Source organism: Monodelphis domestica, chromosome 1, assembly GCF_027887165.1.
Source record: "Monodelphis domestica isolate mMonDom1 chromosome 1, mMonDom1.pri, whole genome shotgun sequence".
Classification (NCBI taxonomy): Eukaryota; Metazoa; Chordata; class Mammalia; order Didelphimorphia; family Didelphidae; genus Monodelphis; species Monodelphis domestica.
Genome location: NC_077227.1, coordinates 555,836,974 through 556,078,024, shown reverse-complemented (window position 1 = coordinate 556,078,024; position 241,051 = coordinate 555,836,974). Strand labels below are relative to the sequence as shown.

At 36.6% G+C, this 241,051-nt stretch overlaps 1 protein-coding gene across 3 annotated transcripts; it reads left to right on the top strand.

Annotated features, from left to right (window-relative positions):
- The first annotated feature begins 12,412 nt into the window (after nt 1-12,412).
- Nucleotides 12,413-126,926, top strand: ERICH1 (glutamate rich 1). Of its 3 annotated transcripts, none has more exons than XM_056813394.1 (7): nt 12,413-12,538; nt 14,774-14,845; nt 44,717-44,839; nt 67,973-68,107; nt 101,505-101,873; nt 108,394-108,588; nt 119,955-126,926. In XM_056813394.1, exons 1-7 carry the CDS (start codon nt 12,517-12,519, stop codon nt 120,041-120,043), a joined length of 1,005 nt encoding a protein of 334 aa, XP_056669372.1. In that variant the 5' UTR covers nt 12,413-12,516; the 3' UTR covers nt 120,044-126,926. The 3 variants fall into 3 exon arrangements, with proteins under 3 accessions (XP_056669372.1, XP_056669373.1, XP_007476277.2); XM_056813395.1 differs by lacking the exon at nt 119,955-126,926 and adding an exon at nt 104,838-104,924 and having other exon boundaries at nt 108,394-108,530; XM_007476215.3 differs by lacking the exon at nt 14,774-14,845.
- The last annotated feature ends 114,125 nt before the right edge of the window (nt 126,927-241,051 follow it).

Here is a 241,051-nt window from a genome sequence, read left to right as displayed (position 1 = left end):
GGCCCCACTATGGTCAAGAAAGTGATTGACATCCTTGAAGACAAAGAAGGAATTACCATCTTTCAAGTTCCCCCAAACCACTAAAACCCATACTCTGCAGTGGACTAAAATTATCTCTCTTGTGAAGCTTCCCTTTTTCCCCACTGATGTGATTTTACCCTTCTCTCCTAGCACTCTGTATCTCTCTTACATAGCTATCATATAATCTATTATATGTTCTAGCATAGAAGGTACAGCTTTCTTGCAGAGGCTCAAGATATTCATTCTTCCTTTCTTTGTATCTATCCATGTGGCCTTTTACAGAGATCAATGCTAGGAGACCCTTACTTACCAATATGAGATACAGGTTCTCCAGTTCTCACATTGATTGGATCTTCTTTCTCACAGCAACTACTTAGGAGATAACACTATTTGGGGCTCTACTCTAAAATTTCTCCAAAAGAGAGATCAATTTTTTAAAAAGTACCTATTGTGCAAACATGAATTGGATTTGGAATCAAGTAGTTAAGCCCATCTAGGAAAAGTAATGCTAAGTATAAAAGGATCATAGAATACATTACAGAATGATTAAAATAAAATGTAATGGCTTCTAATTTATATTGCCTGCCAGAGGGCTAGTAATTTGACATTTCACAGTCACCACTGCAATGGGCATTTGATCCATCAAACTGCCAATTCTGGTCTTTTCAGAAGCCTCTTTATTCTCTGCCAAACCTTTTCTTTTCCCAAGCCTGATCTCAATATTGATGCCACCACTATAACTAATCTTGTAGACACTGTCCTTGCCCCCAAATTTGAGGACTTTCCAGGGTCTTTCCAGGCTCAGTCAATTCTCTAATAAAAAAAAAAAAAGCACAAAAGAAGAGGCTAAACAATCAGGGTCCCCTGGTATATACCAGGTTAGTTGGGTCCATATTCCAGTTAAGGAATGGGGAAGGAAAGGGGGATGAGAAAATCCTTCCTATTACATTGATCTGGAGAAGGACCTTTCCTTCTTCACCCTTCCCCACTGACTAGACTCATGTCTTTTCATATCATGAGCTGCATCTGAAGTAGTTCCATCAGCTGAAACTTGCCACTTTTATCACATATAATATCCTTATCATCTAGCTCAGCAATCAATGAAGGAACTCATATGCATGAGCCATATATGGCCGAAAGGAAGCATGTTGTTCCCAAGTTCTTACATAGTTGGATTGAAAGCAGGAATAGAATATATCTACATGATTGTGGAATGTCCACTGAGCATGTTTGTTACTGAGCATTATAATTTGGAGTTCATAGTCTCAAGGAGTTTATAGTCTCAATGGAGATTTCATAGTCTCAAGGACCCAATGAAGAGAATTTCTATATAGGGTTCTTATTGGATACCTTAAATTACACACATCAACTTGAGAAAAATGAGAATTCCCTCCCCCTTTTTGTTTTAAGCTATAACTAGTCAGTCTAGTTTCCAGTATATTTCTTTATAGGTTAGACCAATTCTTTGAGTGCTTAAGTAATATCTGTTGTATTATATGGAAACTAATATAAGCAGTATGGATTTTTCATCCCAAAATGCAAAAACTGCCTAGAAGTTCTCCTAGAATACACTATGATAGTTTATGATTTTTTATTGGTTTTTAAGCATATCTAGGCTATTTATTTTATTGAGTCCAAAGCACTTGCCTGGCATCCTTATGAAATGCAGATCCATGAAATAAGGTTTGCCTTGATGGTATAGGAACCTTAGACAATTAACCCAAGTACCGAAGCCCTTTTGAGAGCTTCATGCCTCTTTCAGACTTTGATGAGTTAATTTTCTTTTTAATTTTCTGCCTATCTTTGTGAAGGATGTTTGACCTTCCAGCTGAATTCTCTAGTGATTCCCTAGTGATTCCTGGAGAAATTTTGGGTGTGGTACCCTGTTTTACAGGGACACAGGTATTTTCCATAATAAAGCCCAGCTTGAACATGTTTATTTCACAACAAACAGGTGAAAGGTGAATGTTCCTGTGCCATTCTGTTATAATATTTGGAAACCACCTAGGCTTACAGATGGATTTTGAGAGTCACTTGGAGACAGAAGCTTCAGGGTTCACTAATGATGGGGAGAAGCACCAGCTTCTAGAAATCTAGAAAAGCACCAAGCCTGGGAGCTCAACAGACAACTACAATTAATAGAAAATTCATAAGGCCTTCCAGAGTGAGTAATGGGACATTCCTCTTTGCCACGTGTATTCTCTACATGTGTATCTCATTGGTTTTATAGTTTAAATTTGAGCCTACTCTCAGGGGACCTTGAGTTTGCAAGGGAAGAATGTGCATTCAGTTTGAGAGAAATGCTTTGTACCTACTGTTCTTAGTAAATCCATTTTCTAAAACCTAATGGAGTCTAATTGACTGTTTAATAATGAAAAACATACTGTTGGGGGCTTATAAATGACAGTATTAGGAACCCTTATAACCCTGAGAGAAGTGATATCAGGTGTCTTCTATGGATTCATCCTATCAATGGAATTATGAGTTGAGAAAATAGCCCCATAGAGGATGCTACCATTTTCAAACATTTTGGGGGTACTTATCCCTTCTTTCTGTGATGATTATAAGCTCCTTGATGGTAAGGGCACAATCTTATTAATGTTTATATCTCTCTTAGCCAACTAGAATACAAATAAATATTTAATGAATACTGAATAAATGAAAGGATGTGACTAGTATATTGGAATAAACAGAACAAAGGGGGAAATTAGAAAGTAAAAATCCAAGATGAATAAACTATTAAGATACTTAGCTGCCTTTAATGAAGTTAAAGTCAACAGGTTCAAAAGAACTATCCCACTAGATACCTAACATTCTATTTTCTACCTTTGTGCTCTTATATAGGTTGTCCTCTTGCTTTGAATACTCTTCCTCTTCACCTCTTCGTGTAGCACCTTTCTGGTTCTGCTTTCTTTCTACATCCTACAAGAGGCCTCCTCCTCTAATCCCCATCACTTTCTTTTTATTTTGTATATACCTATGAATGGGTTGGATCCTCATAGATCTCGGAAAATGGCAGATTTGCAAAGAATTGAAAAAAGGTCAAGGTAGTTTTCAAGGAAAGGAAGAATAGATTCTGTACACTATAGGTTAGTGAGCTTGATCATTTTTGTAATTATAGAAAGATATTCTATAATTCTATAGCATATAGAATTATATAATATATTATTCAAAGAATGGCTAGCAAAAAGGAAGCAAGGATCACAAAGAACCAGCATGGGATTATCAACACATTCTGCCAAGACAACCTCACTTCCTTTTAGAACAAGATTCTTAGAAGAATAGATTTAAGGAATGCTGTGAATGTAGTTTACCTAGACTATAGGAATATACTTGACAAAATCTTTGATGTTATTTCTGTGGAGTAGGTAGGGAAATATGGCCTAGATAATTGTATAATTGCATGGTTTTAGAACTGATTGAATGGCTGGACCCAAAGAGTAATCAATAATGACACAAAGTCAACTTGGAAAAGAAGCCTCTAGTGGAGTGTCCCAGAGACTTGTGGTTGGCCCAGATCGTTTTTATTAATGTTTTAGAAAAAAGATGTAGAAGTCATGTTTATCAGATTGCAGCTGACAGAATTCTCTGTTATCTTTTTATGGATGACACATTGGATAACAGAATCAAGGTTCAAAAAAAACCTCAACCAGCTAGAATATTGAGCCAAATTTAATAAGATTAAATGTTATCAGAATATATATAAAGATTTTCACTTACGTTCAAAAATTAACTTCACAATATAATAATAGTAAAATAACAAAAAAATAATTTACCTGAAAAAACATTAAAGTTTTAGTGGACTACAAACTCAATCTGAATTAACAGTGTGATAGGGCATCTATAAAAGTTAATATCTTAAACTTCAGAGAAAGGCAAGATATCCAGGATTAGGTAGGTGATAGCTGTGCTATGTTTCGCTCTGGTCAGATCACATTTGAAATACTGTGTTCTTTTCTGAGTACCACATCTTGGAAACAACATTGCTAAACTGAACAGCATTTACTTGACAGTAATTAGGATGGTGAAGGGCCTTAAGAACATGCTATATGAGGATCATTTTAAAGAAATGGAAATATTTAGCTGGAGAAGGAAAGACTCAGGACAGGGGGCAGGGATGAGGAAAGGCATGATAGATGGCTACAAATATTTGAAGGAAAGAGAAAGGATTACACATATCTTGCTTTGATTCAGAAAGAAAGTGCAAAGGGGTAGATTTAGACTCAACCTAAAGAAAAGAATCTTAACAGAGTCATCTAAAAGTGTATCAGAGTCCACATAGTTAATGCATTCTCCATCACTCAGAGGTCTTAAAGCAAAGCCTGGATAACTTGTTAGGTAAGTGGCAGAAGGAATTTTTTGATAAGCATGGTTTAGGAGAGATGATGTTTCTTCCAATTCTGGCACACTGTGATCCTATGAGTAAGTGAGTGAGTGAGTGAGTGAGTGAGTGAATGAATGAATGAATGAATGAATGATGGGTTTTATATTTATTTGCAAAGGTCATACAAAAATAGATTGGATGCTGAAAAGGACATTACAGATAGTCAATTCCAATTACCCCATTTTACATATGGGGACAATGAAGCCCAGGGAGGAGAAAGTGACTTACTTGCCCTAGGCTACATAGTAAGTAGCACAGCAGTAGTAAAAATTAATTGTGGTACTTTTGCTATGTTATATAACATTCCTTTATTAAGAGTGTAGAGCACTGAGCATCCCACTGCGTCTAAACTGCCTGCTTCCTGATAAGTGAAATTTTCCTGTGGTATCATCCCTGGGAAGAATAAAATCCCACAGCTCTGTCCCTGGGCTACTGTTCACACCATTCTTATTTATAAAAAGGTCTACATTGAGAGAAAACACATACTATAGGATTAATTGGAGTTGGCTCAGTGGGTTCAAAGTCTAAGACAAACACAAACCAAGAAAAATGAGGAAATTCACTCTAAAGAAGATGAGATGACAAGATGTGGTGATCTTGAAGATTTAGTAGATAGAACCTGTGTCTTGGTGATTCCTCCCAGGTATTCCCAGATAGAAATTCTGAAAGGAGATCAAGGAATAAATTAGATTAACAAAGATACATTATGATGGCATTTATAAGACATAGTTTCTAGTCTTCTGCCACGTAGTTTTTTTTTTTAAACCCTTACCTTCCATCTTGGAGTCAATACTGTGTATTGGCTCCAAGGCAGAAGAGTGGTAAGGGCTAGGCAATGGGGGTCAAGTGACTTGCCCAGGGTCACACAGCTCACTTAGTTTTTTAATTTGGGGTAGATGACAACTTCTATTATAAAATGGAAAGAAGAGTGGTTGTTCAACCTAACTATGAGGCTGTCTTGAAGATAAAAGGAAGTAAACAAATGTGAAAGCAGTTAGAAAAAAAGATTTATTCATTCAGCAAACATCAAGTTATATACAGTGTATAGAAAACTAGAGAAAATACAAAATATAGTTGACATGACCTCACTTTCATATAGCTAACAATCCAGCAAGAGGATACTAAGAATTCAAAAATAATATATGGTAAGTATGTTAGAGAGTTATAAAACTAAGTGTCCAAAGGGGAAGATCATTTCTGACAGGGAAGTTAGAGATTGCATCATGAAAGAGGTAGCATTTGAGCTGGCATTTAAAGAGGTGGTTCACCTTGCCAAGAGGGGGGATTTTGAAGAAATTAGGGAAAGCCTTCTTAGGATCAAAGATTTAAAGCTGGAAGGGACATTAGAAGTCAGTTTATTTCACTCATTTTATAATGATGTCCAGAAAGGTTAAGTGACTTGACCAAAGTAGCATAGCTAATAAATGGCAGAACTGGGATGTGAATCCAGAAATTCAACTTTAGCACTTCAAGTTCAGTACTTTTCCAACTCTACTGCATTTTCTCTGAGTTAACAGGGCCTTGGAGGCCATCTAATCCCATTCTCTTATTTCCTATGTGAGGTGATTGAGATTCAGAACAGTTATTTAACCAGCCTAAGATAACACAGGTAAATGGCTAGGATTTTAATTCAGGTCTTCTATGTGCCACTTATTTATGAATATTTATCTTATTTGATCCTCATAGCAATCCTGTAAGGTAAGTGCTATTATAATGCTTATTTTACAGTGAAGAATTCTGAGGCACATAGACATTCAGTGACTTGTCCAGATCACACAGTTAGTCACGGAGCTAGTAAATATCTGAAATATCTGAGATTGAATTTGAATTCAGATCTTTCTAACTTAAGGCCATGAACTCTACCTACTGTGTCACCCAACTGTATAGGGACAGGAAATAACATGAGATCATCTAGAAAGTAAATTAGTGTTCAGTTTTAAAGTCTTAAATGTCAAAAGTATTTAACTCTTCTGTAGGCAACAACCTTTGTGCAAAGCTCAATAAGCATATTAATGAGATGGCCAACTAAGGAAGCAAAATTACTGTTGGCTATGGGACAGTGGTTTAAGAATCAGGCCTAGAAACAAAAGTTCCTAGGTACAGATCTGGTCTCAGACACTTCCTATCTATGTGATCTTGGGCAAGTCTCTTAAACCCCTCCCCCCCTCATTGCCTAGCCCTTACAACTCTTCTCCTTTGGAACCAATAAACATTCTAAGACTATAGTTAAGGGTTTAAAAAAAAAAAGATTGCTGTAACTGACCACTGGGTAGTGAAAGAAAAAACTCTTCTTATAGATATTATACTAATATGAAAAAGGGGGAGAAGCACAGACTGACACCTCAAGATTTAGCATACTTGAGGTTACAGAGAATCTTCTCTACTCTCTATCTCTACTCTCTTTAGTTAATCTCTACTCTCTTTAGTTAAGTCCCAATCTAAGCATCTGTCCCCAAACTCGATAATTCTATCCATAAATCTGGAGGGTGTTTCGTCTTCCTTTTGCTTAATTTTTTCCAGTTCCATCCACTTATCTGTACTGTCTGCACATTCCTTCATGGCCGTGAGGATGGCCTCTCTACAACGGTATAGTTGTAGATAATCCTCAGGATTATTATAGTCCCATTCGGGATCCTGTGATGGCCAATGTGCTGCATTACGCCCCCGGGTTTTGTTGACATGGGCAATTATTTTATTTTTTTCACGTTCACTTAAAAAAGCCTGTAGTAAGTTCTCAACATCCTTGTAAGACGGATTATACTGAAAAAATATGTCTCCCATCTTTTTTGTTACTAGAAAAGGATCTTGTTCATATGTGGGGATATTTCGTGTAAATTCATTTATTTCTTGGGGAGTAAACGGTATCCTATGTCTTAAAGTCACCACATCCCCATTCCGTCCTATTTCAGGTACTTCTCTTAGAGGAAACAGGCCTCTAGTTGAATTTTGTACTTGTGGGTCAGTTTGACAAGGACAGGTTTCTCTAGGAGGACAAGATCTCTCTTGCATTGGAATTTGGTTTTCTGTAGGAGAAGGAACATGAGAAACTGGGATTGCAGGGGAAGGGTTTTGGGGATTAAATTCAGACAAGATTTGCACTACACGAGAGAAGCAGTCTGTTAACTGGGCTATAGGGAAGGTGTTTTCCATCTCTATTTCAGGGAAGGAAATTTCCTCATTCAAAGGTTCAGAAACAGGTCTGTTTCTGGTAGAGTGGTTGTTTGCCAATTGATCCTGTAAGAAACTTTTTAGATCTTCTAATTGGGCTTGCATTTTATCCTCAATTTTTCCTATTTTATCCTCCATATTTCCCATTTTATCCTCAATATTTCCTATTTTATTCTCAATATTTCCTATTTTATCCTCAAGTTTTTCTATTTTATTCTCAATATTTCCTATTTTATCCTCAATTTTTTCTATTTTATCCTCAATTTTTTCTATTTTATCCTCAATTTTTTCTATTTTATCCTCAATATTTTCTATTTTATCCTCATTTTGTTTTATTTTATCCTCATTTTTTTTAATTTTATCCTCAATTTTTTTTATTTTTTCATCTCTAAATATAGTATTGAGGAGTACAAAAATGACAGTACCTATTAATATAAAAATTTGGAGGTATCCTGGATTCCTCAATGCCCCTACTTCTTCAGCTGCCATATAATTGTCAAAGAATGTAGTACTCATTTTATATATATATATTTTGTAATTTCACAAAACACGTGGGGAGCAGGGCAAAGCCACAAACTTTCCACAAGGTTGATTTTTTTTTTCTAATCCAGGAAGTTGTTCCTTAAGGGAAAGGATATTTAGAAACAGCTCTTCCAGCCAGGAGTTGAGAGTCCTGTTGCTGAGATTTAAAACAGCTGTTTTCTGTCTATCAGAGTCACACAGCTGGGAAGTATCTAAGGTCCGATTTGAACCCAGGACCTTCTGTCTCTAGGGCTGGCTCTCAATCCGCTGAGCTACCCAGCTGTCCCTTAAGATTAAAGGGAAGAAAAAGAAAAAACTGCTGATTCCAATTTAACTTAAGGAGAAAAGAGAAAAGAGAAAAAGTTTTTTATACTCACGTGTTCTAGCAGCTGTGTCTTTAAGCCAAGTTTTTTGTTAAAAAAAAAAGGGACTAAGTGGTGAGACGGTATAGTAAAAAGGCAAGGAATTTCAAAAGTTTATTGAGAGGATTCTTTAGACTCCCGTGTGGTCAGCCACAATGTGACAAGGAAATCACTTTAAAAGACTGATATATATTAATTTAAGGTCGCCAAGGAATCAGCTATGTAATTCCTAAATGAAAACTTAAATCAGCAGTCAATCTTTTATGGAGTTTAATTACAATAGGAGGAAGTAATTAGAGAGAGAGAGAAAAGGGAGAGAAGAGAATAGGGCTTAAATACCACTTCTGTTTAGGCTGGGCCAAAAGACCCAAGCCCTTAGATAGCTGGGGCAAAGAAAAGAGATCAGTCCCTATTACTCACGTGACCAAAATGGAGAAACAGTCTCAGAGGCCCCCACCTTCAGCTTCCTTCAGAGCAAGCTTCTCAGAGCACACACCAACCACACTGACCAACTTCACAACCACCTTCTCAAGCCTTCCGACCCCCCTATCCTTAAGGAAACCCTCCAAGTTGCCTCCCCTCAGTTCTCACATCTACCAATCACTCTCTATCAATTTCCCTGTGCCAATGGAGGCTCTAGCTTAACTCAGGACCGCCCAGAGGCTTTGCACATGTCTGTTGAAGGTCATATTTTCAAGTAATTAAATCTTTGATCCTTTGCTACAGCCCTTTCTAAATCCTGTTAACCTGAGTAGGGTAGAGATTGGAATAATTAAATTTTGATCTAGGCTGCAGCCCTTACTCAATCCTGTTAGGACTGAATAGGGTGGAGATTGATTCCAAGTATCTCCATTGTATCAATTCTAAAATCAATCATGACTCAAAGAAATTCCTGTTCTATGCTTAAGCATAGTTCAAAGTCCTTTCCATTGTTCAGCAAAAGGTTTCTGTCCTAAAGTAATCTTAAGAAGGTAGGAGAAGGAACCTCCCATGCCAATGGGGTTCACATTCCAATAGTCAAGACCCACTATCAATAGGAAATTTTTCAAGTATGAAATTTCCCAATGGTGAAATTTCCAACATTTATAAGTCTAAGAAATTTTGAGGTTTACACTATGAAACTTTTTCTCCCTTCAGGCCCCCCTCATTCTTATAAAGATTATCTAACTGTGTTTAATTAACTAAAGATGCTTTAATAACAGGGTAGAGGGAATAGGGATTTGCCCTATACTTTAGTACAGACTGATTTCAAGTCTCTCTCAGCTTTGAGCTGAGCCCAGGCCTCACAGGCTGGTGGATGGTTTCGTTTATTCCTTTCTATACTATATCTATGCTAGCTTTCTTAAGTTCAAAGTCTTTAGCAGTAGACAGCAAGAGGAAAAGAGATTCTGACCATCAGAGCTTGTTGGGCCTGTCTCTTCAGGCTAACACCCCTAAAGATGGCGCTACACTTTAAGCAGTTCCCCTTAAATCATTTTGTTCTATGGCATGATCCACAGGAATCCAAGTAGATAAAACAGTTGGGAAAAATCCAGGAATAGAAATAGTTCTATACAGAGAGGTAGGGATTAAGCTCTTTCTAGTCCTGAGGTCCAGGAAAGAGCGGTCCCCTGGAAAGCAACTGTCACTCTCCCTTTCTCCCCTCCCCCTTCCAACTGCCTTTGCTTTTAATCAATCTTCTCTCCAACATTCCAAACCGTTTCTGTACAATTTTTCCCACAGTAGATAAAATGGACCGGAGAGGAGGAGCCAGTGGAGGCTAGAAAATCTATTTTTTACAACAGTCCAAGACAGGTGGAAATGTCTACCCAGGTGATAAAAGTGGAAACAGAGAGGAGGAAAGAGATTCAAGAGGTGTTTTTCAGAGGTAAATAAATGGAACTTTAAATTTGAATATTCATAGAACACTTACACAAAGTGGCACAGGCTTGGAATCAGGAAGACTCATTTTCCTGAGTTCAAATTTGGCCTCAGACACTTGTTAGTTGTGTGACTCTGAGCAGTCACTTCATCCCATTTGCTTCACTTTCCTCATCTATAAAATGAGCTAAAGAAGGAAATGCAAACCACTCTACTCTTTTTTGCCAAGAAAATTCCAAATGTGTTCATAAAGAAGCGGACACAACTGAGAAATGACTGAAAAACAATAGAACATTTCTAGAAAATTGTATACTGGCAGAAGTGGGAAAAAATCTAATAGCAAAAAACATTAATACACATATACATTAATGAACCCAAACCAATCTAGCTCTGTTATGGTCATTAAAAATGAAAAAAAGTCTACTTTCATCTGGTCTCATGGTAGCATAGCTAGAAAGAACTAGTCAAACCTGCTATTCTTATCTAGGATTTGCAACAAAGTTCAAAGGGCAAGAGAGCTCCCTTGTGATGTAGAGATACATGGGATTTTAAAGACCATCCACTGGTCTAAAACTCTTCATTTTACAGATGAAGAAAATGAGCCCCCCAATAGAGTAAGTGATTTGTCTAAGAACATTTAAGTTTATTAACAGTCAGGTTTCAATTACAAGTCATTTGGCTCCAAATCCTGTCCTCTTTCTACTATATCAGGTTAAATATACAAGGAATTGCCTTGAATTTCTATGATTTCACTATACTATCCAGTTTCTCAAACACTTTTCCCTTCTACTTCCTTTTTTTATTGTCTGCCATACCCTTTGCTTAACTAGTGCCTTTCCTTTGCTCCTCCCTTACCCTATATCCCCTAGTTCCCAAACCCCCCAAGCCTCCTGCTTTCCCCCTGATGTTCTTAAATACTCTTGCTTTCATTCTTAGAAGCCCAATATGTGGTATGGCACCTGAAAATAATAAGCAATAAATAAATATTCTATCTATCTTAGAAGGTGATACAGTGAGCATGCTAGACTTGGAGTCAGAAAGACTTAAATTCAAATCCTGTATCAGAAACTCACTAGTTGTGTGACCCTGGGTTAAATCATTCAATCTCTCTCATCCTCATTTTATCTATCTGTAAAACAGGGATAATAATACTACAAAGAATTGCTGAAGGATCAAATGAAAAAACACATAGAAAATATTTTATAAGCTACTTAATAATAAATGATGATATAGCATTTATATAACACTTATTATGTGCCAGATAATTTTCAAGTATTACTTACCTAGGATCAAAGAGACAGGTTATATCTATGGTTAGATTTGAACTGGAGACCTGGAATTCTATCTACTTTATTACTTTATTGTTCAGTGGGTTTCTCTTTGTGACCCCATTTGGTGTTTTCTTGGCAAAGATATCAGAATGGTTTGCCATTTCCTTCTCCAGCTCATTTTACAGAAGGGAAAATTGAGGCAAACAATGTTAAGTGACTAGCCCAGAGTCACAGAATTAGTAACCATCTGGGGTCACATTTGAACTCAGGAAGGAGTCTTTCCTAACTTCAGGTCTGGCTCACTGTTCCATCTAACTGCCCCCCACTTCGCCACTTAGCTGCCTCAATATTATCAATTTATATATCAAGTAAAGAATATTAGATTGGGAGTTCAGGAAACCCAGGTTCAGGCCCCTCTTTGAGCCTCCTCAATTATAAATCAGTCAATAAACATTTATTAAGCATCTACTATGAGCTTAATACAAAAAAAGGTAAAAGAGGTCCTGCCCTCAAAGTGCCTAAAATCTAATCAATAAAATAATGGCAAAAGACTATTATAAACTCTATAACTGTTCTAACTGGTCTGACAATGTAAAATAGACAACTGTTCAAAAACTGAAAGAATACCACAGCCAGGTGGAGGATACTGTTCAACCGAAGGCTGAAAGGAGGATTATGCGCATGCTCAATAGCCAACTTCTGGCACGGAAGCTTCGTTGATTGGTACGAATTGTCCCATTGCTTCGAGATAGCCTATCAAAGGCAAGAGCGCCAGTGATTGACATTAAAATAAACCATCAGCGGGATTCGGATTGGGCAAACGAACCGGGTGGGAGGGACTTATAGGGGCCGATCCCAGAAAAGGTGCGGAACACGGTGATGGTGCTGGTTCCTGGTAGCTGTAACCTCTCTGGCATCTCCTGAAGCCATGTCCGGCGCAAAGCAGCAAGGTGAGGAGAGGGCACGCTTCCAAGTCTGCCTTCAAAGGGGTTCCAATTATCCAGGCATCTGTTGAGCTCCATTATGGGGCCCCAGCCTGGGCTGTGTGAAGCTGGACCTGCCCGCGAGAAGCCCGGGGTCTTGGCGGTTCTCTCCGATAGGCCTTTGGAGCTTCGCTGACCCTTGGGCTGGGCTTGATGTCACCGAGGCAGGCTGGACTGGCGGGAGGGACAACCGTACCTGGGTCCTCAGGACCTTCCCAGCGCCCTTGCCCACCTCTCCTCCTGGACCAATTCTCATTCCTGTCTCCAGCTCCCAACTCTGTCTCGGTCCTACCCCTCTCCTTTCATCCCTGGCTATTGCCCTGCCCCGGCCCCTCACAACACATCTCTGCCCCTTACCCCGCCCTCCATTCCAGATCCGGCGATTCCAGTTTATGTCATCAGCCCTGCTCTTCATCCTTTCCTCAACCCCACCTGTAGGGACACATTCTATTTCCTTTCCTCTCCTATTCTCCAATGCTAGGATCACTACTGTCCTTTTTCTCCCCGTCCATGTGAAGGTGGGAGGCAGTAAACAAAAGGAAAGGTGGGAGCTGGGTACATTTAGATGCTGATGGTATTTGGGATTATAGCCATCCCTGCCCTGTAAACCCCTAGATTATAAACTCCTTGAGGACAGGAACCGTGTCTGATCCAAGCTTGGGCCTCTTCACACTGCCCCCTTCACCCATCCTCTGCTTAGGCCAAGGTTTTGTACATATTCAATGGTTGGTTAATAAACATTTGTTGAAATCAATTTAATTGTGCAAAAGTTGAATGGACCTACTTCATAGATAATGACTCCCCCATCACCACAGGTCTTTAAACAGGAGGTGTATGACCATCTATCTGTTAGAGATGATGTAGCCGAAATTCCTGTTCTTCAGTGCTACCTATTATGTGAGGTCCTTTGCCAACTACAAATTTCTGGGCCTCAGGTTATTAAAGGATTTTTTTGAAGAGAGCTACAGAGTTTCTGGATTTATTTGGAAACTTCAGGGAAGCTTTGAAGAAAAAAATGTATTCTTGCTTTTTATCACTAATGAGTAAAGGGTTTTCCCTCTCCCCCCTGGTTTAAAGTACTTCATTTTCTCAGACTGCCTAGAGACCCAAACTTTATGGTCTAAACTGTTTTGGTCATATGATCAACTTTTCAGTGTGAAAATTTCTGCATTTTCTTTGCCTTGATCAGTGTTTTGAGGAACAGCTGCAAGTTGTTGGTATTAACAGAGACCCAACAAAGTTTAAACCCAAGATATAGTAGGATGCTTTTATCTAAAAATTACTTTTTCTTTCTGACCTTTAAAAATATGGTCATGAAATCCTGTTTCAGAAGTGATATAAATCAATGAATTTACTGTGGTCTATTGGAATTGAAGTGTCATAGAGATATTACAGTACTAAATATGTGACCTTCAGAGATATAGTAACCCCCCAGTAAATTATATCTTGTTTTTTCTCCAATTACTTCCCAAATGTGAGGAATATTCAGGCAACAAAAGATACTTTAGACATGCCAACAGTCATTATTCATAAAAGGGCCCATTCATTTGACAAACATTAATCACCAATAATATAAATAGCATGAAATGGTTTCTTTGGTCAAAATTACATTCAAAAGGGAGAGGAGGGCACGGGGACATTAGAGAGGATTGAAAAAGATACAACTAATAAACAGAAAAATACTAGATAATAGAAGATAGATATATCAGAGAGCACTAATGGTTAGGAGGAACGAAAAAAACTTCTCAGGTAAATGATACCTATAGATGCCCTATACTGATCCTTAAGGGAAAATAAGGCTCCTATGAAGTAGAAATGAGTGTAAGGAGAGGAGAGGAGATTCCAAATGTAGGGGCCCATCCACATGCAATTATGTGGAGATGAGAGATAAAATACTGAATTCAGAAAAGAGAAAGTAGGCCATTTCATTTGGAAGGTTGAGTACATGAAGAGGGAGAATGTGAAATAAATCCAGAAAGGTAGGCGGGAGCCAGATTACAAATGATTTTAAATGCCAAGCACAGAAGTCATGTTTTATCTCAGAGGGAAAAGACTAAAATTCAGAATATGATGAGGGAGGGTAGTCCCATTAGAATCTAGTGCCTAAGGATCCTAGTAAGGGTCATTTGTTGTGATTAGGTAGACAGCCTACAGACTTATTAATTAACTTGTCAGTTGTATATAATATACCTTCTCCCTTAGGAAGAGGGGCGCACTTCTACCCCAGAAGGAGAAGAGCACACACCTACATCCTTAGAGAAGAGAAGCCCACAGGTGTGTTGCCCCCAGATCCACAATATAGTCCTATTTTACTCATTATGGAGACTGAGGTCTGAGGCTGAAATCTTTCAAGAGTGACACTGATCAACACTTTGTCTCCAAATCCAATTTGGGAATTCCTATAATAATTTAGGAAAAAGTGATAAGAACTTGAACTAGGATGGTGGCCATTTGAGTCGAAAGGACATGTGTAAGATATTTTGTGGAGGTAAAACAGACTTTGAAGCTGATTGTATGTGTGAAGGAGGAGAAAAGAGAAAAAAGATGGTTTCAAATTTAAGAATCTGTATGACTGGTGGAGAATGATGCTGCCCTCAGTGGAAACAATAAGGAGTTCTATTAGTTACTGCTATATTTTCATTTAGCTCCATAAGCATTTGGAGGACTGTATAGAAGACAGATGGCTTGGTTTAGCCTCTTGAGAGCAAGCAAGGGACAATGGGAAAAAAGTTACAGAGCAAGATTTTGGCTCAATAGTAGGCAAAACTTTACAACAATAATAGCTCTTCAAAGATGGAATGGTTTGGCTTAGAATCCCTATTAGTGAAGTCTTCAAGTAGATACCTGATGACCACTTAACAGAAACATAGTGTATATGTTGGTGAAAAGGGGAGATGGTTCCTATTCAGGATGGATTGGACTGAATAACATGTGAGATCCCTTCCTAAGCTGTGTCAATGATTGTTCTTCAAAGCCACAATGAAAGCTATGATGTAGTGGCTTCTAAGTCATCATTGTATTTATAAAGGGGAGATAGGGGGAAAGCTAAAAAATATAAATGTACCAGTCACATATAAAGGAAACTGAGATGCAAAAATCTGATCTGTGCATTTATCTAAAATGTTTTTTCATATAATAAATTTAGGAAGCAGTTTCTTATGCCTTATACAATGCATCAGTACCTTAATAGAGCCATACTGGTAGTCATCTACTGTGATTCTTCAATGAATCTTTGATCTCATTGATGTGAATATTCTTTCCAACAATGCAGATCAGAATCCATGTGACTCCCAACTATGTCTTCCAATAAATCCTTCATCATAAGTCTATTCAACATGCTTGAAGCCTTCCTCTGGATTACCCAATATTGCTTAGAACCAAAGGAGCATGTCTGTTAAGTTATTCCTTGTTCTCACTACATGACTAACTGACCTTCTTTTCTGGTTATACATCTCTTTGATGAGATTCTTTATAACACTTCTGCTCAGTTCTTTATTCAGTGAACAAGGATTTATTGATTCTTTTTTATATCCTTCTTATGCTCACCATACACCTCCCCATTGGTCTTTGAATGACCTACAAATTTAATACTTCTGAGACTGTGGTATTCTATTACTCACAGGGATTCAGCATCACCTGAGGAATTTTATGGTTAAAATGATGGTCCTGTAACAGTATTCTCAATCCTCTGGAGAACCAAAAACTAAATGCTGCTGGAAGTGGGGGAAAGATCTAGGATAGAATGGCAGAGAGACATGTAAATTGATGATTTTAATGATCTAATTTTAGCCTGGAGCTTCCTGTCATTTGACCAGAGAAGATAAGAAAAGGATGGCACTGAGAGCTTTTGTTAGGTATTGGTTGAAGTTAGAAGATAGCCCTCCCCTCTTTCCATCATTTTTATAAATACAGCTTAAAGGAGGTGCTGTGTAGGATCAGGAAGGAAATGAGGCTCCTATTGCTATGAGACTGATCAGTAACTATGGAACTCTAGTGGAAGCAAATGTGAGTGACTAGTACTGTGAGAGAGCTGGCCCTGCTGGGGTACAAGGAAAATTATTTCTCTTCCCCCTTTACCCACAATGGTTCTAAGAATGAAATGGTCTTTGTAGGAGGGTCCTGGAATTTGATGAGGATCTACCTGAAAGCTTCTCCCTCCTCCCTACCCCCTTTCAAAAAACTCAGGAGGGAGCTAATAGTCTGAGTTATCATATTCAGTGCTGACTGAATAGGCTGTTCTTCAGTGGTCTGGGAGGCCTGATTTCCTAGCTCTTCTGTTCAGAGATATTGCCCTTCAGCTTTGTGACTTAGGGAAATGTAAGGATTTAAAATGGTTTGACTAAATTTATAAGTGAAAAAGAATTATTGTGGTGCAATTTATAAAAATTAAACTATGAATATGTTAGTAGCTTTAGTAGTTTTATTACAGCAGGGTAGAGAGATAGTAAAGAGGGAAATGTAGGAAGGAGGTAGCAAATATTGCCTGCCTAAGTACCCTATAATTCCCGATCCAAAGAAATCCAGCTCATCTCCGACAAAGATTCCCTCAGATCCCGATCTCCAACCAGGAGTCATGGTAGTCTCTTCAGCAAGAGTCTTACTAGCGCAGAATCAATCTCTAATGCAGAAGTCTAAGGCAGAAGACTTCCTCCAATGAACAGACACCAACACAGAAGTCCTCCCTCACCAAGACAGCAGAAAAATGAATCAGAATGCCCTCAGCACGCTTTTATAAGCAGTTTTCTTCCTCACTTCCTGTCTCTGGTTTTTCCTTCGTTTTCACAGTGTGCTGGTCTATCACATCTCAGGAACCAATCAAAGTCTCTTAATTTGCCTAGCACTGCCCAGGGTAGGAGCAGTTAGGTCTTTTAGGTCTAACTAAGTATTAATGACTAAGTGTGAACACTCATTGTTAGTGACTTACTAAGTGTTAAGTAGGGGTACTTCAAGTTCCTGGTTGATTAACTTAAAAATAGACAAAGGGAATAAAAAATTCCTTTTCACAGAAGGAATGGGAATAAATTATGCAACTTGCCTTCAATAAATAACACCTAAATTCCCTTTAAAAAATGGCCCTTTGTTTCAAGGAGAAGCTTGTAGTCATTGAAAGAATTATCTCTAAAGCCTACTGTTTTTCTTCTATTCAATTCTGGTCCAAAAGTGAAGCCTAAGAAATGTCTAAGATTGGAATCACTTCGTCCACAAAGTCTGTCCAATATAAGTGTATGTACAACTGCAGTAGTTGTTGCAGTCAAAAAATTGTCCAGTGAGAATAAGTTCCTACTGTGCTTATTATTTTACTAAAACTATTGGCTTTAGTAGAACAAAAAGCTATTTTTAAAGCGTCTTCAATCTCCTATGATTGTCAAAAATTATATTATTCCTGGAAGCATCTTAGAACAAAAATAATTTTGATCAACCTTTTGAGGAATCAAATTTGGATATTTATGCTTACCAAAGTTTTTTTTTCTGCTGTCAAAAGAAGATGACCAGTTCAGAGTCAAATTCTCTATAGATACTAAGTTTTAAAAGATGCTACTCTTTGTAAATGACAGTTTTGATTGTATTAAGCCATGGAATTTTACAGAGCCTCTTTAAGGAAGTCTATAACCACTCAAATGAATTTGGACCACCTATTTTTATATTAAACAACTATAATCATTAAAATCATTAAAAAACTCATAATCAGATAATTACATTAGAAATTTATTTACTTCCTCAAATTTTTATTAACTGGTTCTGATAATTACTAAACTGTGCACTGCAGCAAACATTTTTAACTATTGTACACAGATTGGAAAGGGGTATTAGAAGTGTAACTGTGCTATAATCTTGACACTTTAAAAAAATATGCAACACTGTTAGGCACTAGAGATACAAAGACATAAAGGAAACTGCCCTTTCCCCAAATGTATTAAAGAGGAAACGATTGATTGTTGTCCTTCTTACTCCAAGAGGATCAACATGATTTCTTTTGAAGCATGCATAAATTGGATTTAAGTGAGACAGATTGCAGAAATGCATCAACCTTACTCTCCCAGTTATCAAAGTCCAGTGGCAAAATAAAACTTCAGACAACTGGTGATAGCTTAGGATGGAATGGATGACCTTGGCTTCTTTGAGGTCTAACCAAGCTAACGCATTCTACAGTACCTACTTGCAACACCTTCGTGGCAGTTGGAACAAATTGTTCTCATGCATCCATTCCACTGAGGGAAGCTTCACATGCTTGGGGTAGATATCTTCCTGACAGGTTTGAGGACTGACAATTACCCCCAATCTAGTGTAGCCCTTTCATCTAGACAGTTTCCTGTCTAAGGGTGTGGCCCTTACGCATGCTACAGCTTCTTAGCAAAGAGAGAAGAAAATAAGCATTTATGCAAGTGCCAGTCACTGTGCTAAGCTCTTTTTGCAAATATTATTTAATTAGATCCTCACAGCAATCCTACAAGGTAGGTCCTGTTATTATCATTCCCATTTTACAAGGAAACAGGCAAATTTTTTAAAGTGATTTACCCAGGGTCACACATCCAGGAAATATCAGAGACAGGATCTGAACCCTGGTCTTGACATAGGTCTTCATGATTCCATGAACATCACTCTATATAATTATAAACTATTTCGTGAGAGGAAGAACATTTATCAGTAAAGAACTTAGGAAATATCTCTTAAAGTAAGCTTTTAAAGGAACTAGTAATTCTAAGAGGTAGCAGTGAAGGAGGGTTGTGTTACAGGCATACTAACAACTTATAAAGAAAATTATAAAGCAGTTTTTTTGTCAAGAGAGAAAGAAAATTTGACATATATATTGGTTGCAAATCAGAATCATTGTTTCTCAAACTTTTTCAATTTCTAGATCACTTGAGTAAAGTAAAATCTCCCTGTCAACAACGCCCATCTGTTACAGTGTGCAAATAAAACTAATCATAGTTAATAGCAAGAATGGCATGGATTCAACAAACATTTATTAAATGGCTACTTTGCACAAGGCACTCTGAATTATTTTGATGTGATGAGAAACTAATCAGATATGTCTGAGTATGAACCTTACCCTTCCTAGAAAACTTATGTTCTTCTCTGCTTTATTGAGTTGTCTTGGTGTTGAGAACAAAAAACCCAGATATCCTACCCATTGAAATAGGAATTGTTTTAAGAGGCTATCATGACCTGGGTATGCCCAACTCCTAGGGTGGTTTCTTGGAGTTCCACTGTTAGCACCTATCTGCTGTGGACAAATAAGATTAAGCACCTATTAGATTCGAAATAAAGTCTTGTTCTCCCTTTCCCAACTCATTGTTGCTGTGTAACATGTTGTAGTAGAGTGTGTTTGAATGAATGAATGAAGCAATGTCTACTCTCAAGAAGCTCACATTCTAATGAAGGAGACAGCTCATATTGAGTGTTTCAGCTGTAAGACAAACCACCATCATCACCTTTATCATCATCTCCCCTCACTCAGACCCTGATAGGGAAAGCCTGAGACCCTGAGTGGCATTGCTTGCAAACCTATGCCCTCAGCCCTCATTCTGGGAAACAGCCCTGTGGAAATGCTGCCTGGTTGGTACCTGTTCATGAAAGTACTACACAGCTTCCAAAGACCCAGAAAGAAAGGTTCTTGCCACCAAAGTTTTTGGCACTATCAAATAGTTGACCATCAGAAACTGATAAAATTATGTTAGTGGTAATAATGAAGGTCTGTTGGTTTCTGAGAGACAGCATAGAATAGTAAATAAAATGCTGGAGTACTCAGAAAGATCTGAATAATAATAATAATAATCTTGAAATAATAATAATGACAATAAGTTTAAAAAAACTTAGAGAAATACTTATAGAACTGACAAATTCCTCTTTGTGGAGCAAAAGTAAAAGCTGATAATTGCATACCATTGGGGGTTTTTAATTTAACTTGGAGTCTAAGATCCAAGAATGGAGTCATAGGGCCCGTCATACACTTCATGTACAAGAACTCAACCATCAAAATTATCAACAAAGTAGTATCAAATAAATGGCTGTAAGCCATTAGGACAAACTAAGCCATTGACACTAAAAATTATAGAAAAGCTGTTTCTTAGAAACCTGGTGTTATTGATTTTTTGATCAATGCATGTATGCTGGGAAATGTTAAAAATATACATATATGGGAAATGTTTATATATATATATATATATATATATATATAAATAACATGCTAGTTAGCAAGCACTTATCAAGGGCTTCCTTATGTATGCCAGATATTGTGCTCAGCATTCAGTTTACTGCTCTCAAGGGGTTCACAGTCTAATAAGGGAGACAGCATATAAACAACTATGTCCAAATAAACTATATAGAATAAATTGTAGATAATCAGCAGAATGAGGGCACTAACATTTAGGGGACCAGGAAAAGGCTTCTTATAGAAAGTAGAATTTTATCTGAGAATTAAAGGAAGCCAAGAAGCAAAGTTGAGGAATAGTATTCCAGGCACAATGAAAATGCACAGAATCTGTTTGTGGAGTATCTTATATAAGTAACAGCAAGAAGGTCAAGAACTAACCCTGAAGTTAATGGCCCATTTCCCATCTTCATGGCTTTATACAGTCTGTTTTTCCTTCCAGGAATGTAAATCCTTTTCATCACTGCCTCTTAGAAAGCCTGTCTTCTAAGGGTAATTCAGTTCAGTTGCTACCTCTACAGCCTTTCCAGATACACTCCAGGTTGTTAGGTTCTCAAATTATCTTGTTGTTTCTCTTTTATATTCATGCTTTAACCATTCTAAAGAGAATGTAATCTCTTTAAGAAAAAGAAAATTGTAATTTTTATCGTTGTACCTCTGAAACCCAAGGTAATACCTTTGCACATAGAAAGTACTTAATACATATTTTTGAATCTTCATAGTCTAGACTTATTAGTATAAATCTTTTTTAATGAAATAAGCAAAATTCCTCCTAAGCAACCCAATAAGTACATTTTCCTTTGTTATACTTTTTCCAAGAAGGGCCTATTTGTGTGAGTCTGACATAAAATACTGATTATATGAGTGTTAGGGAAAGTTCAAAAGATAAATATCAAGTATAATTTTGTTATAAAACTTTTACTGATAAAAGATGATTATCTATTTGGTATTTGGTAATCTCTTGATACTTTAAACATTATTTATTGTTTTGGCTCCTGGAGTAATGTTAATTTTTTAAAGAAAGGATCTTTGTGGTCATTTAGATCTATCCCCTTATTTAATAAATAACAAGTAGCAGGTATGGAACTTTCTCTTATAGTAGTTTAAGGAATCAGAGAATTTTTATTAAAAGGAATCTCAGAGGCATACAACTTGTACCTGAGTACAAACTCTCCATACAATATCCTCAACATATGGACATCCAACCTTCAACTGAAGATCTCCAGTGAGGGACAGCCCAGTCCTTTCCCAGGCTGCCTATTCCATTTTGTGATAGTTTTTCAGACAGGTGGGTTTTCATGATAACTAATTCTGATTCTACTCCTCTCTGCCTAACCATTGCTTCTTAGACTCCTTTGCTGGCTCATCATCCATGTCCTACCTCCTTAGCACACTCACTAGATCTTAGTACTACTCCTTAGCACTACTTCACTTGATCTCCATCTTGAGCCCTTCTCTCTTTAAATACATTCTCTTGATGATTTCATCTACTCCCATCAATTCATCATCATCTCAATGCAGATGAGACCCAAATCAAATATATCTAGTCATCATTACTCATGAGTTGTAATCTCTCATGATCGTTTGTGTTATGCTTGGTGCTTTTTAGACATTTCAGACTCAGTATATCCAAAAGAGAACTCATCATCTTCCCAAATACCTACCCAACCCACAAATCTTTTCCTGATAATTTGCATCTTCCTCTCAAGGACACAACCTACTTACCTAGTTCTCAAGAACTATCTCAGAGACTCTTCACTCTCTCCTATTCCTTTGCAAATTTTATTGATTTTACTTCTGTAGCATCTCATTTTTGTCAATTAACACAATCACCATTGTAGTTCTAGGCCTCAGTGCCTCTTGCTTTTTGTACCCCTTTAGCTAATCTTTTCCCTCTTCTATCCATTCCCCACAGAGCTGCAAAAATGGTATTCCTGAAGCACAGTTCTGACTATGTCATTCCTCTGCTCAAGGAGCTTTAGTAGATCTCTAATCCATTTAGGATCAAATACAAATCTGATGTCTGACATTTAAAACCCTCCACAGTCTTGTACCAATCTATTTTTCCAGATATGTCATGTTACTCTTCCACATTCACTCTTAAGTTTTAACCTAACTGATTTGCTTCCTGTTCCCTATACATAGCATTCCATCTCCTACTTCCTTGATTTTTTGTAGACTGACCCCTTGGCCTAGGAAAGTTTCCCTTCTACCTCTTAGAATCCTTAACTTCCTTTAAAGCACAGCTCAAATACTACCTCTTGAAATTACTTTGTATTTTCTTTATACCCAATGTCTCTGTCTCTCTGTCTGTCTCTCTCTCACATACACACGCTCTTTCATTTTTATCTTTATACTTCTAGAACTTAGTATAATTAGATTGAATGTGTTAAAATTAAATGTTTTCCTGCATCTTCTTCATTGCCAAAAGTTCTGTCTCCTGGAGTCAAACAGAATAAGTATAGTCTCTTATAAATGATAGCCATCCAAGTATTTGAAGTTTGCTATTATATTACTTCTAAATCTTCTCTTTTCTATGCAAAATGCTCAGTTTATGCAGCTAATTTTCATATGGCATAATAATTACAAGGCCTTTTACCATTTTAGCCACTTTGCTCTAGATTTTTCCACCTTAAAAATTGAATCCCCTGACAAAACACAATACTCCACTTATAATCTGACCAGAGCAGATTCTAACACAGCTCTCATTCCCTGTGTTCTGGACACTGACTTTTAATGAAATGTAAAATTGCATTAACCTTTTTGGCTACCATGTTGCACTTGTCTATTGAGATCTTTTGAATCCTGACTGTGCATTCAACTTGTTAACTATTTGTCTTAGCTTTTGTCAGAGACAATATGATAAGCACGCCAATGGTTCTTTTATGCAAGTCAATTTTGACTTGTATAGGCCCAAAAACAGATTCTTGGATAATCTTCATTTGATTTTTTTCTCCCAAGTTGACATCAACATATTTCTGCCTTCATTTACTTCATCATTTCAAAATCCAGCCAATTATACTTTCATCTACTTGACAATGAGCTTAGTCACAGTGATCATTTAATAAGTTTTATCAGATACCCTATTTAATTCTAAATAAACTATACCTAGGGCATTTGTCCGATATAACTCCTAATCCTCTTTTTTTTTTTTTTTAAATATATTTTATTTGATCATTTCCAAGCATTATTCGTTAAAGACATAGATCATTTTCTTTTCCTCCCCCCTCACCCCCCATAGCCGACGCGTAAGTCCACTGGGCATTAGATGTTTTCTTGATTTGAACCCATTGCTTTGTTGATAGTATTTGCATTAGAGTGTTCATTTAAAGTCTATCCTCTGTCATGTCCCCTCAACCTCTGTATTCAGGCAGTTGCTTTTTCTCGGTGTTTCCACTCCCATAGTTTATCCTTTCCTTATGAATGGTGTTTTTTTTCTCCTGGATCCCTGAAAGTTGTTCAGGGACATTACACCGCCCCTAATGGAGAAGTCCATTACGTTCGATTATACCACAGTGTATTAGTCTCTGTGTACAATGTTCTCCTGGTTCTGCTCCTCTCGCTCTGCATCACTTCCTGGAGGTTGTTCCAGTCTCCATGGAACTTCTCCACTTTATTATTCCTTTGAGCACAATAGTATTCCATCACCAACATATACCACAGTTTGTTCAGCCATTCCCCAATTGATGGGCATCCCCTCGTTTTCCAGTTTTGTACTCCTAATCCTCTTAAAAAAGGAAACAAAGTTAGTCCATAGTGACCTCTTCTTGATGAATCCATGCTAGCTCTTGTGATCACCACTTTTCTATATTTCCACTAAGCATCCTTTTTAATAAATGTTGTAGATATTTGCTCAATTTCTTACCAGCTTCTTTGCTTTCTTTCAACTCTCAAACATAATGCTTCCCCTCAGGATGAATCATCGTCATGGACATTACTTCAACTTTGGTACTAAACACCACCACCACCACCACCCCCAACTCCATTCAGTTAGCTCTCCTCTTTGTTTGGAGGAGAGGAAAATGGGAAAGTTAACAAGCATTGAAATGGTACCACCTCCTATGTGCTAGGCACTATGTTAAGAGCTTTTTCCAAATATTATCTCTGTACTAATTTATAAAGATCTTCTCAATTTCCTTAGAAATTGAAACCATTCCCCATTAAGAGGATATTACCTTTGTTTCCAAATTTTGGCCATCATTAAAAGACCTTCTATAAATATTTTTGTATATATGGATCTTTTTCCTATTTCTTCAGCATTTAATGCACCTCATTTTAAGTATAGACCTTATAGTGGGTCAGAGGGTATATTCAGTTTGATAACTTTCTGGCATAGTTCCAAATTGCTTTCCAGAATGACCTGATAAATTCACAGTTCTACTGACAGTGCAAGAATATGACTGATTTCTCTCTGTGAACCTTTTTCAAAATAGTAAGCTAGTTTATGTAAGGGGGAAATGGGGTTAATTTTAAAAGGGTTAGACTTGATTATTTAAGAGTGTGGTTGCCAGGAATTCAGTAAATTCCAAAGAGATTTTATTTACAATTTATTTGCAAAATGTAGAAAGAATGAAGTAAGAAATCAGAGATTGGATAAGGTAAGATATCTAGCCTAAACACTAAGTAATTTACTCCCAGCCCCTGGGTAGGGAGAGTTAATTCTTAACTGGAGGGGCCTTGGCCCTTTTAGGCAAGGCCCTGGGGAATGCAGGGAATCTCTCTCAAGAGGATAGGTCTGTCCTGAGGTTAGTCTCTTCTGAATATTCAGCAGGTAGAGTCAGCTTTTCACTCCCTATGTGTCAGTCTAAAGGAACAGGGTCTTAGGTCCAGTCAGCAGATCTTTCTTCCCCTCTTCACCAGCCTCAACTCAAAAGCATGAAGAATTGAACTCCTTTCAGGAAGTGGTCACTCCCTTTTAAAGACATTTTCTCTTGCATCACTTCCTGTGCCTTCCCCTAATTCTATGTCTACCAATAACAGTTGACACTCTGCTCTAGAATTGCCCAAAAGGCAGTCAGTTGAATCTGATTCATCACCCACTATCGCACATGTGGGTCACAGACCTCCCACTCAATGATTAAGTGGGATGTTTACACTTTTGGTGATTAGATCTAAAAATGGGCAGAATTCCATACTCAACTTTTAAGTAGAGTATTTACACTTTTGGTGATTAAATCTAAAAAATAGGCAGGGGTTACAATTTTTAATCTTCATGATAAGGGGAGAGTTAATTTTAATCTTCACATTTATCAACCAAACATTCGAGATTCCAACTTAGATGAGAGGGCAGTTCAAGATTCGGTGCTCCTTTTTTCTCCCTCTACTCACCTCCAAACTCAGCTTCACCAGAGGTGGATGTTTTGAACTACAGTGAGTTGGAAGATTTGAACTTTTTATAGGTGTCCTTGGAATAGTAGAGACTGGTGGTAATGTCCATATTAGGAACTGAAGACAAACTTTACCCACTGTAAGTAGGGAAGAAGAGAAACGGGTTGCAAGAAGTAAGAGGTTTTTGCAAGAGCCGGCCACATGCCAGGAACATTTTGTTTTACTGTAAAGTAGGGTCTTCAAATCAGGAACAAACAGAGATAGTCTTCTTCAGCTCCAAGGAACAGGAAGTCAAACTCTCCTCAGCTCCAGAGACAGGAAGCTCAAGAGCCCTGAGTAACTGTTAGTATTTGCTCTTTATCCCTTCTCTGTGTTCCAGAATCCAGCATCATTAGTTCCTGACAAAAATCTCTCTCTTTCTTCTTCCCTCCTTATACCACTAAGGAAAGGCAGTTTTCAGAATCTATAGTGAGCCCAGCAGAAAACTACCTCTAGCCCAAGAGCAACTTCATGAGGGCTCCTTGAAGGAGAGAAATAAAACTTCAAGGAATATTTTTACTTCTTTTGCCATATCAAGTGTTGTAAGCTTGAGCCCACTTTCCTTTGGATTCTGTATCTTTGGTAGAGTGCCTCTGGTTTAGGTGGATGTTTTATACCTAATTTTTTAAAAATTTGATATCAACTGTTAATTGTAGGAGTTTGTAAGCATTAGACATATCTCCTGAACCTTCAGGGTCCTCTAAAAAAGAAGTTACAACTGCCTTCTGAGGGGGATCCAGCCTGCCTGGTGAGTTGGGGTTGGGAGAGTAGCTCCAGAGCTTGTGATAGAGAGACATGGTGAACAAATAGAGGATTAGGGAAGAAATTGCCTGTAAGATCTATGGCTAGGAAGAGTTGTAACAATTAAAAGAGTGGTTGGCATAAACTGTTACAGATAAAAGAGTGGTTGCCTTAAACTGTGACCGTGAAAATATGGATTCAAATAAAAAATATAGTGGTCGCCAGGGAAAAATTCCCAAATATGAAATATACCCAAGTCAGCTGGGTTTTTATGGAGATTTTAATTAATACAAATAAGGAATGAATGAAAGAGAGAGAGTAAGAGGAAACAATGAGAATAGGGCTAGGCCAGTCCAGGCCAGCCTAGGCCCAAGCCCTAAGAGAGAGATCAGTCAGTCTTTAATCCACTCACCACAAGATTTGTCCCAAGCAGGATTCTAGTGTTCAGAGAGACCCAGCTACTCGAACTAGTACGAGCTCCAATTCAGCTTTGGCAAACTGACTTTTCAGAGGCGTTTTCTGACCTCCTTTTATTTTATTTTTTTTAAACCCTTACCTTCCGTCTTGGAGTCAATACTGTGTATTGGCTCCAAGGCAGAAGAGTGATAAGGGCTAGGCAATGGGGGTCAAGTGACTTGCCCAGGGTCACACAGCTGGGAAGTGTCTGAGGCCAGATTTGAACCTAGGACCTCCCGTCTCTAGGCCTAGCTCTCAATCCACTGAGCTACCCAGCTGCCCCCCTGAACTCCTTTTAAAGAGAATTTTCTCCTATGTCACCTCCCCTAAGTTCTCAAATCTACCAGTCAGGGTAGACATTTTCCAAAGGACAGACCATTCTTTATTCACACCTGAGTAGACTAAACTTTTGAGTAATTCACACCTGAGTAGATTAAACTTTTGAGTAAGTTCACACCTCTTTGCCCCAAGTTTGCAAGTTGCCTGACCTTCATAGGTACTTAGCACCTTCCTAAAAATAGACTTAGCTTAAGGCTTTTGCTTCACTATAAGTATGAGTTAAGTCCTTTTTCATTGTTCAGTAAAGAGTTTACAACTTTATCTTCCCCTAAAGTATGCTTAAGTATGGGTGGAGTAGAGTTCTCACATTCCTGACTAAGTCCCTTCATTGTCTAAAATGGGGAATGGTCTTAACCAAGTGTTCTGAAATAGGGTCCGAGAATTTTTAAAATTCACAGTCCATCACCAAACAAGAGACAGAAAGGTTCAGAGGAATAAAATAAACAGTTCTTATTACATAAAATTACTAAAAGTTTTTGTATAACAAAACCAACCTAAAATAAGAAGCAAGAAAATGGGAGAAAAATTTTTGTGGCAAGTTTCTCTGATAAAGTCTTTACCAAGATATATAAAGAAGTGACTTAAATTTAAGAGACTAAGAATTATTCCCCAATTGATAAATGATTAGGCAATTTTCAGAAAGACAAATCCAAAATATCATTAGCCACATGAAAAACTATTCTAAATTACTAATAATTAGAGATATGTAAATTAAAATATTTCTGAGGTACCATTTCACCAGTGATGCAGAACTAAGACATGTTCTGGGGAAGTAGATATCACAAAGATGACTTAATATCTGAAAATTCAAGGCTATTGCAGAGGGTGGTAGACAGAACAGAGACAAAGAAAGTATATAACTAAATCAAACTTCTCCTAGGCAACATGACTTTCAATTTTGTCTCTGCACACCTTAAGGACCCTTAGGCTATTGGGAATCAAAGGTCCTATTTAAGCTCCTCTTCTTAATTCTCATACTCTTGACTTTTTCTGTGGGTGTTGCTCCAAGGATCAGTTCTAAGTCTTCTTATCTGTCTACTCTTTACCTTGACAGTCTCATTCATGTCTTTCAAAAATTTTTCATTGATGTTTAGCTATAACAAAAAGTGCTGCTATAACTATTTTGGAGTATAGAGGAACTTTTTTCTTATGGCTTCTGTAAGGTATGGCTAGTAATGGAGTCTTAAGGTTCAAAGGATATGGACATTTTAGTTATTTTTTGCCTAATTCCAAATTGCTTTACAAAATGACTACACCATTTCATAGCTCCACCAACACTGTTTTACTGTGCATATCTTCCCACACCCCTTCCAGTGTGGACTATTGCTATTATTTGTCATTTTTTTCCAGTTTGCATTGTGGTATATATTACAAAATACTGGCCAAAGTAGATTGTTGGGGTTTTTTTGATTATTTTTTTCAAAAATTCTTCCCAATTTCTTTCAGGTATTTCAGTTAATTAGGAAGTACTTTCCCTTGTACATTATGGTCTTTGGTTTATCTGCTCTTTTCCACTGTTCCACTTTAATGTTTTGGGGGATTTTTTTGACCAGTAGCAAATACCTTTAAGGATTACTACTTTATTATATAGTGTAAAATCTCATAATTCTAATAATATGTAGCATTTACATAGCACTTTGAGGTTTTGAAAACACTTTGTAGTATAGTTGAATGTAATGGACTTCTCTACTAGCAGCAATGCAATGATCCAGGACAATTTTGAGAGACTTATGAGAAAGAACGCTCTCCACATTCAGGAAGAACTGTGGGAATAGAAACACAGAAGAAAAACAACTGCTTGATCATATGGGTAGATGTGGATATGAATGGGGATGTAGACTCTAAATGATCACCCTAGTGCAATTATCAATAATATGACACAGAAGAAAAACAACTGCTTGATCACATGGGTTGATGGGGATATGACTGGGGATATGTAGACTCTAAATGATCACCAAAATAGATCTTGATCAATGACACAAGTAAAACCCAGTGGAAGGGGTTGGGGTGACACAAACATGAATCATATAACCATGGAAAATGTTCTAAATTAATTAAATAAAATGTTTCTATTAAAAATATTTTGTAAATATAATATTTTATTTTTACCTCAACCCTATGAAATGGGTAGTATTATTATTTCAATTTTACAAATGGGAAAACTGAGGCTGAAAGAAAGTAAGGGATATATATGTACATATGCACATGGTCACACATATAGTATCTGATGTGGGTTCTCTACTCAGGTTTTTCTTACTCTAGGTCCAGAACTCTATGGACCACCCTAATTACCTATACTATTACCTTACTTTGATCTTCTTTACTTTTTTCCCATAATTTCTCTTAACCTTTTGCTCCTCAAAATGAATTTTGTTGTTATTTTATCTAGTTCTATAGTAAACCTGTGATAATTTTCCATGGACCTAAATTTGTAAATTAATTGAATTAATATCATTTCCCTTCAATTGACCCAGACATGAACATGACTCTCTCTCCAGTTATTTTAGGTCTTCCTTTATTTCTGTAGTATTTTGTAATTGTAATTGCACAATAACTGATTATGTCTTAGATTGACATACCAAACATTTTTGGAGTTTGTAGATATTTTTATTAGAATTTCTCTTTGAGGTTCTTCTTGCAGAATTTACTGAAAAATATTTAGTAAGATTAATTTTTCTGGATTTATTTCATATTTTGCTACTTTACTAAATTATTAACTGTTTAAATTAGCTTTTTAAATTAAATTTTCCAAACTAAACCACCAAAATCCTGAAAATGCAGATTTTGGTTCCCTCTTTTTTATTCTGTGTATTTCCCCCTTTTTTATAGCTAGCATTTTTGAGCATCCATCTAAAACAATGGACATCTTTGATTTTTCTGTGATTTTATTGAAAAACATATAGTATGTATGTATTTTTATTTAATGTTATTTTTCCTCAAATAATAGAAGCTCCTTTTTTAAATGGAAACTTTAAATCATGATTAGGGAAAGTAGTTCTATTCCTGTGCTACTTAGCAGAGTTATAAAACTTCAGTCGGTGCAAGATTTTGTCAAAGGATATACAGGGAAAGATATTATCACACACATAGGCATGTTTGTGCATTGATTTGTCAAAGGATATGTAAAAAAAGACAAATATTCTTACAGACGTTTATGCAATGTTTTACCAAAGGATATGTAGAGAAAGAGAGATGTTCTCTTGCAAATACATGCATACCTGTTCAGCTTGATGGTAAAGTTGATAAGAGTGCTGAGTCCTGTAAAAGTTAAAATTTTGGGGAAAACTGAGGCAGGTAGAAATTAGTTTCTCTCTGCAAGGAGTATTATATTTTGTGAGGTTTATTAAAGGTTAAGGATTAAAGAAAATACAAAATAAGAAAGCAGGCCAGAGAGGCCTAGACAACCTCACCTATATCATCATGAAATAGACAGCATCTGCTGGGAAGTGGAAGTAGGAAAGAGCAGAGAGAGACCGCCGCAGGCGGAGACCCTTTAAATAATAATTTGCTCTCAAACCAGGTGAGAATTCAGTGCGATTACAAAGCATCCCGGAAATAGAACAAGGACTTCTGGGGATTGAAGTCCTAGATTCAAGTCTCCATTTTTACAGTCCTGAGTCAGGAAGACATCTTCCTGAGTTTGAAGACAGCCTCAAACACTTAATAGTTGTGTCATTAAATGACAAGTCATTTACTTAACCCTTTTTGTCCCAGCTTTCTCATCTATAAAATGAGCTTAGAGAAGAAAACTGGCAACCACTCTAGCAGGGTTTTTTTGGCAAGAAAACTCCAAATAGGATCATGAAGAGTCCGAAAAAAAACTGAAATGACTAAACAGTAACAACATACACACACACACACACACACACACACACACACACACACACACACACACACACACATATATCAGATATATCCTTTGAGGGATTTTTTTTTTTGCTTGACTGTGCCTTTTGTATAAGAACAATTTTCCTTTTTTTTTTTCCAGTGGGGGTGAAGAGAGAAAATAGATTTCTGTTCATTAAAAAAGATGTAGAAGACACTACAGATATGAAATATATGTACTTTCAGATCATGTAATTATATTATTGGTTTTACTTAATTATTTTACTTCATTTCAGGGGATTTCTCGTGGAGTGGAAGTAATCTGTAAATGTTTGTAATATAAAAACAAAATAATAAAACTTAAGCTATATATAGCTATAGGAGTTACATAAATACTTTTACTTTAGTATTCATAAGTTTCATATACATGTGCATGCACACATATAAGTTTCCTATTCTTTTTCCTTCCCTAGTTTAGGCATCACAGTCACCTTTGGATTTTGGTAAAGTATTAGAGGAGAAACAACTGATTAAGTAGCAAAGTGGCTAATTAAAATATTTGATACTATCTTCTTGTAAATCCTTCTGAAACTTGAGAGTTCTTTCTTTGGGAATTCATTTGTGAGTGTTTAATTTCTCATTTAGATATTGGGTTATTCAGTTTCTTTATTTACTGTGCAGTTAACTTGATTGATTTATAGTTTTGTAAATATTAGTTCCATATAGTTTTCTCAGGTTGTTAGCATATACTCAGGTATAATTTCTTTTTTCTGCAATTTCCTTTATTTACTCTATTTTCCAAATTTGAAATTCATAGTTTGCTTTTATTCTCTCTTTTTTCTCTCTTAATTAGCTCTTACATGCCTATTGATCATTAAAAACATTTCTAATATTTTGATTTATAATCTCACTAGTCTTTTTCTATTCAGTTTTGTTACCTGTGTGACATGATATGGTGGAATGAGCATTGACTCTGTAATCCGAGGATCTGGGTTTGAATTGTGCCCTTGACTTTTAGACCTGAATGACTAAGCAAATCCCTTACCCTTCCTGAGTCTCAGTTTACTCATCTGTAAATTTAGAGACTTAGAATATATGGTCTCAGAGGTTTCATCTAGCTCAAGATCTATAATTATATATATTTATACAACTTCCATTTTCATCTTTTACCATCTTTACCAATCTGATGGATATGAGATAGAAACTAATTCTATTGTTGATAGCTTGCATTTTTTAAGACCTGAAAACTAACTGTTCATATACTTTGACCACTGATTTGTTGGGGAACAACTCAGGTTTATAGTGATACTTGTAGCTATATAACATTTAACTTGGATATAAGACCTTTGTGAGAGATATTGGCTATAATGATTTTTGCTTCTGCAAAAGCTTTTTAATTTTATGCAACCAAAATTGTTCCCTTGCTATTTTAGGATCACTTCTATCCCTAATTTAGCTAAGAATTCTACCCCTAGCTATAGTTGTGAAATGTATCTCTTTTCCTTCTCTGATTTACTAATAAGACTTTATATTTTGGACATATATCTATTTGGAATTTATGGTGGTAAATTGTGTAAGACATTGATCCAAGTGATTTTTCTGACAGAATGCTCCCCAGTTTCTGAAAAGTTTTTGTTAGATAGGGATTTCCTTAGCATTGTAATTAGTGTCTGTGGGCTTTCCGTATTTTGATGATTCATTATCTAGTATCATCCTTCTTGACTTTGTCTTCTCCAAGGTTCTGTTTTAGACCCTCTTTGATCCTCTCTCTCTACTCTCTTGGTAATTTCATTAACTTTTATCCTTACCCCCAATATCTTCCCTGAGAGTCACTCCTATTTTATCAATTGTTTAAGGGATTTTCAGACAAATATTCCAGGGGCTTCTCAATCTTGGCATGTCCAAAAGTGAACACATTGTGTTTCTCTCCAAACACTTCCCTCTTTGAAACTAACCTATTTCTGGCAAAAGCACCACCATTCTTCCTGGGGCCCATGTTCATAACCTAGGCTTTGACTCAGTCTCCTTGACCCCATATATCTAGTCAGTTGCCAAAACTTTCCATTTTCTACTTCCACAGTACTTTCACATCGTCTCTCTACTTGAATACTACTTTTGTATAGATCATCATCACCTTGCACCTTGGGGTAGTCTCTCCTTTTTAATACAGGTAGTCTGAAAAATCTTAGTGTAGGTTTAAGTGCATTAAGCCTTTTGGGACAATCTGTATAGTTATTTTCAGTGTAGCTTCTTTCTCTTTCTCCTCTGGATGGGTTTTATTAATAATTAACAGAAGACTGATGATTTTTGTGGATTCATTTGTATTCTACTGCAGTGGCTCCCTGTCACCAGGATCAAACACAAATGTTCTGTTTGGTATTCAAAGCTCTCCTTAATCAAGGCCCCTCCTGCCATTCCAATCCTCCTACACTTTATTCCTTATCACCATAGTCTTTGGTCCAATGACTCTGATCTCCTTGATGTTCCACATACAAGACATTCCATTTCTCAGCTTCAGGCATTTTCTCCCCATGCCTAAAATGTTTTCCCCTTTCAATCTTTGCCTACTGCATTCACTGGCTTTCTTTAATTCCCAGCTAAAAATCCGTCTCTTACAAGGAACCTTTCCTATCTTCTCTTAATTTTCTCATAATTATTTTGTGTATATATGTATCCTGCATATAACTTATTTGTAAGTTTGTATACTTACTGTACCCTCCATTAGACAAAAGGTTCTTGAGAACAGGGACTATCTTTTGACACGTTTTGTATTTCTCAACAGTTAGCAAGCACATTGTCTGGCACATGGTATATGCTTAGTGCTTACTGGCTGACTGACTTGACTAAAATTATTATTTACATTAATTTTGATCAAATCTCTAGGGTCCCCTAAACCATCATGTCATTTGCAAATAGTGATGATTTTGTTTCTTCTTTGACTATTTGTGTGTGTGCACATGGATCTTATTGCGTTCGTTTTTATTTCCAGAGCTATGTCAAATGAGAGTGATAACAATAAATCAACGAACCTCATCACTTTACTGTTGGATCTTTTAAAAAACTTTATTTAATTAATTAATTTAGAATATTTACCCATAGTTACATGATTCATGTTCTTTCCCTCCTCTCTTTCCTCCCCCCTCCTGTAGCCTACGAGCAATTCCACTGGGTTTTACATGTATCATTGATCAAGACCTATTTCCATGTTATTAATTTTTGCAATAGGATGATCATTTAGAGTCTACATTCCCAATTATAACCCTAATGAACCATGTGATCAAGCAAATGTTATTCTTCTGTGTTTCTACTCCCACAGTTCTTCCTCTGAATGTGGATAGCGTTCTTTCTCATAAGTCCCTCAGAATTGCCCTGGATCATTGCATTGCTGCTAGTGAAGAAGTTCATTATATTCATTTGTGCTACAGTGTATCAGTCTCTGTATATGATGTTCTTCTGGTTCTGCTCCTTTCACTCAGCATCAATTCCTGGAGGTCTTTTCAGTTCACATGGAATTCCTCCAGTTCATTATTCCTTTCTGCACAGTAGTATTCCATCACCAACAGATACCACAATTTGTTCAGCCATTCCCCAATCAAAGGGCATCCCCTCATTTTCCAGTTTTTTTGCCACCATAAAGCACGCAGCTATAAATATTTTTTTACAAGTCTTCTTCCTTATTATCTCTTTGGGGTACAAACCCAGCAGTGGTATGGCTGGATCAAAGGGCAAGCAGTCATTTAAAGCCCTTTGTTTATAATTCCAAATTGCCTTCCAAAATGGTTGGATCAATTCACAACTCTACCAGCAATGCCTTAGTGTCCCAATTTTGCCACATCCCCGCCAACATTTATTATTTTCCTTTGCTGTCATTTTAGCCAACCTGCTAGGTGTGAGGTGGTACCTCAGAGTTATTTTGATTTGCATTTCTCTAATTATGAGAGATTTAGAGCACTTTTTCATATGCTTATTGAAAGTTTTGATTTCTTTATCTGAAAATTGCCTATTCATGTCCCTTGCCCATTTATCAATTGGGGAATGGCTTGCTTTTTTTTTTTTTACAATTGATTTAGCTCCTTATAAATTTGAGTAATTAGACCTTTGTCAGAGGTTTTTCTTTCATTTTTTTCCCAATTTGTTGCTTCCTTTCTAATTTTGGTTGCGTTGGTTTTGTTGATACAAAAACTTTTTTCTTTTAAACCCTTACCTTCCATCTTGGAATCAATACTGTGTATTGGTTCCAAAGCAGAAGAGTGGTAAGGGCTAGGCAATGAGGGTCAAGTGACTTGCCCAGGGTCACAGAGCTAGGAAGTGTCTGAGGCCAGATTTGAACCCAGGACTTCCTGTCTCTAGGCCCCTCAATCCACTGAGCCACCCAGCTGCCCCCCAAAAAAACTTTTTAACATAATCAAAATTATTCATTTTACATTTTGCAATTTTTTCTAACTCTTGCTTGGTCTTGAAATCTTTCCTTTCCCAAAGATCTGACAAGTATACTATTCTGTGTTCACCTAATTTACTTATAGTTTCCTTCTTTATATTCAAGTCATTCACCTATTCTGAATTTGTGTTGGTGTAGGGTGTGAGGTGTTGATCCAAACCAAATCTCTCCCACACTGTTTTACAATTTTTCCAGCAGTTTTTGTCAAATAGTGGGGTTTTGTCCTCAAAACTGGGATCTTTGGGTTTATTTTACACTATCTTGCTTAGTGCATTTACCCCAAGTCCATTCCATTGATCTACCCTTCTATCTCTTAATCAGTACCATATTGTTTTGATGACCACTGTTTTATAGTACCCTTTAAGATCTGGTAGTGCTAGGCCACCTTCCTTCACATTTTTTTCATTATTTCCCTTGATATTCTTGATCTTTTGTTCTTCCAAATGAACTTTGTTATAGTTTTTTTTTTCTATTTCAATAAAAAAGTTTCTTGGAGTTTGATAGATATGGCACTAAATAAATAAATTTGGGTAGGATTGTCATTTTTATTATGTCAGCTCATCCTACTCATGAGCAATAAATGTTTTTCCAATTATTTAGATCTAGTTTTAATTATGTGGAAATGTTTTGTTAATGTTGAATCTTATTGGAATAATACATAGTGTTCTCCCTTATAGATAATTCCAGCTCTTGACCTTAATTATACAATTGATAATTATTCCTATGCCTTTTGTTTTTAATATAAAATTTATTGTCAAAAGTTTTTCTGCAGATATTTATAATATTCTCATGTGATTTTTATTATTTTTTTGTTATTTACATGCTTTATTATATTTATAGCTTTACCAGTGCTAAACTAATGCTGTATTTTTTGGTATATATCCAACCTAGTCATCACTAATATTTTGGTATAAATTTAACCTAGTCATCATTAATCTTTTGAAGATTATGTTAGAGCTTCTTTGCTAATTCAGTATATTTGCATAAATATTCATTAATTATATCAATTAATTTATCCTATAAAATGGAGTATAATATTATAAGATCAAATTATATATTCAGTTATATTTATCCTTATTATTTTCTTTGAAATCATCTCCTCATCTCTGTCTCTGGGGATCTCTAGTTTCCTTCAGAAGGACTTCTTTGCCCCCTCCCCCACCTCTGACAGTCAGTCACCCTCTTCAGGGCCTCACACCCCCCCTCAAATATCTTCTCAGTTGCCAAGAATCAGTTTTATTCACCTTTGCAGCATCTCTTGGATATTTCCTCATCTCTCCTCTGACGTTGCCCCCACCCTGGTGCAAAACCACTTTGCCTCACACACACTATTGATTCTGAGTCAGCCTGCCACAAACCTCTCCACTGTTAGGTCACTCAGCCATCAAAGTGATTATTTTAAAGCTCAAGTCCCATAATGCCATTTTACCCCCTCAGTAAACTCCAGTGGTTTCCTATCACCTGCAGGATCAAATACAACATCTTCTGACATTCAGAATCCTTCATAACCTCCCACAAACACACATTTATACATTTTTCTGGTCTTATATCTTACATTCCCCTTCTCCCCTCCATTACCTACATACCATCATCAGTGACTCTGGCCTTGAAGAAGATATTCCATCTCTTAGCTCTGGACATTTTCCCTGGATTTCTCTCCTGCCTGGAATACTTTCTCTTCTCTTCCCCACCTCCTGATTTCCCTGACATCTTTCAAATACCAGCTAAATCCTACTGCTACAGGAAGCCTCCTCTGATCCCCCTCAATTCTATTGCCTTCCCTTTATTATTTCCTATTTATCCCGTATGTAGCTTGTGTGTACATAGCTGTTTGTATGTTGGTGGTCCCTTTATTTGACAGTAAGCTCAGAAGGAGAGATTCTTTTGACTTTCTTTGTATATTCTGTGTTTAGCATATGTCTGGATCATAGTAGACTGTTAAGTCAGTCAGTCAATAAAGCATTCATTGACTAAAAGCAGAAGTAGCTAATTAATGATATAGGTCTTCTGCCTTCCCCCCACATATGTAAAGATACTGTATTCCTTCAAGGCATTTTGAAGTATAGGTGATAATATTTGCCTCCATATGTTCATACCTGAATCATGAGTATAACTGCCTGTCATACCAAGCTTTCAGGAATTTTTAAAGTGTAATTAGTTGTTTGCTTCCCCAAATTTCAATTATTTTGTCTTCCCTTTCTCTTATTGGTTTCCATCTTTGCTGTTAGAGTATCTGTTGCTTGCCTCTTAAAATCTGCTGTTTTCATTGCTTCATTTATTCACTCAACAAATATTTATTATGAATGGCCAATATGCTAATATCTCTGATGACGTAAAGATTTATGATCACTGTTGCCCTCTTCCCAGTGCCTTTCGCTTTATTTTTTTTCCTAGTGTCTTGTCTCCGATTGATTTTCTTGTTTCACACAAATAATAAGCCTTTCCAAAGCATGGCAGCCAGCTAGATTGCTTTTTAAGAGTTGCTCCATGGTGTAATGGAGTCAGGAAGACTTGGGTTCAAGTTATACTTCATGGAAGCTATTAGACCATGAAAACTGGGGCTCAATTTTCACATGTGCAAAATGGGAATAAGCATTGTATTTAGTATCCAGTGTTTAGTATTTAGTCAAAGGGTTGTTCTGAAACATTAATGAGATAATGACTATAAGACTTTGTAAAACTTAAAGAGTCAGTTATTTTGCTTTTGTGATTCTGAGGTCATTGACTCAGCTATTTTTCTTGGTTGCCTCTCAGGATTTGCTTCCTTACTGCCAATAAATTTTCATGGTCTACTTCTGATTTTGGAGCTGTTTCGGATGTTTGGGGGTGATACCAGGCTAGTCTCTGATAACTATTATGAATACTAATAGTAATTAAATTTATTTCTCTTTTGGACCTAACTGAAGTAGTCTTATTTTTTATTATTACTTTGGTTCAAATTCATTTGAATAACTTAAAAATCTAGAAATATTTTTCTCTTTAAAATGACACATGTATATTTATGTACATATTTAAAATCATCTTACATATTATTGGAGAAAATATCTAAGATATGTGAAGTTGTTTTAGGTAAATTAAGCTATTTAAATGTTTCCCAATTTGGGTGATTATTTTCTTAATATGGGGCATCAGAAATCTCCATAATTAAGATCCTTTTTTGAAAAGGGTTCACTTCTAAGCAATTTTACAAATACTGACATAAATGTAACTATGAAATTAATCTAGAAATTCATCAAATTAAATTGTTTTTTAAAAATTTTCATAGTCTGTACATTTCAATATAAAAACCTTTATCTAAATTGTGAAGAATGCTTTATAGGAAAAAATTTTGTCAGACTAATGATTTGTCATGATTTAAGCTGATTTGTTTTGATTTGCATTCTAATAAAAATTATTCTTATTTTTAATATTAATCATACATACCAGGTAGATTCTTATGAGATTCTTATTGTCTTTTTTTAAAATGCTCTCTTTATCTTAAGAGTAGGAATTGTGCTCTATAATAACTTGATTTACTGTTTAAATATAATTTCTTTGCCTTTTTATGATATATATAATAATAGACAGGATAAAATTCCACAATTATAGATTACATAGTATACAAGGATTTGATTTTTAGCTTTTCTGAAACACTATCTAGTATTATAAGAATTATAATAAGAATACTACCATTAGATTATGTTATTATATGATTAGTATGGTAATATTGATAGATATTTTACAAAATATTACCACTTAATGATCAAAAACTCAGAAAAGGTTTATAAAATAAATAGGACTGCCTGTGTAAATAATTTAATTGGTGTACATCAACATGAACTAAAAATTATAAACAGACTGTCCACCACTATAGAAGAAAATAATGGGAGTCTGATTGAAGCATACCATATTTCACTTTATTTCCTTCATGAGGTTATCTTGTATAAATGACTTATGAACATGAAAATATGTGTTGCATGACAGCACATATATAATACCTATATCATATTACCTGTCATCTCAGGGACAGGGGAAGAGAATGAGAGAGGGAGAGAACAATGGATCACAAAATGTCAGAAACCATTTATTAAAAATAGTGTCTACAGAGGCATCTATGTGGCTCATGGTATCTAGAAAGCCAGGTCCAGAAATATGTCCTAGATTCAAATCTGGTTTCAGACACTTCCTAGCTTTGTGACTCTGGGCAAGTTACTTAATCCCCACTCCCTAACCCTTACCACTCTTCTGTCTTAGAATCAATACATAAGACAGAAAATAAGGGTTTTAATTTTTTTAAATTTATCTATATGTGATCTGAAAAATAAAAAAAAATAAAAATTATGATATCTTGACTAGACATGGTAAAGTCTTCAAATGAAACTGTCAGTAAGTTTATAGTTATTATGGAAAAATTTTTGAATTGCTAATTTATATAGTGTTAACATTTTAGTTATTGAAGCATTCAACATATTTACTGTTAGAATGTATAGACCATTTCATTTTAAGTTGATAACTTTCTTAAGGAAAAGGTCTCTTTTAATATGTAGAACTTTCTGCATTTATACGCCTTTCTTTTTTACATTAAAAGTATTTTCTTAGTCTTTACATTTATTTTGTCAAAAATGACTATGTTGATACACTATTGTTTATGGATAGCAAACTGGACTTGTGATTTCATTGGTATAAGGAACTCTCAAGTGAGAAGACTCCCTGAAAGTCAGTACCAAGCTTCCTATAAAAGTTCATCATTGATTTTACCAAAATAATTATATTTTAGCATCTGTTCTGCAAATCTTTGATTAAACCTAAGGAACCTTGAAAGAAATATCCTTTGATACCTAAAGAGAAAGGAGAGAGGTAGAAAACTATAGAAAATACTTTTCAGCATTTTGGGGAAAATGTAATGAGAAACATAATGCCTCTTCAACTTGCCTGCTTAAAAATTTTCCCTATCCCTTTCTCCTTTTGTTTCCTCTTTCCCTTTCCAACCAAAGCTTTTTTGTTTATGAAATGTCCCCTTGGATTTTACATACTTGGTTTTGGCTGTACTTGTTCATATAGTATAATCTAATGTCTACTTTTAGAAAATAGGTCATTTGGGTTAATCAAATTTTTAATAGATAGAATATGAATATTAAAAATAATCTGAATTTTCAAAGAAATAACATAATAAATACAATTAACTTTGAAAATACTATAAATATCATAGCATATTAACATAGTGTACTATTGGTAGTGCTTAAGGGGTGGTAGATCTTTTAGATAATAAAAATGGATAAGCATGTTGTAAGAATTAGCTTTTGGCAAAAGCAAGAAGCAGGAGATCCCACAGGGCAAAGACTAGGTCAACATTCCAAGAGCACTGAGGAGCTGAGAGGCAATTGAGATTGAGTGTTGGCAGTTTGAGAATAAGACAGAGAGGGAGTGGGGTTGGCTCTCTCTGAAGGGAAAAGACTTTGAAGCTGCCAGGAAATTGGACCATCTTGAAGGAGTGGTTGAGTGAATGATTACCTCACACTGGTGGACAGTGTGTGTTAATCATCATTCCTCTCTTGATCCTGTGTGGACCTGCAGAACTACTCTTCTTACTGGGACTTCAGCTTGACCCAAGAGGACTCCAGTTGTGTGAGATTCTTTGGTTCTTGGCTTTTGCTCCTATCAAACCCTCCCAATCTTATTTAATAATTTAAGGAGTTAGTTTAGTTATAGGTCGTTATAAGGGTTTTAGTCTCTGTTTTGAGTTGTTAGTTATTTCCTAATTCCCTTTCCTTTCTCCCTTTAGCTACACAAACCAGTTAATTTTATATATATATATATATATATATATATATATATATATATATATATACACACACACACACACACACACACATATTTAGTTCTGAAACCTTATTTACCACCCTCCATTTTCAGGCATTGTCAAAATTTGTTATAAAATGATAAGCTCTAGCTTGAGAGTTGCAAAGATGTACATGTATTCTGGAAATCATATCACTTACTTTCTCCTGGGAATAATATGGGGTGAAGGAGAAGGGGAAATATCTGATTTGGTTCAGTGAAGTTGTTAGCATGAGTTCTAATTTTGAACCTTAATTCTGCTTTCATGGAGAAGTCTCATGTGAACTTTTAATATATTCTTGCTATCAACCATATTTACTATTGATGTATATGAATATAATAGAATATCATTTCACCATTAGAAATTATAAAAAATATCTTTTTAATCTTGGAAAGTATGAACTGATTAAGTGATGTGAACAGAACCAGAACAATTTATTCAAGATCCACAGCACTCTAAAGAAAAGTAACTTTAAAGAATATCGATCAATGCAGTTACTAACCTTCTCTCCAGAGGACCTACCTCCTGACAAAGAGAATTTAGATTCGAGATTTCACTGAGATGCTGTTTTACCGAAGATTGCCATCTCCAGCCTGAAGTACTTATATACCTTCATCCTTGGGCTGAATTATGGGCAAATAGGGCTTAGACTGTTTTTCTTTTCTTTTTATTTGTATCCCTAGGTCTTAATAGTACCTGTCAGTAATAAGTGTTTAATAAATGTGTATTAAATTAAATTGATTTTATGTATTTAGAAGCACTAATAAGTTCCAATTAATACATTTGCCAAGTAATCCTTTGTTCTGATGTTTTTTAAGTGAACTTATAATGTTTGTGTATATATCCTATATTCCTAACTACATTTTATTTTTTTTCAGTGTAGAACTGCTTCTAACTTTTATTTATTCTTTCAAAAAAGTCTTAAAATTAGTATTTAATCATTAATTACACTTAATTTGGAGTAAAGATCTATTCATTTTTGACAGTTTTCACCTATCCAGTTGAGAAAGAAAACTAAAACAAACCAAGTTAAAAAAAATCTCAACATATTTGTCCCAACTTTCTCTTGACTCTGCTCACTTTACTATTTCTCTTCTTCCTCCATTAATTTTTTCTCCAGTGTAAGTGATATGTGTCTTTTTTCACAGTATGACAAGGAGTTGGCAGAGTAAAGGATCTTCTTCTTCCCCAATCCCTACACACACACACACACACACACACACACACACACACACACATACACACACACACACACACACACAAATCACCTCAAAATAAAGGAAAATTTGAGGAACATATCTCAGTGGGGTAAGATAAGAGAGTGGCCCCTCTGGCACAACATCTGTGAAAACCAGTAGAACTTCTGTGAGAATATGCTATGACTGCATCAGAGGCAACAAAGGTACAGAACAGGAATTAGCTCAGCCTGAGCCACTCTATACAGGTAGAGAAAGCAGGGAACCTACAAACTTTCATGTGGTAGCAAAGCCCTAAGGCTACAAGGGAGCAAGAGAGATAGAATTAGAACTGCAGGAACCTATTCATTCCCACTTGGCAGCAGTCTTGAGGCTACAGGGAAACCAAGCAGGGGACTGGGAACTGCAGGAAACTACTGGCTCCTATGTGTCAGCAGAGGACCTGAGGAGGAGAGCCCAGAATAGGGATCAGACCAACCGAGAAACAACAAGGGACCTTTATACAGGGTGCTGAATATATCTGGACAAAACAGCTAAAACCTTCTCAGATCAAGCCATTAGGGCCACCTCCTCAAATGACGTACTGTGAGAAACAAGAGCAGCCAGACCTTCCCCAAATACCAGAGAAAAGTACTCTGTAAACTTGTAGCAGTTCATTCTCTACCTCAGGCACAGAGAAGAACTTCAACAGTTAAATAAGATAATGGGGAAAAACAATGAGAAAAATGATCAAAAGACAAAAGAAATCCCAACCTTAGAAAATTGCTTTAGTGATAGGGAAGACCAAACTATGCAAAAGAGGACAATACCAAAATAGATGCATGTGAAGTCTCAAAGGAAAATGTGAAAGGATTTCAGACCCCAAAAGAATCCCTAGAAGAACTTGAAAGGAAGTTTAAAAGCCAAATAATAAGAGAACTGACTCATATTTTCTTCAAATTGAGACTTGAGGTGGGGGGGAGTTCACTGAAAAAATAACTCCCTAAAAACTAGAATAAGCCAAAAGGAAGGGGAGGCACAAAAATGCATTAAAGAAAACAACTTCCTAAGGAATAGAAAGGACCAAATGGAAATGGAGATTAAAAAACATAATGTGACAGACATGAAAATATTCTATAACACATGTACAACCTATATCACTTTACTTGTTATCTAGGGAGAAGAGAGAGGTGGGAAGGAAGGAGAGAACATGTATCACAAAATGTCAGAAAATGATTAGTAAAAATTGTATTGACATAATATGTAAGGATAAAAGTTAAATAAAAATCAATAAAATAATTTTTTAAATCAACCTACTCATCATTTCTTATAACATCACAATCATATACCACAATTGATTCAGTAATTCCCCAATTGATGGGCATCTTCTACATTTCCAGTTCTTAGCCATCACAAAATGTGCTATATTTTACAATATATATGTTCTTTTCCTTTTTGCCTGATCACGTTGGAGAAAAGACCCAATAGAGGTATTGATTGATCAAAAGGTATTCATGCATAATTTTATAATTCTTTAGACAAAATTCCAATTTGTTTTCCACTAGTCTGGATCACTTCACAATTCTACCAAGTAGTTTTACCATATCCTCCAACATTCATCATTTTCCCCTTTTATCATCTTAGCCAATCTGATGGATGGAAGATAATATCTCAAAGTTGTTTCAATTTGCATATCAAATAATGATTTAGATTATTTTTCATAACTATAGTTTTGATTTCTTCTTTCAATTCTTTAGAATATGAATTATTATTTTAAAAGAATGTATAATCTAGACAAAACTATTTATTTTTTTTAATTGACTATCCTTTCCAGTGTTCATTGAAAAAGTACTGAAGAGACTCTATCCTTCTGTTGCAAGTCAACAGCTTCAGTCTACAACAGAGACTTCTGCCTCAAAATCTGAACTAGAACCAACTCAAGTCCAGCCTTCAGCAGGTAATGTTTTAAATAGTGGTTTTGTCTTCAAATATTTCAACCTTTTGCCACAACCTATGAGATCATTCCTGATTTTTACTCAATTTATACATTTTTTCCTTAACTGAAGTGATTGACTTTATGAGGAAATAACTTTTAGGTGGTGAGGTATTTTGAAGTCAAAATATTGTAATAATACAGATTAAACTTATGTTGTTTTTCCATCTTTTCAAGTTTGCTCTAAAAACTTTTAAATTTGAAAATAACTTTTTACTTCATGTGTGGGGTGTTTTTTTTAGTCTTTTAACTTCTGTTTGAAATTTACGTGAGTTTTCTTCATTCATGTTAATGCATATGTAATAGTTTCTATGGAGAATTGCAATGAAAGTGCATCCTATAGATGATGAATTTCTCTTTATACTCATTCCTATTTATATATTGTATTGTCTTGATTATATCAAACTGCAGAATTCTATAGAGCTTCCAAAAAGAGATCATCATAACGTATAGGCCTTGTAAGAAAAAAAAAAAACTAAGGTGTTAAAGAACTTCTGTTTTCTAGACTAGAATATGCTGATGAGCATCCCCTTTGAGTTAGTCCATCAGTATAGGTATCTTTGACAGAGATATCTCACCCCTGTCTTCTACTTTTCAACTCCCTTTTTTATTTGTTCTCTTCTCTTATTAGAATTTAAGCTTTTTGAGGTCTGGGACTATCTTATCAAACTAATTGATTTACCACCTAATCTTTAAGAGCAATTAAAGGATAATAGTAGTATAGATTTAGAGCCAGAAGGGAATCCAATCCAACCCTACGTTCTACATGAGGATTAAACTAAGTCCCAAAGAAGTTACATAGAAGGATGATCTATAGGAAACTACATTTTTACCTATTATAGAGCTATGACCATAAAATGTGGAGAATATATCTCATGTTTATTGTTTATTGAGTATAAGAAAACACATTCATTTAAAAGGGTATAAAAAGGAAAAAAAAAAACCTTATGGCACAGACAGATAAGCCAGCAGAAAAAAATGTTAACATCTAAAGAAATAAGTTCTAAAATACCCCAAATGTCATAAGCTTCTATAAATAAATATTATAAAATAAAGGGAATTGAACCAAAATATGATAGCACAGACCCCTTGCAGAATCCTAATTGAACATAGGCCATAACAAAATACTCTAGCATAATTCAAAAAAGAAATTAAAATCATAAAGGAACAAGTCAGAAGAGAATTTATGTGAGGACTTATTATTTACATGGCAGAAATAATTAGCAGAATAGATAACAACAATAACAAAATATTGTATCATCTTTCCAAGGAACCAAAAGAGAGAAAATAGATATAGAATAAAAATAAACTGAAATATGAAGGACATTCTGGCAGGAGAAAAGCAAAAAGCAATAATGCTAAAAGATACATGATCTCTATGCAAGCAAAAGCCACTGTTTTTAAAGCAAAATGATAAGAAACAATTTAAATATCAAAGATCTCTCAGAATAACATGAGAATTTTTTGAAAGTAAGAACAAAACTGAATTCAGAAAATAATACAAGAAAATTGTCCAGAACTTCTGAATACAGAAAGCAAAGCACAAATGAAAAGATTCCACAAATTATCTTGGGAATTGTGGGGAGAGGGAAGATGAAGGTAAAGGGAACATATACTTCAAACTTTAAGAAATCTAGTAGATAAATTTAAAAATTTCAGTGACAAACAGCCAAGAGAAAGACCTTCAAATATGAAGAAAGGAAATTTGAATGACAAAAAACCCTTCTTTGACTGCTTAAAAACTGCTGATAGAAATGAAATAATATGTATTGAAAAGAGAAAGGGCTCAAGATACCACACAAAATAATATACCCTGCAAATCTGAGCCTAATTATCAGTGAAAAAATAGATGAAATTTCAATAAAAAAGAAGCAATTGAGACATTCTTTTTTTTAAAAAAATTAAAAGGTAAATACATACAACTTTGAAGAAAAAAAAAGAATGTCATCAAATAAGTTATCCTATTTCTAAAGATTGATTTTTTAAAGGCATAGAAAGATTGACCAGTGCGGTTAAAGATTTTTTTGTTGTCCTTGGTTTTTTTTTAATACAAAAGACAATAAAGTAGAATTTAAGACATCTGAGAATTAGATGCAGAAAGGATAGTTACCCAATTGACTAACCCCTATGCTACCCCTATAGGCAAATCATTTTGTTTTATGGGACAAAATTACAAAGTAAGAGGGTACAGAAATGGGAAGAGGAATGGTTGAGGATAGAGGGGAATGTATAATGTACACTAATCAGATTCACAATTTAAAGATGTAGAGATGATGATCCCCATAGTCTCTCCTCAGGAAGAGGAAGCCACAAGGCAATAGTAGATGTACCAGAAATGTGAATTTGAAACAAAGAATGAAGTGGGAGGGCTCAACGAAACAGATCTCTCTGACAGTCTGTCAAGAAGAGGTAAATATTTCTTCCATGGGAGATAAGTACTTTAAAATGGGTCTAATCTGAGGAGGGGTGGGAGAAGTGAGGCAGCAGGAATGGAATTAGTGCTTAGGTTGACCAAGTCTTTTGAGACATTCTTCTTTCAAAATTCTTCTTCAAGGGAAGAGAAATTGGAACTTCTGGGAGCACCAACATCTGTAAAGGTGGGAGGATATGGCCCCTGAAATAAGATTGTATGGCAACTAGAAAGAAGAGTAATTGTGGGGAAATTAAGAATAGATTTATGCAGCATGATTTTGGATATAGGGTAATTTCTATAATGGGTCAATACTTATATCATTATTGCTTTCCTCATAAATTCTGAAAAGGAGACATACCAAAGAAAAGAGGTCATGAAGCATGATCTACAATGGTAAAGACAAAAAAACTGGATAAAAGGGGAATGTCAGGGTTATGACAATATAATAAAAATATCAATACTACCAAATTTACTAAAATGTAATTATTAAGTTTACCATTTAATACCTTACCAACCAAATTATGAAGTTAATACTTTGCATGGCTCAGTGAAATAATAACAGAATTAATCTGGAGAAAAAAATTAGAATGTCAAGAAAAATAATGAAAGGGATAGAATGAAAGATGAACAGCACATCTAGACCTGAAAATACATTATAAAGCTGTAGTCATCAATATCATTAGATACTGTTAAAAAAATAAAGAAATAGATCTATGGAATAGGCCAGACAAGGGAGAATCAAAAACAATGGAACTCAATAACCAATGTTCAGTAAAGTCAAAAGCATAAATTATTTAGCAAAGAACTCCCTGTTTGGTTGCTTTTAATTTTTTTTAATTCTGGGAAAACTTGAAAGCAATCTGGCAGAAATTAGACTTAGACCAACACTTTAGGCATATTCCACAATAAATCCAAAATAGATATTTGACTTTAAAAATCATACCATATAAAATTAGAAGAAAAGCAGATCATATACATTTTGAAGCTATAGGTGAAATAGAACATAACTTTTATTATTTGAAATTGAAAGGCAGATTCTGCACAAATAAAACTGCAACAAGGATGAAAAGAGAATGGTTGGGGGAAAGTATGTGATATTTCTGAGATAAAAGCTTGGTATACAAGATAACATAGACAACTAACAGAAATATGTCTTACTCTAAATGATGCCACTTGGAATTTTCTTAGTAATGATACTGTAGTGGTTTGCTGTTTCCTTCTCCATCTCATTTTACACATGAAGAACAGAGGCAGACAGGGATAAGTGCCTTGCCCAGGGTCACACAACTAGCAATTAGCTCAGGCTAGATTTGAACTCTGATAGCTGCCCTGTCACTAACTAGTTGTCCCACATTCTCCAATACATTCATGCAAAATAATAAGAGCAAATATTGCTCAAAAGATTGCAAACTATTAGCAATAATGTGAAAGAATGCTCTAAAGCACTAATAAGAGAAATGAAAATCAAACTCTTGATTTTTCACCTCTCAACCAGAAAATCTGCAAAGATGACAAAAGATTAGAATAGTCAATATTTGAGGAAGTAAGGGAAGAGCAGTGTATTATTATACTGTTGGTAGAACTGTGAATTAGTATAACCATTTTAGAAAATAATTTGGAATTATGCAAAGTAACTAAAATATCCATAACCTTTGGGCCAAAGATTACACTCAAGGAATTACTTGCCAGAGATATCCATCAAGGAGGGATTAATTGATAACAAGAAAATTGTATTTATTATAGCAACACCTTTTATGGTGGCAGAGAAATGGAAAGAAAGTAATAACAATCGGAGAATGACAACAAATTGTGGCACATGAATTAATTAAATGTTATTTTGCTATAAAAATGATGAATATAATATAGAGAAACATGGAAAGATTTATACAATCTGCTACAGTTAAGTAAGCATACTGAAGAAATCAATATATACAGTGACTATAATATAAATGTAAAAAAATGATTACCCTGAAACCACAAAACAATGAACAATGAATGTTGCAAAATGGTAGAAAGAAGCATAACACCAGAGAAGACATAAAAAGATCACCCTCCTCCTCCAGCCTATGTTCCTTTAGTCTACCTATGGTAGCATATATATTCTAGACTTTTCAATATATTTGTTCATTTTTATAGATATATTTCAATCCCTCTTTTTCTTTTTCCTTTACCTCTTTAAAAATATATTAATAGTTTAATAGGGATGGCTCTCTAATAGGGGGATACTGAGACATTCTAGTAATGCAGACAGCCCAAAGTTTTAGTAAACCTTAATGAGGTGGCAAGGGAAAGGGAAAGGAACTCAAACTAGGTGCTTCAGAAGCTTTAATTCTATGAAGAACTCTTAAGAAATTAAAGAAGGACTAAGTAAATATAGGCCATTAATCAGAATAAAAGTCCAAATTAGACAGAAAGGGAAGAAAATTGATAAAGAGAATAAGGTAAAGAAATCCCTTCTTAGGTAAAGGTACAGAAAAGGGGGGGGGGCTAACAAAAATAAAAGACGTTGGGATGAGAGTAAGGATCTTGAACTAACAATTTAGAAGGAAAAGGAAGAGAAAGAATTGGGTAAATAATAGAAAGGGGAGAAAAGAAAGTAAAATTCCAAAACTAGAAAATGGTTTAAAAACAAGTGAAGGGTTTCAGAAAGAAAGCCTGTGGGAATAAAGTTGTATCAAAATAGATTAAGAAGAATGGCAGATTAGATAAGAAAAATAAAAACCTACAACCTGTCACTAACAAGAAACACATCTAAAAAACAAAGCCTTATATAGGTTCAAAATGAGAAACTGAAACAAAATTTTTCCATATATCAGGTGAACCTAAAATATCAGTAATTTTAATCCTGCTCTCAGAGCAAAAATGTAAAAATCATAACTTATTAAAATAAATTTTAAAATAAAGAATTAAAAATTGAAATAAATAATTAAAGTGAAATAAAGTAAAACTAATTAAAATAAAGATTACATTACACTTGGAGGAATCTTAAATAATGCATTAATATCAGTATCAGATATATGCTCCAAATGACATAACATCTAAATTCACAAAAGAAAAACTAACCGAATTGCCCCCCAAAAGTCAATAACACAGAGTAGAAAATGTTGATGTACCTCTAGTAGAATTAGATAAATCTAATATAAGGGAAAAATATAGATTATACTAAAGCTAAAGCTTAAATACTTTCATCACATAATGAAAAGAGAAGACTTGCTGGAAAAAAACCCTAATGTTGGGAGAGATTGAAGGCACAAGGAGAAGATAGATACATAGCCTTATGGAAGCAAAAAACATGAGCTTAGACAGACTTTAGGAGATAGTAGAGGACAGAAGGACCTGGCATGCTATGGACCATAGGGTCACAAAGAATCAGACACAACTAAATGAATGAACAAGAAGCTTTGGTAGGGAGGGATGGAATAGATGCACATTTCTGCTAAAAGTTCCAATTCTTATAGGGTTCAGTGGCCAGTAGGTTTACAGGAGCTAATTGACTGAAAGTGACCCTGTTGGGGTAGGTAGGTGACTGAAAGTCAGGACTAAATATGGGAGGGCCTGGATTCAAATTTTATCTCAGGCCCTTCCTAGATGTGTCACCCTGGGCAAATCATTTAACCCCTATTGCCTAGCCTTTGCCACTCTTCTGACTTGTAACCAATTGATTCCAAGGTGGAAGGTGAGTGTTTTTAAACTATGACCTTAATTAAAGAACAATGCAATGTAGATAGAGAATAATGCAGGAAGTTAGATTTATCTAACTCTATATATAATCACTTCAGGGAGACAGCAAACAAAAGACATTTAAATGGAGCCTTAATAATAATCAAATCTTAAATACTGAGTGAAAAAACAACAAATTAGAGAAATAATTATGTGAAAGGCATCAAGATGCAGATCATAAACATTTGCTTATGAAATTGAAAAGGTTTTGCATGAACAAATGAATGCATCAAGGATAAGAAGCAAAAAGATCATCAGGAAAAGGATTGTATTAATTATATCTGTGAAGAGTTCAAACATAGGGACAACTAATAGAAATATATAAAAGATCAACAGTAGCTAGAACATATAAACAAATTTCTCAAATGAAGAATTGTAATCTGTTACCTGCCATATGAAAGTGTTCCAAATTAGTAGTAATGAGAGAAAAAGAACTAAGAACAACCCTGAAGTTTCATTCCATAGTTTCATAACGTAAAATTGACAAAGATGACAAAAGATGGGAATAGTCAGTGATGGAAGAATTGTACAGGAAGATAAGCAAATTCATTGTAGATGGAGCTATGAATCTATATGACCTTTTAAAAAATCAATTTGAAATTACACAAATAAAGTGACTAAATTAGCCACAGATTTTGACCTAGAGATTCCACTGCTATATATAAACCCCAAGAATATCATTGATAAAAAAGGAAAACTCCATGTACACATGCTACAAAATACAGCATTTTTTGTGGTAGTAATGAGTAAAATTGGGAAATCACTAAACAAAATATATATGTACATATAATAGAATATTGAAATATAACTGTGCTGCAAGAAATGAACAAAATGAATAGAGAGAAACATGGAAAGATTCCTGTGAACTGTTGCAAAGCAAAGAGAGCCAGGACAACAGTGTACCCCAAACTTCAACATTGTCCTTGGAAAGAACCACCACAAAACGTTCAAAACTGAATTCTATGATACAAAGATCAAATTTGGCCCCAATTAAGATATATAAGATAATGCCTCCCTCTATTTCTATTAAGAAATAATGGTCCACATATGTAAGATACCATGCACACTTAGATTTTCTTCAATGTGTTTAATTTTTTGTTTCTGTCGTTCTTCTATTCCTCTTTTTTTAATTCTTTTTTTTTTTTGAATAAGAGGTGGATTCCTTGAGAGAGAAGAGTAAAAAAGATAGAGGAATAAATGTAGGCCATGTAAAAACAAAGATTTCCCTAAGAACCTATTTTAGAAAAAACACAAAGAATGTAAGAACTTAATGTTGGTTCTTTAAAAACGAGTTAGAAAGCTTCAGGAAAAGAAAAAAGGATTTCATCACTTGCTCCTTCCCTGTATGAGTCTGTTAGTTTGTCTTTATCTCTGTCTCTTTCTATTGGTGTCTCCCTGCTTTTTCTATATCTCTTTCTTTCTCTCCTTTGTCCCTTTTTTAGCTAATTGCTATAGTGTCGACTTCAGATTTATATATCTATGTCTATTATCGATTGTCTAATACTGATTATTTTTGACAGTCACTTTTATTTTTATTTTAATGGTGTAATAGTTAAAGGAATTGTGAGGGTTGAAGAGGTACAGGGAATGGAGGGGTTGAAGGGATAAAGGGAATATGGATGCTGGTGAGGTAAAAGGGGAGATACCTCCTGCTGAGAGACTGTGAAAAATGGGGTTTCTGAAAAATGGGCCAAAACTATGATATCCTGAGGAGATGTCTTCTCTATTGGTTGATGTTGAAGATACCCCAGATTAGGTAAGCAGACCTTCCTGAGGGACAAGCTTCCCCTCAGACCAAGGTCACCTGGCAAGGGTCCAATAAGGACCATTCATGGTTGAATGGTTGTCCTTAGGTTCTGCTCCCTGAAATGCAGTCCTCCTCTTATCTGACTATAAGTTATTTAACTCAAGATGACTTTAATAACAAGTTTGGATTGGGAAAGTGTCAGGGTAGAGGAAAGAGGGATTACCCTATACTTTTCCTCAGATTGGGTTTGAATCTCTCTCAGCTTTTGAGCTGAGGCCAAGCCTCACAGGCTGATGGAGGGTTTCTTTTATTCCTGTCTATGTTAATCTATGCTAGCTTTCTTAAGTTCAAAGTCGTTAGCAGTAGACAGCAAGAGGAAGAAAAGGTTCTGCCTTTCAGAGCTGATTGGGTCTGTGTCTTTGAGCTAAGGCCCTAAAGATCGGCCTTACAGTTCAAACCACTCCCCTTAAATCCTTTTGTTCGATAACATGATCACAGGAATCCAGGTAGAGCACATAGTTGGGAAAAATCCAGAAATAGAGGTACTTATATCCAGAGACAGGAAGAGAGCATGCCAGGGCCAGGAAAGAGTGTCCTTGAGAGCAACTGTCACTCTCCAAGTCTCCCCTTCCCCACCAACTGTCATCGTTGTCAATATCTTCTCTACAACATTCCAACTGTTGTCTCCTTCGCCTCATGGCAGAAAAGCCCAAAGCTTGATTCAGTTTTCCTTTCCACAATGGTGATCTCTGTTATTCTAGTAGTAAACATAAATCTTATTTAAGTAGAATTTTTACTTTGAGAGATTCCCTGTTATTTACAGGATAAAGTATAATATAGTCCCTAGCCTGGTATTTTAATTAGTGGAAATTTGTTTCATACTATGGAGAAGATCCCAGTCTAGTCAATAAACATTTATTAGGCACCTACTTTGTACCAGTACTGCATTAAGCACTGGAGATACCAAAGAAAGGGAAAAGACAATTAGACCCTACCTTCAAGGAACTTTGATTCTAGTGGGGAAGACAACACACAAAAAGAAGCTCAAAACTGGGGAAGGAAAGAGAGAAGGCACTTTTTAGGTACGTTCAGTTAGGAGAAGGATTCCTAGAAGCACAGAGTACTGTTAAGGTATAAATTCCAGGCTGACGTGATCTTTCAGGGAAGAGGTTCCTAGGTCATGATGGAACAGTCTAGAAAAGTATTTGAGTGGAAAATGAAGAATAAATAAGCATTTGATGTTCTTCCATTATTTCGGTCATGTCTGCCACTTTGCAACCCTATTTGGGTTTTTCTTGGGAAAAATAATGGTTTGTCATTTCCTTCTCTGGTTCATTTTGCAGATTAGGAAACCGAGGCAACCAGGTTTAAATGACTTGCTCAGGGTCATATATCTAATAAGTATGTGAGACTAGTTTTGAGTTAAGAGGAGGGGTCCTCCTGACTCCAGGCCTAGCATTCCGTTCATTGCACTACCTAGCTTTTCTTTCAATTAAATGATTAAGGGTTTACTTGAAAACGACCAGTTTAGTAATTTTCCATTTATTTCTTTTCAACATTAAACCATGTTCTTCATTTAGGATTTTATATTTGTATGTTTATATTTTGTGTTTATGTTTTTAATTATATATTGTATTTATATGTATTGTGTAATATATATAATGTGGGTATATACACATATTCATATATATATATTTATATACATATACACATAGGCTTTGAAAGAAAGACATTATGGTAATAATTATCTGTTCTTGAATTCTACAAATTAAAATATCTACTATTTAGGTATTTTCTCCATAAATATCAGTGTATTAATTTATCAATAATGCTTATATAATAATAATAATTGTTCCACTGCCTTTCTTAAACTAACAAATGAAAAACTCCTATACTACAAGTGTAGATTTTGAAATGTCCTTGAAGATTTAACAGATAAGTTGTAATGGAACTGGAATATAACAGAAAATAACTTTTGCTTCAATCACCTGGATATAACATTGATTTATTAAAATTTAAGATTATTTTAATAAATGATACAATGGCATATACTCATAATCTCTAAATTCTGGGGAATGAAAAGCTTTCAAAATATAAAGATCTAGTGGAAAAAATGAGTGCCATATGGGAACAGATGTGTTCCTGTCTTCCCCATCATCCTCTCTGCCTCTGAAGCTATTTCAAAGATTCTTTCAATGAGTCTTTAAAGATGAGATTATATCCAATACATTTATTCATTTAGAGAAAGAGGCCACTTTTTTCTACCTGCATAGCAGGCTCTGCAGAACATTAAACATAAAAGAACAATAATGCAGTAAGTTATCTCAAGAACATTTCTATCTGAACTCCACTGACCTAATTTGAAAAGGATAACAAGATATTAGTAATTCATTTATATAGCATTTTAAAGGTTGCAAAGTATTTTATGTACTTTTTCTCATTAGTTACACTCTTCTCTACCAAATAAGGTAACTGATGAGATACAAAGATATTAAAATGGGATGCAGAGATGTTAAATAACTTACCTGGTCATTTGGATTTTAAGTGTCTTAAGAGAAATTCAAGCCCAACTCTTCCAGGGCTGTGGTTCACCACTTTATCCATTTTGCCATGCTGCCTTCTTAATATTGCCATGTTCTCATTATAAATTTTAAATTATGTAATTACCATTTTAGCTTGGATTTCTAATCCCAGACCTTTTAGGAAAGTTGTCTTTCTCAGAGAGCCAAAATAGTTGATCCTGTGAGTGGTGTTCCTAAGAACCAGTCAGTACAAATTAATTAGTAAAAAGACTAGCACCTAAATATTTGATAGGAAATAGAGCTAAATATTTCGTTAAACTTGCTAGCTAGCTGGACAAGAAAAACTATTGATGTGAGAAAGAAAAAGTAAAGGTTTTTTACATAAATCAGTAATATTATGTTTCTTTCTGTTTTCATTCTGCTTTGTTGTGAGGCCAGGGAGAGAAGGGAAATACCGCAGGACATTGGAATTGATAAGAAAAGGAACACCCTTTAATAAGCTCTTTAACAACCAAAGCCGAATGAATAAAACATTTGCCATTTTATTTTAAAAAATCAAAGGTGAATTCAGGGGAAAACCTATATATAAGATCTTTTGATACCAAATTGCTCTGGTGGCCCTATGTTTATACACAGTCTATATCCCAGAAATAAACTTTTGACTGTTTAAAAATTGAGGATACATTAATTCAGCTTTAGTTAGCAGTGATTTATAATTATTTAGGAAGAAGTGAAGAAAAAATATATCTTTAAATTTAAATTCCTTTAAACTTATTCTATTTTGATATTTTTAATGTCAACATTAAGTAATGCTTCTGCTTTCTTTTTTAACTAATTGTTATATTCTTAATACCCCAAAAGCATAATTGATTGGATGAGAAAATGTTTATTTTATATTTTAGAGCCTATTCTAGCCTGAGGAAATTATCTGCCTATCCTTCTCATAGATGCAAGACATTCTAATATATGAAGTGCTGAACAAAAGATTCCAAATTAGCATTAATATGTTCATTGTACCTATAAGCATGCTTTTAGGGTTCAGAATCTAACCTAATAAAATGAGAAGGTAAATTTAAAATTCAGGTCATAAAGCAACTTTGACATCTTTGTTCCATATATAAGCTCTTGACCACCTGTACAGGGGATAATTTCTCATAATTGAGTTATAAGGAGCAGTTATAGAATGAGTCAGATTCTTTCCCTCTCTTTGCGGTTCTCCTACCCCTTAAACTACAAAAGCTCAAAGATCTAAAGTAAATCTAGGAGCAAAGATAATAAGCCAGTCACTTAACAATACTACATAAAGTGCTGACTCTGGGTTAGGCCTTACGCTAAAAAAAAAAGTTAGTAATACCTAAAAAAGGGCAAAAAACATAGTCCTCATCCTCAGAGAACTAATATTCTTTTGGGAGAAATAACATACAAATAACAATGTACTTCCATGTCACATACTGAGAAAATCAAATTGATTACATTTTTAAATCAATATTCTATACCAACCAATACCATCTTCATCTTGTAAAACTGCTTAAATCACATTTTAATGTCTGAACTAAATTTAGAATTTCAATTTTCCTGTAAATCAATTCAAGGAAGTCTGTCCTTCAAATTAGACTGGTTTGTTATCTACATACCACTAACTAGCTTTGTGGGTAGACTGCCTTAATCAGAATTTATTAGTGAAAAGTTGTTGCTAATGCTGCATTCCTATTTCCAGACAATCATATTGTCCCCCACTTCTACAAGACTTCAGATTTTCTACACACTTATATTGTTTTCCCTATATATGACACTGTTGATTTCTATTTTTGGATGCTTTTTTGTCTATAAAAATATCTGTCAACTCTTATTCAGGTTCTTAGCTTGTTGAGGAGACTGAAATCTTATTTATTGGAAAATTTGAATTTGTCTAATAAATTGATCATGCTTGAAGCTTTATACCTCTGTTTACTTTAATTTCAATTGTGACAGTTCAGTGTAAAAAAAGTGTAATCCCTGAGGGAAGACATTAGTAGGGGAGGCTAAGGAGAGGAACACACTGGGAAAGGAAGGGAAGGAGATCATTCCAGGAATGAGGGGTAGCCAGTGGAAATGCATGAAGTCAGGAGAGTGACTTTACATGAGAGGGTATAATGGGTAAGAAGACTGGAAAGGTAGGAAGGGGCCACATTGCAAAGAGTTCTGAATGTTAAATAGCATTTTATATTTGATGCTGGGGGTAATAGGGAACCATTAGAGTTTATGACAGAGGTGGGGATTGGGAGGAGTGGTATCATATGGTGGGGCCTGTGCTTTAGGCAAACTTCTTTGTCAGCTATTATGGGAATTTTAGGAGAGGGGAAAGGGTTTATACACAAGGGGAAAATCACATTTAAATAACTTGAGTTTATTAACAGAGAAGGGGAAGATGTTGGGAAAGGAATATGGGTAAGAGTACATCTGACTTTTTACCCACTATATTTGATTATCTAAACTTACATTGTCTAATTATCTTAACTAAAGACTATTAAGAATAAGTCCCACAGTAAACCCAGAATCTTACACACACACACACACACACACACACACACACACACACACACACACAGAGTCAGTGGTTGGTCAGGTATTAGGAATCCAAGTTGTGATGTCCTCAGATGATCCCAGCAAGGTAGAGGTATTTTCCCCATCCACCAGGAAGACTGGAGATTTTCCTCTCACCCTCAGCCAGTTGATCCTCAAAGGCCAGTTACTTGATAGGTGGTTTGTTCATGGAGTCTCAGCTACATACCTCCTTCTTCACTTTCAGTTCCAGACTGAGTCCATTGGAAAACTGCTCCTTTGAACTCTGATCCAGCCAGCTCATGAAAGATTCTAAGTCTTAAGAACTGTCAATCATTCTTGCAACTTCTACCTTCCCTTGCTACACAGCTCAATGGAAGTTGGGAGAGACATAAAACAGAGTGTGATATGGAAATCACTTTGAAAGACTGATATATATTAATTTAAGGTCGCCAAGGAATTCAGCTATGTAATTCCTAAATGAAAACTCAAGTCAGCTGTCAACCTTTTTTATGTTGTTTTAATTACAAACAGGAGGAAGAAAATTTTAGAGGGAGAGAGAGAGAGAAAGGGAAAAGGGAGAGAAGGAAATAGGGCTTAAATACCCACTCTGCTTAGGCTGAGCCAAAGGTCCAAAGCCCTGGATAGCCAAGGCAAAGAAAAGAGATCAGTCCCTATCACTCACGTGACCAAAATGGAGAAACAGTCTGTGGGCTCCTCCACTCCAAGCACCAGGCTCCCTCTCCCTCCACCTGGCAGTCCCCAGAACTCCTGAGCTGTCCTCTACCTCACTTCCTGTCTCTCACATGTGCCAGTGGTGGCTCTAGCTTGACGTAGGACCGCCCAGAGGTCTGTCCCTTTTGCACATGTCTGGTGAAGGCCATGTTCTCAAATAATTAAATCTTGAGTTTTGCTGCAGCCCTTCCTGATCTTGTTACCCTGAGTAGGGTGGAGATTGTAGTTTCCAAGACCTGATTCTGTTATTCCAAGTATCTCTATTGTTATTGATCAGGAAATAGCTAAATCCCATCTTCTAAAGAATGGTCTGAATAGGGTTGAGTAGTTTTGAAATTCACAAGGAAGACCAACCAGGTTCCACTGAAATACTCTACCTTCAGTTGAGAGCCTGCATCATTGCTGGGGTAGTAATTATAAGAGGGAAGAGAAGGAGTTGTGTAGGAGAAATGCTGTGAAGGTAGAATTAACAAGATGATAATAGTTGGGTGATGTGGGTTGGGTGTGAATGATTAGGGTAGGGTGTCACCAGGGTTGTGAATCTGCTTGACTTGGAGAGTGTTTGTGTCTTTGACAATAATAGAAAAGATAGGAATGGGAAAAATTGGGGGAGGGAGGGATAAACAGAGTTCTGTCTTAGATATATTATTTTTTGGGTTAATAGAAAATACCCTACTTCCCTGCCAGTCACTATTCTAGAATCCTTGCAAAGTTTAGAAAGAAAGAAAAAAGAAACAAACAAACAAACACTTATCAAAGAAAAAATTTTTTTTCAAAAGGGAGAAACTGAGCAACCATATTTAATTTGTTGCTGTCCTAACTGATTTCTTTGGAGACTTCTTTCACTTTTGAAAAATATTGTTACATCAATCCTCGTGTGTGTGTGTGTGTGTGTGTGTGTGTGTGTGTGTGTGTGTGTGTGTGTGTGTGTGTGTTTTGGTTTGCTTTTCTCTCCTGAAAGCAGTATCAGATACAGCTGAGTGTTCTGTTGGCCTCTGGGAAGCAGTTTTCTTGCAATATAGGAAATGTTCAATTCCTCAGAACTGAGTAATACTTATAAATCATTGCATAAAAGTAATTTGTATATTTATTTGTGGTTATTAAAGTAAAAATATTTAGTTACTATATAAAGCAATGCTAAGTGATATTTTAAAGTCCATTTCTAAAAAAGTAAAAAAATTCCAAATAACTCAAATACAGGAATAATTTTTTAGGCATATATCAACATCATCTGATAACCAGAGCAGTTAATTGTCATATTCATATCTTGTTTTACTATTTTATAAAGAATTAGAACACAGAAGCATATTTAATCCTAAAACTTAGGTCACTCATAATTTGAAGTGTTGCTATCAAAAACTGAGTCACATGAAGATGAGATTGCAGGTGATTAACTTATCCAGGAAGGGGGATGATATTTCCTGGAGTTGAAACCATATACAGCTGTTAGGGGCATGCATTTCATCTCAGACATGTATTTCATCACCATGCCCTTACCTAAAGACTTCCCAGCTTAGTAGAACTTGCCAGAGCCTATGTTCTAAGGTCATACTCTTCATGAGCCTGGAGTTGCATATACATGAAGCATGACAATAGTATTTTAATGGGAGAAGAGCAAATATGAATATTGCCTCAGTCAATAGATAGATCTGTAGATGATCTAGACAGGCATGTATGTGTATATACACATACATAATACATATATTTATATGCCAATGCTTTTCTAAAATACTCAAGTGAGTATTATAAGGATGATAGTAGAAAAATAAATATTGTTTTATTAGTTATGGGATAAGAAGTAAAGTCGCTTAAGAAAGAACTGGAGTTTGAAGCAGAGCTGAGAGAGCATGTTAATTTCAAATGTGACAGTTATAGCTATTTTTCTTTGTCAATTACTCTCTCTGGCAGTTGGGCGTTGGTCTCTGGCAGTTGGCAGAGACTCTCAGGACTGGAGGAGGTAACATCTTTGCCCCTCTCTCTGAGGGAAAGATCTGAAGGAGCTCAGTGTTTTCCCTTTCCAACTTGGGAAACACTATTGAATATCTTTTGTGGTTTTATAGATTGTTAACTCTGAGAAGACCAAAGAAAAACCTGGTATTAACAGACTCAGAGTCCTAAGTGGATTCTTGTTGAGATTCAATGAGCTAGCCTTTGCTATTTTATAATTTGAAGGCAAAATTAAGAATTATAAGGATAATAGCGGTAGTTTTTATTTAGATAGTATAAATTTGGGTTAGTCAGATCAGGGAGGATTAGTGTAGACTGTGAAACACAGGAGAAGTGGTTCCTTGTGGAATCAGGGAGTTTTTTTTTTTGTTGGTGGATTTTGAATCCCTTAGAATTAGAAATCCTTTATTTATCCTTATATATTTCAATAAATATTTTACATTTTTATGATATCATAAGAGTCTCTTTAGCATCCTTGCACCTGCCCCTGAAGGGCAGTTCACTTTACTTCATCACTGAGGATACTTTTGATTACCTCTACCAAAAGTATCTGGGACTTCTGGGTAAGCATGGCTGCAGAGTAGACATGGCTGGCTTCCTCTCCTCAGACCCAACGACACAGACGACCTCAAAAGACCCCCCCCAAAAAAAAACAAAAACAACCATTGTCATAAGAACGGAGAGACCCCACACTAAGGTGCAGAACTGAAGGTAGGAGGGACTCTGGCATTTCCACAATATAAGGAATGAAAAGCTGACCCACCCTCCCCCCCACCCACCATGCCGATGGAGCCAGAGTTTAAGTCAGCACTGGCCAGAATCAACAAGTGAGGGAGGGGCACCCCAGAACTGAACAACGGGTAGCCCCAGGTCTGGGGACCTGAGTAAGAACACTAAGGACCCCCTCCTGTGAGTAGTAAAACCCAAAACCCCGGCAGCCAGGCAAGGGGAACTCAGATTGAGGGCACCCAGAACTAGTGCACTATAATCAACAAGTGCGTGAAGGGATCCCCTGAAGTGAGCAAGAGGCACTCACAGGTCTTGGGAGTTAAATAAAAACACCAAAGACCCACACCTGAGAGCAGTAACACCCAAAACGCCGGCAGGCAGGTGAGGACAGACCCTGGGCTTCCCTGGGAAGACAGCGCAGCTGCAGAGAACGGAGAATTTGCCTGGGGCTAAATCCTCTATAATTAGAGCCATACACTGAGAACCAGCCCTCCTCACTCAGATTTCTGACTGGAAAGGGGAGAGAAAAAAACCATAGAGATAGCAAACAGTGCACAGGAGCAACAGCCTCCAAATACCAAGAAAAGCAAGAAGAAGGGGGTGACTTAGGACACATTTTATTGAGTGAAAATACAAAATAGAAGAGGAAACACAAACATGCTCCAAAACCTGCCAAAAGAAATGGAAATTCTCCACAAGCTCTGGAAGAATTTAAATCGGAAATTGTCAAAAAGATGGAAGCTTTCTAGCAGGAAAAATGGGAAATAATGCAAAAGGAACTCAGCAATCTGAGGGACCAAAATATGAAAATGCAGAAACAGCTTGAAGCCTCAAAAAACAGGTCAGTACAAACTGAAAAGGAAAACCAGTCTTTAAAGGTCAGAATCAAGCAACTGGAAGACAATGATCTTACAAAAGAGCAAGAATTAATAAAGCAAAGTCAAAAGACTAAGGAATTAGAAGATAACATAAAATATCTCACTGACAAGGTGACAGACCTGGAAAACAGAGGAAGGAGAGACAATCTGAGAATCATTGGCCTACCAGAAAAGCCAGAATTAAACAATAATCTTGACAATACAAGATATCAAAGAAAACTGCCCAGAGATTCTAGAACAAGGGGACAAAATATGCATTGAAAGAGTTCACAGAACACCCTCTACACTAAATCACCAAAAGACAACTCCCGGGAATGTAATTGCCAAATTCCAAAGCTTCCAAGCAAAAGAAAAAATCTTACAAGAAGCGAGAAAAAGAAAATTTAGATATATAGGAATACCAATCAGGGTCACATAGGACCTACCAATTTTCACTCTGAATGACCGTAAGGTATGGAACATGATATTTAGAAAGGCAAGAGAGCTGGATCTTCAACCAAGAATTAGCTATCCATCAAAACTGACTATATACTTCCAGGGGAAAGTATGGGCACTCAACAAAATACAAGATTTCCAAGTATTCGTAAAGAAAAGACCAGAGCTCTGTGGAAAATTTGACATCCAAACACAAAGAGCAAGAGAAACATGAAAAGGTAAATATGAAGGAAAGGGAAAAGGAGAAAAATGTTATCTTTTGCTTTTATTCAAACTATCTTCTATAAGGACTACATTTATATCAAATTATATATATTAATATGTGGGGAAAATGTAATGTGTAACTCTCAAAAATTGTATGCATCATTAGAGTAGTAAGAAGAATTATGCATAGGGAAAGTTTGGGGCATCAAGACGACATGGAGAAAGTTGGGGGGAGAAAGAAAAAGGGAAGGGGGAATCGTTGATGGTACTAAGATATACTCCAAGAAAAAGAAAGGAGAAAAAAAAACTAAATAGAATAATCTTTCTCACACAAAGATACACATTGGAAGGGGAGGGGAAGAATTCCCCTTTAAGAAGGAGAGGGAGAGGAAGAGAGTTTTTACTTAAACCTTACTCTCAGTGAAATCAACTCTGAGAGGAAAGAGCATCTAGATCCATTGGGATCTTGAATTCTAATTTATCCAACAGGGTAAGGGAGAAGGGAAAACCAAGGGAGTAGGGGGAGAGTGAACACAAAAAGGGAGGGAAGGAGAAAGGGGAGGGGAAGGGAACACAAAGGGAGGGGCTAGAAAGGGAAGCATATCAAGGGAGGGACTAGGGGGACAGATTTAAAGTAAATCACTGGTTTAAAAGGTTATAGCTAAAGGAGAAAGGTCAGAATTAGGGGAGGATATCAAAATGCCAGGGAATCCACAAGTGACAATCATAACTTTGAACGTGAATGGGATGAACTCACCCATAAAACGTAGACGAATAGCAGAATGTATTAGAATCCAAAACCCTACAATATGTTGTCTTCAAGAAACACACATGAGGCGGGTAGACACTCACAAGGTCAGAATTAAATGGTGGAGTATGAGCTTTTGGGCCTCAACTGATAGAAAAAAGGCAGGAGTTGCAATCATGATATCTGACAAAGCCAAAGCACAAATAGACCTAATTAAAAGGGATAGGGAAGGTTAATATGTGTTGTTAAAAGGGACTATAGACAATGAGGAAATATCACTAATAAACATGTATGCACCAAATGGTATAGCAACCAAATTTCTAATTGAGAAACTAGGAGAATTGAAGGAGGAAATAGACAGTAAAACCTTATTAGTGGGAGATCTGAACCAATCACTATCAAATTTAGATAAATCAAATAAATAAATAAGAAAGAGGTAAAAGAAGTGAATGAAATCTTAGAAAAATTAGAGTTAATAGACATATGGAGAAAAATACATCAGGACAAAAAGGAATACACCTTCTTCTCAGCACCACATGGCACATTCACAAAGATTGACCATACACTAGGTCACAGAAACATGGCATACAAATACAGAAAAGCAGAAATAATAAATGCAGCCTTTTCAGATCATAAGGCAATAAAAATAATGATCAGTAAGGGTACATGGAGAGCCAAATAAAAAATTAATTGGAAATTAAATAATATGATACTCCAAAATCGGTTAGTTAGAGAACAATCATAGAAACAATTAATAATTTCGTTGAGGAAAATGACAATGGTGAAACATCCTTTCAAAGCTTATTGGATACAGCCAAAGCAGTACTCAGAGGAAAATTCATATCCCTGAGTGCATACATTAACAAATTAGGGAGGGCAGAGATCAGTGAATTGGAAATGCAAATCAAAAAACTTGAAAGAGAACAAATTAAAAAACCCCAGAAGAAAACCAAACTAGAGATTCTAAAAACTAAGGGAGAAATTAATAAAATCGAAAGTGATAGAACTATTGAACTAATAAATAAGACTAGAAGCTGGTACCTTGAGAAAACAAACAAAATAGACAAAGTACTGGTCAATCTAATTTAAAAAAGGAGAGAAGAAAAGCAAATTAACAGTATCATAGATGAAAAGGGACCATTCCTCCAATGAAGAGGAAATTAAGGCAATCATTAAAAACTTCTTTGCCCAATTATATGGCAATAAATATGCCAATCTAGGCTATATGGGTGAATACTTACAAAAATACAAATTGCCTAGACTAACAGAAGAAGAAATAGAATTCTTAAATAATCCCATATCAGAAAAAGAAATGCAACAGGTCAACAAAGAACTCCCTAAGAGAAAGTCCCCAAGGCCAGATGGATTCACAAGTGATTTCTATCAAATATTCAAAGAACAGCTAATCCCAATACTATACAAACTATTTGATATAATAAGTAAAGAGGAAGTTCTACCAAAATCCTTTTATGACACAAACATGGTACTGATTCCAAAGCCAGGCAGGTAAAAAATGGAGAAAGAAAATTATAGACCAATCTCCCTAATGAATATAAATGCAAAAATCTTAAATAGGATAGTAGCAAAAAGACTCCAGCAAGTGATAAGGAGGGTCATTCACTATGATCAAGTAGGATTTATACCAGGAATGCAGGACTGGTTCAGTATTAAGAAAACCATCCATATACTTGACCATATCAACAAGCAAACCAACAAAAATCACATGATTATCTCAATAGACGCAGAAAAAGCCTTTGATAAAATACAACACTCCTTCTTATTAAAAACACTAGAAAGCATAGGAATAGAAGGGTTGTTCCTAAAAATAATAAACAGTATATATCTAAAGCCATCAGCAAACATCATCTACAATGGGGATAAACTAGATGCATTCCCAATAAGATCAGGAGTAAAACAAGGATGCCCATTATCACCTCTATTATTTAACATTGTACTAGAAACACTAGCAGTAGCAATTAGAGAAGAAAAAGAAATCGAAGGCATTAAAATAGGCAAGGAGGAGACCAAGTTATTGCTTTTTGCGGATGATATGATGATCTACGTAAAGAATCCTAGAGAATCAACCTAAAAGCTAGTCGAAATAATCAACAACTTTAGCAAAATTGCAGGATACAAAATAAACCCGCATAAGTCATCAGCATTTCTGTATATTTCCAACACAGCTCAGCATCAAGAATTAGAAAGAGAAATCCTATTCAAAATCACCTTAGACAAAATAAAATACTTAGGAATCTATCTCCGGAAACAAAGGAACTATATGAACACAACTACAAAACACTCTCCATACAACTAAAACTAGACCTGAGCAATTGGAAAAACATCAACTGCTCATGGGTAGGTCAAGCCAATACAATAAAAATGACCATCCTACCCAAATTTATTTATCTATTTAGTGCTAATACCTATTGAACTTCCAAAAAAATTTTTTTTTATTTAGAAAAAACCATAACAAAGTTCATTCGGAAGAATAAATGATCAAGAATATCCAGGGAAATAATGAAAATAAATACAAAGGAAGGTGGCCTTGTAGTCCCAGATGTCAAACTATTATAAAGCAATGTTCATCAAAACAGTTTGGTACTCTCTAAGAGACAGAAAGGAGGATCAATGGAATAGACTTGGGGTAAGTGACCTCAGAAAGACAGCCTATGACAAGCCGAATGATCCCAGCTTTTTGGACAAAAATCCACTATTTGATAAAAACTGCTGGGAAATTGGAAGACAGTGTGGGAGAGATTAGGTTTGGATCAACACCTCACACCCTACACCAAGATAAATTCAGAATGGGTGAATGACTTGAACATAAGGAAGGAAACTATAATCAAATTAGGTGAACACAGAATAGTATACATGTCAGACCTGTGGGAAGGGGAAGACTTTAAAACCAAGCAAGACATAGAAAGAGTCACAAAATGTAAAATAAATAATTTTGATTACATCAAATTAAAAAGTTTTTATACAAACCAAACCAATGTTACCAAAGTGAGAAGGGAAGCAACAAATTGGGATATAATCTTCATAACAAAAACCTCAGACAAAGGTCTAATTACTCAAATCTATAAAGAGCTAAATCAATTGTACAAAAAATCAAACCATTCTCCAATTGATAAATGAGCAGTTTTCAGCCAAAGAAGTCAAAACTATTAATAAGCACATGAAAAAGTGCTCTACATCTCTTATAATCAGAGAGATGCAAATCAAAACAACTCTGAGGTATCACCTCACACCTAGCAGATTGGCTAACATGGCAGCTATGGAAAGTAATGAATGCTGGAGGGGATGTGGCAAAGTAGGGACATTAATTCATTGCTGGTGGAGTTGTGAACTGATCCAACCATTCTGGAGGGCAATTTGGAACTATGCCCAAAGGGTGATAAAAGACTGTCTGCCCTTTGATCCAGCCATAACACTGCTGGGTTTGTACCCCAAAGAGATAATAAGGAAAAAAACTTGTACAAGAATATTCATAGCTGCGCTCTTTGTGGTGGCCAAAAATTGGAAAATGAGGGGATGCCCTTCAATTGGGGAATGGCTGAATAAATTGTGGTATATGTTGGTGATGGAATACTATTGTGCTAAAAGGAATAATAAAGTGGAGGAATTCCATGGAGACTGGAACAACCTCCAAGAAGTGATGCAAAGCGAAAAGAGCAGAACCAGGAAAACATTGTACACAGAGACTGAAACACTGTGGTACAATCGAAAGTAATGGACTTCTCCATTAGTGTCAATACAACGTCCCTGAATATTCTGCAGGGATCTAAAAGAAGAAACACTAGCCACAAGCAAAGGACACATCGTGTGAGTAAAAACACCGAGGAAAAGCAACTGCTTGACTACAGGAGTGGAGGGGACATGACTGAGGAGAGACTCTAAATGAACACCCTAATGCAAATACCAACAACATGTAAATGGGTTCGAATCAAGGACACATGTCATACCGTGTGTCAGCTATGGGAGGGGTAGGGGAGTGGGGGGGGGGAGAAAATTATCTTTGTTTCCAATGAATAATGTGTGAAAATGACCAAATAAAATAATGTTAAAAAAAAGTATCTGATTCAGTTTTAACCCTATATTGAACAGTTTTTCCATCTAAATATTTTATTTTATGTAGCTTACCATCATCATTTTTTTTACAGTATACATGTGAAAATGTCACATATTGTTATAATTTTATGTTATAGGTGGGATGTATATTTAAGAAGCTGTTGATTGATCTGCTTTTCTGGATATATAAATAGATGATTTGATCTCATCACAAAATGTTTGGATCATGAAATTCCTTAATTATAATACTTGTTAATTATTAAATTAGTGCCTTCAATGGCTTTAATTACAAAAGCCACTATAATGCTGATATATATGATATACTTTGCTCCATAATAATTTTTAGATGGAATAAACAACCAATTAGATTTATAACTTAAATTAAAAATAATCATATTTCTTTCTTATAGATGATGAAAATAAGAATCAACCCAGGAAAAAAGTGTACACAGTAAGCCTGCCACCTGATGGATATGTGCCATGTTCTCTAGAATTTACTGATAACAGAAAATCAGAAAAGTCTGATAGCCCTGATGACACAGAAGGTAAAGAGTTTAAAGAACTGGTCATTAAGAAACCTTTTTAAAGTTTAAAGTATACTAAATATTATTACATTAAAATTTTTATTAGATTTATTGCTTTGTCTATTTTGTTTTTTAAAGGATACTTAATATAAGGAAACTACCAAATAGAGATTTGTTTTTTCTCATTCTGAAGCACATATATTTAAATGTTAAGTTTTCATCTGTTCTTGATATTACCTGAAGGTTTCTAGTGCAGGCTACACTTATGTTTAGGCTAGTTTTGCCTATGTACAAGGCATCTGCTGAATTGATGGAAAAAATAAATCGTTATTTCAACAGCAGCAGTATAGGTTGTACTAATATGATTGTGTCCAAGAATTATTCAGAATATTCTAATATTATGAAATGGAAAGGCATTTGAGATGAGGCAGTTTGAATTTTCCTCTGAGATAATAAATGAATCTACTTGAGTCCACAATATAATTAGAGACTCACCTTTGTGTACCATTCTCAGTTTGCTCAGTAGTTAGAGCTTTAGACCAGGAGTCAGGAAAATCTGAGTTTATAGTTGGCCAGAATCACTAGCCATGTGGCCATGAGAATGTCACGTAATATCTGCATTTCTCTGCTTTTTTAATCTGTAAAATGAAGATAATAATAGCCCTTGTCTCCCAAGGTTCACAGAAGGATAAAATTAAATTTTTTATACATATTTGTAAACCTTAAAGTACTTTGTAAATGGTAGCTATTTATTATTACACATTTCGTAATAAAAAAATATAAAGCTTGTTTACATTATAAAAGTTTTATATATATTCAGTGCAAACATATACTACTTATTGTTATTTTCACTTCTATTTTCTGTAAATTATGGCTTAAGAACTTCCAGTATTCTGGGATAGTACAGACCATGTTTTCAATTCTAGTCCTTGTCCCATTAGAATTGGTATGTCTGTTGAGTTTGTTGTCCCAACATGGAACTACTCCAGGAACATGTCTAAATTTACCTTACATTTGGCTTTTATCTATGATTTTCCCAAATGTGTTATACTAGCTTTAATATAGTTAAGCAGGATTGCAATGGATATAGCCAGATTGGCCTTTATTTCACCCAAGAGAAAATCCAGATCATTAAAAAGGGTTTAAAGGAGCACATAAACAAATGCAAAAATTCAAGTAGACTGAATTTGTAATTGATATTAGATTAACCCTTTGATATTCCTTATGAGCCTTTTTTCAGTGTACTCTCAAGACTTATAGTATCACCTTGTTATTATTCCTACCTCCAAAACATGAATATATTTTTGGGATTACTAAAGGAATAGTCCTCTGCTCACTATACTTGCCCTAAGTTCCTCAGGGTGAGAGTTGGGAGTTTGGGGGAGGCAGTGTGCTAAGATCCAGTTCTTTTGCCACTGCCAGTCAGTCAAGTATTTAAGAGCCCGCTATGTGCCAGATACTATACTAATGACTGGAACACCCTCATCTGCGTGATATAATTTTAGATACTTAAATACAGGATCCTTGTTTGTAATCCTTGACCTCTTTTTAGGAAACATCTCCTTCTAAAAGGTCAGTTGCCAGTACTTTAAATATGGGGAACTCCTTTGCTTGGAGTTATCCATAGGACAGGCCATAAGATCTGAGATCCCTCCTCTCTAGCCAAGTTGGTATGCATATAGGTTTCTGCTGTGTGCTTCTGCAGGATGTGCCCCTGTACTCTGGTTGGCTGCATCATCTCTTGATCTGGGAAAACCCACTCTAACTAGGATCTTTTCTGTCAGGCCTAGTGAAACTGCATACAACTACCATGTTCTTTGCCCATGCTAACCATTTCTAGTTCATGGAGAAATGGGAATTGAGAACAGTCTTCTTCTTTCCACCTTTTCAGTATTTTTTAAAGAAAGACTCAATGGAAAAGACAAAGAAACAATATGAAAGAGCTTAAGCTGATTTGTTAGCTCAATCTGAAACTTTTACAAGTTTCTCTAAGTCTTACACCTACACTAATGCTGGCCTTTCCCAAACCAAAGAACTGTTAGGAAAAGGGAAACACCCAATAAAAGTCAAACAAACAATTAATATCAAAATTAGATTTTTTAAAAAGTGTTTTTTTAAACCTACTTTCCTCAGAAAGGAAATCTAATTCTAGATAATCTCCATAACTTGTGGCACTTTCCCATCAGGAATTTAAAGCTTGTATTAAATGACAACTCAACCTCTCACCCAACAGGTGAAAATCAATATATCTTTTTTCTCTAAAAAGAGAAAGAATACCCTGAATTACCAGGGCTTAAGACAATTCCCATTGGAATTAAAGTCCAAAAGAGCCCTAGATAAACTGTCCAAATGAATGCCAATATAGGTTATATAATCTAAATGAGTCTCCAAAGATATAGGACACCAAAAAAGGGATGAGAAATTTGAAGTTGATGAGAAGTGAACTTCTTACAGCAAAGATGAGTCTCCAGTATATATATAACTCATAGACTGCCCCTTCTCCCCTCTTCCCTCTCCAGATAGTCTCTGGAAAAGGGGGAAAAAAAAGTTGTGATTAGATGATGGCCATGTAATGTGGGGTGGCATTAACCCCTTGATGTCAGACTCATATGACTACTACTTTTGTTTCGATTTTATACTTTGCCTTCTGGCTTCTAACTTTTATTTTGATTCTTAGCTCTGTTGGCTCTTTAGCAGCTCTTAACATTCACCTCTGGCCTTATACTGATTACTAACATCTTTGTCATTAATCCTGGATATGACTTCTGCTATTTTCTGATATTATTTATCTATACCAATATATCTGGCCTCTAGCTCTTTATTAATCCATTTTTAAGAACCTCATATTTCCCTTTATGAGTAGTTTCCTTTGATAATTAATCTGTCTTAACTCATGTAATAAAAATATTAAACATTCTGTGGTTGGACTCTAGATAAGTGATCATTCAACAAATTCAAGCTTGGAATTCAGTTTCTTTGTTCATTGTATGTTAATTTTGATCTCCAACTGTTGCAATTTGTTTTTTTTACCTGTTTACTAATTCTGCTTCAGTACAGCTCTCATGAGATGGGACATCTTAAGGACATTTGAAGCAGTACAGCCTGAAAAAGATATTAATCATATATCTGTTTGCTCAGACTTCCCACATATATACTCTCAGAAATGAAAATGGCTCATTCAGAAAATTAGTTTAAAATGATATTCCATCAAGTTTGCCAGTAGAAGGGGCCAAACGGAAACCAAACCACTTAAAGGCAATCAAATAATACCCCCCCAAAAAAAGAGGTAAATGCAGAAGCAACTACTTACATAATGAAGTTAGTCTAATATAACCTTTGCTTCATGAAGCTATGCTAAACTCTTAGTGATCCCTGTTTCCTTTACTAGATATTTGCACATCATACCTTTAATAATACTTTCTAGAATGTTGCCTGAAAGCAAAAAAAGAAGCACAGTTTTCATAGTTAGGGATGCTTTTAGTTTGCAATTTAAGGAATTTCAGCTGCATTGATTTTGTTTGTTCCAAAGTATTTTCAATTTATGGAAACAAAGTTTTCTTTTTCATCTTCCATGATCATCTCTATCTCTCATTTGGTCAAGAATTCCTCCCTTTTTCATAGTTGAGAAAGGCATGTCCTTCCTTGCTCCTTTAACTTCTGTATGATAGGGTATTTTATGTCTTATGTATCTTAGAAGCTTATTGTTGTAGGTGGTATGTTATAGTACTCTTATAGAATATTTTCCAGATTACCCTGTAGTTTTTATCTACCACTTAGTCTTTACCCCAGAAATTAGGATCTCTGGGTTTTTCTAATAATATGTAATCACTTTTATCTGCTTCTGATTCTTATGTGTTTAATCAGTTCTGTTGATCAACTTTTCTATTTTTTTAACCAGTATCATATAATTTTGATTTTTAGAATACTTTGAGATCTAATAGTGCTGGGTCCCTTTCACTCGTACCACACCCCTTATTTTTGCAGTATTTTTTTTGAGATATTTAACCTTATGTTCCTCCAGATAAATTTTATTATTACTTTTCTTGATATATAAAGTAATCCTTTCACAATTTGAATGGTTTGGCAGTGAATAAGTGATTTAGAAAGTGTGATCATTTTTATTATTGATGGCATGGCCAATCCATGAGCAATAATTAATCTTTCTCTAATTATTTAGTTTTTCTTTTGTGTCTGTAAAGATTGTTTTATGGTTTTATTCATCTAGTTCCTGTAGATGTATCTTGATAAGTAGACTACCATACATTTCATATATTCTATAATCATTTTGAATGGAACTTCTCTGTATATCTCCTGAGTTTTTCCAATAATATATAGAATGCCTAATGATCTGGAGGAGCAGCTAAGTGGCACAGTGGATGGAGTACTGAGCTTGCAGTTAAGAAAACTCCTCTTCCCCGATTCAACTCTGGCCTTAGATATTTATCAGCAGTGTGACTGGGCAAGTCACTTTACTTAATCTGTAAAATAGGTTGGAGAATGTAATGGCAAACTACTCCAAGATTTTTGCCAAGGAAACTACAAATGAGGTGACAAAGAATTGGACATGACTGAAAAATGGCTAAATAACAACAAAAATGATTTGAAGGTGGGGTTGTTGGGATTTTTTTTGCTACTACTTTGGGGAATTTATAAATGTTTTAGCCAAATCTCCAGAATTCTTTAAGTAGAACCCTGGCACAAGAAATTGGAAACAGTACCCTTTCAAATCCAGGAGCAAAACCCAATTTTAATATAAGGTGAAATAATACTAAATAGACTAGGAAAAAATAAGCCAAAAAAAGAACTGTAAAGTGTTAAAATGGTAACAGGGAAGATCAAAGCACAAACTTAGAAGAGGAAAAAATTGACATAATAACAACCTGCAAAGTGTCAAAGGGAAAATTGTGCATTGGACTCAGGTCCAAAAAGATCTCCTGAAAGAACTCCAAAGGGTCTTTAACAATCAAATAAGAGAACTAGGAAAAAAAATGTGGAAAACATATGAGAGTAATTCAAGAGAATCAAGAAAAAAAAGTCAACAGTTTGGTAAAGAAAGCACCAAAAAATGAGGAAAATTAGGCAAAAATTTCCCGGAGGAACAATTCCTTAAAAATTAGAACTGGTCAAATAGAAAAGGGGGTTCAAATGCATACTGAACAAAAGAATTCCTGAAAAATTTGACTTGGGCAAATCGAAGCTAATGATAACACGAGACACCAAGAAACATAAAACAAAACCAAAAGAATAAGAAAAAAAAGGGGGGAAATGTGAAACATATCATTGGAAAAACAACTTACCTAGAGAGTACATCCAGGGGAGATCATTTAGGAATTATTGGATTACCTGAAAACCATGATCAAAAACAGCCTTGGCATCATAAGAAATCTTCCGTGATAATCCTGAACAAGAGAATAAAATGAAATTAAAAGAATCCAAAGACCGAACATTTCCTGAAAGAGATCTCAAAATGAAAACTCCCAGGAATATTATAGCCAAATTCCAGAGATCTAAGGTCAAGGAGAATACCACAAATAGCCAGAAAGAAACAATTCAAATATCATGGAGCCACTATCAGGATAACACAAGATTTACAGATTTTACATTAAAAGTTTGGAGGGCTTAGAATATAATATTCCAGAAGGCAAAGGATTACAACCAGGAATCACCTACCCAGCAAAACTAATTATAATCTTTTTTGTCGGGGTGGATGGGGAGGATTGATATTTAGTAAAATTAAAGACTCTCAGACATCCTAACAAAAAGATCAGAGCTGAACAGAAAATTTGGTTCTCAACTATGAGACTCAAGAGAAGCATAAAATCATAAACAGGAAAGAGAAAACATAAGGGAATGTATAAGGCTAAACTATTTATATTTCTATACAGAAAGATAATACTTGTAACTTTTTAGAATTTCATCAATACTGGAGGGCAATTTGGACTTATGCCTAAAGAACTTTAAAAGAATGCCTGCCCTTTGATCCCGCCATACTACTACTGGGTTTGTACCCTAAAGAGATAATAAGGAAAAAGACTTGTACAAAAATATTTATAGCCTCACTCTTTATGGTAGCAAAAAATGGAAAATGAGGGGGTGTCCATCTATTGGGGAATGGCTGAACAAATTGTGGTATCTGATGGTGATAGAATACTATTATCCTGAAAGGGATGATGAACTAGAGGAATTCCACGTGAACTGGAAAGTTCTCCAGGAATTGATTTAGAGCAAAAAGAACGGAACCAGGAGAACATTGTATACAGAGACTGATACACTGTGGCATAATCGAATGCAGTAGACTTTTCTACTAGCAGCAAGGACAATCCTGAGAGCCTTATGAGAAAGAGCACTATCCACATCCAGAGAAAGAACTGTGGGAGCAAAAATGCAGGGGAAAAACATATGATCCATCTTGTAGTTTGATGGGAATATTATTAGTGTTTTGAGGTTAAAAGATCACTCCATTGCAAATATGAATAACATGGAAATAAGTTTTGAACAATGATACATGTATTACCCAGTGGAATTGCTCGTCAGCTCTCGGAGTGGAGAGGGAAGAGGGGTGGGAAAAATCATAAGTCATAGGACCATGAAAAAATATTCTAAATAAAATTTTTAAATAAAAAAATTCATCAATATTAGGGCAATTAGAAGGAATATACATAGACATAAGGTATGGGTCTGAACTGATACCCAAATGGAATGATATCCAAAAAAGTGAAATTGAAGGCTGATATAGAGGATTGCACTAGGAAAAGAGAGAAATAGAATGGAGTAATCATAAAAATAAGTCAAGAAAGAAAGATGACAGGGTGGCAAACAGTGCTTGAAATTTGTTTTCATTAGAATTGGCTCAATAATATGTACACTCAGTTGGATATAAACATCTATCTTACCCTAGGGAAGTTGGAGGAAGAAGGATAAAAGAAAGAGCTTTAAAGACTGATAGAAGTGAGGGCACATTGGGGGAGTCAGTAGTCATAAAAAAAAAAAAACACATGATGAAGAACAGGGTAGAAGAGTAGAGAAAAAAGGGTAAGTGGGGAGAAATAGGAGAGCAGGAAATAAACAGTTAATTATAACTGTAAATGTATGTAAAACTTAAAAAAAACCTCGATAAAATGGAAGTGGATAAAATGGATTAAAAAACAGAATTCTAAAAATACTGTTGACAGGAAACATATTTGAAGCACAGAGAAACACACAGAATAAAGGTAAGGAGCTAGAGCAGAATCTGTTATGCTTCAGATGAAGTAAAAAAAAAAAAAGCTGGCTTCAAATACTTCCTAGCTGTGTGATCCTGAACATATCACTTACTTTCCATTGCCTATCCTTTTTCCCACTCTTCTGTTTTGGAACCAACAAACATTATTGATTCTAAGACAGATGGTAAAGGTTTATAAAAGAGTAGCAATCATAATCTCAGACAAAGGGAAAATGAAGAAAGATCTAATTAAAAGAGATAAAGAAGGAAACGATATCTTGCCAAAGGGTACCATAAACAATGAAGAAATTTCAATACTAAGCAAATATGTATCAAATGGTATAGGATCCAGATTTTTAAAGGAGAAATTAAATGAGTTGCAGAGGAGAAATAGATAATAAAACTATGCTAGTGGGGGACCTCAAGTTTCTTCTCTCAGAATTAGATAATTCTAATTTAAAAAGAAAAAGAAAAAAAGGTTAAGAAGGTGAATAGAATTTTAGAAAATTTAGATGTGATAGACTTCTGGGAAAAAAATTGAATTGAAATATAAAGGAATATGCCCTTGTCTCAGTTATAACACCTACAAAAAATTTGCCATGTATTAGATCATATTGCCTAACCCTAACCACTCTTCTGCCTTGGAACCAATATTTAGTATTGATTCTAAGATGTAAGTGAAGGGTTTGTTTGTTTGTTTGTTTGTTTTAGCTTAATTGGAACCTAAGTAATCTGATTCTTTAGAATGAGTAGGCCAAAGAACAAGTCATAGAAACAATTTTAATTAAAGAGTATGATAAAAAGGAGATAACATAACAGAATTTATAGGCTATAACTAAAACAGTGTCGAGGGGGAAAGTTATATCTCTAAATAAAAAAAGAGAAAGAGTAGATCAATGAATTGGGCAAACAACTAAAAAAAAAGAACAAATTTTAAATCTCCAATTAAGCATCAAATTTGAAGTCCTGAAAATCAAAAGAAAAGTTAATAAAATTAAAAGTAAGAAAACAGTTGAACTAATTAATAAAACTAGGATCTGGTTTTATGAAAAAATAAAATGAAATAGATGAAACCTTTGGTTAATTTAAAAAAAGGAGAGAAGAAAACCAAATTATCAAAAATCAAAAATGTAAAGAATGAATTCACCACCAATGAAGAGAAAATTAAAGTAAATATTAGGAGCTGTTTTGCCCAATTGTATGCTAATAAATCTGACAATTAAAACAAAATGGGGGAATATTTACAAAAATGTCAAGCCTAGATTTACAGAACAAGAAATAGAATACTCAACCCCATCTTCGAAAAAAAATTGAACAAGCCATCAGTTAACTCCCTAAGAAAAAATTACCAGCCAGATGGATTCACAAGTTAATACTTTCAAACAATTGAAGAACAATTAATTCTAATACTATATAAACTATTTGGAAAAATAGGCAAAAAAAGAATCCTACTAAATTCCTTTTATGATTCCAAATATTGTGACGAAACCTAAACCAGGAAGAAAAGAGCAAAAATAAACAGAGAAAAAACTATAGACCAATTTCCCTAATGAATATTAATTTAAAAATTTTTAAATAAAATCCTAGCAAGGAAATTACAGCAATTTATCACGAGGTTCATACACTATGACCAGGTGGGATTTATACCAAGAATTCAGGGCAGATTCAGTATTAGGAAAACCATCAACATAATTGACCGTATTAATAACAAAATCAACAGAAATCATATAGTTATCTCAATAGATACAGCAAAAACCTTTATATAAGAAAAAGAACACTAGAGAGCATAAGAATAAATGGTGCTTTCCTTAAAATGATCAGTAGTATCTGTGTACTGTAAAGGGTAAAAAATATGGTTAGACTGAATATTTGAAAGTTGGTCGCCAGGGATTTAATTACTAAATTCCAATGAATTACTCAAATCAAAATGGCGTTTATGGTAGTTTATTTACAAATAGAAGAAATTAAGGAAATGAAAGAAATAGAGAGATAGCTGCTCTGGCCTGGTCTGAACCAGGCAGAAATTCAGAGGCCCCAGCAAGGGGGGGCCCAGAGGATTAAAATTAAAAAGGCTTCCCGCCACTGAGGCCTCCTCCAAGATGAGGATACTTTCCAAGGCTAGTGCCTCCAGAAAAGCCAAGGAAAGGTAGGCAGCCTTTTCACTCACTGCGTGACAGTCCAAAGGGAAGCAGTCTGAGATCTCAAGCCTGAGCTCCTCCACAGTCAATAATTAGACCTTTGTCGGCTGGGGGCCATCAGTCCCAGTGTCTTGACAGAGTCACATGTGGTAGCTGGGGAGACCACAGAGTGGTCCTTGGTGAGATGTGCCCACTCTATTCCCCTTGCATGACACCTTTCATCAGTGCCCCTTACCTATGAATTGACATGATTATTATTCCCCCTAATCTCAAAATAAATAATACAAGAGCAAAACACATGTACCCTAATTCTCCAAAACATCACCAAAAGATCAGACCCTCAAACCCAATCCCAAAAGCCTGTCATGGGTTAACTCTTATTTAGGTGCATAATTCCCAGGGAAACTGCAGCTACAGGCCAAGCCCAAAACTTTCTCATGAAGCCAGCACACAAATCAATCATAGAGGCCCATACAATATGTACAGGTACAGTCCAGGTACACTAAGCTTCAATATGCCTCAGTGACTCAATTACACAAATCAGTAACTCAAACTCCCTAGTAAGCCACCTGTGACAAAATCATTTATCTTGTGTGCAACCTTTATTCTGTCTGTAATCACAATACAAAAATATAGAATGTTAATCAAGTAATTTGTTAAAAGTTAAAGTATCACTTTTCCAATTATCTCTCTTTGATTTTGTGTATCTGCATGCCAAGAATATGGATATAAAATAAATCCCAAGCCTGGGAATGTCGGAGCAGCTGTCAGATGCAAAGCAGTCTCATGGCCGTAATGATTAAGCTGTCTTCCGTTTGTTATTTATTTTATGTTATTTATTTTGATTGATCGTTCACAACCAGTCGGGAACCCTGTAGTTGCGAGTGGGGCTGTACCCTGACTGCAGCATTTGTCAGAGGGTTTTTGTTACGAAGATTGTTTCCCAATTTGTTACTTCCCTTCTAATTTTGGTTACATTGGTTTTGTCTGTATAAAACCTTTTTAATTTGATGTAATCAAAATTATTTATTTTACATTTTGTGACTATTTCTAAGTCTTGCTTGGTTTTAAAATCTTTCCTATCCCAAAGTTCTGACATGTATACTATTATTCTGTGTTCACATAATTTATTTATAGTTTCTTTCTTTATGTTCAAGTCATTCACCCATTCTGAGTTTATCTCAGTGTAGGGTGTGAGTTGTTGATCCAAACCTAATCTCTCCTACGCTGTCTTCCAATTTTCCTAGCAGTTTTTATCAAATAGTGGATTTTTGTCCAAAAAATCATTCAGCTTGTCATAGGCTGTCTTTCTGAGGTCACTTACCCCAGGTCTATTCCATTGATCCTCCTTTCTGTCTCGTAACCAGTACCAAATTGTTTTGATGACCACTGCTTTATAGTATAGTTTGAGATCTGGGACTGCAAGGCCACCTTCCTTTGTATTTTTTTTTTCATTATTTCCCTGGATATCCTTGATCTTTTGTTCTTCCAAATGAACTTTATGATGTTTTTTTCTAATTCGGTAAAAAAGTTTTTTGGTAGTTCATTGGGTGTGGCACAAAATAAATAAATAGGTTTGGGTAGGATGGTCATTTTTATTATGTTAGCTCCTCCTACCCATGAGCAGTTAATGTTTTTCCAATTGTTTAGATCTAGTTTTAATTGTGTGGAGAGTGTTTTGTAGTTGTGTTCATATAGTTCCTGTGTTTGTCTTGGCTGATAGATTCCTAAGTATTTCATATTGTCTAGGGTGATTTTAAATGGAATTTCTCTTTCTAATTCTTGCTGCTGAAATGTGTTGGAAATATATAGAAATGCTGATGCCTTATACGGGTTTATTTTGTATCCTGCACTTTGCTAAAGTTGTTGATTATTTCAACTAGCTTTTTGGTTGATTCTTTAGGATTCTTTAAGTAGACCATCATATCATCTGCAAAGAGTGATGGCTTGGTCTCCTCATTGCCAATTTTAATACCTTCAGTTTCTTTTTCTTCTCTACTTGCTACTGCTAGTGTTTCTATTACAATGTTAAATAATAGCGGTGATAATGAACATCCTTGTTTCACTCCTGATCTTATTAGGAATGCATCTAGTTTATCCCCATTGCAAATGATGTTGGCTGATGGTTTTAGATAAATACTGTTTATTATTTTTAGGAAAGACCCTTCTATTCCTATACTTTATAGTGTTTTCAATAGGAATGAGTCTTGTATTTTGTCAAAGGCTTTTTCTGCATCTATTGAGATAATCATGTGATTTTTGTTGGTTTGCTTGTTGATATGGTCAATTTTGTGGATGGTTTTCCTAACATTGAACCATCTTTGCATTCCTGGTCTAAATCCCACCTGATCATAGTGAATAAACCTCGTGATGGCTTGCTGGAGTCTTTTTGCTAGTATCCTATTTAAGATTTTTGCATCTATGTTCATTAAGGAGATTGGTCTATAGTTTTCTTTCTCTGTTTTTGACCTGCCTGGCTTTGGAATCAGTATCATATTTTTGTCATAAAAGGAATTTGGTAGTACTCCCTATTTGCTTATTATATCTTTAGAATTAGCTATTCTTTGAATGTTTGATAGAATTCACTTGTGAATCCATCAGACCCTGGGGACTTTTTCTTAGGGAGTTCTTTGATGTCTTGTTCAATTTCTTTTTCTGATATGGGATATTTTAAGAATTCTATTTCTTCTGTTAATCTAGGCAATTTATATTTTTGTAAATATTCATCCATATCACCTAGATTGGCATATTTATTGCCATATAATTGGTCAAAATAGTTTTTAATGATTGCCTTAATTTCCTCTTCATTGGAAGTGAGGTCTCCCTTTTCATCTATGATACTGTTAATTTGGTTTTCTTCTTTCCTTTTTGTTATTAGATTGACCAGTACTTTGTCTATTTTATTTGTTTTTTCAAAATACCAGCTTCTAGTCTTATTTATTAGTTCAATAGTTCTTTACTATTGATTTTATTAATTCATTCCTTAATTTTTAGGTTCTCTAATTTAGTTTTCTTCTGGGGATTTTTAATTTGTTTGCTTTCAAGTTTTTTGATTTGCATGTCCAATTCATTAACCTCTGCCCTCCCTAATTTGTTAATATATGAACTCAAAGATATAAATTTTCCCCTGGGTACTGCTTTGGCTGTATCCCAGAGATTTTGAAAGGATGTCTCATCATTGTCATTTTCTTCAATGAAATTATTAATTGTTTCTATGATTTTAGAACTAAACAATTTTGTAGAATCATATTTAATTTCCAATTAATTTTTGATTTGGCTCTCCATGTACCCTTACTGATCATTATTTTTATTGCATTATGATCTGAAAAGGTTGCATTTATTATTTCTGCTTTTTTACATTTGTTTGCCATGTTTTTATGACCTAGTAGATGGTCAATCTTTGTGAATGTGCCATGAGCTACTGAAAAGAAGGTGTATTCCTTTTTTCCCTATTTATTTTTCTCCATATATCAATTAACTCTAATTCTTCTAAGATTTCATTCACATCTTTTACCTCTTTCTTATTTTTTTTTATTTTATTTATCTAAATTTGATAGTGGTAGGTTCAGGTCTCCCAATAGTATAGTTTTACTGTCTATTTCCTCCTTCAATTCCACTAGTTTCTCTTTTAGAAATTTGGTTGCTATACCATTTGGTGCATACATGTTGATTTCTGATATAGCCCCTCTTTTTATGGTGGCAAGGAATTGGAAATTGAATGGAAGCTCATCAATTGGGGAATGGCTGTGTACAAGGTGTGGTATAAGACTGTGATGGGATTAGTACTGTGCTGTAAAAAAAAATGATGAGCAGGGTAGTTTCAGAAAAACCTGGTAAGACTTAAATGAACTGATGCAGAGAGAAATGAGCTGAACCAGGAGAGCATTGTACATAACAGCAGTGTTGTACTATAAGCAACAGTGAATGACTTATCTATTTTCAGTAATATAGTGATCCAAGATAATCCCAAAGAACTCATGAAAAGTGCCGTACACTTTCAGAGGAAGAACTGATGAAGTATGAATGCAGATCAAAGCCTACTATCTTTCACTTAATTCATTTTTGTTTGTTTTCTTCCACAAGTGACTAATATAGAAAAATAATTTACATGACTGTGCATTTTTAACCTATATCATATTGCTTACTACTATCTCAGGGAAGGAGGAAGGAGAAAGTAAAAGGGAGAGAATTTTGAACTCAAAATTTCTGAAAGTGAATGTTAAAATTTGTTTTTACATGAAATTGGGCGAAGAAATAAAATATTTATTTTGAAGTATAATTCTTAACTAGTTTATATTTTGAAGGTTTTGTTTTTCTCATCCAACTGTATCTATAATGTAGTATTGAACTAATATAGATATAAAACTGAAAGAACTAGCATTCTAAGTAAGTCTCCTCAGTTAATAGATGAGGAACTTGAAGCCTAGTACAGTCAAGAGACTTGCTCAAGGTCACACAAACCGCATACATCAGAGGTGGAATCACTTAGTTCCTTTTTAAAAAATGAATATATGCCATTTTAACATCAGACTCTGAAAAGAAGATTATAGATTAAGATTTAGGGACCTGTTCTGCATTTTCTGCTCTATATTATCTACATATCTCTCATATCACCTATAATTTTTACTTTTCCAAGGCTTATTTATCTACATGTCACTTTTTACTGTACTTCATAACTGTTCTTAAGTTTAGTTATAAATTTATTAACTCTGGGGCTTCTTGGATAAGGAAAAGAATAAACAAGAAAGAAGAATAAAATGCCCCCAAAAGTATGATTATGGCTGTGTGTGTGTGTGTGTGTGTGTAAGAAATCTTCAACACTTAGCTATTTTGATTCAAGATTGAAATAAGGTTTCTCTCAGTATTCCAAGTAAAATGCAAAGTAGAACAAGAAACACAAGATGAATCACTTTGCCAAACTCTTCTATCTCAAAATTAAAATAGCCACATGCAATTAAGAAAATATAGGGGGTGGGGCAGCTGGGTGGCTCAGTGGATTGAGAGTCAGGCCTAGAGACTGGAGGTCCTAGGTTCAAATCTGACCTCAGACACTTCATAGGTGTGTGAGCTGGGCAAGTCACTTGACCCCCATTGCCTAGCCCTTAAAACTCTTCTGCCTTGGAACCAATATTACAGTATTGATTCCAAGATAGAAGGTAAAGGTTTATTAAAAAAAGTTTTTTTAAATATATAGGATTTCTTATAGAAGTACTTCAGGTTGTATTAAAATTGAGAGTCATCATTAAATTGCTTGAACCATCAAGAACTTCAGAAAGCTTTGTGATTAAAAGTTGTTGTTTTTTCTTTCATGTTGTAAAGTTTTCTTCCCTGTGGTGGTTTTCCTCTGAATTTTAAATTGGACAGAAACTGGCATGAATTTCAGTGCGCTGAGTATTATGGATTCTTCTTCCAAATGATGTGATGACAATTTATTTTACAAAGGGATTAAAGTACAGTTTGAGGAGTATAGTAAAGATTGGAAATAACCATTTGAAAATTATATCCTTAATAGAAAAACTACTTCTATGGATATTATTAGTAGTTTCGCATAAGATATTCTTCTAAAACTATAATTCTGAAGAGAAAGTGTCATTTTTCTGGGGGAAAGATCACAAACTTTTTGAGAGTAGAGAATATTGCCAAAATAGCTGCTTTGTTCAGCCATTTTCCCTCTATAGTTCTCTGTAATTATCTTTTCCTTTGGTACCCTTTCAAGGGATATTTAGTATGGGTATTAAAGCAGGTATTAGCATTATAGTGTAGTGTATTTGCAATTTTAAGAAATATAGGGCTTCCTTAAGATTTCAGTTTGCTTTTTTTTTCCTTTGGCAACAGAGTTGAACCATAAAATGGTCCTTCCTTTGCCTTTAATTACTTACTTCTTTAGGAATGGGAGCAAGCAGATAAAAAGCCAAAGCAACATAGTAGTCAAGAAAGAAGACTAAAAGCCAAAATAAGAGGAATTGAGGACAATTACAAGTTACTCTATAGATTTGAGAAGGAAAATTCCTTAAGTACATGACCTTCAAGGAACTTTTTAGGAGAGATGTTTGAATCATCTAATATGTAAGGCATTTCTGAATCATATGTATTAGGAGTGGACTGGTGTATGTCTTTGGAGCTGGGCATGTCCTCCAACACCTTGCTACAAGGCATGTGTGACCTAGCAACTTCTAATTGGGTCCATGCTTGCAGTCCAAAGATGATGAATCTCAGAATCAAGAGGAAACTCCCATCTCAAGGAGGGTCTAATGAGACTCCACTGATCTTTTGAACACAACTATCTGGAATTATGAACCCTCCCTTGAACTGCCAGTAAGGAAGAGAGAAAGTACTTTTTTCCCATCTCTTCATTCTCCCTTCAATAGCAGTGTGGTTGTTTCTTCAGCCTTTGTGTTTCCTTCTGAATACACATTTGTGAACAGCAACTAGCAGTCTTGAAAAATAAATATTTCTGGGAGCAGCTGAGTGGCTCAGTGGATTGAGAGCCCGGCCTAGAGATGGGAGGTCCAAGGTTCAAATCTGGCCCCAGACACTTCCCAGCTGTGTGACCCTGGGCAAGTCATTTAACCCTATTTGCCTAGCCCTTACCACTCTTCTGCCTTGGAACCAATACACAGTATTGATTCTAAGATGGAAGGTAAGGGTTTTAAAAAAAGAAAAATGAACATTTCCACCTCCTTGTTATGGACTTAATGCCAATCTCATGAGTTTGAAAATTCTATGTTTGTGAGTTAGGGCCAATTACCCAATGAGGAATTGATTCCCACAATTTCACTGCTTCTTTAAGAAGGAAATAGACCACCACATGCAGGCACATTCTGAACCTATAAGATTTAAAAACTCATGCCTGACTAACCAGAAGATCTGAAGTGAAAATATCTGTTTAACACTTCCAAAAAGTGCCTTCATCTTTTGGAGGGATTATAATGGGACCTTTTAAGTCTTTGTTAATGTGTACTTATTAGTCTTTTTAGTGTCTTATTTTCTTTGTGAAAAAGCAAATACATTTTTTTTCCTATTCCCGATATGTATTTTGAACATTTAGTACTTTAAATTTGGTCATGCAAAATCTTTAAATTACAGAGTAGAGCAGTTCACTGCCGGTTGAGATGTAACTGACGAATAAGTCATTCCCTTTCTCAGAAGACTATTTCTCAGCTTCCAGCTCACTCCTTGGGGCTGTGTTGACTCACCACATTTGTTTGTTTTGCTATCTACTCTTCTTACTGGACATCTGCTGGTTCTTCTGATCTCTCAGAGCTTAGAGGACCATTCTTTCTCTGATGTTTAATCACCTCGAAACAAGAAAAAACAAAAAAGAGAAAAAGTATGTTTTAGGCCACAGGGCAATTGAGTTGAGGAGGAGATATATCACCCAAAGGCATTTATTCACTTTCGTTTCATAGATGCCAGGAAGACAAAGGCAGAATTTTACCTTTGGAACCTTTATGTGCACTCTTCCATTCTAGCCCAGTAGCCAGTGAGTAGCCATGACCTTTCTTCTCCATGCAATAAGGAGACAAGGAAACATCCCTACATGCTGTAAATCAAGGGTGGGATTTCTCTCCATTACAGACATTTCCAAAAGCAAAATTGCCAAATTCCCTATTGTGGGCTGTCAGAGGTCCTATAAGATGCATCCTCTCAGTACTGGACTATCGGTCTTAGTTTCAGAGTGTTATGCCAGGCAACTACTGGGGTTGTATATATTGTGTTCACCCCTATAACCTTTCCATTTTTCTGATGATATTTAAGTACATTTTTACATTAGTTGATCTCAGGCACGAGCTAGTTGTGTGACTTTGGAAAAGTCACTTAACATCTATCCTCTATCTGCCTCAGTTTCCTGAACTATAAAATGGAGATAATAGTGACACTTTCCTTACAGAGTTGTTGGGATGAAATAATATTTGTAAAACATTTAGATTGGTGCCTGGCACATAATAGATTATAATAATCTTAATATATATTTGTTCCCTTCCTTTTCCTTCTGGTGTCCTGGCCATTCCACTAACAAGACATTCTGTCTCTCAGCTCTAGGCATTCCTTTGGCTGTCCTCCATGCCTGGAATGCTTCCCCTCCTTTGTTCCACCCACTGACTTCTACAGCTTTCCTTAAATCTCAACTAGAAACCTTACTCAGACCCTCTTCATTTTCATGCCTTCCTTCTGTAAGTACTTCCTATTCATCCTGTATGTAACTTGCTTTATGTATATTCTATTTGCATGTTGTCTCTGCCATTAGATTATCTAAGCGTCTTTTTGTGTTTTTGTTGGTTAGCATGGTGCCTGGTAGGTGCTTAATAAATGTTTATTGCTTCTTCTCCCCAAACTACTTTGTATTCATTTGTATATATTATGTAATATGTTATCTCCTCCCAATAGAATATTTGCTCTTTGAGAATAGGGACAATTTTCTTTTTAATTTTAATTCTCAGTACCTAGGATAATGCCTGGGATAAAGTTAGGGCTTAACTGCTTGTTGTGAATGATTGACGAATTTAAATGCCCAATTAAATACAGCTGTGTGGCACAGTGCCTTGAGCACTGGGCCTAGAGTCAGGAAGATCTGAGTTCATATGTGGCTTTAGACAACTACTAGCTTTGTGACCCTGAGGAACTCAATCTCGTGAAGATTAAAATTAACTCTCCCCTGATTATAACAATGCAAATACTGAACTCCCCCTTGATTGTGAAGATTAAATTGTAACCCCTGTCTATTTTTAGAACACGGTACTTAAAGCCGAGTATGTAGATCTGTCCATTTTATATTTAATCATCAAAGATGCAAACACTCTATTTCACATCCTAAGTGGGAGGTCTGTGACCCATGCATGAAATAGTGGGTGATGAATCAGAATTGACTGACTGCTTAGGGGGGCAGTCCTAAAACAAAGCATCAACTGTGATTAGTAGATGTAAAATTAGGGGAAGGCACAGGAAGTGACTTGAGAGAAAATGTCTTTAAAAGGAGCTGTTACTTCCTGTGAGAGGAAAAAAAAATTATTCATTCTTTGATCTGCTGACTGGACTTGGGACCCTATTCCTGACTGGACTGACATGTGGTGAGTGAAAAGCTGACTCTTAACTGCTGGTTTTTCTCTGAAGAGACCGGGCTCAGGAAAGACTTATCCTCTTGAGAGATTTCCTCTGGGTCCTTGGCTTTGCCGAGGTGGGCTGAAACTAACTCTCCCCTCGGGGGGTGGGGTGGGGGGTGGGGAGTCCTGGAGATAAATTACTTAGTGTTTAGGCTAGGTATCTTACCTTATCATCTCTCTGATTTCCACTCCTTCTACATTTTGTAATAAATTGTAAATTAAATCTCTTTGGAATTAAATTCCTGGAGACCACACTCATAAAATAGAAGTCCAATCCTTTTAAAAATAAACCCATTTTCCCTTTTACAATCTCTACCTGCTTTAGATTCCTCACATGTAAAATGGGGATAATAGTGGCACTCACTTCCCAGGGTGGTAGTGGGGATCAAATTTGATATTTTAAAGCTTTAAGCCCAGTGCCTGCCACATAGGAGATACTTAGTAAATGCTTCTTCCTTTCCCTTCCCCCACTCAGAATACTTTCAAATCCTATTTGCATGTCACCTTCCTTGGCAAATAAAACCTTACCTGCCTTGTAGCCAGATTAAAAGTGGCATACGTGTGAATAGTTTGGCAAACGTGGTTCTCCGTTCCACTCTGTACAAAGCTCTAATCAATCTGGCTCCAAATGGAGGCAAATGTAACAGACAAAATGGATTATGAAACAACTTTTAGCATTCTTTTTAGCATTCTTAAAATATAACAACTTTCATTTCTATAGTACCTTATAAGGTGCTTTAAATAACTACCAGAAAAACAATGGAGAAGTGTTATCGCTATTCTACATATGAAGGAACTGATAGGTGGAATAAATTGTTTGTGTTACATAGCAAGTCAGCAGTAGTACTTGGAATCAACCCTGGCTTATTTCACTCCAACTTTATATTGTTTCTGCCATACCGTGCTGTTTATAGAAAAGTTCGAAAGCATTACTCTGCTTTTAGAAGACTATTACCTACAGATTTCTTCATTATTAAAACAACACTGTAATAGAAACTTTTTTCATCAGTCTCTTCTCCTTCCTCAAATTCAGTTCCACAACTTAACAGAAATTACTTGAAGTCTAGTTTCTCTTGGACACAGATTTTTTTTTTTCACTAATAGTAAAGTAGTTATCTAGTAAATAAAAAAAAAAACAATATGGCTTTTAGTGCTACCAGGACTACTAACCAGACAAATGGCCATAGACAAGACCAACATAAAATGTATGACAGGCATTGAACATTGATCATACCCTGTGTTTGGTTTTTTTTCTCCTGTCTGAAAGAGACTAAAACCATCCACTGTAACACATTCTGTTATACTCCCAGCTAGATGTTGCTTCCCAGCTACTGTCCATCTCACCTAACCCATTTTTTTGTTTTAGCTTTAGATAAGTCACCCTTATCTGGATTGGAGGAAATATTTACCTTATTTACCTCTTCAGGGAACTGAGTTAAAAAATGAGAACAGGGGGCAGCTAAGTGCCTGAGTGGTTTGAGAGCCAGGCCCAGAGATAGGAGGTCCTAGGTTCAAAATCTGGCCTCAGACACTTCTGAGCTATGTGACCTTTTTTAATATAATATATTATTTCATATATTTGCCAGTCTTTGAAAAACACTAAGCATCACCTAGGAGACCAAACTATCTTAAATTAAACTTCCTATATACGTGTCAAATGTTTATGTATTTCCATTAAAAAAAAGCTTTCTTTTATAAAGGTGCTTATAAATGCTAAATTGTCACCTTTCTGAATTTTTAAAACCCTGCTAATTGGCTAATTTTGTTATATTATGGATAATCTCTTAAATTTTGTTTATAAGGAATTCAAAATCTATGGAGGAATCTGATAATAAATGTCTAACTTGCAGAAATTTAGAAGAACAATAAAACATTCTCCTAAGGTGAAAAAAGAATATGGAGGATAATTTGACTCAGATTGCCCAAGATTCCAGTTATAGTACCAAGTAAAGAGAAAGTCTCTAGATATCTGGACTGAAAATTACTTACACTGTCTGTTAATGTTAAGTGGCACTAATGATACTAATATAAACATAGGCAAACAATTGTCAGTGTGCAAATGGTTTGCTTTTCTGACATCTGAGTGGCTTTGATTAAACAAATGTTGAATAATACAGATTCTCAGAAATTTGTAGCAATTATACATTATTTCTTATATTGTATTTTGATGTTTTAGAAAATGTTTGTTATTAATCAGTGCATAAATGTATATGCCATATACCAAAGTAAAGTCAAAGTGGTAACATGATTTAGAATATTACTTAGAATATTATTGTTCCATAAGAAATGGCAAACAGGATGATCACAAAAAACCGTGAAAGACTTCTATGAAATGATGCAGCATGAAGTGAGCAGAATCAGTAGAACATATAACACAGTAACAGCAATAAATATACAATTATGGTCAGTGGATGACTTAACTGTTACCAGCAATCCAAGGATCCAGGGCAGCTTCAAGGGATTCATGATTAAAAAGGCTACCTACTAGCATAGAAGGAACTAATGGGAAACCTTGATACAGATTGAAGTATACCATTCTTCACTTTGTTTCCTCCATGAATTTTTTTCTAGTAAAATCCATATGCGTCTTCTTTCATAACATGATAAACATGGGATTTTGTATTGCATGGTAGTACATGTTGTAAGGATGATATTAGAAAATAAGTATTGTTTTATTAGTTTAGAGATAAGAAGTGGCTGGCTTGAGAAAAGAGCTGGAGTTTGAAGCAGAACTGAGAGAGCATGTTAATTTCATTTTTCAATGTCAATTACTTGCTCTGACAGTTGGGAGTTGCTGCCTGGGAGTTGGCAGAGACACAGACTCAGAGACTCTCTCTGGGCTGGAGGAGGTAACATCTTTGCCTCTCTCTCTGTCCGAGGGGAAAATCTGAAGGAGCTCGGTGTTTTCCTTTCCCAACTTGGGAAACACTATTGACTATCTATTGTGGTTTTATAGATTGTTTAACTCTGACAAGACCAAAGAAAAACCTGGTCTTTGGTCCTAATTGAATTCTTGTTGAAATTCAACCAGCTAACCTTTGCTGTTTTATAATTTGAAGGCAAAGTTAACATTTATAAGGATAATAGCAGTAGTTTTTATTTAGATAGTATAAATTTGGGTTATTCAGATCAGGGAGGATTAGGAGCCTGTGAAACACAGGAGAAATGATTCCTTGCAAAACCTGGGAGTTTATTTGGGTGGATTTAAAATCCCTTAGAATTATAAATCCTTTATTTATCTTTATATATTTCAATAGATACTTTCATTTTATAATAAGAGTCTCTTTAGCGTCCTTGCACCTGGCCCGGCCCTGAAGGGAAGTTCACATTTGAGCTTCACTTCATCACTGAGGATACTTTTGATTACCTCTATCAAAAGTATCCAAAAGTATCTGAACAGTTTGAACCTGATTGGCGAGTTAAACATTTTTTAAAAGTTTTGAACCTGTATTGAAACAGTTTTTCCATCTAAATATTTTATTTTATAGCTTACAAATTTATTTTTACAGTTTGGCAAGCTAAATAGGACATGTACAACTATATCATATTATCTGCCTTCTTAAGGAGGAGGTAGGAAGATGGATCATAAAATGTTAGAAATTAATTATTAAAATTGTTAGATATGTGTAATCTGGGGAAAATATTAAAAATAAAATCAATTACCCATAAAAATGCACAGATGTAACTATGATTTATAGTAGATCATTTTCACAAATTTGCATATGTTCATAAGTAGAATTATAAATGCATATAGAACAAATGGGGAGAAGTGCAAGGAAATAGAAGTTCATTCCTCAATATCACTTTCATAAAGGATATTCATAGTACTTCTTTGTTTTTGTGATATTCTTGCAAAGGAAGAAACCAAGCTAGCCCTTCAAAAATTAATAATTATCAATACTTTTGTGGCATACTTTAGTAACATAAGACTTTTAACATCTGAATCCTTAAAACATTTTCCCCTCATACAGATAACAGAATGGAGGATACCAAATGTTATAAGTCTGGAGATCTCAGTCTTTTATCACATTGCTGAGATTCTGTATGCATTCTTATTAGGAATTTTTCCTAATAATTTTTCCTAATCATGATTTAAATAATCATGCTATGTCTCTCAACTGGTTAAAAAAAACATTAAATGGAATCATACTTCATACTTTTTTTGAGATATGGTCTCAAAAGCCACTTGACTAAGCATAGTTGTGGTGGTGGTTATTATGTCTGACTTTTATTTACCCCATTGGGGGTTTTCTTGGCAAAGATACTAGAATAGTTTGCCATTTCCTTCTCTAGCTCATTTTACAGATGAAGAAATTGAGGCAAACATGAAGTGACTTGCCAAGAATCCCAAAGCTAGTAAGTATCTGAGACCATATTTTAATTCAGGAAGACAAGTTTTCCTGACTCTGAGCCCAGCACTGTGCCACCTAGCTGCCTATAGGCACAGAGTAAATGTGAAATATCAGGTATATAGAATTTACTTATCACTGTGACTAGTTAACATTTATATGGTACTTTAATATTTATGGATTTATAAATGTAATTTTGTTTCATCCAATCCTTAAAGTAACCCTGTGAGGTAGGTACTATTATTAATCCTAATTTTCTTGGTGAGAAAACTGAGGGAAAGAAAGATTAAGGATCACACAGCAAAAGTCAGGGTTCAAACTCAGGTTTTCCTAACTATAAGTGTAGAACTCTAGCCACCATACCACCTCTTATCCATGTTTTAAAAGATGTAACACTAGAAACATAATACAAATCTCTTGTCCTGAATTACAATCAATAATATAAAAAGACAACTTGATTTTCTGAAATTGTCACTATGAACCAGCATTTATTTGGTAAAGGTGACCATTTGAGACTGTCCAGTATCTCTTCAACTTCCAAGTAGTTGACCACCCTGCAGTAGAGGGTGAGTTTCTGGGCTTTTTCCACCAGATGGCTCTCATCTTCTAGCTTGATTCCATCAAGGGCAATTCTGGCGACATATATCTCAGAAAAGAAATCCTGCAATCATAGAATGGTAAAGTTGGAAAGGACCTTAAAGACTATCTGCTCTAATCTAATTTCCCAAATGAGTAAATTGAGTCCCAGAAAGTGAAGGTGACTTGCCTAAATCATACCACTAGAAGATGACTGAGCTGGGACTCAGGTCTCCAAGTTCAGTGAGGTTTCTTTCCTCTTCTATCCTATAGAATATTATCTTTCTCACTCTGTTCTTGGGAATGTTATTTTATAAAAATATGTTTTATTGGAGTAAATAAGTGAATGGATAATGTTGACTGAATAGCTTGAGTAAAATCATTGATATCCTAATAGATCGATCCCCTTTAAACATCTAAGGAAACTCAGATTACATGTGCTACTTCACCAGAAGCTGAGTAGGAAAAAGGGACCTTTGACAAAGAAACATCTTTTCACTGACTTCAAGCAAACAGTAATGATAATCAGTAGATGTAAAATGGATCAAATATACCTGAATTTTTTTGCTTCTAACAAGGGCAATCAATTTATATCCATAGAGAAAAAAAATATAAAACAAAGCAATTTTGTCTTTTGATTTGAGGAACATTTGAAGTGATTTTTTAAATGTATCCATAGAATTGTAGAATCTCCCAAATTTTTCATAGCATCATAAGATAATTAACAATCCAATACTATAATTTTTTATGTGAGAATGAGGTCAAATGTGCCATTTCTCTAAATTTGATTCAGTAGGCTTTACCTATTTACTTTGAATGTTTGAATCCACAATTAGTTTGGGTGTAAAAAAATAGTCTTCCTAGAAACTATATCATAACTGGGCTTTTGCCTTGAAATAGCAGGAAGTAGGAAAGGGTCCTGACTTAAGCTGAGCAAGGAAGTAACTTAAGAATGAGTCAAAAATTGTTATCAAGGAGATCTAGAAGTGGGGAAGATCTAGAAGTCAGTGAATAAAAGGATATCGGAGAATAGGACATAAGAACAGAGAGTTGGTCTCATGTTCAAGTGGTATCCATGCCCCTCATCATCTGCTCCTATGTCAGAGAGCCAGGCAAAAACCTACAAAGATGGATAAATTAGTAGTAGTCTCTCGGAAGCCGAGAATGACATTCAAAGATACTTGTGTATGAAAGAGATTTAAGTGAAAAAGTCGATGCACAGAGACAGTCCCACTCTCTCGGCATTGGAAGCCTGGGTCCAGTGGCATGAAAAGTCGTTACACCTGGAGACTTCCTCTGCTGCATTGGATGGCCGTGTTGTTTTTTGTGCTCCAACAAGCCCTGAGAACTCCACAGTGCTTTGCTGCGTCGCCATCTCAGCCGTTAAACCTTCTTGTCAGTTTCTTCCGCCTGCTCCGCCGAAGCAGTCTTCACATGCTGGGTGAGCAAAGCCCTAGTTCACCAGGGGTCTGCGATGACCCGATGGCTACCCTCACAAGGTTAAGCCGGCCTGTCGAAGCCCTTGCCCCGGATGTGGCCGCTGCCACATGCTAGCAGCTACTGGGAGCCACAAATGAGAGCTGGGTGTCAGGTGGGGGTCAGAGGCTGGAGAGCTTCCCTAGGAGGGCACAACAAGCCCTCCATACCAAGGTGCTACCCCTCCTGAACACCCCATACACCCCGGATAAATTACATTAATTTATAGACCACATCTGTTGCCTCTCAAATTTAATCTATAAACTTGAATATTTAACATTATCCATTTGTTGGAGACAACACATTTTTAAGAGAGAAAAATATTTGGTTAATTGCCTATATTATTAGTATGCATTTTCAAAAAAAGTTTTTAAAATTGTTTATACTTATAAGATATAATTCTTCAAAATGTTATTTATACCAGAACTAATTTTGAGTTTCCTTCAAAGAAATAATATCTAAATATCCAATTATGTAGTAGTCTCTCGGTAACCGAGGATGACGATTGACTTTGTGCATTTTTGTGCACAAAGACACTTGTGCATGAAGATTTAAGTGGAAAAGTCTATGCACAGACACAGTCCCACTCTCTCGGCCCATTGGCATGAAAAGTCGTTACACCTGGAGACTTCCTCTGCTGCATTGGATGGCCGTGTTGTCTTTTGTGCTCCAACATGCCCTAAGCACTCCACAGTGCTTTGCTGCATCACCATCTCAGCCCTTGAACCTTCTTGTTGGTTTCTTCCACCTGTTCCGCCGAAGCAGTCTTCACATGCTGGGTGAGCAAAGCCCTGGTTCACCAGGGGTCGATGACCCGATGGCTACCCTCACAAGGTTTAGCCGGCCTGTCAAAGCCATTGCCCAGGGTGTGGCCGCTGCCGCATGCTAGCAGCTACTAGGAGCCACAAGTGAGAGCTGGGTGTCAGGTGAGGGTCAGTGGCTGGAGAGCTTAAGTTGCTCAACTATAAGAGAATAAGAAATGAAGAAATGTGGATTGAGAGTCAAAGAGCAAATGTTTTTTTTTTAAGTGCTTCAGGTAATGAAACGTTCTTAAAATTAATTAGTTCCATCAGAAATCTATTCTCAGGAGCAACCTACTGCAATATTATAATTAGACAGTTAGTGAGATGGTAATTCAGATTCATCCTAATTATGCCTAATTATTAATCAAGAAAGCTAACAAGAATGACAAACCTAGTTGCATTTTAATAAATCTATGAGTTCATATATTGTACCATACTCAAATATGTGCCATATTTAAGTGTTCACCAGCAATCTTGACAGTAGAAGAACTCAAAACATTTTCCAGGTTGTAGGAGGGGTTCCCCTAAAACCCTAGGCTTCAATCTACATTTTGAGCAAAATGACAAAACTGATATATACCTAAAAGTAATCAGTAGTTTTGTCATGATTATTTAAGATCGAGATTGGTCATTATAACTAATCAATTTTGCTATTTATAGTGGCTTCATTTACATTATCTCAGGCTTTATATATCTTGTTTTTCTGATTCTGCTTTGCTTGATCTGCCTTGTTCCATTTTAATTTGATTGTATTTTTAGTTTTATCAATTATTAAGAATTTTAAAATTGAGCCATTACTTCCTCTCCTGAACAAATTTAAAAGTAAAGTTCTTTGCATAGTTGCATAGTTAGACAAAACAAATCCAAACATCAACCTTATCCAAAAATATTTTATCTCTAAGGCATGTAGGTGGCTCAGTGAATTGAGAGCCAGGGCAGGAGTTCCTAGATTGAAATCTGGCTTCCTGCCCTTTGTGACACTGGGCAAGCCACTTAACAGCTATTGCCTAGACTTAACCACTTTTCTGCCTTAGAACCAATACACAGTATTGATTCTAAGATAGAAGATAAGAGATTTTAAAAAATGTTTCTCTCTTTATATATTTTAAAATCATAATTTCTGTTAGAAGATGAGTGATATGTTTCAACTCCATCCTTTTGGACTAATTTATCATCATGTTGATTAGTTCTAAAGTCTTTCTAATATATATATATATATATATGTATATACATATATGTATACATATATAATATCATTATATAAATTGTACTAGTTCTGCTCACTTCACCCTGCATTTTTATAATTTATTTTTTGCCAATTACACGTAATAACAAATTTACACATAAGTTTTCTGAATTTATATGGTCCAAATTGTCTCCCTCCCTTCTTCCTTTCCCCTATCCTGGAGCTGGCAAGCAATTCAATCTGAATTACTCATGTATTATCATACAAAGCATATTTGGGGATTGTTTATTTTTGTAAGTGAATAATCTTATAAAACCTAAAACATATACCCAAATGAACAAGTGAGAAATCATATGCTTTCCTCTGCATTCCTAATCCAAAAGTTCTTTCTCCGAAGGTGGATGGCATTCTTTTTTCAATTCCCTCAGAATTGTTCTGGATCATTGTATTGCTGATAGTAGCTAAGTCACATTTGATCATTCCATAATATTGCTGTTACTGTATATAATAATCTCCTAGTTCTGCTTGTTTCACTCTGTATCAGTTCACATAGGTGTTTCCAACTCTTTTTGAAATCATCCTGTTTCTCATTCCTTAGAGTAGCACAATAGTATTCTATCACTATCATATACCATAATTTGTTCAGCCATTCCCAAAATGAGAGACAGACTGGTCCTTTCCCATTTTTTTTATCTCTTTGGAATACAGATCTAGGGTGGTATTACTAGGTCAAAGGTAATGCATCATTTTATAGCCCTTTGGACATAATTCCAAATTGCCCTCCAGATTCATTCTGCATTCTTAATTCATATAAATCTTTTCTATGACACAATAATATTCCATTAAATTTATATAACAAAATTTGTTTAGCCATTCTCTGAAAAGACTTACTTTCCATTTTGGGGTTACTAAGAAAATAACTGATATAAATATTTTTGTATAATTTCCTTTGTAATGCTAGGTCAAAGAATATGGACAATTTGGTAACTTTCTGAGCATAATTCCTTTTTCATTTTCCAGAGTGGCTAGATCATTTTGTATTTCCACCAGCAGTGTAGTAGTATACAGTTTCATGATATAGGAGCTTTTTTTTTTTTAAATCACAGCTCCTCCCATGTTTGTCATTTTCTTCTCTTGTCATATTTGTCAATCTGAACTGTTTGAAGTAAAATCTCAAAGTTGCTTCAATTTCAATTTCTCTACTATTATCTGAAGTGTTTTTTTTTTTACATAGTTGTTGATAGTTTATGTTTTTTCCTCTAAAAACTGCTTATTAAGTGTCCTTTGGCTACTTATCTGTTATTTATTTATTTTTAATATCAAACCCTTATCCTGTAATCAAAAAAAAATTTGATACAAAGATTTTTTTCCTGCTTATCTTCTTCCTTTCTTGTACATTAAAGTTGTCTGCAGAAGCTTTGTAGTTTCAAGTAATCCAGTTAACAATTTTTATCTTTTAATTGCCTCTACCCCTTGTTTGATTAGGAATGCATCTCTTACCCATAACTGTGAGAGGCATATGATCTCTTTCTCTTCAAAATTTTTTTATTCTTCTTGGATCTTTTATATTAAAGTCACATATAAACCATATGTAAAGTGTTGATCTAAGCCTAATTTCTGCCAGATTGCTTTCCAGGTTTTCCAACAGTTTTAATCAAATAGAAAGTTTTTCCCTGGTGAGAAGATTGAACTGCTCCCATATCATTTTCTTAGTTACTCTAGTTTCTTAGTTTCTCTAGTTACATTTATTCGGTTTGTCCTGTAAACTGCTTTTGCTCTGTTATTGCTTAAGTTGTGGGATTTTGTTTCTGGACTTCTTTTAGAGATTCAATTGGTCTATAATAGGCTAAGTTTAAAAATCCAGCTCTCTTGCTAATCATTGATCTATTCTTGCCTCAATGGATTTATATAACCTGGGGGAATGCCTATGAACACAAGGAAGCTGGGTTTAATATCTTCATACTACCAAGCTATCCTTCAGGGATATCTAGTTTGTTATCTTACACCTGTACAAAAATAATGAGTACTTCTTAGGGATGGGGGAAAAGACAGGATTGTCATTAGCCTCTTTAACAAAATCATAAACAATTTTGTTGTTTACTTTGCATTAGTTTTGCAACCAGTCATGTGTCCTCAAACCTTTGATATAAGCTACCTTGGTCTAAATTCTCCCAAACTTGTAAAAGGGTCTGTCCTTTTGATCAGAGCCTTTAACATAAATGGAGGCAAGTCATTGACCCATTTCTTGACAGGTAGCTGGTTCCCGCTAATAATGTTATCTTGCTTGGAAAATTGCCCCTGTTTATCCTTTCATTAAATTTCAGTCATGATACTAGGTATAATTTATGTTCCCCACTTTGTCAAACAGTGGTTTAGTGAGTTTTATTGATTCTGAAACTCCTTGTCCAAATCTGTACCATCAATCTTTAACCAATATGAGCTACCAACTGATTTTGATGATTGCTGCTTTATAATATAGTCCTAGGTCTGGAAGTGTAATTCCCTCTTCATTCTTACTGCTTTTCATCATTTTCCTTGCAATTCTTGACCTTTTGTTTTTCCAAATGAATTTTGTTATTATTTTATCAATCTCTGTAAAATATTCTCTTAATAATTTGATTGGTAGAGCATTAAAAATATAAATTAATTTTGATGGTACTGACATGTTTTTATTGGCATGGACAAGCCAAGAGCTCTGAATATTCCACTAGCGAATTAGGTTGTATTTAATTCTTTAAGGATTAAATCATTTTGTAATTGAATCTATATAAGTCTTTTGTGTGCTTAAGGAGGTTGATCTCTTGATATTTTATGCACAGTTATTTGAAGAGGAATTTTCCTTTCTATTATTGCTTGTGGCTTATAAAAATGCTGTTGATTTTGGAGATTTATTTTGGAGTCTGCAACTCTTCTGAAGCTGTTATTTGTCTCAGTATCTTTGCTGATTCCCAAAGGTTTTCCCAAGTAAACTACCATATCAACAAACAGGGATTTATCTCCTCCTTACCTATCTTAATTCCTTTAGTTCCTTTCTCTTACCTTATTACTATTACTAGCATTTCCAGAACTTTATAATGGGGGAAGTAGATTCCAATCATTTAATAGCATATGATACACAAGACATTTCTGCTGCCCTCTTTACCTTAATAATACACCTTGTAAGTTATCAGATGCAAGGATATTTTCCCCCATCTTTATCCTTTTTTTCCTGTTTCCAAAATACTCTGACAGATAAATTTAGAAAAACAAGTAAGTACTTAACAGGGTTTTTAATCCCCACTGACTATCTTTTTAATCTTCCATTATGGGGATATAAATGTGATGTTGGTAAGTACCTATAACTTTGTATTCTTTCTGCTATCTGAGGTGGTTAAATATTTAATTTGAATCACAGGTCACTATTAATCAGAAATTTCATTACCAATTTATAAATCAAAATTAAAACTAGAAGTGTGATAAACTCAATTATGGTCTTCATTTTATCAAAATAACTTTATTAGATATTCTGTACATAGACTCACTTGTTTTATTAAATTATTTAATCCCATTAGATCTCATTCACTTGGTCATTTTATGCATATGCTTTTAATCATTGTGTCTTTGAAGAAATGAAATATATTTGGTTAACCTGTATGAAAAATGGCATTACAATAACTTGTAAATGACAACTGAATTGCTATGTAGTAGTAAAAACTAACTTCTGTTTTAATGTATGTAAGCTGAGTATTTTATGAGAGAATCTTTTTAACTAAAGTGTTATTATGTAACTTATCATTTGAGCATGAACATATGCACACTATAATTACTAAAATGATTGGATTGAACTGGAGACAGTAAAAACAAAATGTCTGCAACCAAAACTGTGACAATTGTCAAATATAAAAATCTGTGATAAATCTATAAACTCCACTTTCCCTTCAATATAGCAAAGATTTTTACATAGATGTTCCTTTAGGCTGATATGAAGTTTAAAAAAAACAGTCTCAGTTTTTAAGCTAAATAGACATACAACTAATTATGTATGGCCCAGCTACAAAAATTTCTTAACTTAAAAAAATCTTCTTGGGAGCAGCCAGGTAGCTCAGTGGATTGAGAGCCTAGAGAGACCTAGAGGCTGGAGGTCCTAGGTTCAAATCTGGCCTCAGACACTTCCCAGTTGTGTGACTTTGGGCAAGTTGCTTGACTCCCATTGCCTAGCCCTTACCATTCTTCTGCCTTGGAACCACTACACAGTATTGATTCCAAGATGGAAGGTAAGGGTTTGTTTGTTTTTTAAATCTTATATAGTTATATAGTTATAAAGCTGGAATACAGACAACATGAACCCATTTAAGACAAATAGTCTGAATTAAAATAATCTAATAAAAATAATCTGAATTACTGATAAATAGTATTTACTATTTTTTCCAAAACCTAACCATCTTTTAAGATTAAATAAGAAATCATATCCAAACATCTTTTTTTCTATTTTAAATATTTTATTTTTCCTAATTACATATAAAAACAATTTTAACATTATTTAAAAATTTTTAAGTTTAAAATTTCTCCCTTCCTTCATCCTTCCTTCCCTCCTCTACCACTTTATTGAGAAGGCATGCAATTGAAAATGGTTTTATATATGTGTGTGTGTGTGCATTCATGTAAAACATTTCCATATTAAAGCATGTAAAAGAAAACATAAGCCAAAAAAAGAAAATCAATATAAATAAATGTTGGGATTTTTTTAAGTGTGCTTTGATCTACATTCAGTCTCCAGGAGTTCTCTCTCTAGAAGTGGGGATAGCATTATTCATCCTTTGGGATTGTCTTGGATCATTCTTTTGCTATGAAGCCAAGTCATGCACAGTTAATCATCTCATAGCTTACTATTATTATGTACACTGTCCTCCTTGTTCTGCTCACTTTATCTTGCATCAATTCATGTAAACTTTTCCAATTTTTTTAAAGCATTCTGGTTATAATTTTTATAATATAATAGCATTCTATCACAGTCATATATCAGAACTTTTTCAGCCATTCCCCAATTGTTGGACATCCCTTCAAATTCTAAATTCTTTGCCACCATAAAAAAAGCTACCATAAATATTTTTGTAAATATAAATCCTTTTTCCTTTAAATCTCTTTGGGGTATAGACCTAGTAGTGGCATTGCAGTATCAAAGAGTGTGTACAGTTTTACAATCCTTTGGGCATATTTCCAAATTTCTCTCCAGAATGGTTGGATCAGTTCATGATACCTCCAACAGTGTCACAGTTTTTCCCCTAATCCTCTCCAATATTTGTCATTCTCATTTTCTGTCATATTAGCCAAACTGATAGGTGTTTGATAGTACTTCAGCTTTGTTTTAATTTGCATTTCTGTAATCCATAGTAATTTAAAGCAGTTTTTCATATATGACTATGGCTTTGATTTCTTTATCTGAAAACTGCCTTTGTGTTTATGTTTATGTCCTTCGACTATCAACTGAACAATGACTTGTATTCTTATAAAGTTGATTCAATTCTCTATATGTTTCAGAAATGCCTTTATCAGTGAAACTTGCTTTTAACTTTTTTCACAGTTATAATTGTGTATTTCCATATATTCTCTATTTTCCATTTATCCTTCTCTCTCTCCTTTCACCCTGTCCCTCTTCAAAAGAATTTTGATTCTTACTACTACCACCCCCAAACTTCCCTCCCTTCCATCACCTCCATTACCTTTCTTTTATCCTGTTTCATTCCTACTTCTTCATAGGGTAAAATATATTTTTCTACCCAACTGAATGTCTTTGTTATTCTCTGTTTGGGCCAGTTCTGATGAGAGTAAGATTCAAGTATTGCCTGTCACCACTCCCATTTTCCCCTCCACTATATAAACTCTTGCAACTCTTATATGAAATAATTTACCCCATTCTATTTCCTTCTGCCTTCTCTGAGAGTATCTCTCTTTTTCAAATCTTCATTTTATTAGATATCATTCCATCATAGTCAACTCATACCAACACCCTCTGTCTATGTATACTTCTAACTTCCCTAATAAGACAAAGGTCTTAGTAATTTCAAGTATCCTATATAGAAATGTAAACAGTTTAACCTAATGAACTCCTTATGTTTTCTCTTTCCTATTTACTGTTTTAAACCTCTATCAAGTCTCATATTTGAAAGTCCGGTTTTCTCTTCTCTTTTTTTTTTTTCAAGAAGCCCTCAATTTCATTAATACCCATTTTCCCCTGAAGGATTATATAGTAGGGTCACTGTATTTTCAGTTTAGCATTCTGAGGTTTCAGTTATCTATAAAACAGTGAACTACATAAACAATGGAGTTTCATTCTCAGCATCATTCTGTCTCCAGGAGAGGTGTCTTCTGCTTTCACTTTCACTTTTTTTTTTAGGATTTTCTGTGTGAGGGCTAGGAATATGATCCTAGGGGTTTGGAGCAGGTAGAGAGAACACATATATATGGGGTCAGCAAGCCTGACACTATCCACTGCACCACCTAGCTGCTACTGAAACAAAATTAGATTACAGTATTTAAATTAATGTAGCCCAAGAAGTTTGTTACAATCTTGTTTTACTCATTATTATTTCATTTTGATGCTTTTTACAGAAGAGAATCCTCAAGAGCCATCAAAGAGAAGAATTAAAAAGCGGAAACCAAAGAATATTTTGCAACATCCCCATAATGTCCATGTAGAGCAAACAAAATTTGAGGAGAATGAGAGTCATTTACAAGAAAAATTACAGCCACAGCATACAGATGGTCCACAAATAAGCAAAAATAAAAAAAGGAAACTGAAAAAGAAACAGCAAAAAGAAAGGAAGAGAGCAGCTGGCTTACTAACAAAAGCAACTGGCATCAGTTTTACATACCAGCCTGAGAGCAACAGTGAAGGAGAAGATTTTAAAGATACCAATGAAAAGGCAGATGGCATCCTAGACTTCTTGCAAGCAACACAAGAAATTTATTTCTCTGACAGTATGTTCTCTCCTAGTTCATCTTTAGAATAATGGTACTGGCTGGAATTTGGAAAAATTGGCAGTGTTATTTATATGTTTCTCCATAGAATATTCAAAATACATAATATAAAGACAAATTTAGGATACTTTAATTCTTCCCAACATATTTTACCTTGGCTTGAGATGTTCCTTTTTATTTTTTTTAATGCTTACCTTCCATCTTAGAATCAATACTGTGTGTTGGTTCCAAGGCAGAAGAATGGTAAAGGCTAGGCAATTGGGGGTTAAGTGACTTGCCCAGGGTCACACAGCTAGGAAATGTCTGAGGCCAGATTTGAACCTAGCACCTCCTGTCTCTAGGCCTGGCTCCCAATCCACTGAACTACCTAGCTTCCCCCTTTGAGATATTCCTAATGGATTAAATTGCAGTCAGTCTCATCAAGTTCTTAAGAAGTATCATATTTATGAAACAAATTAATAACTTTTTAAAGATATTAAGATAGATGGTCATTAACTATGCTTCTATATGAAAAGTAAATAGATTAGAGAATTTGGAAAATTTTTATTCCCCAAAATTCACTGGAAGTAAAAGTACTAATTGTTTATTTCTTTCTCTACCTACTTAATTTTTTTTTTAGCATTCCTTTATCAACCATTTGCGGTATGCAAAAGAGTATCTAATCTATAATAGGTAGGAGGTAAAAAGTAAAATTTTATTATTTTTAATACTAATGACAATGCCTTACATTTGCATTAGTCTTTAAATCCCTGCTTTTGGTGATGTTTTAAAAAGGTGGCCTTTAGGAGCCAATATGGGTTTGCAAAGAGAAAGATGTGCCAAATTAAATATATTTCTTTTTTTGATAATTATGAGAATGAGAGTATGTTATTAGAATGATATATCTTGATTAGAAGACCATCAGACTTAAATGATATCATTGTAGACAACATGAAGATTCAGAGATGAAATGGTAGACATTAGATAGATTTAGCACTTTAAACAACCAAACTGTTGGTCAATAAATAATTGTTATCCTAGAATGAGTCCCCCATGATTTATCCTAATTCAGCATTTTTATCAATATACCATAGAAGGCCTGTTTATCAAGTTTGTGTATTCTGTAAAACTGAGAATAATGCCTAAAGTTGATTGAAAAATTCAATGGATTTGCACTTTTCATATACATACATGCTCTAAGAGACTAATGAACTTAAATTTTTGTTTTTGGCACTAATGTGATTTGGCATATTTTACCCAGTAACTCACATGGGGCCTTCATTATAAACAGAAGCCTAAATTTATTAATTAAGCAAAATTAAAATATAAATGATTGCATCTGGGAAATAAACTAAGAGTCTAATATGCAAATTATTATTCATTAAAAATGAAAATTAACTCAGATAACTATTTTTCAAAAGTTACTCTTAAATTTTTCCTTTTCAAATCAACTAACAATATAGCTAAGCAGTATGCAAAAAAGGAAAACAGACAGAGAATGAGAGAAGAGATTCATGTGTATGCATAAATGTATATAGTTAAGCAAAAAAGAAGTTGATACTATAGCTTTTGAGGAACATATTTCTAGAATAACAACCTAGAGCAGTAACTGGATAACTTTCCTAGGATCTTATTGTACTGTCCTTGTTAGGTACATTAAAACTACTGGTAGACTATCTTTTTTTAACCATTATTTAATTTTGGGTAGGCATAGTGTTTTTCTGAGATTAATAACTCTATACTCTGTCTGATGTTTATGGTCTTAGCAGATCTGTTCTTAGAGAAGGATATTTTGTTACCCAGTCTTCAGAAGGATAGACCTTACTCAAAAGGAATAGAATAAGTTAAGTGGATGGAGATGAAGTATTTATATGATACTTTATATTAAGATATACACAAAGAAAGTAGGTAGGTGGCTCAGTGGATTGAAAGCCAGGCCTAGAGATGGGAGACCCTCAGTTCAAATCTAGTCTCAGACCCTTGCTAGCTGTGTGACCCTGGGTAATTCTTACTTGGAACCTATATACAGTATTGACTCTAAGACAGAAGGTAAAGGTTTAAAAAAAAAGATACATGAAAAATGATTGGTAAAGATCAATGAAACAAAAATGAAAGGGTTATTATCACTGTAGTAGATTATAGAAAGGGGGAAGTAGGCATGACAGATGAAGTGATAGAGAAATTCACTTCTTTCCTTGCCTTGACAATAATTTGCTTATTTATTCCCCAGAAGTAGAAGTATTGAATCAAGGCTGGATAGCCATTTGTTAGAGATATAGAAATGCTATTTGGATTGGGAGAAAGGTTGAATTAGATGACCTGAAAAGAACCTTCGTATTCTGTCAACTTGTAGATAAACTGTGTCATAAAATACTCAAGTTATTTTTAGAGAATTTCTTGAATTTTCTTTTAGTATTCTCTTCATTTAAAATTTTATTTAGCTTCCCCATCCAACAGGGTCTTTTTTACTATCAAAACATGTAGTAATTATATGAAGGTTTATCAGAGATATCAGATGAGAAGGAAACTTGAGGCCCAGAAAGATTACAGATAGTGCAGAGCTAGCATTCAAACCCAAGGCCTTTCGAGCCAAAGCCAACATTCTTTCATTGTAAATGAAGGTAATTGTTTCACTGTTGTTCTCTTTCCAATTTCTTTCCAGAAATGCTACAGGAATTGATAAGAGAATACTTGCTAGATTGAACTATAAAAAAGACATCTTAAAATAGGCTTTGAAATAAAATGTCCTTGCCTTATCACTTCTAGCCTCCTCCACATTCCTAGAGCCTACACACTTTCTCCTCCTTTCCTAGTGAGATGCAGTTGTCTGTAATGGTTGCATTCCTTTGGCAAACCACCAAAAAAGGAGAAAGTCTCAGTAGTGGTATATAGCTTGTCCATGGTGGTCCAGATGTGCACTTGAAAAACTAACTTTCCAACAAATGCCAGTGGCACATGTGCCTAAAGTTTTGTATTTTTTCTCAGCTGATAGCTGGAATCATATGCCTGGGAATAGCCAAGCTCCTTTCTGAAGCAGCAACCTGGAACAGAGGGAACTTCGTCTATTCTTAGGTGAGTAGATCTGGCTCTGCTGAGAAATGACATAGGTACACATTTCTCAGATTCTGTATTTTACAACTGATAGTTCAATTTCCAGAGTCATGATAGTCTCCTTCCAGAGTCATGATAGTCTCCCTCTCATTAACACCAACACATTTCACAGATATGGGCTTTTTCAGTTATCTTCCATAACAAGATAATGTGCTATATAAATTGACTGGTTTTGTTTTAATTTAACTTGCTTTAAAAACTCTAAACATATGAAAATAAAAACTTATAATTTAGATATAGGGTGAGTCTTCACATTGCAAAAAATTCTTTAGTTCTCAAAAAATTCAGCAAAAACTTTTTTTTAAAATAAAGTCAACTTACAATACCTTTAACTACTTAAGTATGTAGCATAAGTGTTATTTTGTCAATCATTAATTACTTCGCAGAAATTTATAAAGGCAACCATTCCATTTTTTGACACATAAATTATTAGGAAATTCTTCCTAATACCATAGTAAAAATGTATTCCCCTATAACTTCTATCTTCTGAAACAACACAATAAATTTACTCCCTCTTCCATAGACTCGTTGACTATTAGAGTTGGAAGTGATTTTTTTTGTCAGACACTCCTACCATTTGATTAGAGATGAAGATTTAATGGCCAGAAGGTAGAGTAAGTAATGTGTTCAACTAAGTTATTAAAGAAATACTATCCATTGCCTGACTGATATTCAAGAAATGCCAAAGATGAGAGCGCAAACAGTAGAGACCACTTGATCACAGTCATCATTAATAATATGTCTATAAAACAGGATCAAGACAGATAGGACAGAGACTGGAAGAACTGGGACAAGCATCAAAAATCATGAGTCAGAATTAAAAAATATAGAAAGTTCAGTTATACATGGGGAAGATGTCTTATGACACAATAAAGAATATGGGTGATGCCAGCTCTACCAACCTTTGCTTCTAAAAGGAGGTCTATTTCTAGGACCAGGACTCAGACGCCTCTTCCCTCCTAGAGGATTTCCCAAGAGACAAACTGATTTAGTAGTGTGCCAACTATGAGATATTCTCACCAGCATAGGATTATGGTTTTCAATGGATTCCCACATTCCAGGCCATACCCTTCTCAATCAAAATAGGCAATTAGTCAGTAAACATTAAACAACTACTCCTTGCCAGATTTGTGCCAAGTGCTGAGGATACAAAGAAGGCATAAGACACCTGCCCTTAAGGGGTTTGCAATCTAATGAGGGAACAGAACACACAAAAAGAGACAGGAAAGGGGAAAGTACCCCCAACACTAGGATGAGACGAAGTCAGATATATCCCAGGGTAGTGCAGCCAGGTGAAGAATGAAGAAATGTTCTGAGCTTAGTTACTTCCTTAAATGGAGTTTTTAGAGTTCATATCTTCATTAACAAAAGGTAGCAATGAAGTAGAGTACCAAGACTTGTGGGATCTTAGAGGAGGATGAGGTATACTGCAGATGCTCCCATGTCAGTCATTAAAGACAACTCTGATAACAGATTATTCTTATCTGTCAATCAAATGAGGAGTACAGAAGGCCAAGAAACATGGGGATGGAGCTCAGGGTTATGCAGTGTCCAGTGACAGATGGGTAATTGTGAAATTATAGGTTAAAACTGAAGAATGATCAGTGTATGGATTACAGCTGGAATATGCTATATACCTAGTCACCTACCTACAGTGATTTCCTGGAAGTTCGGTGTCAGTGAACCTTTTTGCATGGCTTGATTTCTTATGGTGCGCATTGGTTATTGTGTATTTAGTAGTACAAGGTATAGAATATGTTGTTTGTATAAAAAAAAAGGATATTCTAACTGTGGGAATAGAGATAGCTATTATTATAGCTATTTATAACCTCCATTTTCTCTCCCTGCTCTCTGACAGCAAACATATTCAGGTCTCGAGCACTGGGTTTAGCAAATAATCTTTAGTAAACCCCAAAGTCTTTTCTCAGTCTTTCCCCTCTTTCATTTTCCTGTATGTAGTATTTGATACCATTTGACTACCCATTCCCACTTAGTAGACTCTTTCCTCATTTTCCATGACACTCCTCTCTCATGTTTCTACTAAGCATTACTTAATTTCCTTCATTGCTTTATCTTCTTCCTCCTTCCCCAAGAGTGTCTCTTCACCAAGACTATGTCCTGGGCCCTCTCCCCCAATCTCATTCACTATTATAGTTTCAGTTATCACCTCTTTATAATTAGTTTTGAAACATATACATAGAAAATCCAGAATTCTCACCTGAGGAACAGAATTGTCTAGTCTCTTAGATCAGAAAGGATCTCACAGAAATCCAGTCCAATCCATATGGATTCACAAAGAACAATTCATGTTAAATTAATGTAATTCCCTTTATAATTGAGACTAGTTACAAACAAATCAGAGAACTCATAGCTAATGCATCTTGATTTAATCCAAGTATTTAATATGAAAAGTCATAAAAGTTTTGTGGACAAGATGGAAAAATGTAGACTAGATGACAGTATAGTTATAGGTGAATTCATAGTTTGTTTGACTGAACCCAAAAAGAGTTTGCTGTACCTTTTCTTTATATTGCTGGGTTTTCAATTGCATAGCTCCTTCCTAGGATATCACATTTTGAAAACCAGTCCAAATATATGAATGATTACTAAAATTATATTTATGAACCATTTTTCACAAATATCTTTATTTTATATAAAGTGAAGTTCAACTATACTAATATAATCTTTTCTTTTGAATCCTAATTTTTTAAAATAAGCATTTGTGATGAAACCACTTTTAAATAATTTATAATTAAAATTACGCAAAAGATATAGTAGTTTCACTATCTGTAGTTTTGACTTTGTCTTTTAATTCTACTAACTTGTTCTTTTTTATTTTTTTTTTGGAACACTTCTTTTATCTTTGATTTGACCATCCTATCACCAAAACTCTTCATATGTTTTTCAAATACAGTGTATTATAGTTGGGAAGATGCTTGCACATGTCTGTTATTAACTCCATTCAGAGTAATAAACATGCCTATGTAGTGAAAGTCAATCGCTATTTTTGTTCTTATTCAGCTTTCTATTTATGTATCTATGTATGTGTGTGTGTTTATATGTGTGTTTGCACATGCCTGTGTCCTACCATCCAGCTCATTTGTCAGAGTACATTAGTTCAGGGAGATAACATGGTATAGTCAGCTGATTTGCTGTCAAGCCCTAGATTCCTGATGCAGGTTTGTTCTGTCCATGTTAAAGAGTTAATGTGAAAATGAAATGAAATTTTGTACATAAAAGTACCACTATAAAATTATATGTAAATAGAAGGTGGCATTATTAACATTCTTTTTATAACATTGAACATCTTAAACACTGTTTCCATACAGGATTCTTCTTGTGTCATCTAAAATTAATAAGTTTAAAAACATCATAAAAGTTAAAATATTATTGAATAAAATGCTAAATGGTCTTGCCTTATTTTCTTTAGGTAATTCTAAATCTTCTGGTTCGACTGCCTGCTGGGAAACTATCCAGGAGATTTTGAAACATCTTGAATTTCATCGCATATCTTCTGAAGATATTATACTTTTGCACCAAATGAAAACTCTGGTACTTTTACAAGATGCTGAAAGATTGAAGGGTGCTTTGGAACTATTCCAAGAAGAATGCATGATGCCTTCTGGTATGTGCTACAATTTATTAATCATACTGTTTATGTTTTTCTCAAGATTTACCTCAAAAAAAAGCTAAAAAAAAAAGAGAAAATAATAATGCATTAGGATATGTGATAATATACATGTGGTTTGATTGAATAACATAGTCTCCAAAGAAACACAACTTTCTTTGGTTTCCTAATTGCTTTTTAAAGTTTATGGAACAATATATAACCACTCCAATTCTCCAACTTGTGGTTAATTTAGAGAATGGTTATAAACCCCAAAGGAAGTACTTCATAGTTTTATCTAGAGTAGGAAAACTCATCTTTTCCTCTCCTTTCCCTTTATCTGCTCTATTAAAATAAAAGTAGTTAGACTTTTTGTATCCTTCAATTCTAGAAACCAAAACAAAAAATTAAGATAACCAAGATTTAATGTTAACTTTCATTTAAAATATTAAGTACTTATTATATTAGCATTATGGTATGCCTAAGGGGAAATGCAGAAAAGTATACACATAGGTTCTGCCCTCAGGGAGTATAGAGTCTAATTGGAGAGAACTGAATACTAAGGATAGCTCTTTTTGTGGTGACAAAGAATTGGGAATTGAGAGGATACCCATCAATTAGAGAATGACTGAATAGATTATGTTCTATGAATGTGCTAGACTATTATTGTGCTATAAGAAATGATGATGGGAATGGTTTCAGAAAAATCTGGGAAAATGTATAAGAACTGATGCAAAGTAAAGTGAGCAGAACCAAGAGAACATTGTATATAGTACAGTAATAATAGCAATAATGAACAACTATGAAAGACTTGGTAATTGAGCGATATAGTGATCCATCAGAACTCCAAAGGATTCATGATTTAAAATGCTTTCCACCTCCAGGGATAGAACTGATGTTCTTAAAGTACAAAATGAAACAAATTTTTATTCTTTTCTTTATTCTCCTCTTTGGGGGGGGGGGTCATTGGGGTTGGGAAGGAATAGCTAACACAGAGATATGCTCTACATGACTTCTTATATATGGTAGGTATCATTTCTAGCCTCAATGAGTAGGGGAGAGGTAAAGGGATGGAGAGAACTTGGAATTGAAAATAAAAATTAAATAATTTTAAAATACTAATGCTAGACATAAATGATAATAATGCGATAAATGTCATAAGCTTCTATGTAATTGAATATCAAATTAATAGTACAAGTAATATGTGTTATGAATTTATAAATTTGAGAGATCATTGGTTTGGTCTAATTCAGAAAGGGAAAATTTTCTATTTAATTTAAAGTCATTTGTACATATACTTTAGAATTAATATCAAACACACCTAGACTAGTAACACTAATAGAAGGATTACTGGCTCTGTAGTCACTGGACCTAGGATCAAATCTTACAGCTGCTACATAACTATTTATAGAATGTTGGGCAAGTCACTTATCTCCCAAGATTTCAGTTTCATCAGCCATAAAATAAGGAGGTTGACGGCTTCTAAGGTATCATTCAGCTTTAGATCTATGATCTCTTTCATGATCCCTTGTCTATTTTTTGTCTTTTGAGTGTCTTGCTTTTTGAAGTACATTACAAATGGATAATTGTAATAAAGGTTAATCTTAAAACTGACAAAAAGTCAGTTTTATGATACATATATCTTTTTCAGAGTATAAGTTGAGAAAGGTTATGGATACAGTCTAGAAGCAACATCATATATTTTTAAAATAATGAAAAGGAATCATTTTTAATCATATTCTCACATATGTGTTTCTTTAGATATACATGTACACACACTTGGTCTTTGAGCTTTGTTTATATCCAAGTGTTTTATTTGGTATGAAACAAAAATGCCTTACCTGACTTCACCCATTGAAATTCTCAGATAGGAATGCCTCTAAGGTGTGCCTCATTTTATGTAACAGGCAGAAATATAGATCAATTTAAAAAACCTTACCTTCTATCTTAGTATGAATTCCAAAACAGAAAAGTTGCAAGAACTGGGCAATGGGGATTAAGTGACTTGCTCAAGATCACAAAACTAGGAAGAATCTGAGACCACATTTGAACCCAGGTCCTCCTAACTCCAGGGCTGGCTCTCTATCCACTGTGCTGCCTAGCTGCCCCAGTAGATAGATTTCTTAAAACCTTCATATCAATCAAATGATTGTACTTCAATACTGGAAATGATGTATATTTTTAGAATTATGGGTTTTCCCTTCACCAGTGCTATGGCAGGCCATCTTAATGAGTTGTTTTGGCTAAAAATAAAGTCATGGCTTCATAAGTGACCAAATTTCTGGTGATGCAGCTCTTTACACTTCAACTATATCCTCATTCCACTACTGATCCTGAACATGGAGTATTTCCAACTTAGCAGGATCTGCCAGAGCTTATGGTGTATTATGGTTTAGGAACCTAGGGTTATTTCTACATCACAGGGAGGTATTAGAAAAGAACTTTAATGAAGGCTATGTACCTGATAGGTTGTATGCAAAACAGTGTTTTTTTGTTGTTCTCCTTTTAAAATATATATCGAAACTTACTACTTAAAGGATTCTTCATGTAAATTCTTTTGAAATACAATTGTTAAAAAAAATTAATTAAATATAAACATCTCCTATTAAAGTCCCATTCCACTCTTCTCGGGATAGAGATCTCTTCTAGCAGAGCATAAACTCTGAGAGCTCATGCCTGGTTAAAGGCTACAAGGAAGACTTAGAGCAAGGTGGTTGAAATATTGTATCAATTGCCCTCACTATGACCTCCTTAAAACCTTAAGAAATGTGACAAATAAAATAATGAACATAACAGCAAGAAGAGGAAAAAAGATACAATTCCCTTCAAGGTAAATCCTCTAGAAGAAAAAATAATAATAACAAGACCATATTGTAGATCACATCATTTTACCCATCATTACCTACTAGTTACCTACATATATTAAGCCCATGTTTTAAATTCCACACTGAACTCTGCATAGTTAAATGGTATCAGTCTATCAGTTGCAGCCTTTTGTTGTCTCTCCTTAGCAGTGATTCAGCTAGATTGCTTCCCTGTCTTCCCATATCACCTTTGTTCTGTCCCAGTAATTCAGAGAGCAAGCTGCCAAAGAGTAAAGAAATTATCAGCAGTGTAGGGCAGATCACAGTTCTATATAGAACTACAGTCTCTAGAAGAAAGAACAAATGAGATGTGGGATATAAACTTTCCCCCCAGTCAGCAACCCAAAATTAGTTAAAAGACAACAAATGAAACACATGAAAGAAAATATCCCAGCTATTAGAAGTAAAGGAAGAAGATTTCTAGAAAAGTTCCTGGATTGAGAAGGTATCTAAGTCTCCTCATTCTTTTCCAAATACCCCACCTTTAATTATGAGCATGGAATTTAGAAGGAACATATTAAAATATAAGCATGAATGAGAGAATTGGTTCTATGGTATAATTGAAGGAGAAATAGTATGGAAAGGGATGTGTGTGTGTGTGTGTGTGTGTGTGTGTGTGTGTGTGTGTGATTTAAAGACTCTACAAATGAAATATTATACAAATTAGAGAGGAAGAAGTGGAAGAAGTAGCATTCTGTCCTTTTTATAGTTTCCAAAAGGAGTGAGAAAATATAATAAAAAATAAACTCAGAGAATAAGATCAGGAAAATAGAAGGGACTATAAAAGAGACTATAGGAGGAGATAGATCAGACTAGTATAATCAAAAATAAACTTTAGGGTCTAAGTACAGATTCAAAATAGGAGGAAAAATAATAAAAATAAATTGAACAAAATATAAGCTTAACTTTAAATATAAGTGGATTGAACTCATCAGTAAAATGAAAGAAAATAGAATATAGAATAAGAAAGCCAGTGCAATAATATGCTGCATACAAAATACTTATTACAAATTATAAAGAATACCAAAAAGCTTAATATAAAATATTTAGTACAAATTTGCCACAGGCAAGGTCGAGACTCACTTGCAACTCCAGGGGTTTCCGATAGGTGGCGAACGATCAGTCTAGAATATAGCAAATGGAAGACAGCTGTATATTTTATAGGCATGCTTTGCACCTGATAGCTGCTCTACCATCCCCAGGCCTGGTGTTTATTTTTATACCCATTTTTTGGCATGCATATACATTAAATAACACACATGTCTAAATAGAAATATTTGGAAAAGTGATACATTAACTTTTAATAAATCACTTGATTAACATTCTATATTCTTGTATTGTGATTATAGAATCTTGACAGAATAAAGGTTTCACACAAGATAAATGATTTTGTCACAGATGGCTTAATTTTCTCATCACCCTGTGAGGAGCTTGAGCTTACAAACAATCAAGAAAATTTACTTAGTACTTTTAATAAAAAGAAATAATCAGAAGTTCTTAAAGACAATTCAACAATCATATCATTGAGGTTGAGAGGTACTAAGAACACAATTCAGATTTAATATTAGAATGATCATTTTTCAGGGTTTAATAGGGAGTTTCTTAAGGGGAAGAATCAAGTCACTGAGGCATAAAGTTTGGTGTACCTGTACATTTTGTATGGGTCTTTATGATTGATTTGTATGCTGACTTGATGAGAATAAGTTTCTGTGAGTGGGAAAGTTCTGAGCTTGGCTTGTTGCTACAGTTTTACTGGGAATTATGTTCCTAAGTAAAAGTTAACCCATGGTAGTCTTTTGGGCTTGGGTTTGAGGGTCTAATCTTTTGGTGATGTTTTGGAGAATTAGGGGACAGGTATTTTGATCTTGCATTATTCCTTCTGAGACTGGGAGGAACAGTAATCATGTCAATTCCATAGATAACGGATATTAATGAAAGAGGTCATGCAAGGGGGACTGAGTGGGCAATCATATCTTGCCAAAGGCCACTCTGTGGCCTCCTTAGCTACCACAAGTGACTTTGTCAAGACATCGTGGCCTGATGGATCCCAGCACAAATTATAAAGTAGTTTGAAATATTCATAACTATACTTTGTTGTTGCAAAAAATTGGAAACAAAAGATTATGCCCATCAGTTCAGGAATACCAATAGCTAAAAAAAACCAACAAACTATGGAATCTCATTATAATGGCATATCAATATTCAGTTAAAAATTACAAGTATATAAAATTCAGAAAAAGTAGCATTTTTTCAAAAACTTACAAATTTAAATGATCAGAACCAATCAAATACACTGACTACCATGTAGATGAAAAGATCACTAAAGCTGGACTCTGAGTAATTTTAAAACTAATAAAGATACAGATAATAAAACATACCTTCTTACTGAGATACAGGGGCCTGTTTGGGAAGATACAGTCACTGTAATCAGGCATTTGTATTTAATTACTTTTCTTTGGCAAAAGGGGAGTGGAGTTCTAATCTGGAATGGAGATAGGTTTTTCCTCAATAAATGGCTGTTATATAAGGATAAAAGTCATCAGTGAGATATATTTCAAAAGCTAATAAAATAAAAGGTAAAGATACATTTTTGGGGTTCAAGCATGTTTAGAAAAGAGAATTTGCAGTAATTAAAAGAACCCAGTGACACAAATCAACTACTAATGATCATTTTATAGAGTTTTCTGGGGGACAAAAAAGTTAAATGACTTGCCCAGAGTTACACAGGCAGTATACCTGAGAGATAGGATTTCAACAAAGGTGTTCAGACTCCAAGGCCAGCCCCTACAAATTGAAAATTTGAAGTTGGAATAAAATGCACAGTAAGGCCTCCTTAACCATGGCTTCACTTCTACTTTTTGCTGTTTGTGTCAACCCAAAGTGCTAGAGGTCTGCCCACAAAGGGCCAATAGTCTACTTGTGGCAGTGGTCTGCCTCACAGCAGCATTCTCTTCTGCTTTATTTTTGGTTTTGTTTTATTTTGTTGTTTTTTGAAGATTTGGGGAGTTGGGGAAGAGAAGGCCATGGAGTGCCTTGAAAGGCAGAAACAGGAAGATAAAGCACATTTATATGGGGATCAGCAGGAGTTAACTTATATCCATGGTATCAACCATCCATAGTAGGTATTAAATGTATCTAAATATGGAGGGCCCTACTGTATTATGCTTATGTTCACTTTCCCAAAAAGGCAAGAATTGCAATTGTGATTTCAGTAAGGCAAAACCAAAATTTATCATGTCAGGAGAAGTAAACAGGAAAATTGTATTATGCATAAAGGCACCAAAGAAAAAAAAATTTATTTTTATATGTTTTGTATGCATTTTTAATAGTATAGTATCCAAGTTCCTAAAAGAAACACTAGACAAATTACAAAATGATGCTTTAATATTCTTCTGTCAGAATAAGTAAACCTAAGAAAAAGATGAACAAGTTAAAATGTAGATTCAAAAAGAGTGTTGGGAAAATTAGAATTGAGATACTTTGGCCAATTTCTTTTTAAAGATATTTTATTTTAGAATTACTTGTAATAACAATTTTCTACATAAGTTTTCTGAAGTTATAAGATCCAAATTGTCTCCCTCTCTCTTTTCCCTCCCCTCCCCTGAGATGGTAAGCAATTGGATATAGATTATTCTTGTATCAAAATATATTTCCATATTGTTCATTTTAAGAGATTACACATATGAAAACTAAAATGAAAAATAGTGAGCTTTGATCTGCATTCCCCAACATCTTTCTGTAGATGCAGATAGCATTCTTTGTCACAAATCCCTCAGAATTGTCTTGTATCATTGTATTGCTGAGAGTAGCCAAGTCTATTACATATGATTGCCCCACAATGTTTTGGATACCCTGTATAATGTGTTCCTGGTTCTATTTATTTCATTGTGCATCAGTTCATGTAGGTCTTTCCAAATCTTTCCAAAATCATGCTTTTCATCATTCCTTAGAGCATAGTATTCCATCACTATTTTATACCACAATTTGTTCAGCCATTCCCCAACTAAGGGATATCATCTTAGTTTCCAATTCTTTGCCACCACAAAAAGCACAACTATAAATATTTTTGTACAAACAGATCCTTTCCCATTTAAAAAAAAATCTCTTTGGGATACAGACCAAGGAGTGGTATTACCAGATCAAAGATATGCATTGTTTTATAGCCCTTAGGGCATAATTCCAAATTGCCCTCCAGAATGATTGGATCAGTTCACAACTCTATCAGCAATGCATTAGTGTCCCAATTTTGCCACATTTCCTCCAACATTTACCACTTTACTGTCATATTTTTGGCAATTTCTATATGAGAATATTATAGAATATACATTTTTATTAGCATCAGAGGGATCATTCCCAAAAATTGATCAAATTCTAGAGCACAAAGAAGTCATAAATGTGAAAAAAAAACAGAAATAATAAACACATCCTCTTACAAACCATATCCCAATAAAAATGGCCATCAATAAAGGCACCAGGAGCAAAAGAAATAAGCCTGAATGGAAAATAAATAACAATATCCTAAATAATGAATGGGTAAGGGCATCTAGGTGGTTTAGTGGATACAGTTCCAGACCTGGAGGAAGGAGGCCCTTAGTTCAAATTTGGCCTCAAACACTTCTAGTTGTGTGACCCTGGGCAAGACATTTAATTCCAATTTCCTAATCTTTACCATTCTTCTGCCTTGAAACTGATACTTAGTATCAATTTTAAAACAAGCTAAGGTTTTAAAAATAAATAAATAATGAATGAGTCAAAGAACATAAAAGCAATTAACATCTACAAAAGTATTTTAATAAGAAATGGTGGCGATAAGGACCAAACTTGTGGCATCATTGATCTAAGGAACTCCCACATTGTGGGAGTTCCTGTGGGTGGAGCCAAGATGGCAGGGTAGAATCAGGGCAGCTTGAAACTACTATGAGAATCCTTTCCAATCAATCTTAAAATAACACCACAAAATGAAGACAGGAGTGAAAGAACCAACAAGTAGACATAGTGAAACAACTTTCAAAAAGAAAGAAACCTAAAAGGTAGTCAGAGAATATCTGGGGCACTGGGGTGAGAGGAGAGCACAGCCAGCAGGAGACTGATTGGAAGGCATGGAATATGATATTCAGGAAGGTAAAAGATCTAGGTTTACAACCCAGAGTCACCTATCCAGTAAAACCGAGTATATGCGTTTAGGGGGAAAGTGGTCATTCAATAAGATAGAATATGTTCAAGCATTCCTCAGGAACATGAGACCCAAGAGAAGCCTAAAAAGATAAATAAGCATGAGAAAATTTAAGGGACTCAATAAGGTCAAACTGTATGTATTCCTACATGGAAAGAGGATATCTAGTTCTTAAACATTATTCTTAGTAGTAGAACAGATAGGAGGAGTATACTAAGAGAGTGGGAAAGTAAGCTAATTATGATATGAATTACAAAAAAAAAAAATCAAGGAGTATAAAAGAGGATTGCACTGAGAGAAAAGGAAAGGGAGAGATGGAATGGGGTAAATTATATAGCATAAAGAGGCATGAAAAATTATTACAGGGGAGGGGAGAATGAGGGTGATGATGGCCAATGCTTAAACTTTACTCTCATTGGCTTAGAGAGGGAATAACAACCATACTCACTGGAGTATAGAATTCTGTGTTACTCTACAGAGAAGTAGAAGGGGAATAAGACAAGAGAAGGGGGGAGGAATAATAGGAGGGAGGGAGAAGTTGGGGTAGTGATTAAAAGCAAAGCACTGGTGAGGAGGAACTGAGTGAAAGGGAATAGAGTAGGATCAAAAGGGGAAAATAAGATGGTCAATACACAGTAATCATAACTGTGAATATGAATGGGATGAACTCGCCCATAAAACAGAAGCAGATAGCAGAGAGATTTAAAAACCAGAATCCTACTATATGCTGTTTACAAGAAACACATTTGAGGCAAGGTGACACACACAGAATAATGATAAAAGGCTGAAGCAGAATTTCTTATGCATCATCTAAAGTAAAAAAAGCTGTAGTAGTGATCATGATCTCAGACAAAGATAAAGCAAAAATAGATGTGATTAAAAGAAATAAGGAAGGAAAATACATCTTGTTAAAAGGTACTATAAACAATGAAGGAATATCAATACTCAACATATATGCACCAAATGGTATAGCGTCCAGATTTTTAAAGGAGAAACTAAAGATGCTTAAAGAGGAAATAGATAGTAAAACTATACTAGTGGGGGACCTCAACTTTCCCCTGTCAGAACTAGATAAATCAAAGCTAAAAATAAATAAGAAAGAAGTAAGGGAAGTGAGTGAAATTTTAGAAAAATTTGAGTTAATAGATTTATGGAGAAAAGTGAATAGGAATAAAAAGGAATATACCTTCTTTTCAGCAGCACATGATACATTTACAAAGATTGACCATATAGTAGGGCATAAAAGCATTGTAAACAAATGCAGAAAAGCAGAAATAATAAATGTAATTTTCAGATCATAAAATGATGAAAATTATAATTGAGATGCATGGAGAGATAAATTAAAAATTAATTGGAAATTAATCTTATTCTCCAAAACTGGTGGGTGAAAGAACAAATTATAGAAACAATTACTGATTTCATTGAAGAGAATGGCAATGAGGAAACAACATATCAAAATTTATGGGATACATAAAAAAGCAGTACTCTGGGGAAAATTTATATCCCTGAGTGCCTAAATTAACAAAAAAGAAAAAGAGGAGATTAACAAATTGGGCATGCAACTAAAAAAAAAACTGGAAAAAGAACAAATTTTAAATCTTCAGATAAAGACCAAATTGGAAAAACTAAAAATCAAAGAAGAAATTAATAAAATTGAAAGTAAAAAAAAAAAACTATTGAACTAGTAAATAAGAATAGGAGTTGGTATTTTGAAAAAACAAATTAAATCCATTATTAGTTAATCTAATTTTAAAAAATAGAAATAAAGCATTCATTAATAAATATGTATTTTTTAATTATGTTTTATGTCATCAATAAGTGACAGTCAGTTTGGAAGGGATGTGAAAAGAGAGGCACATTATTAATACATTATTGGTGGATCTGTGAAATGATACAGTCTTTTTGAAAAACAACTTAGAATTATGCAAATAAAGGGACAAAAATGTCTGTACCCTCTGACCCAGAGATTCCATAACTGGGCTTAAACTCTAAGGAAACTTCAATAAGAAGAAAGTCATCATATGCTCCAGAATAGTTCTAAAAATATTTATAACAGCATTTTTTGTGTTTGCTAACAAAAAGAATTGGAGACAAAATAGATGCTCATCATTTGTTTTTTTCAGACATGTCTAACTTCTCATGGCCCCACCTGGGGTTTTTTTTGGAAAAGATACTAGAATGGTTTGCCATTTTCTTCTCCATTGCATTCTACAAATGAGGAAACTGAAGCAGACCAGGTTAAAGGTCTTTCCTAAGGCCACATAGTGTATGAGACTAGATGAGTCTTCCTAACTCCAGGCCTGCATACTATCCACTGCACCACTTAGCTGCCCATCAATTAGGGAATGGATAAACAAATTATGATACATTAATATAATGAAATATTATCAAGCTGTAAGAAATAATGAATGTGATAATCTGATGCAGAGTAAAATAAGCAGAGACAAGAAAAAAACATACACTTAAATTATAAAGATCAAATGGGACTCAACTGAAGCTATATGAGAAGATACCCCCAACTCATCCTTTCATGGATTTAGGAGGTACATAGGTATTACACACTGCACAACATTTTCAAACTTTTTCAGTGTATTGGCTACCTGTGCTGATTTTTTTTCCTCACTAAAAATACTATTTTTCATATAAGATAGCTCTCTAGGAGGGAGAGGAAAGATATTTGGGATATTTATAGAAATATAAGAAATTAACAAAAAATCAATAAAGGCTATTTCTTAAAAAGAATGTAAGCTCCTTAAGGGCAGAAACTGTTTTTCAACTTGTATTTGTATCCACTTAGCACAAGTGCCTGGCACGCAATAAGAGCTATTAATTGCTCTCAGCTTGCCTAAAAAAAAAAAAAACCCTATTGCCAAGCAAGCCTGACTTCCCAAAGGTTTCCACAAAACTAGAAAGGCTCTGATTATTGACTATGTTTCAGTATCTGTTTTGAAGCTCAGTCAAGCAAAATTCAGAAGGCTCCACACTGAAGAGTTGACTATCTAGTGATTAATTTTGAGGTCCTGATGAACACCTATATAGGGATAAAACCAAACATTATTTTGCTTACTATATAGTTTCCAAGATTCTTTTTTTAAAAGAACTCTGAATCTACAAGGTTGAAATCTAAAATAATATATAGTCATAATTTTTATCATCTCTAAATCAAATTTATTATATTTATGTGTAAGTTAAATGAGATGTTACTATAATTTATTGCTATTCCTGAATGCCAGATTTACATTGTGACAAATTCTTCACAGTTTACTTGGTTTTCAAGGGTTCATGTATGACAAAGCAACAGAATTATAATTTATAATGCATAGTTGTTGTTTTTTTTTACTTTTCAGACCATGCAAAAGAAATTGCAACTCTTTTTCATTACTGGATTACAGACATCCTTCCTATAAGGTCCAGATGCCCATCTGCAAACAGTTAAAATTTAATAACAAGAAAAAGCCTGAAAGAAGAAATGTGAAATGCCTGAGAATTCTAAATGCTGCAATTCTCAGGAGTGATTTTAAAAGGAAAGAAGTTCCATATTTTTACAGTATAAATCAAATATTGTAAATCGATAAGATTTATCTGTTTATATGCTTGAGTAAAATAAACACTAAGTGTTAATTAACATTTTGAATGTTAAAATCAGGAGATTCAAATTGAAATGTTATTTGTACATTTATTTTTTCAGTGTATAGGTTTTAAATTAACATTAAGATTTGTTTTGCCTTAAAAAAAAAACCACAAAAATGTACCTTGCAGAATCAAATCAGCTATTGTTTTGAAGCCATAATAAATTTTTTAATATACAGATCACACTGAATTTTAAACTATTTAAAAAAAAACTATTATCCCTAATTTTCGAGAATGTTTAATGCCAGGTTTCTGTTGAACTTTTGGGGGGGACAGAGGTAGGGGAGTGAGTAGGTCTGTAGATTTTAAGTGCATTTGCTTTGGCATGTTGGAAAAGGCACTAGAGATATGGATTCAGATTAAGATTTGAATCAAATATGATATAGATTAAAATCTTGACCCTGCCCCTTACTACCTATCCTTGTACTTTGTTTTTTTAAATACCAGATAGAAACTTTAATTTATAAAATAAGGAGGTTGGACTAGATGACTTCTAAGTTTGCCTTCAGGCTCAGCCTGTGATTCTAACCATCTCATTGTTTGGGGGTCACGTGATCCACAATCCCAGAATTTTCCAGACAGAGGAAACCTGAACTTGAATCTAGTTCAGCTTTTGAAGAAGGGATTTCCCCAAGGCTGGCCAGAGCCTTCTGACTTTAGGGAAAGAGCTATCCATAGTATATCTCAGGTCTGTCTGCAAGGAACTATACAGAAACCATTACAAAATAGAAATAAACGTATATATCTCTCTCCCAGTAATAGCTCTCCCATGTGCAATCCCCATTTCCATTTCGATTTTTTTCTTTGCTTCAGTTCTTTTCCTGAAAATGCTTTTTTCTTATGTTTATCCACTAGGATGAAGAATTAAGAAATACTGACTGACCTCAGGAACTGGGAGCCGGAAGGGGAGGCCGTGGGCTGCTAGTTTTGTAATCAGAATCAAAAAAACCCAAGCGCCCTCAGAAGTGCCAAGTGAGTGGCTGTTCTGGGCAGATTCAGACAGCTGGCAGTCCGCTCCCTAGCCATTCCCTCTTTCTCCGTGACTCTTTCCTTTTCATTTATCTCACGTTGTCCCTAACTTTCCATCCACTTGGCATGACTTACCTGCCTGTGCTAATAACCTCAGTCACATGACCACCTACAGAGAGGGTGGGGTGGGGGCCTGGGACTAGATTGTCACATGGAAAAGGCATGGGGGATGATTTAACTTAGTCTTCTCACTCGCCCGCCCTGTGACCTGTGCAAGCAAAAACCTCCTACAAAGAAAGCTCTGATTTACTAAAAAGATCAATATGGTGAGAAAGGCCATGAAAATAGCATCTCTTTGGTGACCCTTCCCTCTCTGAAGACAGGAGCCACCGCACACCCACCCCCCAACTCCAGGGGCTCCTTCAAAGGCCCTTCCCTTTTCTCTGTTAGCAGTCCACTCATTTCCTCCTGCCACTGCCTTGGCGCCCGGAGCCCTCCGCCTCACACCGTTTTAGTTGTTTTGCCCCTCGGGCTCACTGCCCTCATAACAGCCGCCATATCTTGTAGCTGGCTGACCAGCCCCATGACCCAGAACCATCCAATGTTATTGGTGACCCCATCTCCTCCAATCTTTGCCTCCTTTCCGCTACTGCTACATCTGAAGCAGGCTGCAAAAGAAAGAAAATCTGATTTGACAAGCAGCCACAGCAATAGGAAATGAGGCTGGATTTGGAGTCAAAGTTTGTGAAATCAAATTCTTTCTCACCACATGATGACATAAATTCTTGGGGCCTTGGGTTCCTTCCTCTGTAAAATCTGGGAATTTGGCTCAATTTCAAAGCTTTAGTCTGTCTCTAAACCCCTAACATATCCACTTGCTAGTCATTTTTCTCTAGTCTAATAATAATTCAAGGAGCAGCTGGGTCACTCAGTGGATAGAGAAACAGGCCTAGAGACAGAGAGGGGTCCTGGGCTCAAATCTGGCTTCAGATACTTCTCAGCTGTATGACCCTGAACAAGTCACTTAACCGCATTGCCTAGCCCTTAACACTCTTGGAACCAATACACAGTATTGATTCAATAGCTGAAGGTAAAGGTTAAAAAAAATGTTTTAATAAAAATAATCCAGTTTCAATAAAGGCTATAAAATGCCTTGCTCAGGACAACCGTGCCCCCTCACTAGTATATTTTACTAATTTTATAGACGATTTTAAAAGAGAATTGAGCAGGTTGTAATTTACCTAAGTTCTCACAGCTAATGAAAGAGCAGAACTTGAATAAATATCTTTTTGATTCCAAGTCTAGTGTGCTTCTCACTACAGTATACTTCCATTAGAACTTAAGCTCCTTTGGGGCAGTAGGTTGTTGTTTTTCTTATTTGTATCCCCAACATCACAATATCTCTTGCATAGTGCTTAATAAATTAAATCAAAACAACTATCAGAAGTTATTTTATTCAATTATATGCCAACACATTTAATTTTAAGTGAAATGGATGAATACTTACAAAAATATAAATTGCCTAGACTAACAGGAGAAAATAGAATATTTAAATAAATCTTTTTATTTAAAAAAAAGAAATTAAAGAGGCTATAAAATATAAAAGAACATGCTAAGGAAAAAAACATCACGAACAGATGGATTCACAAGTGAATTTTACCAAATATTTAAAGATTACCTAATTCTAATATTAAATTATTTAGAACAATTGGCAGAGGAATCTTGCCAAAATCCTTTTATGAAACAAATATGGTGCTTATATCTAAACTAGGAAGAACAAAAACAAAGAAAGAAAATTATAAGCCAATTTCATTAATGAATAGATTTGCAAAAATTAAAATATTAGTGACTACAACAATAGTTATTGCTGTATATTATACATACACAAAAGGTTATATATTATGACCAAACAGGATTTATACCGGATAGGTAGAGCTGGTTTAATATAAGGAAAACTATTAACATAATTGAATATATCAACAAAAAAGTAACAAATATAATATAATTTTTTTAAAAAAACTTGATAAAAGTAACAAAATCAATAGATGCAGAAAAAGGTTTTCACAAAATATACCACCCATTCCTATCCAAAACATTGAAAGGGGGGTAGCTGGGTAGCTCAGTGGATTGAGAGCCAGGTCTAGAGACTGGAGGTCCTAGGTTCAAATCTGTCCTCAGACACTTCCCAGCTGTGTGACCCTGGGCAAGTCACTTGACCCCCATTGCCTAGCCCTTACCACTCTTCTGCCTTGGAACCAATACATAGTATTGATTCAAAGATGGAAGGTAAGGGTTTAAAAAAAAAACATTGAAAGCATAATTATAATTGGTTTTTTCCTTCGATTAATAAGTATATATTTAAAATCATCAGCAAACATCTATAATGTGGAGAAATTAGAAGCCTTCCCTATAAGATGTAGAGTTAAAAAAACCCTCCGGGTTGTTCAGATCAATGCATTATCACTAATGGAAGAGTCCATTACATTCAATTGTACCACAGTGTATCAGTCTCTGTGTACATTGTTCTCTTGGTTCTGCTCCTCTCACTCTGCATCACTTCTTGGAGGTTGTTCCAGTCTCCATGGAATTCCTCCACTTTATTATTCCTTTTAGCACAATAGTATTCCATCACCAACATATACCACATTTTGTTCAGCCATTCCAAAATTGATGGGCATCCCCTCGTTTTCCAATTTTTGGCCACTACAAAGAGCGCAGCTATGAATATTCTTGTACAGGTCTTTTTCCTTATTATCTCTTTGGGGTACAAACCCAGCAGTGCTATGGCTGGATCAAAGGGCAGACATTCTTTTATCGCCCTTTGGGCATAGTTCCAAATTGCCCTCCAGAATGGTTGGATCAATTCACAACTCCACCAGCAATGAATTAATGTCCCTACTTTGTCACATCCCCTCCAGCATTCATTACTTTCCATAGCTGTCATGTTAGCCAATCTGCTAGGTGTGAGGTGATACCTCAGAGTTGCTTTGATTTGCATCTCTCTGATTATAAGAGATGTAGAGCACTTTTTCATGTGCTTATTAATAGTTTTGATTTCTTTGGCTGAGAACTGCCTATCCATGTCCCTTGCCCACTTATCAATTGGAGAATGGCTTGATTTTTTGTACAATTGATTTAGCTCTTTGTAAATTTGAGTAATTAGACCTTTGTCAGAGGTTTTTGTAATGAAGATTGTTTACCAATTTGCCGCTTCCCTTCTAATTTTGGATGCAATCGTTTTGTTTGTACAAAACTTTTTTAATTTGATGTAATCAAAATTATTTATTTTACATTTTGTGATTTTTTTCTAGCTCTTGCTTGGTTTAAAAGTCTTTCCTTTCCCAAAAATCTGACAAGTATACTATTCACCTACTTTGCTTATAGTTTCCTTCTTTATATTCAGGTCATTCACCCATTCTGAGTTTATCTTGGTGTAGGGTGTGAGGTGTTGATCCAAACCTAATCTCTCCCACACTGTCTTCCAATTTTCCCAGCAGTTTTTATTAAATAGTGGATTTTTGTCCCAAAAGCTGGGATCTTTGGGTTTGTCATAGACTGTCTTGCTGAAGTCACTTACCCCAAGTCTATTCCACTGATCCTCCTTTCTCTTAGCCAGTACCAAATTGTTTTGATGACTGCTGCTTTATAATACAGTTTGAGATCTGGGATTGCAAGGCCTCCTTCCTTTGTATTTTTTTTAATAATTTCCCTGGATATCTTTGATCCTTTATTCTTCCAAATGAACTTTGTAATGGTTTTTTCTAATTCAGTAAAAAAAATTTTTTGGTAGTTCAATGGGTATGGCACTGAATAAGTAAATTAATTTGGGCAGGATTGTCATTTTTATTATGTTAGCTCGTCCTACCCATGAGCTATCAATGTTTTGTCCAGTTGTTTAGATCTAGTTTTAATTGTGTGGAGAGTGTTTTCCAGTTGTGTTCATATAGTTCCTGTGTTTGTCTCGGGAGGTAGATTCCTAAGTATTTTATATTGTCTCAGGTGATTTTAAATGGAATTTTTCTTTCTAATTCTTGCTGCTGAGATGGGTTGGAGATATATAGAAATGCTGATGACTTATGCGGGTTTATTTTGTATCCTGCTAGATGTATGATTCTGGGCAAGTCACTTACCCACATTGCCTAGACTCTGCTGCTCTCCTTGGAACCAATACTCAATATTGTTTCTAAGATGGAAGGTGAAGGGTTTTTGTTTTTTTGTTTTTTAAGAAAACAAAATGCTAACAATAACAATAAAAGAAGAGGTATCTGAATGGGCAAAGAGGTTAAAAATGAAACCTCTCTTTTTGCAGATGATATGATGATATATAGAAAATCCTAGAAATTCAATTTAAAAATTGACTATTAATTTTAGAAAAATACTAGGATTAAACTCACATTAATCATTAGCATTTCTATATATTCAATATCAATATCCTGCAAAAAGAGATAGTAAGAGGTAACTCATTTAAATTAACCACAGATAAAATATCTAGGAGCATATCTCCCCCCTCAAAATCCAGAAACTCTATGAACATAATTATAAAATACTTTTTATACAAATAAAGTCAAACAAATAATTGGAGTATTAATTGTTCTTGGATGGACAGAGCCAATATAATTAAAATGATAATCCCACCTAAACTTACCCACTTGGCTTATACTATACTAATTAAATTGCCAAAAAAATTTTTTTGTTGAATTAGAAAAAATAAGAAAATTTATTTGAAAAAACAAAAGATCAAGAATGTCAAAGGAAATTGGGGGGAAGAGGAAGGAAGTCTAGCAGTACCAGATTTCAAACTATATTATAAAGCAGAAACTTTCAAAACTTTCTGATATTGGCTAAGAAATACAAAAGGAATTTAGCAGAACAGAATAGACATACACTAAACAATCATAAAAGATTATAGTAATCTTGTGTTTGACAAAGACAAAGATCCAAGTTTTTGGAATAAGAATTTACTACCTAGCAAAAACTTATTGGAAAAACTGGAAAGCAGTTTGGCAGAAACTAGTTATAGACCAATATCTTACACCATTTATGAAGATAAAGCTCAAAATGGATACATAACCTAGGTATAAAGTGAAATAAAATAAGCAAATTTGAAGAACAGAGAACATATTACCCATCAGATTTATGGATAGAAGAATTTATGAATAAACAAGAAATAGAAACCATTGTGACATGTAAAATGGCAATTTTGAATATACTAAATTTAAAGTTTTTTGTTCAAATAAAACTAACATACCCAAGATTAGAAGGAAATTGGTTAAGTTGGGGAGAAAATTTAATAAACAATTCCTTGGATAGAGGTCTAATATCTAAAATACCTAGAGAACTTTCTTGAATATAAAAGAATATGATCCATTCCCCAATTGATACATGGTCAAAAAGATATGGCAAGACAGTTTTTGGATGAAGAAATCAAAGCTATATATAACCATATGAAATAAATGTTCTAAATTATTGATTAAAGAAATGTGAATCAAAACAATTTTGAGATATCATACCTATAAATGATTGATGAAAATGATAAAAGGGCAAAATGACATTGGAGGAGATGTGGAAAAATAGAACTATGAACTGGCATAACCATTTTGACGATCAATCTGGAATTTTACTCAAAGAGTTATAAAGCTGTCTATACCTTTTGACCCAGAATATTTTGACCCAGTAGTAATATGGGTTTATTTCCTAAAGTGATCAAGCAAAAAAGAAAAGAATCTATATGTTCTCAAATATTTCTAGCAGCCGTTTTTATGGTGACAAAGAACTGAAAACCAAGAATGGATGAACAATGTATATGTTTTTACTCTATTGTGCTATAAATGGCAAACAAGATGATAACAAAAAACCCTGGAAAGATTTATATGTAGTGATGCAAAGTGAAGCGAGCAGAACCTGGAGAACATTGTACACAGTAACAACAATAATGTATGATGAACAACTATGAGTGACTTTACTATTACCATCAAGGAGAACTCCAAGTGATTCATGATGGAAAAAGATATCTACTGCCTAGAAGGAAGAGATGGAGTCCGAATGCAATTGAAACATACCATTCTTCACTTTATTTCTTCTACGAATTTTTCCCTAGTGTAATATGTGTCTCATTTCACAACATGACAAACATGGAAATATGCAATATGTGAAAATATATGTATAACCTATATTATGTTACCTCCTTTCTTGGAAAGGGGGGGAGGGTTGGGAAGGACAGGAAAAAAGACAGATTTTGGACATAACTGATGTAAGAATTTGTTTCTCTTGGATAAATGTATTTATCATCATCTATTACACATTTGTAATAAATAATATGTATTATAATTGCTATATATTATATATTTAAAAATTAAAAATAAATGGCAATTCATAAAAAATAAACTTATTGACTGATAGAATGGACTACACCTATATAAAGCAAGCTCCAAGAGGGCAGAAGCTGTTTGTGTATTTTTGTTCCCATTACCTAGCATATGTAAAAAATAGACTCGAATACAGGACTACAATCCCCACAAGCCTTTGCTCCACTTCCCCAGAATGTCTTGTAATCTCACCTGGGCCGAGATCGAGAAGGTATTTAAGCTGATTCAAAGGCTTTTGAGGTCTCTCTCTTGGCTCTCTTTTGGACTTCCGTTTTGGAGCAGATGCATCTCTTCTGTGATGTGAGGTTTTCTGGCCTAGGCCTCTGGCCTAGGCACATGTTTTTTCTTCCTCTGTATATTCTTTAATCTTTAACCTTTAATAAACCTCTAAAAAATATAATACTCCTTGCAGAGAGAAACTAATTTCTACCTGCCTCAGTCTCCCCGTCTCCCCTAAATTTTAATCTTTACACATAGTAGATGTCACCTAAGTACTTAAGAAATGTTTACTAAATGAAATAATAATAGCATTGATATAACACCTAGGATGTGCTAGGCACTCTGCTAAGCACTTTACAAATATGTCATTTGATCCTTATAAAAGTACTAGTTGGGTGCTATTATTATCCTTCTTTAACAATTTTGTAAGCTGAGAGAAAGAGGCTAAGTGCCTTGGACCCATGTTTTTCTGACTACAGGCTATGTACCTGATCCACTGGACCATCTTGCTGCACCAAATGAATGAATGACTATAAAAAGTTGGAATGGATAGAGAGCATGTTAATGATAAAAATCACAATACAGGAAGATATTGATGAGCTATTGGACCCTGTCTAGTAAAGTGAAATCCAGAAGGATATCAATCAATCAATATATCAGCAACATGTGCTAGGGGTTAAAGACTTTGATTGGCACTGGGAATATAAATCCAATGAATTAACTAGTCACTACTTGGGGGAAAAAACCACATTCTAATGAAGATAACAGGTATACATAAGTATATACAGAATAAATACAAAACAATAAATACAAATACAAAACAATAAATACAAAATTGTTAAATGCAAGATATTTTGAAAGAGAGAGCACTAGAGGTTGAGGGGATCCAGAAAAGTTTCATGTAGAAGGAGGAGTTTGAGCTACAGGTTCTATAAAACATAGTTGAAGAAGAAGTGAATTCCAGACATCATGAAAGGCTAAGACAAATGGAAGAGTGTTGTATTGGAAGAATAGAAAGAAGCCCAGTTTGTCAGGATCACAGGGTAGAGGAGGGAAAGTAATGTACAATGAGGGTGGCAAGAACCAGTAAATATGGAGAGGTTGAAAATAAGAGGAGGGGGAAGATTGAGAGAGGAGGCTGTCATTCTTCTGGAGTGGCTGGCAGAGGATGGGATCAAGGATATGGAAAGGGTTTGGTATTATCAAGAAGAAGATGGGGGGAAATAAAGTATTAAGTAACAATTATGAGCCAAGCACTTTACAAATATTTTATTCTCACACCAATCTTGTGAGTTTGTGCTATCATGCTCTTTGCCTTACAGTTGAGGAAACTGAGACAAACAGGATTTCAAGTACTGCACAGTGCTTGAAGCATGTATTTAATTGACTTGCTCAGTCACACAATTGGTATTTGAGCTGAGGTTGGATTTGAAATTGGGTCTTTCTAATTCCAGGCTTAACACTAACCACTGTACCACCCAACTGTCAAAAAAAAAAAAAGAAGATAGGGATACTGTCAAGGAATTTTGAGATGGAGAAAGGGGAGGAGCTCATGTTAAATGATCTCAATTTTCTCGGTAAAGCAAGAAACAACATCTTCAGCTGAGATAAAAGGGAGAAAGGGTATGGGAAACTTAAGGAGAACATTTGGAAAAACTTTATATGGGAATCAGGTAATTAGGGAAAATAAGAGAATTGCCTAACTGGTGAGGGTCCAGATGAAGCTGGATAATATGATTTTATAATGTACTCAGCAAAGTTATGTGATTTCCTTTACCTCTTTTCAGCAGCATTCAGAAGAGATAAGTGATGGGATGAATCCAAGGCTGAGATTTAGCAGCTGTAGTACAAAAAAGACAAGTAATCCAAAAGCAGGGAAAAGTGTAGAGTTGAATTGGCTGATTATGGGATCAAGACTGAAGAGGGAGATAAGTGAAGCCAGAGCGAGAGTGAAAAAGTATTAAGAGGTCAAGGAATTAAAAGTCTCTAAAGGGTTTAGGAAGAATGAGACACAGGGAGGGATTGCTTAATAGGAGGTTATAGCCAGAGGAATATCAAGGTTTTAAATTAGGGAAGAGGGGAAAAATAAACATTTAATGCCTACCATGTTTCAGGAACTCTGCTAAGTACTTTGCAAATAGCTCTTTTGATCCTAAAGTGACTTGCCCAGGGTTACACAAGAATAAATATTGTGAAGATAGGATTAACTCTCCCCTTGCCTATTTTTAAATTAATCAACAAAAACTGAAAACATCCCTACTTAACACTAAGTAGGGAAGCAAGCCACCTTTTAAAAGTGGGTATTAACTCCAGAAGTGACCAACCACCCCTGGGCAGTGCTAAGCAAATTTAAAGACTGCAATTGGCTCTGTAAAGTGGAGGAAGGGACAGGAAGTGATATGGAAAAAGGACTATAAAAGTCCTGAACTTCCTGTCCAAGGAGATCTGTGGCCTGAATTTTTGGCTTGGAGGATCTGGGACTGGAACTGTGGCTTGGAGCTAGGATTTGGGAATTCAACTTTGGACTCTGGCACTTGGACTACTTCTGGTAAGACCATTCATGGATCTTCTCCTTTGGAGCTTCATCTTGGGTGAGTGAGATGCTGACCCTCCTTTCCTGGCTTCTGGAGAGATTAGTTCCGGAGAGGCCTCCCCTTCTTGGAGGAGGGCATGGATTGAACCCTTGTTTAATTTACCACCAAGTCCTCTGGCTGAGGGGTTAATGAGCCCTACCTAGGTTGAGATGGGGACCAGAGCAACATTTAGGGTGACAGGCTAGACTTCTTACTCTACCCACTTTTAGATTTCTCTACTTTCACTCTTTCCACCTCTTTGTAAATAAAAGCTACTGAAAGTCAATTTGACTTGATCTAAAATATTTTTAAATTATCTTAAAATTCTCATATATTTAGTCAAACTCTTAATTTAATTCCTTATAATATCTAAATCTAAATTTGAATTCAGTTCTCCCTGACTCCAAGCCTACCATTCTATCCACTTCATCACCTTGATGCCTTGGGTGAATTAGGGAAATGGATTAAGTAAAAGTAAGATGTAAATCCCCATGGGTGACTGAGGTAATGTGATGAAGTAATAATAATAATAACAACAACCATTTTATACAGCATTTTAAGATTTGCCAAGCATTTTTTAAATATCTCATTTGATGCTCATAGCTACTCTGCTTGATAGGTCATAGAATTTAGGAAAACTGAAAAATTGGGAGTTATGGGAATTTAGAAAAGCCTCATCATGAATGTTGAACTCCCTTCATATAAGGACATGTTTTGAAGAAAAGCAAAAAATGGTGAGCCAGCTACAAAACTCCTTGAGAAAGTAAGGAGAATGACCTCAGGAACATTATACAATAATCACCATAATCTAGGTTAGGTAGAAAAAGTTAATACTATGAATCTCAAAGGAGGCTTAAGTTGCTGAATGCTGGTGATAAAGGGAGAGTGTCTAGTAGGAATGAAGAGCAAGGAAATTCTCATTTGCTCAGGAGGACCAATGAAGAAGGAGGGGGAAAGAGATGGAGGTAGGGTATGAAAATAGAGCCATTGGCAGGGAATACGACCAGAAATATAGTTGCCTTGTGTTTAGGGAGGAGGGATTGGGACTCCAGACCTCAGTGAGAGCCAGTTGATGACAGCATAAGCAAAAAAGAAAATTAAAAAGTCCTGAATAAAGGGAAGTTTGTTCACTTGTATTGGAAGGAGTAGATTGGAGTGAGGCTTGAGTAGGATAGGGCTGAGGAATCTGGAGATGAGGGGGTAGGAGGGTGGGAATAGTTTCTTTTGTAGCTCAAGACTGATTAACACAGAGATAGATAGGAAGAGAAACAGGTGGCAGGAAATTATTAGTCATAGGAGATAGTATTAGGTGATAGATGAAAAAATAAAGTTGACAATCTCCTAGGAATATTGATGCTGATCAAGGACCAATGATGTAGGACCTTAGTCACTTTCCCCTGCTCATAAGTGGGGCAAGGGAGCCTGTACTATCTCTCCCAGCTGACAGAGGTCTCTGGTCTGGGTCAGCTGCTCCTACTTTTCCTGATGGCTGTGGGAGTGGAGTAAGGGGAGTTGGTGGTGAGTTGATACCTCTGGGAGTATTAGGAAGAAGAGGGCACTGGGAAGAGCCTGGGTTGTCCCAAACCAGTGTGATCAAAGACAGAGGGAACAAAGGTCAGGATTAGGTCTTGTTGGCAGGGTTGGATTGGACTCATCTTCCAACCCTATGATTAATTACTAACCACTCAATGTCATGTCATGGCCTCCTGGGTGTTAACAAAAGTGCAGCAATATTTTCTTTTACTAATATGAGTTTTCCCTCTTCAAAGTCTTTGGTTTCCCTTAGCATGTCGGTTTGCCCAATCTCTTTTTATCTATTTTAACACTTCTCAATCTGTTCCCATGGCTCTCCTAATAAAGCCACCGCTTTAGTTCAGGTCTTCACCGACTGTCCCCTCAATTCTTGCATTAGCCTCTTAACTGAGGTAATCTCTCTCCTCTTTAAATAACCCTCCATGCAGCTGCCAAATTGGGCTTTCTTTTTTCCTTCTAAAGCAAAGATCTCACCCTCCATAGCTGTGAGGAAAGTGCTCTGTAAGTTGCCATCACTTATGTCCCCTAAAGTTCTTCTTGGATGCCCCATTGATTGGGGCATGTAGACGCCCCTGGGCTCTCAAGGGTTGTGCCAGCATAACCTGGCATAGCCCTGCCAAGCTAGAAAGGCCAGCAGACGAATAGCCTCCCAAAAGGGAACATCGTCAGGTTGACTCTAGGAGAAGGAATATTTTGGCAATAGAAATTCTTGAAGGGAACACCTTCATACCTTACATGTGCTCTTTGATCCAGTGAACCTGGCCTCCTGGCTCTTTCATGAACAAGACACTCTATCTCTCAGCTCTGAGCATTTTCTCTGGCTGCTCCTCTGGGGCAAATGTAGAGTCTTACACTTGGGTTAAAAAAATAGACCTCAAGAGATAACTAAATGGTAGTACAGTGGCTCAACAGAAGCAGCACAGTCAAGTTCCCCTTCACAAAACTTCTCCAAACAGATCTCAGAAATAAACTAGACTAAATCCTGATAGGGAAATCCAGAAAAAAAAAATACAGTGAATCATTTGTCCAGCTCAGCTCAGCATAGGGAGACAGACCATAAGGTCTGGATACACCACTCAAAGAGCTCAGCAGCACTCAGGGAGAGGTAACATACAAGGACAAAAGCAAGACCCAAACTCACCTGGGGCACCACCAGACACCACACCAGGCCATTTGAAAGGAGACAGATGTAAACTGGCACCTTTATTGCTCACTACAGTTCCTGAATGGATTGAGAAAGGGACCTGTGCACTAGGGTGGCTTTGGGGAGGAGAGAGACCCTGAGGGTGAACAGAGAAAAGAGAAAACTCAGAAGCCAGCAGTAGCTGCAAGGCTCAGACCACAGATGCGGATCACTGCCTCAATTTCAGCATCTGGCCCAGCCTGCAGAGGAATATCTAGGACAGCAATCCCAAACCAAAGGAAAGCCGATCATTCTGCTACTTTGAATCAAGAGAGCTTTCCAGTTTGCTGAAGTGGGCCCAGTGCAGCTGCAGCCTACTGTTGCTCTGACCCAAACAATTTGTAAAACTCAGATCAGAGATTAGCATTCAGCCCTGGATTAGACTACTTAGGGAATAATAAAAGTTTACAGGTGCCCATCCTATTCCTGAGAATAACACAACATTCAATATCCCCCAAAATCAACAACATAACTGGTCCAGACCTTCCCTCTTGAAGAGGAGGAGAGAGAAGAAGAAGAATCTCATTTTAAAGAGGCATTGTTGTAGAAGAGTGGTGGAAGGGAAGCTCAAAACCCAAACCCAGAAAAAGAGAATAAATCTTAAAACATCTGCAAGTAAAATTCATATATGAGAATCCCTAGAAGAAATGAAATAAGTTTTTAAAGAATTTTAAAAGTATTTTTATAAATGGAATGAGAGTGACTGAGGAAAAAAATGGAAAGGAAATTAAAGCTATGGAAGAAAGAATTGGAAAGAGAATAAACATCTAAGTACAAGAAATGTAATACTTTGCCCAAGCAACAAACTCTCTGAAAATTAAAATGAACCAAAAAGAAACCAGTGATACCACAAGGCAACAAGGAATATTAAAACAAAGACAAAAGACTGAAAATATTAAGTATCTCATATGAAACACATCTGATTTAGAAAATAGATTGAGAAGAAAAACTTTAAGAATCATTGGATTGTCTGAATACTATAACAACAAAAGCCTATACCTCTTATTTTAAGAAATCTTCAAAGAAAACCACACAGAGCTCTTAGAACCAGAGGGCAAAGTAGAAATAGAAAGAATCCACTGGTCACCTCCTAAAATAAAATTTCCCAAAATTAAAATTTCCAGATACATTATTACCAAAATCCAGAACTTCCAGGTCAAATAAAAAGTAGTGCAAGCAGCTAGGAAAAAAAACAAACAAACAATTATATACAAAGGAGCCACTGTCAGCATCACACATGATTTACCAGCCACCACTATAAAGGAGTGAATAACTTGGAATACAGTATTCCAGAAGGCAAATATTTGACTAATAACCAAGAATAACTTATGGAACAAAATTGCATATAACCCTTCAAGGGCAAAAAGCAATAAACAAATAAATAAATAAATAGATCATTAATGAAAAGAGGACTTCCAGACATTCCTGATGAAAAGGCCAGAGCTACATAGAAATTTTGAAGTATAAACATAGAAGTGAAGAGAAATATTAAAAGATAAACATGAATGAGTAATAATGAACTAAACAAGGATAAACTACTTGCATTTTAACATGGGGAGATGAACTCTATCATCAGGAGTCAAATGGGAAGAATAATCAAACAAGGTCTAGGAGTTATTCTGTTATATATGGATCTTTAAAAAAAAAAAGAATAGAAATACAGGAGAGATAAATAGTTGGAAGTGTGGGAAGGAAAGAAAAGGAGATTCGAGAAAATTATCTCACATGATCAGGATATTCAAGTAGACCTCTATACAATCAAGGAGGAAGGGTTGGGGTTAATCCTTGATATTTGATCGCTTTCATTCGAACTGGCCAAATCAAGGAAGAATACATGCATGCAGAACAGGGTACAAAAATACATGTCACTCAACAGGAAAATAGGAGGGAAAGGGAAGAAGAGGAAACGATGAATTAGAGAGAGGATAGATTAAGAGAAGGATTAATCTTAAGTAAAACAAACTCTGAAGAAATACAAAAATATTTGTAACTTTTTGAGGTGGCAAAGAATGGGAATCTATAGGGATAGAGATGAACAAGTTGTGATATGTAAATGTGATGGGATACTATCACGTTGTAGGAAGACTTATACGAACTGATACAGAGTGAAATGAACAGAATGAAGAGAACAATTTATACAATGACAACAATATTGTAAAGACAAACAACTTCAGAAGAATTAGGACCTCTTAGCCTCATGGCCAACCATGATCCCAAAGGACTAAAGATGAAACACACTTCTTAAATTCCTGACAGAGATAAAAGATTCAGAGTGCAGAGTGAAATGTCAGTTTTGGACATGGCAAGTGTGGACATTTGATTTGATTATGTTTGAAATATGTTTTGTTTTTCCTTGTTTTCAGTTGGGGAGATCCGGATAGAAGAATGAGCAGGCATATTTTTGTGAATTGAAACAAAATATTTTTAAAGTCTATATCACAAGAATAAGATGGAAAACACATTCAAGAACAAATGGCAATTTTGAAAAAAATCTGAGTTGTTTACTGAATTGCAAGGCCAAGTTTGAGATTGTAATCAAAACAAAAACAAAACAAACAAAAAGTGCTAATATAGACCAAGTCAGCACTAAGAGATATTGTATCCAGGGCAAAGGACATGATAGTCTTGCTGCATTCTATCCAGTTATATCAGATCTAGAATATTGTGTTCGGTATTTGGTACCACATTTTAGAAGAACTGATAAACTGGAGAGCATCCAGAGGAGTGTGACCAAGAGAGTGAAGGACTTCAGTACTCTGCCATGTGAAGGAGGATCTGCTGAAGAGAGTAATACAGTTTGGCCTGAAGAAAAGAAAACTTTAGATGTACTTAATAGGTGTTGGGAGGCTATCATATAAAACATGAGAGATCTGTTTTCCTTGACCCTAGGAGACAGATCAAGAAACAATGTGTAGAGAGGAATAAGGAAGAAAAATCCCTTTAAAGTCTAAGAATAGAGGGGGCATTCATAACCAAGCAAGGAATAGAGATCACAGAAGGATAAAAAGGAAAGGTTTGATTATATAAAATTTTCAAAGTGTTTATACAAATCTAGGTGGGCTAAGATTAGAAAGCAAATAGTTAACGGGAGGAAAAACTCTTTACAACAAATTTCTCTGATAAAGATCTCATTTCCAAGATATATAAAGAACCGATTCATTTATAAGAATAAAAGCCATTTCTCACATAAGAAATGATCAAAACATATGTATAAACACTTTTCCAGAGGAAGAAATCCAGACTATATTTAGACATGTGAACATATGTGTATAGAAGTAGTCTCTTGGAAGCCGAGAATGACGATTGTCTTTGTGCAGTTTCATCTACGGTGTACCCTCATGTGGCTTTGGAGTCCAAAGGCTGAGGCGCAGAGTTTGTGGCACATGGGGCATGGGACGCCAGTTGTTACGGAAGGTGGGGTTGTGGCCTGGTGTCGGCGTTCATGCGCAGCGGCAAGACGTTGACGTCGCTCATCTTCAAAGGTGGTGGCGGCATGGTGAATGTGGGTTTGCCAGCTGCTTCTGTCAGAGGCAGCGGGTTCTAGTTGCTTTGGTGTGATGCCAGCCCACTTCAAGTTGGACTTTAGCTGATCCTTGAATCTTTGATTTGGTCGGCCTTGTTTCCTGAGTCCAGCTGACAGTTCACCATAGAATACCTGCTTGGTATTCGCTGTGGGTCCATGCGGATGATGTGTCCAGACCATCGTAGCTGGGTTTTGAGGACCAGGACTTCGATGCTGGTGGAGTTGGCTCTGTCGAGGACTTCCTGGTTGGTGATTCAGTCCTGCCATCGGATCCTCATGATTGACCGGAGGGAGCAGTTGGTGGAATTGCTCCAGCTGTTTCATGTGCTTCCAGTACAGTGTCCATGTCTCACAACCATACAGGAGCGAGAAAACAACCACTGTAACTAAGCAGAAAAGGGGGGGGGGGGGAATAAAAGAGAAGAGAAAGAAAGGAAAAAAGAAAAGGAAGAAGAAAAGAGAAGAAAAAATCAGTGTTCAATATTGACCTCTAGTGACCAAAAGGCAGCACTACAACTGGGAGGGGTTATGGGGGGCATGATTAGGGGTGATTAAAGGGGGAAAAAAAGAGGGCTAGGACCCTCCCAGCCAAGGCAAAGAGCCTGGTGGAGCCTAGTGGGGCAATCAGCTGTCCTGCGAGGAAAGGGGCTTCCCTTAGAACTGGCTGGGGAAAGGGAAGCAGAAGCAGCAGAAGCAGCAGGGAAGTGGAGTTGGGGCCAGGCTGGAACTAGCTCTGGCTAAGAAAAAAAAAAAACAAAGCCGCCAGTAGTAGAAGCCAAGCCAGGTGTGACTATGCTTCAGCATCAGGGTGGGCCCAGGGTGCTTGCCTCAGCATTGGTCAATAAGGCTGATTTGGCTGCTCTCCAGGCTGGGGGTGGAAGCAGCTTCTCCACCAAGTCCCCTAAATTAAGACAGCTAGCTGTGGCAAGATGGCTGGGGTGTAAAAATACTCAAATGCTCGCAGCTTCCAGAGGCTTGGAAGGTGGAAGGAAAGATAAAGGAATGAGGCTGGAGACAGGGTTTGAAAACTACCAGTAGAAAAGTAGCTTTGGTTGCAAACCAGTAGCAGTTTTAAACTGCTGAGTTGCTTGACTGTAACTGGGCTGCCAGCTTTAAAGAAAAGGAAAAAGAAAAGCCGAGTTCTAGAATTCTTTTGTGGTCTGCCAAAAATGTAAAGATTAAAATTAATATCCAGTACTCCAAGTATTTTATTTAATAATATTTATTAAATATTTATCTTGAAGTATAAGGAAGTAAGGCTAGCAAAAACCAAAAATTGCTCCTCCCTCTCCCTCCATAAAACCAGAGACCCATGTGGGTGGAAACAGAAACTCAAAACTCCTCCCATTTATGGAGACGCACAAATAGGAAAAGGAAAAGGGGATTGTGGGAAATGTAGTCTCTAGGGTTCAAGATTCTAAATCAACACAGCACTGGGGATGCAAAGACAAAAATTAAATGAGTGAGGCTTTCCAAAAGCTTGCATTTTATTTGGACAGGCAGAATATATGTATAAAAGTTTAAATGCTTATAATACATACAAATATTGCATTAAATAAATACAGACACTAGAAATTGAGAGAATCAGGAAACACTTGATAAAAAATGTAGTGTTCTAGCTGAATCCTGAAGGAAGTAAAGATTGTAGGAAGCTGAAATGGAAAAAAAAAGTATCCTATGCATGGGACAGAATATCAGTTTGATTACACTGTAGAGTAAAGGAAGAGGAATGGTGTATAACTACACTAGAATGGAGGTCAGTTGGGGCTGGGCTGTGAAGGACCTACAAGTTAAACAAAGGGATTTATATTTATACTAAAGACAAGAGAGAACCACTGCAGTTTATTAAGAAGAGGGGTGATATATTGTTTTTAAAGAAAATCACTTGGGGGGGGGGGGGTAGAGTCAAGATAGTGAAGGTATGGGGCCCATCTGGTTATGCCAGATTACTCTCTAAAAAGCAATGATATAATGCCTCAAGATGATTTCTGGTGCAGTATAACCCACAAAAAGACAAGGTGAAGTGAAAAAACTTACAAGGCTGTCAATAAGGATCTGTGCACTGGAGTAGAGACAGTACACAGGGCACCCAGGCAGGCCCCAGCAAGGCAATAGGCCTTGGGCACACTGGAAGCAGGAGCCACAGATGGTAAGGAGGTTTGGACAACTGCTCAGAAGGAGATTACAGCAATCCCTTTGCTGGCTCTGGATCCAAAACACTTGTCACATTGCCCATATGCAGAAGCAGGTCTCAGCCTTGGGAGTCAGTCACACACCAGAACTTGCAACCACAGAGGAGTAAGGGACCCTGGTCACAGTTCCAAGGGGGTTAAACAGTGCTTGAATTATTCAAAGACCAAAACCATAGGCCAGGAGAATATTAAGCACATCTCTCTTTACATCATACCACCTTGGAAGACCTGAAAGCAGATAGATCCCTAATACCAACTTTGAAGGCAGTTGTACAAAGAACCTGAAACTTTGAAAAGTGCTTCCTTCACCACAGTTACAGAACCCAACTTTAACAGTTTTTTAAACTAAAAGAAAAGAAAAATGCAGGGAAATGAGAAGAAAAGAAAGAAAGAAAGAAAGAAAGAAAGAAAGAAAGAAAGAAAGAAAGAAAGAAAGAAAGAAAGAAAGAAAGAAAGAAAGAAAGAAAGAAAGAAAGAAAGAAAGAAAGAAAGAAAGAAAGAAAGAAAGAAAGAAAGAAAGAAAGAAGGAAGGAAGGAAGGAAGGAAGGAAGGAAGGAAGGAAGGAAGGAAGGAAGGAAGGAAGGAAGGAAGGAAGGAAGGAAAGACAGAAAGACAGAAAGAAAGAAAGAAAGAAAGAAAGAAAGAAAGAAAGAAAGGGAATTCAACAGAGGAAGTTATTTTGGTGGCAAGATAGACTTGAACTCAGAAGACTACAAAGTCAATCCTCTGCATCCAAAGCCTCCAAAAAAATTAATAGAAGAGCTCAAAAAAGATTTTTAAAAGTCAAATTAGATAGGTAGAAGAAAAATTGGAAAATAAATTAGAGTAATGTAGGAAAATCATGAAAAAAGAGTCAATAACTTGGTAAAGAAGGCAAAAAATACTGAAGAAAATAATACTTAAAAAAACAGAATAATCCAATTGATAAAAAAGAGTCACAAAAATCCCAGGAAGAGAGGAACTTCTTGAAAAGCAGAATTGGTCAAATGGAAAAAGATATGCAAAAATGCACTAAAAAGAAAAACTTCTTAAAAGCATTGTCCCTTTGGGAATTATTGGACTATCTGAAAGTCATGATTTTTTAAAAAAGAGCTTAAACATTTTTCAAGAAATTATCAAGGAGGGAACAGCTATGTGACTCAGTGGATTGAGATCCAGGCCTAGAGACAGGAGGTCCTAGGTTCAAATCTGGCCTCAGAAACTTTCTAGCTGTGTGACCCTAGGCAAGTCACTTGATCCCCATCGCCTAACCATTACCACTCTTCAGTCTATATAATCATAGTATTGATTCCAAGACAGAAGATAAGGGTTTTTTTTTTTAATCATCAAGGAAAATTGCCTTGGTATTCTAGAACCAGAGGACAAAATAGAAATTAAAAGAATCTATCAATTATCTCCTGAAAGAGATCCCAAAAGGACAACTCCCAGGAATATTATAGTCAAATTCCAAAACTCTCAAGGTCAAGGAGAAAATATTGAAGCAGCCAAAAAGAAACAATTCTAATATTGTGGGGCCACAGTCAGGATAACACAAGACTTAGCAACTTCTTTATTAAAAGGTCAGAGGACCTTGAATATGATATTCCAGAGGACAAAAGAATTAGGATTTCAACTAAGAATCACTTACCCAAGCAAAACTAGGCATTATCCTTCAGGGGGAAAATGGCATTCAGTGAAATAGAGAAATTTCAAATATTCTAGATGAAAATACCACAGTTGAATGGAAAATTTGACTCTGAATGGAAAATACAAAACTAGAGAGAATCATAAAAAGATAAACAGGAAAGAGAAATCAAAAGACATTAACTAATGTTAAAGTAGAAGCAGCTGAGTAGCTCAGTGGATTGAGAGCCACGCTGAAAAATGGGAGGCCCTGGGTTCAAATTTGGCCTCAGACACTTCCTAGTTGTTTGACTGAACTCCCATTGCCTAGCCTTTTCCTCTCTTTTGCATTAGAACCAATACCTAGTATTGATTCTAAGATGGAAGGTAAGGGTTTAAAAATAATAATAATAAAATAAGGTTAAACTGTGTTCATCCCTACATGGGGAGATCATTCTTATAATGACAAACAACTTTGTCATTATTGGGCTGTTTAGAAAGAGTATACATAGACAAAGGGTGAGGGTATGAGTTGAGTATGATGGAATAATATAAAAAAATAAATAAAATTAAGTCATAAGAAAGAGGAATGCACTAGGAGGAGGGAATAGTGAAAACAGAATGGGGTAAATTATTGCACAAAAAAGAGGAATGAAAGAACATTAACTGTGGAAAGGAAGATGGGGGAGTGGGGAAGAGAGCATATTAACCTTACACATCAAAATTGGCTCAATGAGGGAAGAACATACACAATTAGGTAAATAAAGCTATCCTACAGGAAAATAAGAGGGGGAGGATATTAGAAAAGTGGAGAGGGACTAACAGAAAAGAGGGCAAATTGTGGGAGGTGGAAGTGAGAAATTAAAAAGGGGTAAGGAGGTTAGAGAGTAATTCACAGCAATCATAATGGTACAAAGATGTTTTTACAATTCTTTCTAATAAAAGCTTCATTTCTCAAATGCATAAAGAGTTGCACATATAAGAATATGTCATTCTCGAATTGATAAATGGTCAAAAGATATTAATAGGCAGTTCTCTAAGTAATTAAAGCTCCCTATAATTATGTAAAATGCCTTAAATCACTATTAATTAGAGAAATGCAAATTAAAACAACTCTGAGGTATCACCCCACACCAATCAAATTGGCTATTATGACAGAAAAGGAAAATGACAAAATTTGGAGGGCATGTGGGAAAACTAAGTCATGAATGCATTGATTGTTGGGAGAATTATGAGCTGATTGAATCATTCAGGAGGGCAATTTGGATCTACGCAAAAAAAAAGTCTATAAAACAGTACATACCCTTTGATCCAATAATACCATTACTTGGTTTAGATTCCAAAGAGATAAAACAAAAACAAAAAGGGAAAGGGCCTATATATACGAAAAATGTCTAAAGCAGCTCTCTTTAAGGGGACAAAGATTTGGAAAGTGAGGGAGTACCCATCAATTGGGGATTGACTAAGTAAGTTATAGTATATGATTGTAATGAAATACTTATTGTGCTATAAGAAATGACAAGTAGGAGGAGTAGGAGGCGCTCAGAAAAACCTGGAAAGATTTACATGAATTGAGGCTGAGTAAAATAAGCAGAATGAAGAGAAAATTGTATGGTGACAGGAATATTTTACAATGAACAACTGTGAATAACAGCTATTTTCAACAATACAATGATCCAAAACTATCCCAAAGAGCTCATGATAAAAAATGCCATCCTACTTCCAGAGAAAAAGAACTAAGACCATAGCAAACTTTTCACTTTCTTAGTTTTTGTCTATTTTACAAAAGGATTAATATTGAAGAATATTTTACGTGATTATACATGTAAAATCTATCTGAGATTGTTTAACATCTCAAAGTGGGTAGGGTGGAGGGAGGGAAGGCGGTAGAGAGTTCAAGACTCAAGACTCTTTGAAAAATACTGGAAACTGTTTTTACATGTAATTGGAGAAAAAAATAAAATAAGTCACTTTGGCATCTGCATGGAAGATAAATTTGAGTACATTCTTCTTATCTAGAAGTTAATTTCTCAAAGCTACCTCTTTTCTAAAGCCTTTATCTTACATCTTTTTGTTACTCTAAAGTCGTTGGTTTCTCCCCAAACTTTCTAATGTTTTCCTAGTAAACTTCCCATTAATATATTCTAAAATACTTCTGGAGATATCATTTGACTCCCTCATGAATCACCAGAAGTGACTAGTGGTCAGCAGATTTGATAGGTGTTTGCAGTATGTCTATCTTGTTCTAGGATACAAATATCAAGATTCAGATTTCCATTGTTAACGTCAAATTCCTACTTCAGGATCGCTCAGCAGGCCACCACTATTCCTCTCTTTTTCCTCTAATTTTTACTGGAAAAATGAGGTCATCTGTGGTTCCACATTACTATTTTTTTTTTTAACCTAAGCATCTACATCTTCAGAAGAAGATCCAACTCCGTCTTCTAAATTGAGTCAACTACTAACTTAGCTCCCCGTGTTCAATGGTCCTTCATTTTCACTTCCTCTTGATCTTTAAAAGCTCATTTCAAGCCTGGGCATATCTACTTTTGGATACTCATTTGCCTAAGAGCAGGAAAGGACAAACTCAAAAGAACCATCCCAAACCCATTCTCAAATTTATCGAAACCTGAACACTTATTTTAAATACCATGTGTTCACAGCCTCATGGATGCCAAGATAGAGGAACATACCAACTCAACCTGTCTTTAAGGATAGAGTTTAAATAGCTGAACATTTTATAGACAGAAAAGAAGAAAGGCTGAGGGGACTGGCCATTCTCTTTTGTATTTTCACTGAGTCTTCAGTTTTTCTGGTTCCTTAGCCAATAAGAAGACTCATCATCTTACAATGTAAGCCCCTCAGCAGAGTCACACATGACTGGAAGCAGTCCCCCAAAGTTTCCAAATTATCTACTTGAAGCAAAAATGGTCATTCCTAATGTGTTATTCTGCTATATTCTTCTGATAAAATATTCAATTTCTTCCACAAATAAACTACATTTTACAATATAAGAAAAAAATGAAATGAAATATATATTCAAGTAATTCGGTTGAACCAAACTTATCTTTAATTATTTATTCAGTTCATGAAAAAAAACAGAGAATTTCATCAAGGTTTTTTCATTTAACTTAAGATCATTAGACTTTCTTAAAATTTATTGATTTCCTATTCATCAGTTTTGCTCAATTTATAATTAACAGTTTTGTATTATTAATTCATTTATGTTTAGGATTATTAATAACTTATTTTAATCTTGAAGTTATTAGTTAAAATATCAACTATACTTTAGTATTTCTATTAAAGTATTTTAACTACTGAGTTGGAAGAACCCCTAGAGGCCACCTTAACCAACTCCCTTATACAAATAAGTAAATATTATATCACAGGAACTTAAACAGAGTTCTCTGGGACAGGGCTAGATTGGGCAAACAAACAAGCAAGTACCTTCAAGGTACCCTGGAAAAACATGAACTGCTGTTTTGAGATGAGAACTATACCTTCTTTATCAACATTCTACACTCCACACTGGCCCTGTCAAATCTTTTCAACCCTCCCAATACCTCTCATAGTTCCTCCTCCCACTTCTCTCTTAGCTGAGAACCTTGCTTCAAATTTTACAGAAAAAAAATTAAATTCTCTATCCTCTCATACATTATATCACTCTTATTCCTTCTTTCACTATCTCCTCCTTCAATCCTAGCTCACTCAGAGAATGTCTTATTTGTGGAATAACTAGGACACCAATGTCACTGGACCAAAGAATACATGATGGGTTGTAAGGTATCAGAAGACTGGAAAGGTAGGTTATGAAGGGTTTTGCATGACAAATAATTTAGTATTTTATTCTGGAGGCAATAGGGAGGCACTTCCTCCCTAGCAATTCTAACTCCTCTACTTGTTTAAGTGATCACATTCTAACCTGTCTCCTCTAATAGATTGCCCTCTCTTTCATCTCCATTCTTTCATTAATTTTCAATCTGTCTCTCTCACTTGATAAATTCATTCCTTACTGTCTATAAATATGACCCTCTTTCCTATTCTGCTTTCCATCCCTGCTATCATTCTATAATCTAGTCTGTATTTTGTGTCTAAATTCTTTGAAAATGTCATTTATAATCAATGCCAACATTTTCCATCTTCTTCCTCTCTTCTTAATTCCTTATAATCTGGCTTCCAACTTTACCATTACATTAACACTGTTCTCTCCAAAGTTATTAATGATCTCTTAGTTGCCAAATCCAATGGCCTTTTCTCAACCCACACTCTCCTTGACCTCTCTACAGTCTTTGACACTGTTGATCATCCTCTCTTCTCTCTTGGTTTTTGGAACACCTCCTCTCTTTTCTGGTTTCCCTTCCTTAGAATAGCCCTGCTTCAAGGCATGCCAATTCCCTCTTGTTCTGTATCAGTCAATTTATTGTAAACAACTCCTAGGTAACTAGAACAGCTTCAGAAGCAATTGTCCTTCTATGTCTCTTTTTCTTCTCTTATCAGTACAAAAAAGAATTATCTCATTGCTAAAGATGAAGGATTCCTGCATCCTGGGAAAGTTCTCCTTCCTTCTTGGCCCAATGGACAGATTTCTTTGGTTTAGTGAGACTAGCTATATACAGACAATAAGTCCCTTATCTATCTCCTGTAGGTAAGAGTACATAGTTTTATCTAACAAGTGAACTATTCTTTTTGTATAACCACCTGTGTTTGATGAATAGCTATATCTCTTTTCTTTGTTTCACACAATGTTACTTTGAATAATGTTTAACTTTTAACTAATTAACTCAATGCTGCCTTAAAAAAAAATATATATATATATATATGGAACCTCTTACTCCATCTTAGACTCAATATGTCCAAAACAGAACTCACTATCTTTTCCCTTAAACCCTCTGCTTCCTCCTCCCAGTCCCTCATTTGGGATTCCTCACTCTCTCTCACTCCTCATATCCAGTCTGTTCCCAAAGCCTTTGCAACATCTCTAGAGTACAGCTCCTTCTCCCCTCTGACACTACCACAATTCTAGACAGGTCTTAATCACCTCATGCCTGAACTATTACAATAACCTGCAGATTGATCTGTCTGACTCAACTTTCTCCTCACTCTAGGACACTCTCATTAAACCACTAATGTGATTTTCCTAAAGTGCAGGTTTCATCATGTTACCCCCAGTCAATAAACTTCAGTGGCTCCCTATTCCCTCAAGTATAAAATACAAAATTATTTGTTTGGCATTCAAAGCCCTTCATAATCTACCTTTCCAGTCTTTACACCTTACCACCCAACATGTAGTTTTCAATCCAGTGACATCTGTCTCCTGGCTGTTCCACAAAATAAGACACTCCATCTGTTGCCTCTCGGTATGTTCTCTGGATGTCTCCCTTGCCTGGAATGCTCTCTCCCCCCCCAATCTGAATACTGGTCTCCCTGGCTTCCTGTAAATCTCAACTAAAATCCCATCTTTTTCTGGAAGCTTTCCCCAACCCTTCTTGATTCTAATGCTGGCCCTCTGTTAATTATTTCCTATTCATCCTGCATATGGCTTGCTTTCTACATATTTGTTTGTGTATTGTCTCTTTCATTAGATTACAAACCCCTGGAAGAGGAGGATTACCTTTTACCCCTTTTTATGCAGCCAGTGCTTAATAGCATCTGGAACATAATAGGCACTTAAAAAATGTTGATTGATTGTTGATGATGATATTTTAGTAGCAGTTGTAGTAGTAAGAGGAGTAACCCTTCTGTTACAGAGTCTTTTGATTTGAAAGTTCTGAGTATCCTGTGAGGAATTTTCTTCAGAAACTCCATTCAAGAAATGTAGGAAATATGTACATAAATGACTTATTCTTTCTGGACATTGAAAACTGATAGCAATACAACAACAAAAAAAAACACCTATTAAACGTTTTAGAAAAGATATAAACAAGCTGGAATATATCCAAAAGAGGATGAATAAGAGTACGAAATGATGAGTATGAAAGACCATTTCATCTAGTTGTTATCATTTAAAGAGAATGGGGATATTTACCAGGGAGAAGAGAAAACTGAAAAACAAATACTGGTATTCTTTAAGTATTTGAAAAACTGTTGTATGGGGAATCATTTTAAATTGTTCTACTTTGCCCCAGAAGTATATCTTGGAATAATGGGTTGAAGTTTCAGAGAAGCAAATTTATACTTCATGTAAAGGGAAATTTCCTAACATTTCTAGTCATCCAAAAAATGGAATGGGTTGTCTAGGGAGGGACAATGTTCATTCTCACTTCAAGCAAACACAGGATAAACCCATGGTGGTTGGTTAGTTGGTGTTGAGAGAAGAGAACCAAAACAACATCAGGGTTAATGTAGTGTGCCCAGCTGTGGCTGATCAAACCAATGGGTTGGGCACAAATAGTATTCATGATGGAAATGTCTCTAAATCTGTACATATCACATTTTCTTTTGAGCTACTGCAATGATGCTTTGTTCTAAGAGCACAGAACCTTCTTTGCTATAGGCGCACGAAGCAGGGGTGACTTCCATATCTCACAATCAATACCCGATTTCTTCAGAGAGACTTCAGAGAGTATCTTTGTTTCACTCTCTGCATGATTGTTTGCCTTGTGTAGGTTCCCCATAAAATAGCCCTTAAGATGATAGTATTTGGTATTAGAACAATATGGCCAATCTATCAGAGTTGCACCTTTTGCAATAGAATTTGAATGCTTGGCAATTCAGCTTGAGAAAAGACCATGCCCTATATCTTTTTTTTTTTGAGGTGATCTTCAGCATCTTCCCAAGATAATTCAATCAGTGATTTTGTAGAGGGGATTCTAATTCAGGGATATGGTCAACTACTATATCACCTGGGAAGTCCCTTCCAATCTTTATGGTCCATAATTCAATGTGAGATATCGTGGCTAGTATTAAATTAGCATATGGCCAGTCTTCTGGTGAGGAGTGTTTCCAAACTAGCTGGATAGACTTCAGACAGTTCCTTACCAGGCCCATACTTGAAGATTTTCTAATTTGGGAGCACTTACAAAAGGTTATTCTCTACCATTTTGGCCTTCATGATTTCAGTGTCCAATCAATCAACACGCATGGCTTAAGGGCTTACAATGTGCCAAGCACTGAGGTTATGAATTTGTGTCTAAGGACAATCTCTGGCCTCAAAAAGAACTTACATTCTGACATATGTAAAACCCAGTGGAATTGCCCGTTGGCTACAGGAAGGGGTGGGGAGGAGGGGAGGGAGGGAAAGAATATGATTCTTGTAACCAAGGAATAATGTTCAAAATTGACAAAAAATTAAAAAAAATTTTTTTAAAGAACTTACATTCTAATGGGGGAGGAGGGAAGGGCATAAAAGGGAGCTGAAAAGGTAGATGGGGAAAGCAGGTCTGCTATGGAGAGGGAAGACTGAAGGGACAGTGCTCAGAGGCGTAGAGGTACATGGATGTGATTGTATTGGCTGAAAGCAAAGCCTAGTACTGAAATACTTTAGAAAGAAATTTAACAAGTCACCATGTAGAGGAGAGAGCCAAAAAAAGTGGTGGCTCGTTTCCTCCAGTGCCTGCGAGTCAGTCATCTTGGAGGATTCACACAAAGGAGCAAGGAAAGAGTCTGCGCGGAAGCAGCCTCCAGATAAGACATGTGGATTGCACAGGGAGAGAAAACGCTTTATGTTAATCTTCAGAACTGATGGGATTGGGGGCCGTCACCACCTAGGTCCGGAGTTAAGCGGTAAACAAATCTAGTCTCTAGAACAGGTCTGATGTCTCAGCCATTCCGAGCTGGGCTCAAACAAAGCGGTAAGGTTTTCCGTTATCTTGGGCTTCCTCCTCAAAATAGAAAGAAGGGTCAAGTGGAGCCAGCCAGTCAGAGGGAGAGGCTTCGGGTCCTAGGGCACCTTCAATAGTAGAATAATCAGGAAAGGTAAAGAGATTCCTACTGTGGCATGGCAAAGCCCTGTGGAGAGTCGTATGGTCTGGAGAGGAAGGCTCTTCAGAGTAAGACCAAGAAGAGGGATTTTTAGTGTTGTTTGTTTTCCTGTAAGGTCCTATTCCTCAGAGTTTCTGAGCAAAGTTTCCATTATTTTTTTCTTGCCACATGACCTCCGATCCATAATTGGGTTTTTGTCACCACTTCGTGACAGGGTACTAAGGCCGGGGCTCAGCCAAGACAAATGGCTTTGTGCCCTGTTGCTCCGTTTAACACCACCAATCACAAACAGCAAAGACTGGCAATTCAATTCAATGAACATTTTGGAACTCCTGCTATCTGCTAAGCCATGTGCTCGGCCTTAGGGACATGAAGTTGATCTCTAACAGTTTGCCGTGATTTGGACTGAAGCAATCTATACACAGATAAGTGGTGTCAACATGGAATTTAGGAATCCCAAACTTGTGGCCTAATGGGATCTGATGAACCCCAATTTTAGATTTAGCCTGTAGACTGGAGACCCCCAAAATGTGTCCTTATTCCCTGTTCCCATGAGAAACCTACTCTGAAGGGAAATGATGACCTGGGGTGAGATAAGCATATGCTAAGGACATTCTTTGTTTTAGGTAGTGTCCCCTATTGTATTAGAACCTTTCTCAGGAAGGTCAGACCTGGGCATGAACTATCCTTTAGTAACTATTGTAAGCAGCCCCCTTCTCTTGCACCCTAGCTTCTAGCTTGATTGTGTCTTGCCAGTGTAGTTTGAACACTTCCATTTTCTTTGTAGCCATAGTAATGTCAATCATCTTTCCCTGCCCCTGGATTTCCCAAAGGGTATATAGGTTCCCCAAGTTCTTTTGTTCCCCTGAGTCGGTGGCACTCCCAGGGGCTAGTGACCAGGGCGTTTTGACTCTGTGCAGTCATGGGAAGCAGCTCTGTTGTCGAATTTAGTAGCCCTAACCCCTTTTCCCTTCATTAAAGAGTGATTTTGACTATTTAATAGTTCTGTGTTTTTTCTAGTTGACAGTGGGTAGAAAACATGGGTAGAAAAAGCAGGGTGGGGCTGCTGGGACATCAGAAGTCACCAGTGACCCTCCTTCATAGGGTCAGAGAAGATGGGGGGTTAGGGGGAAGGGGGGTTCCCTGTACATATATATCTCCCCTTCCACATGGCCCCCCCAGGTGTTTTGTACATTTTTACAGGGGTGCCCCCTCAGCCCAACCCTTCTTTCCCCCTCCCTTGTTTAATTAAATCCTCAGACTGGTAAAAAAAAAATCAAGTGAATATGAAGTGACTAGAGGAGTGCTCCCAGCTGGCACTTGAACTGAGCCTTCAGTCAGCCCAGAGAATCCAAGGGGCCCTCCTGAAGGAGAGCATCCCAAGCATGGAGGACAGCCTGTAGAAAGGCAAATAAGCAAACAAACAAACAAACAAACAAATAAATAAACAAACAAACAAACAAACAAACAAATAAATAAATGAATGAATGAATAAATAAATAGAAGAGCAAATAAATGAATGAATGAATAAATAAATAAACAAACAAATGAATGAATGAAAGAATGAATAAAAAATGGTTTGTTTCCTCTAAGGAACTGCAAGTGGTCCAGCCTGGTTGGAGGAGAGGACCTGAGAGGAAGGAATGTGAAATATCTGGAGAGAGAGGCCAGAGAGGAACAGATTGAGAAGGGCTTGAAATGCAAAATGGAGGTACATGTATTTCATACTAAGGGTAATAGGCTGGGTGTTTCAGAGGGATTTACCTAAATTAACTGATAGATTCTACCTGTACAATGGTATTGCCTTTTCATACTGTAAGTAGGTAAGGTTTCTTCTTTGAAAGTGAAGCAGGGGACAGCTGGGTGGCTCAGTGGGTTGAGAGTCAGACCTAGAGACATGAGGTCCTGGGTTCAAATTTGGCCTCAGACACTTCCCAGCTGTGTGACCCTGGGCAAATCACTTGACCCCCATTGTCTGGCCCTTACCACTCTTCTACCTTGGAACTAATACATAGTATTGATTCCAAGATGGAAGGTAAAGGTTTAAAATTTTTTTTTAAAAATGAAGTGAAGCAATGCTGTGGGGTGATAGTTATAGATCTTATTCAGTTGGATGACAGACCAAGATTACAGCTATCACATTTTTTCACTAAAGAATGAATACTTAGTCCAGTAATATCACCTACAAGAACTGAGGGAATAATTTGCATATGACTCCACAAACACAATATACTTAGAACATTCGATACTTTTTTGTTTATATTTTTATTTTGTTAGTTACTTTCTGATTCCATTTTATTCATTTTTAATTTTTTTATTGTAATAAGAAATTTGAAGAAGTCATATGATCTATATTGTCTCCCTCCCTTCTTCCCTTCCCCTCTTGGAGCTGACAAGCTATTCAATCTGGGTTATACATGTATTATCCCACAAAACATGTTTCCATATTATTCATTTTTGTAAGTGAATAATCTGATAGAACCCAAACCCCAAACTATATACCCAGATAAACAAGTGACAAATTATAGAAATATCTAACTCTTCAAGAAAGTTTCCTCTAATGAATATCCACAGAATAATACTAATAGTAAATAATACTAACACTATATGAATAAGTACTAAAATATGAATAAGACCAAACGAAGAACTAGACTGTCTCCTGGGAGTTCTGTCTCTGGTTCTGATTCACAATGAAAAAATACCCATCTAAACTTTACTGATTTAAAGAAAAGAGGGCATATGGGTCAGAGAGCAAATATAGCCAATCAGTTGATACATATTTCTTAAGTGCCTACTATATGCAGGGTTCACTAGGCACTGTGCTAAGCTCTTGATGATACAAAAAAAAAGGTGAAAAAAAATCCTTGCTCTCAAGGTGCTCACTGTTTAATGGGGAACAGAATAAGAAAACAATTAAATACAAACAAGATACACACAGGAAAAATTAGAGATGATAATCAACAAGGCATAGGCACTGGCATTGAGAGGGGTCACAAAAGGTTTTCCATATAAAGTAAGATTTTTGCTGGACTTGAAAGAAACCAGGGAAGCCAAGAAGCAGAGATGAGGAGGGAGAGAATTCCAGGAATGGGAGACCGCCAGTGAAAATGCCTGGAAGTTGGGGGATGGAATATCTTGTATGAGAAACAGCAAAGAGGGCAATGTCATTGTATTGCATCATACCTGGAGATGAGTAAGGAATAAGAAAAGCCTTGGACCAATCTGGACTGAACAAATAAGTGAGTTAAATAACTTCAGGGTTCCCTGGGAAAATATAAGCTGCCATTGTTAAGATGGCGACAGAGATGATGAAAATGATGATGGTGGTATAGATTTAGGAGTAGGAGCAGGAGTAGCCCTTGGAAAGGTCCAGAAAAAAATGTAAATGGATTGACAAATACTCAGGTCTCAGCTCTTTGGACAAGGAGTTAATGGGCATCCCCCAAAGGAAGCTGTAATCCAAGTATATGAACAATTCATAGACTCATAGGCTCATAGAATTAGAAGTAGAAGGGACTAAAAGGGCTGAGTTCACCTCCCTAGTTTTATATAAGAGAAATCTGAAAACAGAGAGGTAAAATAATTTAACCCAGGTCACATAACTAGTAAGTGACTGAGGTGAGATGAACTCAAAATTCAGTGCCCTTAACAATATCCTATGTTGCCTCTTACATTTCTGCAAAGAAGAATTGCAGATCATTAACGGCCATTTGAAAGATTGCTTCAAATTGCTAACAAAAGAAAGACACATCACAACCTCTCTGATGTTTTACCTTACTCTCTGCAAATTGACAAAGATGGCACTCATTGATCTTAGAAAGGCTGTGGGATGACAAGCAAAATAAAATGAAAGTAACAGAGCTGGGAAATCTCAAAAGCAATTCATAATTATTTCTATGGATGTTTGAATCACTTTTTGTTCATATTCTAAATTACTTTTTTTTAAATAACCCTTCCCTTCCATCTTAGAATCAATATGTAGTATTGGTTCTTAAGCATAAGAGTGGTTAGGGCTAGGCAGAGTGAGAGTTAAGTGACTTGCTCAGGTTTACACAGTTAGGAAATGGACAAGACCAGATTTGAACCCAGGACGTCCCTCCTCTCCAGGCCTGGCTCTCAACCCACTGAGCCAGCTCTCTGCCCCATTAAATTACTTTTGAAAATGGTTTGACCAATTCACACCTCTACAACTGAAGAGAATACATCCTAAATAAGTCAAAGATAGAATGAAAAGTCTCAAACACACAAAAATATTCATGGAAAGACTCTCTCTAGAATCAAAGAACTAAAAATAGTGTGAATGTCTATGGCTGGGCAATTACTGAACAAACTGCATTCATGAACATAACAATATATATGAAATAGTAAAAATAAATAATTCAGAAAAGTACAGGAAGGTTTACTTGAACTGTTATAGCTAGAAGTAAGTAGAAGGAAGCCAACGATCTACCCAAAGACTATGAAGATGTCAAAGGGAAAAAATACCAACAAGAAAACAAGCTATACAGAGTGTAATCACAATGACCAAGCTTTCCCCTGGAGAAGAGCTGAGAAAGTGCACCCCTCTCATCCCTTCCTCTTCAGAAGGGAGGGCCAAGAGGAAGGAATATTATGCAGAAAGTCAGATCTTGCTGATATGCAAAACGTTTTTTTCTGAACTTTTTCTCTCTTTTTTCATCTTTGTTCCAAGGGATGGCTTATCACAAGGGATAGGTAGAGTAAAGGATAGAGCTATGTTAGAAATCTGAAGTCATGTGAAAACAATATGTTTTTAAGGTTCTCTTCACTCTAGCACCATTAAGTTGGTCAGCCTCCTCAAGTCTGAGCATGATGGTCTCTCAGTCAGGTATGCCAAATATGTGGCCGGTCATAACAGCCCAGAAAGCAGCCCAAACCAAATTAAAGTGTAATTGGGAAATATTTAATAACAACTAGCATCTACATAGTGCTTACCTTGTGCCAGGCGCTGTGCTAAGAGCTTTACAACTATTATTTCCCTTGGTACTTAAATGTCTGAAAGTAGATGTTACTGTTATCTACACTTTACAGATGAGGAAACTGAAGCAGGCGGAGGTTCAATCATTTGCTCAGGGTCACACAGCTAATAAGTATCAAAGGTCAGATTTGGAACTTGGATCTTTCTGACTTCAGGTCAAATATTCTATCTGATACATCATAAGATAAATAAAAGTGTAATAAAGTATAGGCAACATTGTATTTTAAAATTTGGTATGTGATACTTGTTTAGAGTGCCCCATTTCTGTTTTAGTTTCATATCACTAATCTAGGAGATAGTAATGCCTTGTCCAGGAAGCATGTTGATGAGAGGGTGGCTGACCATTCTGGGCATAAGGAGATACTAATACCCAGAAAGTCCAGGTCAATCACCAACCCGTTGTTGAGTTTAGAAAAGAAGCCAGATAATCCACAAAGTTTTCAATAGAGTGGAAACTGTGGCTTCTTGCATACATTCTTTGTTACATCTGTTCTTTGCCAAGCTGCAAGTGACTGAGAGGAATGTGGTTATAGAAGAAGTATCTGGTACCCAGAAGGAATCCCTCCATTTGGCCAGTGGTGGCATTTGGGGGATCAAAAAGCTGGAATTTAAGTTGCTCATTGCTGAAGAAATAACAACAATCTCAGAGAGGCAGACTATACCACTTTGATGGCAGAAAGTGAAGAAGTGAGAAGCCTTTTGATGAGAGTAGGAAGAGAGCTGGTAAAAACTGGCTTGAAGCTTAACATTAAAAAAAAAAAGGAAGAAAACTAAGATCAGGGCAACTGGTTCCATCACTTCCTGGCAAATAGGAGCAGAAGAAATGGAAAGAGGGTCAGGTTTTATATTCTTAGGCTCAAAAAATCACTGCAGATGGGTGACTGCAACCATGAAATTCAGACCCTCACACTCTACAAGGAAAGCTGTGAGTGTACTAAAAAACAGAGACATCACCTTGCTGACAAGAATCTGTATAGTTGAAGCTTTGGTTTTCTAAGGAGTCCTGTAGGGCTATGAAAGATGAACTATAAGGAAAGTTGAGCAGAATCAACATTTTCGGAGTGGTGGGACTGGAAAAGACTTTGGGGAGTCTCTCAGACAGCAAGAAGGTCCAATCAATCAATGCTTCAAGAAAATAATTCAGACTATTCATGGGAAGGTGAAGTCCTGAAACTGAAGTTGAAATACTTTCAACACATAATGAAAAGAGAAGACTCGCTGGAAAAGACCCTGATGTTGGGAGAGATTGAAGGCACAAGGAGAAGGGGGTGGCAGAGGATTGATGGCTTTATGGAAGCAAAAAACATGAGCTTGGACAGACTTTAGGAGATAGAGGAGGACAGAAGGACCTGGCACGCTATGGACCATGGGGTCACAAAGAATCATACACAACTGAATGAATAATCAAGAAGAAGCTTTTGAGGGGTGGAAGAGATACACGTTTCTGCTGAAAGTTCCAATACTCTTGTAGGGTTCAGTGGCCAGTAGGTTTACAGGAGCTAATTGGCTGAAAGTGACCTTGTTGGGGCAGCTAGGTGGCTGAGAGTCAGGACTAAAGATGGGAGGTCCTGGATTCAAATGTGACCTACAGCCCTTCCTAGATGTATGACCCTGGGCAAGTCACTTAACCCCCACTGCCTCACTTTTATACAATATTACAAATATACAATATTGATTCTAAGATAGAAAGTAAAAAAAAAATAAGAAAGTGACTGTGTAGCCAATAGAGAAGCTGCCAATAGAAAGCCAAGCAAGTAGCTTCAAATTTAACTGAGAAAATTAAGATTTGGAAAGATCCTCAATGGCTATCTTGTCTAAAAAGGAATCTTCATTACAATCTGTCTGACAAATAGTCAACCATCCTCTTTGCCTTCCCAAGACAGTCCGTTCTTTTCTGTGATAGTTCTAATTCTGAGGAAGCTCTTTCTGATGGTTTCCTTCAAGCCATGGTAGAAGTTCCTCCTTCGGCCAAAAGTCTTTCCTGATCTGTCTTATTGCTCATACTTCTCTTATTGATTATCTTCAATTCATTAAATGTCCGTGTGTGTACATATATACACACGTGCATAATGCATGCATATATCCACGTAAATATATAATCATGCTTATGTATACATACATGTGTCTTGTGTGTCTGGGTACATGTGTATATGCATCTGTGTATGTTCTATAAATGTGTTTATATGTGTGCATGTGTTTATAAGTATGTGTGTATATGCATACATGTACATTTGTATTCTGTACATGTATGTTTGTGCACAAAAATGCCTCTATATACATATGCATGTGTCTATATGTTGATATATGTAGAAATCTGTATACTGGTACATGTCTGTATATACATGTATGTAGCTATGTGTGTCTATTTACATGTATACGTGGGTATGTGTGTACTTCTTTGTATATATATACTTGTATGTGTCTGTGTTTATAGCCATGTATATACACACGTGTATCTGTTCACATACAAGTGTATGTGTTTGTGACTAATTGTTTTTCTGCTATCTCTCCCATTAGACTGTAAGCTACTTGAAAATAAAGACTGCCTTCTGCCTTTCTTTATATCTCCAAAGCTTAGCACAGTGTCCGGTATACATAGTAGGTGCTTTATAAATGTTAGTTTGACTGACTGATATCAAGGGTAAATTTTCCTAAAACCTTGGTGCTGGTTCTGGCTTCTGCAGCCAAACAGAACAAATCTCATCTCTGTTCCATGTGTCTACCCTAAAAATAACTGTGCGACACTCATGGAAGGGCTTTCAGTCCTCCTATCCCTAGGAGGGAAGGGAGGAAACTCCTGGGAGAGCTGGCAAACCAGCGGAACATTCTTCTAAGCCTTTCTGGTTAAATGCTAGCCCAGGACTAGATGAGCATCCGTGAGTTGGAGTGTATGGTGTAGGGCCTTGGAGATGAGAGCTCACCTAAGGAAGGAGCTCTCACTACTTTCTCTTCTTGTAACTCCTATGGAAAATTCCACTTTCATTGAGTCAGGTTCCCAGAGCATTGCTACATCATTAGTGATCTAGGAGTTACCCTAGATGGTTGGGGGTCTTCTCTAATGCTATAAGGTCTCCAACCCCCATCAGCGTGCTTCTGGCTATGGTAGCCAATCAATTAGCCATCCAGACTTCATTAGCTTTTAGGAAAAGATATGTATTAAGAAGAACAATTAGAATTTAAAATTCCCCCCAAAGTCTGTGACACAAACTCACAGCACTGCTATAATCAAAGACTAGGTTTATGTACTACCATTCTTTAAGAATTCAGGAGGAGGTATACTCAACCTTAGAGATCACATGACAAATTCATCATGCTTGGAAGTCCTGTTGCTGGCATCTTCAGGGTGTTCTCTTGAGCTATAATGTGGGGGGCAGATAGGTGGTTTGGTGAATTGAGAGCCAGGCTGGGTTCAAATATGGCCTCAAACATTTTCTAGTTGTGCGACCCTTTGTAAGTCATCCCCATTGCCTAGCCCTTACCTTACTTTTTTGCCTTCGAACTGATACTTAGTCTTGATTTTAAGATGGAAGTTGAAGGTTTAAAAGTGTGTGTGTGTGTGTGTGTGTGTGTGTGTGTGTGTGTGTGTGTGTGTGTTTTCTACATGTGTCTAACATGTGGTTTGCTAGGCTCTTTGTAGAATTTTGAATATGCATATATCTTGTATTTGGTTCCCAACACAAACACCTTCATTAACTGATCCAAGGCACTTCTAGGATGGATATGGGAAAATAGGAAGCCCTCTGGACCTCCTAAGTTGATAATGTCCTCCTCTGGGAAAATGAGGTGAAGGGGGGAACATCAAGACTGGAGCCAAGGTGATGTTCTTATCTTCTGACCCTTCTTCTCTTTCAATTTCTCTTCAAGGGTTTCACTAGACCATTCTGTCCTCTCTACTTGCTCAGGTCTCCTGGGTTCTGAACTAGCTCTCCCATTTTATATAGACCCCACAGGGCATTGCCAAGTTTCTTCAACCTATCTAGACACACTTCCTATGCATTTTTTCTCACATTTATCTAAACCCTATGAATGTTTGAGTAAGACTCATTATCTTCTGATTAAGGTACTAAAGTATAGTGTTTTATCATTTCCTTTAAATAAAGCTGGCGATTTGATTGATTTACTTAATTGACTAGTACCCATACATGCCTATTTTAATAAACCAATTCTTTGTTAAGTTTTACTGCTTTAGGAGAAACATGGAAGGAAGAAAGGAGTTTCATATTTCTCTGACAGAGACATGGAACATATTTCAGTGTTCTCAGGGACTAAAGCCCTGGGTGGAGATTAAACCATTGATGATTTAAACTTCAGGAAAACTCCCAAATAAAATGCAGTTAATAGGAGCTCAGTTCTTGAGCCATGGGTTATATCTAAATGAATGTACCAGGCAGTAGACTGAGCACTGAAGGGATTTATGATGGCCCTCCCTCACAGAGTAGAAAAGTAAATATGAAAGCAGAAAAAAAACATAAGTCCATTTATAAGCACAAAGGCCTATGACTCTGCTGTGTCATGATGTTATTTGCAATCCTGCTGCTAGACTGTGGAAATTAGAAGAGTCACCCTGTTCCTAGTGCTAATAGTACCAGCAAAAGAAGGGGAAGAAACCAACTTCCTACCAGTCGAACTTAGAAACTAGATTTAAGAGAAAGACAGAAGCAAGGACAGAGGAGACAAAAAAAGAGAGAGAGAGAGAGAGAGAGATAAACCTAGAATAATGTGACATTTTAAAGAAGGGAGATAGATGCACAAGAATTTCAAATTGCAAGATGATAGAGATAGAAGGGACCTTATATTACCCCCTCCTTTAAATGGATAAATAGCCAGCAGTTGTATGGTGATTTAAAGCTTCCACAATGCTTTACATTTGTTATATCATTTGTAGATTCATGGATAGGGGAACTAGAGATGACTTCAGAATCCACCTATCTAAATTAAGTCCCTATTTTACAGATATGCCAGCTGCTAAAAAGAGAGTGGATAGAATGCTGAGCCTGGAGTCAGGAAGACTCATCTTCCTGAGTTCAAATCTGGACTCAGACACTTGATATCTATATGATCTAGAGAAAGCCACTTAACTCTTCAGACCCCTCATTTCTAAAATAAGCTGGAAAAAGAAATGGCAAACCACTCCAGTCTCTTTGCCAAGAAAATCCCAAATGGGGTCACAAAGAAGCAGACATGACTGAAAAATGACTGAACAATTTTAAAGATGAAGAAATTGAAGGTCAGGAAGGTGATTGTTTCCCCAGGGTCCCAAAGGTGGTAATCAGCATGGAGATGGAGGAAAAAACTAAGAAAGAATAAGAGGACTTGCTATCTCAAGATGTTGTCTACAATCCTACTACTAGAGGACTTGGTCTAATTGATCAATATATGTTGTTTGATTGATCAATTGATCAATTGACCAATATATTGATCAAAATCATGTTATTGTTGTTGTTTGTCCTTTGTTTTCAAAAAGGACTAATGGATAGCATCAGAGGGTTATATCTTAATTTGTGCATGAATTGGATTTAAGTGAGACAAAGTTATGCAAAATAATCCACCTCACTCTCTCTTCCAGAGTCATTGAAGTCCAATGGCAACATAAAAGTCAAAATGGCTGGTGATGGTTCAGGATGTAGTGGGTGACCTTGGCTTCCTTAATGTCTGACCAAGCTCTCAGCTCTCCATAACACCTACTTCACCTGCCTTCATGGAACAAATTATTCTTATTTGACCATTCCCCTGGAGGAAGTCTTCACATGCTTGAGGGGGAGACCCCCAACTCACCAATGGATCTATCAGTTACCCTCAAACTAGTTTAGCCCATCCAGCAAGAAAGTTTCCTGGGGTGTGGCTATTGTGCATGCTACAGCTTCTTGGAGCCACAGGTGAGAGTTGAGTGCCAAATAGACATGAAAGATAGATAAGCAGTCCTGAAAAGGGCTGAGCAAACCCTCTCACCCAAGATGTTAGCTGTAGATGAGTCACTTTACCTCTATTTTGCCTTAATCTATTGAAGAAGGAAATGGAAAAACCACTCCAATACTTTTTTAAAAATCCTTACTTAATACTATCAGTTCCAAGGCATCAGAGCAGTAAAGACTAAATAATTGGAGTCAAGTGATTTGCCAAGGATCACATGTCTAGGAATTTTATATAGCCTTATTTGAACCCAGGATTGTCTTCACTTGGCTCTCTATCCACTAAGTCACCTAGCTGGCCTCTCTCCAGTCATTTTTCCAGGGAAACTTCATACAGGATCACAAAGAGTCAGACATAGCTGAAAGTCTGAATGATAACACATGCTAAGCACTATGCTGGATGTTGAAGAAACAAAGACAAAAATTAAACAGTTCCTGCCTTCAAGATGCTTAGCATCTAACTGATATTCACATGCACAGGTAAGAATACAAAAAATATACAGATAATAAATACAAGTATACTATGGATATATTGACATGGGCACTGTACCCTAGAAAACGAGGCGAACTATTATCAGGGAAACTCCTTTGTTTTGCCTCCTCCTGACTCTGAACTTAGAAACACCCAATGAACCCACCTAGGGTCCTGAGATGTTTATCTTCTTTTGTCCTCTAGATTTAAGATGGACAAAGAGATGAATCTTTATGCCTCCAGGCAGACCCCAGTCTGATGAACACCTCACCCCACCAAATGCCTGAGGGCTTACCACTCTAAGTCTCGTCCCCACCAGGGCATAGAATCTGTTGTAAAAAGGCATAAAAACCTCAGAACTAATGTTGTTAGGGGGGAACAGCCTTTCCTTTCATGCTGTCCTCCCAAGGAACTGCTCCCCATCTTTCTGTTCCACCTTGCTATCTTCCTGGCCACTCTCAACATTACTTTCTAAATTAATAAATCTCTTTTTTGTTTTTAAGCTAAGTTTTGGAGTCTTGCATGCTTGCAAAAGGTATCCTTCCCGAACCCCAAGGGTATCCTTCCCACCTATAACATTTTGGTGCCCAACGTGGGCCTATAACAATATCACAGTCACAAGTCCAATGATCATAACTAACCCTAGAACACTGAGGAGAAGTAATCAACTGCCTTCTGGATATCCAGCCTCTTCAGGGAAGTAGGAGTTGGAAGAGTCAACCTAGAGTTGGTGCTACTAAAGGAATTTCAGAGTAGGGGAGGCCTTAAGCAGCCTTGGGCATCAGGATAAGCCTCAGGTAGGAAATAATACTTGAGCTGAGCTTTGAAGAAAATCAGTGATTCTAAGAGGCAGAGATAGGAAATGTATTCCAGGAAAAGGGGACCAACCAAGGCAAAAGGATGGAGACAAGATAAAATGTTGTGAGGAAAAGAAAGAAAGCCATTTTGACTAGACTGAAATAAGCCTAGAGATGCAGATTGTGAAAGCAGATTGTGAAAGAATTCAAATGCCCCACAGAGGAATTTCTGTTTGGTCCTAGAAACACTAGGGATGGACTGATGCTTCTGGAGAAGATAGAGTGATATAGTCACAGCTGAGCTTTAGGACTGTCACTCAAGCAGCTGTGTTAAGGATGGATTGGAGAGGAGAGAACCTACTCTGTTATCATCTAACAGGTCTCTGTCTTTCCTACAAACATGCCAAAAGATTAGTGAGTCTGGAAACATACTAGAGACTTATAGCTTAAACAGACCTTGGAAGATCTCCTCATTATAGATGAGGAAATTAATGTCCAGAAAGGAGAAATGGAGCAGATGGGATAGGAATTTATTATGTGACTCCAAATCCCTGTTTCCATTATTCCACATTTCACTTCCTTCTACACCACACTTCACTTCCATGAGGGCAAACACTATTTCTTAAACATATTTTCTCTCTATTGCCCTTAATGCCTACCATAGTGCTCTGCTGGTGCATAGTCAATTAGCTCAAAGTTCTTAAATAAATTAGTACACATAATCTTTCCAAGAGTTTTTAAAACTCCAAGTCCTTTCTATATTGAGTTATTAACTAAAAACAATGTTTACCTCACCCAAGACACAAAACTAGCCCCAAGATCTTATCATATTTTCAGCAAACCAATGCCAGAATGCTCCCTAAAACACAGCCCTCCAGTGTTCAGGAATTTGCCTTTGCCTCTTTCAAAGAGGAATCATGAAACTGGATATTCTGAATATTTAAGTCTAGGGAAAGAAAGAAAGCAGCCAAAGGGATGTCAACATGGAATCTAGAAATCCCAAACTTGTGGCCTAGTGGGATCTAATGAACCCCAAGTTTCAGGATTAGATTATAGGTTGGAGACCCCAAAGTTTGTGCTTGTTCCCTGTATCCATGGGAATACACTGAAGGGAATCCCAGGCTAGCAGTTTCAGACTGAGTGGGAGACCCTCAGGGGAAATATAATCCTAGTTAGTGGAACTAAGTATATACTAAGGACCCTTTAGTATCCATTGTAAGCAGCCCCTTCTCTTACACTCTAGCCTCTAGCTATGATTCCTTTCCCATGCTTGATTGTATCCTGTCAGTGTAGTTTGAACACTCATATTTCTTTTGTAGCTATAGTGATGCCAATCATCTTTCCCTGCCCCTGAACTCCCCAAATGGTATGTAGGTTCCCCAAAGTCTTTTGTTCCTTGGAGTCATCATCTAGCATGGTGGCACTCCGAGGAATAACATCCCCAGAGTCCAGGGTTTATATCCTGAAAAAGTTGTGGTGCCAGATTCTGAGTAAAGAATCAAATACTGGGCTTACCCTTATCCTGATTAAAGACTTGGTTTTTCTGACCATTTATAGTTCTGTGTTATTTCCAAGTTAACAGGAAATAAGATTATTAAAGTCATTGTCACAAAGCATGTTATAATAGCATATAGCATGAGAAGAAGGATGTATTGAATAGATATCTAGACTTGGAATCGCAAGGACCTGGAGAGAAATCTTTGCTCTTACACTGTGTGACTATTGTCAACTAGAAAAAACACAGAACTATTAAATAGTCAAAATCACTCTTTAATCAAGGGAAAAGGGGTTAGCGCTGCTACTAACAACAGAGCTGATTTCCAAGACTGCACTGGAGTCAAGACGCCCTGGTCACCAGCCCCTGGGAGTGCCACCGACTCAGGATGGACTCCAAGGAACAAAAGAACTTGGGGAACCTATATACCACTCTAGGTGACCTGGGGGCTTTAGGATTAGAGGGACAGTTGATTGACCTTACAATGGTGAGAAAGGAAAATGAAGAGTTCCAGACAGGAATAATAATGAGGGGCTGGGGCCCTACAATGGACACAAAAGGGAAAGACTCAGCCTAGGGCTGGGTCACCTTGGTCATGGACTTTAGCCTAGGGGGAAGAAACCATTGGGACAAAAGGGATGTTCAATACTGGATGGGATTAGCTGTTCCCACCCAAACTACCAGGAAGTTCACTGTCTGGTGAAGAGGGACCTTCCCTCAGGGGGAAACTCTCCTGTGACAAGGTCAAAACCTGGGGTTTCTACACTCAAACTAAATAAACTGGGGATCTTTAGATTTCCATGTTGACACTATGGATAAGCTATTTGACTTTAGTTTAGACTCAATTCCTCCCCTATAAAATGGGAATAATGATGTCAACTGGGAAAAACACAGAACTATTAAATAGTCAAAATCACTTTTTAATGAAGGGCAAAAAGGGGTTCAGCGCTAGACAACAGAGCTGCGCACCACACACGACTGTACAGAGTCTGAGGACTGAACTCTGGCCACTCTGGTCACTGACCCCTGGGAGTGCCACCACACTAGATGGACTCCAGGGAACAAAAGAATTTAGGGAACCTGACATGGGCACTGTACCCCAGAAACCCAGGCAAACTATTGTCAAGGAATCTCCCTTGTTGTTTTTCTAACTCTGAGCCTAAAAACACCCAATGACCCCACCTAGGGTCCTGAGATGACTATCTCCCTCTGATCATCCTCTAGATGGTCAGAAAGATGCACCTTTAGACCACACCTCGATCCTATCAGACATCTGCTTGTCCCCTAAAACTAAGGAATCTTTATGTCCCCAGGCAGACCCCAGTAGATCACCCCACCTCATGCCTGAGGGACTAACTGTTGTGAAGAATGTATAAAATCCCCAGAACTGATGTCCTCTGGGGGACAGCCTCTCCATCTATGCTGTCCTCTTGGGGGAACAGCCTTTCCTTTCATGCTGTCCTCCCAGGGAACTGCTCCCCATCTTGCTGTTCTACCTTACTATCCTCCTGGCCACTCTCAACATTACTTTCTAAATTAATAAATCTCTTTTTGTTTTAAGCTAAGTTTTGGAGTCATTGCATGCTTGCAAAAGGCATCTTTCCCGAACCCCAAGGGTATCCTTTCCACACCCATAACAGAACCTATATACCATTTGGCGAGTCCTGGGACAGGGAAATATGACTGACATCACTATAGCTAAGAAGAAAATGGGAGTGTTCAAACTACATTGAAAGGATACAATCAAGCTTGGGAAAGGAATCATAGCTGGAAGCTAGGGTGTAAGAGAAAGGGCTGCTTACAAAGGATGCTAAAGGATGGTTCCTGCCCAGGTGTGGACCTTCTTGGGAAAGGGTCAGATACAATAGGGGAGACAACCTAAAACAAGGAGGGTCCTTAGCATATGCTTAGTCCCACCCAACTAGGATTGTCATTCACCTGAGGGCTCCCCACTCAGTCTGATACTGTTAGTTTAGGATTCCCTTCAGGATGGATTCCCATGGGAACAGGGAACAAGGACAACTTTGGGGTCTCCAACCTATAAACTAGTCTTGAAACTTGGGGTTCATCAGATCCCACTAGGCCACAAGTTTGGGGTTCCTAGATTCCATGTTGACAGTGATAACTGTAGTACTTGTCTCACTGGATTGTTTTAAGGCTCTAATGGAAGTGTATTGAAAGCGTCTGGGCAGCAAGGTGGCTCAGGGGAGAAAGTACCAGAAGTCAGGAAGACTACTTCCTGAGTTCAAATCTGGCCTCAGACACTCATGACTAGCTGTATGACTATGGGTAAGTCATTTAACCCTATTTATCTCATTTTCCTCATCTGTAAATGAGATGGAGAAAGAAATGGCAAATCATTCCAGAATTTTTGCCAAGAAAACCCCAAATGGGATAAAAAACAAACAACAACAACATATAAAGTGTTGGACAAGTCTAAAAGTGCTTTATAGTATCCCAAAAGTTTTAAGCTATTATTTTTGATACTCTCATGAATTTTACAATTATTAATATTGCACATACATATATAATAAGGTCATATGCAGAGTCACACAGAGAACATGGATGTGCCTATGTGTGAGAAAGAGAGAAGAGATACTGGAAGTTCTTGTTATGGTTTGAGTGATGAGAACTAGTTGGAATTAGTAAGGAAGGCTTTCTTGAAAGAGATTATAATGCTATATAAAAGAAAAAAATAGGACTATCATTCAGGAGATCTGGGTTCTATGTCAACTCAGCTTTTAATTCATTAACTCAGTAAGCTTAAGTCACTCCACTTTCTGGGTCTCTTTTTTCTATACCAACTAAGTGGTACAGTTGATAAGAGTGTTGAACCTGGAGTTAGGATGACCTGAGTTCAAATTTGGCTTCAAATATTAACTAGCTGTTGACCTTATACATGTTATGTAACTTCTAACTCCATTTTCTCCTCTCTAAAATGAGGGTAATAGTACCTACCTCCCAGGGTTGTTGTGAGGATCTAATTTGATAGCATTGTAAAGTACTTTGCAAACCTTAAAGTTCTATATAAATGTGAGGCAGCTAGGTGGCACAGTGGATAGAGTGCCAGGACTGGAGTCTGGATGGACCTGGGTTCAAATGTGGTCTTAGACACATCCTAGCTGTGTGACCCAGGGCAAGTTCTTTTAATTTTATTTGCCTAACTTGTCTTTCTGTTTTAGAATTGATACTAGGACATAGTAAGGTTTTTTGGTGTTGTTTTTTTTATGTCCATATACTTATGGGAAAGAATGCTGACCACATTGAGAGAAAGAACTATGGGAGTAGAAATGGCAAAAGAAGAATATATGCAGGTCTAGAGATGGGAGGTCCTTGGTTCAAATGTGACCTCAGACATTTCCCAGCTGTGTGACCCTGGGCAAGTCACCTAACCCCTGTAGCCTAGTTCTTACTGTTATGGGGTTCAGATGTGTACCCCTGGGGCTCAGGAAGGATACCTTTTGCAAGAATGCAAGATTCCAAAACTTAGCTTAAAAACAAAAAGAGAAATCTATTAATTTAGAAAGTAAAGTTGAGAATGGCCAGGAGAATAGCAAGGTGGGACAGCAAGATGGGGAGCAGTTCCTGGGAGGACAGCATGAATGGAAAGGCTGTTCCCCATGAGGACAGCATGGATGGAAAAGCTATCCCCCAGATGACATCAGTTCTGAGGATTTTATATTCTTTACAACAGATGCTATGTCCTGGTGTGGATAGTAAGTAGTAAGCCCTCAGGCATTTGGTGGGGTGGGGTGGTCATCTGACTGGGGTCTGCCTGGAGGCATAAAGATTCATCTCTTTGTTCATCTTAAATCTAGGGGACAATCAAAGAGGATAAACATCTCAGGACTCTGGGGTGGGGGGGGCGGTCATTGGGTGTTTCTAGGTTCAGAGTCACAAGGATGCAAGGGAGCAAGGGAGTTTCCCTGATAATAGTTTGCCTGAGTTTCTGTGGGTACAATGCCCATGTCATCTCCCCCCTCTCCTAATATGTAAGGTAAAAGGAGCGATGGTCTCAGTATTCTATAACTTCTTCAGAGCTGAAAACGGACATAGAGTTGTCCCTGCCTAACGTTAGGAGAGGTATTGACTATAGGCCATGTCCAGAGCATCAGGCTGGGATAGTTGCCGAAGTTATGGTGGAATCTGACATCTGGGTGGCTCCCATGAGTGCTTTTACCCTAGAAGCAACTAGAGAGATGACAAGGATAACTGTGAAAATGTGGGTTTCAAGACTGTGAATTGCCAAAACTGTAAAGATAATTTTTAGTATCTTGGTTTTATATTAAAAATAGGTGGTTGCCATGGGAAAATTCCCAAATATGAAAATACCCAAGTCATCTGGGTTTATGGAGATTTTTTAAAATACAAATTAAGGAATTAAGGGAAGGGAGAGAGAGAGAGAGTAAGAGGAAATAGTAGGAAGGGGCTAGGCCAAATGGCCTAGGCCTGGGCCTTAAAAGAGACTAGTCAGTCTTTTATCATTCACCACAAGATTTGTCCCAAGCAAAACTCCAGTCCTTCACTGAAATCCTCAACTCCTGAACTGAGTTCAGAGACCCCCGTCCTCCAACTTACTCCAAACTCCAACTAAGTTCAGAGAACCAGCTCCTCCAAACTAACTCCAAACTCCAACTAAGTTCAGAGAGAGCCAGCTCCTTTTAAAGAGAAATTTCTCTTATGTCACCTCCCCATAATTTTCACAACCAGGACTGTCCATTCTTAGTTCACATCTTCTTTTGTTATCACCTTCTCTGAGTAGACTAAAACTTCACACCTCTTGCCTTTTGTAAGTTTCTTGACCTTTTTAGTGATTAATTTAACCTTTATAGGTACTTAGCACCCTTTTGTATTAGATCTAAAAATAGACCTAGCTTAGGGTTTTTGCTTCACTATAAGTATGAGTTGAGGACTTTTAATTGTTCAGTAAGGAATTTTACAACTTTATCTTACCCTAAGGCACTGTCTGAGCAGGGTGGAGTAATTTTAAAGTTCTCAATACATTCCTGACCAAGTACCTATATTGTTACAATAGGGGAATTTGCTTAACCAAATCTTCTAAGGTATAGTCTGAGGAATTTTAAGATTCACACAAGGTTACAAATACAAGGCCCATATATCTCACAGGGAAGTAGCCAAAACTGGAATGGTTGCTAATCTCCTTAAAGCCTCAGGTCTTGAATATACCTCAGAGGCACTGAGACCTTGGGCTAGAGGCCTGGGGTTCTCTCCACTGTGGGGGTGCTTCATACAGACCCAAAAGTTAGAAGGACTCATTTTGGCTACTGCTTCCCCAAGCTGAATCAGAGAATTTATGTCCAGCTGGCTGGGTATGCATGATTTAAAACATAGGAGAAGACCCAAAATTTAAGGAAAGAAATAGTGATGGTCAGGTAGTTAAGAGCTAAAGTAAAGGGGTTAAGATAGTAGGGAGAGAAAGGCTGTGGGCGCAAGGTCTTAGGGAGTTGTCTTCAGGGAATGCCTGGATCCTAGGTAGCTGGGAATCTGCTTGGAGATGGGAAGGATGTGTCCAGTGACTGCTTCCCCTGAATGGCAGACAGGTCACAAGGGGAGAATCAGCCCCTAAGAGAGAAGTGTAGAAACCAGGACTAGGGCAAACACTAGAACACAAGATAGAAACAGAGAAAATTAGTACAATAGCAATTGGTATTACACATTTGCATTTGGGTATCTTAGCCAACAGACTTCTTCAGAAATCATCTTCTGACAGGAAAAGATCCCTTTAGGAAGTCGGATTCCTGAGTTGTTTGCAGAGTTGGTATGTGATGTTTCGGTTAAAGAATATCCTTTTGCAAAGTACACATTAACTATAACATCTATAAACACTTGAGTAACAATATTTTACAGATGAATTTCTTTACCCCAGATTCTGAGGAAAATTCAAGAAAGCTTTGATCTATATTTCCAAGCTCAAGATCCAAACTTCAACTGTGGTAAATTAAGGCTACAAATACAAGCCATCAATTAATAAACTTTACCTACTTCTCAAAGTATGTTCCCTAACAGTTTGAGAGTGTTCAATTATTAACCTAATAGGTTGTTTGGGGAAATGGAAACTTTAATTTTCCAATTTGTATTATGTGCTGATTATGGGAACTTGTCACGAAGGAAGAAGGCCCAAAAGGGAAAATATTTCCTCGAGTCACAAAGGACACAGTGAGTGGCTTTGTGTACAAAGCAAGGCTGTCACTTCCATTATTGTTTAACTCAAGGATTAGCAGCCTAGATGGTCAGAACCATTCCAGGATGTTCTCTGTCCTTTGTGTACTTTGCCACCATTAGATCCCAGAAGCCTTCTTTTTACTTAAAGGACAAGTCTCACCCATTACAGCTCAGAGAAATTCTGCTTATCAGCAGTCCAGAAACAAATTTCCATACCCTCAAACAAGCTTTTCTGACCATTTGCCCTCTCTAAGGATTCCTTAAAGCCTATGAGTCTACATTATAGCAATTATTCCTAAATATTTTGGCAATAATTAATTTATCACAATTTAGTCATAAAACCTGAACAGGAATGTTTAATTCATTAGCTCTACAGTAAATACAAATCAGGGCTAGATCAAATCCTGACCTTAGGCCATCTGAAGGAACTAAGACAAGATCAGTCAGGAATCTCTCTAAGGAATTTTCAGAGAAATTCCAGAATTATTTGTGATTTTACAAAACTACATACATCAATTCTAGAAATTATCCCTAAATTAAAGATCTAATTATTAGAACAGAACATCTCTGTTCTCTTTCACCTTCTCTCTCTTTATCTCTCTCTCTCTCTCTCTTTTTTCCTTCAAAACCCTCTGCTTAAAAAGCAGAACACAACTTCCATTCTTCCCTCACAAACCTACATACTCAAGCTTTATGGATGTTAGATCAAAGTCCCTCTTTCTTCTGAATTCAAACCCAACATACCTTCTCTACTTTCTCTGACTTGCTTTTACCATCATAAGTCAAACAAACATTCCATTGGTATCACTTCAATTTCTAATCGGTAACCCAAAAGAATTCTGATTTAAAGGATTACATCATTGAACTATCTTTAGCATAGGGCTCATCCATTATAAATTTCAGTTCATAGAACAAATTGGTAAACTGAGGTAACCACTGAGTATTGAACAAAATCTATGGTAGAGTCAGGTTTACAATGAGATTTTGTTTACATCCAAACAATACTTGAAATACATATTTTAGCAGCAAGTCACATAACATTTCAAAAAAATTTCATAAAGCATTTAGTATTATAGGATCTATTTTAAATATAGAGATTTGAAGCCTTTTAAGGACCATAAACCTTAAAGCAAGCCTTTTGATAAGCAGGCTGATTATCTATTTTCGAGACCAAGAAGTTAAACATAATAATAGAGTTAGTTGAACTTTAATACACTGGGATGAAAACCATTGAGAAGAAAATCATTTGATAATTTTAAACAAAAACCCATTTTTGGTAAATTTAAACACTTAAACCCATTTTTTTTTCCTTTAAACCTCTTATGGTAGAATGGTAGATAAGGATGGAATGCCTTCTTCTTGAGGCTATACTGCTAAAACCTATTTTACAAAACCAATCTGTGGCTTTTCTATACAAACTAAAATTTCACTGTCTGACAAAATTAAAATTAGGATGTTATTTTCTAAACCCACATATATACATGATCACAATTTTGAAATAAAATACCAATAAATACCTCTAATAGACAGATTTAAGAATTACTTCCTTCTAGCTAGCAGACAGGGAAAGGAGATTAATCAGGTCTTCTTATCTCTCCCTGTTTACCTCAAAACAGAAGATAATTAATAGGTTGTTCTACAAGTTGAAAAAAACCTTAGTTTTAAAAGTGTAAGACATTAAAAATCCCCAAAATAGGGCTTTCTCACCAGTTGTCTCTCTATTAAGAATCTACCCTCTTAATCCCTGCAGTAGAGGAGAAGGCAGATCTGATCAGTGAACTGATAGCTTCCCAGTTTCCTTTTCCCCATCTCCACCTGGATCCAGCGGGCCCTTGCCTTAAAATCCAAGTAAAGAGTAGAGTTTGGAGAATTGGGAGCCTAGTGAGGGAATAAATCTAAAAGGTAAGGAGCTTCTATCCATAAAATATGTCCAATTGCCACCCAGTGTTAGAATTTAGGGTAAAAAAAAAAGCCAATTTCCCCATCATTTTTTTCCCTTGATGGTGGCTCAGCTATTTAACATGAGAGAAAACAAAAAAACAAAAAATCCAACTGAATTTTCTCTCAAGCTGCTTAGATTTGATCTCTTCCCAACAGGAGAGGCCTGCAAGCATGCTTCTCTCTTTGTCTTAATTGGGTTGGCTAGTCTCTATATGGCTTGACCTTAGTCTGAAAAAAATTTTTCAATTATAAGTAGAGGATGGTATTAAATTTTAGCGTGCCATGGATAGGCCATGCCTCTTGCTTACCAAGGATGTAATGTGGCCATTCAACATTACAAGAAGAAATTGGTTGCTTTTTCTTTAAGCTGTTTAGTGCCAATTTTTTTCTAATTTTTAAGTATACACCCCAAAGGGGAATCTCAGGGTACTATCTGTCTCTGTCCCATTTAGATGCAGAATGGCCAATTCCACACCAGAGGGTCAACAACTGTGTGTCCACAGAGGTTGCCCAACCAAGAGCACTCAGTTTATCATTGAGGTGAGACTTCCCTCACACCAGAAAGTCTTCCAGTATAGAAGGAGAAGCTAATAGATAGACCCCAAAATCCAGCGGCCAGACTGATCTGGGGCCAATGGGAGAGAGAGCATGAAAGAGTTCCCACAAAGATATCACCCAAAAGATGGGTGTTTCAGGACTCAAAGAAAAGGCTCCTTCCTACCTGAGAAGCTGGGTCCTTGTGGATGATCCGGGGTACAGGAGTAGCTTTCAGGAGAGCCAAAAATGTTGGGAGCCAAAATGTTATGGGGTTCAGATCTGTACCCCTGGGGTTTGGGAAGGATACCTTTTGCATGAATGCAAGACTCCAAAACTTAGTTTAAAAACAAAAAGAGAATCCTTTCAAACCTTATGGGATGCAGCCAAAGCAGTACTTAGAGGAAAATTCATATCCATGAGGCATATATTAACAAATTAGGGAGGGCAGAGATCAATGAATTGGAAATGCAAATCAAAAAACTTGAAAATGAACAAATTAAAAACCCCCAGAAGAAAGCCAAACTAGAGATCCTAAAAATTAAGGGAGAAATTAATAAAATTGAAAGTGATAGAACTATTGCACTAATAAACAAGACTAGAAGCTGGTACTTTGAAAAAACAGACAAAATAGACAAAGTACTGGTCAATCTAATTTTAAAAAGGAAAGAAGAAAAGCAAATTAACAGCATCAAGGATGAAAAGGGGGACCTCACCTCCAATGAAGAGGAAATTAAGGCAATCATTAAAAACTACTTTGCCCAATTATATGGCAATAAATATACCAACCTAGGTGATATGGATGAATATTTACAAAAATATAAATTGCCTAGACTAACAGAAGAAGAAATAGAATTCTTAAATAATCCCATATAGGAAAAAGAAATCCAACAGGCCATCAAAGAACTTCCTAAGAAAAAATCCCCAGGGCCTGATGGATTCACCAGTGAATTCTATCAAACATTCAAAGAACAGCTAATCCCAATACTATACAAACTATTTGACATAATAAGCAAAGAGGGAGTTCTACCAAATTCCTTTTATGACACAAACATAATTCTGATCCCAAAGCCAGGCAGGCCAAAAACAGAGAAAGAAAATTACAGACCAATCTCCCTAATGAATATAGATGCAAAAATCTTAAATAGGATACTAGCAAAAAGACTCCAGCAAGTGATCAGAAGAGTCATTCACTATGATCAAGTAGGATTTATACCAGGCATGCAGGGCTGGTTCAATATTAGGAAAACCATCCACATAATTGACCACATCAACAAGCAAACCAACAAAAATCACATGATTATTTCAATAGATGCAGAAAAAGCCTTTAATAAAATACAACACCCATTCCTATTAAAAACACTAGAAAGCATAGGAATAGAAGGGTCGTTCCTAAAAATAATAAACAGTATATATCTAAAACCATCAGCTAATATCATCTGCAATGGGGATAAACTAAATCCATTCCCATTAAGATCAGGAGTGAAACAAGGATACCCATTATCACCTCTATTATTTGACATTGTACTAGAAACACTAGCAGTAGCAATTAGAGAAGAAAAAGAAATTGAAGGCATTAAAATAGGCAAGGAGACCAAGTTATCACTCTTTGTGGATGACATGATGGTCTACTTAAAGAATCCTAGAAATTCAACCAAAAAGCTAATCGAAATAATCAACAACTTTAGCAAAGTTGCAGGATACAAAATAAACCCACATAAGTCATCAGCATTTCTATATATTTCCAACACAGCTCAGCAGCAAGAACTAGAAAGAGAAATCCCATTCAAAATCACCTTAGACAAAATAAAATACCTAGGAATCTATCTCCCAAGACAAACACAGGAATTATATGAACACAACTACAAAACACTCTCCACACAGCTAAAACTAGACTTGAGCAATTGGAAAAATATTAACTGCTCATAGGTAGGATGAGTCAATATAATAAAAATGACCATCCTACCCAAACTTATTTATCTATTTAGTACCATACCCATTGAACTTTCAAAAATTTTTTTTACTGATTTAGAAAAAACCATAAAAAAGTTCATTTGGAAGAACAAAGGATCAAGGATATCCAGGGAAACAATGAAAAAAAAATACAAAGGAAGGGGGCCTTGCAGTCCCAGATCTCAGACTATATTATAAAGCAGTGGTCATCAAAGCAATTTGGTACTGGTTAAGAGACAGAAAGGAGGATCAGTGGAATAGACTCGGGGTAAGTGACCTCAGTAGGACAGTATACGACAAACCCAGAGAACCCAGCTTTTGGGATAAAAATACACTATTTCATAAAAACTGCTGGGAATATTGGAGGACAGTGTGGGAAAAATTAGGTTTAGATCAACACCTCACACCCTACACCAAGATAAATTCAAAATAGGTGAATGACTTGAACATAAAGAAGGAAACTATAAGAAAATTAGGTGAACACAGAATAGTATACATGTCAGACCTTTGGGAAGGGAAAGATTTTAAAACCAAGCAAGACTTAGAAAGAGTCACAAAATGCAAAATAAATAATTTGGAATACATCAAATTAAAAAGTTTTTGTACAAACAAAACCAATGTAACTAAAATCAGAAGGAAAGCAACAAATTTGGAAGCAATCTCCAGAAAAACCTCTGACAAAGGTTTAATTACTCAGATTTACAAAGAGCTAAATCAATTGTACAAAAAATCAAGCCATTCTCCAATTGATAAATGGGCAAGGGATATGAACAGGCAGTTCTCAGCCAAAGAAATCAAAACTATTAATAAGCACATGAAAAAGTGCTCTACATCTCTTATAATCAGAGAGATGCAAATCAAAACAACTCTGAGGTATCACCTCACACCTAACAGATTGGCTAATATGACAGCTATGGAAAGTAATGAATGCTGGAGGGGATGTGGCAAAGTAGGGACACTAATTCATTGCTGGTGGAGTTGTGAATTGATCCAACCATTCTGGAGGGCAATTTGGAACTATGTCCAAAGGGCGATAAAAGACTGTCTGCCCTTTGATCCAGCCATAGCACTGCTGGGTTTGTACCCCCAAAGAGATAATAAGGAAAAAGACTTGTACAAGAATATTCATAGCTGCGCTCTTTGTGGTGGCCAAAAATTGGAAAATGAGGGGATGCCCTTCAATTGGAGAATGGCTGAACAAATTGTGGTATATGTTGGTAATGGAATACTATTGTGCTAAAAGGAATAATATAGTGGAGGAATTCCATGGAGTCTGGAACAACTTCCAAGAAGTGATGCAGAGCAAAAGGAGCAGAACCAGGAAATCATTATACACAGAGACTGATACATTGTGGTACAATTGAAGGTACAATTGACTCCTCCATTAGGGACAATGCAATGTCCCTGAACAATCTGCAGGGATCTAAAAAATACTATCCACAAGCAGAGGATAAACTGTGAGAATAAAAACACCGAAGAAAAGCAACTGCTTAACTACAGGGGCTGAGGGGATATGACTGAGGTGAGACTCTGAATGAATACTCTAGAGCAAATACCAACAACATGGAAATGGGTTCGAGTCAAGAACACATGTGATACCCAGTGGAATCATGCATTGGCTATGGGAGAGGTGGGGGGGGGAGGAGGGGAAAGGGGGAGAGGAAAAGAAAATGATCTTTGTTTCCAATGAATAATGTTTGGAAATGACCAAATAAAATAATGTTTAAAAAAAACTTAGGTTATGAAAAAAAAAGAAAGAAATTTATTAATTTAGAAAGTAATGTTGAGAATGGCCAGGAGGATAGCAAGGTGGGACAGCAAGATGGGCAGCAGTTCCTGGGAGGACAGCATGAAAGGAAAGGCTCTTCCCCATGAGGACAGCAGTGATGGAAAGGCTGTCCCCCAGACAACATCAGTTCTGGGGATTCTATACTCTTTACAACAGATGCTATGTCCTGGTGTGGACAGTAAGTAGTAAGCCCTCAGGCATTTGGTGGGGTGAGGTGGTCATCTGACTGGGGTCTGCCTGGAGGCATAAAGATTCATCTCTTTGTCCATCTTAAATCTAGAGGACAATCAAAGAGGATAAACATCTTAGGACCCTGGGGGGGTCATTGGGTGTTTCTAGGTTCAGAGTCATGAGGATGCAAGGGAGCAAGGGAGTTTCCCTGATAATAGTTCGCCTGGGTTTCTGGAGGTACAGTGCCCTTGTCATTACCACTCTTCTGCCTTGGAAACAATACACAGTATTGATTCCAAGACGGAAGGTAAGGACTTAAAAAAAAAAAAAGCATATATGACATCACTCATTACATGTATATATGAGTATGTGATTCGGGGTTTAGGCTTTAAAAGCTTGCTTTAAAGCAAAAATGAATAATATGGAACTAGGTACCAAGTGATAACATTTCTACAACCCAGTGGAATTGCTTGTCAGCTCAGAGAGGGGGGGAGGGAAGAGAAGAGGTAAAGAAAATGAATTATGTAAACATGGAAAAATATTTAAAAATAAAATAAAAAATAGAAAGTCCATATAGATGCAAGTTAAAACTGTAAAATGATCTCTTGGACTTTTTTTGGCATTAAAGCCTTACTTAAAAGATGAAAACAGGATTAAGATGACAATACTTTTTGTAAATTTGTTATAAAACTTAAAAAAGAGAATGAAAAATTAAAAATAAAATGGAAAATGTCCATGAAATAGATATTGTTAAAAGATGGAAAGGCTGAGTAATATTCCAATTTTCGCTTACTGCTCCAAAATAGAGAGGCATTTGAGTTTTCTCTGCTGGATTTCAAGGCTCCAGTTTCTAGGATACTCAAAATCATCTACTAAAATGTGCCAGAAACAAAATTCTGCATATTCCCTTCAGCTTCTCATTAATATCAGTCCTGGACCACAAGCACTACCAGCCTGTGGTGTCTCCCAACCCCCCCCCACCCCCCAAGCCTCTGATTCCTGAGGATGCCAGTTCAGCCGCTGAGATGTGCTGTGGTGTTTGCCATTAGCGGTCACCCTGGGCCTTCATGATAGTGCCAAGAAATGGGCAATTATCCAAACCAGTGACCTTGGATTCAAGACAGTTACTTTGACCGAAAAACAGAAAATGTTTCACCAGCAAATAGGGTGAGGCTCAATCTTATTGTTGATTTGTCCTGAGTCAATGAAATTGGAAGACTAAGATGTGGTACAGTGAATATCAGGACACTAGATTTTAAGTCAGAGGGTCTAGGCTAGATATGCTATTTACTAGCTGTGTGGCTTGGATAGGTCATTTCCCATCTCGGTCTCAGTTTCTTCATCTATAAATGAGAAAGTTGAACTGGGAAATCCATAGGATTCTCCAGCTGTAGATGTTTATAATATACAGTTCCTTTTCCTGAGCTTTAATTTTCTCACTTACAAAATGAAAGTATTGTATTATGTGATCTCTAAGTCTTAATGCTTCAGCTCTGAAACTCTGGCATTTTTTGTCCTTTTTTAAAATGACATTTTTTCCACTTCCTTTTATATTAAAGACATTTTCTTATATTTCCCCATATTAAGGCAATATGGTATAATAGGGAGTGCAGCATATCTGGAGTTCAGGGACCTGAGTTCAAATCCTTTCTCCAATGCTTCATCACTCTTCACTTGAGCAAGTCATTTAATTTCCCAAGGCCTTAGTTTTCTTATTTTAGAGGCAGTCAAGTGGTCTATTGGACAGCTTTCTAGAGGTGGATTCAAGAAGACCTAAGTCTACATCTTGCCTCAGAGCCTCACTGTGTAACTTACTCACTGTTTATAAAATGGGGACAATAATGGCCCTTTCCACTGGGGGCTGTTGTAAGGATCCCAAGAGATGCTATCTGAAAAGCACTTTGCAAACCGTAGGGCACTATATAAATGATTAGGGTTATGAATGTTGTCTATAAAATAAGGGAGGGCGGGGCATGGAGGCTGATGGGTGGCTCAGTGGATTGAGAGCCAGGCCCAGAGATGGTAGGTCCTGGGTTCAAATCTGGATTCAGACTCTTCCTAGCTATTGTAAGATTAATATCCAATGACTCCAAGTATATATAATGTTTTATAAGATTTATTAATAATCACTTGAAGTAGAGGAGAGTAAAAAGACGAAAGCATAGTTTGGGTAAAGACAAGTTTACCAGACTCTTGTAAAGGATAATTTTAGTGTTGTGACCTAAACTATGTTAATTATCTGGTCGCCATGGATATCACAAATATAAAAAAATATATAACCAAGTCAGCTGGAAATTTATGGTGATTTAATTGATATAGTGGAAAGACATTAAGAAGGAAGAAGGAAAGGGTGTAGGATTTTTCCCATCTGGCTAGTGCCAGGAGAAAGACCAGAGGCTCTAGGAAGGTAAGGATTTAGAGAGTAAGGAGGAAGGAATCAGCCTGAACTCCAAAAAGGGCTCAGCCAAGATGCCTGAACCTGAATTAGCTCAAGGGCAAACTCACTGCCAAAACCCAGACAAATAGCTGCCACCACACCAAGATGTCAGAACACTTAACATGCTGCCAGCCAGAGCCGCCTCTCCAGGGAAGAGAGAGAAGAGAGGAAGTGATGTGCCTTATATAGATGGTTTTATGTCACTTTCTTGCATATCATCTGTACCAATGATAGCTTAGCTTGACTTAGGACAGCCAGGGGTCTGTCAGCTGTTTCTGCACATGTCTGTTGAAGGCCATTTCCTCAGATACTTAATCCTTGAGTATGGTGCAGATATTCTTGACCTTGTTAAACTAAGTAGGGTGGAGCAATGAAGAGTTCCAAAAACTTGATTCTGTTAAACCAAGTATCTCCATTGTTACTAATCAGGAAATAGCTAAATCAGATCTTCTAAAGTACGGTCTGAGTAGGGTATAGTAGTTTTAAAATTCACACCCTGAAAGCAGAAGAAAAAAAAGGGCAGAGTTTCAGAAACTTTTATCTATAAAAGGTAAGGAAGTAATGTGGGGACAAAAGAGGAATTCTGGGAAATGGAGTCTTAGGGTACAAAATTCTTATAACATACTGTGTGACTCTGGGCAAATCACTTAACCCCCACTGCCTAGCCCTTATCCCTTTTCTGCCTTAGAACCAATACACAGTATTGATTCCAAAACAGAAGGTAAGGGCTTAAAAATAATAAAGGGGGGGGGGTGAAGTAGCTGCTCCCCAAGGCCGTAGTCAATCTAGACCTATGATCTTTTTTTTAACCCTTACCTTTTATCTTAGAATCAATATTAAGTATTGGTTTCAGGACAAAAGAGGTAGAAGGAATAGGCAATGAGGGATAAGTGACTTGCCCAGGATCACAGGGCTAGGAAGTGTCTAAGGTCAAATCTGAACCCAGCACTTCCTGTCTCCAAGCCCCACTACCTGGCTGCCCCCAGACCTATGATCATAAGCTTGCCACCCAGCTATAGAAAACCGAAAGATAACAAGGACAGATATCCATGTGGGTGATAGCTCACACCTGTTGTCAGCACACGGTCCATCTTGATCTTGGCAGCCAGACTAGCCCCATCTGAGAGGAAGCAGCCAGGCTGATTTGTTGGCTTGACAAGCACAGGAGGACATTTTGGTCCAGCAGCCATGAAGGTGGAAAAGCCCGTTTGCGGAACATATGGATCTGGACTAGCCACCAACAACTTCGAGGTCACCCGCTGCATCCCCGGCCGCCTCTGGTTGTCTTGTCAGGCTTCCGTGGAAGAGAGAGGGAGGCTCATTGCTTCCCTCAGCTCTGCCTCCCCAGACCCTCCTCAGAAACAAAGGAGGAATAATCCTTGTCACTAGCCTGTCTACAAAGGGAAGGAATGGGTGCTTCCTCTTTTCTGGAATTAAGATTGCTCCTAAGGTATTCATAATGATGGTGTGGGGGCAGCTAGCTGACTCAGTGGAGAGAGAGCCAGACTGGAGACAGGTTCCAGGTTCAAACTTGGTCTCCCACACTTCGTCACTGGGTGACCCCGGGAAAGTCACTTAACCCCAATTGTCTGGTCCTTGCCACTCTGCTGCCTTGGAATTCATGCCCTGTATTCATCCTGAGACAGAAGGTAAGGAAAGGTCCTTTGTTTTTTTTTTTTAAAGAAGAATGATGTGACCTTTTACACTTGTGTAATACTTTCACAAAATTCTGTCACATATACCAATCTATTCCTCACAACAAAACCATGTAAATTGTCAAGAAAGTCATTCCTATATTTCCATTTTATGATAAAAAACAAACAAACAAACAAACAAACTGAAGCTCAGAGAAAGAAGCGGGGTCTCCTGACTCTTGATTCAGTCAGTGCCTACAATAACACCTAAAGCTCAAGGAGGCAACAGACCCAACCCTGTGGTCCTCGGTGGGATCATAGGCAAATCATTTTAATTTTGGAGCCTCAGTTTCCTCATCTGGAAAACCCAAGATTTGGATTAAATGATCCCTGAGGTCCCTCCCAGCTCTGAACTCCCCACCCTAATAACAGAGAGACTGCACGAGCCCTCTACTCCTTCCACAGCTCGGCACATGTCTCCTGACTGTTTTCTTCTCTAGTGGAACAAAGGAGGGATCTTTCAGACAGTAGTCAGACTGTTTACCCAAGAATGCAAACACACCTTTGCTCGTGATTATGCCTAAGAATATCAACCTCTTCAAATTAAATCACCACCAACTGTGCTAGCAGCCTGCTGGTCCTAAAATAATAGATGTCTCCTTAAGGGCCGAGGATATCTAAACAGGGATTCAGACAGTAATTGATAGCATCTGTAGGAAATCAACCATCCAAAGCAATCCTCAGTGAACAAACAGTCAGGAAGTATGCCTGCAAATCAGAGCCCAGCCCTGGCTTCATAGCCCAGGAAGTCAGAAATGAAGGTTTCCTTCTTAGCTAAAAGTCCCTGAGCTTAAAGGAAAGCTTTACTCATTCGTTGCTTTTTAGACACTTAATTAGTACCTACTTGGTGCCAGGCACTGCTCTAAATGCTTGAATTATATAAAGGTGGGAAAACATTAGACCCCAACCCAAAAGAGCTTCCACTGGACTTGGGGCATGGGGGAGTGTGAGATGAAAGGACCATCATCAACAGATTTTAGTTTATACTCTCAGAGCACCCATCCTGGACTCCTGCTTAGATACTCCAACATCAGATGTTTTGTGGACTTGGATCTTCTTCAAACCAACAGTTTATGAACACCACAAATGTGTTCTGTTTTGCTTTTGTTTTTTGCCAATCAGGCATAGAATATACACAGTTGAATCAAGGGAGCAAGAACTCCAAATGCCTGCTATGTGCTGTGGCCTATACTAAGCAGGAGAGAGATGAAGACAAAATCGAAGTACTCCCTGCCTTCAAAGAGCCTGCATTCTCCTGAGAAAGATAACATACAAATGGGCTTTAAATATAACAATAGTGATAATAGCTAACACTTACATGCCACTTACTTTGTGCCAAGCACTGGGCTAAGTCCTTTTTTTTTTTAAACCCTTACCTTCCATCTTGAAATCAATACTGTGAATTGGTTCCAAGGCAGAAGAGTGGTAAGGTCTAGGCAATGGGACTTGCCCAGGGTCAAATAGATGGGAAATGTCTGAGGCCAGATTTGAACCCAGGACCTCCCATCTCTAGTCCTGACTCTCAATCCACTGAGCTACCCAGCTGCCCCCCTAATTCCTTTTAAAAATTAATTAATTAGTTAATTAATTTAGAATATTTTTACTTGGTTGCATGATTCATATTCTTCCCCTCCCTTCCTTTCCCCCTCTCCCATAACCAATGAGCAATTCAGCTGGGTTTTACATGAATCATTGATCAAGACCTATTTACATATTATTAATATTTGTACCAGGATGATCATTTAGAGTCTACATCCCCAATCATATCCCCATCAAACCATGTGATCAAGCAGTTGTTTTTCTCTTGTGTTTCTACTCCCACAGTTCTTCCTCTGGTTGTGGATAGTGTTCTTTCTCATAGGCCTCTCAGAATTGTCTTGGATCATTGCATTGCTGCCAGTAGAGAAGTCCATTAAGTTCAATTGTGCCATAGTGTATCAGTCTGTTTACAATGTTCTCCTGGTTCTGCTCTTTTTGCTCTGCATCAATTCCTGGAGGTCTTTCCAGTTCACATAGAATTCCTCCAATTTGTTATTCCTTTCAACTGGGCTAAGTCCTCTATGATGACCACTTCTTTTGATCTTCACAACAGCCCTGAGAGATAGGTGCTATTATTATCCCCATTTTATTGATAAGGAAACTGAGGTTAAATGACTTGCCCAGGGTCACAGGGCTAGTAAATATCTGAGGTAAAAAAAAAAATTGAAGAAACCTGGGGAAGCAGAGATGAGGAGTGAGTCCATTCCACATTTGGGGGACAGTACTAAGTCACAGATAGGAGATGAAGTGACCTTATAAGGGATAGCAAGTAGACCACTATGGCTGCCCTGTGGAGTACTGGGGTCAGAAAATGGGAGGGAATCAACAAGGGCTTTGGATTTGGAGTCAGAAAATATTGAATTCAAATTCTCCTTTAGACCCTTATTATCTGGGTCACCCTAGACAAGCAATCCGTTTCTTAATCTATACATTGAGGGGCTTGAACAAGATAGACTTTAAGGTCTCTACTAGCTCTAAAACGAAGAGCCTTTGTTTCTTTCATAAATCTTCAAAAAGCCTGCTGGGAGGATGTTGTATCACCCACTACATGTTCTCCTTTGCTGTTCGCTTTGGGTGCTACCTCTGTCATTAACTAGTTGTGTGACCACAGGGACATTATTTAATATTTTTAATAATTTTATAATCTACAAATAATAAAATTTAGGCTATCTATATCACAAGGTTATTGTGAGGCAACGTTTTATAAAATATTTTTGCAGTTAAATAGACACTAAGGTTACCAATTCATCACTTCTCATAAATCAAAACTAATCATTGGTGCCATCTTTAAGGGTAAAAAGTATGGACAGTGAAGGAAGACAGGACAGGATGAAAAGAACTGAAAAATGTCCTGAATTGCACTTTAGCTGTTTAGGGTTTTATTTCTGCCGCATTGCTGTTGCAGTTCAGCTACAGTTGAGTTACTATAAAGAAGCCTTTTAAATTGCCTTGAAGAAAAATTCAGTAAATGTTTCTTTTTCAAGGTAGGTGTAAGCATGAAGAATCTCTGAATCTGAACCATATGGACTATATTCAAAAATCTACTTAATATCACAAATATTTTTTGAAGATTTCATTATATAAGAGGTCATTTTAAGAGTCCTGTTATTTAGTTAAATGGTACTTTGGCAAGATAATAAAAGCAAAATGCATTTGTAGAATGATTTCCCATTTAATTTGTAAAACTTGGCCCAGATTGTATTTATTCAATTGACATTTATTAAGTGCCCACAGACTACTGGGGCAGGTGGGGCAGAACATGAAAGGTGGTCCCAATCTCTATTTTCTCCAAGCTTACAATTTAGTCTAGAAGAGACTAAATGCAAACAAAAATAAATTATATACACAGGCAAGCATGGTACCACCCCATCTGTCTAGCAATCATTCTTCCAGCAAACTCTCATCTGAAATCCAGTAATAAAAACAGAAATAAAATTAAAAGATCTACTTAAAGAAAATAGCTATCACAAAGTCTATGTACTTTATTTTGTCAAACAATGGCAGTTGTTTTTCATCTGTCCTTTCAATGAAATCATGTGGTGATATTTTGATTACCTTCAGCAATAATCTATTAACTTAGAATTGTATATAAAATCAGTTACAGTCTTGGATTTGAAAAAGATTTTAGAATTCATTTGGACCAATCCCTGTTCAAGTCATGAATCCCATCGATAATATTTCTTGAGAGCTACAGCATGAGAAAAGACCACCAGTAATGGTAAATTTACTCTTAAGACACCTTGTATTAGGGTGACTGGTTTAACAAGAAGAAGCTATATGATATGGTGGAAAGAGGGTTTGCCCCAAAGTCATGAGTCCTAAGTTCAAATCCTGACTCAGTGTGATAGAGGCTGGCACTAAAGAAAAAGTTCCAGATTGAAGAGTATGTGAAATTGATCATCTTGATGGGGGAGGGACCCCAGGAGTGAATTTCCAGAGGAGAGAAGACTCTGAGGAGGAGAGCTGTGAGGGTCTCTGTCTTGAGACATTGAAGAGAGAAGGTGGATAAAGACTTTCTCCTGAGGGTTACCCACTTTTCCTGCTGGTGACTGGAAGTCTTTTCCCCCAACATTTCCCAATTGAAGGGACTTTCTGAAGAGAAACCTGAGCAGACTTTACCTCAGCTCCTGTTGCCCAGGGGTGAGTCAACCTGACTTTCTCAGGGGGGGCCCAGGCTGCCAAGGCCCAAGTTCCCCCCAAACTCGAGGAAGGAGGGAAAAGGGTTTAGCTAGAGATAGGAACCCCCCTTTTCCCACTTTTCTTTTCCCATTCTTCCCTGCCCATTATTTCCGTTTGTATTACCTGATTGAGTTAACATTAAAAGTTATCTATTCCCCAAGGTGAGTGTGAGTGAATGGATCAAGGGGAGACCTTTTGGTCTCGAGTAGTGGAGGGGAGACAAGAGGGACAAGAGCAAATTGGGGAGAGCAGCTTAGCTAAGGAGGGAAGGCAGAAGGGGGGAAATCTTCAAACCCCCTCTCCTCTCTCTGAGCCAACCTGTTACATCTGCTGTCTCCCATGAACCCCACTTTGTGGGAAGGGGGGGTTCTCTTCTCTTCCCCCCTTTCCATACCAAAGGCCCAAGCCTCTCTTGGGGTACATCCCTTTCCCTTCTTTAAAAAAATTTTTTTTTAAACACTCAGATTCTGGTAAGTTATATGTTTTGGAATCTACATTTTCCCTTCTACAAAATAAGAGTTGGACTAAAGGATTTTAAATTCCTTTACAAATCTCACATTCTAATTTTACTTGTATTTCAGAGCAACTATCAGTTGCCCCTAGGATAGAATATAAATAGTAGATTGAGAGGTACAGAATTAACAGAGAAGAGACCAGTGAAAGCACAATAATTGATGAATGAGCAAGAAGACTCAGCAATTAGAAAACTATATTAGTCTAGAACCATTTTAATAAAAGAGAAAAGAGTCATAACTCTTAATGGAAAACCTGCTTGGTCTACTGAAATAATAATAATCACTGATTAGGGAACCAAAAAATGTGGATTTGAGTCCTGACTCTGACAGTTGCTACTTACATACACATGAGGTATAGAGGGTGTTCAGGGAGGATTAGCACCTCTTGTGTGAGGACTTGAAAGACTATGGAAGAGAGGGAGGCTAATGACTTTGTGCAGTTCTACCACATTTAAATCCAATTCATTCATGAGTCAAGATGTCACTGCATGATGTCATTAGTCTTCTTCAAAACAAAGGAAGAACAACAGCAATGTGTCCTTGGGTAAGACTCATTCCCTTTCTAAGCTTTAGTTTCCCCACCTGTAAAATGGGGATATCAACAATTATGTTATTTATCTCACAGAGTTGCTAGGGAGAAGACACTTTGCATTCTTTAAAATACTATAGAAATTCTATAGAACATATGGCTTTTCTTATGACATTTCCTAAGCATATCACTTTAAAACAGCCCCAAATGAGTGATGTTCATTATAACAGCCTTGAATCTTCACTGAAATAGGTTGAGGGTGGTGAGGTTAGTCCCATGGAAACAAGTGAACATCTAAATATGTCTCATTTGGGGATAGTAGACCAATTAATAATGATACACATTTAGGAAAACTTAATTTCAATGGTCAAAGAGTCTTAAAGCATGGATAGTGGAGAAATGCTGGAATATTATATTTTTCCTACCTATGCTTTTTTCTATTAAAATACATATAAGTTCATTTCTACTTTTTACATAATAAGCATTCTACTATATTACATATAATCGATGAAATGTACTGGTAAGAGCAAGGGTTAAGTTTTACCGTCTGTTGAACAATGAGAAAAGGACTTAATTTGTACTTTGGAGTTTTTTGTTTTTTGTTTTTTTAATTCTTGCTCTTCTTTCCTGAAGAAAACTTCCCAGTAGAGTCCAAGTTGTTAAAAGTCTCACTTATACAAATATTTTCTTTCTCATTCCCACAAGAAGGTCACTACCTTTCTCTTCCATGATGGCCTGTAGTAACACCTCGTCACAGCTCCTGACCCCATCTGTTCCAACCTATTTTGGATGTTCTTCAGTGAAACTGAATTATTTACTTCCTGAACACCTCCCTGGTACTCTGTGAGAACTAGCTGCTCCTAATTGCTCCATGGCCAACTGCCCAGAGATTAGCACCCCTGCGTGTTCTCTGCCACAGAGCTCCAAACAGCCCTTCTTAAAATGGCAACATGAAAAGTCCCCAAAGGTAAGAGAAGCAATTCACAATCTCTATTTGTCTCTTCCAACCCTCTGTTTCCAAATATATGTTATTAGAATACCTTATAGACATGGAAAGTTAAAATAAGAGTAATATTCATACAATGGTCTATAATTAAAATTGTTGTTGTTCAGGCATATTTGACTCTTCATAACTCCATTTGGAGTTTTCTCAATAAAGATGCTAGAGTTTGCCATTTCCTTCTCCAATTTATTTTATCGATGAGGAACTGAAGCAAGCAGATTAAGTGACTTATCTAAGGTCACACAGCTAGAATATGTCTAAAGATGGATTTAAACTCTTGAAGATAAACCTTTCTGATTTCAAATTCACCTAGCTGCCCCATGATTAAAGTAATCTATTCATTAAAATATATTGTTTAGAAGCATATAAGGGCCACAGTAGATAGAGCACCAGGTCTGGAGTAGAGCAGTCCTGGGTTCTTAACACTTAACACAATCCTGTTTGCCTAGCCCTTGCCCTTCTGGAAAGAAAGAAAGAAAGAAAGAAAGAAAGAAAGAAAGAAAGAAAGAAAGAAAGAAAGAAAGAAAGAAAGAAAGAAAGAAAGAAAGAAAGAAAGAAAGAAAGAAAGAAAGAAAGAAAGAAAGAAAGAAAGAAAGAAAGAAAGAAAGAAAGAAAGAAAAGGAAAGAAAGAAAGAAAAGGAAAGAAAGAAAGAAAGAAAGAAAGAAAAGGAGGGAGGGAGGGAGGAAGGAAGGAAGGAAGGAAGGAAGGAAGGAAGGAAGGAAGGAAGGAAGGAAGGAAGGAAGGAAGGAAGGAAGGAAGGAAGGAAGACTTAAATGTATGTGTATGTTTCATTGTAGCATGAAGGTGACCTAGAATTGTTGAAGCCATTTTCATGAGCTCTGGAAGTTTCTACCAAGATGAAAAATTTGAGAATAGGATAAAAAAAAGATTATATCTGTTCTCTACAGTTAAGTCTGATTAATTCACTTTTCCCTAGGTTGATTGCAAGGAAATTACTATTTTTGTTACTGTCATCATCATTATCATTATTATTATTAACAACTGTTGCTAATTGTCTAGAAATCACTGGAGGGGCCATAATCTACAGTCATATAAGTATCTGCACAAATAAAATCAAGATTATTGATTGTCCAATGGCTTTCCAAGCATTCTAATCATATTAACCTATACTTCAGTAGTTCTTTGACCTTTATACAGTGTCTTCATTATGTAACACATACACCACTCAATTCTAGAATTATACATTACTTAGGTTCTGCCTGGTTGATGCATAATAAGGCCATTCAAACAGCTATAAGACTTTCCTCATTCCTCTCAACAGGAGACTACTGACCTCCTTGACTTCCTTTAAGTCCCTACTCAAATCCAATTTTACTGGAAGCCTTCCTAACCTCTCTTAATGCTAATCTTCCTTTTGTTAATTATTTCCTTTTTATCTTGTATATAGCTTGCTTTGTATATTTTTGCTTCTCCCATTTATATTGTAATCTCATTGAGAGCAGGGCTATTTTTCATCTCTCTTTTCATTCCCAGCATTTAGGCTAGTACCTGGCACACAGTAGGTACTTAATAAGTATTAATTGATTGGGGGCTCCTACTCATTGCTCTTAACTAATAGGCAATAAGTTCCTTTTACATCTTTCCCCACTTCAGGGTCTACCTAAAACATGGTCATTAACTCCTATTGAGTCTTTTTGAGGCCAAAGAAAAATGCATCCACTCTTCTCAGTGAGTCCTTTAAATTCTTATCATGTTCTCAGGAGCCAGTGCCTGGTCATACTGATCATTTTAAAGTTTTGCTAAAGCTCCAGAAAGAATAAAGGAATAATGGCAGAAAGGGCCACCGGTTGATTCTTCTGCCTCACCATTCCTTCCACCATGGTACAAATGTTACCACTCTTAAACTTACCATGGTCAGTAAGGTAGATGGTGCAAGTGTGATTGCCATTTCCATCCCTTTATTGTCCAGGATCATGTAACTAGCAACCAAGTGTTCTGACTTCAAGACCAGTGTTGTTTCTATTATGTCATACTACTGCATTTGCTAGATGATCTAGGGCAAACAAAGATGGAGGAGACCCAATGACTAACCAAGGAATTTACAGTCTATCAAGGAAGCTGAGATAATGCCACAAAACAGCAGGACCATGGAACTACTCTGGGGTGAATCCCAGCCCTTTTACTTACTCCTGGTCACATCATGTGGGATGTTTGCTTCCTCTCTCCTACCCACTAACTTCCATGGTGACAATGGTGATGTCTTTCATTTATTTCATTCTCTGATTATTTTTAGGTAGAACTTAATCTAGTATGCTCTACTCTATCACTCAGTTGCTGTGATTTTGAGCAAGGAACTTCAGTACTCTGTCCCATCCCATTTCCTCATTTTTCTAGTGGGGATAACAATACCTGACTCATAGGGTTGTTGTAAGACTCAAATAAGTTAATATACTGAAATGCCTTGTAAACTACAACATGCAGTATAAGCATAAGCCTGGTGATGTTAGATGTTAAATGACGATGTTAAAATTGACAAGACCTGCCTGGCTATGGAAGATGGTGGAGGTGATCATAGGATCAAAAATCTAAAACTACAAGGGATGTGAGAGGCCAGCATGTTCAACCTCTTTATTTTAAAAATGAGGAAAATAGGACCCACTATCATTAAATGACTTGCATAAGATCATAGAGCTAGTAAGAGTCTGCCTCAAGTTTCTCCCCACTCCAGTCCATCTTCCACTCACCTTGCAAATTTATCTTCCTAAAGCACAGATCTGAGCATGTCACATCACCATCACCCCCTCCCCAACCCAACAAACTTCAGTGGCTCGTATCACCTCCAGGATTAAACATAAAATTCTCCATTGGCAGGCTTCAATGCCCTTCATAACCTGACCTCTTCCTATCTTTTCAGTTTTCTTATCCTTTACTCCATCATTCCACCTTATTCTCCCACTCACTGTGGATCTAGTGACACTTCTCCTTGCTGTTCCTCCAACAAGATAATTCTGTGCTTTTTCACTGGCTATCCCGATGCCTGGAATTCTCTCTCTCCTCATCTCTGTCTCCTGGCTCCCTTCAAGTCCCAGGTAAAATCCTACCCTCTGATCCCCATTAATGCTAGTGCTCTATTGATTATATCCAATTTTCCCTGCACATATTCAGTTTGTACTCAGTTGATTATTTGTGTCTCTCCCCATTAGATTGTGAACTCCCTGAGACCAGGGATTGATTTTTGCCTTTATTTGTATCTCTGTATCCCTTAACAGGGTTTCAATCACATATCAGATAATTATTTTGATGACTGATCCCTTGAGGTGGGATTTGAACACAGTTTTATTCACTCCAGTGACATGAGTTCAAATCTAGCCTCATTCTTTCTGTGATGGATGAGAAGGATGAATCATAAGTGACTAAGGATTCCAAACCTAGATCACTGAGAAACTAGTGGTGGCATTAAAACTGAAAGATAAGAAGATATAAATTATATAAATTGCTATTTAGGGAAGTAGAGTATAACCAGAAGTTGTCCTAGTTTTATCTTAACTTCTTTCAAAATTGAAAGCTCTCTTTATAACTAATTGGGGATTTGCTGAAAGAAATATTTTTAAAGTACTTATACAAGTTTAGAATAATTGGTCTCTCAGGAATGGAAAAATAAAATATTTAGTGTTCCCTTTAACTTTTAGAGGTTGCTTACTGATGACCGTGAGCAACAGGAAATTAAACATACCTGACAAGCTTAGTGTTGTAATCAATAAAAATTATTTAATTAATCTGATACAGATGAATGATAGGAATAATAGTCATATAAATTCTTTGTAAGCATTAAGCAGTTTTCACAAATTAATTAGTATCACTATAATATAGTACTTAGAGGTACCCTAACATAAGGGGGAGAGGTCTCAGAATCAAAGAGTTCTAGCTTTGAGGACTACCCCAAAACATAGTTTGTATGATTTGGGGGAAATAATTTTGCCATTTTAATATCCTAGACCATCCCTTTCATAATATAAGAGGTAGAATAGTTGTCAAGTTACACTGTTACAGGGAGTTTCCTCACTGAGACTTCCCTTCACCAATAAAAGCACGAAAAAAATTCTTTAAATGATGTCTTGAAATCAAATTTTCATTTTTTTCTCATTTTTAACTTTCAGGTATCTATAAACAGCAACAATATACTTTTCCCCCTTCTATTGTGCACTTAAACAGAGGTTCTGTAAGGTCGAACTTTGCAAACTTCCCCCCTTTTTCATGTGTGGAAAAGCCTGTGATTTGCTCCCAGGTTAGGATTATTTCACTTAGTCATGGCTATGCCCTCCTTGCTCCAGTGGAGGTACTTGAGATTTCCTTTCAGGGTCAGAACATAATAAAGCTTCACTGTCCTTGTTCTCTTTGTGACTCAGATTGAAAAGAAGGCCAGAAAAATGGAATCACATAATGAATACCATCTCCTCGGACTGTCTCATTTCCAGTGAAAGAGAATTTACTACAGCTACCATAGCAACCATGCTCTTGTGGTCACTTACTTGCCCAAGCTTTTGGTCTCCTTTTTCTGATGAATGAATCATTGGCATTGAATCAGGTTGTTTACTAACCTCAGGTGCTTGAACATTTGAGAAACTTGTCAGTGCCTCTGACAGAAATTGTTTTAGACACAAATTGTTTCATCGAAGGCTTGCCTCTTCCTTCCCGAAGACTTTAAGTACATTTTTGAACATAAAATGATGGTTTTGAAGTATAGTTGTCAGTGGTTTGAATGAGAAGACTCAGGAACAAAGTTTCCCTGTGAGGACTCCTTCAGTTGGCAGAATTCTACAGAATGAAGGTTTACTCAAACAAGAATCAAAAAGAAATGACTGGGGAGGCAGAGGAGAGGGCAGCTGGGTGGCTCAGTGGAAGCCAGGCCTGGAGATAGGAGGTCACATTTGGCCCCAGACATTTGCTAGCAGTGGGACGCCGGAGAAGCCACTTGATTCTTAATATTCTTCTGCCTTGGAACCAATACTAAGTCTAAATTCTAAGACAGAAGGTAAGGGGGTTTTGAAAAATTAAAATGAGCCTACTTCCATTTCCTTGGATACTTGGTTTGAGTTCTAGAAAAACCAGGTAAATGTGAGATAATTTTCTATGACATTCTGAAGGAAATAGAAGCATTATGTCTTCCATTTCAGAGACTCTCGGGAAGTTATTAATTAGGCTTTGGTCAGACTCGTTAGCACCTGAGCCTTATTGAGAAGGGATCTACGGACTGGGTCTTTATTTGAATGATGGATGATGTGCTTCTTTCTCCTCTGCACTATCTTGATTCATGAGCTGCTTTCTATTTTGATCATGGACATACACATATACACTCTACAATGAGCTTCTATTTTCTATCGTATCTTGTATATACATGGTAGGACTCATCCTTGATCAATTGATGAGTTTTGAAGTCGTTCTTCCATCATTTTGTCCCTTCCTTATCCTAAACTTTCTATCCTTTATAATTTGTAAACAAGTCATCCAAGATATGTAAAAATGGAGATTTGAACCCCAGGCTTCAATCCCCAGAAGTCCTTGGTACTTCCCAGAATTCCCTATAATCTCACCTGAGTCTCCACCTGGGTGAGATCACAATTAGTATTTAACGGGCTCTCTGCCTCCCAAGAGCTCTCTTCCTGTACTCGGAGATTGCAAGATGTAGTGAGTATGCTAAGTGTGGGGATTTTGAATTGGCTAATCATCCATGGGCATGTAGTTTTCTACTTTGTATTCTTAATTCTAATAATCCTTAATAAACCTCATAAAATATAATATTTCCATTACTAGAGACTAATTTAACTTTTACAAGTATAAACTACTCAAAGCAATTCTCACAAATGACTCTAATTAATATCACTTTAATATAGCCACTGAGAAGTATTATAGCTTAGGGATGAGAAGATTAGCTTCAGAATCAGTAAGACCTGGGTTCAAGACCTACCCCTGACATCTATGAGATCAACAAGTCATTTTGCCATTGTAATGTCCTAAACTGATCTTTTCTAAGTATACGTTGTAAAACAGTCATTCACTCCCTTTAGAAGATGAAAAATTATCTATTCAAAAACTTAACAGGGATGTTCCCTTTATAAACTGCAAATTCAACTACTTTAACAACTCGTAGCTCTGAGTAGCACAGTGGCTAGAGTATATGGACCTGAAGTCAAGAATACTAAAGTTTCAATCTGGCCTCAGACACATCCTGTGATTTTTATTAAGTAACTTAATCACTGGTTGACTCAGTTTCCTCGTCTCTAAATAATAATAACACCTACCTCTCAGAATTGTTATGAGGATAAAATGAGATAATATTTGTAAAGCACTCTGTAAGCCTTTAAATCACTATATAAATGCTAGTTATTATTTTTAGTAGTAGTAGAAGTATATAATTGGAAGACTATAATTGGAAGACTCGATTAATGAGGGGTCCCCTGATCCATCCTTTAGTACACTTAGTACATAGACTTACATACTTTATTATATCTTTTTTTTTCTTTTTAAGCCTTATCTCCTATCTTAAAATCAATACTAAGGGGGGGGGGGAAGAAAATGATCTTTGTTTCCAATGAATAATGTTTGGAAATGACCAAATAAAATAATGTTTTTTAAAAAATCAATACTAAGTATTACTTCCAAGGCAGAAGATTAGTAAGGGTTAGGCTTCTGAGGTCAAGTGACATGCCCAGGGTCACACAGATATGAAGTGTCTGAGGCCAGATTGGAACCTAGAATCTCCTGAATCTCCCTCCCCTGAACCACTTAGCACCCCCTTTCATTCTGTCTTTGTATATGCAATCCTGTTGTCTCTACATCCTATTGACTTCCAAAGCTCCAGTTTTAAAGAGAGAGCCTTAGCAATCCTCAATACCTCTGCGTCAGGAGGGGGAGCAGAGTATAAATAGTGGTGAATGAGGAGACACGCTAGGAGGTCCCAAGGGTCTGGGAGAAGGCAAAGACCCAAAGGAATGATATCAAATAGGTGACAAAATACAGAGAAAAGGCTTTTACAAATGACTACAGTCATCTGCTAGTACTGATCCAGGGTGATTTAGTGGAATGAGTCAAAAGCTTCTAGTCTATGTTCTGTTGAGTTTATCTTATTTTCATTCATTTCTGTAGATGTGGTCTCCTCCATTATCATGGAAGCTCCTTAAGGACGAGATCTTTTTGCTTTTACTTTGTGTTCCCAGAACTCAGCACAGTGTCATGGTAACATAATAGCTACTCATCAATTGCTTGATTGATTATCCACTGTGGGACCACGGTCAAATCATTTAACTTTTAGGAACTGCAGGTTCCTTATCAGTAAAATGGACATTATCAGTCTTTATCCTGTCTGCCTCCCAAAGTTGTTGTGCAAATGCAAAGAGTTCATGGAAATGAAAAGACTTTGACAGGTATAAACAACAGCAATAAAAATAATAATAGCTTACATTTCTGCGGTACTTTAGCGTTTACAAAGTATTTTCATCACAATAGCTCTGTGAGGTAGGCAGTAAGACATTATAGGAATGGAAGGTATCATTATTATAATTATAAGGAAGCCAAAGCATATTGAAGTGACACCTGGTGGGTGTAAACAGGCTCCAGTGTGTAACCAACAATAAATGGTACATAAGAAGCATTGCAAGAGGCATTTTCAAGAATATGACCCCCCCCCCCCCAAATGGGCAGTCTAGGGCTATAGTGAGAGTGAGGGATGATGAGCAGAAAGTCACCCAAGTGTGCCACTGGCCTTCATAATGGAAGAATTTCCAAAAGACTTCCAGGCCATTCTGTAGATCTTCTATGGAAAATTTCTGAGTGAACTCAATTCAGAATCATGCAATATTAGAAGGTGTGGAGAGATTTCACTCTCTGGGAGAAGAGGAAATTCTTAAATCAATGAGATCTTGAACCAGAGACTCATCTATAGATTTAAAGCTAAAAGGACATTTAAAGCCTCTAGTTTCATCTCATTCATTTTACAAATGAGGAAACTGAGGCCCATATGGGCCAAGATCATACAGATGGAGAATAGCAGTCAGCAAGCTCTCAAAATACTAAGTAAAATGATTAACTAGAATAGTAACCAGAGGATAAAGATATAATTGATGTCATTTTGTGCATGGCACACACACACTCACACACACACACACACACATACACACATCCTGTTTTTCAACCTTGTTGATAGAGGAGAAGGGAAAGATTGGAAAGTAGCAGAGGATTAAAACTCTAATGCTATTCAGGAAGATTTATTTCAGAATGCTTCAGATGGCAGAAAACATTAAAGAGCAACAATTTTTTTTTTATTCGTACACATCTGTAAAATAAGGAGGCTGGAATAGTTGATTCCCAAGGTCCTTTCCCACTCTACAGCTCTATAATTTGCTAAATCTTTGCTTCTACATTGTGAATCATTGGATTCTAACAGCCCAACAAAATTAACAAGGACCGGCTATTACTTCTGAATAAGCCACTCGTCCTCCTTGCCAAAGTTTTTATTAACAAATATACAAATATTACAGGAAGAACACTACCCCCAATCAATGACATAGGAAACAAAATGAAGAACTACTTCCATTGTTTTTGGCTAAAACCCCAATGGATCTGTTCTTCTTAGACTGAAAAGCCTGAGAATTCCATATCAAAGCTTTTTGGGGTTTTTTTTGGTTTCTGATTAAAGACATCACTAAAAAGGATTTGGAGTCCTACTTGGAATGAAAGCCACTACTCTTTAATCTTTATTGAGGGTCTTATTCCAGAACCTTTATAATTGATTGTGCTAATCAAATAGTTATGTTTTTAAAATTACTGAGAATTTAGGATGTGTACATCTAAATTCAAGTGTCTTTTTTTTTTTAAACCTTACCTTCCATCTTAGAATCAATATTATATATTGGTTCTAAGGCAGAAGAGTACTTGTACAGGGTCACATATCTAGGAAGTGCCAGAGGCCAGATTTGACCCTTGGACTTTTTGTCTCTAGGCCTGGCTCTCAATGCATTGAGCCACTCAGTTGCTCCGTAAGTCCAAGTTTCAAGGAATACAGCTGAACCTGAAATATAAGCAAAGTTATAAATTGCTTATAGAATATAATTTTGGGAATTACTGAAAAGTTCCCTTGTCATCTCACCAAAGCCATCCATGATACCTAAAACTAGATTATGCAAGAGTCATTCCTTTGTTTTTATGTAAAATATTTGTAATGAGCAAAAGATGAAATGATCGAGGAAACAAAGGATTGTTCTTTTGAATATATTGAATTATTAAGCAATGAATGCCAATTGCCCAACAAATTGGAACTAGGCCCCTTCCTCGGGTTAGGACTAGATCTCAAATACAGGGGAAACAGACTTTTATAGGTCAAAAATAATTAATCAAATAATATAAGTTGATTAAAGGAAATAATACAACATTGGGTCATTTGATTTCTTTTTTTTTTTAATTTTAATATTATTTTATTTGGTCGTTTTCATACATTATTCACTGGAAACAAAGATTGTTTTCTTTTCCTCCCCTCCCCTCCCCCCCCCCCCCCCCCCCCGCCTTTCCCTCTCCCATAGCCGAAGCATGATTCCACTGGTTGTCACATGTGTTCTTGACTCGAACCCATTTCCCTGTTGTTGGAGTTTGCATTATAGTGTTCATTTAGAGTCTCTCCTCAGTCTTATCTCCTCCAACCCTGTAGTCAAGCAGTTGCTTTTCAGCGGTGTTTTTACTCCCACAGTTTATCCTCTGCTTGTGGGTAGTATTTTTTTTTTAGATCCCTGCAGATTGTTCAGGGATTGCATTGATACTAATGGAGAAGTCCATCACCTTCGATTGTACCACAATGTATCAGTCTCTGTGTACAATGTTTTCCTGGTTCTGCTCCTCTCGCTCTGCATTACTTCCTGGAGGTTGTTCCAGTCTCCATGGAACTTCTCCACTTTATTATTCCTTTTAGCACAATAGTATTCCATCACCAACATATAGGGTCATTTGATTTCTAATTGGATCAAACATTAGGGACAAATTTGGAAGGAGAAAATGAACTGGTATAATTTCCTGAAATTCAGAAAAAAACAAGTGTCCCATTCTTCCCATGTGTCTGTATACAGTGAAAGGAATATGAAAACAATAACTGTTTGATCAGCATGGAAACAGTTAAGCATGGGTTGCTGGAGATGTACAATTACGAGAAAATTCCTTATGTCAATCTTCAGGTCTGATTGCTTGTGATTTACTTACTCTTTGTGATTCTTTATAAATCCCATTAAATTCTTTATAAATCCCATCAAGTTGATTGGGAGACAGATTGAGCTGAGATTCTTCCAATCACCCTGCTACATATGCAAGATGAATTTACCATTTGTTCTTTTTATAATAAGAATATGATACTTGCTCCTTCATTATCCAAATAAATATTTCAGAAGTGCATTTCCCAAGGAAAAATAAGTTGTACTTTAATTTTATTTTTAAAGTTAAAAAAATACCGAGCAGTAGTGGAATCAGTGTTAGAATAATTATTATAGGATATGGACTAGACCTATGATTTCATTTACATAGGGAATTCCCAGGTGAGGAAACTCTATCAGTATAGATTGGCACTTTTTCTGCATCTTGTAGTGTTAGAGGTGCTTAGGACAGGAGGAGCTGTCTGACTCGGGTGACATCATGGCCAAGTATGTGTCAGAGGCAGGATTTGCTCCCAGGACTTTTTGGATTCTTGTAGGCATTAAAGTCAACTTAGGATATTCTCATGTATGTGATGTTCCCTCTAAACATCAAATTTAAGATCTGTAAGGGTTAAAAATTAAAAGTTGGGACTAAATTTATGGGAAATGTGGCTGCTGAAATTAATTACTCAAGTCAGAATGACTTTTATTGTAGTTTATTTACAAAAGGAGAGAGAGTGAAAGTAAAGGAAACATGAAAGAGGATAGAATAAGGTATCTAACTTAAGTATTTTGCTTCAACCTGTGGCTCCCTCAGCTGAGGGTCCAGTGATGAATAAAGCAAAGGCTCCAGTCACTAAACCTCTTCCAAGATGGAGCCTCTCTGGAGGCTTGTCCCTCCAAATGCCAGGAAAAGGAGGCAGACTTTTCACTCACCCACGTGGTAGTCCTAAAGAAAGGTCCAAGAGCTGCCTCACCAATGTCAGGATCTCAAGTCCACAAAGCAAATCCTTCACCAGCCTCCAAATTGAACTCCAACTGGAAGTCAAACTCCAAACTCCAAAAAACTCTTCTCTCACAGGAAGTTACAACTGCTTTTAAAGACACTTCTTTTTGTCACTTCCTGTGCCTTCTTCCACTTTACATGGACCAATCACAGTCTTAGAATTTTCTTGGGATTGTCAATGGGACAGTCAGTTGTTTCTGATTTGTCACCCACTTTTAGCACCCATGGGTTATAGACCTCCCCCCACTCAAGCATAAACTGGGGTGTATATGCTTCTGGTGATTAAATCTATAAGTGGGCAGGGCAGAGTTAATCCCATCTTCACAACCCTCCCCTGTGATCCTTTGGGAGACAAGTCTCCCCAGTGGATCTTTTGACATAATCATCTTATACCCCTAAAAATCTTCTAACTGTAGATGCATACAATATTGTACCTTCTAAGAGGAAGCTGCAACAGTTAGAGATAAGAGGGAAATAGAAGACAGAGAGAGAGCAAAACCAATGTTTGCTAGGCACATTGACAAAAAGCCAATTGGGGCAGTCCCCTTTGGCGTATGTTTACATTAAAAATAAATGTGTTCAACCCCCTTCAGTTCAATCAATTGCACTCCAAAGTTCATTCTGGATCTTCTGATGCAGTGTAGGTTTCTGCAGGCATCTTTCCCCACACAGTTTATTTTCTGGATTCAAGAATTCTTTACCTGAACTTTTTTCTCAAACAAGATTTTAAATTGTGGATTTTATGAAAATATATATAGATCAGAGTACCATATACTACAGGATCATAGATTTAGGGCTGGAAAGGAGGGACTTTGGAGGTCATCAATTCCAAACTCATCACTTTATACCTCAGGAAAAAGAATCTCAAACTGATTTGCCCAATAGGAAACATGCTAAACATGCAGAAAATTTTGCTGCTCACAATGGATTATTTTTTGATCATTTGGAAAGTAGGTGTTTAGGGACAATTTCTTTTGTAAGGTAATTGTCTCTCCAAGAGTTTAGAGCCCAGGGGACTATGTAGACCACACATACAATTTGTAAACAAGTAGGTGTATAGGTAGATAGAAGTAGAGTAGGATAAAATAAAATAGATAGATAGCTATATGTCTATAAAAGATAAATATAGCTTTGAAAATGGATATTAAAGTAAGTCCCAAATTACTCTGTGGGTAATAATAACAACATTGATACCAAGCCTTAGAATTTATAAATAATTTTCCTTAAAACAAACACATGGAATAAGTAAATAGAATGAATATTATTTCTATTTTTTGGATAAGGAAACTGACTCCTAGAGCAGTTAAGTAATATTTCTAAGGTCTTATCTAGTACATATCCTGGGGAGAGGGGGTAGAGAGAATTGACAACTCATTTCCAGGCTCAAAGATATTTCTTTCCAGTATATGACACCACTAGAATAAATGTAGCCTTTTGGGTTCTTAATTTGGGTTCCTAATTTAGAACTAATGAAAGAGCACAAGATACAAATGGAAATTACATTTTTATGTATCAAATATTTCTCATCATCAATTCCTACCCATGAAGTATTATGGGATAGGATATAATATTATGAAAAATACTAAGAAAATTAATTCATTTTCATCATTTCTTACTACATAATACTATTCCATTAATTTCACAAGCTATAGTTTTTCTCAAGCATCCTCTAATTGATGGGGGATAAAATGAAATTATACTATGCAGTGGAAATACAATGAAATATCTTGGGCATGTTAGAGAGATTTCTGGATGAGAGGGTATAACTAGTTTAATGAACAATTTCATCATCCTTATTAATCTGTAACCCCTTCTCCAGAGATATTTTCAGCAAGATACAAGAGGAACAAAGGTTAAAAGTTTGTAGGTTGCTCCATAAAAGTTTCTAAGAATTTCCTCTAACCATTTTTCTAGCAAAAATCCCTCATTCATTTTTTTAAAAATAAAGTTTATAGTCATGAACATTTCCATATTCAAAGGAGAGTGGAAAGAGAAGTCTATATAGAAATCTGTGGATCTACTTTGTGTACAGCTTTTCCCCACTTCTTTTGTTTTTCTTTTTCTAATCCTTACCTTCCATCTTCGAATCAATATTCTGTATTGGTTGTAAGGCAGAAGAGCAAAGGGCTAAGTAAGAGGGTTAACTAACTTGCCCAGGGTCACACAGCTAGGAAATGTCTGAATCCAAATTTGAATCCAGAACCCCCAGTCTCTAGGCCTGGCTGTCAATCCACTGAGCTACTCAACTACTCCCCTTCCCCCTCTTTTTTTTTCTGAGACAGACTTCTGAGGGGTCACATGGTGAGATAGTGGAAAAGTCATTATAGGTATGCAGTTTGAAATTGAGCAAGAACAAGTTTCTTTCTCACCTCAGACTGAGGTAAAGTCAGACAGTTTTTAGTTACTATGAAATACCCATGTCCTAGACTTCATAAACCTGGAGACAGACTGAGAAACTTAATGAGGAAATAAGTTAGCCATGAGAGGTCAAGGGTGCTATGTCTATCTGCCTGTCTTGTTTGCCCAAAGCACCCAGTCGATGACACACAGAACTACAATTCTAATTATGATCATGTGATTTTGAACCAGAAGTGCCATTGTGATTATTTAATCTTATCTCCCTTATTTTACAAAAGAGGAAATTGGGGCCAAGAGGCAGAAAGGAATTAAGCTAATATCAAATAGCTACTAGAAGCAAAGGAAAGTAACTGAACTATAAATCTAACTAACCTAAAACTAAAAGCAAACTAACCTAAAAGGAACTAAACTGATCTCAAATAACTACTAGTAGCAAAGTGAGGATTTGATTCAAAATTCCTTGAGTGCCAGTGACATGCTCATTCCACTTTACAAAGCCCCCCCCTTTTTTTTCCAAGTCAAGCTTTTAAAATACAAATTTCTCACTTTCTAATAATTACAGTACTTTTCACAAAGGCCAATAGCAACTTCACAGTAGTATTCCTCAGTCATCTCTTTCTGTCCAAAGGTGTTGATATTCCAGGTGGTTCTAGACTCCCCACCACTATGTTCTTCTGGATATCTTCACTCTGTGCTTCAAAGGATAATTTTAGCTTTGTGACCTAAACTATATTAATTATTGGTTGCCATGGTTATCCCAAATAAAAAACAAATACCCAAGTCAGCTGGAAATTTATGGTGATTTAATTAATATAGTGGAAAGAAATTAAGAAGAAAGAAGAAGGAAAGAGTGTAGGGTTTCTCCCGCCTGGCTTGTGCCAGGGGAAAGATTAGAGGCTTTAGGAAGGTAAGGTTTTGGAGAGTAAAAGAGGAAGGAATCAGCCTGAACTCCAAGAGGGCTCAGCCAAGATGCCTGAACCTGAATTAGCCGAAGGACAAACTCACTGACAAAACCCAGACAAATAGCTGCCACCACGCCAAGATGTCAGAACGCTTAGCACGCTGCCAGCCAGAGTCAACTCCCTGGGGAAAAAAATGAAGAGAGGAAGTGACCTGCCCTATATAGATAGTTTTATGTCACTTTCCTGAGTCTCATCTGTACCAATGTTAGATTAGCTTGACTTAGGACAGCCCAGGGGTCTGTCAGCTGTTTCTGCACATGTCTGTTGAAGGCCATCTTCTTAGATACTTAATCCCTGAGTATGGGTACAGACATTTCTGACCTTGTTAAACTAAGTAGGGTGGAGAAATGTAGAGTTACTAAGACCTGACTCTGTTAGACCAAGTATCTCCATTGTTACAAATCAGGAAATAACTAAATCAAATCTTCTAAAGTCTGAGTAGAGTGGAGTAGGTCTAAAATTCACACTTCCCAACCCCCTCCCAAACCTCATCTCAACCCCTTTCCTCCTCCAACTCTTGGAATAATAATCAAAGCAAGAGGACATATCAGTCAACTGCCCTACAACTCCATTAACCATTGCTGGGACATCCCTAACTGAACCCTATATGTGTGTTCTCTTTCTCTATTACAATCTATGCTCCCTGAGGACAGGGACTGCCTCATTTTTGGTTTTGCTTTTAATTTATATGGATGGAGCTTAGCACAGTCCCTGGCACATAGTAAGCATTTAATTCTTTCTCATGCATGCACTCATTTTTCAGCCTTTTAGGCAGTTTGTTCAGAAAGCTATTTGCAAATGAAATGGCTTCTACATGTAGGTTGAAAATTATACTTTTTTATAACATCAGAGGTAGTCATTGTAACAATAGACATCAGTCTAAATCCCCTCATTTTACAGATGGACTCAACAGCAGCTCATCAATTCTGAAAACACTGAAATTGGGTGATGTAGTTAACACTGCCTAAAAGGAAGGTCAGAATTTTTATTTGCTGAACAAAATTGCAAAAGCAGGGGGAATTATTTTTACTGGCTAAGGTGGACATAACACAGAATGTCCTTTTTGGATTAGTTGTTTGAAATGTGAAATTTATGCCCCTTGGTAAAGTATAGTCTTGACATCCTTAGGGAAGGACATAAAGAGAAAATATGAGATTCATACTAAATTTTTTAAATGTCAAAAGGTTGTGAGATGGTGCCATGTAGGCCAAGATTCAAAATCAAACATTTTCTTTCAGTTAAATATTTACATATTGTATTTGATTTATTTAAAATCTGCCTGTTGCTTTAGGGTCTCTAGGAGCAAGAATAAAATAGAATTTAGAGAATGTAAATCCAGTAGCTAAAATCTCTTGAATACAAAAACAGCTGAGAAAATGTCAGGGCTAAAAGCAAACATAATATAATCCCAGGGTCCTGTTCACACAAGGTAAATGAGTATCACAATATCAAATCTGGATATTGGACTTAGGATGTTGTCACTTAGAAACCCATCATACACCAGTGCTGATAGAGCAGAGGTCCCACTTAAACTCAAGGGAGCAGGTGTCCTTACAAGTCAACACAGACTAATCACTTAAACTCTGTCTTCCTCAGTATCCTCACTTGTAAGATGGGGTTAATAATAAATGACAAATAATGAATAAGAAAATGAGAGAATATTTATAAAACACTTTGCAAATCTTAATGCACCACATAAATGCTAAGGATTAATAAGATAAATAAGGAATGTTTCTCCAGGAGGTGGGCAAAAGAAGGAGCATATTGGCAAATGTATATATGTAAAAACAAAAGACGTCAGCTTTTTTTTAAAAAATCAGATAAATATGGCAGCTAAAAACAAGATGGATCAGAGGGAAAATAGGAAGCCCTATGAGAAAACTATTGTAATCGTCTATATCATTATATTTAGAACTCAAACAAGATTTTAGAAGCCCACCAGCCTACTGCCTAGCACACAGTAGGCACTTTCTAAATGTTTATTTGGTCTGACTACCTCATTTTAAAGATCAGAAAAATGAGTCCTAGAAAGGGTGACTCACCTCAGTTTTCACAAGTAACTAATGATAGAGGCAACAGGAACTCTAATGTTTGGGTTTTTTCTACACTGTGCCACAACACCTCAGGCAGGTGGATGCTGATGAGTATGTTGGAGTGTAGACTGAAAGTAGGAAATAATTGTCTGACTTTTAAAGGATAAGCAAAATAGAATGTGGTACTAGGAAAGATTTCTCTCCAAGTAGACATGAACCATCCTAGCATTTCCTGTTTTGAGCTCAGAAGGAATATTCTCTCTGAAACTTTTCTTATACTGTTTAGTAGATTACTTCATAAGGCTAGCTCCAGAAGTGTCTTTATCCTGGAGCAAATAGTTGAAGCTCAGCAAGATAAATGACAGAAGCACCACAAACTCAATTATTGATGATAGGATATCAAATAGAGTGCTATCTATCTGTAATGAAAAATAGTGGGTCAAATGAATGTAGCCAGGATTGGTTCAGACAAAAGTTTTTAGAATCTTCGAATTTAGACATAGTGAGAACTCAAAATCCAAAGTATGGTTTAAGCAGCCACACAGACACAAGATAAAGGAAAAACAGAAAAGAAGACTGAATGAGCTCATCCTGAAGCTTCCCTCAGAGTCTCTCCACAGCTAGTGACATAATTCATTTGCCTCACCCTATTATTTTAATCTGGAGTATCTAAGAATATAGTTTTCATGACTAATGAAGAATTCAATAATTCAAAAAAGCTTTCCTTTCAGGTTCTTAGCTTTTCTAGCTCTATGAAATAATTTGTAGGTAGTTTGATTGGTACTGAGTAGATACATTACTTTAGGAAGAATTCTCATTTTTATTATATTGGCTCTGCCTTTCTATGAGCAATTAACATTTTTCCAAATGTTTAGATCAGGATTTATTTATATGAAAAGTGTTTTGTAGTTGTGGTCATATAGTTCCTGGGTTTGTCTAGCAGGTGGACTCCCAGGCATTCTATATTGGTTATATTTTTTTAAGGGGGATTTCTCTTTCAATCTCTCATATTTTGAACTCAGGTTCTCTTAACTCCAGGTCCAGAGATTTATGCACTCCATCACTTAGCTGCCTCTAGTTTTAAAGAATGTTTTTAAAAAAGAAAAAAATCAGCAAAAGTAACCAATACATCAAATAAATCTGTCATTTTATATTTATATTCACATATGCATATATATATGTATACATATGTATAAATTTCTACCATCAATGTGGAACAATATATGTGTATATCATGATTGATGATATGTTACATATGCACATATAACATATACAACTCACTATGTTATTTATTATTCTTTACTCACTATATTGTTATTTAGTTGTTTTCAGTTGCATTTGACTCTTTGTTTGGGGTCTTACATTAATTACTTCATAGTTTCTCATCCATTTTCAATTCAGATGTAGTCACTGGAGTAATGAACATAAGTTTCCTTTATACTTTGGAATAGTTTAACCCTAGAATCCACTTTTTGTGGGGTAGGTAAGTGGCATAGTAGATAAAATATCAGACCTAAACTCAGGAAAACTCAGGAAGACTCATCTTCCTGAGCTCAAATTTGGCCTCAGAAACTAGCTATGTGACCCTGAGAAAGTCACTTAACCCTTTTTGCCTCCATTTCCTCATCTGTGCAGTGATCTGGAGAAGTAAATGGCAAATCATTCTAGTATCTCTGCCCAAATAGGATCAGTCAAACATTACTGAAAATGACAGACCAGTGATCCAAATTTAACTAGTACATATCCTATCCTCTAAGGGCAGAGAGCCTGTGGCAGTAAATTGGTAAGTGAAGTGAGGTTGTCGCATTGGAAGATGTCCATAGAAGGATGAGTGAGAAAACTGGAGAATAAATGGTAACTCATACAGTATCAAGTACTTGAGATGTTTACTCTGGAGAAGAGAAGGTTTAGGAGGGACTCATTGAATGTCTTCAAGTATCTGAAGATAAGTAAGAAATGAATTAGACTTGTTCTGCTTGGCCAAGGAGGACTGAACTAGATCATGAGAATCAACTATTGGCTCAATGTAAAGTAGAAAAATATTTACAATTTGAAAACTCTAAAGAGTGCCTTAGTGACAAGAGTGCCTCATTCATTTAACAAATATTTCAAAAGTCCTTGACCTCCAGGAATTTACAAGGGGGCTGGAGGGGATACACTTAGAAAATTCAATGCAAAAGAGATACCAAGTAACTTCTGAGGGAGTGTATCAGTTCCAGGGGAAACATGATAGGCTTCCTATAGGAGATGGTTCTTGAGTTGAACTTTGAAGGATGCTAGGGATTTGAAGTAGAAATGAGTTAGGAACATATTCTACCCTAGGGGTTAAGGGAGATTTAGAAAGCAGTCCTCCCATTCCTAGAGGTCTTTAGACAGAAGCTAGATAACTATTTTGGGGGGGCAAGCCATAGAAGAGGTTCCAGTTTAGTTTGAATTATAGCCTGAAAGGTCCCTTTCAACTTTGAGACTATTTTTACTATTCTAGCTAATACCTCTATATTTTTTTCCAGTCACCTTTTTTTCTTGTTATGCTTCATTTATAATAGGTCCCCTGATTTCCTGTAGGACTTTTTAGAAATATAAAATATTATTTTATACACAGGTTGTATTTTAAAATTTCCTTTATGAACAGCAGGGACAACCCAGAAACTGTGGAATGAGATGTCAAACAGAGACAAATAAGCTTAAAACCAGGGAAAAGGAGAGAAAAATCAATTGGCTAAGTTCCAAACTAAATTTTTACAATTGATTTTTTAAATATCTAGTTCATTTTAGAGAGAGTGATAGATTATTTTTTCCTCTTAAAAAATTTACTAGAATGATTGAGTAAACTAATCATTTCTTGAGCTCCCATTATGTGTCTAAATTTACTAAGTGATAAATTAAATGTATGGGCTTAAAAGCAGGGACTGCCTTTTTCTTCTTTTATTCCCAGCAATACTAAGTGCACAGTAGGTACTACAGAATATAGTATAGTAAAGTGGCAAATGCACTAAACTTAGAATCAGGGGACTTCAGTTCAAATCTTGTTTCAGAGACTTACAATGAGCAGTGTCAAACAAATGGAAAGAGATGGGGCCCGGGGTACATATTGATTTAGGAAACCACATATTAGAATTATCTATATTGAACTGAATTTGTATTTATTTTGTTAAACATTTCTCAATTATATTTTAATCTGGTTTAGGCTCCTTGGTATGGCCCAGACTATAAATTCAATTCCTCTGACTACAGACAAGTCACTTCACCTCTCTTCTCAATTTCTTCATCTATATCAAGGGGGTGATGAGGCCATAAAACTATGTGCACCCACCAGTAACACCACTAAGTCTATATCCAAAAGAGATCAGAAATAAGAGAAAAGGACCTACCTATACAAAAGACATTTTTAGTGGCTCTCTTCATAGTGGTAAGGAATTAGAAACTGAGGTGATGTCCATCAATTGAGGAATGACTAAACAAGTTGTGGTATAGGTTTGTAATGTAATACTATTATGCCATAAGATGACAAACAAGATGAGTTAAGAAAAAAGCCTGGAAAGACTTATATGAACTGATACAAAGTGAAGTAAGCAGAACCAAGAGAACACTGTACATGATAATAAAAAGATTATATGATAATCAACTCTGAAGGACTAAACTATTATCAGCAAAACAAGATTCCAGGGGGCAGCTGGGTAGCTAAGTGGATTGAGAGCCAGACCTAGAGATGGGAGGTCCTAGGTTCAAATCTGACCTCAGACACTTCCCAGCTGTGTGACCCTGGGCAAGTCATTTTGACCCCCATTGCCTAGCCTTTACCACTCTTCTGCCTTGGAGCAAATACACAGTATTGACTCCAAGATGGAAGGTAAGAGTTTTTTTAAAATAAGATAAAATTAAAAAAAAACAAGATTCCAATATATCCATAAGGGACTCCTGATGAAAAATGCTATCCACAGCCAAAGAAAGAACTGTTGGAGTCTCACTGCTGATCAAAGCATGTCATCTTCCACTTTATTCCCTTCACGAATTTTTTTTTGTGTGTGATATGTCTTCTGTTAAAGCATGAGCAACTTGGAATTATGTTTTGCATTGAAGCTCTGATATAAACTATATCAGACTATTTACTATATGGGTGGAGGTGGGAAAGGGAGGAAGAAAACTTGAATCATAAAATGTCAAGAAACAATTTTCAAAAATTGTTTCTACATGTAATTGAAAATAAATAAAATAAAGTTAAAATGGGGGTGGTATACTTTCATTATCTATTTCATAGATGTGTGGGGAAAAGTATTCTGTCCACTATAGGACACTATTGTGACAGAGGCTAGCACTAGAGAAAAGTGCCAGCCTGAAGAGTATGTGAAATTGATCACCTTGATGGAGGAGGGGCCTGTAACAATTAAATTAGTTTCTCTACTAAAAGTATTATATTTTTATGAGGTTTATTAAAGATTATTAGAAATCAAGGAAATAAGAAAATACAAAATAAGAAAAGCACGTGCCTAGGGTTGATTAGCCCATTCACAACTCACTTACTACATCTTGCATGCCAAGTAGAGAGGCGAGTGTGCTTAGAAGCAGAAGAAGAGAGAGCTTGGGAAGCAAAGAGCCCTTTAAATACTAAATTGTGTTCTCGCACTCAGGTGAGGACTCAGGTGAGATTATAGGGAATTCTGGGAAGTACCAAGGACTTCTGGGGATTGAAGTCCAGGGTTCAAATCTCCATTTTACAGACCCCCAGGAGTGAATTCTGGAGGAGGAGAAGACTGGGAGAGCAGTGAGTCTCAATCTTGAGAAGTCAAAGAGAGAAGTTGGGAAAAAGACTTTCTCCTGAGGGTTACCCATTTTTCCTGCTGGTGACTGGAAATCTCCCCACACACACACACAACACTTCCCAATTGAAGGGACTTCTGAATAGAAACTTGAGCAGACTTTACCTCAGCTCCTGTTGCCCAGGGGTGAGTCAACCTGACTTTCTCTCAGGGGGCTCAGGCTGCCAAAACCTGAGTTCCCCCCAAACTTGAGGAGGGAGGGGAAAGGGTTTAGATAGAGACAGGAATCCCTTCTCCTCACTTTCCTTTTCCCATTCTTCCCTTCCTGTTATTCCTTTTGTATTACCTGATTGAGTTGGCATTAGAAGTTATCTGTTCCCCAAGCTAAGTGTGAGTGAACAGATCAAGGGGAGACCTTTTGGTCTCGAGTAGTGGAGGGGAGACAAGAGGGACAAGAGCAAATTGGGGAGAGCAGCTTAGCTAAGGAGGGAAGGCAGAAGGGGAAAATTTTCAAACCCCCTCTCCTCTCTCTGAGCAAACCCATTACATCTGCTGTCTCCCCTGAACCCCACTTTGAGAAGGGTGTTCTCCTCTCTTTCCCCCTTTCCTTATCAAAATTCCAAGCTTTCCTTGGGGTACAAACATTCCATCTTCTATTTTTTTAATACACTATAGAAATGTGGTCTGACTCTTCCTTCATCCTCATATCCAATCTATTCCCAAGTCCAGTGGACTCTTCCTTTATATGTCTTTCGTTTCTTTCTTTTCATGTCTGTTACTATGGTCCAAATTCAGGCTTTCAGCCCTTAGTGAAATTATTGCAACTATTAAAACATTGTATTGTCCTCCTAAGTGTGATATAGTGGAAAGAACATTATTCTAGAGTCAGAGGACATGGATTTAAATTTTGCCTGTGACACAATGTCTGTGTGACTTTGAGTCACATAATCTTGGCCTCTCCTGCTTCCTTTATAAAAGAGAAGGTAGGACTAGATGTTCTCCAAGGTCCCTTTAAACTCTAGATCTATGACTCTTTATGAATCCCATCTCTTTTTTTCTCTAGTGCATGTCAGTGCATGGCTTTTATAGTAACATTACCCATTGTTTATTTTTTATTTTTTTGGATTCTATACTAGATATTCAGACTATATAAATTAAGCTGAATATAGACTCTGTATCAAGATATTCAGAATTACCTTCCTTGACAATTCTGAGGGACCTATGAGAAAGAATGCTTTCTACATCCAGAGAAAGAACTGTGAAAGTAGAAACACAGAAGAAAAACAACTGCTTGATCACATGGATCAATGGGGATATGACTGGGGATATAGACTCTAAATGATCACCCCAGTGCAAATATTAATAATATGGAAATAGGTCTTGATCAATGACACATGCAAAACCCAGTGGAACTGCTCATTGGCTACAGGAGGGGTTTGGGAGGAGGGGAGGAAAAGAACATTAATCATGTGACCATGGAAAAATATTCTAAATTAGTTAATTAAATCAAATTTTTTTTAAATCAAAAAACGAATATTGCCAATAAGTCCAGCTACCAAAAAAAAAAAAAAAGAATTACCTTCCTTGGCTTCCCAGTGCTGATAGAAAAAAAAATAAAAGAAATAAAAAAACAAACACCTCCAATTTACTTTTCTAATTTTTATTTAATTAAACTCCTCCTTTCAGCTATTAAATGCAGTTATCAAAAGAGGCTATCTTGACCTCACTGACTTCACGGTTGGAGCAGGTCTTATGATATCTCTGGAAATGTGTCACTCCTAAGAGCAGCTAGGTGGCTCAATGGATAGAGAGCCAGGCCCGGAGAGGCCCAGAGACAAGAGGTCCTGGGTCCCAGAAATTTTTTAGTTGTGAGACCCTAGGTGAGTCACTTAACCCCAATTGCCTCACCTTTCTTCTGCCTTGGAACAGATACTTAGTATAGATTCTAAGATAGAATATAAAGATTTAAGAAAAAGAAAAGAAAAGTAATTTGCCACTCCTAAAACCTTAGATCTTATCAGGTGTTAATCACATCTAGATCCTCTGATCAGAACTTAGTCATTCATCCCTATTGCTGCCTCCTCCCAATCACCTTCCTGATAGATGTATTTAAACCCTACTTCCCACACCTCCACCCTCTGCTCCAATTTCCTACTGCCTAAGAGTGAGCATTCCTGCATCCCTATGATGTGTGGTGCCCCAAATTGCAATTCTTCCATCCTGATAAAAGACCCTTATTGTTAATACTTTGGTAGTCTTTATTTCAGGTTGACATATCTGGTGTCAGAAATGGGATTTGAAGATCCTTGATAGTCCAGCCACAGGTGTCTCAGGCACCTGGTACCAGCACAGGAAGTCTTGTGTCCAGTACAAATTCAATTCTACAGACTGGCTTTGGCAAGTGCTTCTCTCAAATTCTTGAACTTTTGTCTCTTTTTCAGGTAAATCCTGGGTCTTTAATCAAGAGTTGCTAATACCCATGAGCAATTTTGGGTCCAATTGTTTTTCCTAAAGGAATGTCTGCTGATTATGTATTTTCAAATTATTGACCATATACTTGCAAGTATTTAGGTAACTGGCAGAATTTAGTCAAATCTAACCCCCAACACCACTGGCCACAGTGGAACTCCTTTGATCTCTACAAAAACTGACCTTTCTTTGCTGTTGACTCTTGATTCCACTAGCTCCAAAATTGTGAACTTGAGTGGGATTCTTTTTTCCAGTGGTTCCTTGAAAGAACCAGTTGGGAATTTGAATCTAAACTCTACTTGCAAAAGCAAATATCCAATAATTGAGATCAAGAAAAAGGAAGATTGAAAATGAGGTCTGTAATCTTCAGGAAAAGTTCGCCATATTAAAAAGAGGAGGGAAGGGGAAAAAATCAGGTCAATGTTTCACAGGGAGGAAGAGACAGACTGGCAGAAGCAGGAGACACAATGAGAGAGAGGGAAGGAGAAATAAAGAGAGGGCTCTTCACACAAAGGGGTAACTGAAAAGCGAGAGAAGGGGAGAAGAGAAAGAAGAGAGAAATTATAGCAAAGGTCAGGAACTTGAAGGGAAAACTTCTGTGAATCCAATGGGATGAAATGACCCAAAGGGAAGAATTGCCTTAGGTTGTTGGTCTTGATAGACACAAGATCAACAGTACCCCCTGGAAAGGGGAAGAAGATAGGAAATTCTTGCTACTATAATCTTTCCTCTCTCTGTGGACAGCACGAGCCTGACACATGGTAGGAATATAATAAATGTTGATTGATTGATTGATTACAGAAAATCCTAATTACATAAACATGTTTGTAATTGATGAGTTATAAGGGGCCTTCTAAGTTATAGCTATTCAACATTAACTTGGGTTTCAGAGTTAGAGCTGGAGCCAAATAAACAGGGAAAAACAAATCTCGGAAAAAGTAACCTGGACCAACACCTTGCACCATATACCAAGATAAAATCAAAATGGATACTTGTTTTATAAATAGTAATGTAAACATTTACATTTTATATGTATGGATAAGGGGAAAGTTTATGTCCAAACAAGACATAGAAAACTTTGAGAAATAAAATAGATGGCTTTGACTACATTAAATTAAAAAGATTTTCTACAAACAAAACTAATGCAACCAAGATTAGAAAGGAAACAAACTGGGGGGAAAGTTTATAGCAGGTATCTGACAAATATATAAAGAACTGAGTCAAACTTTTTAAAATACAAAGTATTTCCCAATTGACAAATGAAGAAAGTTATAAACAGACAATTTGCAGATGAAGAAATTAAAACTTTTTATAGTTAAATGAAAAAGTGCTTCAAATCAATATTAGAGAAATGCAAATTAAGACAACTCTGAGGTACCATGTCACACCTACCAGACTAGTTAATATGACAAAAAAGGAAAATGAGAAATATCTTCACTAGGTCCTGAGGACATAGAGACAAAAGGAAATCTGTGTTTATATGCCTCAATTCCCTGAGGTTGTGGGTTTAAAATGTGATTAATCTATCTGCTAATTCTCTTTGAGATTTTGTTTAGCAGATTCATTATTGTTCACAGATATTCCTTACCCTAATCTTTAAACCTTGAAAGGAAAGCTTCACTCTAAACATGATAATCTGAGCTTCCAAGACTTTGATTAATACCCACAAATATTATTAACTATTTACTATGTTCTAAGTAAGATATTCAAAGTACAAAGATAGATAAAAACACAACTTGGAATATATTTTAAGAAAAGAAGTCTGATAGTAAGAAAAGTGCAAAAGAGAAAATTTCAGAATTGAAATTTTGGGGAGGGGCAACTAGGTAGCATAATGTACAAAGTGCCAGGCTTAGAGATAAAAAAGATCTTTCTAGCTCAAAATCAATGCTTAGATGGTTCAGTCTGACAAAAGCCTAGAGTAGATGAAAGGGAATGGTGTGAAATAAGTCTAAACTAATAACTTGGAACCAGAATGTACATTGGAATTTCTTTCATGAGAGGCTAAAGCGGCAAAAGTAATGGAAACTAAGAAAAGTAGGAGGGGGAATAAAATCTAGATTAGGGTCAAAAGTTCTCTGATTCTCTTTTTCATTTGTGTTAGGTGAAGGGCAAAGCTTTCTAAAGACCTCATTTTAAAGCTGCTTCACCTCTAAGGCAGTCCCAAAGGCATGAATCTGCAGATGGCATCCTAAGTAGGAAACCCAAATTCCATTCCATTTTATACCATTTTAGATTTTATTTCCAGGGGCATTAAAGGAGTCAGTATTCCCATATACACACCCCACCCCCATTTTCACTTCCTGGCTTTTCTTAAGTCATTGGAGATATTTTTTTTTCAGTTTGTATTCTTTTCACATCAACTCTTTCTTTCTGACCTATAATAAAATCATGCCACTGGTGTATGGTATATAAATCCATTTAAGGCAGGTGACTAGGCGTCCAGTTTGTCCTTCCAAAGGCAGACCTTCCATTACTCTCAATAAATAGTATGGCCTGAGTAAATTATCACAGTGGGGTCTGGAACCTATGAAATGATAAGCATTGGATTACAGATTTAAATGGAATCAAGGAAACGTGGTAGAAAAGATGGTTCTCTTTGTGTATATAGGCATTTCCATCCACAAATATTAGATATCAGTTTTGCAAAGATTACTTGGCAATGTAAATGATTTCTCAATTCCCAGTCATCTTTGACAGTTATTAATTAATTGGGGAGGAGGGACAAATGAGAAACTTGTGAATATATTGTAGGGAACTGATTGAATGATTGATTGATTAATGAGAAACTCTTCCCTCACACCCTTGGCAATGGCTGCTATTTTGTTTTGGTTTACTTGATTAAGCAGTTTCTAGGACTCCTAAGGACTTGCCTCTCTTCTGAGTGGATTTAGCCCAGGGCAGAACCACTGCACTATGGACATATCTTGCCCCTAGCTGAAAGGTTCAGCCCTTCTGCCAACAGCTAAGCCTCACAGATGGATCATATGTGACAGCTTATGTACTTGACTGAAGTTTTTGAAACTGGTTAGACTGTGGAGAGTACAGGGCTTATGAAAGGAATTGTACCAAGTCAGAAAGGATATTTGTTTGAGGCTGTATGCCTGCCTGCTCACTTTCATATTCTTTTTTAATGTACTATGGGATAGAAAGTCCTGAAAAAAACAAATTTGGTTTTGTATTTCATTAAATGTCAACCTAAGGCACATTGCTGTGTCTGTGAGATCCTGAAGTTCTTCTGCCAGAAGTCTGATAGCAAGAATTCGAGAAGATGCTTTTTTCTCTCTGGAAGATTAGTCCTGTTTACATAAGGTCACTGCAGGTAAGAAGAGAATTATTTCTTTTTTTAATTAGAACTTTATAATACTGATGTATGTTTTGCTCAAAGACATTCTAGCTTGCGATATTGTGCCAGTAAACTCAAGAGAACACTGACTTCTGGTTAACACTCATAATAGTTCATGAATGTCTTAATTAAGCAGATGCTAAAAAGTAAATGAATTATGATTATTTTTTTATAATTGATATCATTTCAGAATACTCAAGGCTGAACATTTGGAAGGAGATTCATTCTGTGCTTTTAAAGTATAATTAAGTGACAAATATTTCTCCCCTAGACTTCAGGCTGGTTACTCCAGATTTGAGACAATAGGGAAATCTGGAGAATAATGAGAGTGGCAATGGGCCATTAGTGTGAGAGGAGATCAATCACAGGCCATAGATGCCTCCCTGAATGACTGACTTGGGAAAATGTGATTAGAGCCCCATGGAAACCCAAATCAAGTGAAAGTTAAGCCACTGAAAAAAGGCAGGGGGAAAACTAAGCCTCAACTTGATAGTTGGGAAATAAACAACAATACAGGAAAGCTCAGAAATTCTCCTCAAATCAGTTTATCTGCCTTCTGGAGAGAAAGTTTTAGGACACTGGGACAGTGAGCAGCGCTGTGTGGTCTATCCAGAAGGACTGGAAAGCAACTGAGCCTTTACCTCTTTAATGAATGTTTTTCTTCTTTCACCTCCAACTATGTTCTTTAACAAAATGAAAGGTCAAAAGTCAGCACATCATATAGATGACAGAATTGGAGATTTAGGGCCAGAAGGTGCCCCAGCAGTCATTTAACCTGACTTTTCCATTTACACCAATGAGGAAACTAAGGTCCAAGGAGGTGAAGTGACTTACCCAAGGTCAAAAAGGGGAGTAAATAATAGAATCAGAAGCTGAACCAAGCCCCCATGGTTCCAGAACCAATTTTCTTCTACTGTTTCATGTTGCCTTTACCAAAAAGGTAATATATTTTTAGAGACTCTAGAGAGGAGGGTCAAATCACCAACAATGAACCTGGATATTCTCATAAATGTCCCAAAGCATTCCATGCTGATTATAGTAGAACCTCCCTATCCATAGGTGGTCCACCTTCCAATGCTAGGAAGACCCACCAGCTGCAGCAGTCTCTTCTTCCACTTCCACTTTGCCTTTAAACCCCCCCCCCCCTTTTTGAGGCAGAAAGCCTCAGAGCACAGAGTCTAGGATTAGGGAGAGAAAGGACTTGTATATGGAGTTAGCAGATGTTTACTTAGAGCCATAGTTTTAGCCATCCACAGTAGGTTTTAGAACAGATGCCCCAGGGATAGAGTGGGCCTATTCTATACCTGTTTCCCTAGTAAGAGGAAGTTATCCTCAAAGCTGATGGAAGGAAAGAAGGGAGGGTGGGAGGGAAAAAAAAAACTTAAAAGCCAGTCTTTCTGCCCTCTTCCTTCTGGGAGCAGGACTTGGACCTACACCTGGGATGTCCTCCTTCCTCTTTGTCTATGGAATATTTGCCCCTTTTTAAAAATAAAAGCTAAGTCAAAGGCCTCCTTAGCCCATAACCCCCACTCCCCTTGAGACTTCATACACTCATCGCATAACACTATATTATAGAGGCAGCAAAGGATCATGAGAAGAGTCTTGAACTTAGAGCCAAGAAAACCTAGGTTCAAATTCTACTGCCAAGGTATGATACTAGGCAAGTCACTTAAACCTCTTTGTGCCTTGAGCAGCCCTCCTTCTTGGACTTCTCTATTAGGTCATCAGTAGGTTCTTGTATTATATTATCTAAGCTGCTAGGAAGCTAAGTGGCAGAATGGATGGAACACTATAAAAGAAAATAAGTTCAAATCTAGCTCAAGATATTTACCACTCAGGTGACTCCAAAGAATGAGGGAAAATAAGGTAATAAACATTTACATTGCACCTACTATGTGTCAGGCACTGTGATAAATGTTTTACAACTATCTCATTTGATTCTAACAACAAACCTTTGGACATAAGTGCTATTATTATCCCTCTTTTAATATGAGGAAACTGAGGCAAAGAGGGTAAGTGACTTGTCCAGGGTAATACAGTACCAAGTATCTGAATCTGGATTTGAACTCATATCTATCTAAACACTCTTTCTCCTATTGTTATTAACATCATCCATCATTGCTGTCCTTGTGTTAACCTGAGGGACATTTCAGTGAGGAATTCATTTTATAGACATAAGAAAAAAAAGGTAAGATGGTTGTAAAAACCAGTCAGTAAAAAAGGGAGAAATTCTTGGTGTCTCATGGCAACAGAAGATTCTATTTCATCTCTTCTGAAAAAAAGCAAATCATTATCTCTAATTCTCCAGCATGTTGACAAAGGGCACAATATTTGCTAAATTGTGGGAAGAAAAGAGCAGGAACTATTTCCAAGCTGCATAAAGATGTGTTGCCAATTTTTTTAATTGAAAGCCATATCAACAAAATTAATACATGGAGAAAAATCATGATGTAACTATTTTTCTGACAGGATATTGTGCATGTAACATGTGTATTATAAAACATTTAACTACATTATATTAGCCACTGTGACGGGTAACAGTTTGTCATTTTTTGCTTCTAGGCTCAAGCATCAGGGAAAAGGGTAACCTGCCCAAGAGAGACATTGATCCAACATACAGCTTTGCTCCTGGGAATGCTTGGGATCAGTTTTTCTTGCTATGGCACTTATCAACTTGTCCAAGAGAAGAAATCAACCTAAAAACTTAAATTATGTTGGAACATGGCTCTATAACTGTAAACACAGAGGAAATAAAACTTTTTTTCTCAAATTTTCCTTTTCTTTGTTGTTATTTCAAAGGGTGAAGGAATCACACAAACTTTCAGTGAGAAGAGGCCTTAAAAGTCACATAGTCTCAGAGTCCATGTAGAAAGAAAAAGGAACCCAGTGAGAAATGTGGAAGCAGCCAGATGTTGTGGAACAGAAGTCCCCAAACATTGAGATTTAGTCTGAGGCTTCTCCTACCTCCATCCCAAGGGAGTCTGATGTATCATACTGGGTGTAGGCAGTGGTGCAAATATTTTAAAACTGGCCCTCTGACAATTTTTTAAAAACCATACTCATGACTTCAAATTTTGATCAGTATTTTGGTGTACATTTGTTTTTAGTCATGTTCGATTCTTCATGATCCCATAGACTTTTTCTTGACAAAGATACTGGAATGATTTGCCATTTCCTTCTCTAGCTCATTTTATAGATAAGGAAACTAAGGCAATCAGGGTTTAGCAACTAACTCAAAGTCATATAAGTAGTCATATAACATATAACGAGTAGGGAACTGAGATTGTATTTGAATCCAGGTCGAAAACATAGTATCAGTTCCAAGGTGGAGGGTGAAAGTTAAAAAGAAAAAAAAAAGAGTGAGGGTTGGCAAAGCTCAATCAATGACATATGATAATAGGACCTCAGGAGGAAAGACAAGGGTAGAGATGAATGGATTCACCAAGTCAAAATGGGGAAAGGAAGAGAGAATGGCTAGTGCAAAAGTGATGACCTGGGAAAGAACCATTGTCTTAGATGCCATATGCATTTCCCATCATGCTTAGCAGAATTTCTTTCACATGTCAAATTTAATTGCTACCCATGCTTTATAGGTCAGTACAAATACCATCTCATAGAAGAATTTAATCATGGGCTTGGATTCATATCTGAGCTCTGCTACTTGGTACCTTCATGACTTTGGGTATGTCACAACTTTTCTTGGTCAGAGTTTCTTCATCTATAAAATAAAAGGATTAGACTAGACTCTGGTCACTAGATGATCTCTAAGGTAATTTTCTATAAATCCTGAAATCTTCCCTGATCCTTCTGTCTCACTCCTGGAGTGGTAATGACTTTAACTTTCCTTGAACTTCTCTGAGAGGCTTATGTGTATTATTTCATAGTATTTGTGCATGCACATACTCTGTGTCCCTGGATAGAAGCTCCATAAAGTCAGGAACTTGCCCTGTCTAAACTTTCTGTCTCTCCCAATAGCTAATACACAGTAAGACGTGCAAAGTACCTATCAGTTGATTTTTTGCATAGAACAGGTGTTCAATAAACATTTGATTAACTGGTTCTTTTGCCTAATGACCCATAGAAATGCCTGTCCTGCCTTTCCTCAAAAGGATGTAATGAGAAGAAATGTGGTAATAAGTTCAAAAGAGCTGAGCTCTGTAGAAGAAAGATTTTTCTTAGATGGCTGGGTCAGACAATTGCAATCTGGGGATCTGACAGAGTTATGTAAACAAGTTTTGGGGGGAATGGGTAAGAATAGAGCTTCATTTGTATTCCTCTTCACGTGTACACTTTTTGCTTCTTCTCTGTTCTTTGCCAGAGTGGTAGGGGCAGGTTTGGATCAATGAATGAGAAGGAGGATGAAGAGGAAACCAGACTTTTGCCCAGTGAGGTAGCTCATAAATAAGCTATCCAGACTCGATTCTCTACTCATATGCCCTTTCCTTAATGCTCCCTCCATCCACCCATACTCATACTTGGGCAAACACCAACTCTACTAATTAAGCCATATCCCTTCCTCTAAAGGGAAATAATTAATGACTGAGGCAAATGCTGTGGCTCCAAAAAATATAGAGAACAGGTTGGCCTGCCTTGCTTGGGTTTCTTGCCTTCCTATCCACTCATGAAAGGCAGAACATCACTACATTTACCAGAAGATCCTAGGACCCAAGGGTAGGTCTAATGAAAGCTCATAGGACTTTAATACCCTTGATACTTTGTGCCTTAGTTCAAGGCAACTTAAAATGGATTGTTTGGTGCAAAGAGATTGGCTGGGAAAGGGAGGTTTAAAATAGACATTTTCTTCTGGGTTCTGAGAGATTTCAATTGAGGGGTCCCAATTGAGGGCAGAAAAACAAGAAAAGAGGAATATATTCCTGAAGTCCCAATACAGTGGAATTTGCACTATTTCTAGATCCAGAGGAACTAAAGTCAAGTCCCTCCCTGGTTGCTTATTGCCTGCATGATCCTGGACATCTTGAATCTTCCTGGGCTTTAGTTTTCTTATCTATTAAATTATATAATGAGGTGGTTACAACAGATAGTCTCTGGGGTAACTTCAAGCTCTGAATCTTTGATCCCATGCTAGGGAGAATAGATAGCCAGCTTATCCCAGAAAAGATACAGAGTCCAACAAGAATACTCTTTTTTTTTTAATCCTTACCTTCCATCTTAGAATCAGTACTGTGTACTGATTCCAAGGCAGAAGAGTAATAAAGGCTAGGCAATGACTTGGCAGTAACAATGTCCTAAGTGATTTTCCTGGGGTCACATAGCTAAGAAGTATCTTAGGTCATATTTGAACACAAGACCTCCCCTCCCTAAACCTGGATCTCAATCCACTAAACCACCTATTTGCCCCTAGTATTACTCTGTAAGCATTAATATTCGGCAGTTTGCAGCAGAAGCTTCAATATATTCTACTTCCACCATTCCAACAGACTTCACTGGACCGAAACCATTCCACACGAGAACATGAGTTTTGAAGGATACTGTTTACAAATACTAAGCAGGGTAGCAGTGTGAACTTTAGATTACTCCACCCTACGTAGTCTAACAAAAACAGGAATATCTGCACCCATACTTAAGGATTAAGTATTTAGGAGGATGGCCTATGACAGACATGTGCTAGCAAATGACAAATCAGAAACAACTGACAGACCCCTGGGCTGTCCTAAGTCAAACTTAAGCTACCATTGGTACATGTGAGACACAGGAAAGTGATGTAAAAACTGTCTATATATTTCATGTCACTTCCTCTCTCTGAGGCATCTTCAGAATTTAGGCTGATTCCTTTCTCCTTCCAAGCATTATCCTCTTAGAAAGCCTCTAATCTTCTTCAGAGACCTTCTGGTGGAGGTCTTTGAACTTTCCCTGCACAGACCAGGTGGGAGAAATCCTATACCCTCCTTCTCTCTCTTCTCTTTAATTCCTTCCCTCTATACTAATTAAAATCACCATAAATTTCCAGCTGATGGGTGTTTTATTTGGGATTTATTTGGGCGACCAACATTAATTTAGATTGGGTCACAACCCTAAAATTATCTTTACAACAGGGAAGAAGATTTTACTATCCGGTCATGAATGGGTGATAAGATATGCTTTCTATTGATTTGTTTTGAAACATTAACTAATATTAAATTTTAATACATTAAATTAATATTTCATTACTTCAAACTTTGGTTCTTATCCAATCTTGTTAGTACAATGACAATATCCAATATTTGATGCTGACAGCTCACATCTTTAAACTGGATTGGGGCTCAAGATAGAAGAGAGAATGATAATTATCTAAATCACTTGCACACTAAAATTAAATCCATATGAATCTATAATTTAGTTAAATATGGATCATGAGCAATATATAAAATAATATTGAGCATATTTAAAATGGTTTTTTGTGGTTAGTCATTTTTCAGTTGAGTCTGACTCTTTGTGACCTCTTTTAGGCTTTTCTTAGCAAAGATACTGAATTGGTTTACTCTTTCCTTTTCCAGATCATTTTAGAGATAACTTGAGGCACTGAGTGAGTGACTTGCCCAGGGTCATACAGTTAGAGCGTGTCTGAAGCTAAATTTCAGTTCAGAAGTCTTCCTGATTCCCAGTCCAATGCTCTATACACTGGGCCATCTAGCTGCCCTATTTTAGATGTGACCTTGGACAACTCATTTAACCCAATTTCCTCCTCTAGAAAAACATAAATGACCTCTAATGTCTCTTTCAGCTTTAAATCTACAATCTGATGATTAAATTTACCCAAACTAAGATATCCTTTTCAGAGACTTCTTGGATTCATTTATACTTCCCTTGAGCACAATCTGAGCAAAAACAAAGAACCTCCCATGGACCACTATGTTACTTGTGCTGTTATAAATTTAGCAGCGTGGTTATATAATTTGTGGTATCTGACCACTGTAGAACATTATCTCAATGATTTTTGTTAGTTGCCTGGAAATGTTCAGATATTATAGCCTAGAAAGATGTGTTGGTAAGAAAGAACATATGTTAGCACAGAAAAGTAAAGGCAGATATTCATGGAAGGGTCAGAAAAGCTCTCTTTTACACATTCCCCTCTAAGATTCTCAGTGGCTTTAACAGTCTCCTATGGCACAGTTTTAGATAAATTTCATACTCCTCTGCGTAGCCTGATGACCATATCTCTCTTGCTTGAGTTGAAAGAAAGCTAAAACATCCATGTCCTTCTCCTGATGTATTTAGTTGAAAATATTTTGGGGCAAAAATTGAGTAAATGTAAAAAAACCGAACAAACAAAAAACCCAACAACCAAGAACTTGGGAATGTTGGAGTCAAGAGGGGCATTGGGGATCTTGAAGTCGAGCCTCTTCGTTAAAAAAAAAAAAGCTGAGATTTTGAGAAGGGAAATGACTTGTGTAGAGTCATCAACTCTGTAGATTCTGAACTAGATTTAAATCCAGGTCTCTTGATTTGGTGCAGTTCAGAGCTCCTTCCCACAGCACCATGCTCATAGATTCAGGGGGCATTAGGCAGGAAATGTAAAACACTGGAGTCAATTAGATGTCCTAGTGGATAGAGTGCCAAGCTGTTCAAATATGACCTCAGATTTCTACTTTTCAGTAATTTTTTAAAATTTCTTTTTTATTTTATTTTAAATTTTATTTCCATGACATCAAATTTATCAGGGTCAGAAACTTTTCTTTACAGGTTCAAGGGAACTTTTGCCAAGCTAACAATTGAATCCAGAATTGTTGTTATATATAAATGAGGTTCTGTGAGATGACAAATCATAATAGAAAATTCCTGCTTATGTAGATTTTTTTTTGCTAATCCTGTGATTTCTTTGATGTAAGGAACTCAGTGAAAAAATAGCCACTACTAGTGTAGATGGGCACCTGCTGGGCAACTTAAAGCCCTGAGATTGTCTGACATACTGAGAGGTTAAATGACTTGCTGAGGGTGACATTTTCAGCATGTTTCGAGAGAACTTTAAATCCAGGTCTCCTTGGCTGTGGATGTGGCTCTCTAGCCACATACTATTTTAAAAACAATTTTATGTTTTCTGTTTTTTCTTCCTTTTTTTTTTAAAAGAAAGGCAGCATGGCATAGTATCTAGAGTCTTAGGAATACAGAACTTTGGGGATCAAGTCTGGCCTGGGGCACATGCTTGCTGTGTGACCCTGGACAAGTTACTTAATCTCACAATACTTCTACATTGGCCCACTATGTTACTTGTACTGTTATAAACTTAGCACAGAAGCTACAGAAGACTTACTGATTTATATTGGTAGAGGGAATCTCTACAGCGAGGGTTCAGATACTAAACAAATTCCAAGGCTGGACCCCCCCCCCCAGCCCAGTTTTGTTTTGTTTTGTTTTTTTAATTTTGAAAGGCATTTTTCTGTCTACACTATTTATATCTAGCCACTAAGGGGCATCTGAAACAGGAGAATTTTTGCTCACTGGGGCATTATTAATCAAAAACAGATTTAGGCTTACACCATGCTGAGGATTTTTTTTTCCTTCAGAAGAATTAAACTGAAGGAAATTAGAAAACAAACTCTTGGTTGGTCAGTTTCCAAGAAATTAACCATCATCTCCCACTAGCCTGTCTATTTAAATACAAAATTATATAGTGGAGTGGAATTTTCAGGCATCTGCCTTCCCTTGTCATGGGGAAATGAGAAAACTTCAACCATGTCCATCAATATTAAGCTGAGAAGGTGCTCCAGGTAATACTTAATTGTGTTAGTTCTCAGAAGGACAAGGAAGCAGAGCCAGCCTCTAAGTAGACAGAAAAGTTCATTGGACCAGTGTGGAGGTCTGGTTGGCTTTCTTCCCTCCCCTCAAACTCTTATTGACCCTGAGTAGTTATTTTGAAGTTAAGGTGGAACCAAAAGTGGGATTAAAAAGAAAAATAACTATTTCTGCTTGCCTTTTTTTTTTAAAACATGAACTGGCTTGAACTTTTTTTGGCTTGACTCACAATCATACTGGAACAAGTTCAGTCGCCTTTGCACCCACACTCAAAATAAGTACAGGTTCTCCTTTCTCTTGAAAACCATATGAATATTATGGTATCCAAGAGCTCCTCAAACCCTACCCACCACTCACCATCCGGACTCCACTTGCCAAGATGCCTGTGGTGCTGAGGAGAAAATACTAGACATGGAATATGGAGATTTAGGTTTGAGCTTTGATTTTATCACTGACTAGTGTGGACAAGTCATCATGCCTCTTCTTTTTTTGTGTTCCCTCCCCCCTACCCCCCTTGGTTTTCCATTCTCCCTTCCCTTGTTGGGTAAGATAGAATTCAAGATCCCAATGGATCTGGATGTTCTTCCCTCTCAGAGTTGATTTCCCTGAGAGTAAGGTTTAAGTAAAAACTCTCTTCCTCTCCTTCTTATAGGAGTTTTCTTCCCCTCCCCTTCCCGTGTGAATCTTTGTGTAAGAAAGATTATTCTATTTGGTCTTTCTTTTCCCCCTATTTACACATTACATTTTCCCCACATGTTAGTATACATAGATTGATATAAATGTAGTCCTTATCATGCCTCTTCTTGAGACTCAGTTTCCTCATAAAGAATGAGCTCATGGGGTTGCTGGGAGATTCATATATGCTAAGGGTTAGAAGCAAATTTCTCTCTCCATTATGATTCCTTTTTTAACATCATCTCTCAGTGACCTGAAGGTCAAAAACCACTGAGTAAATTCAAGTATAGATAAGCCCCCAGAGAAAGGAAGTTAAAGAACCCAGGAAACAATGAAAAGGGAAACTGATTCCACAGGTACTTCCCCCCTAGACCACCCAGGCAAATTAAGAAACTGGTTGGTTCCTGATATGAGAGCTAGTGGATGGAGAAAAGAGCTTATAAGTAGTGACCACGTGGTCTTTGGCATCTTCTGGAGGGTTTGGGGAGAGCAAAAGGAACCCTTATTGGAGTTAGCCACAGGTCATCATGGCAGCCAATAGATTAGAAAGCTAAATATCTCTCTACCTCTTTCCTACCTTTCCCCCTCTTCATTACTCCTATTACTTTGCTTTAATAAAGTTATTAAGTTACTATCAGCCTTATACTTTTAATTATTACATAAGGTAGGTAAAGTACTTTGGAACTATAAAATGATGTGATAAATAATTTTAAGGTAAGGAAGTAATGATTCTGGGCAGCTAAGTGGTACAGTGGATAAAGCACCAGCCCTGGAATTGGAAGATCTGAGTTTAAATCTGACTTCAGACACTTACTAGGCAAGAAACAAGTTTCTAACTCTATCAGTACTATGGGGAAAATAATACCTATGCTATCTCAATCACAGGGTTATGAGGTTCACATGACATAGTTTTTTTGCAATTGTTAAAATACTATAGAAATGTCAATTATTATTATTACCTCTTTCCAGCTACATAATGTCTCATTTCTCAATTCTTGCACTCTGTAGTTCAACAATACTGGCCTTCTCTCTTTTCTACCTTCCTTCCCAGCACTTTGTCTCTCCAAGTTTTTGCCTTTGTATTAGCAGTTCTCTGTGCCTGGAATGCACTTCCTCCCACTCTCCATCTCATAGAATCTCTTACTTGATTCAAAATTATCTCTGTCTCCTACACAAAACCCTTTCTTGGTCCTTTCCCCACTCAGTTCCCCCAACTGCTAATGTTCTTTCTCCCAAACTACCTTGGATTTAGTTTGTTTTTATTCTGTCTATACTTCTACATGTAACTCAGGATTCAAGCTTGTACAATGGCATAAAACTCCTCTCATTGGTAGAGAGAATAAAAATACCCAATATTTATATAGCACTTAATACATGCCAGGTACCATGCTAAAATACTTTACAGTTACTATTTCATTCAATGCTCATAACAATCCTAAGAAGTCAGTGCTATTATTAGCTCCATTTTACAAATGAAGTAACTGAGACAAAGTTAAGTGACTTTCCCAGCTCTCAGAGGTAGTTAAGTGTCTGAGGGTGGATTTGAACTCAAATCTTTCTGATTCCAGGCCTAGCATTCAATCAACTATGCTATCTATTCTTGATGTACTTTGTGAGGATCAGGATTATCAAGAAGTTGAGAAAAGAGAAATTCTTTTCTGGCTTTCAGCTATGAGAGGACATAGAAGGTTCCAGAACTTTTCAGGGAGAGGGTCTGGAAAGACAGAAACACTTTGGGAAGAAATAGTCTCTATTTCTAATTTATCATAGTAGAATCTTCATGGTTTTTCCCTTTAGGTAATGGCTTTCTCAGGAGAGCAGAGATCTCTCACTAGCTCACTCTCAGCAAGAGAGCTCAGTCACTCTGTGCATTGTCAAGAATATTCTAATCTGGATCATTTTCCTTATTTCTGTTTGCCATTAGCTAGGACAAGTAGGTTTATTTTCTATTCAATAATTGGGAGTTTGGAGGTTGTTTTTTTAACATGTTGATACAATTTTTAATAATTGCTGACATTTTGTGATTCATGCTGTTTTTTTTCTTTCCTACCCCTCCACCTTCCCCAAGACAGCAGGTAATATGATATTGATTGTACATGTGTTATCATACAATACATATTTCCATGTCATCATATTGTGAAAGAAGACACATATCACTTACACTAGAGAAAAATTCATGGAGGAAATAAAGTGAAGAGTGGTATGCTCCAATTTACATTCATTTCCTCTCTGGTGGTAGAATAGCCTTTTTTGTCAAGAGTCCCTTGAAGTTGTCTTGGATCCTTGCATTGTTGATAATAATTAAGCCATTCACAGTTGATCACTATTCAATATTTGTGATGGTCTTTGGGTAACAAGCATTTGGTGAAAAGCAAGAGAAGTCTTCAGCTAGAACTTGGGATACTTTTTCCCTGTGAAGGTATAATGACCATAACAATATTTTGAGCCCCAAAATCATTTCCCTTAGACTAACAATATTTAGGAAGGAAGATATAATTTTAGTCTATTATGTCTTGCCTGTGCGGGGGCTGAGTCAAGATGGCGGCTTAGCAAGCAGCAAAAGTTCAGACTTCGTGGAAGACCCTTCCTTCCTGATACAAACTGAATGCTCCTAGGGCAACGAAATTCAAACTGAACAACAGGACAGAGGCGGGGAACCCTCCTTCTGGACTCAAATCAAAAGGTATGCCTCCCAAAAGCCAGAATCCGAGAATACTTGGGTCTAAGGGGAAGGCAGAGGGAAGGTCCTAGGATCCCTCCCCCACAACCCAGAAGGTTGAGCCCTCAGCAGTAGCAGGAACCTCTGAGCGGGCAAAGGTGCTGGTTTGGAGGGTCTACCTTGTGAGCAGCAGGGTGCCGGACTTGGGGCACCTAGCGTGGACAGTGGGGAGGAATCCAGGGAGAGACTGGGGTGTGGCTGGGTCCCTCCATCAGGTTCCAGTCTCACCATTGCTCAGGGCACATCCAGACCAATCCAGCTGAACCTAATTCTATTAGGACTCCTCAGAGCTCAGGGAGGCAGGCAAAGGCCCTTGGGGACAGCAGAGAAGCAGCTGGAGAGAACTGGAGAGTGCCTGGGAGGCTCCAGCCTGCCAGGAGTATACAGCTGCAGAGCACATACAGCCCAACCCAGTTGTACTTAATCCGATCAAAAGCCTCCAGAGGACAGGGAAGCTAACATTCCTCCCCTAGAGACTGTACCAAGAGATCTGACAAAGCTCCAAGAGGGGAGACTGACAGCCTCAAAACCAAAACAAAATGAGAGGAGCAAGAGCACAGACAAATATGGGGAGCAAAGAAGGGGTAAACTCAAGCAAACAACAAGAAAAGAAGAAAGAAATTACAATAGACAGCTTCTGTACAGGTAATGAGCAAAGAGCAAATGAAACAGAGCGGGAGGGATCAGCAAAAAAAAAAATCAGAAATCCCAGAGAATTGGATACAGGCTTTGGAAGAACTCAAAATGTAATTCAAAACACAATTAAGAGAGGCTGAAGACAATTGGGAAAAGAACTTAAAAACTAAGATAAGTCATCTGGAAACAGAAAATAGTGTCTTGAAAGCCAAAATCAACCAGCTGGAAAATGAGGCAAAGGAGATGAAAGATGAGGCAAAGCAGATGAAAGATGAGGTGGAGAAGATGAAAGATGACCTCCAAAGAAAATCCGACCAAAAGGAAAAGGACGACCAAAAAACTAAGGATGAAATCCAGTCTTTAAGAACCAGAATACAACAACTAGAATCAAGTGACCTCACAAGGCAGCAGGACACTATAAAACAAAACCAAAAGAATGAAAAAAATTGAGGAAAATGTGAAGCATCTCATTCACAAAACAGAGGATTTAGAAAATCGTTCAAGGAGAGACAATTTAAGAATCATTGGCCTACCAGAAGACCATGACAAAAGAAAAAGCCTGGACATTATATTACAAGAAAAACAAAAAAAAAAATTTAAGAGACTCAATAAGTTAAAATGCTATGTATCCGTATAAGAAAAGAGGTCATTGGTAACTCTTAAAAACTGTTGTTATTACTTGGGCGGCAAAAAGAAGTATACTTAGAGGGAACAGCAACAAACTGTATAGGATGAAAGGACAAGACATAAATAGGTATATAGATATATGCATGCAAAAATACATACGCATGAGTATGCATATATATATACACATATATAACTAGAGCTTTAAAATAGGTTAATATTAAAAGAAATGGGAAAAGAAACAAATGGAGGTAAATTTATATGTCATAAAGAAGCTCATTGTGGTAGGGGGGAGAACATCAATACACTGGAAGGGTAAAGAGGTCGGAAACAGGAAATACTCAACTTTTAAGTGCTTTGAAAGTGACTCAAAGAGGGAAAAACAATCCAATCCATTGGGGGCAGAGAATAGATTTGCACCCTATAGGGGAGTAGAAGGGTAACAAATGGTCTGGTGGGGAGGGAAGCAGTACAAGAGAGGGAGGGAGCAGGGGGTCAATTTTAGAAAGACTGCAGGGAAAATAAGGAGGGGGATAAGAAGGGAGGGGGTAGAAAGGGAAGTAAAATAAGGGTGGGAACAAGGGGGACTGTTTAAAAGCAAACATTGGTGTAGAAGGAAATAGTGAAAGAAGAAAAGGCAGGAAAAGGAGCAGAAATCAAAATGCTGGGAAATACACAGCTAGTAATCATAACTCTGAATGTGAATGGAATGAACTCACCCATAAAACGCAAGTGAATAGCAGAGTGGATTAGAGTCCAAAACCCTACCATAAGCTGTCTACAAGAAACACATATGAGAAAGGTAGATACACATAGGGTGAAAGTAAGAGGGTGGAGCCAAATCTATTGGGCATCAACTGACAAAAAGAAGGCAGGAGTCTCAATCATGATATCCGACAAAGCCAAAGTAAAAATAAATCTAGTTAAAAGAGATTGGGAAGGTAATTACATCCTGATAAAAGGCAGTATAGACAGTGAGGAAATATCTGTACTCAACATGTATGCACCAAATGGCATAGCATCCAAATTTCTAAAGGAGAAACTAGAGGAACTCAAGGACGAAATAGATAGAAAAACTATACTAGTGGGAGACCTGAACCTTCCTCTATCTGAACTAGATAAATCAAACCAAAAAATAAATAATAAAGAGGTAAGAGAAGTGAATGAAATCTTAGAAAAATTAGAGTTAGTAGACATGTGGAGAAAAATAAATAGGGACAAAAAGGAATATAACTTCTTTTCTGCAGCACATAGTACATTCACAAAAATTGACCATGTATTAGGGCATAAAAACATTGCAAACAAGTGCAAAAGAGCAGAAATATTATGTCTTGCCTGTGGAACACAGGGAAGACCAGCCTCAAGGTCTCAATCTCTTGCTCCCCTTCTGGCAAGAATCAGTCTCCCTTGGATAGGAATGGATGAGATGACAGATGTGTCCATTCATGACTCCCTCTGAGTCATGTTTAGACAGACCTATATGGACATGCACACATCTTAAGTAATACACATGCATTTTACGTACAGTATAGGTATAGGATCTTTCCTCTGATAAAACAGAAGCTCCGTGAGAACAGAAAGTTTCATTTTTCTCTTTGCATCCCTAGTACCATGAATAATGCCTGACGAGAAATAACCTAGTTAATTGAGACACCAAAATATAAACTATTATTCCTGTTCAACATAATCCAGTATATTGGGAAGATCATTTGGCATGGAGATAGTAGACCTGGATCTGATGCCCAGACTAGTGCTTATTAGTTGCCTGACTTGGAATTAGTTACTTTAGCTTCCTCATTTGTAAAATGTGGATAGTTGGGGCAGCTAGGTGGCACAGTGGCTTGAATACTAGAACTAAAGTCAGGAAGACCTGGGTCCAAATCTGCTCTCAAACACTTCCTAAGTGTGTGACCCTGGGCAAGTCACTTAACCCCATTTGACTGACCCCTGCCCTTCTTTCTTAGAGCTATTACTAGGACAGAAGGTGAGGGTTAAAAAAATACTTCTACTACCTACAGTTAGGTAATTCAGTGGATAGTGTGCTGGACCTGGAGTCAGAAAGATAAAAAAGTTCAAATCCAGCTTCAGACACTTAACCAGCTATGTGACTTTGGGCAAATCACTTAATTTCTATTTGCCTCAATTTCCTCAACAATAAATGGGGATAATAATAGTATCTACCTCCTAGGGTTGTAAAGATCAAATAACATATGCAAAGTGTATGGCATATAGTAAATGCTGGGTGGTGCAAAATACCTGCTGGACCTTGGAGTAAAGAAGACTCATCTTCTTGAATTCAAATCTGTTCTCAGATCCTGGCACATCACTCAACCCTGTTTGCCTCAGTTCCTTATCCATGAAAATGAACTGGAGCCAGAAATGGCAAACCACTCCAGAATCTTTGCCAAGAAAACCCCAAATGGACTAACAAAGACTCAGACATGACAGGACTGACTAAACAATAACAGCAATTATTATTACCATATAGTGGGTGCTACAAAAGTTATCTGCTATTATTACCTCCCAGAGCTACTGTGAGAGAAATGCTTTATGAAGTACTTTTGAAATATGAGCCTTTCTTAATATTGTCATCTGTTAGATTGCTGTATGCTAACGTAATCTGCTCTGCTAATTCAGAGTAGTTACCTGTTTATATCATGCAAAATGTATCCCATTAACTTTCCAATTTAAATAAAATGAAAATGAGGCCAACTATATATCTTGCGTTTGAATTAATGATTTTGGCACTGAATTTTACTGACCTGAGAAATGTGTTTTACTATTTTACACTGATGAGGAGAGAGTAAATCTCATCTTTAACCAGAAAACCTCATTAAGGCTTTTTTTCAAGACGGCCTTGGTTTTCATGTACTAAACAGGAAACATGATAGATGACTAAATGCTTCAGCCATGTCATTACAACATTTGTGTACAGAACTCCACAGAAGACAAAAAGGAAGAAGGGGGAGGAAAGTGATCAAAAACAAACAAACAAACCAGGAATCTGTGACTAGACCTAAGAGTCTCTTTCTAACCCTTGTAATTGATATCAGAATTCCTAAAGGTTTTGCCAGCATAGCCTACTCTATCACTGATTTTATCAGACTAGAAAGCCTTTGTTTGGGTGGAATAATATGTTGGCCACTAGAGGATCAGCTTAACTCCACTGGAAGAATTCCATCATCTGAGGGTTGACCACTAAATGATGAGGTGGGGTGTGGCAAAGCAATTGAAAAGACTACTAAGAGGTACTAAGATCAGGCAGAGACTACCACAGTCATTTTACACAGAGAAAACATTCTTCCCACTGTCATCTAAAGGATTTCAGAAAGAACAGATTGATGTTTTAATTCCTTCCATCAGTCTACCCTTCTTCCCTATTCCTTTCATCCTTTAAATCTGCTTTCCTTGTGACCCTACATAAAAAAATAATGGAAAATGTATTATATTTAAAATATTTCTAGCCTTGGAGGATGGTAAAAAGAACAATAGGTTTGGGATTTGAGGGTCTGGTCATTTAAAGACATAAATTTAGAGCTAAAATGTCAACTCAAAAGTATTTTTTTAATTCGATGACTGTATAAAGGGATTGTGATAAACCCTGGAGATATAAAGAAAGGCCAAAAAACAAACAAACCAGTCTCTACTCTAAAGGATATCAGTCTAATGAAGGGGGAAAAACATGCAAACAACTTTATCTAAACAAGATATATATAAGATAAATTGGAGATAATCTCAGGGGGAAGGCATTAAGATTAAGAAAAACTGGCAAAGACTTCTCTCTGGGAAGCCAGGAAGCTAAGATGAGGAGGGGAAAACATTCAGGCATGGAAGACAGCCAGCAAAAATGCCTGAAATTGGGAAATGAATTGTTTTGTTTGAGACAAACAAGGAGGCCAATATCACTGGAGCACAGAGTATGTGGAGAGGAGTAATATATAAAGAGACTGCAAAGACATCAAAGAGTCAGGTTAGAAAGGACTTTAAAAGTCACACAGAGGCTCTCTCTAGTTCTACTTCACTTAGGGAGCCACTAAGAAATGCTAAATGACTTGCTCAAAGGTGCACAAGTATTTGGGAGCCAAGATGGGAAGTGAACCCATGTCCTCTGATTCCAACTTCACTCTTATTTCTATGTCATCATACTGCCTCAAACTCAAATAATAGCTTTGCTGTTAACTGAATGACCTGGAACAAATGGCTTGACCTTATTGGGGATTAATATTCTTGTCCAGAAGATAAGGGGCTTTGGATAAGATGACTTTTTAGACCCATTTCTAATTGCAATATTTTATGATTTATTCTACTTTACCTTTGAAAATATTGCCAATTCCACAAATAGTTTGGCCCTAAGAAAAAGTGAATCGTAGAAGCCAAGCCCTAGTGGCTTAAGGTCGATGAAGCCTAATTAATATTTCAGAACTTTTCATTGAACAAAATGAACCTTTGAAAAAGAATTCTCATATTTACTTGAGCATATCAGAAAGCTGTGTGACTTAGTACATAGAAGGCTAGCTCAGGAGTCAATAAGTCCATGGACAAGTCACAATCTCTTCATGTTCCTTAGGCAATTCTATACGACCATAAATTCTTGCTGATTGATCTGTATTGGTGGGAGATTATTTCCATATTGGGAGTTCCCTATATACCAGAAAAGTTACAATTCTAGGTTAGAAAAAAAATACACTATTTTAGTCTAGAAAAAAAATCAGCCTAACAAGAATCACTTTTTATTGCTTGTCTCAACAGTGAACTATGTCTAAACCACAGGATTTTCAAAGCATAAGCACAAACCATTTATGAACATGTTTTATGATTCAGTAGACCTATAAAAAAGCTTCTTTACATATTTAATATCCTGCTCTCCTCACCTCCCCATATCAGGATTGTTCATATAAGGCCTTCTTTCTTGTACACCAACTTTAATGGAAAAATCCACTTTGGTTAGCAAACTTCTCAGAGATGATGCTTTTACCAATTACTTTGTTCAATAAACCAGTTTAAACAGTTCCCTGGAGACTTCTAGGGGTTTGGAGAGCAGAATTTATATTAAGTAGCAACCCCGCTAAGCCTAGCACCCCAGTACTTTGAAGTAGGGCGTGAGAAAAGAAAAGTAACCATGTTGAACTTGGTGTTACAATATGCTCCTGAATACGTAGCAAACCTGTTAAACTCAGCTAATTAAGGATACATTAAAAAGCCGTGGAGTTGGTGAGAGGCAACATGGTGATAGAATAAAAACTCTCAGTTCGGAGTCCTAGGATCGGTGCTTCAGTCCTAACTCTTGTTTATTAGCTATGGGATGCTGCCCAATTCAAATGACCTCTCTGGGCTACAATTTCCTCGTGTATAAAATGAAAGGGACACATTAGATAATTTCTAAGGTTCCTCCTGGCCAAAATATCCTATGGCTATACAGGGACAACTAAAACTTCATGACTGTGACCTTTTAGTGTATCAACATAGCCCTTGCTTTATTCGAGGTAGATATTGTCTGAGTTATTTCTGTGGTATAAACTCTGAGACCCAGTGTGGCAAAGGGAATAGAGACTTGACTTTGAAGGTGGAAAGAGCTGGGTTCAAGTCCTGCTTCCTAGGACTTTATTCCCCTCCACCAGGGCTGTACTTGTGACTTCCCAGATTTCAGCACCATGCCTCCTGGGCCAGTTATCTCCATCATTCTCTCTCCACCCTTACCACCCCACCTCCTCCAGCTATCTGTGTGTGCCATCTTTCCCCATTGGAATATAAGCTCTTTGGAGGCCAGAACTATCTTGTTGCTTGTATTTGTAGCCCTGGCGCTTAGCATAGTACTTGCACATAGAAAGCATTTCAAAGATTTTTGTTGCCTGCCAACACACTGGTTGTGTGAACTAGGGGCAAATCAATCCTCAGTGCCAAGATCAGGTGCTAAACTGTGTTAGTAGAGGGAATTCCTACATCAATGAAGTCTTGGGCATAAGGGGAAAATTGTTAGGCTATAGAATTAGATCATAGGAGAGAAAATGAACTTCTCTCCTTTTTTCCTGCAGAGGTGGTAGACTATAGGTATGGAGAACTGCATATATTGTCAAATTTGGAAAATGTATTGATTAGTTTTGCTCAACTGATATTGTCCTTCTCCCATAGTATCCTAATGGCTTTCCCACTTCATAGTTACTGCCAAAAGACTACACATGTGTAGATGAATATAATTTTGTTAAAACAAAATCAGTAGTAAAAGGTACATGGTTAAAAACCTGACATGACCCGAGTAAGTCATAAGCTTCTTGTACTTGAGAGAGAAAAAGAGAGAACCTGTTTTAAAAAATTCATTCCAGACCACTTCAGTTCTAATTCTTAGGATTGGTCCTCTATGTTGGCGTAGCATTCCCTTACACCATACCCTAATTTCTACCTCTTTGTTGCTTAATGAAAAATACAGAGAGGCAATATGGTCCAATAGAAAGTATACAAACTTTGAAGTCCCAGGTTCTGGGTTCCAGGTCTACCTCTAAGACTTGCTGTTACTTACTTGACCTTGAATAAGTCACCTAGCCTCCCTGAGCCATAGTTCCTCCAATAAAAATAAAGGAAGTAGATTCAATAGCCTCTGATGTCCTTTCTACCTCAATCTGTGATACTATAAATAATGGGTACTTGTACCTTAGAAAGGGACTTTTCTTTAAATAGAATTTTAATCTCAATTTTTTGTGGGTATTCCCTACAAGGTACAGATTACAACAGCTCCACACCATCTCATCTTGTTCTACTTTTGTCTGTGACCTTAAATTAGATGAAGTAACTTAAATGAGGGTTGCCTCTAAAAGTCTTCAAATGAGGTGAATTGATCAGTTTCTCTTCTACATTGTATTTCCTACTTTTGAAAATAAAGGCCTCTCCAACTGAGTGATTATGTACTAGCAGCATCTACAATAGGCCAAGGGAAAAAAGAAAATCTACAAACAAGACCAAATGTCCAGATTAAAACATTCTGAATAGCTGAACAACTTTAGAACATGGAAAGGACACTGTGGCCTTCAAATCTGCATCCAGATTAGGCAGATGATGCAGTAGTTCCCAATATGTTTTCTCAGTTTCTTCCTATTGTTCAGGGAAAATTCCATTATGATATGTGTTAGAAATGTTCTCTCTTTCTTGGAAATTACAAAATGGTCATTGGTGGCAATCAAGGTATTACATAACCTTTCTTTCCAGATCTATACTTTGGGAAATTTTTATCCTGTAAATAGTTGAGGAAGGTGAGATTCATAACATCAGAATGTTTTCCCATCTACTCAAGGTTGACTAAGATGGGGGATGAGGAAAATTTTACTGATTGTCTTGGATATTTAGAGCTGCTTAGGTCAAGATTGAAATTTATTTATGAAGTTATAATTGGAAAGCAAGATGAAGATGCTCTCAGTTGGTTTCACTGGTGAAAGTAAAAGATATAAGAAGCATTAAAACTACTCCATTTTATATAATGTGTTATATTTTTATATATTATAAAATATATGTATATTATATTATCATATTTTAATATTATAAATATTATAAAATAAGTATGTTATTATAAGCATGAGTCTCCTCAGGAAGTTCTACTCTTTAATTGCTTGACCACTTCCCAGAAGTATTGACTTCCTTGGGTTGTTCTCTCAGGTAAAGATCAAAAAAAGCTCTTCACTGAGGTGCTAATTACAGTTTCTCTCTCGGGATTATGCTTATGAATGCTAACTAATGGGGCCAGGGGAGTAAACTTCTAATACACAAAGATCCTAACATGGGAATAAGGCCTCAAATTTTTAATCTATCTGGGCACAAAAGTGCATTTGTATGTACGTATCTATATGTCTCTTAACAAGCAATTTCAATTCATTTGCTTTCTCCAGAGTAAAAGGCACTTAAGGCTACAAAATTCTGAAAAACAAGACTATCTTTATACCCATCATATTAAGGGTCAGTGGAATCTCAAACCTGACTCTATGAATATAATCAACCAAAGCAATGCTAGTTTAACAACACCACTCCTATAAATCCTCACCACTCAATACATTGAGATTCTTCTTCCAGGTCTCTGTAGATTATTGTTGTTCCATCATTTTTCAGTCTGGTTGACTTTTCATGAACCCATTTGGCATTTGCCTAGCAAAGATATTAGAGTGGTTTTGTCATTTCTTTTTCCAGCTCATTTTATAGATGAGGAAACTGAGGCAAACAGGATTTAGCTACTTGCCCAGGATCACACAATTAGTAAGAGTCAGAAATTAGATCTGAACTCAGGAAAATGAATCTTCCTGACTCCAAGCCTGGCACTCCATCCACTGCACCACCTGGTGCCCTAGCTCTCTGGAGATAACCTGGGTACCAATGCAGTGAATGGACTGTTCAACTGATATCTCTCACTCATGCTCTATAGTTCAACTATTTTCTTTTCTGGTCATACATTTATCTGATGATTTCTTTCAGGATATACCTTATGTGAATTTTAGTTTCGGTGCTATGCTGGAGCCTATTTATAGCCCCTGTGCTTGTCACTACTGCCCTTTGAATGAACCACAATTTTGAGTCATCAGAGACTGTGGTACTCTATGATTCCCTACTTTACAATATTGCCAGAATAATATTGATTTTTAAAAGATATATTTTTATTTTAAGGATATGTTTGGGGTCATTGGAAACACTACAGGTTCCTAAATGCAATGCATCCCACTCATTTCTTCCTATTAAGATCTAGCCTCATTCAATGCCTGCCCAAGATAGATTTCTGATGAACCTACTCTATTGACTATCCATCCAACTACATGTCATAATCTGAACAATAGGCATTCTTCATCCACTTATTTTTTTTTATTTTGTGGATTATTAAATCAAATTCTTTTGAATGATTAATACCTAGTACCTATATGACTTTAATATTTACAAAGTACATATATATGTATATATTTACTCATAAATGTTTATGTTTTCTATTATTTGATCCTCACAATTACCTTATGAGGTAGATGGTATTATGGTAGATGGTTATTGTGTCCATTTTACAGATGAAGAAACTGAGCAGAGAAGTGCTGAAACCAGTTTATAACAGCTCTCTAGAGTCCAGTGTTAAATTTTCAATGTGAGCATTTATACCTCAGAAATCAACAAATGCTACAAATCAAGGCTTGTTTTGTTGATTAGCTAGACTTTAGAAAATGCTTAAGAAAATTTCAATACTGAAGCTTAAACCTATAAATGTAGTGTTGTCTCTTATAGAGAGCCAATTCTTATACATATATAAGTACATTATGAAGGCAGAGAGAATTAAAATGATTTACCCAGGTTCACATAGCTAGTAAGTGCCCAAGGCAGGATTTGGACTGACTTGCAGTCCATTTCTCTATCCATTGTACCATCTTTGACTGAATCAGGTCTCTTTCTTTTGTTTCCACTTTGGAGGCAGTGTGTGGTTCAGTGAAAACACTCACACATGCACACAAACACTGAAATTGGAGTCAGGTGTCCTAGATTCAAATCCTGATTCTGCTATGTGTGTGACCTTGGGTTAAGTAATTTAACCTGTCTAAATCTTTATTTCCTCATGTGTAAAATGAGGGGGTTTGAATAGACAGCCTCCAAAGTGTGTTTCCAGCTTTAAATCTATGATTCTTTTTAAATTTGTTTTTCTTTTAACCCTGACTTTGTGTCATTTAAAATATTATAGTTTCCTAGCTTTCCTAGTTATTACCTGGGGTCAGGTACTTTCTTTTCGAAGTCTTGATTTCTTCATCTATAAAACAAAGGATGCCCTCTAAAAGGTCCCAATGAACCCCATATCCTATCCTCTATGACACTCAGCTCAGAAGATCAGAAGGTTCATCCCCGGATTCTTCAAGCATCAGGTTGAGCCTAGTAGCAGCGAGACAGAAGCAAGAAACCCTTTTGGGAAGGGACCTTGGAATTTTGTTGTAGATTTGTTTTGGACTCCTGAGAAGAATTTTATCTGCTCCTGAGTCACCTTCACAAAAGCATGCACATCAGCAAGGACTCAGCTGAGTCATTCATGGGCTCAGGAGCTTTGTCAGGGCTGTGCAATAATGGCATCCTTGAATCAGAGGCTTTCACATGATCAGAGGGATCTGGGTACACATAGCAGGGATTTCCCAGTCCTCTGGCTCATTTCCTTAACCTGGACAGCCTGGGAACTTCACTATCTGACACCATTCAGTGTGTTCTCAACAGTTCCCCATGAAAACACAAGGTCCCAAATGGCAAAAAAAAAAAAAAATATTTTTATCTCTGGGTCAAAAAATAAATAAATAAATAAATAGGATTGATACAGAGTTCATGGAAATTAGAGTGGATGGAAAGCTGATGTTGGGGCCAAGAAGACCAGAGTTTGACTCCTGCTATTGGCTGAATGACTCATTTATTTCCCTTGTTTGTTGATATTTGTATCCCTGGTGCTTAGCACGGTGCCTGGCACACAGTAAGCGTTTCATAAATGTACTTTCTACCTATATCTATCTATATCTATCCATCTATCTCTTCTATTTAGCTAGCTAGTTATCTTCTTTTACAGATCTCCATACCTTCTTTTTGATGTCACCCACCATCTATATGCAACTAGAAGTGACTTCTACAGGTTGCCAAGCCCCAGTAGGGTAGCCTTCCCTTGGAGGACTGGTAGGTAGCTATAGGAACTGAGTCAGTTAGACTGGGCAAGAGACAAGTCAATTCACCAATTCAGTGAGCATTTATTAAATGCTTGCTATGTTCCCATCCTAGGACTGGGCCATAAAATGTTAGACAAAGAATAAAAGAGTCCCTTCTATCTAGGAGATGGTATAGTCCTAAAGAGATATAACAGGTATTCAGATAAGTAAATATGAATAAAGCAAGAATACTTACAAGTCAAAGAAGCAAAAAAGGTTTCCCATGTAGGGTGCTGTGAGAATTAAAATTAATATACAATAACTCAAGTATTATGTTTATCACATTTATTAATAACATCTTGAAATAAAAAGCTAGAGTAAAACCTGACACTTGACTGCAAGAGAAGAAGGATAAGGAGGAGTTACAGAAACTTATAAACAATAATGTAAAGATGTAGGTAAATGAAGGAAAAAGATGCTGGGAAATACAAAAGGAATTCTGGGGAATGTAGTCCTGAGGTTCAAGATTTCCACTTATACAGTGCCATTAAACACACACATGTGACACAAGTTGAGACTTGAAGGAGGATAAGAATTCTAATAGATAGAGATTGGCCCAGGAGAGCATTCCTAGTAGGACAGCTTAGGCAGAGACTGAGGATAAGACCCAGGATGGAGAAATGGACTGCTGAATTTGGGGAACAACTCAGAGACTGGGTAGGCTGGAACTTAGAATGTCTGGAGGAAAGTGGTATAAAACCTGCCTGGAAAGGTGGATGGGAGCCAGCTTGTAAAGGATTTTAAATGGAAAGCTAAAGAGTTTGTATTTTTTCTTGGCAGTAATAGAGAGCCATAGATGGCCCTTCAACAGGGGGATGATCTGGACAGACTTGTACTTTAGGAAGATGTTTTTGTCAGAATCTTTCAGGACACATTGAAGAAGAATGAGATTAAAAACAGGAAGGAAACTATTGCAATGGCAGAGGCAACAGGTGATGACTGAAGGTAGTAGCTGTGTGAGTGGTGTAAAGGGAGTAGATCCAAGAGATGACTGGCAACTAGAATCTACAAGATTTAGCAACTGATCAGGCATGAGGAGGGAGAGGGAAGAGTCAAAGATAACTCCTAGGCTGTGGACTGGAAAGATGGGGTTGCGCTTAACAAATAGAAGTTTAGTGGTGGGATAATTTTCACAAGAGAAGAAAGGGAATGATAAATTCATTTTGTACATATGGAGTTTTAATTATCTGTAGGACATTAAGGTATAGATATGAAATAGATAATTGTCAAAGAAGAAACTCAGAGAGAGATGAGAGCTAGATATGTAGATCTTAGAATAATCTGCCTATAATTGATATCTTAATTCAAAGGAACTTTTCATGGCACTGATAAAAAGTGTAGAGAGGAAAGAGAAGAGATATAACAATATAATCTTAGAAGATTCCCATGTTTAGTGATTCGGAGATAGATGTCATCTCTCCAGCAAAGGAGTAAGTGAAAAGAGGGAGCACAAAACAGATGGCCTTCAGTTTGTCAGTAAAAAAGGACGTAAAGTCCTCTGATGAAAGACATTATTAAGTTAATGTTGTAAGGACCTGGGTCTATAAATGGAGATTTTGAGCCTTTGGACTTCATCCCCCAGAAGTCCTTTGTATTTCCCAAAATTCCATTTTCCTGTGTCTCCACATTTTGTGTGATTTTATTTAAGTGGCTGTAACTCCTCCCACCCTCCTCTCTTGGACCTGCAACCTGGCTGAAGTCAGGCAGTTCTTTTGTTTTAGTTATTATTAATAAAATTTTATAAAATATAATATTTAGTTATTGATTATTAATTTAAAAACCCACATGGGGAAAGAAAGAACTGGAATAGCTGCTTTGGGGAATATGATAGATGATTGTGGGACCAAAGAAGATTGCATGCAGATATTGACTTCAAGTCAAATGAATGAATGAATGAATGAATGAATGAATAAAAATGTTGATACTTTGATAAAACTTATTGGCATGCAAATAGCAGCCTTTATTGCCTAACTGGAAGGAAAAACTAATGGAGTGGATTTCAGGCCTTGTGACAGATTAGTGGGGCAATGAGGAACTTTCAGTACCCTTTAAATCATTCCAAATTTGAGGAAAGACAGATATGTTCAGAAAGTAAACCTGACCAGAAACTCTAGAAAAGAGCTAAAGTGAAATCACTACAAGCAAAAGGGATAGATAGAATGTTTTGAGGGCTTTGAAGCCCCAGAATTCTGTAGCAGAGTATCACTATGGACTGCTGGAAAACCAGAACATGGGCAAAATCAGCCTGCCATAAAATAATCAGTCAGGAAAGATCAATGGAGTCTGGGGATATGTGAGTGCAATGAATTGAGACAGACAGGCTCTGCAAACAACAGCCAGAATTGCCAATCAAAGAAAAACATTCAGACACAAGAGGAATCTGTTGCATTTTTGGTCTTTTTATTCATACCTACACATGAAGAAATAAATCTCTTCAAAGGGATCACCTCTAAAATCAAAAGGCCAGATTTATAATAGATGTGCATGTCAAGTACAGTCACAGAATATTAGAGCTAAAAGAGACCTTAAAGATTACCTAGTTCAACCCTTTCACTTCCCAAATGAGAAAATTAAGGTCCAGAGGAGAAAGGTCTTGGCATAGGGTCACACAGCCTAGGCAAAGCCAAGACAAGGTCCAAAAGTTTAGAGATGATAGAAACCTAGCAATCATTTTCCCATTCATTTTACCAATGATAAAACTGAAACTTTGTATGGGTTTTGACTTGTCCACGGTCACACAAAGAGTAAGTGTTGGAGGTAATATTTAAAATCCAGGTCTGCTATCTTCAAATCCAAATTTCCACAATACTTTGTTATCTTCGTCCAATAAATCATAGATATTTTAAACTATACCAGGACTTACCATTGCAAAAAAGATTTGCCCTCTTCAAAGTTAGAGATTAAAGGGACCTCTGAGATCATCTTATCCAACCCCTTCATTTTGCTTATTAGAAAGCTGTGGTTCAGAACATTAAATAACTTGCTCAGAGCCACCCATTTAGTTCATAGCACAGCTTAGACCAGACCCCAACTCTCCTCCAACTGTCTCGTGAGCTCTCTGCTTTACCACTGGGGGACTATTATTGACACAAAAACATCCATTGACCTACAGGGAACATCAGCAACTAGAATCTCCTTTCAATTCAGTAGGAGTTCAGACCCAGAATGCATTTTACCAGTTAACCTGAAACTACTTTAAAAGGAACGATCCTTCCCTGACAAGATCTTTAGACTGGCAAAAATGATTGAATGACAACACTATAACATATTGCATTTGTTTAGCACTTTGTAGTCTTTGAAAGGTTTTTGCATCCATTCTGTTTTTTGAAGAAGATAATTCTAAATGACCCATAACCATTTCTCCTTCATGTGGGCAGCTTCCATTGCTAGGTCTCAGTATCCTCACATTATATGATTAGCAGCTACCTAGGGTTGCCCAGAGGTATCATCTTGGACCTATTCTCTTTTGGCGGCATGTTCTATTCCATCCCCACTTCATTCATATCTTTAGATAGACCAATAGATGGCAGACAGAGAGACAGATATATGTTTAAAAGTATACTTCAATTTGCATTGAGATTCTATCAGTTCTTTCTCTGGTAATGGATAACATTTTTGACCATGAGTGTTTTGGAGTTGTCTTGGATCATTGTATCACTAAGAATAGTTAAGCCATCATAAGCAATCCTTGTATACTATTGCTGTTACTATGTACAGTATTCTCCTGGTTCTGTACATTTCATTTTTCATTAGTTCATTTAAGTCTTCCCAGGTTTTTCTGAAAGCATCTTGTTCATCATTCCTTTTGTGTGTATATCTCTAATATCTTATTTTTTCCCAATTACATGTCTAAATAATTTTTTAACATTTGTTTTCTCAAATTTTGAATTCCAAATTATCTTTCTTCCTTCCTACTCTCCTCTCCTGTGAGATGGTAAATAATTTGATTAAAGTTATGCATGTGCTATCATGCAATACATATTTATATATTTGTCATGTTGTAGAAGAAGACATATCACTAACAAAAGAACTCATGAAGAAAATAAAGTGAAAAATGTCATTCAGATTTCATCAGTTCTTTCTCTGGTGATGAATATCATTTTTCATCATGAATTCTTTGGAGCTGTCTTAGATTATTGTATAATAGGTGAGTCATTCACAGGTGGATCATTGTACAATATCATTACTGCATATACTGCTCTCCTGGTTCTATTCATTTAATTTTGGATCAGTTAATATACATTTTTACAGGTTTTTCTAAAACTAATCTATGTATTTTTTCTTATAGCACATTATTCCATTATAATCTTATACCATGATATGTTCAGCCATTCTCCAATTATGGACATTCCCTCAATTTCCAATTCTTTGGCAGTATATAAAGAGCTGCTAAAATTTTTTGTACATATAGGATCTAAGGAGAGATTGATCATTGGTCTTATTGGACTAAAATCTGACCCTATTCTGTGTTGGGGGGATAGGGTGGGGTCTGTAGGCTGAGAGTCTGGAAGCTGGTGCTATTCAATTGTCTCCAAGACCTGCTGCTGCCTTGTTGTGCATGGCATGTGCTGGACTCCACTCTCACCCCAGTGAGACAGATCTTTCATGCTGAATTTTTAAGTTGTCTTGAGTTGGAAAATAATTTCATCCAGTCCTTTTGTTGGTTCTACGTCTCAAAAATTTATCTTGAGGCATTATTTTATTTGGAGAGGAATTTGGAAGACCTCAGGTGAGTCCTTTCCTTTACTCTGCTATCTTGGCTCCACCTCACCCCATCCTCCCAACTAATTTCTAAGGAGAAAGTTCTGAGAGAAAGTCTGAACTTCCATAAAATCAATGAAAGAGGTTATTAGACTTATAAATCCACTTAAGAGAAATTCTTTCTCCATTCTTGACCAGACTGAATAGATTCAAGGATGATTCTTCAGGGGATACCAGAACTTAAGTTAGCATTATTTTTATCCAGAAAAAAAAATAACTAAA

Excerpts from the sequence above, each read along its gene's own strand:
- ERICH1 (XM_056813394.1), top strand. The coding sequence starts at position 12,517 with ATGTCCGGCGCAAAGCAGCAAG. Across the intron at positions 44,840-67,972 it reads TCAAGTCCAGCCTTCAGCAG|ATGATGAAAATAAGAATCAA; the intron begins GTAATGTTTTAA and ends TCTTTCTTATAG. Across the intron at positions 108,589-119,954 it reads AGAATGCATGATGCCTTCTG|ACCATGCAAAAGAAATTGCA; the intron begins GTATGTGCTACA and ends TTTACTTTTCAG.